The 285,527-nt window shown below is 44.0% G+C and overlaps 5 protein-coding genes across 25 annotated transcripts; 4 read left to right on the plus strand and 1 right to left on the minus strand.

Annotated features, from left to right (window-relative positions):
• Positions 1 to 11,229: 11,229 nt before the first annotated feature.
• Positions 11,230 to 40,406, plus strand: ccdc28a (coiled-coil domain containing 28A). 3 transcript variants are annotated; one of them, XM_068045517.1, is made up of 7 exons: positions 11,230 to 11,549; positions 21,018 to 21,199; positions 33,218 to 33,381; positions 34,152 to 34,306; positions 34,958 to 35,075; positions 35,184 to 35,206; positions 37,978 to 40,406. In XM_068045517.1, the coding sequence occupies exons 2-7, from the start codon at positions 21,048 to 21,050 to the stop codon at positions 38,074 to 38,076; spliced, it is 711 nt and encodes a 236-aa protein (XP_067901618.1). In that variant the 5' UTR covers positions 11,230 to 11,549; positions 21,018 to 21,047; the 3' UTR covers positions 38,077 to 40,406. The 3 variants fall into 3 exon arrangements, with proteins under 3 accessions (XP_067901618.1, XP_067901620.1, XP_067901619.1); XM_068045519.1 differs by lacking the exon at positions 34,958 to 35,075; XM_068045518.1 differs by lacking the exon at positions 37,978 to 40,406 and having other exon boundaries at positions 35,156 to 35,206.
• Positions 40,407 to 46,028: 5,622 nt separating this feature from the next.
• Positions 46,029 to 118,923, plus strand: LOC137376153 (epithelial cell-transforming sequence 2 oncogene-like). Of its 5 annotated transcripts, none has more exons than XM_068044177.1 (22): positions 46,029 to 46,072; positions 57,840 to 57,952; positions 60,641 to 60,803; positions 64,564 to 64,816; positions 66,080 to 66,216; positions 66,477 to 66,604; positions 68,388 to 68,511; positions 69,841 to 70,009; positions 74,443 to 74,571; positions 76,339 to 76,431; positions 80,860 to 81,042; positions 81,815 to 81,918; positions 83,895 to 84,011; positions 87,027 to 87,119; positions 91,922 to 92,136; positions 92,482 to 92,629; positions 111,320 to 111,393; positions 111,492 to 111,648; positions 112,597 to 112,662; positions 116,678 to 116,766; positions 117,692 to 117,864; positions 118,500 to 118,923. In XM_068044177.1, the coding sequence occupies exons 2-22, from the start codon at positions 57,855 to 57,857 to the stop codon at positions 118,628 to 118,630; spliced, it is 2,844 nt and encodes a 947-aa protein (XP_067900278.1). In that variant the 5' UTR covers positions 46,029 to 46,072; positions 57,840 to 57,854; the 3' UTR covers positions 118,631 to 118,923. The 5 variants fall into 5 exon arrangements, with proteins under 5 accessions (XP_067900278.1, XP_067900275.1, XP_067900276.1 ...); XM_068044174.1 differs by lacking the exon at positions 46,029 to 46,072 and adding an exon at positions 56,526 to 56,797; XM_068044175.1 differs by lacking the exon at positions 46,029 to 46,072 and adding an exon at positions 56,526 to 56,797 and having other exon boundaries at positions 87,030 to 87,119.
• A 5,731-nt stretch (positions 118,924 to 124,654) lies between these two features.
• Positions 124,655 to 194,737, minus strand: reps1 (RALBP1 associated Eps domain containing 1). Of its 14 annotated transcripts, XM_068045529.1 has the most exons (21): positions 194,676 to 194,733; positions 193,669 to 193,862; positions 183,926 to 183,975; positions 172,176 to 172,375; positions 171,866 to 171,956; positions 168,690 to 168,814; positions 166,886 to 167,048; positions 156,242 to 156,305; positions 150,454 to 150,608; positions 147,933 to 148,054; positions 143,690 to 143,770; positions 140,033 to 140,120; positions 136,812 to 136,913; positions 133,553 to 133,625; positions 133,219 to 133,352; positions 132,901 to 132,965; positions 132,221 to 132,388; positions 132,027 to 132,110; positions 130,278 to 130,426; positions 128,490 to 128,595; positions 124,655 to 126,994 (listed from the first exon to the last, which is right to left on the minus strand). In XM_068045529.1, exons 3-21 carry the CDS (start codon positions 183,942 to 183,944, stop codon positions 126,926 to 126,928), a joined length of 2,058 nt encoding a protein of 685 aa, XP_067901630.1. In that variant the 5' UTR covers positions 183,945 to 183,975; positions 193,669 to 193,862; positions 194,676 to 194,733; the 3' UTR covers positions 124,655 to 126,925. The 14 variants fall into 14 exon arrangements, with proteins under 14 accessions (XP_067901630.1, XP_067901629.1, XP_067901633.1 ...); XM_068045528.1 differs by lacking the exon at positions 193,669 to 193,862 and having other exon boundaries at positions 194,676 to 194,737; XM_068045532.1 differs by lacking the exon at positions 183,926 to 183,975.
• An 18,647-nt stretch (positions 194,738 to 213,384) lies between these two features.
• Positions 213,385 to 223,092, plus strand: abracl (ABRA C-terminal like). Its single transcript, XM_068045536.1, has 3 exons — positions 213,385 to 213,490; positions 217,191 to 217,257; positions 222,677 to 223,092. The coding sequence occupies exons 2-3, from the start codon at positions 217,197 to 217,199 to the stop codon at positions 222,859 to 222,861; spliced, it is 246 nt and encodes an 81-aa protein (XP_067901637.1). The 5' UTR covers positions 213,385 to 213,490; positions 217,191 to 217,196; the 3' UTR covers positions 222,862 to 223,092.
• A 23,886-nt stretch (positions 223,093 to 246,978) lies between these two features.
• Positions 246,979 to 283,632, plus strand: heca (hdc homolog, cell cycle regulator). 2 transcript variants are annotated; one of them, XM_068045537.1, is made up of 4 exons: positions 246,980 to 248,102; positions 256,266 to 257,318; positions 278,535 to 278,689; positions 279,618 to 283,632. In XM_068045537.1, the coding sequence occupies exons 1-4, from the start codon at positions 247,934 to 247,936 to the stop codon at positions 279,780 to 279,782; spliced, it is 1,542 nt and encodes a 513-aa protein (XP_067901638.1). In that variant the 5' UTR covers positions 246,980 to 247,933; the 3' UTR covers positions 279,783 to 283,632. The 2 variants fall into 2 exon arrangements, with proteins under 2 accessions (XP_067901639.1, XP_067901638.1); XM_068045538.1 differs by lacking the exons at positions 278,535 to 278,689; positions 279,618 to 283,632 and adding an exon at positions 272,274 to 272,569 and having other exon boundaries at positions 246,979 to 248,102.
• The last annotated feature ends 1,895 nt before the right edge of the window (positions 283,633 to 285,527 follow it).

The raw sequence follows: 285,527 nt of genomic DNA on the forward strand, positions 1-285,527 counted from the left end.
CCCTGTGGGGTCTCCTTTCCTTCACATTGCTCCAAGTCTTTCCTAGCAACTTAATTTCTCTTGACACTAGGGATCAGCCTCAGTAAGAAAGCTGGGAATGAGTTCAATCAATCACACGGATTAGCGAGCTGGTGAGAAAACTGGGAATATCAGTAACTGAACTCAGCAGAGAAAGTAGAATCAGTCAGAAAATTGGAAACAACCTGAACTGAAGGAACCCATCAGTGAAAAAGAAAGACACTCACACAGATAGTCAATGAGAAAACCTGGACTGACAGTGATCAACTCAGGAAATCAGAGGCAGCAACTACTTGCATATATATAGTGCCTCCAACATAGAAAACATTCCAAGGTGCTTCAGAAGTCTAATCAGACACAAATGGATACCTGGCCAAAGCAGGTGATATTAAGAGACAGAGATTGTGACATGTAGTTATGTGTTATATTCAAGTTGCCTTAAGGTTTCTTACTAACTCTCTGACTGCTGTATTTAATTTTGGTTGCTGGTAATCCTGGTTTCTTCACTGATGTTTGATCCCTGTATTCAGTTTAAATAGTAGTTACTTTCGTTTTCTCACTGATCCCTTTGACATGTTCTGGTACCATCATTCCTGGTTTCCTTACTGACTCTCGAATCCTGGTGTTGAGTTTTGCTTGCTGTTATTCCAGGTTTTCTCACTGGCTAAAATAAAAGCAAAATACTGCCGATGTTGGAAATCTGAAATAAAAATAGAAAGTGCTGGAAATACTCAGCAGGTCAGGCAGCATCTGTAGAGAGAGAAGCAGAGTTAATGTTTCAGGTATGTGACCTTTCATCAGAACTGGCAAAGATAAAAAAAAAGTAAAGTTTTAAGAAAGTGAAGGGCGGGGGGTTGTGGGGAAGAGAACAAAAAGTGTGTGATAGGGCAGAGGGAAAGAGAGATTAACAAAGATGTCATGAGACAAAGACAAAGAGTTATGGTGGAAGACAAAGCATTAGTCCAGAGAGAGTGTGAATGGCAGAATAATGAGCAGCTCTGTCCAAAAGTACAACATGAAAAACAGGCACATGGTTAAAAGGTAACATTTTTTTTAAAAGGCCATTCATGCTCTGAAATTGTTGAACTCATGTAGAGCCGGGTTGTCCAACATACAGCCCACGGGCCAGAATCCAGCCCGCCAAAGGTTTCCATCTGGTTTACCAATCTGCCTGTGGCTCAATTCTGATTGACGGCTCCCCTGTATGTCAGGCAGAGTGTGTAGGCAGGACCTTTGTCTGACAGGCAGGGGGACCCCTCTGATTGGTCACTCCCTGTGACTGACAGGAGTTGCGCAGGCAGCGTTAGCGCTGATTGGTGGAATGCGGCACAGGCACCTGGGATTGGCTGCCCCTGTTGCTTTCCCGCGATTCAGTGAATGTCCAGTATCCTGCACACTGGGCAGGTTCCTGCCTCCACTTGGCCCAACTTAAATAATCAGGCATGGTAGGTATCCGGCTGTGGGAATGACTGTGGTGGGAAACACTAAGCGGGGAACATTGAGCGGAGAGTGGGGAACACTGAGCAGGGATGACTGAGCAAGGAGCGGGAAAACAGAGCAGGGAGCAGGAAAGACTGAGTGGGGAATAGGGAACACTGAGCAGGGAGCAGGGAAAACGGAGCGGTGAACAGGGTGGGGAACATGGAGCAGGGAACACGGAAGACACGGGGGGGGGGGTGGCGGTGGAGAAAGGAGGGGAAGAGAGCGGGAGAGAGACAGGGGGGAAGAGAGACAGAGAGGAGAGAGTCATTGAGTCATTTACTTACAGCACAGGAGGCTACTCGGTCCACTGGGTCCATGCTGACTCTCCACGGAGCTCTGCAGTCAGTCCCACTCCCTGGATCGATCCCATAGCCCTGGAAGTCTATTTATCTCGGGTGGCCATCCGACTTCCTCTTGAAGTCATTGATTGTCTCCACTTTCACCACCAATGTGGGCAGTGAGTTCCAGGTCATTACCACCTGCTGTGTAAAAAAGTGCTTCCTCATATTTCCCCTGCAGCTTTTGCACAAAACTTTCAATCTGTGACCCATAGTCCTGGGGAAGGGGGTGGGGGGAAGAAGATAGAACGAAACACACACACAGGCACACTCACAGAGTGTGGGGCGAGGGGGGAGGGAGATCAAGGTCTTTCCTGACAGATGGAAATCTATCCAGAATACTCTGCATTACTACATCAAGTGTGCAGGCAGAGATTGCCTATTTATACAAGCAAAAACAATGCCAGGAATGTCACTAAATCAGTTTTCAATATAGTGACAAGAAAGTAAGTCAATAAATTAGTCTTCTCATTTAATGCTTCATCACAAAAATGCACATTTATTGTTGTTTTTATTCATAAGATACATTTTTGATGCCTTTATCTTTCAAAATTTGCTCACTGCACCACCCCCCAACCGGGCCGAGCAAAAGTCGTAATGCAGCCCTCCGCCCGAAAAGGTTGGACAACCGCAGTACTGTGAAGAAGGGAGTTCCAGGATTTTGATCCCATGACAGTGATAAAATAGCGATATAGTTCCAAGTCAGGATGATGTGTGGGCTTGGAGGGGAACTTGTGGATGGTCTTGACCACTCCTTATGGCTGCTGTGCTCTTCACACAAACATGGGTAACATTTTGTTTCTTAGTTTTCTCCATTATATGTATTAGGTTATATGGCTCATAATTTCCAGGCTCATGCTTCACTATTGTTTAGATTGTTTCCATATATTGGGATAGCATTCTCTATTGTGCACTTGTCATTTAATGTTCCTGCCACAGCTTTGCCTATTTCCTCACTCACTTCCTTAACAATTGCAGGGTATATCCTGTCTGTTCCAGATGCCTTGCAGATATTTCATTTCTGGCGTATAACAAAATATCTTCCTGACCGCTGCATACCTTATCGATTTGTGGGCAAAAATAACTGGATCAAGATTAGTCTTCATCCATCTGAAACGTGAATACTCACCATTTGCTCATGAGTCCCACAGCTTGCGGATTTTTTTTTAATATTCACAATTCGTGCAGGAAATTTAACCATTTATAAAGCTGCACTTAGGTGAGCTTTTAAAAAAAAATCCAGACATTGTCGGATGATGAGCGAATTGTGATTGTTGGCTGCAAAACACCATTTCCTGATCCTGCACAGGATATTGACCTTACATTGGTCAGATGTACGCAATATATTAAGCAATTTACCTAAGGTGTCAGTACTCTCACGATCTGCACTATTTTTCTGTGTGGCTTGCAATAATTTGAGAAAAGGTTTAATCGGCTTTTGTGCAATTAATACAACAGACCTGTTCTACTTTTGGGAGTGATCAAACCTTGACAAATACAGTGGAAAGAGAGTCATTTTGGTCTGATGATGCAAAGGTTCATGTTTGTTTTTCAGTAACTGACTCGCATTTATATAGAACCTCATCACATCTCTCAGAAACATCTCAAAACACTTTGTGTACATTGAGTTGCCTTGAGGTCTGGTGGCTTGTTACATGGGCAAACGCAGCAGCTATTTTGTACCCAACATGGTCCCATAAATAAGAATAAGACGAATGACCAGTTAATCAGTTTCATTTTGGTGATAATAGTTGTCCAGGAGTTCTAAAGAACTACATTATTTTTGATTAACAGGATCTTTAACATCTACCTGAATCAATGGAGTTAGCCTCTGCCTAAAGTTTCGTGACAGATTAAATGGTGCTGATATCTCAACATGGACAGCTGTTTCACTTGCAAGATGTAGCCTTTCCACTTTATGGCACCAGTGTCCGCTAGATTAAGAAAGACATAATTTGCATTTATATAGCGTCTTTCACAACCACAGGGATGACCCAAAGCGCATTACAGCCAAAGAAGTTTAGTCACTGTTGCAATGTAGGAAGCACAGCAGCCAGTTTGCACACAGCAAGCTCCCACAAACAGCAATGTGGTAATGACCAGATTTTTTTTTTAGCAATGTTGGTTGAGGGAGACCAGGGATATCTCCCCTGCTCTTCTTCAAAATAGAGCCATGGAATCTTTTATATCCACCTGAGAGAGCAGACAGTGCCTCAGTTTAAAGTTTCAATGAAAACTTATTATTTATCTAGCGCCTTTAAAGTAAAACAACATCCCAAGGCAGTTCACAGGAGCGTTTTATAAAACAAAATATGACACAGAGCCACACAAGAAGATATTAGGTCTGATGACCAAAATCTTGGTCAAAGAGGTAGGTTTTAAAGAGGAAAGTGAAGTAGCGAGGCAGAGAGGTGTAGGAAAGGTATTCCAGAGCTTAGGGCCTAGGCAACGGAAGGCGTGGCCACCAATGGTGGAGCGATTAAATTGGGAATGTGCAAGAGGCCAGAATTAGAGGAGCGCAGATATCTCAGAGGATTGTAGGGCTGGAGGAGATTACAAAGATAGGGAGGGGCAAGGCCATGGAGTGATTTGAAAGATGGATGACAATTTTAAAATCAAGACGTTGCTTGACTGGGAGTCAATGTAGATCAGCGAGCACAGGGTTGATAGGGGAACAGGACTTGGTGCGAGTTAAGACACGGGCAGCAGAGTTTTGGATGACCTTAGGTTTAAGGAAGTTATAATGTGGGAGACCAGCCAGGACCGAAACAATGGCTTCAGTCTTCCCAAAATTTAATTTCCTCCAAAAGACAGCACTTCTGACAGTGCAGCACTTCTTCAGATTGGACTGAAGGGCGGGCCTAGATTTTGTGCTCAATTCTCTGGACTCGGACTTGAACCCACAACCTGAGGCGAGAGTGTCACCAAGTGAGCCATGGCTAACACCTGTAAAGATCCCTCACCTCTGCTCCATTTATGTGCCTTAACCCCAGTCATGAAACAACACCTCCTCTGCACCATTGTGACATTCCAAATTCCAAAACTAGACTCTGCAGTTTCTCCATCGTCGGCCGGTATTGGGATTTCCAATTTACTGCCAACCAGTCCCGGCTGAGGTCAGCAAGCTCAACACAGACTGAAAAAGAATAAGAAGAACTTGCATTTAAATAGTTCCTTTAGAACAGGCAAATTATCCAGAGGAGTTTCAGAGAGTTATGCATTAGATTTGAACAAGTAGGAGAGGTTTCTGAAGGCCAAAGTGGATGGGTAGGTTTTAGAGAGGTTCTGAAGTTGAGGAGAGATGTAGCAAGAAAGAAGGGTTTGGGAAGAACATTCCAGGGTATGAGGCACAGGGAGTGAGATGGTTCTGCCACCAATGGTGAACTAGAAGGATGGGGAACATAAAGTAGACCAGAGGCAGAAAACTAGCATTTGCAAGGGGAAATGCAGAGCTGGAGGAAGTTGCAGGGTGCCTCAAGGGCATGGAAGGATATGTAAATGAGAGATTAGCGTGACTGGTGCGGTCAGGGATGGGTGCATCATTAGTGCGGTCAGGGGTGTTAGATGAGCAGGACAAGTACCTGGGATATGGAACTTCAGTTATGTGGAGAGATCAGAGAAGCAGGGAAAGATAACGGGAGATTTCATCGAGGTTCCAAATTATGAAGGGTTTTGATAAGGTAAAAAAGGGGAAAATGGTTTCCACTGTCATGGGGATCGGTAACCAAAGGATACAGATTTAAAGTAATTGGCGAACGAGCCGGAGGGGAGATGAGGATAAAAAAATTACGTAGCAAGTTGTGATATGGAATGCACCGCCTGAAAGGGTCGTGAAAGCAGATTCAATAGTAATGCTCAGAAGTGGATATATACTTGAAAGGGAAATATTTGCAGGGCCATGGGGAAAGAGCGGGGGGACTGGGATTAATTGAATAGCTCTTTCAAAGAGCTGGCGCAGGCATGAATGGCCCGAATGGCCTCCTTATGTGCTGTATGATTCTGTGACACGATGTGGACAGCAGATGTTTTGATGCGTTGATGTGGGACATAGTTCAGGAAGCTGGTGAGGAGAAGAATGGAAAAACCGAGCCTGGACGTGTAATACAAGAGTGGATGAGGGTTCCAATCTGGAAGCTGAGCAGCGCATCACAAAGCCGCTACACAAATTTTATGAACGTGTTCAGGTTTCTAACAAGACATCTGGCTGATGTATGATGCTTGAAGATGGATTAGTTGGTAGGAAAAGCCATGAAGATTCATTTTAAACAGATTCTTCAAGATGAAGCTCTACAAATAATATAATTAATCTGGAGGTATTAGCATCAGTGGCAACTAATGAGTTTTTGTGCTAATAATAAGGCAGTAGAAAGATCTAAGATTAAAAGGATATGTGTGTCATCTTTAACCGCACTACCCTGGGAATCTTAGTTTAATTGGGTAGGTGAAATTGAAAAAAAATCCATGTGTGCATCTGGTCCATTATATTTGTAATTAGTTAGGCTACATTTTTAATTTAATATATTTTGTACTGCTGCCTCAAGGACAGATAAAAATTAACCTTTATGTACTATACCGGATTTCTTTTTGTTCAATGATTGAGAGTTAATTTCCTACAGTAATGACGTGGGAAAAAAGGAGAGTCCTAAAACAAGATGTTTTACTTCCAGTTAATATTTTGGGTTTTTTTTGTGTTCAGTTATAGAAAGAAAGAACTTGCATTTATATAGCACCTTTCACAATCTCAGGATATCACAAAGCTTTACAGCCAATGAAGTACTTTTGAAGTGTCGTCACTGTTACAATGTAAGCATACAGCAGCCAATTTGCACACAGCAAGCTTCCACAAACAGCAATATGAACATACAAACATACGAACTAGGAGCAGGAGTAGGCCATTTGGCCCCTCGAGCCTGCTCCGATCATGGCTGATCTGTTTTTGGACACAACTCCACTTTCCTGCCTACACCCGATACCCTTTGACTCCCATGACAATGTTATTTATAATAACCAGATAATCTGTTTTAGTGATATTTGCTGAGGGATAAATATTGGTCAGGACACAAGGGAGAATTCCCCTGCTTTTCAAAATAGCACAGTGGGGCCTCAGTTTAACATCTTACTCCAAGGACGGCATTTCAACAGTGCAGCGCTCCCTCAGTACTGCACTGAAGTGCCAGCTAATATTGTGTGTTCAGGTTTCTGAAGTGGGACCTGAATGCATGACCTTCCAACTCAAAAGACAAGAGTGCTACCCACTGAACCACAGTTGACAGCATGTACTTACTTGCTACACAATCCTGCAAATGAACATTCCTGATATCTATCCTCCTTAGATATTCAAGAAAAAGTCACAATAAAACAAGGAGAATCCATTCTCTTTTCCTAAATCAGGACAGTGGTACAAGGACTACAATTGGCCTCGGTGTCTCAAGGCACAGAAGGGGGAAAAACAGCCAGGATTCCTGCTCCTGATCACTATCCAATTAGTACTAAAAATTGCACACGTGTTGATGCCAGGAGAGGACATGATCGTGCTCAGCGGTCATGCCCTCACGCACAATCAAACAGCCTCTCTGGGCTTATGTTAAGGGTATGGTGGAGGGTTCCCAGCAGTAGAGCTGTGCCCTAACATGTGTCAACCAGAGTCTGACAAGCCATTCAGCATTTTCTGTTTTCATTTCTGGCAAGTCACCCTGCTTACAAGTCTCCAAACTAAGATACTGAGTCATCCAGACAGGTAGAACTTCTGTTTGCCAGCTATGAAATGCTACATTCTATATGGACATAGTCCACCCACCTAAATTAAGTGCACTTGCGCACAAGGTTAGCAAAAGCCAACTAGGACTTGGGGACCTCTGGCGCTTAATCAGCTAACATAAATTGGCTTAGTGGGTACTAGAAGGTTGTGGGTTCATGTCCCACTTCAGAGTGGAACACAAAGTCCATTCTGACATTCCAGTGCAGTACTGTGGGAGGTGCTGTCTTTCTGATGAGACATTAAACCTAGGCCTCATCTTCCGTCTCAGGTGGATGTAACAGTTCCCACGGCACTATTTCAAAGAAGAACAGGGGAGTTCTGTTTGCTGTCCTGGCCAATCATTATTCCTTGACCAACATCACAAAAGCAGATGATCTGGTCATTATACCATTGCAGTTTCTGCAATCTTTCTGTGTGCAAATTGGCTGCCACGTTTCTCTAATTACAACAGTGACTACATTTTAAATGTACCTTATTGGTTATCAAGTGCTTTAAGATGCCCGAGGTCACAAAAGACGGTTTCTTTCTTTTTAAGCCACACAGTTTACCAGTACAAGACACTATCTATCTACTCCACAAGCTCTGGCTTGTCTGGGGCTGAGTGGGAAGAATGCTTGTTCCCTCAAGAGGCAGGTCTATCTCTGCCGGTTCTATTAGTAAACAAGGCTTGCTGGTCAATCATCAATAGTGGACTAGAGTAGTACAAGGCCCCCTTGCTTAGGTATTGCATTACTGAGTCTGCCACAGAGGCCTGACATCACAAGAGGGCAGGAGAAAAAGGGAGGAGGGGAAAAATATAAAGAAATAACTGTGGAAGTTAAAAATATTAAGAATGAAATAGGATTCCCACAGCTAACTTTAAGGCAAAAATACATGGAGAAGCATACCCACCATACCTCTGCTCATATTGAAAATTAACATGTGCCGTTATACAGACACAAATGAAGCACTGGACAGAGGCTGGCTGCTTCTCCACAGGAACAGAGGAAATGTCAGTGCATCACAAGATAAACACAGATGAGAGGGGCATTCAGCCCACTTAGCTCATCCATTCAGAATAAAAATAAACTTACATTCTCCAGCATACCACTTCTGGCTCAAATTAATCTAATATTCTATTTTTTTGCCTCCACTACATTCCTGAAATTCCATTCCAAATGTCGATCACAATTTGCAGGATTCTAACTTGTCCTCTGCTCTCTTGTTCGTGTGTCTTGGCTTACCTAGAGGTGGTGTTCTGGATTAAACTTATATACCATTTAATATCATCTATCCTCTGTAAGGAACATAGGAACAGGACTAGGTCATTTAGCCCCTCAAGTATTTTCCACCATCAATGAGATCATGGCTGATTTGTGACCTAACTCCATATAGCCACCTTTTTGCTCCATATCCCTTGATACCTTTGGTTAACAAAAATCTATCAATCTCAGATTTAAGATTTACAACTGATCCAGCATCAATTGCCATTTGCAGAAGAGAGTTCCAAACTTCCACCACCCTTTGTGTGTAGAAATGTTTCCTAATTTCACTACTGAAAGGTCTGCCTCTAATTTTTAGATTATGACCGCAAGTCCTAGACTCCCCAACAAGCAGAAGTAGCTTCTATCTACCCTATCTGTTGGCCTACTCCTGCTCCTAATTCGTATGTTCCCCTGTAATATCTTGAAAACTTCGATCAAATAACCCCTTAACCTTCTAAATTCCATGGAATACAACCCTAATTTGTGTAACCTCTCCTCGTAATTTAACCCTTGGGGAACAGGTAGCATTCTAGTAAACCTGCAACCGCCTCCCTCCAAGGCCAATATATCCTTTCTAAGGTGTGGTGCTCAGAACTGCTCACAGTAACTCCAGGTGTGGTTGAACCAGGGCTTTGTATAGCTGAAGCATGACTTCTACCCCCTTGTATTCTAGTCCTCTAGATATAAAGGCATTCCATTCGCCTTTCTGATTATTTTCTGTACCTGTTCATGACATTTTAATGATCTGTGTACCTGGACCCCCAAGTCTCTTTGGACCTTCACTGTTTCTAACTTTTCACCATTTAGAAAGTACCCTGTTTTATTCTTTTTAGTTCCAAAATGGATGACCTTACATTTGCTTACTTCCATTTGCTTACTTGCATTCAAGTTGAAGAGTCCCAGTTTATCCTATTTTTCCTCATAACTCAATCCTTCAATACCAGAGATCAGCATCATGTTTCTCCTCTATACCACCTTCAGGGCTTGAATGTTTCCCTCAGGTCTCTTTGTTGTCCAAAATACACCACAATACTCAAAGTGCTATCTGATCAGGGCACTGACTCCAGCTTTAGCTTGGCATCCAACTTACACTCAATGATCTAGTAATATAATTAAAGATTCTATTCACTTTGTTCATTGCTAAAGCACAAACATTTGCCGAATATACGACCAGATCCCTTTCCACTTCACCTTTAGCCATCCATACACTGTCCCTACCATTCTGATTGCACATCCATTTTTCAGCCTAGTGTCAGCAAATATACACACAATAAATCAGGAAATATTCATATCTCTTTATATTTTGCTTGTAATACTAAGCAGTGCAGTGTTTTCCCTCACTAATCAATTTTCTTCCTACCCACTTCTCCTGAATCACAATCCAATGCCTCATTACATGGTCATTGTGTTACTTAGCTACAGTGAGGGCATCACAACCAATCCCAATACTTTCCTCAGCTATCGGCTGCATCCACTCGTACTTTCGAGTAGGGAGGAGTCACTACTAGGGAGGAGTGGTTATGAATGGGAACTCCTATTGATTTCTATTTTCTTGCCCTTATCCATGGCTGATGAGGCCACATGGCACACTGTTGGTGATGCCATCCACATATTTGTAGATTCAGAAACAATCATATTGATTCATTGGTGATTTACCAACTGTTGAGCTGCCCAATATTATAGTGTGAGTTACCTCATATTTACTTAGTGTGAATTACCGTAAATTTAGTTATTGTACTGAAGCATCGTACGTCTCATTCCTGAAGTTATCCTTATATCGAGTCACTGTAGTGAGTTAACCTATATATTGTTAGTGTAGCGAATTAACAGGTGGTAGCACTCTCTACAACATTTGTCTCTCATTCAAAATCACAAAAGCAGATTATCCGATCATTGTCACATTGCTGTTTGTGGGATCTTGCTCTGCATAAATAGGCTGCCTATAGGGCAGCAGTGACTGCTTCGAAATAACTTCATTGGCTGTAACGTGCTTTGGGACGTCCTGTGGTCGTGAAAGATATATAAATGTCAGTTTTTCACCCTGTATTTTTAGCAGTTGTAGTGAGTAGACCTATATCTAGTTATTGTAACGAATCACCCATAGGTAGTGACTGTAGGCTGTTGTGCTGCACCTCTTTGCTATAGATTTGCATTTGCTTTGAAGAATGTGACAGCTCTGAGCCTGTTTTCTATGTTAAAGTTGTACAAGCTGTCGATCTTTGACGAGGCTGGGACGCTCACCTGTATCTGTACCTGCTGCTGCGGGCCCGCCCGCCACCGCGGGACTCTCTGGGGGATGTAGTTCCACCTCCGCAGGATCTGCCGCAGCGCCGTGCGACGGGAACTACAACCCCCAGAATGCCCAGCTTCGCAAACTCATCCGGGGCAAAGGACCAGGCGGAAGGCGGTGCCTGCGAGGTGAGCGGTGCCATGGCAACCAGAGCTCTGGTTTTAGTGAGGGAGCGGGGCCCAGGTGACTTTAGACGGGCTGGATTGTTGTCGTTGTGGATCTCCGGAGTGGAAGGTTCTCATACTGCACAAGCCTCTTAGCTCAGGCCCGGCTCCCTCGAAGCTGCTGTTGTTTCTCCGGGTCGGCCTCTGGTGCCTCCGTCTCAGTGGCCATTCCTCCTGTGTCTGCTTCGACACTGCCTCGGCGTCGTAGACCCATCATGGCCTCGGCCCCATATTCTGCAGCATAGCGACTAGAAGGTAGGAATCCTGGTATTTCTACTGCACTTATATCACGTCCTCAGCAGCCCATTCCACATTGCTTTACAATAGACTCCTACCTTGAAGCTGGCCTTGTGTGTGTAAGTTTGTGCTTATGGGGGAGGGGAGGAGTCAACACCGTAAACTCCCACAATACCGTGAATGCTAAATTATCAGGTTGCTTATCCAACATCCGGTACTGGATGAGCAGGAATTTCCTCCAATTAAATATTGGGAAGACTGAAGCCGTTGTTTTCGGTCCCTACTCCAAACTCCATGTCCTAGCTACCAACTGTACTCCCTGACAAGAGTCTGAGATTAAGCCAGTCTATTCGCAACCTTGGTGTCACGTTTGACACCGAGATGCGCTTCTGATCTCATTTGTGCCATCACTAAGATTTCCACCTCTGTAATGTTGCCCAGCTTCGTCCCTGTCTTAGCTGCTGAAACCCTCATTCATGCCTTCATTACTTCTGGACTTGACTATTCCAAAATAATTCCGGCTGGTCTCCCACATTCTATTCTCTGTAAACTTGAGGTCATGCAGAACTCTGCTGCAGGACATTCTTCTGGGGGAGGGTGAACAGCCAGAGGTCATGGTCCACATTAGTACCAACAATATGGGTAGGAAGGGAGAGATATGTTCCTGAAAGCAGAGTTTGGGAGTTAGGAAAGAAATTAAAAAGCAGGACCTCATAAGCAGTAATCTTAGGATTCCCCCAGTGCCACGTGCTAGTGAGCATAGCGATAGGAGGATTGAGCGATTGAATACATGGCTGGAGAATTGGTGCAGCAGGGACGGCATCAGATTTCTGAGGCATTGGGACCTGTTCTGGGACAGGTGGGATCTATACAAGATGAACGAGTTTCACCTTAGCAGGACTGGGACTAATCCTTGTGGGGAGATTAGCGAGTGCTGTTGGGGAGGGTTTAAACTAGATTGGTGGAGGCTTGGGAACCTGATAGGGAGCTCAGATTGGAAGGAAGCAAAACTAGTAACAGGAAGTAGCAAAGTAGTAAACAAAATTAGAAGGCAGATGAAACGAAGGCGAACATCAAATAGGATCAGAATGAGGAATAATAAGACAAAGTTAAGGGCACTCTATCTGAATGCATGCAGCATTCGCAACAAGGTAGATGATTGTCAGGCACAAATAGAGGTAAGCGGGTATGATTTAATTGTCATTGAGACAGGGTTACCAGGACTGGGAACTGAATAATCATGGATATTTGTCATTTAGAAAGGATAGACAGAGGAGAAAAGGAGATGGGGTAGCATTGTTAATAAGGGACGAGATCAGTACATTAGTGAGAGGATCTTAGATGAAAGGAGCATGATGTAGAATCAGTTTGAGTGGAGCTAAGAAACAGCAAGGGGCAGCAAACATTGGTGGGAGTTGTTTATAGGCCACCAGACTAGTGGTAATGTTGGGCACGGTATGAATCAGGAAATTGAACTGCGTGTAGCATGGGTAATACAGTAATAGATGACTGAAATTTACATATAGACTGGGTAAACCTTATTAGCACTAATGCTATGGAGGATGAATTCCTGGAGTGTATACAAGACGGGTTTCTGGAGCAGTATATTGAGGAACCAACTAGGGATTGGGCTGTTTTAGATATAATACTATGTAATGAGAAATGGCTAATTAATAACCTTGCTGTAAAAGAGCCATTAGGAAATTCTCTTCTCTTTGGCCTCCGTGTCTCGAGAGACAATGGGTATGTGCCTGGAGGTGGTCAGTGGTTTGTGAAGCAGCGCTTGGAGTGGCTATAAAGGCCAATTCTAGAGTGACACTCTTCCACAGGTGCTGCATATAAAATTGGTAATTGAGTTGGACTTATAACCCGTAACTGCTGCATTCTGTGTTGATTTGGTCGCTCTGAGGCGACTATGGAGTGACCTCTCCATGGCGCATGCCTGGGCGGATGTATGGAGGTTGTGAATTGCCCAAGCGTCAAAGCCCCCCTCTCGGCCTTCCTGGTGGGGTCCAAAGGAGTGCAGAGCACGATGTTTGGCACCGGTATGGCTGCAGGAACTGCCGGAAACATGCCAAAGGTGACACATGACCGCCTTCGGGGTTCCGCTTCGGATTTTCTGTTAGGGTTTACTCCCTTAGCCTTGGTCTCTCCTGAGACGCCCATGAGGCAGTGGGGTTGTTAGGGCCACTACACAGGGGTAGGTGGATGCCGGTGGGAGGTGTGGGGGGGGGGTAGGGGGTGCGGTGGGGAGAGGGGTGCGAGGGGAAGATGGTGCGAGGGGAATGAGCGGGGGTGCGAGGGGAATGAGCGGGGGTGCGAGGGGGTGAGCTGGGAGCGATTGCAGGTAATAAAGCATTTCATCAGCTCCCACCATTGTCGAAGGACCATTAAGAAATAGTGACCACAATATGATAAAATTTGACATTAAGTTTGAAGGATGTATTTCATTCTGAAACTAGGATCTTAAATCTGAACAAAGGAAACTATGAAGGTGTGAGGGGCAAGTTGGCTATGGTGGATTGGGAAAATACATTAAAAGATTTGACAGTAGACAGGCAATGGATAATATTTAAAGACGTATTATATGGTCTACAACAAATATACACTCCTCTTAAGACATAAAAACCCAACAGGAAAGATGAATTAACCATGGCTAAGGAAAGATGAATCAACCATGGCTAACCAAAGAAGTTAAAGATTGCATTAGATCATAGGAAGTGGCATATAAGGACGCCAGAAAAAGTGGTAAGCCTGAGGATTGGAAGCAATTTAGAATCCAACAAAGGAGGACCAAGAAACTGTTAACGGGAAAAGAAAATATGAGTGCAAGCTAGCAAGAAACATAAAGGCGTACTGTAAAAGCTTCTCTTGGTATGTGAAAAGGAAAAGATTGGCAAGTGCAAACATGGGTCCATTAAATGCAGAGATAGGAGAATTTTGGTAGAGAATGGGGAATTGGCGGAGAGACTAAACGAGTACTTGTGTCTGTCTTCACAGAGGAAGATGCAGAAAATCTCCCAGAAATATTAGGGAACCAAGGGACTTGTAAAAATGAGGAACTGAAAGAAATTATCAATAAAGAGGTAGTACTCGAAAAATTAATTGGATTAAAAGTTGATAGATCCCTTGGACCAGATGAGCTACATCCCAGGGTATTGAAGGAGGTGGTTATAGAAATAGTGGATGCATTGGTGGTTATCTTTCAAATTTTTAGATTCTGGAAGGGTTCCTGCAGACTGGAAAGTAGCAAATGCAACCCCACTGTTTAAGAAGGGAGCGAGAGAGAAAACGGAAAACTACAGACCTGTTAGTTTGACGTCAGTAGTAGAGAAAATGTTAGAATCTATTATAAAGGATGTGATAACCAGACAGAAAATAATGATATGATTGGGCAGAGTCAACATGGATTTATAAAAGGGAAATCATGTTTGACAAACCTGTTGGAGTTTTTTGAGGATGTTGCTTGTAGCATAGATAAAGGTGAACCAGTGGATGTGGTGTATTTGGACTTTCAGAAGGTTTTTGATAATGTCCCATACAGGAAGTTAATTTAAAAAAAAAAGAGCAAATGAGATTGGGGATAACTTAGTGCTATGGATTGATAAGTGGTTAACAGACAGAAAACAGGGATTGGAGTTAACGGGTCGTAGAGAGATACAGCACTGAAACAGCCCCTTCGGCCCACCGAGTCTGTGCCGACCATAAACCACCCATTTATACTAATCCTACATTAATCCCATATTCCCTACCACATCCCCACCTTCCCTCAATTCTCCTACCATCTACCTACACTAGGGGCAATTTACAATGGCCAATTTACCTATCAACCTGCAAGTCTTTGGTTGTGGGAGGAAACCGGAGCACCCGGTGGAAACCCACGCGGTCACAGGGAGAACGTGCAAACTCTGTACCCAGAACCGAACCCGGGTCGCTGGAGCTGTGAGGCTGCGTTGCTAACCACTGCGCCACTGTGCCGCCCTTGTCATTCCCAGGGTGGCAGGCTGTGATTAGTGGGGTACTGCAAGGATCAGTACTTGGGCGACAGCTGTCACAACCTATATAAATGATTTGGATGTGGGGACCAAATGTAATATTTCCAAATTTGCTTATGTTACAAAACTAGGTGGGAATATAAGTTGTGAGGAGGATGCAAGGAGGCTTCAAGGGGCTTTGGACAGGCTAAGTGAATGGGAAAGAAGATGACAGATGGAATATAATGTGAATAAGTGTGATGTGATCCACTTTGGTAGGAAAAAAACAGAAAGGCAGAGTATTCCTTAAATGGTGAGAGGTTGGGAAGTGTTAATGTCCAAAGGGACCTGGGTGTCCTTGTTCATGAGTCACTAAAAGCTAGTATGCAGGTGCAGCAAGCAATTGGGAAGGCAAATGGTGTGTTGGCCTTCATTGCAAAGGGATTTGAGTACAGGAGTAAAGATGTCTTGCTGCATTTGAATAGTGCCTTAGTGAGACCGCACCCAGAGTATTGTGTACCGTTTTGGTCTCCTGATCTAATACTTGCCATAGAGGGAGTGCAACGGAGGGTCACCAGACTAATTCCTGGGATGGTGTGATTGTCTTATGAGGAGAGATTGCAGAAACTGGGCCCGTATTCTCTAGAGTTTCGAAGAATGAGACTTGAAACTTACAAAATTCTTACAGGGCAACAGGGTATATATGGATAGGATGTATCCTGTGGTTGGTGAGTGTAGAACTAGGAGACATATTCTCAGAATAAGGGGCAGGCCATTTAAGACTGAGATGAGGAATTTCTTTACTCAGAGCGTGGTGAATCTTTGGAATTCTCTACCCCAGAGGGCTCAGGAAGCTCAATAATTGAGCATGTTCAAGACCAAAATTGATAGATTTCTGGATACTAATGACATCCAGGATTATGGGGATAGTGGGGAAAAATGGGGTAGAGATAGATGATCAACCGTGATCTGTTTGAATGGTAGAGCAGGCTCGACAGGCCTGCTCCTCCTGGTCTACTCCTGCTCCTATTTCCTATGTTGCTATGTTCCTATGCCTGTGTCTTAACCTGCACCAAGTCCCATTTCCCCTATCACTCCTGCACTCGTTGACCTACATTGGCTCCTGGTCAAGCAACATCTTTGATTTTAAAATTCTCATCCTTGTTTTCAAATCCCTCCATGGCCTCACCTCTTGCTGTCTCTCTCATCTCCTCCAGCCCCACAACTCTCTAAGATATCTGCGCTGCTTTAATTCTGGCCTTTTGTGCATCCCTGATTTTAATCGCACCACCGTTGGTGGCCATATCTTCAGTTGCCTAGGCCCCAAGCTCTGGAATACCCTCCCTACGCCTTTCCACCTTGCTTTCCTCCTTTAAGACACTCTTTAAAACCTACCTATTTTCCCAAGCTTTTGGTCATCTAATATCGCCTTTTGTGGCTCGGTGTCGAGCTTTGTTTTTATAATGTTCCTGTAAAGTGCCTTGTGATGTCTTATGTTAAAGGTGCTATATAAATATAAGTTGTTAGGCTCCTTATTCAAGCTAGTTTTCTAACTCTGCTTAGGTGGAGTGCTTTACATAGTATATTGTATTTGAATAATTGACGTTACGTAGATTAATTCCTCATTTACCCATTTTCTGGTGTGAAGGAGTCTGTATTTGTAGTGTTAAAAGACTGCAGCTGTAAGTTTTTCCTAATGTTTTAAAGTTTTGGTTAGAATTTCTTTCAACTTTATTTTTAATCAACTGGCATACAGGGCAAGGAGCTCTGGATTTTTAACTGCTTAAATTGTCAATATCTTGGCCACAAAGACCTTTCTTGGGAGATTCTTTCCAGCTGTTGATCACCTCCTTGTAAATAAAATATTTCATAGAATCATTGGTTACAGGACAGAAGGAGACTTCTGTGCCAGGTCTTTGCAAGAGCAATGTAGCTAGTCTGACTTTTCTGTCCTTTCCCCATCGCCCCTGCAAATTTTCTCTATTCAGATAATCATCCAAATCCCTTTTGAAATCACCACACTCTCAGGCAGTGCATTCCAGATCCTAACCACTCACTGCATAAAAAGGTTTTTCCTCCTGTCATCTCTGGTTCTTTTGCCAATCATCTTAGTCGGTGTCCTTTGGTCTGGTTTCTTCCACCAATGGGAACAGTTTCTCCCTAACTAATCTCTCCAGACCCCTCATGATTTTGAACACCTCTGTCAAGTCTCCTCTCAACCTTCTCTTCTCAAGGAGAACAGCCCCAGCTTCTCCAACTTATCCATGTAACTGAAGTGTTTCATCCCTGGAACCATTCCCATAAATCTTTTCTGCGTCTTCTCCGATGCCTTCATATCCTTCCTAAAGTGTGGAGCCTAGAATTCGACACACTACTCCTGTTGAGACTGAAGCAGCATTTCTGAAGGTTCACCATAATTTATTTCCTTTTGAACTGTCTGCCTCTATTTATAAAGCCCAGGATCCCGTCATCTTTATTAATCACTTTCTCAACCTGCCCTGCCACCTTCAGTGATTTGTGCACATATAACCCCAGGCCAAAATGTATCATTTCACATTTCTCTGCATTACATTTCATCTTACACGTGTCTGCCCATTCCACCATTCTGTTTACATCCTCTTGAAGTTTATCACTATCCTCTTCATGGTTCGCAATAATTCCAAGTTTTGTGTTATCTGCAAATTTTGAAATTGTGCCCTGTACACCCAAGTCTAAGTCATTAATATGTGTCAAGCAAAACAGGGGTCCTAACACAGAACCCTGAGGAAACCCACTATATACCTTCCTCCAGTCCGAAAAACAACCATTCACCACTGCTGTCTGTTTCCTGTCACTCAGCCAACTTCGAAACATTTTGGGATAAGGGGTCGGCCATCTAGGACCGAGATGAGGTGAAATTTCTTCACACGAGGGCTGTGAATCTCTGGAATTCTCTACCCTAGAGAACTGTATATGTGTACTCATTCATATGTTTTTGGACACCAGAGATTGAAGGGATTGACATATGTCTTAAACTTTCCCTTCACAACCTTGAACCTGCGGCATCTTATCTTGGCCTATCTAAAAGTATTTTTGGATTTGCTTTTTCTACCCTGTTATCTCGCAGCTCTAAAAGAACTGCTCTGAGACATCACTGTTCAAGGCTAAAGAGCCCTAGCTGAAACAGTTGTTTCTGATTACCCTTCCTTCTCGTGTGATACTGATTTCCATATAGCAGGAAGGTGCCAGGTTTTTGCTGAGTTAACTGATCTCAGCTTAGCTAGCAATGAAGCTGACACATCTAGCCTCTGTAGCCTGAGTGGGCTTGAGGGCAAAAGTCAGCTCAACTTGTTATTGTGATCGAGTGATTCCTGCTGGACAGTGAGGACAAGATTAACTAATTTTACTGGTTAAGGTTCACATGTGAACAAGCCCTTGAATGATGTACAGAGTATCTAGGAACTAAAGTACAGAATATGTGTTCTAGTGTCAGTATCTATCACTGTGTGGGCACAGTGCATTGGAACAGTTATCTATTGCACCACAGTGTGTAAAGCCTTGACAAAGTAGAGAGGATGTACTATGGTGACGTCAGTCTTAGGAATTATCATTCACTTTAGAAACCTTGATGTTTCTTATTCCTTTCGAGCCTGTCCAGGAGCTCACTGAACACTGCAAAGACAGTGACTATGGGGTTAGAAGTGTGTGCCAGGCTAAACTATTGTAGGTGACACGATGGAGTGAAAGTTGATTCAGACTAGCTTCGCCGACTGGTCACAAAGTAACATTGGTACAAGATCAAGAAAATATTTGTGGGTGGGTGTGAGAAGGCAGAAGTCAGGGAATGGACTAAAAGTAGTGACATTCCAAATTTACAATGGCCTGCTATGTAACAGAGGAGCAGTGGCAGTGTGATTGATGTAATTGGTCTTTGACAGTGTGCCAACATTAACAATGTGCTCACTTCCTTCAAACAGGGAATTAATATTATGGGCTTTTTGTATAGAATTACATTGAATTTACAGCACAGAAACCGGCCATTTGGCCCAACTAGTCTATCTAGATGTTTATGCTCCACACATGACTCCTCCCATTCTATTTCACCTAATATTCCTTTCCCCCTCATGTACCTTGTGGTAGTATATTCCACATTTTTAGAGACAGTTTCCAACTGTTGTGTGCATATATTATGTATGTATGGTGTATTATTTCAGTAATGAAACAGTAACAGTGCTGTGGTTTGGTTTTCTCAAACCGTCAGTGTGCCTTCTACGTTTATTCGAATTTTGGTTCTTATTTCTGTTTCTGGTGCTTTACAATGAAGAACTAAAAGCAAGTGAATAAGTAAAGCCTGCCAGATTTGGGGACAGATTGTATACGTCTGTTTGGTTCCTGATGTTAAGGTCTGAAGTTCTGCTAATGGATGATAATACCTGGTAGTTCAAGATAATAGGGTGAACAGGTATTGGGTGTTAATTGGTTAATTGTATTCAATGTGTATATTTAAAGAGCCAGCCAGCATTGGCTGTGGGTGTTAGGAGTGCAGAAGTAAGCTCTGTGGCAAGCAATAAACAATCCCCACCAAAGCATCCTAGTCTCAGTGGCTCCTTCACAAACAGACCTGGAAGTTTCTCTAACACCTGAAAAGAAAGTAACAGTAGAATATCACAAAGAAGCCATGTAAGCTTATGGATCACGCCCAAGCTGTGTATATCTTGGGAGCTTTTAATGAAAGATAGGTAAATTTTTTATACTTTCCATGACCTCAAACATCTCAATGTTTGAGATCCAATGAAGTACATTTGAATTGTAATCACTGTTGCAGTAAAAGAAAGAAGAACTTGCATTTATATAGCACCTTTTACGACTTCAGGACTTCCCAAAGCGTTTTACAGCCAATAAAGTATTTTCAAAGTGTCATTACTGTTATAATGTAGGAAATACCAATTTGTGCACAGCAAGATCCCACAATGGCAATGTGATAATGGCCAAATAATCTGTTTTTGGTGATGTTGATTGAGGGATTAAATTTGGACAGGATACCAGGGAGAACTTCCCTGCTCCTCTTCGAAATAGTGCCATGGGATCTTGTCTGAAAAGACAGGCGGGGCTTCAGTTTAATGTCTCATCCAAAAGATGGCACTTCTGAGTCAGCACTCCCTCAGTACTGCACTGGAGTATCAGCCTAGATTTTTGTGCTCAAGTCCTGGAGTGGGACTTGGACTCCACAGCCCTCTGACTCCACCGAGAATGCTACCAACTGAGCCACAGCTGGCAGACAAATGTGGTAGCCAATTTGCACACTGCCAATATTTTAATCCTTGTCCTTGTGTTAAAATTGCCACTGACAATTGCAAAAACAAAAACTTTGTTCCTATTTATTTTTAGTCTTCCCCTGTGGATCAATGCTAGCTATGCATTCTCCACAAGCTTAATTTGTGTCAGTTATTAGTGGAAAATGCAGCTTGGATAACAGCTGGTACCTAGATATTTTTAGGCCTTTTTAACATTTATTTAAATTGTCTTCCTGCAGACAGACTTTGCCTTCTGAATAGCAGACAGAATGGAGGAAAAGAAACTGAAGCGCAGGAGCCCCAAGACCTCTACAAATCAGCATATTCCTCCAGTAAGCAACAAGAAAAACACAGTACCCAGTAAGAGTGTGGGCTTGAATAGTGGCTCACAAACAGCTGCTCCAAAACAAAAGCTGAAAAGGTATAATGCATTTTTTTGTTATTTATTCTCAGATATGGGCATCACTGGTAAGGCTGACATTTATTACCTATCCCTAGTTGCCCTTGAGATGGTGCTGGTGGTGGGCCATCTCCTGTAACAATTAGCTCTCTAACTGCGTCAGAAGCAGTTCAAGAGTGAGCTACATTGGTGTGGGACTGGAATCACACGTAGGCCAGGCCAGGTAAAGATGATAGATTTCCTTCCCTAAATGATGTTAGTGAACTCGTTGCATTTTAATCCTATACATTCACTTCACTTATACGTAGTAAAATTTTCTAGCTGTTGCTGAAGAATATGCTATCAAAAGTAATATTTTGGTCTGTCTTTATATTTTAATTTTATATATGTTGTTCCTCATCAAGGTGAGTGAGGGGCAATGAAATATTTTTTCCCCAATTTTAAACATCAAAAATTCCCAGATGAGGTATAACGAGTCAAATCCGGTTAAAGTGCCCTTTACTGTACAATCATTTCAGAAGAGCTCTCCTTACTGCACCAGTGTTGGAAGCAGTTTATAAAAACCTTTGCTATTAACAGGTGCTCACTTTGAAAGAAGTTATGAGGATATATAACCCTAACAGTGGCAATGCAGGTTTTGCTGAGGCTGTACAATACACTGGTCTGGTCATACTTGAGCGTAGAGTCTGGTGATCTCCTTACACAAGGGATATGCAAACATTGGGAAGGGCACATAGAGGAGCAAGGGAGTGAATAAGGTATGAGTGAGATTGCTAATTTGTGCTCAGTCACAGGCAATTTTGTGTAAGATAGAAATTGGACAGAGAAAGCTCAAACTAATTTCAACACACACCGCTGACCATGGTATCAATCTGGCTTGATTAGAAGCCAAATCCCAGATGGAAAGATACAATTTTCTAACTCGCTATGGCATCGAATCTTGTAGGCTGGTCTCAACAAGCTTTTAGTAATGTAAACTGTTTAGTTTACAGCATTGGAAAAATCTATGGCTGTTGCTCTTTTCAATGTACTTTTTCTTTATAAATACCCACTGCCTATACAGCATGAGAGAGAGTTCCAGAAGCTAATGGACTGACCGAATTGCACACTTTGAGCTTCTGACAAAAAAATGTGGCCAAGCAGCATGGATTTGGAAGTGTTCCAACGAAAGCTGGAGGAATGCGGATTGGGCTTATTTTTATTTAAATGAACAACAGTATCTCTAACATCAGTTGCAGTTTTGGGCTGTCATCAGGATTTGAATGAAGCCTGATTGTGGGTGTGTGGAATTTTTGTGCTGTCTCCACCTGAACTGTACCACAGCAGTACTTTGTCCGTCTGAACTGTTCTATGTCTAGCCACAGTAGTTTCAGTTGTACAACATTGCTATTGAAGAGCTAGTGATGACTTATCGGTCGTGAATGGTAGAGAAATTCCATGTAACGATCTAATTGGATCACATGGATTTTCTAACATTGGTATCAATACATTGAACCCAGTGACAGCACTGACGGTGTTAGGATATCTTATCTCAGTTCCGTACATCACATGGTGCACTTTGCATTGAGAAGTGCACCATTTATAGGTTTCCCAGTAGCATAGATTTGTTTTGTGATTTCCTATGTTTGGTGTTTCTGATTTTTTTTTTTTTATATAGTGAGGTTAAGAGAAGTAGTGGGAGAACATAGGAATAAGAATAGGCCATTCAGCCCTTCAAGTATGTTCTGCCATTCAGTTGGATCCTGGCTGATCTGCATCTTTGCTCCATAGGCAAATCTGTTTCCTGCGTGCGTTCTAATGAGATAGGCTTAAGCGCATTTCACCTCCCCTGCTTGGTCAGATGAACCAAGATCATAGATGTTGGGTGGATATTTGAATATTGAATGTATCACAAGCCTGATCCTACTCATATTTAAATCCTTCATAGTTTCAACCTTCCCTAGCTCTGTAACCTACTCCAGCCCTATACCCCTCCTAGATCTCATTTCCTCTGACTTCTTGTTTATCCCTTCCTTCCTTCACCCCACCATTGGGGGCTGTGCCTTCCTTCTTTAAACCCTTCTACCTCTTCATCTCCCTCTTTTTATGTAAGACCTCCCTTTAAACCCATCTCTTTGATCTAGCTCTTGGTCACCTCTCGTTTGAATTGGCATCCCTTTTAGAGTCTGGTAAAGCCTTTGTGAAGTGTTTTGGATGCTTTTCTGCATTAAAGGCTCTACATAAATGCAAGTAGTTTTTACCCAACACACAATCTTTTCAGTGACAGATGCTCACGGCGATTGTAATGCCCTGAGCTGAAGTCACTTAATCTGTGGTACTGTTTGCAAAACAAAAATTCAACTAGTCTTTTAACTAATTAAAATCCTTATTCAATGCCATATTCATGAAAGGTTTTGATAGATTAAATAAGGAGGAGCTGTTTCCAGTGACAGGAGTGCCGGTAGCTAGAGGACGTAGATTTAAGGTAGTTAGCCAAAAAACCAGAGGGAGATGAGAATTTTCTTTCTTTTTTTACAGAGTGAGTTGTTATGATCTGGAATCCACTGTCTGAAAAAGCAGTGTAGGCAGATTCAGTAGTAACTTTCAAAAGGAAATTGGTTAAATACTTGAAGGGGAAACATTTACAGGGCTATAGGAGTAAAAACAAGGAGAGTGGGACAAATTGAGTAGCTCTTTCAAAGAGCCAGCAGGGGCATAATGGATCGAATGGCCTCCTGTTGTGCTGTTTCATTCTATGAAAATATTGAATCCACATTTGCAATCTGTGATCTCATTGTTTTTTAATAAATGAACTGTTCCACTGGATAATTGTTTGGGTGGAATGGATTTATAGAGGAGCATGAGTGAGATTCAACCCATTGACATCCACTGAGCACAGGGACTGTCAAGCATTCAGCAGTATAAGTGCAAATGGTGCATTTTAAATCCTTTGAAAGTTCTAACTTTAAGTATTTAAAAATAAAAATTCTTATAGTAACTTGGGTTGAGGATCTTATCTTGTTCATTGTGTGTGGAGGTCAGAGGAGGAGGAACTTTCCAGTTCGAGTTGTATATCTTATATAGTGCAATCAAAATGCGAGAATCACTAATACAGTCCACTGATTGGATCATTTAAATTTAGAAAGACGATTATTCATTGCCAGCTTTAGGTGCTGGAAGCAGCCCAGCAGACAGGTGGCTCCAATTAGCCATTCTCCCTCTCGTGGTAAGATATCAGTGCTGTAGCTCACTGCTCGTTTCCCACAGTACTGATGCCCTTTAGCCTGTTTACTAAAGGCACAGCTTCAGAGAAAGGTCGTTTTAGGTCTTTATGTAATGTTTAATCTGCTTTGGACAACCCTAAAAAATCAATGTCAATCTTGTCCATTTTATAATAAAAAAGTGTTTATTTGCATTGTGATCTATTATGACTGACAGATGGGTAGGTCAAGCAGAGTGAAAATTTTCTCTGGCATTGGTTAAAAATGAGGAGCTTTATTTCACTTCTGTAACATTTTTACTTTATTCTGATTTTTGCTTGGATATAGTTTTCTCTTGTGCCTCGACCAAGTGATTGCACTTCATGCCAGTCAGCTATTTGTGTTGCTTCCCAGCTGGCCTGGTCCTGTCTTTGCTCATCTCCCTTTTTAAATCTGTCTGTATTTAACACTGTTGCCTGTTGTGGGCAGCTTATCTCCGTGATCAACTAGGATTCAGTATGCTGGAGATCTTAACAGCATATCTTGGCCTCTTGAGAACAGCTCATTGAGCTTGAAAATACTCATTTTAGCCATGTTTGATCATTATTATTACTATTAATATTAGATTAAGTTTTCCAGTTCTCCAGTTAATGCTACCCCTTCCATAGAAAACATTGTATGTTTTGTTTAATCGTTAACATCAACTTCTCCCACCCCCACCCCCTCCCCAAGTCCTGGTGCATTGTTTTAAAGTTTGCTCCCAGCCCTCTCTTTGCTGCTGTACTGAATTCTTGTGTGTTATTTCAGTCTTGCTCCCTGGCCCACTGCTCTTGTGTGCCTGCTCCATGCTCACTGCTCTTCAGCTCCTAAGAGTGTGAGGTTAATTCCAGTTTTCACTCAGTTTGCTTTTTTCAGAAAGAAAAATAAACCAACAAATCTGGTGCAATTGCAAAGTGTCCACGACAGGCATTGCAAATAATCAAAAATAAACACCAAAAATCCTATGAATGTCAAAGTGGTTTTTGCCAGAAGAAGGGATATTCATCTGGGTTCTGCCTCGTCCTTTAATTCGCTGTCTGTGGAGTTTCCTTGAAGGCTCGGTGGGTAAGTGCAATGCCTGGTTTGCTACTGACCAGAATCAACCCGTTTCCAGATTTCCCCACTGCCTTATGCCAAGTTAGATGATTTGGGAGTCAGCGTTCCTGATTTTTTTTTTTTCCCCCCATCTAACCTGAGCTAACAAGCTTCACCCCGCATGATAGAAGGGGCAGTGCAATTGGCCTCAATTTCCCCAGGTACAGTTGGTGAGGAAGTTCGACCAGTGCTCCTGCCCTTGATCATTAGCAGCTGAAAGTTGTGTCAGTGGGCGTTGAGTGAAGGGAGGATCAGACTGAGCTGTAATTTCTTCCTGCTCCTGCTTTCTTTCCCCTGCTCCACCTCTTGTTGGAAAATCTGTGAAAGCTGATCATTTGGGTAAATTGTGGTTGAGATTGTGTAACTGTACACATGTTGGATGCTTGATTTCGGGTGTTGTAACGAGCTATAAAAGTCTAGCATTCCGAGCATTATTATTGCGATAATACTGTTGTAATAGGCAGGAGAGTAACCTTAAAAAGCAAAATACTGCGGGTGCTGGAAATCTGAAATAAAAACAGAAAATGTTGGAAATACTCCTCAGGTCAGCCAGCATCCACGGAGAGGGGAACAGAATTAACTTTTCGGGCCTGTAACCTTTCGTCAGAACTGGAAGAAATTAATGATTTAACACTCTTTAAGCAAGTATAAGGGAAGGGGGGGAAAGAACAAAAGAGAAGATCTGTAATGGGCTGGAAAGCAAGAGTGATTAAATGGCAAAAGGGATGATGGTACAAGGGAATAGGGGCAGAAATGGGACAAATAAAAAAACAAAAATAGGTCTTGAGTTGCGAATGGCATCAGAAGAACCAGTACCAGCATCTGCTGTCTGGAAAAAACAGGAGCAGTGAGTATGACCTGAAGTTGTTAAAATCAATGCTGAGTCTGGAGGTTGTAAATTCCCTCGAATGATGAGTAACTTTATATAGGGGAGAAAACTCGTGGCTTGTTCTTTCCTTCAAATTCTAAGGTCAGAGTTCACAAAAAGGTTAAGTCATCAGTGAGTGACATCACAAGATCTGATAGTTGAGAATCTTGATACAATTCATAAATAAACTCAAATTTCATTAAACTGTCAGCCTGACTTGGAGCTGCTGCGGATTAAGAAAAGCGGAAAGCACATTCTACACAGAGTACAGAAGGATTTACCAAGGTAAAATGGAATCCTGCTGTAATACAGTGCAAAGAGATCTAGAAAACCAAATCTTTCCTATATTTACAAGATTGTGGAAACTATACAGTTCCTGTGGTAAATGCTGGGTAGATGGAGTTGACTGGTGTTGTGATAGCTTGTGGCAATGAAAGTTTATAATTTATCTGAAATGGGGATATTTCAGTCATTATTTTAGAGACTAGGTTCTGTTGAGAGCATCTGACGAGAAGGATATAGTTAGTAACAATGGGAGTTGATGTATGCGGTTTCTGCAGGTAACATAGTTTAACTGCACAGCTGTCAGCTCAAGATTTTGCATAGAGCCCAGTGCTAACAATTCCTATATCTCCATAAACCCTACTCCCTAACTCTTAGTAAGTTGTGTCCATGATATAGGTCTTCTGGGGCATCAGTATTCATTGTGGCAACATTATGGGCCATTGTGTCATTAGTTGTTCCATCTCCAAAATATCAGACTGTGGAACTGAAAGGCGTTAGCTGAGCATTTCTGCTATGTGGGAGCAAGCCAAGCAATGGAAATCTGAGTGAATAGCTCAGAGCACTTCCCTGTGTGGTAGTTGTCATACAGTATGAGGTTCCAGATTTACATTGGGATATATACTAAACTCACTGACTGTTGGTAGGTTTGTGGTTATGGAGTTATGATTTTAGCAACAGAACAGCACCCTGTGCTGGCTTTGAACTATTGCAAGCAATCTGGTACTAACTGCAAGAATATTTCTTCTTTTCCACAGGGACTAAGCATTCCTCTAAAAGAGCTCATTTGTACAATGCCCTCCTCCCAAATTAGGAACAAGAGCAGGCTATTCAGCCCCTTGAGCTTGTTCAGCTCTTCAAATCGATCATGGTTGAGCTGCATCATGTGCTTTCCACCTTTTATCTGGGTCAATATTCCTTAATATTCTTCACTAACAAAAATCTTATTGATCACAGATATAAAGTTACTAATTGAGCTAGCATCTACATCTTTTTGTGGGAGTGATTTCCACACTTCTGCTGCCCTTTGTGTGAAGAAGTGTTTCTTAACTTCTCTGCTGAATGGCCTGGCTCTGATTTTAAGATCATGTCCCTAGTTCTAGGCTCCCCCAACAGTGGAAAAAGTTTTTCTCTATCCTATTGATTCCTTAAATCTTCAACAAATTGCCTTTAACCTTTGATGTTTGAGGCACAAAGAGCCTAGTTTATGTAATATCCCCTCATAATCAAATTCAAAATCTTTCTGCTTCTGAATTGATGTTGGGGGTCTGCAAGTACCACTTCTATATCCCTGAATCTCCACCACTACTAACTACTCAACTTCTGGCTCTATTTGTTCATCCTTCTCTCACTAAGAGCCTCTCTTTTGTATCAACTTGAAGCTTTATCTACTCCTGCTGGGAAAGGAAAGCAAATTTTTTTGGAAGCAAACTTGTGTGGTCTTGGCTGTGATAGTTTGATTGACACGTATTGTCCAGGATCACATGTGAAGGATGAGAAGTTGGGCTAGGTGTTAGTTCAGCTGGCACTTATGGAATTATACCCAACCATGACCCAGCACCTCCAGGAAAACGGGGGAGAAAATTGGAGAAGGGAGTGATGGAAAAGGAATGACGCCAGAGTTTAAGGAGCCCTGAAAAGGGACAGAAACCGGAACAGTGGCAGGTTGACGGTTCTCACGTTTGCTGTGGAAATGGTGGCCCGATTTGATGAAGATTACTTTGAATTCTAAAACTTAATAGCTCCACCTTACTGAGCTAACCTCTAGTTGTAGTGCTGGCTGCTGCTTTCTCTGAAGTATGTGCGAAATGGTGAGATCTTGTGTGTGCGAGACTGAGGAAGATGGTCTGCAAGTCAAGGTTGTCGGGGACTTTGAGAGTGTGTAGAAGAGATTTACTAGAATGATACCAGGAATGAGAGATTTCAGTTACATGGAGAGACTAGAGGAATGGATTGTTCTCCTCAAAACAGAGAAGGTTAAGGAGAGATTTTGATGAGAGTAAATTAGGAGAAACTGTTCACGCTGGCAGGAGTGTCAGTAACCAGAGGGCATAGATTTACAGTAATTGGCAAAAGAACCAGGGATGAGATTGGAAGAAAGTTTCTTTATGCAGTAACTTGTTTCTTTCTGGAATGCATTACCTGAAGCTCGGGGAAAGCCGTTTCAATAGTAACTTTCAATAGGGACTTGGATATAACACAGAATGATGCAGCACAGAAGGACCCTATTTGGTCCATCATGCTGGTGCTGGCCCTTTGGTAGGGCTATTCCATTCACTCCCCTGCTCTTTCCCCATAAACCTGTAATTTCTTTTTCTTCAAATGTTTATCAAATTTTCTTTGAATGTTACTATTAAGTCTGCTTTCACTACCCTTTCAGGCAGCCCATTCGTAATCACAGCAACTAATTATGTAAAAAAAAAGTTTCCTCATATTGCATCTGGTTCTTTTGCCTTAAATCTCTGTCCTCTGGCTACTAACCCTACTGCCACTGGAATGTCGGTGTTATGTCCAATGCAGTCCAAAAACTAGCAGGGACTGATCTGTAAAGCTGTTTGTTTGATTGTCAATACCATGAGTTCCGCCTCAGACTAAACATTTGAATACCACTTTACACAAGAGGGGCTATGATACTATGCAGGAGGTTTGGGTTCTGTTGCACACTCTCTTGTCCTATTTTGTTCACAACACACACATGGGAAGAACAGTGGTGCTTTATCTTGAATTAAGTTGGTGCTAAGGGCAGCATCTGTTACTGGCTTTGAATTGTATTACCTGCCAGAGTATTTCTTCATTGCTGTCCATTAAGGAATGACTATCCAGCTCAAAGTGTCAGCTCACTTTATACAACACTCTCCTCCCAAATTTCATTCCACTTCAGAGTTAGTGTTGGAGTCTGCATTGTGCCAATTGTATTTAACCTGAATCCCCACCATTCCTCTTTGGCTGTTGCCTAAACCCCAGTCTCTCCCTTCTCAGCTATTGCCTCCTGTTTTGTTAACCCTCATCTTGCCAACAGGCGTGTCTCTATCCTGTATCAAGTTGCGGTTTAATCCGCGAGTCCAGAGATCACTTTCATCATACGATTTCTCTTCCACTTGTTATCACAGGTCATTGGTGGTAAGTGATTCAAGAAGCTGGATGTGGAACCATGGCAAGTAGCTATTCCACCCCCTATCTTTTACACAGCAGGGCGACTCCACGGAAACCAGCAGGATTGGATTTAAACACTGAGCTTGCATTGTGCATTGGGTATTTGTGTGTAAATGTGGGGTAAATTGATAATTGCTGCTCTCTCTGAAGTACAGCAAGAAAAGTTTTATAAGTGATTTCATTGCTACAGGATTCATTAATGTTTGTCCAAGTTTTATAACATTCTTGATTGCAGTTCTTTGTATGAAAACAGTGCTGCAGCCCAGCCCGCAACATCTCATTGGGTAAAAATATACCTGTGGTGTTGCAATGAGACATGCAAACCAGGAAGGTCCCAAATTTATTCTTTGAGCTATGTTTAAATGAGCTGATCTCAGTCTTATTAGGCCGCTACAATTAACATTCTCTCACCAGCTAGATGAGGGGAGAAATCGGGTGCGGTCCTTCATTAACTGTTCAGTTACTGCAGCTCTACATAGGGTCAGGCTCACTTGTGAATACCTCCGGTACTTGCTAGTCTATTGGTCAAAAGTGCCAACCTTGTTGGATTACATCTGCACACAAGTCCCCATCATCTGAAGAGGAGCGAAATGTATTTTCTTCAATATATTTGAGGTAAATTTGGAATCTTGTATTTAAAATGCTTTTGACCACTATGGGTGGCTGTAGAGTTGCACTTGTGCCCGATTTTTGTTATATATTCGGGAGGCAGCACTGTAAATAAATAAGGACTTAAATCAAGTTTGAGAGAGAAAGTATTTTAAGGTTTTAGATTCACTATAAATTTTGCTTTAACTCAACAGTTGTGTTTCTCTAGAGTTTTATATTCTGTATACAAGTTTGGAAATATGTTTTTCACATTTGCAAGTTTCCATGTTACACCAAAAAAAAGCAATCGGGAGGTCAATCAACATCAAAACTTCCCAACAGAAAATATCTTATAATTTACCTCGGCAGTATAGATGTCCCAAGACTTAAGTAACCTTTAATTGACCTCAGGGCAATTATGCCTTGTGGCCTTAATGGGGAAAGCCCCTTAGCAGCATAACAAATTGTGTTACATGAATACTGGGCTACTCCTTATCAAACTATTTATTTTCCAAATAGCCCCTTTGCATCAAGGTATTTCACAACCAATGAATTACATTTTTTAAGTGCAGTATCCATTGTCTCTCGAGATAAGGAGGCGAAAAAGAAAAGAAACATTGTACTTGCGCAGTCAGCCTAATATTGGTGGTTGAGAACTTTTTAGAGACAATAATCCAGGGCAAAATTAAAGTCTGCATGTGTTTGTTAAAGGGAAATCGTGTTTGACCAACTTGGAGTTCTTTGAAATAACGGAAAGGTAGTGGAGTTGATGTGTATCTGGACTTTCAAAAGGTTTTTGACACGGTACCACATAATAGACTTGTTAGCAAAATTGTGGCAGTGTGGATACAAAATTGGCTAAGGGACAGAAAGCAGAGAGTAGTGGTAAACAGTTGCTTTTCAGGCTGGAGAGATGTATACAGTGGTGGTCCCCAGGGTTTGGTTTTAGGTCCACTGCGTTTTTTGATAAATATTAATGACCTGAACTTGGATATTGTTACGAGAGTTTCCATATATTTTTGTTAAAACTTGGAATCTATATTTTTAAACTGAAGAGGCTGGCCTTTGGGTGTTTTTTTAAAAAAAGGAAGGTTGACCAGTAAACAAGTTTTTGTTGGAAAGCATGTGATTTCAGGTAAATATAACAGGGGGTTTGACTTGAGCTTTTTTTTCTTGTGACAAGGCAGAATTTATGATTACCATGGGAGTTCCTTGGGAAGAAGTTTGGTTTCATTTTGAACTGTTAAAAGTCAGCTGTTTTTTGGACTAAGGGAGGCAGTTGGAATTTGATATAGACCTGCTAGGAGATCAGAAGAAAAAACAGATCACAGTCACCTCTCTTTGAAGAATCCCTGCTATTGAAAAACAAAAGCCTGTATGAAGTTGTATTCTTGCCTCCTGTACTTTGAAGACATCCTGAATGGTTGCAGAAACCTTGCATCTTTAAAAAAGGACTTTGCATCGAATGTGTGAGGACTGAAACCTCTGTTGCTGCACACCTGATGGAAGACTTATGTGAAGCCTTCTGTAGTTAAATTTCTTTGCCTATCAAAACAGACTGTTCATCAACATCACCTGGAAAGGTTCCTAGTGGCAGCCCTATTTGACTTGGGTCACCTCGCCAAAACATATTCAGTATACTTTTTTTTAAATTATTCCTTCTATTTCTTTGTAACAGCTGTAAACAAAAACCCTTTTTTTCCCCCCGGTTAACCAGTTTTTGGATGTATGTGCGTGAGGGTTAGGGTAATAATACAGGGTCTTAATATTTCAATTCGCGTATATATTTGCTCCATTATTGGTTAAGACTTGGTTTATAATAAATGGATAATTTTGTTCATTAAAGAAACCTGGTTGGTGTGCTTTATTCTGGGGGCAAATAGAGTATCTAATTGGCTGTTTTGGTAAGTGGGAAAATTTATTTATATGTTGTGACCTGTGGAGAAGTGGGACTGAATTAACAGTGTACTCCTCCTACCTCGGTTGTAACAATATACAGGACATAACTTCAAAGTATGCAGATGACACAAAACTCCGATGTAGTAAACAGTGAGGAGGATAGAAAGAGAGACTGATGAAATGAGCAGACATGTGGAGATGAAATTTAGTGGAGTGTGAAGTGATAGTATATTAGCAAAAATGAGGAGAGGCAATACGAACTAAATGGTGTGATTTTGAAGAGATTACAGGAATAGAGAGACCGGGGGGTATATCTACACAAGTCTTTAGGTGGCAGGACAAGTTGAGAAAGCTGTTTAAAAAGCATATGGGATCTGTGGCTTTATTACTACAGTACAAAAGTAAGGAAGTTATACTGAACCTTTCTAAAACATTGGCTAGGCTCAGTTAAAGTATTGCGTTTACTTCTGAGCACCATACTTTAGGAAAGATGTCAAGGCCTTGGAGAGGGTGCAGAAATGATTTACTGGAATGATACCAGGGATGAGGGACTTCGCTTATTAGGAGAGACTGGAGAAGTTTAGGTTGTTGGCCTTGGAGCAATGAATTTTAGAAGATATTTAGTAGAGTTGTTCAAAATCATGGACAGTTTTGATAAATAAGAACAAACTGTTTCCAGAGGTTACAGGTTTAAAGTGACCGAAAGGATTCAGAGGCAATGAAGAAACATTTTTCTGTCTTTTTTCATATGTTTGTATATCTACAACTTTCACACTAGCAGCAGGCCTGAAACTGGGACCTCAAAGTGGAGGATTCGAGCTGACGTCCCAATTTGTTGCTCTGGACCGTGCAGCCCTAGTTTTCCACTATTAAGAATTGTACATTTTAATCCATGCTCAATCTGCTTTTCATTCTCTTTCCCTCTTTTATCCATAGGGTAGTTAAAGAGAAGCCCAAACCACAGAGTTTAGCTGGGAAGAGCACACAGTCGGCCCCTATTCAGCATTCCTTCCTCACTGATGTATCCGATGTGAAAGAGATGGAGAGTGGATTGCTTAGCCTTCTAACCGACTTCCACTCTGGAAAGCTTCAAGCGTTTGGTAAAAGGATCTTTTTGTGTGTTATAAGATTCTTCCTCAAAGCGCAAAGTAGGTTTCACAACTTGGTTTTACTTGGCTTTTTCTTGGCACTGGAAGCTATTGACTTCAAGTGGAGCTAAACTCTATTCAGCAAGAACCCGGCTGGAAGCTGCCTAAAACTGATCATAAAATTTCATGTGTATGCAGTAGTGCATCCAACATACCCCACCCTATCTTTGTGGAGATTTCTCCCCCCATCCTGCCCACACTCTCCTGGTAGTTTTGGTTTGTATCAGAGTATGGCTCCTGGTACACTCAAGTGTCCATCCTTCATCTGGGTATCTTGACTGTTAATGGCAGTAGACTGTTTGCTGGTGAGTCACATGTACAAACACAAATTTTCCAGCTAGGTCTCTGGATGAATCCTGAAAGTACAGGTGCTGTGCAGAAACAGCAGATGTAATATACTTAGATTTTCTAAAGGTCTTCAATATGGTACTGCATAGTAGACTCCTGACTAAGGTCAGAGCACATGGAGTCAGGGGATAAGTAGCAAAATGAATGGGGAAAAAGTGATTACAAGACAGAGAGGGGTTAAAGGTAGAGACTGGCAAAAGGTGGGAAGTGGTGTTCCACAGGGATTGGTGCTGGGATCACACTCTTGTTCACCATTCACATAATTGATTTGGCCCCACTCCCCATCCCATCTTCCAATGTTTCTGTTTGTCTAATCTTTGCATTCCTCCTCTCTAACTTTTGGGGGGGCTTATTTGTTTACTCTATTGTCACAGGCAACGAATGTTCCATCGAACAAATGGAACACGTGCGTGAGATGCAGGAGAAGCTAGCTCGCCTTCACTTTGACCTTTACAGTGACCTCGACGAGCCAGTGGAGGAACAGAGGAATGTAGCTCGGGATACGAACCTGGACAAATTGCTAACAAATGTAAGTCCCATTCAAAGCGGCCAACTCTGCTAGGTTTGTAAAGTTGGGGTCAAGCAGTAGAGTGGAGTGGGATGAAATGAATTTTAAAAAGAAAGCTCTTGCTGCAGCAGTGTGCTGGTGGCTTAGATGATTGATCCAGTGAGCAGCTGAACCACAGACACTGGAAGGTCCCAGGTTTGATTAAGCTAGTAGATCCCAGCAGTTGGATTGCTGCAGTTGGCCTCGGTGTCCTTGGATTAGGGAAGGGGGTGACTCTCGCAAGGTTCTTTCCCTATACACCATCCAGTGACCCCTGCTGGAGCTGACTTGTTCATTTGATCCACTTCCCACAATTTTCCTAGTACAGTACAGACAATTACCCAACTGGTTCGCTTTTAGGGAAAGCAACATCCCATCCTGATTGGGTCTGGACGTACATGTGACTCCTGTCGCACACCAATGTGGTTGACTCTTAACAGCCCTCTGAAGTGTCCTAGCAAACTACTCACTTGTATCAAACTGTTAACAATGCAGTAGTTGAAGAAGGTGGCTCACCACCACTGCCACCTTCTCAGGACAACTAGAAGTGGGCAAAAAATGCCAGCCTTGCCAGAGATGCCTATGCTCATATAATGAATTTTTATAAAAAGACATACTTCCATTGTTTTTCAGTTATACTTTCAGCTACTGTCTCACCCACAACCATGTTTGTGGTCTGTGAGCTTTGAGATACCCACCTGTGCTCAGACAGCACTGGAAAATAACCTGGTCCCTCTTGCATGCACTGAAGGTATCACATTTCTGCTCTCATCAGTGACTTTTGCAGTGTTTAGCCAGTCAGGATGTTGTAGTTCCAAATCCTGTGATCAGACATTTGCTGTTCTCTTCTCTCCTGCAGTTGGAGGAGCTGAGCTCTTCGATGTATCCTTTATCACATGTGTTGAACTGCTTTGGGTTATATTGCAACAGAAGTAAACAAGATATTTCCAGGGCAAAAGAAAGACAAATTTGTGTTTCTATAGCACTTTTCGTGACCTCAGGATGTTCCGAAGTACATTATGAAATGTTGTCACTGCTGTAAGCAAATGCATCAGCCATTTTATACATGGCAAGTTCCCACAAACAGCAATAAGTGAGTCTGGGGAATTAATGGATAAGAAGGAGATGGCAGATGAATTGAACAGATATTTTGTATTGGTCTTCACTATTGAGGATCCCAGTAACATCCCAGTATTTAGCTGTAAGTCAGGAAATGGAAGGGAGGGAGGAACTCAAAATTACAATCACCTGGGTAGTGGTACTGAACAAATTGTTGGAGCTGCGGGCTGACAAATCCCTGGGTCCTGATGGACTTCATCCTAGGGTGTTAAAAGAAGTGGCTAGTGAGACGGTTGATGCGTTAGTTTTAATTTTCCAAAATTCCCTAGATTTTGGAAATGTTCCTTTAGGTTGGAAAATAGCGAATGTAACTCCTTTATTCAAAAAGGGAGGGAGACAGAAAGCAGGAAACTACAGGCTAGTTAGCTTAACATCTGTCTTAGGGAAAATGTTAGAAGCTATTATTAAAGACGATCTAACAAAACATTTAGAAAAATTCAAGGTAATCAGGCAGCGTCAGCATGGTTTTGTGAAAGGGAAATCATGTTTAACCAATTTATTGGAGTTCTTTTGAGGGAGTTACATGTGTTGTGGATAAAGGGGAACCGGTGGATGTATTGTACTTCGATTTGCAGAAGGCATTTGATAAGGTGCCACATCAAAGGTTGTTGCAGAAAATAAAAGCTCATGGTGTAGGGGGTAACATATTGGCATGGATAAAAGATTGGCTAGCTAACAGGAAACAGAGTTGTTATAAATGGGTCATTTTCTGATTGGCAAGATGTAACGAGTGGTGTGCCACAGGGATCTGTGCTGGGGCCTCAACTTTTTACAATTTATATAAATGACTTGAATGAAGGGACCGAAGGTATGGTTGCAAAGTTTGCTGATGACACAAAGATAGGTAAGAATGTAACTTGTGAAGAGGACATAAGGGAGTTGCAAAAGGAAATAGATAGGTTAAGTGAGTGGGCAAAGACCTGGCAAATGCAGTATAATGTGGAAAAGTGTGAAATTGTCCACTTTGGCAGGATGAATAAAGAAGCATATTATCTAAATGGCGAGAGATTGCAGAGCTCTGAGATAGAGGGATCTGGGTGTCCTAGTGCATGAATCGTAAAAGGTTAGTATGTAGGTACAGCACCTAATTAGGAAAGCTAATAGAATGTTATCGTTTATCGCGAGGGGAATTGAATACAAAAGTAGAGAGGTTATGCTTCAGCTATAGAGGGCATTGGTGAGACCACATCTGGAGTATTGTGTACAGTACTGGTCTCCTTATTTAAGGAAGGATGTAAATGCGTTGGAGGCAGTAAAGAGAAGGTTTACTGGACTAATACCTGGAATGGGCGGGCTATCTTACGAGGGAAGATTGGACAGGCTAGGCTTGTATCTGCTGGAAGTTAGAGTGAGAAGTGACTTGATTGAAACATATAAGATCCTGAGGGGTCTTGACGGGGTGGATGTGGAAAGGATGTTCCCCTTGTGGGAGTATCTAGAACTAGGGTTCACTGTTTAAAACTAAGGGGTCGCCCATTTAATAGAGATGAGGAGAAATTTTTTCTTTCAGTCTAGTCGTGAGTCTTTGGAATTCCCTTCCTTAAAAGGCAGTGGAAGCAGAGTCTTTGAATATTTTTAAGGCAGAGGTAGATAGATTATTGATAGGCAAGGGGATGGAAGGTTAATGGAGGTAGGTGGAAATGTGGAGTAATCAGTTCAGCCATGAACTTATTGGATGGCGGAGCAGGCTCGAAGGGCCGAGTGGCCTACTCCTGCTCCTAATTCGTATTTTCGTATGTGATGATGACCAGATAATCTATTTTTAGGTACTGCTTAAGGGATAAACATTGGTCAAGATACTGTCTCCCAGTGCTTTTCTCCCCCCAAAAATTAATCTATCATTTTATTTCTCTTTTAGCAGTATTTAGTTTTTTTTCTGTTCCTCTCTGCTCTGTGATGTCCACGCACTATTAGCGAGAGCTTGGGCAGTCTACTCCCCAACCTAACTCAGTACTGCAGTTAGACTGTCAGAGGCAGAGGAAAATTTTATAATCAATGAGTTGGCCTCATGCCCTAGGGGAAATTTTGGTGCAGATTTGAATTGGAATGCTGGAACCAAGACTGTGGAGAAGGGTCGGGAACAAGTTTGAGGTGGTGGGTGTCAGGTAAAGTTGGAAGAGGGGAGACTGCGGAATGGCACTGGGCTGCGGACCGGGAGGCTAGAGTCAAGTTGGGAGGGGAGAATGGGTCGTAGTTGAGTCATACACTTTGCATCTGACGATTAATAGAGAAAGTAAATCTGGAGATCAGCGCTGCATGTTGCTTCCATTCTTGCGGTCCTGGAATCTGATTGGAGTTGAGATACAGATCTGCCATGAGTGGTAGACCAGGCTCAAGGGGCTGAATCGTCTACTCCTGTTCCTCTGATTCCTGTTGAGCATGTGACATGGTACCACATGGTTAGTAAACCCAATATGAAAGTCAGGAAGAACTCTATATTCATATATAGGCAACAAAGATGGGAGGAGGGGTGGGGGGAGTGTGAAACAGTGCACTGTTTGTTATATTCACCCTTAACCCACCATTTATTTCAGTCAAAAACTAAATTTGGCAGACAATCAAGATGTCCCAAGAGCATCCACCTCCTGAAGAATGGGTGGGAAGTCTGTGTTCACCATGCAAATACTGGTTAACAATAACATTTGAGGAGATTGCAACTGGGTGTGTTCTTATTTCAGACATTGTTCTGTGGACCTGCTCTTCTGTACTTACACCTGTTCCCGCTGGAGGTTCTGGAAGACACTCCCGTGAAGATCAGAGCAGTTCCCACAAATTACTACTGCTGTTGCTGTGCTGGTCTTCATGCACTTGATCAACATTGGCATGCACCTGGAAGAGCAACTGTTCAGTCTTGAGTGTATTTTGCAAGAATGGGATGAATCAGTTGTATAATAATCAATCGTTGCACTTAATTGTCTGGCATACTTGGCAATGTTCCTTCTTGATTTTTGGGAGTGGCTGCTAGATGAAGTCTGCTGCTGTGGCAGGATATGTTCCATCTAGGGAGCTACTGCTCAGGTCAGTGTGATGATAGCTGTAATGGACAACGTATTGCCGGTGTGCTTCTGGGAAAAGTCGAGGCAAATTTGTGACAGGAAAATGAAGTACTACGGGACGGGCTGGAATATTTTATTCTGCTAGTCAGAGATTTGATTTCCGCTTGCGTTGAAACCATCAGACATTCCAACTTTGGAAGCCCCCATTTCGCAGAATGCTGTATGACTGCCTTCCTTCTATTGTCATGCTCAAAACCATTCCACAGAATTGACCGTTCATTGGTCCCAAGACAGAAGCCAATTAGAGAACCACCTGGGAGGAACTGCCACTTCCAAGGTTTGCCTCTCAGACCGTGTCCCGACCCTGTTGTGGCCTCCAGTGTTGCTGCTTTACTCCTGTTGACCTGCAAGTGTAGAGCAGCAGCCTAACTAGTGTGGTGCAGGAATAGGAAACTGCTCTGAGCCAACGCTGGTTTCCTTTGGCTAGTCCTGATTTCACATTAGCCATAGCCACAGAGATTTTGCCCCAATTGCATTGTGGATGCAGAGTGGTCTGATGCAGCACAGTGACGGTCCCCTGTGACTGGGTGTGGGTTGCAGGGAAGGAGGAGGAAGAAACCACTTTGAGCAATGAGTGAAGGACTCGCTCAAACCCCACCGCCTGAAACCAGATTAGTTCTCCGAACACCACCAAAATCAACAGATCCTTGTCCTTTGTCAGGTAATTTACCAAGTACTGATTATGGGTTTGACTGACTGTAATTTCTGTAGATGACTGCTGTTTCAGTGAAAAGATTCTGGAGTGTGGGAAAGAAATCAAAATCGTGAGATCCCGGATTGAAATGCCAATTAAACTCCCAACACCTGGAAGGACAATATGTACTTTGCTTTTTTCAGGACTATCTTGTTTTAAAATGTTACCCAACAGCCTCTTCTGTGGAAAAATGCCATTCCCTGGCAATGTCTTTGCAAGTCGTCTCGATCATGCTGCTAAGCTGAAAGTCTCTTTACATGGAAGTGAGGGGAAAGCGCCTTACCCTCTGCTTTTTGTTCCCCATTCTCTCCTGCCACTCACCCCTGCGAACAGGAGGTTGTGAGACTCCTGTGGGAGGTGTAAGGGTACAGGAGAAGGGGTGAGCCCCACAAGCGAGCTGGCACATCACCCGCTGGTGTTCGTTGGCACCTTCCAGGGAACCCACTGAATGAATCCGGTTGCTGCTAGGTGTTGCTGGGCCCGCTATGGCCAGAAGTGTCTCACTCCATGCATCACAACGCTTTACTGAGCTTGGGGGCTGATTTATATCCAGCAGCATACATACACTGTTGGTACAGCAGTGAAATCCAAGCTTTATTGCACATTAGTGTGTTTACAATTCATGCAAGTGCAATTGTAGAAGACTCCCACTGGCACATATTGCCTAGTCCAAGATTATGCTACATGTCTATGTTTGTTTCTGTGTGCGTGAGTGCATGTATCTACAGGGATTTGTGTAATATCTTTCAAATGAGCTGTCTATTATATATTAAAAGTGCAGTAGGAGTAGTAGTTTTATTTTTCTGCAAGGTGATTTTTTTTTTTGAGTTGTCTGATTACAAGCAATCCTTCTAAAATCGGAATGGAGGTCACCTGGCAGATTGATCATTGCAACCTTAATCGGACAGGTCAATGAGGGGTTCCATCTCCCCAAACTGAACGTCAGAAGAGAGATATTTGCTTCACCATTCTGTGGTCCCCTTGCTGTGAATCGCATGGTGCTTGCAGCCCCCTCCTTACAAGTTAGACGTGGCGAGGTGAGATAATAATCAATCTGCTTGCTGGGTGAAGGACAGGGAGGGAAAGGGGCCTGATCTGTGCAGCACTGCTCACTCCTGTTTGCTTTGTACTTCGAGTGCATTCTCGCTGTCTGTATGCTGTAGGCTCGTACCTAATTATTGCAAAATGAAGCATTAAAATGAAATGTGTTTGACTTTCCTTTCTCAGTTTTACCTTTGGCTCCCTGTGTCCCCATCCAATGCACTAGACCAAATCTTCACTCAGTAATTGCTGGGTGCAGCATGTGGGTCAAACAATAACATTTTGCATTGATATAGCACCCTTAACATAGTAAAATGTGCCAAAGTGCTTTACAGGGACATAATCAGACAAAATTTGACACTGTGCCACATAGGAGATATTAGGACATACGAACATATGAATTAGGAGCAGGAGTAGGCCACTCGGCTCTTCGAGCCTGCTCCACCATTCAATAAGTTCATGGCTGAACTGATTACTCCACATTTCCACCTACCCCGATGACCTTCCACCTCCTTGCTTAGCAAGAATCTATCTACCACTGCCTTCTACCGCCTTTCGAGGAAGAGAATTCATGACCCTCTGTGAGAATTTCTCCTCATATCTGTCTTAAATGGGTGACCCCTTATTTTTAAACAGTGACCCCTAGTTCTAGATTCTCCCTCAAAGGGAAACATCCTTTCCACATCCACCCTGTCAAGACCCCTCAGGATCTTATATGTTTCAATCAAGTCACCTCTTACTCTTCTAAGTTCCAGTGGATACAAGCCTCGCCTGTCCAATCTTTCCTCATAAGACAGCCTGCCCATTCCAGGTATTAGTCTAGTAAACCTTCTCTTTATTGCCTCCGACGCATTTACATCCTTTCTTAAATAAGGAGAACAGTACTGTACACAGTACTCCAGATATGGTCTCACCAATGTCCTGTACAGCTGAAGCATAACCTCCCTACTTTTGTATTTAATTCCCCTCGCGATAAACGACCAAAAGCTTGGTCAAAGAGGTGGGTTTAAAGGAGTGTCTGAAAGGAGGAATGAGAGGCCAAGCCATTTAAGGAGGGAGTTGCTGGAACACTGACATGCAGGATATATAACCAAAACATCAGGCTAGCCTATTCTCACCCTGGATGCTGCCTGTCCCATTGTGTATTTTTCTTATTTCTTATTGCAGCTAGCAGCTGCATCTTTATATTTTGCTAAATTGCAGTCAGGTTTTGTGGTCTTAAAAGGACACACATCTGCACTTTGTTAGCAGAACACTGCATTCTTGTTTCACGTGGTATAATCTGGTCCTTATACAGCAGCCGATGGCTTCCCATGAGCAGCAACAGGAGTAATTTGGGAGTATATATTAAAGAGTAATATATACATAAGCATATACAGATGTCACACTATAAGTGTTACTCTTTGCAAGTAAATACAGATTAATTTCAGTATGAATAAGTGCCAGGTAACATGCTTGGGAGGAGGAAGGAATGGCTCCATAAAAAGGCACTATAGGGTTTCCTAGGGTTCGGGGTCATACAGTGTAGAAGAAGGCCATTCAGCGCACCAAGCCTGTGCTGGTTCTCTGAAAGAGCTATCTAATTAATTTCACTGCCCTGCTCTTTCCCCATAGCACTGCAAATTTTTCCTTTTTAATAACATAGTGCTCTGAAAGCGCGAGAACAGGCAGCTAAAGCATAATTAAAAGGCCAACAGTGTTTCGTGTTTTATAAATGGACCATAGCATACAAGGGTCAGGAGGGAATCATCAGTTAATGTATTACAAATGTGCAGTTTTGCATGTTTGATTAAAGAAAGAAATTCAGAGCCACTCAGAACCTGCAGCATAGATTGACCAGGTCGATGTTAGGGATGGGGAAACTAGTTATGGGGAGAGAATTGCAATACTTGGGACTATTTCGACTGGTGAAGGCTAAGGGGAGAGTTAATAGTTTTTATGAAGGCTGTTGATCTTTTGAATAAGGAAAGACTAATTCCTCGGGTTGGGGTGAGGGGTTATCAGTTTAAAATTGTCGCTCCGTGAATAAGGTGAAATTTGTTCCTATCGAGCGTTATTGGAACATATAGTGCTTTGTCATAAGGATGAGTTGAAAAAAGATCATTGCATTGGCTTCAAGGGAAAAGTAGATAATTATTTGAAGCAAAGAAGGGACAGGAGAGAGGTTTTCGTTTTCTACACTCGCTCCATTCCACGCCTAGGCTGTAAAGATGAACCTACCCTTAAAGTTCCGCATCTGCTCATTAATATCACCCAAGGTTTAGAGCAGTATTACAAGACTTGCCACATTTAGGAGTGCTGTGCACAGCTAGCAAAGGTGCAAAAAAGATTCAAAAGGGCCTTGTGAATACCAGATCTGAGAGATCAAACCTTAACTAAACAGGCTGTTGTTTTTTCTCTAACAAAGGAGGCTGAGGGGAGACCTGATAGAGGTCTTTTAAGATTATGGAGGGGCGATTTATAGGGTAGATATAAAGAAGGTGTTTTCAGTTGTTGAGTCATCCAAAACTAGAGGGTGTAAATGTAAGATAGTCGCCGATAAATCTAATAGGGAATTTAGGTGGAACTTCTTTACCCAGAGATTGGTTAGAATGTGGAACTTGCTACTACTCAGTGTAGTTGAGGTAAATAGAATAGATATATTTAAAGGGAAGCTAGATAAACACGAGGGCAAAAGGAACAAAAGTTATGCTGATAGGGTTAGATGAAGAAGGGTGGGAAGAGGCTTGCATAAACACAGACGTAGACCTGTTTCACACCGAATGGCCTGTTTCTTTGCTGTACATTCTATTTAATTTGTAAATATTGTGACTGTCAGAGGACCAGAACAGGTCCCTGCAGAATTCCATCAATCTCCCAACCATTCTATCATTTATGATCACTTTCTGTTGTCTATTTATTATAAACCGACTAACTGCTGGTAGGTTTGGAGAGACTTCTGTCTCCCGGACTGACTGGTTTTGCTTTATTTTTAGACCACACTCCATGTTTCTACAATAAATATGAATATTAAAATAAAGAAATTGTTTCATGCATCATGCGTTGCTATGAAGTGGTGTGAATGTTATGTAGGAAAGTTTGGCAGCCAATTTGCACGCATCAAGATCTCTCAGACAGCAGTGAGCTAAATGACCTGTTCTACTGCAAGTAGTGTTCATTGCTATGGGATGTTGCCAGGAGGATGGAAAACTTCCTCGAGTAGCACCATGGAATCTTTATCATCCACAGGATCAGCTGGGTTGGGGCTTAAATTAACATCTCATTTAGAAAGAGGCCATTTGACCCATTGAGTCCATGCTGGCTGTCTGTAGGGCAATCCAGTCCGTCCCATTCCCCCACTCTATCTCCATAACATTGCAAGTTTATTTCCCTCCAGTGCCCATCCAATTTCCTTTTGCAATCATTGATCGTCTCCACTTCCACTACCTTCCTAGGCAGCGAATTCCAGGTCATTACCACTCGTTTTGTAAAAAAGTTCTTCCTCTCATCCCCCTGCATCTCTTGCTCCAATCCTTAAATCTGTGTCCCCTAGTCCTTTACCAGCAGCTAATGGGAACAGCTTTTCTTTGCCTACCTTATCTAAACCTATCATAATCTTGTACACCTCTATCAAATCTCCCCTCAATCTCCTTTGCTCCAAGAAGAACAACCCCAGCTTCTCCAACCCAGTCTTGTAGCTAAAATTCCTCATCCCTGGAACCATTCTGGTAAATCTCTGAAGAACCCTCACATCCTTCTTAAAGTGTGATGACCAGAATTGGACACAATACTCTAGTTGTGGCCTAACCAGAGCTTTATAAAGGTTCAGCATAACTTCCCTGCTTTTGTACTCGGTATCTCTATTTATGAAGCCCAAGATCTCCTATGCTTTGCTAACCACTCTCTCCATATGTCCTGCCACCTTCAAACGTTTGTGCACTTGAACCCCAAGGTCCCTCTGTCCCTGTATGCTCTTTAGAATTGTGCCATTATATTTATATTGCATCTCCCTATCCCTTCTGCCAAAATGCATTTCAAGGGTAATTTTACATAAAAACATTTAAATTTGATCTCTCTATTTGTGTTGGCATTTTTATTCCCTATCTGATTTGCACTGCCTGGAAAGATGGTGGAAGCAGATTCAATAGCAACTTTCAGAAGGGAATTAGATAAATACTTAAAGGGGAAAGTTTGTGAGATTATTGAGTGAATAGCTGAGCCATGAAGATGATGGCCAGACAGCTCCCTAGTCTTTGAATGAACCGGTCCCAGCTACTAAAGAAAGACTTTGATTTATATAGCACCTTTCATGAACTCATGATGTCCCAAAGTGCTTTCCAGCCAATTAAGTATTTTTTGAAGTGCAGTTACTGTTGTAATATGGAAAACACAACAGCCAATTTGTGCACAGCAAGCTCCCACACACTGCAATGTGATAATGACCAGATAATTTGTTTTAGTGATTTGACTGAGGGAGAAATATTGGCCAGGACACTGGGGATAACTCGGAAATAGTGCCAAAAGATAGTTTTACATCCACCTAAGAGAACAGATGGGGCCTTGGTTTAATTTCTTGTCTGAAAGACAGTACCTCTGACAGTGTAGCACTCCTCAGAACTGCACTGGAACATCAACCTAGATTTTCGTCCTCAAGACTGGAGAGGGGCTTGAACCCACAGCCTCCTGACTTAGAGACACAAGTGCTACCAATTGATGCTACAATTACAGAGGGGGAGGAGGAATCTATCAGGGTTCCTGCTCCTGATCACTCGTTATCCCTGCTGGAATTGCCTCTAGGTGAAAAGTGGTTGCACTTGGTTGGATTATTACCCTCCATGGTCAAGGAGTGTTCATGTCTCACACATGAATAATGTGCCACAGGATACATGGTTCACAAGCTACCAAATCCCAGCAGAGAGGCAATGAATTCTTGAAAGGTTAAGAAGGACGAAACAGTGGCAATGAGGTTTTCACCCTCCCACCCCCCTCCAAATGGCCATCCAGCCCCCCACGGCAACCCCCAAGTTCAGCACAAAGTCATGCAGACCAGAACATCCCCACTTGCTACTCAGTGACTCATGCAGGAAATTTAAAACTCAAAGATCCATGTCTCATTCTGGGGGCACCTGGGCAATCTGGGAGCATTGACAACCCTATTAAAGAGAGAATACTCTGTCGGGGCTCCCAGTGCTAAACAGCATCCAGTGGCTCCTGCCAGCAGTACACATGGGAATTCAGGCAAGTGATGGTGGGTGGAAAAGCTCAACCATGCTGCCCTCCATGGCCAAACAGCCACTGTCTGGAACAGATGAGGTTGTACTGAGGGTGCCCCATAACTGAGGAACCAAAGCCGGTCAAGGAGTCCGCATCAGGAGAGGAGGGGAGAAGAGTATCCCACTGGAAACCAACTTGCCTTTCACAGCATTGTCAGTGCAGAAGGGGGCCATTCAGCTCATATTGCCTGTGCTGGCTCTCTGAAAGAGCATTCCAGTTAGTCCCATTCACCTCCACCCCCCCCCCCCCCCCCCCCCTTCCCACCTCCCCTACTCTTTTCCCCATAACTTGCTTTTCAAGTATTTCTCCAATTCTCTTTTGGAAGTTATTATTGAATCTGCTTCCACCACCCTTTCAGGACTGCATTCCAGATCACAACAAAGAAAAATGAAAATCAATCCCAATATTTATCTCTTCTGTTTGAATTTGGTAGAGAATGCAATGCAATGCTCCTGGGAGGGAAGTGTCAGCTGAGAGTGTGTGCCTGGAAAATCACCTGCTGCATTGAGTTTCATGTGCCTCCAGTTGCCCTGGTGATATGATTTGTATACAGAGGGCTTAAACAGCGGAGGAGCAGCAGCAAGGGTAAGAAATCTAAGTTCAAGCCTCAGTTTCCTGCTTCAATCTATTATCAAATGAGCTGAGTTTCTTCTGGGAGCTTTTTGTTGCTTGACAGGGTCACAGAAACATGACGAAGGAGAGGCAAATCTCCATTATAGAAGCTGGAGTGGGTGGAACTCATAAAACAAATTTCTTGTGCGGTTGTCATTTATTTTTGAGTTTGTCGTGAGTGAGCTTCAATCACAAACAAGCAGAAAATTAAGTTGCCAGAGAAAAGTATTTTCTGTCTAATTTGTGGTGATAATTATTATAAGTATGATATTCTTTCTCCGTTAAATCTATTTTGTGACAATTAAAGGGACAGTGTTTTGTGGCAAGCACGTTATTAAAAGAGAGCAGTGCATCTCAAACAAGATGCAACAGGGTAGTCACGATCAGCCCACTGCTTTAAAAAAAACGTTGTACTTTAAATCTAATGAGTGAGTTGGGATCCTTCCAACTACGAAAGATGATGGACACGCAGCAAATAATCTACTTCGGTAGGGTGTCTTCTCTTGGTGCACCTTTGCTGATGGCTGTGAAGGACAATCCTTGAGAAGCAGATTCTGCCACAAGTGCTGCACATGAAGCTGCCATTTGACGCTGTGAGTTGTTGTTTTTGACGTTGGTACCTGTTGCCAAGCTGCTGTAGCAACTGGTCATCGTGGTAGTGCACACCAGTCCACCATTTCCCTCTTTCGCCAGCTAGTGACTCCCAGCTGCGATAGTCAATATTTTAGGCCTTCATGTCACGTGTGCAAGCATCCTTGAAGCAGAGCTTTGGGTGCCCCACTGGTCATCTGGCCCAGGCTACCTCACCATACAGAAGCTCCTTGGGTATGAACTGCCTTCCAACCTGCGGATGTGTCCTATCCACTAAAGCCGCCTCTGTTTGATTAGTGCCAACACCCTTGGGAGCTCTGCCTTTGAGAGGACTGCCACATTTATGATTTTGTTCTGCCAGGATATACCCATAATGTGCCACAGACAGCGAAGGTGGAAATTATTGAGCTGCTTTTCCTGGAAAATGGAAGTCTCCCATGTTTCACAGCCATACAGCAAGGTGCTGAGCACACAGGCCTTATAAACCAATAAGGCCAAGTGCTGGAAAATGGGATTGGAATTGATAGGTGCTTGATGGCCGGCATGAACACGATGGGCCAAAGGGCCTGTTTTTGTGCTGTGTAACTCTATGACTCTATAAACCATCAGCTTGGTCCTAAGGGTCAGCTTGGTGTTATCCCATGTGTGTTTCCCGAGTCAGCCAAAGGTGGTAGCTGCTTTCCCAATGCATGTATCGAATTCTTCATCAAGGAACAAATTGACTTAAAATCTAAATTTAATATAAAACACTGGTTCAGCCTCAACTGAAGTATTGTGTCCAATTCTGGACACCCCACTTTAGGAAGGATGTGAAGGCTTTAGAGAGGGTGCAGAAAAGATTTATGGGAATGGTTCCAGGGGTGAGGGACTTTCGTTAAATTGGAAAAGCTGTTCTCCTTAGAGAAGAGAAGTTCGAGAGGAGATTTGATAGAGGTGCTCAAAATCATGAGGTGTCTGGATAGGGAGAAACTATTCCCATTGGTGGAAGGGTCAATAACCAGAGGACACCGATTTAAGGTGAATTGCAAAAGAACCAAAGGCGACATGAGGAAAATCTTTTTTACGCAGCGAGTGGTTAGGATCTGGAATGCACTGCCTGAATGTGTGGCGGAGGCAGATTCAATTGGGGCTTTCAAAAGGGAATTGGATAATTATCTGAAGAGAAAAGATTTGCAGGGCAATGGAGAAAAGGTGGGGGAGTGGGACTAGCTAAATTACACAGACACAATGGATCAAATGGCCTCCTTCTGTGCTGTAAGCATTCTGTGATTTTATGATTAAATGTGAGCCTGAGAGCTGCTCCTATTGGCTGACTGGGGTAACCCTGCCTGCAGGGATACCAAAGCCGGGCAGGCCAGAAGGTTCTGTGTTTAATTCTTGGCACTGGGGTGAACACCCCTCATGCTTAAAAAACATTTTGAGTACTTGGAGAGATTGGACTTATCAGCAGTTCCCCTGTGGTGGAATAGCCAGTTGGCACCCATTGTCATGGCTCATTTGTGAAAAGTAGCCAGTTTGGAGAGCTGTGCATTGAGGGAGAAAACTGACACAGCAAGTAAACATGGAAGTGACTTTGATGTTGTCCCTTTGCTGTCTGTTGTGAGAAGCAGAATTGGGAAATGATAAACAGACTGTGACAGGAAGGGACAGAGCATACAAACCTAAGAGTAAATCAACAGATAAGGCTAGAGGTTACAAAAATAATAAAAGGACAAAACTAAAGGCTCTGTATCTGAATGCACGTAACATTCAAAACAAAACCGATGAACTGAGAGCGCAAATAGAAATAAATAAGTACGATCTGACAGCCATTATAGAGACATGGCTGCAGTAAAACATAGGTTGGGACCTGAATATTGAAGGATACATGGCATTTAGGAAGGACAGGAAGCTAGGAAAAAGTGGAGGGGTAGCTCTGTTAATTAATGGCAGCACAGTGGCACACTGGTTAGCACTGCAGCCTCACAGCTCCAGCGACCCAGTTTCAGTTATGGGTACTGCCTGTGTGGAGTTTGCAAGTTCTCCCTGTGACCGTGGGTTTCCGGCGGGTGCTCCGGTTTCCTCCCAAAGCCAAAGACTTGCAGGTTGATAGGTAAATTGGCCATTGTAAATTGCCCCTAGTGTAGGTAGGTGGTAGGAGAAAGGTGGGGATGTGGTCGGGAATATGGGATTAATGTAGGATTAGTATAAATGGGTGGTTGTTGGTCGGTACAGACTCGGTGGGCCGAAGGGCCTGTTTCAGTGCTGTATCTAAAAATAAATAAAATAAAATAAATGATGGTATTAGTGCAATAGAGACGGATGGCCTAAGTTCAGGAAACCAGGCTGTAGTAGCAGTTTGGGTAGAGATGAGAAATCATAAAGGCAAGAAGTCAGTTGTGGGAGTGGTGTACAGGCCACCTAATATTAACCACACTGTAGGACGGGGTATAAAGGAAGAAATAATGGCAGCTTGTCAGAAAGGTACAGCGATAATTATGGGGGATTTTAGCCTATATATAGACTGGGAAAATCAGATGTGTTGAGATAGTCTAGATGAGGAATACATAGAATGTTTTTGGGATAATTTATTGGAACAATATGTTCTGGAGACAACCAGAGAGCAGGCTATACTAGCCCTGGTGTTGTGCAATGAGACAGGATTAATTAATGACCTCATAGTGAAGGCGCCCCTAGGTAGCAGCGATCATAATATGATTGAATTTTACATTCAGTTTGAGGGAGAGAAGAGTGGGTCCAAGACTAGTATTTTTAACTTAAATAAGTGCAATTATGAGGGCGTGAAAGCAGAGCTAGCTAATGTGAATTGGCAAATCATGTTAAGGGATAGAGATGCAGTGGCAGACATTTAAGAGGATATTTCAGAATACACGGAATAGATACATTTCAATGCTAAAGAAAAATTTCAAGGGTGGGACCCGACATCCGTGGTTAACTAAAGCAGTTAAAGATAGTATCAAACTTAAAGAAAAAGCCTACAATTGCGCAAACTTGGGAGGCAGGGCAGAAGAATGACTAAAAGATTGTTCTTCTTTGGCCTCCTTGTCTCGAGAGACAATGGGTAAGCGCCTGGAGGTGGTCAGTGGATTGTGAAGCAGCGCCTGGAGTGGCTATAAAGGCCAATTCTAGAGTGACAGACTCTTCCACAGGTGCTGCAGATAAAATTGGTTGTTGGGGTTGGTACACAGTTGGCTCTCCCTTTGCGCTTCTGTCTTTTTTCCTGCCAACTGCTAAGTCTCTTCGACTCGCCACACTTTAGCCCTACCTTTATGGCTGCCCGCCAGCTCTGGCGATCGCTGGCAACTGACTCCCACGACTTGTGATCAATGTCGCAGGACTTCATGTCGCGTTTGCAGACGTCTTTAAAGCGGAGACATGGACAGCCGTTGGGTCTGATACCAGTGACGAGCTCGCTGTACAATGTGTCCTTGGGGATCCTGCCATCTTCCATGCGGCTCACATGGCCAAGCCATCTCAAGCACCGCTGGCTCAGTAGTGTGTATAAGCTGGGGATGTTGGCCGCCTCGAGGACTTCTGTGTTGGAGATACGGTCCTGCCACCTGATGCCAAGGATTCTCCGGAGGCAGCGAAGATGGAATGAATTGAGACGTCGCTCTTGGCTGACGTACATTGTCCAGGCCTCGCTGCCGTAGAGCAAGGTACTGAGGACACAGGCTTGATACACTCGGACTTTTGTGTTCCGTGTCAGTGCGCCATTTTCCCACACTCTCTTGGCCAGTCTGAACATAGCAGAGGAAGCCTTTCCCATGCACGTCGATTTCTGCATCTAGAGACAGGTTACTGGTGATAGTTGAGCCTAGGTAGGTGAACTCTTGAACCATTTCCAGAGCGTGGTCGACGATATTGATGGATGGAGCATTTCTGACGTCCTGTCCCATGATGCTCGTTTTCTTGAGGCTGATGGTTAGGCCAAATTCGTTGCAGGCAGCGGCAATCCTGTCGACGAGTCTCTGCAGACACTCTTCAGTGTGAGATGTTAATGCAGCATCGTCAGCAAAGAGTTCCCTGATGAGGACTTTCCGTACTTTGGTCTTCGCTTTTAGACGGGCAAGGTTGAACAACCTGCCACCTGATCGTGTGTGGAGGAAAATTCCTTCTTCTGAAGACTTGAACGCATGTGAGAGCAGCAGGGAGAAGAAGATCCCAAACAGTGTGGGTGCGAGAACACAGCCTTGTTTCACGCCACTCAGGATAGGAAAAGATTGTTAAGGAAGGTAAAATTAGAGTATGAGAGAAAGCTAGCTAGAAATATAAAGACAATAAGAGTTTCTATAGTATTTAAAAAAGAAAAGAGTTAACAAAGTGAGCGTTGGTCCTATAGAAAGTGAGTCTGGGGAATTAATAATGGATGATAAGGAGATGGCAGATGAAATGAACAGATATTTTGCATCGGTCTTCACTATTGAGGATACAAGTAACATCCCAGTATTAGCTGTAAGTCAGAAACAACAAAGAACAGTACAGCACAGGAACAGGCCATTCGGACCTCCAAGCCTGCGCCAAGGAAATGGAAGGGAGGGAGAAAATTACAATCACCAGGGAAGTCGTACTGAACAAATTGTTGGAGCTGCGGGCTGACAAGTCCCCGGGTCCTGATGGACTTCATCCTAGGGTGTTAAAAGAAGTGGCTAGTGAGATAGTTGATGCGTTAGTTTTAATTTTCCAAAATTCCCCAGATTCGGGGAAGGTTCCGTTAGATTGGAAAATAGTGGAGGGAGACAGAAAGCAGGAAACTACAGGCCAGTTAGCTTAACATCTGTCTTAGGGAAAATGTTAGAAGCTATTATTAAAGACGTTATAGCAGGCCATTTAGAAAAATTCAAGGTAATCAGGCAGAGTCAACATGGTTTTGTGAAAGGGAAATCATGTTTAACCAATTTATTGGAGTTCTTTGAGGGAGTACATGTGCTGTGGATAAAGGGGACCGGTGGATGTATGGTACTTAGATTACCTGAAGGCATTTGATAAGGTACCACATCAAAAGTTATTGCAGAAAATAAAAGCTCATGGTGTAGGGGGTAACATATTGGCATGGATGCAAGATTGGCTAGCTAACAGGAAACAAAGAGTTGGCATAAATGGGTCATTTTCTGGTTGGCAAGATTTAACGAGTGGTGTGCCACAGGGATATGTGCTGGGGCCTCAACTTTAATTTATATAAATGACTTAAATGAATGGACTGAAGGTATGGTTGCTAAATTTGCTGAAGCCACAAAGATAGGTAGGAATATAACTTGTGAAGAGGACATAAGTGGGCTACAGAAGGACATAGGTAGGTTAAATGAGTGGGCAAAGACCTGGCAAATGGAATATAATGTGGGAAAGTGTGAAAGTGTCCATCTTGGCAGGAAGAATAAGCATACTATCTAAATGGTGAGAGATTGCAGAGCTCTGAGAGGCAGAGGGATCTGGGTGTCCTAGTGCATGAATCGCAAAAGGTTAGTATGCAGGTACAGCACGTAATTAGGAAAGCTAATAGAATGTTATCATTTATTGCGAAAGGAATTGAATACAGAAGTAGGGAGGTTATGCTTCAGCTATATAGGGCGTTGGTGAGACCACATCTGGAGTACTGTGTGCAGTTCCAGTTTCCTTATTTAAGGAAGGATGTAAATGCGTTGGAAGCAGTACAGAGAAGGTTTACTGGACTAATACCTGGAATGGGTGGGCTGTCTTAGGAGGAAAGATTGGACAGGCTAGGCTTGTATCCACTGGAAATTAGAAGAGTAAGAGGTGACTTACTTGAAACATATAAGATCCTGAGGGGTCTTGACAGGGTGGATGTGGAAAGGATGTTTCCCTTTGTTGGAGAATCTAGAACTAGGGGTCACTGTAAAAATAAGGGGTCGCCCATTTAAGATAGTGATGAGGAGAAATTTGTTCTCTCAGAGGGTGGTGAGTCTTTGGAATTCTGTTCCTCAAAAGGCAGTGGAAGCAGAGTCTTTGAATATTTTTAAGGTAGAAGTAGATAGATTCTTGATAAGCAAGGGGGTGAAAGGTTATCAGGGGTAGGTGGAAATGTGGAGTAATCAGTTCAGCCATGAACTTATTGAATGGCGGAGCTGGCTCAAAGGGCCGTGTGGCCTACTCCTGCTGCTAATTCGTATGTTCGTATGTATTCAATCACAATCTGTACCCTCATTGCCTAGCACATCCCTCACTCTACCATTCCCATCAAGCCAGGGGTTCAACCCTGGTTCAAGGAGGAGTGCAGGACAGCATGCCAGGAGCAGCATCAGGCATACCTAAAATGAGGTGCCAACCTCTGCAGAGACTCATCGACAGGATTGCCGCTGCCTGCAATGAATTTGGCCTCACCATCAGCCTCAAGAAAATGAACATCATGGGACAGGACGTCAGAAATGCTCCATCCATCAATGTTGGGGACCACGCTCTGGAGGTGGTTCAAGAGTTCACCTACCTAGGCTCAACTATCACCAGTAACCTGTCTCTCGATGCAGAAATCAACATAGCACATGGGAAAGGTGTCTGCTGCTATGTCCAGACTGGACAAGCGGGTGTGGGAAAATGGCGCACTGACACGGAACACAAAAGTCTGAGTTTTTCAAGCCTGTGTCCTCAGTACCTTGCTCTACGGCAGCGAGGCCTAGACAACGTATGTCAGCCAAGAGCGACGTCTCAACTCATTCCATCTTCGCTGCCTCCGGAGAATCCTTGGCAACAGGTGGCAGGACCGTATCTCCAATGTAGAAGTCCTCGAGGCGGCCAACATCCCCAGCATATACACCCTACTGAGCCAGCGGTGCTTGAGATGGCTTAGTCATGTGAGCCGCATGGAAGATGGCAGGATCCCCAAGGACGCATTGTACAGCGAGCTCATCACTGGTATCAGACCCACTGGCTGTCCATGTCTCCGCTTTAAAGTCGTTTGCAAACGTGACATGAAGTCCTGTGACGTTGACCACAAGTCGTGGGAGTCAGTTGCCAGTGATCGCCAGAGCTGGCGGACAGCCTTAAAGGCGGGGCTAAAGAGTGGTGAGTCGAAGAGACTTAGCAGTTGGCTGGAAAAAAGACAGAAGCGCAAGGAAAGTGCCAACTGTGTAACAGCCCCGACAACCAATTTTATCTGCAGCTCCTGTGGAAGAGTCTGTCACTCTAGAATTGGCCTTTATAGCCACTCCAGGCGCTGCTTCACAAACCACTGACCACCTCTCGATGCTTGCCCATTGTCTCTCGGACAAAGAGGCCAAAGAAGAAGAAGAACCTTGTGAAGCTACAACACATGCCAAACAGCAGAAGCAGCATGCAATAGACAAGGCTGAGCAATCCCACAACCTATGGATCAGATCAAAGCTCTGCAGTCCTGCCTCATCCAGTCATGAATGGTGGTGGCCAATTAAACAACTACCAGGAGGAGGACAAATATCCCCATCCGCAATGATGGGGGAGCCCAGTGCAAAAGTAAAGGAAATATACTGTGGCTACAAGAGCAGGTCAGAGACTGAGAATACTGTGGCGAGTAACCCACCTCCTCACCTCCCAAAGCCTGTCCACCATCTACAAGGCACAAGTATGAGGGAATACTCTCCATTTGCCCATATGAGTGCAGCTCCAACAACACTCAGGAAACTCAACACCATCCAGGATAAAGCAGCCTGCTTGGTTGGTATCTCATCCACCACCTTCAACATTCACTCCCTCCACCACCAACGCACAGTGGCAGCAGTGTGTACCATCTACAAGATTCACTGCAGCAACTCACCAAGACTCCTTCGACAGCACCTTACAAATCCGCGACCTCTACCACTGTCGCTAGATCAAAATCCTGGAACTCCCTCACTAACAGCACTGTGGGTGTACCTACCCCAGATTGACTGCAGTGGTTCAACAAGGCAGCTCATCGCCACATTCTCAAGGACAGTTCGGGATGGGCAAGAAATGCTGGCCTTGGCAGTGACACCCAAATCCTGTGAAAGAATTTTTTAAAAGGCGCAACTTGGCCAGACGTGTGCTGGCTGGAGAATGTAGCTCTTGGAGATTTTGGGTTTAAATCAGCACCAAAGACAAACTGTAATGAATGAGAACAGAGGCAGATCTCGAGCATTCTCCTGTTACCCAATTTCCTCCCTTCCTCTCCTGCAGGGGATGACTGGGATATGATCCCAAGTTCCTATGTGGGAGCAATAAAGCAGAGCAAGGTTTATTGCTGGACGATTGTCTCTCATTAAAGGAAGTAATTCTGCTTTATCCCCTCAATTCTCTTCCCTGAAGGTGCTAATCCTGCTATTGGATGAGGAAAGTTATGACCCACCGTCGCCTGTCCACGCAAATCTCAGCTACCAATTCTCTTGAGAGTCTAAATGGGTACCTCCTCCATTCCTCATCTATGAGCCTCAGTGTTAATGAGCTATTCTATCATGGGAGGGTCACATTATGGCTGCGCCCAATCTTGTGCTCGTCCAATATTATCACTGGGGGAAACGTCTTTGAGTTTTAAGCAAAGTTCACAATGGTGTCTTTTCAATTTGCAGTAGATGGTGGGAGCAGGAATGGTGGGGCTGGTGAGGGGTTGAGGCTGGTGAGTGGGGGGGGGGTGTTTTAGCATCACTGCTGGTGCTCTGAAATCTACCCCAACGTGTAAAAGGGCAGGTCGCACGACACCGCATTTTCCAGACAAGAGCCTTTTTAGTGAGTTTTTTAGGGCTATTCCACCATGGGAGCATCATAGGCCAGTCTCGTCCTCATGTGGCATCCGCGTGCTTCCTATTAAATGCAGAAAAATAATCACATTGAGGAAACGGTGTGATGGGGAAGGGGTCGGGTAGGTCTGGATGGATGGACTGAAGTATGTCAAATGACCTCCTCATCCAATGTGTATCGTGTGAGTCAAAGCCTTAAGAGAAGAGAATTGAGGGGAGTGAAGAAGAATTATCTCCTATATCAGAGACAATAGTCAGGCAATAGGCTCTGCTCTATTCGTCTCACAGAGGAATGGGAGGAGGCCATTCAGCCCATCAAGCCTGTTCCATTAGATCATGGCTGATCTGTATCTTCACCCTATCTACCCACCTTGGTTCCACATTCTCTCAATACCCTTGCCTAACAAAAATGTATCAATCTCAATTTTAACATTTTCAATTGACCCCCCCCCCCCCCCCCCTCACCCCCACCACAGCCTCAACAGCCTTTTGGGGGAGAGTTCCAGATTTCCACTTCCCCTTGTATGAAGAAATGCTTCCTGACATTACCCCTAATGGCGTAGCTCTAATTTTCAGGTTGTGCCCCCTTGTTCTGGACTCTCTGTCCACAGGAAATAGTTTCCATCAATCCTACCAACTCCTTTAATCATCTTAAACGCCTCAATTTTTGTTTATATCTGTTCATGGTACATTAGCGTTGCTGGCTAGGCCAGCATTTGTTGCCCCTCCCTAATTGCCCTCTTGGTGGTGAGCCACCTTCTTGAACCGCTGCAGTCCATGTGGGGTAGGTACGCCTACTGTGCTGTTAGCGAGGGAGTTCCAGGATTTTGACCCAGCGACACTGAAGGAACGGCGAAATAGTTCCAAGTCAGGATGGTGTGTGGCTTGGAGGGGAACTTGCAGGTGGTGATGTTCCAATGCACCTGCTGCCCTTGTCCTTTTAGGTGGTTGACCTCTTTGTTTGTTTCATTATCTTGAGGGAGGTAACGCAGGCTGTCTGATAACCATAACCAGCGTGAGCCACTGCCTACAGCCGAGGTGTGGAGAAATTGCACAGTGTTAGAAAAAGGCTTTTAGCTGCTTTATATCTTTTTACTTTGCTATTGGCATCTTTCTATTCTGAAAGTATTGACGATATTTTTCTCACAGGCTAAAGGCCCCTGAGCACTAAGGGATGTTGGGGAGGGAAGGGTTTGCGACAGAGACCCCGGCATCTCAGAAGGTGCCCAGCCCCATGATGGCAATGCACACCAGCTTGAGGCCCACCCCAAATGGCATCAGGCGCTGGGAGAGGGAGTACTTGGGTCAGCACCTTGGAGAATTGGAACTGGTCGGCAGAGTGTCCAACCCGAAACTGGCCGGAATTAACCAGCAAACCAGATTCAGCACATGGACACCAGTGAATCACAAGGCAGCCAATCGGCAGGTGAATTATGGATAGCTGCTGTGGCAGCCAATAAGTTGTTGTTACATTGCCTTTGATTTATTAATGAGTCTAATTTTAAATCTGTTTCTGACTCCTTTGCTTTATGCTTTTCAGTTCCATTTCCCCTCCTCAGATCTGCTTGTCCTATTTTGGCTTTCTAAAATATTCTTATGTATTTTGAACCAAACCTTTCTTGAACCTTCTTGCACTTTGGTGCTTTAGTTTAGTTTACTTTTCTGACTCTCTTGTACAGTACTGAGGGAGTGCTGCACTGTCAGAGATGTCATCCTTCGGATGAGATTTTAAACTGAGGCCCTTGTCTGCCCCCTCAGGTGGGTGTAAATTTGAGGATAGTAGAGAGCTCAGAAGGTAGTCGGGCTGGAGGAGATTACAGAGGGGAGAAGTAGGAGTGAGGCCTTAGGAGGAGTTGAACATAAAGATGAAAATTTTAAATCGGATGTGGTAGGGGGCTGGGAGCCAATATAGGTCAGTGAGCACAGAGGTGATGGGTGAATGAGACGTGATGCACGTTAGGATACGGGCAGCAAAGTTTTGAATGAGCTCAGACTTAGTGAGGGGGGAAGATTGGAGACTGAAACCTATCACGACTGTATCAACCTATAGCTGATAGTAGTGCTGAAGGGTAACTAGGGATGGGTATAAATGCTACCTTGTGAACAAATTAAAAATGTCTAGTGGGCAGTTTACATTCTCCCTGAGTGTGTTAAATCACAGTCTGGCACAGTGGCTGGGATGTGACTCCAGACATTTTGGTTGAATAGTCTTTTGCTGATTCTAAAAAATTGCAATGTTCAAGATTTTTGGAATTTATGGTGAACTCACTGCACCTCAGACTGTGCATTTGTATTTAACACAAGAGCTTCTCCTACAGGTCTCAACAGCTCATTACACCCACTCTGCTGTGAGCTTCCCTCTAACTGGTCTCACTCCTCACTACACCATTGTCCAGTCCTGGGAATGCAGAAAACTGTAAAACCTGTTACCAATAAAATAGTGTGCAGTCAATGTTCTTCTCTTGCAGCTCTTTAATGAGAGAATGGCTCTTGTGTGTCATTGGTTTGACCTGTGGACTGATAAACAGAGGAAACGCTTTATACACAGTGTCCTAACGCGCTGCAGTAAATCACAACTCAAGTAAGTGTGAACAAAACACAAGCACAGTCAAAGCTGACTACTTAATAGTGGTCCAAGTGTCACCGTAAAGATGTTTGTTTAAATTGCTTCCACTTTGAATATTTTGCTCCCGTTGTGTGCTTATTTTCCTGGTTTTATTCACGTGAATCCCTGAGGCAGATGTTGTCAGCGGGGCAGAGCAGCCTGAAACTGTCCCATTGGACAGCTCTATTGCCGCCCCAGTGCACTCCTTTCCTTCTCAGGACTTGTCTGAGATTGTCAAAGTGTGCGAGTGTGGAGAGTGAGAAAAAAGGACGCTCAGCCTATCAAACCTGGTCCTCCCACATACCATGTGCAACCTCCTCAATCATGAAATCTACTCATCCGTTTTAATCTACCGAGGGAAAGGTCTATATAAATACCCCCAGAGGTAATGAGGAAAATTTACAGCCTGTTCACCTCATGGTGCAGGTAACCATTGTCCCCGTGAAGTATTTGATGAGCGTAGTCCACGATGTCACTTCTCAAACTCGCCCTCAATCAGACGGAGGGATGATCTGATCGAGGGGTTCAAAATGATAAAGAAATCTAATTGGGTAAAAACAATGAAACTATTTCCTCTGGTTGGCGGGGGTAGTCCAGAACAGAATCACAGAATAATACAGTGCAGAAGAGGCCCTTCGGCCCATCAAGTCTGCACCGATGCTTTAAAGGCACCTGACCTGTCTACCTAATCCCATTTGCCAGCACTTGGCCCATAGCCTTGAATGTTATGACGTGCCAAGTGCTCATCCAGGTACTTTTTAAAGGATGTGAGGCAACCCGCCTCTACTACCCTCCCAGGCAGTGCATTCCAGACCGTCACCACCCTCTGGGTAAAAAAGTTCTTCCTCAAATCCCCCTTAAACCTCCTGCCCCTCACCTTAAACTTGTGTCCCCTCGTAACTGACCCTTCAACTAAGGGGAACAGCTGCTCCCTATCCACCCTGTCCATGCCCCTCATAATCTTGTACACCTCGATCAGGTCACCCCTCAGTCTTCTCTGCTCCAGCAAAAACCACCCAAGCCTATCCAACCTCTCTTCATAGCTTAAATGTTCCATCCCAGGCAACATCCTGGTGAATCGCCTCTGCACCCCCTCCAGTGCAATCACATCCTTCCTATAATGTGGCGACCAGAATTGCACACAGTACTCCAGCTGTGGCCTTACCAAAGTTCTATACAACTCCAACATGACCTCCCTGCTTTTGTAATCTAAGCCTCGATTGATAAAGGCAAGTGTCCCATATGCCTTTTTCACCACCCTATTAACCTGCCCTTCTGCCTTCAGAGATCTATGGACAAACATGCCAATGTCCCTTTGTTCCTCGGAACTTCCCAGTGTCAGGCCATTCATTGAATACTTTCATGTCACATTATCCCTTCCAAAGTGTATCACCTCACACTTTCCATCTGCCACTTTTCTGCCCATTTGACCATCCCGTCTATATCTTCCTGTAACCCAAAACACTCAACCTCACTGTTAACCTTACTCGGCCAATCTTTGTGTCATCTGCAAACTTACTGATACTACCCCCCACATAGTCATCTATGTTGTTTATATAAATGACAAACAATAGGGGACCCAGCACAGATCCCTGTGGTACACCACTGGACACTGGCTTCCAGTCACTAAAACAACCGTCTGTCATCACTCTCTGTCTCCTACAGCTAAGCCAATTTTGAATCCACCGTATCAAGTTACCTTGTATCCCATGTGAATTTGCTTTCTTGATAAGTCTCCCATGTGGGACTTTGTCAAAGGCTTTGCTGAAATCCATGTAAACTACATCAACTGCACTACCCTCATCTACACACCTGGTCACATGCTCAAAAAATTCAATCAATTTTGTTAGGCATGACCTCCCTCTGACAAAGCCATGCTGACTATTTCTAATCAAATTTTGCCTCTCCAAGTGGAGATAGATTTTCTCCTTCAGAATTTTCTCCAATAGTTTCCCTACCCCTGACGTGAGACTCACTGGTCTGTAGTTTCCTGGCTTATCTCTACAATCTTTCTTAAATAGTGGGACCACATTAGCTGTTCTCCAGTCCTCTAGCACCTCCCCCGTGGCCAGAGAGGAATTAAAAAATTGGGTCAGAGCCCCTGCAATCTCCACCCTCGCCTCTCACAGCATCCTGGGACACAAATCATCAGGACCTGGAGATTTGTCCACTTTTAAGCCTGCCAAAACCTCCAATACCTTGTCACTCCCAGGACAATTTGCTCAAGAACCTCACAGTCTCTCTCTGAGTGTCATATCTACATCCTCATTCTCTTGGGTGAAGACAGATGTGAGGTATTCATTCAACACCCTACCAACAAGGGGGCATAACTTTAAAATTAGAACTAGACTGCTCAGTGGTAATGTCAGGAAGCACTTCTTCACACAAAGGTTGGTGGAAATCTGGAATTCCCAAGGCCGTGGATGCTGGGAGTCAAATGGAGCTTCCAAAACTGAGATTCAGAGATTTTTGTTAGGTAAAGGTATTGAGGGATAGGAAATCAAGGCAGGTAAATGGAGTTAAGATACAGATCAGCCATGATCTAATTGAATGGCAGGCAGGCCCGAGGGGCTGAATGGCCTTCCCTGTTCCTAATGTTTTTACATTAATGCTGTGTTACTATTTCTGCCTATTGAGTGGTAATGGGGGTTTATGTCCACACAGGTTTACCTGGGATTGGTTCACCGAGACTATCCCAATAGCCAGGCTAGACTTCACCACAGTTCTGCCACGATTCCTGTCACTTTACATCTTCTCGTTCCTGAGTCCTAGAGAGCTGTGCTCACTCTCCCAGGTCAGCTGGCACTGGAGGTTCCTGACTGAACAGGTCAGCCATTCCAGATCTACATTTTCGGAAGTACTGCGCTCCCACGGAATCTGGTGTGCGTGCAAGGTTGTTGCTTGTAAATGATTATTAACATGGGAGATTCCTCAGTGTCAGTCCCCAGCCCTGTAGTTTTAAAAAAATGTTTTATTCATTCATGGGATGTGGACATCACTGGCTAGGCCAGCATTTATTGCCCATTCCTAATTGCCCTTGAGAAGGTGGTGGTGAGCTGCCTTCTTGAACCGCTGCAGTCCATGTGGTGTCGGTACACCCACAGTGCTGTTAGGAAGGAAGTTCCAGGATTTTGACCCAGCGACATTGAAGGAACGGCGATATAGTTCCAAGTCAGGATGGTGGGTGACTTGGAGGGGAACTTGCAGGTGGTGATGTTCCCATGCATTTGCTACCCTTGTCCTTCTAGGTGGTAGAGGTCATGGGTTTGGAAGTGCTGAGGAGCCTTGGTGCGTTGCTGCAGTGCATCTTGTAGATGGTACACATTGCTGCCACTGTGCGTCAGTGGTGGAAGGAGTGAATGTTTGTGGATGGGGTGCCAATCAAGCGGGCTGCTTTGTCCTGGATGGTGTCGAGCTTCTTGAGCGTTGTTGGAGCTGCACCCATCCAGGCAGTGGAGAGTATTCCATCACACTCCTGACTTGTGCCTTGTAGATGGTGGACAGACTTTGGGGAGTCAGGAGGTGAGTTACCCACCACAGGATTCCTAGCATCTGACCTGCTCTTGTAGCCACGGTATTTATATGGCTACTCCAGTTCAGTTTCTTGTCAATGGTAGCCCCTAGGATGTTGATAGTGGGGGATTCAGCGATGGTAATGCCATTGAATGTCAAGGGGAGATGGTCATTGCCTGGCACTTGTGTGGTGCGAATGATACTTGCCACTTATCAGCCCAAGCCTGGATATTGTCCAAGTATTGCTGCCTTTCTACACGGACTGCTTCAGTATCTGAGGAGTCACGAATGGTGAACATTGTGCAATCACCAGCGAACATCCCCACTTCTGACCTTATGATTGAAGGAAGGTCATTGATGAAGCAGCTGAAGATGGTTGGGCCTAGGACACTACCCTGAGGAACTCCTGCAGTGATGTCCTGGAGCTCAGATGATTGACCTCCAACAACCACAACCATCTTCCTTTGCGCTAGGTATGACTCCAGCCAGCGGAGGGTTTTCCCCCGATTCCCATTGACCTTAGTTTTGCTAGGGCTCCTTGATGCCATACTCGGTCAAATGCTGCCTTGATGTCAAGGGCAGTCACTCTCACCTCACCTCTTGAGTTCAGCTCTTTTGTCCATGTTTGAACCAAGGCTGTAATGAGGTCAGGAGCTGAGTGGCCCTGGCAGAACCCAAACTGAGCGTCACTGAGCAGGTTGTTGATAAGCATGTGCTGCTCGATGGCACTGTTGATGACACCTTCCATCACTTTATTGATGATTGAGAGTAGGCTGATGGGGCGGTAATTGGCCGGGTTGGACTTGTCCTGCTTTTTGTGTACAGGACATACCTGGGCAATGTTCCACATTGCAGGGTAGATGCCAGTGTTGTAGCTGTATTGGAACAGCTTGGCTAGGGGCGCAGCAAGTTCTGGAGCACAGGTCTTCAGTACTATTGCCGGAATATTGTCAGGGCCCATAGCCTTTGCAGTATCCAGTGCTTTCAGTCGTTTCTTGATATCACGCGTGGTCAGATACGATACGTTGTACTTTGTTGTGAAGGGCCACTATCCCAAACAATATCAAACTCCTTTGGCGATCTTAATAAGGTGGTACCCATGGGTTCTGGTGGGTGACAACTCTTTTGGTTGAAATGCAAGAAAGGATCCTTAGAACAGTCTGAACCATTGGAGGTGGTAGCACAGAAGCAGCCCTTTTTGCTGGTGCAATCCCAAGGTAATAGCACTGCCCCGCACTCTTTGGTGCCACAGAAAGGGAGGGAATAGATCTTAAGACAGCCTTAGTCAACATCCCATAGCCAGGGAGGCCCAGAGGGAGACATGTAGGGCAGTAAATCTGTTGGAGGGGCCACAGGTGATGTGGGGATAGTCCGCAAATGGCGCCTTGGCTGTGCTAGGAGAACCATTCTGTTGTTGTAAATTGCCAGTGTGCTTTTTCCTGATTCACAAAGAGACAGTACAAAGTACTTGGGATAATTACAGTCAGGTTTGTCTCTACACCTAATCTCTTCCTGATCCAATTTTGAAAATGGGTGATATCGACCAATTGGGTTTGTAGGATGAAGTGTCATAGTCTGCACACAGATAAAGTAGCTGACATTGTTAACGCTATCATCAGCCCCCTTCCCAAACCCCACCTCCCTCTCCCCCAAAAAGTAAGAATCTTTGAACTCTTTCAAAGAGCTGGCAGGGGCACGATGGGCTGAATGGCCTCCTTCTGTGCTGTAAGATTCTTTCGTTTGAGGTGAGGGATTTCACTGTTGGAGAACTGTAAATTTTAGATGAAATCTTCGTGAGTCCCCTTTTAAACATTAATTGTACATTAAACTATCATCGCAAGTACAGAGGACATCAGCACAACATTCATATGCTACAAGGAAATCTGCAGAAGCCACCAATTATTATTAACTCAGAGCAGCAATCAGATGGCATTGCCTTCTGGAGTTGATCCCTGTTCTGCTGGATCTGGCAGTACCCATAGTCTCACTAATCTCAGCCGCACGCTGACAAGGGGGCATTGATCAGGGGCCGAGCATCTGCTCACAAAGAGATTGAGGGATCTGAGGAAGAGGCGCACTGGACCACTCATACACGCCTTCTACAGGCTGGCATTTGTGGAGAGCTGTGAGCAGCTTCTTACCAGGGTAAGATTGGGTTTGAAGGTTGTAGGCACAGTGGCAGATGTTCATATACCGTATGGGGCATTGTAGCCCCAATCAGGTTCTGATCCTTGAAATATTATTTCTGGAATGCAACACACTCTGTATCTCATACATACAGGGACTGTCTCTCTCTGTCTTTCCCCCTCATGCACACTGTCAGTCTCACACACAGTCTATCCATCTGAAGCCCTCATTATCTCTCTCTAACATGTTTAACACTCTCCCTCTCTCCCTACTCTCCACCTCATTTTCACACTCTTCACACTTTTATCTCCTGATCATTCTCACTCTCTTTCTTCCCCATTCTCTTACTTTCACACTTTCCCTCGACGTTACTGTCACTTTAACCTTCTCCTTTTCTTCTTCACTTTCTCACAGTCTCACTCTCTGCTCACTCTCTTTCATACACTCTCCCCTCTTTCTCTCCACTCTATTTCCCACACTCCCCCTCTCTTCCCCAACCTTTCAGACTCTCTTTTTCTCATCTTGTGATTCTGAGAACTCATCATCATCAATTATTTGAATTGCCTGAGCTATCATGTTTACTCATTTTGGTTTCAAATGTCGGTTGCTGTGTGCATTGACACTGTCACAGCGTTTTGTGAAGACTTCCATTAAAATCGTATATCTGAAGGAATATATACCCTCAGCGGAGTCAGCTCTGCGATTCTACCATGCATCTATCCTCGATAGAGGGAATGTCATGTGCTAGTTTTCCTTGTGGAAAAGATAGGGTCATAGACAATGTGGTTGGGAGAGAGTCCCAGTTCTCTCGCTTGTTCTCCCATTGACCCTGTTCATCCCCCCCCCCTATTGACAATGAGGGATCGCAGAATCTTCACGTATGTTTACACTGTCAGTGAGCCATGATAAACATGATTGAGTGTGAGCATCTCATTGTGTTTCGACAGGACTGCCTGTGGATGCCCAAATGTGTGAAGCGAGGCTGGTTTCTGCCCTACACACCTTCAGACCATGAATATGGGGCATGGAAACGACATTATGTGGCATGTGCCTGCAGCCTCGACTACCTCACACCGATGGAGGTATCCCATATCTATGGAGTCCTCAAAGAACCCAAAGAGATCATAGAGGAGAGGGAGGACAGGTGGAATGAAAGGTTTCTGAGAAGACTGATCCAGGACAGATTGGCCCAACAGAAGAGTGAGCACAACTGAAGCATATTATAGAGCCAATAGAGTTACTACGGCACTGAAGGAGGCCATTCGGCCCACTGAGTCCATGCCAGCTCTCTGTAGAGCAATCCAATCTGTCCCATTCCCCCCACTCTATCCCTGTAGCACTGCAAGTTTCTTTCCCTCAAGTGCCCATCAAATTTACTTTTGAAATCATTGATTGTCTCTGCTTCCGCCACCCTCATTGGAACTTTTTCCCTTAGTTTGTCCCTCTGATTTTCTCCCTTCCCCCTCCAAAAGGTGCTGAATTATGCTGCCCTTTGTGTTTCAGCCTAGACAGTGAGGAAGATTTTGACTTTGGTCGATAGGGCAAAATCATTGGATCAGTCTCTCCTGATTAAAAACTGGAAATGAAAATGGAGAGAGACACACAACAGATGGTTGATCCAATAATGTCCATTTTACAGTATTTCCCAAAATCAAAATTATACCCATGAGTGCTACCAAGCTATTTAACTATAGTAGCCATCACAGCCTAAAATGAATCTACCCTCACCTGATTCTCGTACACATGGATTTCCAGTGTGGGTTCCGCAGGTAGCAATCAGTAGCTGGAACCCTGACGGACTTTATTTCCCCCCTCTGGTGTTAGTCCCCTCTGGAAAGCTCCATGGAGAGAGGAGCTGAACCTGGGATCTCAGGCTGGGCAAGGAGCTAGAACTGGTCTCAATGTCCCTGGGCTAAGGGAAAGGGGAGAAGCGGCTTTCTGCTGATGGTTAGGCTGGAGACAGGTTTGAGCTTGGCTGCGATACCTCCCAGGGCTCTCTCTGAGCCATGGTTGACATTGCATTTTCACTGTGGGAACTAAACAGCGCCTGCAGTACAGGTCTATCCATATATTGCAAAATATACAGTATGATTATTTTAAACTGTTGCAGTTTACCTTATGATTTGTGGTGTCACCTGGACCCACTTGAATATGTTATCTGTAACCTCCTCCAGCCATACAACTCTCTAAGAACTCCGGCCTCTTGTAAATCCCTCACTTACTTTATACCCCACTAGGCCCTAAGCTCTGGAATTCCTTCCCTAAACCCCTCTGCCTTTTTGACCAAGCATTTTGGTCACCTACCCTAATATCTCTTTTTATGGCTCAGTGTTAAATTTCAGTCTGAGAACCGCTTCTGTGAAGCGCCTGGGGATGCTTGACTATGGTAAAGGCGCTATAAATGCAAGTTGTTGTTATTACAGCAGTTTATAACTCACTGCTTCTCACCCATTCATCTTTCAGAGGAATTACTGAGGTCACGACCCCCTTGGCTGATTGGGAAATGGAATGCTCGTCGGAACAATACAAGACCATACATCAGCACATCCCAGACAAGCGTGGAGCGCTCTAGACTGAGTACCACATTACTGCTGCTAACGGTAACAACAAGAGGCTTTGAAGAGGGAGTCCTGTTGTACTGATGCCCTTTTAAGCAGGCAGTCTCACCATAAGATGCCACCCCTTAAATAGTGGATTTTTACCATCAAGAAACTTATTTTAAAGAGGGAGCCCCTGAAGTGGGGCCAGTAAATTCCGCAGTTTATACAGGGTATGGTGGTGCAGTAGCAACATGCTCATAGTCTACACATGTGCCATTGTTGAACTTACAGACATGTTCCCCTACGCTGATTTATTACAGGATAAAAAGCTCCAGATGAATGTGAGCCTCTCGCAGCTCCTGAGTGAAGAGAGCAAATTTTCGGCCTCCTGTAACCCAGCACTGGAGAAGCAGCATGTGCTGGGATCACTCAGAGCGCTGTGCACCAGGTCAGTAACGGAGCACTGAGGAGATTGACTGTGCTACTCGTATACTTTCTGGATCCTAATGGGCTCTGCTGAGACCCATCAGGAGTCTGGCAGCATTGTTACTGATAAAGACTGTAAGTGTATGCTCCCTCTATGTGACAGCTCTGCCTCCCACATCTGTGTGACAATATCACACAAAAGGAGGTGCTGTTATACCCCACGGTTGGAGGGAAACCTCACTTAGGAATGAAATTTCAAATAAAAGAAGTAGGAGAATGAAGAGGTTAAGGAAAAGAAGTGAATTTGGAAATCTCAAAGTATTCAGTGCTCCAATCCCAGTGTTAAATCCCATCTCTTTCACTGGCCCGATTGGTTGACTTGTTTAAAAATTGTTTTGTTAACTTAATCGTGAATTCTTTAAAATTCTTTTTCTTCAAAGCTCAGATTGACTTTCCAATGCTAAAACCTCAATTTGGGGCAGCACTGAGCTTTACCAGTCACAAGCTCCCAGGTTCCATTTCCAACCTGTGCTGAGTTATCTGATTTGATAGAAAAATAGGAGCACAGGAACAGGAGGAGGCCATTCAGCCCCGCAAGCTAGTCCTGCCGTTCAATTAGATCATGGCTGATCTGTATCTTAACTCCATTGACTTCTGTAACCCTTAATACCTTTACCGAACAAAATCTTAGTTTTGAAATTTTAAATTGACCCTCCCTCCCCCCAACAGACTTGACAGCTTTTTGGGGGGGAGAGTTCCAGATTTCCACCACCCTTTGTGCGAAAAAGTGCTTCCCGACATCACTCATGAACAGCCTGGCTCTAATTCTAAGTCTGTGCCTCCTTGTTCTGGACTTTCCCACCACAGGAAATTGGGGGAATTTTCCCAGGACCTTGGAGGTGAGGAAAATGTCAAAGAAATGTATCGGACCAGCTCCCTGATATGTTTCCACTTCCTCGCATTTCTACCAGAGGCGGCTTCAGAGCAGTGACAGCAGCCTGCCTGTCAGCAGCGGGAAGCCAATTAAGGTCATTATGGAGGCAATTAACAGGCATTTTTTGGAAGGCTGTGGAATTTAACGAGCAATACACGGGAACCCCACTGCGTCTGCAAATGTCTACCACAGGAGGTGAAAGCAGAGCGGGAGGTCGCAGCACCATGAGATTCACAATTTAAAGAATAAAATTGGCAATCCTCAGGACATCCACAGGCAAATGCTTGCAATTGTTTGCTTATCAGCTGCAGACGGATCCAGGTAGTGCAGAGCATATGGAATTGGCTGCCGGTCCCATCAGCGGTATGGCACCTCCGTTTTGTGCCACCCTCTCCTTCTCCATTCACCTCAGCTGCACACAGCATTCACAGTGGCTCAGCCGCCCGCCCATCACTTCGAACCCTCCCGCCCGCTCGGGCCGCTCGGGATGGCGCTCCCAGAAGCGACTTCTTAATCAGCTGCCTCCGGGAAAATCGCGCCCGATGTCCCGCCACGCACACAGGTCCGGGTTCTCTACCTGAAACTCGTGACTTGAATGGGAAAATTTTGCCCTGTTTCTATTGCCTCTATTGACTCCATTAATCACCTGAAACACTTCAATCAGATCATCACTTAATCTTCTACATACAAGCAACCTATGCAACCTATCCTCTTAATTTAACCCTTTTAGACCCAGCATCATTCTGGTGAATCTGCACTGTCTCCGAGGCCAATATATCCTTCTTGAGGTGCAGTGTCCAGACAATGCGGTTATTCCCAGGACCCTTACAGGAGCTTGTTTTAAAGGCAGCTGTTTCTCAATTAATTGCAGGAAGAACCTATCTGGAGGTGGGGCCTACCCTGTGTTACCTCACAGTGAGGCTGCACTGCTAGCGGATAATAACTCTGATCAACCCCGGGTCATCCTCATATCGTCCAGGATTCCAGCGTGGGAGGTACGGTCACAGTTTCGCCTGAATTATGGAGATGCTGGTGAGGGGGTGGGGTCGGGTGTTGTTGCTGAATGGAGATGTGAGGATCTGCCGATTGGGTTTTTAATGTAGTTATTGTTCCTGAGGTTTGGGGTCGGGGTCACATGGGGTAGTGATGGGTGAGAGTCAGGACCTCAGCCAATCCAGAAAAGCTGAGACATGAGGGCAAAGAAAGCATTTTAAATGCAAGCATTTCTTTTGTGCCTTTCAATGCCTCAGAATGTCCCAAAGTGCTTTAAAGCCAATGAAGTACTTTTAAAATGTCATCATTTTTGTAATGTAGAATTTGTGGCTGTCAATTTGTGCACAGCAAGTTGAGTGATAAATACTGGCCAGGACACTGTGGAGGACTCCCCTACTCAGTGTCATAGCGTTACAAAGGCTTTACGGCACAGAAGGAGGCCATTCGGCCCATCAAGTCCATACTGGCTCTTCATAATGCAACCCAGTTAGTCGCATTCCCCCACTCTAACCCTTTGGCCCTGAAAGTTTATTTCCTTCAAGTGCCTATACAATTGCTTTTTGAAATCATTCATCGTCTCCGCTTCCATGATCCTCATGGGCAACAAGTTCCAGGTCATTATCACTCACTGCATAACAAAGTTCTTCCTCACATCCCCCCTTTATCTCTTGTCCTAAACCCTAAATCTGTGCCGCCCAGTCCTGGAACCATCAGTTAATGGGAACAGCTTTTCTTTGTCTACCTTATCTAAGCCTGTCATAATCTTGTACACCTCTATCAAATCACCCCTCAACTTCCTTTGCCCCAGGGAGAACAACCCCAGCTTTTTCAGCCTAACCTTGTAACTAAAAGACCTCATCCCCGGAATCAATCTGGTAAATCTCCTCTGCACCCTCTCAAGGATCCTCACAACCTTCCTAAAGTGTTGTGACCAGAACTGGATTCAATATTCTTGTTGTGGTCTCACCAGAGCTTTATAAAGGTTCTTCTTTGAAATAGTGTGATGGGATCATTCACATCCACCTGAGAGGGCAGACAGGGCCTTGCTTTAACCAAAAATGGTACCTCTGACAGTTCAGTGCTCCCTCAGTACTGCACTGAACTTCCAGCTGGCTTTTGGGCTCAAGTTCCTGGATTGGGACTTGAACCCATGACCTTCTGTCTCAGAATTTTTTTTTAATTGGTGGGGGGTGGGTGTTTGAGCAGCTTGAATATTCTCCCCTTCCCCCACCGAATCTGTCCACGCCAATGCTGGGAAATGCATGGGGCAATCTGGGGAGGGAGGGAGCTAATCTCATTTGAAAGAGATTTGAGGTTTGTTCCACTTTCAGATGGTTCTGGATTGCGTGAAGATTGGTGTGATCCCCATGGTATATGAGCACAGTGGGACAACACTGGACAGTCTCCTATACCGTCTGGAAAATGTGCTGGGAGGCCGGAGAGCAAGGAGCATCGGAATTGTCGCCGAGGGTGACCCGACTGAGGTGGACTTAGTCCAAGGCAAGTAGAATGGGTGATTGGGTGATCAGAGACTAATGGCAGAACTAGTTCTAGCTCAGGATAATATTGTCACCCAGAGACAGAAGACCTGTTAAAGTGAACCCTGTCCAGCCACAGTGACCTTTGTGAGGCTCCCTTCCACTTGTGAACCTTCCAGGCAGTCTCTGGCCTTTGCTGGTTGACTGAAGACCTGATCATCATTGAGTGTAAAGATCAGGGAGTTAACTTTGCAGGTATGCCCGGCTAGAGGTTGCCAAATGCCCAAGAATGTCCTGCATTCTCTAGGAATGCAAGTTTAATCTCCAGGGCACTGTTGCAGGCAATTCCCAGGAGAAAATTATAGTGGCAATAAAATAAATAATTCATCTTCATAGAATCATAGAATGAGGCCATTCAGCCCATCTCGATTGTGCTGGCTCACTGCTGGAGCAACTCACCTAGTCCCACTCCCCTGCCTTTGCCCCGTAGCCCTGCAAATTTTTTCGCTTCAGATAATTATCCAGTTTTTTTTTTTGAAGGCCTCGATTGAATCTGCCTCCACCACACTTTCAGGCAGTGCATTCCAGACCCAAACCATTTGCTGTATCAAAAAGTTTTTCCTCACGTCGCTGTTGCTTCTTTTGCCAATCACCTTAAATCGGTGTCCTCCGCTTCTGGATCCTTCCACCAATGGGAACAATTTCTCTTTATCTACTCTGTTCAGACCCCTTATGATTTTGAACACCTCTATCAAATCTCCTTTTAATCTTCTCTTCTCCAAGGAAAACAGATTTGTTTATGGTTTAGTTATTAGATATAAAAATACTGCAGATTGGGGAAAAACGGTTCTTTGACTGGTTGGGGAGGTTCGAGGGGTTGGTAACTCTACGGCAGGTCCTAATGTAATGGCGGGTTACTTGAACCGGTATTGTCCTGGCTGTTAGTTGACTGAACAGCAGACTGCTTATATCACCAAAGCAACAATAACTTGTATTTATATAGTGCCTTTAAGAACTTTTTGAAATTCATTCATGGGATGTAGGTGTCATCTCAAGGCCAGTATTAATTGCGCATCCCTAGTTGCCCTTGAGAAGGTGGTGGTGTGCCATCTTCTTTGCGCCATGGAGAGGTCACTCCACTGACCACCTCCAGGCGCGTATCCATTGTCTCTCGAGATAAGGAGGCCCAAAAGAAGAAAGAAGAAGTGCATGTGGTGCAAGTACACACACACTGGTGTTAGAGAGTGAGTTCCAGGACTTTGACCCAGTGACAGTGAAGAAACGGCGATATAGTTCCAAGTCAGGATGGTGTGTGACTTAGAACGGAACTTGCAGGTGGTGGTGTTCCCATGCGGCTGCTCCTCTTGTCCTTCTAGGTGGTAGAGGCCGTGGGTTTGTAAGGTGCTGTGAAGGAGCCTTGGTGAGTTGCTGCAGTGCATCCTGTAGATGGTACACACTGCTGCCACTGTGCGTTGGTGGTGGGGGGAGTGAATGTTTAAGGCGGTGGATGGGCTGTCAATCAAGCGGGCTGCTTTGTGCTGGAAGGTGTTGAGCTTCTTATATTGTTGGAACTACACCCATCCAGGCAAGTGGAGAATATTCCATCACACTCCTGACTTGTTCCTTGTAGATGGTGGACAAGCTTTGGGGAGTCAGGATTACTCGCTGCCTTGCTCTTGCAGCCACAGTATTTATGTGGCTGGTCCAGTTATGTTTCTGGTCATTGGTGACCCCCAGGATGTTTTTTGATGGGGGAATTCAATGATGGTACTGCTGTTGAAGAATATAAGAACATGAGAAATAGGAGCAGGAATAGGCCTTACAGCCAATGAAGCCTTCTCTGCCATTCAACAAGATCACGCCTGATCTTCTCCCTCAATTTCACTTTCCTGCCCTATTCCCAATATCCTTTGATTCTCTTAATGTCCACAAACTAATGTTGTGAAACATCTCAAGACACTTCACTGGAGTGTTATCAAACATAATTTGACACTGAAGCACATATGGAGATATTAAGACAGGTAACCAAAAGCTTGGTTAAAGAGGTAGGTTTTGAGGAGCTTTTTAAAGGAGGAGAGAGGGGTGGAGAAGTGGAGAGGTTTAGGGAGGAAATTCCAGAGCTTAGGGCCTTGGCAGCTGAAGGCACGGCCACCAGTGTTGGAGTGATTAAAATCGGGGATGCATAAGAGGCCAGAATTGGAGGAGCACAGATACCTACACTAAAGATCTGACCCAATGATGGGTTAACTGCGACCAGCTACATGAACCCCGACAGTGTAAATGTATGCACATTGTCCCTTTATACAAAACCCGCTAAGTTTTGCAGTTTGTCGTTGCAAAGCGGAGAGAAACTCAATTCAGAGTTCCCCAACGCCCCATCCTATGGTATATTTGGTGCTCTTAAAAGTCCTAGTCTCCACATAATCGCAGCCAGAGGCTGGCACAACTGCTAGAGCCAACCTCTGCCAACTCAGCACAGTTCTGGAACCTTCCTAGTCTGTGTGACTCAGTTCCAACCGAGATAGGAGCCTCAGATTAATTAACTACAAGAAGAAGTGAGAGACCTTGGAGTGCATGTCCACAGGTCCCTGAAGGTGGCAGGACAGGTAGATAGAGTGGTGAAGAAGGCATATGGATTGCTTACCTCTATTGGCCGAGGTATAGAATACAGTATACTGTATAAAATGCTGGTTAGGCCGCAGCTGGAGTACTGCGTACAGTTCTGGTCATCGCATTCCAGGAAAGACATAATTGCTCTGGAGAGAGTGCACAGGAGATTTACAAGAATGTTGCCAGGGCTTGAAAGATGCAGCAATGAGGAAAGATTGGATCAGCTAGGGTTGTTTTCCTTAGAACAGAGGAGGCTGAGGGGTGACTTTTTAATTGAGGTGTACAAAATTATGAGGGGCTTAGACAGAGTAGACAGGAAGGACCTGTTTCCCCTGGGGGGAAGGTCAATTACCAGGGGGCACAGATTTAAGGTGATGGGTAGAAGGATTAGAGGGGACATGAGGAAAAACTTTTTCACCCAGAGGGTGGTGTGTGTCTGGAATTCGCTGTCAGGAATGATGGTGGAGGCATAAACCCTCAATTCTTTTAAAAGGTACCTGGACATGCACCTGAAGTGCTGTAACCTGCGAGGCTATGGACCAGGTGCTGCAAGGTGGGATTAGATGGGGTGGCTAGTTTTCTTGGGTGGCACAGACACTATGGGCTGAATGGCCTCCTTCAGTGCTGCAATTTTTCTATGGTTCTAAGACTAGGGACTGAATTTTAAGGGGCCTGCAGGAGTGAGATAGGGGGCATGGGCTGAAAAATCAGGGGCAGGGGTGGTGGACTGACTGTTGCCCTCCCGTCGCTATGGCATTTTGCCAGTAGCGGGGAAGGTGGAGGATGGTTCTGCCGCCCAGAGGCCAATTGTGCCACTTGTGGCTAGTTAAAGGCCTCTTCCCGCTGCCACCACTGACATTTTACCATCGGTGGGTGGGCCCTCTGCCACGTGGGGAGACTGCCTGATGAACCTTGGTGACCTCCCTGTGGGCTAAGGTGGTGGGGGAGGGGGCACTCCTAATCAGGCACCCTGTGGCCCTTGGAGGGTCCCCCAGCTGCAATAGTCGTCCCTGCAGCAAAAGCCCCTCACTGCCCTCACCAACCACCCCCTCCAACGGGGCCTGTCAGACTGGGCCTGGGGACCCCCTCCGATTGGCTGGCAGCCCTTTGAGGCGGGCTCTCACCCCTTAAAGGGACGGGAGCCCTGATGGCAGCTCATTAGCTGCTTGATTGGCACATAATCCGGCTGGAGTTTCCCCAAGCAGTCTATCGTTGAGGACACCACCGCTCCGACAAAATGCAGCCCGAGCTCTCCCACTGCTTAACTCGGGCTGTCAGACTTTTTTTGCATGGGGGGAGGGGTAGGCAATTGCAACCTGATCCTGTTTGACATTGGGAATAGGAGGAGGCCATTCAGCCCAACAATCCGGCTTAACCATTCAATGAGAGAATGACTGATTGGCAGCTCCATTCTCTGTCTTTACTCCACAACCAACAAAAATCTATTGATCTTGAAAATTTCCATTGAATCAACATCCACAACGTTTTGGGGGAGCAATTCCCAGATTCCCATTACCGTTGCGAATCTGTGTTTGCAGACTAAAAGATCGATCAGCCCAGCTCACCTTAAAGCCCGGCTGAAATCTTTGGGTTCAGGAAGTGTTTTGCTGAGACCCTCCAAGGCAACGTGAAAAATAATAAATTGTTCGCAGAAAATAGTTAAACTCCCAAATTACTTTTATTTTGGCTCCAGACTAAGAGAAAAGTAAAGTTTTAGATTGAAATTCCTCTTGTCAGTAAATTAACTGGAAAAAGAATCAGCAAAACAGAAAATCCTTTTGCAGCAACATTACTGATGGGAGGGGATTTTCTCTGTAATCGCTCCCATTTTGTTCTTTGTTCCAGGCTGTAAAATCAGTTCAAAGAATCTTCCGGAGGCCAAGATAAGAGGATTCTGGGAGAATCTGAGCAGCTGTGTCCTGCCGCAGGAACACGGGGGCCACATCGATATCTTTGTGCCATTGGCTGGGTCAGGTTAGTTTCCTGTTCTTGAAGTTTAGGATATGAAGAGATGTGAAATAATTTCTGCAGTCATCCAGTTGGAACCAGTACCAACTGGTCTGGAGTGGGAATTTGTTGTAGAAGTTTCTTTCTATTGTGTTCACTCTCACCGAGTACACAGTTTTTCTGTCAGAGACGAGCTACAGATTTCATCCTAGGCCTGAGGCCTCTTTCAGCCTGTCCAACTTTGGACTGGGATATCTAGTTTTTTTTGGGGGGTGGGTGGAGGGGGTGGTGAGGAAGCTTCTAGAATGCAAAACAGAAGGCTGAGGGCTTTTTAGACCGTTTTCTCCCCACTCCCCATCCCACTACCCAACATTACCCCAAAAACATTGACTCTTCCTGGGCTATAAATCTCCAAATTTCTGGCCATTCTGTTATCTACACTTCGTCCTACCGTGTCTTTTGAGGAGAGAACTTGCATTTATATAGCGCCTTTCACAACCTCAGGATGTCCCAAATCACTTTACAACCAATTAAATACTCTCGAAATGTAGCTGCTGTTGTAATGTAGGAAATGCAGCAGCAAATTTTCGCACAGCAAGCTCCCACAAGCGGCAATGATATAATGACCAGGTAATCCATTTTTTATTATGTGGGTGGAGGGATAAATATTGACCAGGAGACTGGGGAAAATTCTCCTGTTCTTCTTCAAAATGGTGCCAAGGGTTCTTTTACATCCACCTGAGAGGGCAGACGGGGCCTCGGTTTAACGCCTCATCCAAAAGACAGCACCTCTGATAGTGCAGCCCTCCCTCAGTACTGCACTGGAGTGCCAGTCTGAATTTTGTGCTCAGGTCTGCGGAGTGGGACTTAAACCCACAACCTTCTGACTCAGAGGGGAGAGTGCTAGCAACTGAGCCACAATAGTTAGTAAGTGGGGCAGAGATGAATTTTCAGCAGCAATGGGTTTACAACTTTGTTACAGGTAGTGCACAGAGGAAATCTTCCTCTCTATCAGTTCCGATGAAGAATTCCCTTTAGCCCAGTTAGTTGCAAAGTACCAACACTGCCATGTCGCTATTACAGCACACCCAGTGCCTCCTGACCTCCGCTCTCTGACCCCTCACTAAAATTTGATTATACAGTGCAGTGACGTTTGATGTTAAGTTAACAGGGAATGCCACTGATTGAGAGAAAAGAATGGGTTGAAAAGGTAAACATCATTGTCCAATTTCTGACTATTTAGTCACGTGCACTGATATGAGTAGAAAACCTCTTACACAGACTCCACAATACAGGTAAATGTACTGAACAAACATCTCCCAGCATTCTGTAACCATGAAAGCAAAGCAGTCATACCATCAAATAACACTTGCTCACTCTGCTTTTGGTTTTACTGTTTTACCAAAATGCACAAAAAAAAGGTTAATGTTCCCGTACAAGTGAGCACACTCCCAACGACACTGCCTATCACTCATTTTTTCTTACATAATTAGAAATGTAATTAGCCACATCTGGATTCCCAAATAACCACGTCTGGATCAGAGAATCAACATGTGGATTCTCAATTCTCCACGTGCGGCGGGCAGCTAATTATTTTACAACGCTAAGCTAGATGCATTTCTGAAGAGAAAAGGTTTGAGGGGAATGGTAAGAGATTAGAGAGCTGGGGCCTGTATCTACCAGAGAGAAAGATAGAGAGAGGCATATTGGGCCTAACAGCCCTTCCCTGTTCTTAAAAGTTCTGAACATCCCTTATTTTACTTCTGAATTTAACCCATCGTTCTCTGTGGCCAGAGGCAGGAATGGAACTCCTGTCCCAGCTGTCTGCATTGACTGCCGTATACTACAGCTCACCAACTGGGATAGCAACAGGATCCTACCAACACAGTGAGTACTTTGCATCTCATGGACATATTGGTGTGTTTGGTTCCCAAAGTACAGCATAGCAAACTGGGCAGGGTGCTGAACCAATCAATATTGTAGCAAGCACTGTGCTTCATTCACTAGGGGCCGTTTTGCCATCCCTTTGCCTGTGGTATGACCACGAGCAGCTTTGAGTTCTACCTTGTCCTTCCCACAATTCAATGATACCGCCATGCTATCAAGTTCCTGCCTGATGCATTCTGTGCTAAACGGATGTAAACCCCTATGACAGAAGCAGCTCAATCTCAGCATTCATTAGTCAGCCTGGATCATCTACTTGAACCTGCTCAGGCGGAAAAATGGGCGAGGCTCCACTACACTGGATCTCCGCCCGTTTTGTGTATCTTGCATATTTCTATCAGCTGGAGCGAGGCGGGTTACCAGGGATGTGAAACACTGACCTCAAACAGTCAGGAGGTTCATTAACATTTTCAAATTAGGCTGGAAACAACTCCTAAGGTTCATGCAGCCAGGATGCTCAATGATATTTATGCCCATGTTTAATGTCTGCTAGGCAGGATTTACAAGGTTATTTGAAGGGTGCAACAATAGCTGAGAATTGCCATGCCCACTTAGGTTTTGAGACATTTTTGTAGCAGTTAATTTTCCGCTTCCTCTATCCCCCTATGATCCATTGCTGCCAGAAATGGGCTTCCCAATGGGAACTCTCCTAACTTAGCTTCCTGGAAATGGAAGGTCAGCAGAGGCAGGGCAGAGTATACTGGACCCTCTGGGATCCTCACAGTTACATCAGGTACACATACCTCACTGTGACATCAACTGGGGCATGTGGAGGCTCCGGTTTCTAAGGAAAGCTGGATCACCACACCTGTGATTGTCTGAGGAACTATTTTTCCAGAAGATTCCTTGGAAACACCCAATCACGGGTATGTCCTGCTTTCAGTGTGCTGGAAGGAAGAAGGGATGTCAGGATGACCAATGCATTGGGTACACCCGCCAAAATACCACAACCATACCTGCAAGTACCATTTCACATAACTAGAAACAAGAATGGGGAGTTGGCCTCATGGGGACCAAGTCAGCAGAGAACCACATGCATCTGCTTGATTGGCACCCCATCCACCACCTTAAATGTTCACTCCCTCCACCACTGACGCACAGTGGCAGCAGTGTGTACCATCTATAAGATGCACTGCAGCAACTCACCAAGGCTCCTTCACAGCACCTTCCAAACCCACGACCTCTACCACCTAGAAGGACAAGGGCAACAGATGCATGGGAACACCACCATCTGCAATTTTCCCTCCAAGTCACATACCATCCTGACTTCGAAATATATTGCTGTTTCTTCACTGTCATTGGGTCAAAATCCTGGAACCCCCTTCCGTACAGCACAGTGGGTGTACCTACACCCATGGACTGCAGCGGTTCAAGAAGGGGGCTCACCACCACCTTCTCAAGGGCAATTGGGGATGGGCATTAAATGCTGGCCTTGCCATCCTGAGAATGAAAAATAAAAGGAAAGAGCTGTGACGTTCACTGTAAGGACAACTTCTGGTAACAAGCAGCATAGGGCTCACACAGCAAGTTACAGTCCTGGTCAGCTATACCTCAAACCCACCTCCCACCTCTTTTCAGCCGTGCTGCAATGCTGAATAACAACGGCAAACACTGTGCTGCCTCCTGACACAGCACAACCTCCAGACTGGGGTCGAGCGTTAGGCATCACTTCCCCCCTTAATTTGGGTGTCCCTTTCACTCATTGTTTTAGCTCCCCTTTTCCCCTTCAGCCCTGCCAAGGAGAACCAATGAGTTGAAAAGGTTGTTTGAGGTTACAGGGTGGAGGGATAGTTTAGTCTTTCATGTTCCGACACTGTCCCACGTATTACGGGTCTTGTCCCTTCACCTTTGGTTCCTCAGCATGAAAACAATTGAGCAGCAATAACAATGGCTTGCATTTCTATAGCACCTTTTAATGTAATAAACTATCCCATGGTACTTCACAGGAGTGAAGGGAGAGACGGTGGCATAGTGGTAATGTTATTGGTCTAGTAATCCAGAGCCCAGACTAATGCTCTGGGTGCATGAGTTCAAACCCCACCACGGTAGATGGTGAAATTTGAATTCAAATAATCAATCTGGAATTAAAAAGCTAGTCTAATGGTGACCTATCACCTAGAAGGACAAGGACAGCAGATGCATGAGAACACCACCATCAGAAAGTTCCCCTCCAAGTTCCACACCAACCTGACATGGTGATGAAACCATTGTTGATTGTTGTAAAAACCCATCTGGTTCACTAATGTCCTTTAGGGAAGGAAATCTGCTGTCCTTACCTGGTCTGGCTTACATGTGACTTCAGACCCACAGCAATGCGACTGACTCTTAAATGCCCTCTGAAAAGGTCTAGCAAGCCACTCAGTTCAAGGGCAATTAGGGATGGACAATAAATTCTGTCCAACAAACGATTTTTAAAAATTCAGATAAACATTGACACTGAGCCACATCAGGAGCACATGAGGTGACTGAGAGCTTGGTCGATGTGCTAGGTTTTAAAGATCTTCTTAAAAGAAGTTAGAGAGGTTTAGGGAGGGAATTCTGAAGCTTAAACCCCAGGCAGCTGAAGGCATGGCCGCCAATAGTGGAACAATTAAATTCAGGAGACCAGAATTAGAGGAGTGCAAACTCGGAGGGTTGTAGGGATGGAGGAGATTACAGAGATAGGGAAGCTCAAGGCCATGGAAGGATTTGAACAGGAGAATGAGGTTTGTAAAATGGAGGTGATCGGGGATCAAAAACCAATGTAGGTCAGTGAGCGTTAGTTTTAATTTTCCAAAATTCCCTAGATTCGGGGGAGGTTCCGTTAGATTGGAAAATAGTGAATGTAGCTCCTTTATTCAAAAAGGGAGGGAGACAGAAAGCAGGAAACCACAGGCCAGTTAGCTTAACATATCTTAGGGAAAATGTTAGAAGCTACTATTAAAGACATTTAGCAGGGCATTTAGAAAAATTCAAGGTAATCAAGCAGAGTCAACATGGTTTTGTGAACGGGAAATCATGTTTAATCAATTTATTGGAGTTCTTTGAGGGAGTTACATGTGCTGTGGATAAAGGGGAACCGGTGGATGTATTGTACTTAGATTTCCAGAAGGTATTTGATAAGGTGCCAGATCAAAGATTATTGCAGAAAATAAAAGCTCATGGTGTAGGGGTTAACATATTGGCATGGAAACAAAGAGTTGGCATAAATGGGTCATTTTCTGGTTGGCAAGATGTAACGAGTGGTGTGCCACAGGGATCTGTGCTGGGGCCTCAACTTTTTCCAATTTATATAAATGACTTAGATGAAGGGACCGAAGGTATGGTTGCTAAATTTGCTGATGACACAAAGATAGGTAGGAATGTAACTTGTGAAGAGGACATAAGGGGGCTACAAAGGGATACAGATAGGTTAAGTGAGTGGGCAAAGACCTGGCAAATGGAGTATAATGTGGGAAAGTGTGAAATTGTCCACTTTGGCAGGAAGAATAAAAAAGAAGCATATTATCTAAATGGTGAGAGATTGCAGAGCTCTGAAATGCAGAGGGATCTGGGTGTCCTAGTGCATGAATTGCAAAAGGTTAGTATGCAGGTACAGCACATAATTAGGAAAGCTAATAGAATGTTATTGTTTATTGCAAGGGGAATTGAATACAAAAGTAGGGAGGTTATGCTTCAGCTATAGAGGGCATTGGTGAGACCCACATCTGGAGTACTGTGTACAGTACTGGTCTCCTTATTTAAGGAAGGATGTAAATGCGTTGGAAGCAATTCAGAGAATGTTTACTAGACTAATACCTGGAATGGGTGGGTTGTCTTATGAGGAAAGGTTGGACAGGCTAGGTTTTATCTGCTGGAATTTAGAAGAGTAAGAGGCGACTTGATTGAAACATATTAGATCCTGAGGGGTCTTGACAGGGTAGATATGGAAAGGATGTTTCCCCTTGTGGCAGAATCTAGAACTAGGGGTCACTGTTTAAGAATAAGGGGTTGCTCATTTAAGACAGAGATGAGGAGAAATTTATTTCTCTCTGATGGTCGTGAGTCTTTGGAATTCTCTTCCTCAAAAGGCGGTGGAAGTAGAGTCTTTGAATATTTTTAAGGCAGAGGTAGATAGATTCTTGATAAGCAAGGGGGTGGAAGGTTATCGGGGTAGGTGGAAATGTGGAGTAATCAGTTCAGCCATTAACTTATTGAATGGTGGAGCAGGTCCGAGGGGCTGAATGGCCTACTCCTGCTCCCTAATTCATATGAACACAGGGGTAATGGGTGAACAAGACCTGCCGTGAGTTGGGATACGTGAGTGCTCCCGAAGTGCTCTACTATTCACAGGCGTTAATAATCCGAGTTTCTCTCGCAATAAATTTGAGAGTTTGCTCTCTTGCCTATTAGTCCTCAGCGAGTGGCTATGGGATCGTGAGGATCCAGCTCCCCCAGACGTGTACTTCAATGAGGAGAAGCTGCAGGCATGGAGCAGGATGGCACATATACAGGAGGAAGTGCTGAGAACTGTCCGCAAGCAGATGAAGCTGTACTTCAGGCACCTGCAAGGAGACGTCTGTGCAAAGATGATCGGTAGGATTGCAAACAAATTTTATTCCTGATGAAAGATCACTGACCTAAAACGGTAACTCTGCTTCTCTCTCCAAAGATGCTGCCAGACCTGCTGAGTATTTCCAGCATTTTTGTTTTTATTTCAGATATCCAGCATCTGCAGTATTTTGCTTTTATTACATATTATTCCTTGTTTGCTGCTAATTGTTTAAATACTCAATACTTGTACAGTTGCCAGAAATGTTTTTAGCTAATCTTGATAAGCAGATCTTGTAATTTTCCCAGTGAAAATCTAACCAGCTCTCTAGAGCTCTTGCTCTCCCAGAATCCTGGCAGTCTCTGCTCGGAATTCAGTAGAGCTCTGAATTATGAAAATTGATGTGGAAGATTAATGTAAAGCTTTCCTACTTCCTAAATCATTGCTTTCCTTTCACTTTTCTTTCTCTTTCTCTACTTTTCCGCTCTCCTTTTGACCATCTCTCACCTTTTTCCCTTCCTCTCTTTCTTTGCTCTCGCTATCTCATTCTTTTAAGCTATCTTATTTCCAATTTCCTTCCTTCACTCTCCTGACACCTTATTTTAATCCTTTCTCCATTCTCTGTTTCCCTCAGTTCTTGTTTTCCCTTACTCTTCTTTCCCTGAGCACATACCCTGCAGTCTGTTTGTGCAACTTCTGAAACCTGAGTTACTTAAACTGTCAATTATATCAGTGCGGGTGAGAGGTTTAAAGCCTGGTGCAGGTTTAAGCCAGTCCTGTTGTTCAGTGTAATTTGTGCACTTTATTTCCCTGTAGGGCAGCTAATGTTTGACTCAATGAGTGCAATGGAAGTCCAGGAAAACCAGGAAATTGCTCAAGCTTTAACTGAGGGACTGATCGCTGTGTCAAGGGAAAAGCGGGTAAGTACAGTCGGAAGCAACCCTGTTGTTCCCTCAGGGATAAGCTATTAAAGGCTGGAATGGCACCAAGTTGCATGGGGAGACTGGAGAAGCTGGGATTGTTCTCCTCCGAGCAGAGAAGATTAAGGGGAAATTTATTAGAGGTGTTCAAAATTAGAGTACATAAGGAGAAACTATTTCCACAGGCAGCTGGGTCGGTAAGCAGAGGACGCAGTTTTAAGATAATTGGCAAAAGCTGGAGGGGGAAGATGAGAATTTATTTTTTCACAGTGAGTTGTGATCTGGAATGTATTGCCTGAAGGGGCAGTGGAAGCAGATTCAATAGTAACTTTCGAAAGGAAGTTGGATAAATACTTGAAATTTTGCAGAGCTGTGGTGAAGGAGCTGGGGGGAGTGGGACTAATTGGATAGCTCCTTCAAAGAGCTGGCACAGACATGATGGGCCAATTGGCCTCCTCCTGTGCTGTAAGATTCTGTGGTTTATTGCAAGAAAATGGCCTGAGAGCTCAGGAGGACATTCTATGGGGGCATTTTTCATGCTGCACTGCAATTTTGGGCTGATATACAGGGTGCTGGTGATAACCCTGGATTACAAAGCATAGACATTAAATCTAGAACCTTCAGACTCTGAAATTCCTGTGGGTGGATCTGGGTGGAACAGGACTGGTCCCGGCCCTTCCCTATGCACCTGATACTGTCTGAAATCCTAGGGTCCGGGGGTTGTAATTTTTTCAATCTTTTATTTTCTTTTTCTGGTGCTTTCGGCCATGTGAATGATCACTGTCTGAATGTTTTAACTACCATCCCCTCCCAATGGCCTAATAGGATTTTCCAGTGTTAGTGTGACACTCTGTGATTGTGTTGAGTCTCTGATGTCTGTGTTGCTTCATCTCTTCCACCAGTCACTGGCTGCCCTCTTTTCACTTGTGGTCCTCTCGCTGCCTGTTTCCCCTCTTTGCCTTCCCCCCAGCCTCACACTGGCGCTGGCTGGGCTCACACTGGCACTGGTGCCAGCACTCACTTTAGTATCTTTGGTAGCTTGCTGGCCTCACAATTATATTTTCCAAAGGCCCCAGGACTGTGAACAACATCTCGGGAATTTTATTATTTTGCATCAATTTTCTTCAGAACTTTTTATTTTGTATTCTGCCATGTATGATGCATAGAAGGATCTGTGAGGCAGATTATTTAAAGCCTGAGAGTTTTGGTTTCCCGTTAACTTAATCAGTATCTACTATGTTGTCCTGGCCTTGATTAAATCACTTTTATGACTACGAAAGGTTGTTTTTTTTAACATGGCTGACTCCTTTACCTAATTGACAGACATTGGGAGAATAACTGCAGAAAAGCAACATGGAATGTTCATGTGAAAATAACTGGTTCTGCAGTGTCCTCTCTCGCTAGAGACACTATATTACAAAATCCATCTTGCAGATTGACCTGTCCAGTTTGCAACACTGAAGCAGAACTTACTTGGTCTATCTCTGTCACCATCCACCCCCCCCCCACTCCACCTCCAACCCTCTGAGATCTCTGCTCCTTCCCTTATGGCTTTTTGTGCGTCCCCAATTTTCATTGCTCCACCATTGGCGGCCCTGCCTTCGGCTGTCAAGGCCCTAAGCTCTGGAATTCCCACCCTAAACCTCTCCACCACTGTACCCCTCGCTCCTCCTTTAAGATGCACCTGAGAACCAACCTCTTTGATCAAGTTTTTGTCCTAATATCTTCTTATGTGGCTTGTTGTCAAATTTTGTCTGTGAAGGGACTTGGGATGTTTTACTACATTAAAGGTGCTATAGAAATGCAAGTATTTGTTGCAGTTAAAGAAGCCTCTCCCATTTCTCATACACTTCATGAGAAGCCTGTTATGTGAAGCTAATTCCAGTACAAAACATGCTTCATTAGGTATTCTGACTTGGGGGACACCTGGGATAATGCAAGCAGGACCAAAGTGAACTGTTGTTCTTATTTCTCAGGAGAACCCTCTGGAATTTCTTGCGGACTTCCTTAAGGACCGATCGAGGAAGAACAAGTTATTGAAAGTTGGTGAAACATTCCTGACAGAAGGTGATCGAGGGATTGACCTGGTGAAGGTACAGTCATCCAATTGCTTTCTTTAATCATAGAATCAACCTGCATAGAAAGAGGCCATTCGGCCCATCGTGGCTTTGTCGGCTCTTTGAAAGAGCTATCCAGTTAGTCCCCACTCCCCTGCTCTGTCCCCTTAGTCCTGCAAATTTTTTTTTTTAAAGTATTTATCCAATTCCGTTTTGAATGTTATTATTGAATCTGTTCTACTGCCCTCTCCAGCACATTCCAGATCATAACAACTCATGTAGGCCATCATTTTTAGTTCAGTGCTCCCATTCCTGTAGTTACCTGCCCAGCCACCCTGTAGGATGGATGCCCCACCCTGCCATAGTTTCAAAAGTAAACAAAATAGTTATATTTTGAATCACTGCTGTGTGATCCTAGGGTTCTAAAAGAGATAGCTGCGGAGATAGTGGATGCGATGCCTCTGATTTTCCAGAACTCCTTAGATTCAGGAATGATCCGTCAGATTGGAAGTTGGCAAATGTTTCACCGCTTTTCAAGAAAGGTGGTAAAGAGAAAACAGGGAACTACAGGCCAGTTAGCCTGACATCAGTCGTTGGGAAGATGATGGAAACTATTGAAGAAGTTTTAACATTGCACTTGGAAAAGCATTCATGATTAAAACAAGTCAGCATGGTTTTACTAAAGGGAGATCCTGTATTGACAAATTTATTAAGAGTTTTTTGAGGATGTAACTAATAGGGTAGATAAGATAGTAGGGTAGATGGGGCGGCGCAGTGGTTAGCACCACAGCCGCACAGCTCCAGCGACCCAGGTTCGATTCTGGGTACTGCCTGTGCAGAGTTTGCAAGTTCTCCCTGTGAGCGCGTGGGTTTTCGCCGGTTTCCTCCCACAGCTAAAGACTTGCAGGTTGAAAGGTAAATTGACCATTGTAAATTGCCCCTAGTATAGGTAGGTGGTAGGGGAATATAGGGAAGGTGGAGATGTGTCAAGAATATGGGATTAATGTAGGATTTGTATAAATGGGTGGTTGATGGTCAGCACAGGTGGGCTGAAGGGCCTGTTTCAGTGCTGTATCTCTTTATAAAATAAATAAAAAAAGATAAAGGGGAACCAGCAGATGTAATATATCTGGATTTCCAAAAGGCATTCGATTAAGTGCCACATAAAAGATTAATAGGCAAGATAAGTTCTCATGGAGTTGAGTAATATATTAGCGTGTATAGAGGATTGGTTAACAGGAAGCAAAGAGTGGGTATAAATGGGGCATTTTCACGTTGGCATGCAGTGAATAGTGGAGTGCTGCAAGGATCAGTGCTGGGGCCTCAGCTATTTACACTCTATATTAATGACTTGGATGAAGAGGCAGAGAGTAAAGTTTGCAGATGATACAAAGCTCGGTGGAAAGGTAAGCTGCGGGGAGGATGTAGAGAGGCTGCAAAGAGATATAGACAGTGAGTGGGCAACAAGCTGGCAAATGGAATATTATGTAGGGAAGTGTGAAGTTGTTCACTTTGATTAGAAAAGTAGCATATTTTTTAAAAGGTGTGAAACTGGTAAGTGTTGATGTTCAGAGAGACGTGGTGATACTAGTACAAGGAACGCACAAAGTTAACATGCAGGTGCTGCAGGCTATTAGGAAGGCAAATGGCATGCTGGTCTTTATTGCAAAGGGATTGGAATACAGGAATAAAGAAGTCTTACTAAAATTGTACAGGGCTTTGGTGAGACCGTACCTGGTTTTGATCTCCACATTTAAGAAGAGATATACTTGCACTGGAGGCAGTACAGTGAAGATTTAGTAAATTGATCTCTGGGATGAGGGGGTTGTCCTGTGATGAGAGACTGAGTAAATTGGACCTATATTCTCTGGAGTTTAGAAGAATGAGAGATGATCTAATTGAGACATACAAGATTCTGAAAGGGCTTGATAGGGTAGAAGCTGAGAGATTGTTCCCACTGGTCAGGGAATCTAGAACACGGGGACACAGTCTCAGGATAAGGGATCAATCATTCAGGACTGAGATGAGGAGAAATTACTTCACTCAAAGGGTTGTGAATCTTTGGAATTCTCTATCCCAGAGGGTGGTGGATCCTCCATCATTGAATACATTTAAGGCTGGGATAGATGGATTTTTGGTCTTGCAGGGAATTGAGGGATATGGGGAGCGGGCAGGAGAGTGGAATTGAAACCCAAGATCAGCCATGATCGTATTGAATGGTGGAGCAGGCTCGATGGGCCGTATGGTCTACTCCTGCTCCTATTTCTTGTCGTCTTGTCTGGGAAATCATGATACTCGAGTAAAGGATTTCCATTTCAAGAAACATGCAGCAGCAGAAAAATAAAGGGAGCTTAGTGGCTACATTGCTTGCCAGGTCTGGCACTTCCCGACAAATACAGAATCCCATAGCGACCAGGAAGATTCCAGGCTTGATCTCTGACCGGGAATCGATTTGCAGGACAACAGTTGGGGTCAGCTTTGGCTCAGTGGGGAGGACTCTGAATCCGCTCCAGAGAGTTGATCACAAAATCTAGGCTGACACTCCAGTGCAGTACTGAACGAGTGCTGCAGCATCAGAGGTGCCATCTTTCGGGTGAGATGTTAAACCGTCTTCCCTCTCAGGTGAACGTAGAAGATCCCAAGGTACTATTTTGAAGAAGAGCAGGGGAGTTCTCCCCAGTCTCCTGGCCAATATTTATCCCTCAATCAACAATACAAATACAGATTATCTGGTCACTATCACATCGCTGTTTATGGGAGCTTGCTGTCCACAAATTGATTGCTTCGTTTCCTACTTTACAACAGTGACTACACTTCAAAATGGGCTGTGAAGTGTTTTGGGGCATCCCGTGGTTGTGAAAGGCGCTTTAGAAATGCAAGTTTGTCTTTTAAAACCGCACAGCCTAACTCTAACATGAAGCGTTGCCAGTGTGCTGTGGGAGTGGAAGTCTCTGGGTGCCTCACAGAACCACACTTCGGCACAAACCTTCAGGACTGGTGGGGAGAAACCCCGCCACTCAACCATACTGGTTTTCTCTGTTTTCATCCCAGCAGGAAGGTGAGGTGGCAGAAGCTGGGAGCATGGAGCAGGCTGCTCGCACACTTCAGAGGCAAAGGGAGACCTTCCAGGAGCTGATTCACCTGGTGAGTCCTCAGACTGAGAATGATGAGCACGTGTGGGTGGGAGTGTGAGATTACTGTGTTCAATTGGCAATGATGAGACAGAGTGCAGTTTGCTGATTAAATCAACTGTGGTATAGAATGTGAAACCCATATTTTAAATCGGTGTCTCAGCTGGTTGGGAATTTAAGTGTGGGAGGTGCAACAGCAGCAATAACAAGTTGCATTTATATATTTTTTATTCTTTCATTGGATCAGGTAAGGCCGTCAAATTTCATCCCCTAAAGGACATTAAGGAACCAGATGGGTTTTTTACGACAATTGATGATAGTTTCATGGCACCATTACTGAGACTAGCTTTCAATTCCAGATTTTTATTCATTAATTGAATTTAAATTCCACCAGCTGCTGTGCTGGGATTTGAACCTTTGGCCCCAGGACAGTAGCCTGGGCCTCCAGATCACTAGTTCAGTGACATTACCACTGCACCACTGATAACTTGGTAAAATGTCCCAAGGCATTTCACAAGAGTGCTATCAGTCAGAATTAGACACTGAGCCACAAAAGGAGATATTAGGTCAGATGACCAAAAGCTTGGTCAAAGGGGCAGGTTTTAAGGAGTGTCTTAAAGGAGGAAAGCGAGGCAGAGAGGTGTAGGGAGAGAATTCCAGAGCTTAGGGCCTAGGTAGCGAAGACTTGACTGCCAATGGTGGAGCAATTAAAATCAGGGATGTTCCAGAGGCCAGAATGGGAGCGTAGATATCTCAGAGGGTTGTAGGGCTGGAGAAGATTACAGAGTTAGGGAGAGATGAGGCCTTGGAGGGATTTGAAAACAAGGATGTGAATTGCAAAAGGAAAGAGCACAAAGCTGGATGGGTCAACTTCCATGAGTCTTAATCTTTTCCTGTCTCACGAGGAGTGAGAATTGTTATCCTTCGCTGGATAGTAAACCAGGGAATCATATAGCACAGCAGGAGGCCATTCAGCCCATCGTGCCTCTGTCAACTCATTGAAAGAGCTATCCCACTCCCCTGGTCTTTCCCTATAGCCATGCACATTTTTTATTTTCAATGATTTATCCAATTCCCTTTTGAAAGTTACTATTGAATCTGCTTCCACAGCCCTTTCAGGCAGCGTGTTCCAGATCATAACAACACGCTGTGTAAAAGCATTCTCATCTCCCGCCCCCTCAGTTCTTTTGCCAATTATCTTAATGTCTCCTCTGGTTACTCACCGTTCCACCAGTGGAAACAGTTTCTCCCTATTTACTCTATCAAAAACCTATCTATTCAATCAAAACAACGATTCAATAATGGAGGTTTGTAGGATGTACAAAAAATTTAATTCACAATCCTTGAGAATCATTTGCGTAGAACTTTTCTGAGCCAGACAGAGAGAGAGAGAGAGGGGATGGGGGGGAAGGGTTGAAGAAATGTAAATGACAGGGTAGCTGATTGTAGACTGTGGAAACCAGGAGGTAGAAGCGGTTTGGGTCAAGATGAGAAATGATAAAGGCAAGAAGTCACTTGTGGGAGCGGTGTACAGGCCCGCTATCAATACATAGTAGGACAGGGCATAAAGGAAGAAATAATGGGTGCTTGTCAGAAAGGTACAACGATAATCATGGGGGATTTTAATCTACATATAGATTGGAAAAATCAGATGGGCAAAGGTAGCTTAAATGAGGAGTTCGTAGAATGTTTTCGGGATAGTTTCTTAGAACAGCACATTCTGGAGCCAACCATTGTGCAATGAGATAGGATTAATTCATGACCTCATAGTGAAGATGCCCCTAGGCAGCAGCGATCATAATATGATTGAATTTTGCATTCAGTTTGAGGGAGAGAAGAGTGGGTCTAAGACTAGTATTTTAAACTTAAATAAGGGCAATTATGAGGGCATGAAAGCAGAGCTAGCAAAAGTGAACTGGCAAAGTAGGTTAAGGGATAGGTCAATAGAGATACAGTGGCAGACATTTAAGGGGATATTTCAGAATACACAGAATAGATACATTTAAACAATAAAGAAAAATTCCAAAGGGAGGACACACTATCTGTGGTTAACTAAAAAAGTTAAAGATGTATCAAACTTAAAGAAACAGCATATAATTGCGCAAATATGGGTGGCAGGTCAGATGATTGGACAGAATATAAAAAGCAGCAAGGAACGACTAAAAGATTAATGAAAGAAAAATTAAAGTACAAGAGAAGGCTGGCGAGAAATATAAAAACAGATATTAAAAGTTTCTATAGAGATTTTAAAACTAAAAGTTAACAAAGTAAGCGTTAGTCCGATAGAAAGTGAGTCTGGGGAATTAATAAGGGAAAATAAGGAGATGGCCGATGAATTGAACAGGTATTTTGCTATTGAGGATACTAGTAACATCCCTGAAATAGCTGTAAATCAGGAAATGGAAGGGAGGGAGGAACTCAAGAAAATTACAATCACCAGGGAAGTGGTACTGAGCAAATTGTTGGAGCTGCAGGCTGACAAGTCCCCGGGTCCTGATGGACTTCATTGTAAGATGTTAAAAGAAGTGGCTAGTGAGATAGTTGATGTGTTGGTTTTGATTTTCCAAAAAATATGCTAGATTTGGGGAATGTTCCATGAGATTGGAAAATAGCCAATGTAACTCCTTTATTCAAAAAGGGAGACAGAAAACAGGAAACTACAGGCCAGTTAGCTTAACACCTGTCTTAGGGAAAATGTTAGAAGCTATTATTAAAGACGTCACGGCAGGGCACTGAGAAAAATTCAAGGTAATCAGGCCGAGTCAACATGAATTTGTGAAAGGGAAATCATGTTTAACCAATTTATTGGAGTTCTTTGAAGAAGTAACATGTGCTCTGGATAAAGGGGAACCAGTGGATGCACACTGTATTTAATTTCCAAAAGGCATTTGATAGGGCCACTTTAAAGGTTCTTGCAGAAAATAAAAGCTCATGATGTAGGGGATAACATTTTAGCATGGATAGAAGTTTGGCTAGCTAACAGGAAACAGAGAGTAGGCATAAATGGGTCATTTTCTGATTGGCAAGATGTAATGAGTGGTGTGCCCCCAGAGTGCTGGGACCTCAAGGGCGGCACAGTGGCGCAGTGGTTAGCACCGCAGCCTCACAGCTCCAGGGACCCGGGTTCGATTCCAGGTACTGCCTGTGTGGAGTTTGCAAGTTCTCCCTGTGTCTGCGTGGGTTTTCTCCGGGTCCTCCGGTTTCCTCCCACAAGCCAAAAAGACTTGCAGGTTGATAGGTAAATTGGCCATTATAAATTGTCACTAGTGTAGGTAGGTGGTAGGGAAATATAGGGACAGGTGGGGATGTTTGGTAGGAATATGGGATTAGTGTAGGATTAGTATAAATGGGTGGTTGATGTTCGGCACAGACTCGGTGGGCCGAAGGGCCTGTTTCAGTGCTGTATCTCTCTAATCAACTTTTTACAATTTATATAAATGACTTAGTTGAAGGGACCGAAGGTATGGTTGCTAAATTTGCTGATGGCGCAAAGATAAGTTGGAAAGTAAAGTTGTGAGGAGGACATAAGGGATATATTTGGGTTAGATGAGTGGGCAAAGATCTGGCAAATGAAGTATAATGTGGGAAAATGTGAAATTGTCCATCTTGGCAGGAAGAATAAAAAAGAAGCATATTATCTAAATGGTGAGAGATTGCAGAGCTCTGAGATGCAGAGGGATCTGGGTGTCCTAGTGCATGAATTGCAAAAGGTTAGTATGCAGGTACAGCATGTAATTAGGAAAGCTAATAGAATGCTATAATTTATTGCAAGGGAAATTAATACAAAAGTAGGGAGGTTATGCTTCAGTTATACAGGACATTGGTGAGACCACATCTGGAGTACTGTGTACAGTACTGGTCTCCTTATTTAAGGAAGGATGTAAATGCTTTGGAAGCAGTTCAGAGAATGTTTACTATACTAATACCTGGAATGGGTGGGTTGTCTTATGAGGAAAGGTTGGACGGGCTAGGCTTGTATCTGCTGGAGTTTAGAAGAGTAAGAGGCAACTTGATTGAAACATAAGATTCTGAGGGGTCTTGACAGGGTGGATGTGGAAAGGATGTTTCTTCTTGTGGGAGAATCTAGAACTAGGGGTCACAGTTTAAAAATAATGAGTCGCCCATTTAAGACAGAGATGAGGAGAATGATGCTAGCAATGAGCAGAGGGTCAAAGAATTTGGGAGATGCTTTTAAAGCCTGACCCCTGGCCCTATGCTGGGAGCAGAAGTCCCACAGTTTCAGCCCCATAGTGGAAGAACCTTTGACCTTTAGACATCAAGTCATTTGCCTGGATGGCTGTAGCACTAAAGAAGCTCGACAACATCCAGGACAAAGCAGTCCAATTGATCAGTAGTCTATCCACTACCTTAAACATTCACTCCCTCCACCACGAGTGGACTATCTACACAATTCACTGAAACTCGCCAAGGCTTCTTCGACAGCACCTCCCAAACACGCAACCTCTACCACCTAGGAGGACAAGGACAGCAGATGCATGGGAACACCAGCACCTGCAAGTTCCATTCCAAGTCGCACACCATCCTGAATTGGCCATATATTGCCGTTGCTCCATTTTTGCGGGGCCAAAATCTTGGAACAAATCCTATCTAACAGCATTGTCACAGCACCTTCATCTCATGGACTGCAGTGATTCAAGAAGGCAGCTCACCACCACCTTCTCAAGGGGCAGTTAGGAATGGGCAAGAAATGCTGGTCTTGCCGGCGACACTCACATTTGTAGAATTAATATTTTTAAAAATCGGTCTTTATTTTCCACTGGACACTTACCCTTTGACCTTTTCCACTCTTTTTAGAACAGAAAGCCACTTGGTGACTTTGTGGACAAACGGACGCAGTTTGCCAGGGAGACCTTGTCAAGCGAGCAAGGTTACGTGCAGATGCTGGAGATTGTGAAGGACGTCTACTGGGCTCCACTCAGAGCAGCCCTGACTTCTAACCGAGCAATCCTGAGCACCGCCAACATCCACATCATCTTTTCTGACATCCTGTCAATCCTGGATCTCAACAGGTTCACACCTGACACTTCATTGTGAAGGGTAGCGCAGGGTATCAAAACATACCACATTACATGAAGGGCAGAATAGTGGGGGCGAAGATGCTGTTGCCTTTGCCAAGCACAGAGACACATCAATCAAATGCACCATCTTACCTTCCTATTCATTCTATATATAAACCATCTGAACCCCTCGATTAGATTCCAGCCTGTATCTCACTCCCTGGTATCCATTATTCTAAATGTAAACTATCTGAACCTTTGATTAGATGCCAGCCTGTAACTCCTGGTTATCTGTGTTCTGTTAGTCACGTGCCTTGCCCATTCTGATAACAATGGTTGTTGTGTTGAATGTTGTAGGGATTTATTGGGGAACCTGATGGACCGTCTCAGTGAGTGGGGTCCGTTGCAGTGTCTCGGAGACATCTTCATCAAGTTCAGCGCCAGACTGACAAATTACACCAACTTCTTCAACAACTACAGTGCCATTCTGAAGACTATCGATAAGGTGTGAGTCTGTTTGGGGCGCGAGCTGGTCTTGTAGAGAACAGGTTCGGGAAAGGGAACTCACATCAGCTGTTTTCAAATGAAATTGTAATCCTGTCTTTTGAAATGCCTCACGTGTCAGACTCAAATAACCCAATAAATTGAGTGTCAGCAGCTCCTGAAATGGCAGGCTAGCCAACAACCAACTGGGACTTCCGCCACAATTGCCAGAATAGAAGGCATTGCGTGCTGGTGCTTGACTATTTAATATGCCAAGACCCTCTGACACTCTCAATGTGATTTGTTTCCTCTCCTCCTAGTACTCCTGGCTTCCTTGTTGGGAGAGAGTTCCGCAACCAGTAGTTGCTTCACCCTGGTAGCGGTTGCTTGTTTGGAAACCCTGAAGCCATGTGATGGAGCACAGGAAGGGAACACAGTAGGAGGTGAAGTCAGCTGCAAAAGCTGTTTTTTAAAAATTCTCATGCCTGTTTTCAAATACCTCCATGGCCTCATTCCTTCCTATCTCTGTAACCTCCTCCAAACCTACTACCCTCCGAGATATCTGCACTCCTGCAATTCTGGCCTCTTGAGCAACCCCAATTTTAATTACCATAAGAGGCCTTGCCTTCATCTGCCTGGGCTCTAAGTTCTGGAATTCCCTCCCTAAACCTTTCTGCCTTTAAGATGCTCCTTAAAACCAACCTCTTTGACCAAGTTTTGGCCACCTCTCCTAATATTAGATAATTGGCTGAAAGTTTTCAGGGGATAGAGTCAGATGATGTAAAAGTGAGCCATCTTACAGTGCTGACTTGGGTTGCATTAGTGTGCTAAAGTGGGAGTTGTGTGACTGAGGGTGTTTGGTGAGGAGGGAGCAAGGAGCTCCTTTCATTTCCTACCTGTCCTCAAAGAACATGAGGGGAGCCGAGAGTTTCCACAGAGCACAGCTGACTGGTGAGTACGTCCGAATGGGTATTTTTCAAGCTGGATTGAATTGTAAGTCATTGTTTTAGCAAGACTTAGTTGATTTTTAAAAAATTATAATAGTCTTCTAAAGTTTTAAATTTAAAAGGTTTAGTCATGGCAGGAGAGCTTAAAACCGTGGTTTGCTCCTCTTGCTGCATGTAGGAATCTGGGAACATTTCCAGTCCCCGGGACCAGCATGTGTGCAGGAAGTGAGTCCAGCTGCAGCTCCAGGAAGCTCGGGTTTCAGAGCTGGAACGGTGGTTGGAAACACTGTTGAGCATCCGCGAGTCTGAGAGCATTGTGGATAGCACGTATAGAGAGGTGGTCACACCGCAGCTGAAGGGACTTGAGGAAGGAAGGGAATGGGTGACCACCAGGCAGTCCAAGAGAATCAGGCAGGTAGATCAGGAGTCCCCTGGGGTCCCGCAAATCGGTATTCCATTTTGGAGGCTGATGAGGCTGGTTCCTCCAGGGAGTGCGGACAGAGCCAAGCTTCTGGCACCACAAGCAGCCTGTCTGCACAGGAAGGGGGAAAGAGAGGAAGAGCAATAGTAATAGGGATTCTATAGTCAGGGGAACAGATAGGCGCTACTGTGGCCGTCAACATGACTCCAGGATGGTGTCTTTCCTCCCTGGTGCCAGGGTCCAGGATGTCACTGAACGGCTGCAGGGCATCCTGAAGGGGCAGGGTGATAAGGCAGAGGTCATGGTACATGTTGGTACCAATGACATAGGTAGAAAGAGGGATGAGGTCTTGCATCAAGAATTCAGGGAGTTAGGCAGTAGACTAAAAAGCAGGATCTCTCGGGTTGTAATCTCTGGATTACTCCCAGTGCCACGTGCTAGCAAGTATAGAAGTTGGAGAATAGCACAGATGAATGCGTGGCTTAAGAGTTGGTGCAGGAGGGAGGGTTTTAGATTCCTGGACCACTGGGACCGTTTCTGGGAAAGTGGGACCTGTACAAGCGGGACGGTCTACATCTGAACCAGAGGGGGACTAACATCCTTGCTGACGGGTTTGCTAGTGCTGTTGGGAGGAGTTTAAACTAATTTGGCAGGGGGAGGGGACGCAGACTCCTAGCAGAATAGGGACACAACTAAACACAGGAAAGCAAACAAGTCAGAGGGAATATAACGGAAGTAAGTTTCAAGGGAGTAAGACCAGGATGGATGGCCTCTAATTTAATGCCAGGAGTAGTATTACAGGTAAAACGGATGAGTTAAGGGCAAGGATTGACACGTGGAATTGTGATATAGTAGCCATCACGGAGACATGGTTGAGGGAGGAGCAGGATTGGCAGCTCAATATCCCGGGATATAGAATCTTCAGGCGGGACAGAGGAGGGGGTAAAAGAGGAGGGAGCTTTGCAATATTAGTTAAGGAGTCAGTTACTGCAGTAAGGAGAGATGATATCTTGGAGGGGGCATCAAATGAAGCTTTATGGGTAGAGTTTAGGAATAAAAAAGGGACAGCCACATTGCTAGGTGTTTATTACAGACCCCCAGATAGTCAGCGGGAAATTGAGGAGCAAATATGTGTGCATTTTGCAGAGGTGTGTAAAAATAATAATAGGGTAATTATATTAGGTGATTTCAACTTTCCCAACATTAATTGGGATAGTCATCATGTTAAGGGCTTAGATGGAGTGGAGTTCTTAAAATGTATACAGGAGAACTTTTTCGCTCAATACGTAGAGGATCCAACAAGGGAGGGTGCAGTGCTGGACCTAATTCTGGGGAATGAAGCCGGACAGGTGGTTGATGTGTTGGTGGGGGAGTATTTTGGTGATAGCGACCACAACATGGTACAATTTAAGCTTGTTATGGAGAAAGAAATAGACAAGTTGCAAAAAAGGGTTTTGGATTGGGGGAGAGCAAATTTTAGTAAAATAAGGCAGGATCTGGCCAAGGTAGACTGGAAAGAGTTACTTGTCGGGAAATCTACAGAAGAGCAGTGGGGGGCATTCAAAAAGGAAATGGGGACGGTACAGGCCCAACATGTTCCCTCTAGGGTAACAGGTAGGAGCAACAAGCCCAGAGAACCATGGATGACCAGAAACATTCAGGATACGATGAAAAGGAAAAGAGAGGCTTTTAGCAAATACAAGGAGGGCAAATCAACGGATGCATTAGTGGAGTACAGAAAGTGTAGGATGGAGCTTAAGAAAGCAATTAGGAGATCAAAGAGGGTATATGAAAAAGCTCTGGCTGGTAAAAGTAGGGAAAATCCCAAGATATTCTATAAGTATATCAATGGGAAGAGGATAACCAGGTAAAGAGTAGGACTCATTAGGGACCAAGGGGAAATCTGTGGGTGGAGCCAGAGGACATTGGTAGGGTGTTGAATGAATACTTCACATCTGTCTTCACCCAAGAGAACGAGGATGTAGATATGGAACTCGAGAGAGTCTGTGAGGTTCTTGAGCAAATTGTCATAGGGAGTGACAAGGTATTGGAGGTTTTGGCAAGCTTAAAAGTGGACAAATCTTCAGGTCCGGATGATTTGTGTCCCAGGATGCTGTGAGAAGCGAGGGTGGAGATTGCAGGGGTTCTGACCCAAATTTTTAATTCCTCTCTGGTCACGGGGGAGGTGCCAGAGGACTGGAGAACAGTTAATGTGGTCCCATTATTTAAGAAAGGTTGTAGAGATAAGCCAGGGAACTATGGACCAGTGAGTCTCACGTCAGTGGTAGGGAAACTATTGGAGAATCTATCTCCACTTGGCGAGGCAAAATTTGATCAGGAATAGTCAGCATGGCTTTGTCAGAGGGAGGTCTTGCCTAACAAATTTGATTGAATTTTTTGAGCATGTGACCAGGTGTGTAGATGAGGGTAGTGCAGTTGATGTAGTTTACATGGATTTCAGCAAAGCCTTTGACAAGGTGCCACATGGGAGACTTATCAAGAAAGCAAATGCACATGGGATACAGGGTAACTTGATAAGGTGGATTCAAAATTGGCTTAGCTGTAGGAGACAGAGAGTGATGACAGACGGTTGTTTTAGTGACTGGAAGACAGTGTCCAGTGGCGTACCACAGGAATCTGTGCTGGGTCCCCTATTGTTTGTCATTTATATAAATGACATAGATGACTATGTGAGGGGTAGGATCAGTAAGTTCACGGATGACACAAAGATTGGCCGAGTGGTTAATAGTGAGGTTGAGTGTCTTGGGTTACAGGAAGATATAGACGGGATGGTCAAATGGGCAGAAAAGTGGCAGATGGAATTTAACCCTGAAAAGTGTGAGGTGATACACTTTGGAAGGAGTAATGTGACACGGAAGTATTCAATGACTGGCCTGACACTGGGAAGTTCTGAGGAACAAAGGGACCTTGGCGTGTTTGTCCATAGATCTCTGAAGGCAGAAGGGCAGGTTAACAGGGTGGTGAAAAAGGCATATGGGACACTTGCCTTTATCAATCGAGGCTTAGATTACAAAAGCAAGGAGGTTGTGTTGGAGTTGTATAGAACTTTGGTAAGACCACAGCTGGAGTACTGTGTGCAATTCTGGTCGCCACATTATAGGAAGGATGTGATTGCACTGGAGGGGGTGCAGAGGCGATTCACCAGGATGTTGCCTGGGATGGAACATTTAAGCTATGAAGAGAGGTTGGATAGGCTTGGGTGGTTTTCGCTGGAGCAGAGAAGACTGAGGGGTGACCTGATCGAGGTGTACAAGATTATGAGGGGCATGGACAGGGTGGATAGGGAGCAGCTGTTCCCCTTAGTTGAAGGGTCAGTTACGAGGGGACACAAGTTTAAGGTGAGGGGCAGGAGGTTTAAGGGGGATTTGAGGAAGAACTTTTTTACCCAGAGGGTGGTGACGGTCTGGAATGCACTGCCTGGGAGGGTGGTAGAGGCGGGTTGCCTCACATCCTTTAAAAAGTACCTGGATGAGCACTTGGCACGTCATAACATTCAAGGCTATGGGCCAAGTGCTGGCAAGTGGGATTAGGTAGACAGGTCAGGTGTCTTTAATGCATCGGTGCAGACTTGATGGGCCGAAGGGCCTCTTCTGCACTGTATTATTCTGTGAATATCTCCTTATGTGATTCAGTCTCATATTTTGTTCGATAACACTCCTGTGAAGCACCTTGGGACATTTTATTATGTTAAAGACACTACATAAATGCAAGTTGTTGGTGCTGTCTTGTGCTAGTGGTCTGTGAGCCAACCAGGTTGTGTTCATAGGAGCATGTGAACAGTAGGCCATTCAGCCCCTCGAGCCCATTCCAATATTTACTTAGATCATGGCTGATGTGCACCTCAACTCCATTCACCTGCCTTCGCTTTACATCCCTTGGGGGAGGTGGGTGGCGTCGTGGTAATGTCACTGGACTAGTAACCAAGAGACCCAGGCTACTGCTCTGGCGACATGGGTTCAAATCCCACCATGGCAGATGGTGAAATTTGGATTCAGTTAATCTGGGAATTAAAAGGCCAGTCTAATGGTGACCATGAAACCATTGTCAATTGTCATAAAAAACCCATCTGGTTCACTAATGTCCTTTAGGGGAGGAAATCTGCTGTTCTTGCCTGGTCTGACCTACATGTGGCTCGAGACCCACAGCAATGTGATTGACTCTGAAATGGCCTAGCAAGTCACTCAGTTCTAGGGCAATTGGGGATGGGCAATAAATGCTTGCCTAGGCAGCGACTCCCACAAACAAATATTTGTAAACAGCCCTTGCATAACAAAAATTTTGTCCATCTCCATCTTGAAAACTCTAAGTGACATCCACCCCTCCTTAAAGGAATGAATTTTAAGGTTACGTTCCCCTGGTTCTGGACTCCCCCACCCCCAAAACCAGCATAAATTGCTTCTCTGCATTTCTCCTATCAAATCCTTTTAGCATTTTTCAACACCTCGATCAGATCACCCCTCAATCTCCTAAACTCATAGAAACATAGAAATTAGGAGCAGGAGTAGGCCATTCGGCCCTTCGGCCTGCTCCGCCATTCAAAAAAGATCATGGCTGATCATCTAATTCAGTACTCTGTTCCCGCTTTCTCCCCTTATCCCTTGATCCCTTTGGCATTAAAAAATACATCTGTCTCCTTCTTGAATATATTTAATGACTTGGCCTCCACTGCCTACTGCGGTAGAGAATTCAAGGCAACACAAGCCCAGTCTGTGTGCGGCTGAGGGGGAAAAGAACATACTGTGTTCTCAGTTCCGACCAGGGATAGGCAGCAACATGTCGCACCACGGACATTTGACAAAACTATTGACTCAGTCACGGACATGGGGGTAATTAATCTGTATATAAATTGTATAGCCAACCTAATGCCATCAAAACACAGTGTGATTTAAAACACATTTCTCCCTATTTAGAGAGATACCTGCATTGCTTTTTTTGCAGAAGTAGTCAATGTCTGCCCGCACACGATGCAACAATGCGGAGAAGGCAGATAGATGTCCATCTGTCAGGAGTGATCTTGATCTCTTTCACTGCCTTCTCTCTCTCTCCCTCTCTGTGTCCATCCCTCTCCCCTCTCTCTCTCTCTCTCCCTCTCTCTCCCTCTCCCGTCTCTGTGTCTATCTCTCTCCCCTCTCTGCGTCTATCTGTGTCTATCTCTCCCTCTGTGTCTATCTCTCCCTCTGTGTCTATCTGTCACCCCCCTCTCTCTCCCCTCTATCTCTCCCCTCTATGTCCATCTCTCTTTGCCCTCTGTCGACCTCTCTGCGTCCCTCTCTCTCCCCTCTGTGTCCCTCTCTCCCCCCTCCCCCTCTCTATCTCCCTCCCCTCTCTTCCTCTCTTCTCAGTGTTTATCTCTCTCCCCACTCTCTCTCCCCTCTCTATCGCTAGCTCTACCGCCTCTCTCTCTCCCTTCTCTGTGTCTATCTCTCTCTCTGCTCCCTGGTGCTTGTTTAAAGGGTTGCCTGACTGTCAGTGTGTGCTGGCCCACTTCTTGCTCTGCGCTCAGCCTCTCTCTCCCTCTCCCCCACAGCAGCCATTCCCATTCACTTGCTCACTATCTCAGCTGCCCGAAAACCGCGGGAGCGGCCGATCCCTGCGCGCCTGTGCCACAAACCACCAATCAGCACTTGCCCTGCCCAGGCAGCCCACTGTCAGTTAAAGACGCTGGGAAATTACAGACAGGCGTCCACTGCCTGTGAGACACAGGTGCCGCCTACCCCCTCCGCCTGACGACACTTTAACAGGCGACCCGTCAGTCAAAGCCGAGCTACAGCCAGCCCGCTGTCAGTCACAGAGGATTGGTAAACTGGATGAAACTTTCAGCGGACCAGTTTCTGGCCCACGGTTCTATGTTGGAAGCCCAGTTTTAAAATAATCTAGCCACTAGGTTATTTTAAATCACAAGTTTAAAGGTTTGGTGAAAGACATTTCAAATTACCCTGGACCTCAGAATTTTTACCACGGACACGTTGCTTGCCGATCCCTGGTCCCGAGTTCATTTTGAATGGTTCAGGCTCTTCCTGTTCAGCTTCTATGCTTCTTGTCACTAATGGGAAATGGCATCTAAATGCCCCAGGGGTTAATGAGATTAAAGTCAGACTCAGCAATGCTCTTTCGTCCTAATGACTGCTGATAAAAGACCCATTTCTTTCGGACAGGAAGCAGCCTTTCAATTTCTCCAATATGTTACTTCATTATTAAAGACAGATGCTGTTCTGATGATTCAAAGGCTCATTCTCAGAGTCCAACAAACCCCAGTTTGGATCCCTGCTGAATTTGCCAGCCACAGCCAGGGACAGCAGCAGGGACTACTCCGATTGGCTTCATTGGCCCCTGGACCAGGAAGGAGAGTATCAGCCTGGGTTCCCACCCCTGTTCACAGGAAACGTTAAAGGGAGACCTGTTAGAGGTATTCAAAATAATGACAGGTCTTGATAGAGAGGGAGAGACTCTGTTCCCTTTGACTCCAGAGACTTGAGTATAAAAATCTAGGCTGGCACTCCAGTGCAGTACTGAGAGAGTGCTGCACTCCTGGAGGTACATCTTTCTGATGAGATATTAAACTGAAGACCCACCTACTTTCTCAGGTGGGCATAAAAGATCCTATTGGCACTTTTTTGAAGAACAACAGGGGAGTTCTCCCTGGTACCCTGGGAAATATTTAACCCTCAATCAACATCACTAAAACAGAATATCTGCTGATTATCATATCGCTGTTTGTGGGAGCTTGCTGTGCACAAACTGGCTTCCCCATTTCCTACATTACAACAGTAACCGCACTTCAAAAATGTTTAATTGGCTGTAGAAGCACTTTGGAATGTCCCGAGTTTGTGAAAGACGTTATATAAATGCAGTCTTTATTTCCTCCGGGGGAATCAGTAACAGAATTAGAGGGAAATTGGAATCAGATTGCATCGTAACTTTCACAAGGCAATTCGACACGTACTCGAAGACGAGGTCATGGGGAGAAACTCGGAGTGGGGAACTAAATTGGGCAGTGCTATTAAAGAGCCAGCTCACTGTACAGTAAACTTCCCTGGAAAGTGTGTGTGTGCGGCTGTTAGGTGAGGACACCTCAGAATCACAAAATTGTTACAGTGCAGAAGGAGGCCATTCGGTCCATCAAGAGCAACTCCCTCAGTTCCATTCCCCTGCCTTCTCCCCATAACTCTGCACATTCTTCCTTTTCATATAACTGTCTAATTCCCTTTTGAATGCTTCAATTGAACCTGCCTCCACCACGTTCTCAGGCAGCACATTCCAGACCTTAACCACTTGCTGCGTGAAAAAGTTTTTCCTCGTGTCACTTTTGCTTCTCTTACCAAATACATTAAATCTGTGCCCTCTCGTTCTTGATCCTTTCACGAGTGGGAACAGTTTCTCTCTATCTACTCTGTCCAGACCCCTCATAATTTTGAATACCTCTATCAAATCACCTCTCAGCCTTATCTTCTCCAAGGAAAACAGTCCTAACTTCTCCAATCTATCTTCATAACTGAAATTCCTCACCCTGGAACCATTCTGGTGAATCTTTTCTGTACTCTCTCCAATGCCCTCATGTCTTATCTAAAGTGTGGGGCCCAGAACTGGATGCAATACTCCAGCTGAGGCCGAACTAGTGTCTTATACTAGTTTAACATAACTTCCTTGCTCTTGTACTCTATGCCCCTATTAATAAAGCCCAGGGTACTGTATGCTTTATTAACTGCTCTCTCAACCTGTCTTGCCACCTTCAATGACTTATGCACATATACACCCAGGTCCCTCTGCTCCTGCACCCCCTTTAGGATTGTACCCTTTATTTTATATTGTCTCCATGTTCTTCCTACCAAAATGAATCATGTCACATTGCTCTGCATTGAACCTCATCTGCCACCTGTCTGCCCATTCTACCAACTTGTCTACGTCCTTTTGAAGTTCTACACTGTCCTCCTCACAGTTCACAATGCTTCCAAGTTTCGTATCATCTGCAAACTTTGAAATTGTGCCCTGTACACCAAGGTCTAGGTCATTAATAAATATCAAGAAAAGCAAGGGTCCCAAAACTGACCCCTGGGGAACTCCACTGCAAACCTTCCTCAAGCCCAAAAAACATCCATTAACCACTACTCTTTGTTTCCTGTTACTCTGCCAATTTCGTATCCATGTTGCTACCGTCCCTTTTATTCCATGAGCTACAAATTTGCTCACAATTCTGTTGTGTGTCATTGTATCAAATGCCTTTTGGAAGTCCATGTACACCACATCAACAGCATTGCCCTCATCAACCCTCTGTTACCTCCTCAAAAAAGAGACCTGGGTCTTGGAAGTCCTGTCCCCGGTGACTCACACATGAACAGTGAAAATGTCTGACACAGAAAGAACCCAGTCAGCTCATTGCGTCTGCATCAACCCTTTGACAGAACAATCCCACTGCTCTTACTCTCTCCCCCTTGCCTTTGCATCTTCACTTCAAATAGTTATCTGTTTTTCCCTCAATGGATGGAATGATCTCTACCTCAAACACTCCCGTACAAGAATGCATTCTGTGCGCCAACAGTCTTCCAAGTAAGGAAATTTTTCCAACCTCTCTCCCTACCTCTTCACGCAGACTTCAATTGATTATTTCAACTGAGGAGTCAGTGATGAGGGGTAATCTTACCCTATTCACCTGATCAAACCCTTCATCATTTTGAAGACTTCTATTAAATGTGATTGCATGAAGTGATGTTTTTTAGTAGGAAGAATGAGGAGAGGTAATGACAAATAAATGGCACAATTCTGAAAGGGGTGCAGGACGGAGAGACCTGGGGGTATATGTACACAAATCCTGAATGTGGCTGGACAAGTTGATTAATTGCTGTTAATTAAAGCATATGAGATCCTTGGTTTTATGAATAGAGTACAAAAGCAAGGAAGTTATGCTAAACTTTTATAAAATACTGGTTAGGCCTCAGCTACAGTATTGTGCCCAATTCTGGGCACCAGGCATAAGGATGGAAGTCAAGGCCTTGCAGAGAGTGCAGAGATGATTTACTGGAGTGATACCAGGGATGAGAAATTTCAGTTATCTTGAGAGACTAAAGAAACTCTTTAGAACAGGGAAGGTTAACATAGATTTAGTGAAGTTGCTGAAAATTATGAGGGGTTGTGATAGAGTGTTGGATCCCATTAGTTGCACAAAGTGAGACGAAGTCTGACTGTAGCTTCAAGAAACTTTATTGCATTACGAAATGGTTACATCATCAGCAAAGCGAACATACACACACCTCTGCCTCCACCTTCCACCTACACCTGCTTGTGCAGGGAAATCAAGCCTTTCTTATAGTTCTTCATACAAATCAGTGACACCCCCTTTATGTCCCCAATTGGTTTACAAACTCTGCAGTTTCTTGGTTGCATGGCCTGATTGGGGTACTGCCTTGTCACCTTCTCCTCTAGCAGTTTCTCACCCCACTATCTCCTTGGACCGTTAGGCTGATTGCTATACAATAGGCTACTATTAAACAGCCTGCAACTGTCCTGTTAGTTTCTGCTTGTTAGTCTACTTCTACTGATAAGCTGTCTGTGCAGCCCTGAAGCTATGAAGTTATTTCTGATAAGCTGTCTCTGCAGCTCCGAGGTTATTTTGTTAGTAGTACATAATTGGTTAATTATTTCACCTTAAATGTCCCCATATTATTCTGTCCCCACAGTCCCCCCTTTGATTCTTCAAACACTTTTAAGAATCATTCCCTTGATCCCACCTAGGTGCCTTTAATGGTCTCTACTTGTCTAGAAACAGCCTTCAACACCTGGAGGGGTCGCACTCAATACGTTGCCTGCTTGTGCCACAAGAGGGGCCCACGGGAGCTCTGTAAAGGCATAAGTTTTGCAGGGGCTTCAGTTACTTTTTTACAACAACACTTCATAAGCAAAAATGGCAAATACAGAATTACAATCATCACTAAAAAGAAGACCAAACCCTGTACCACCGAGGTCCCTATCGAGCCCAGCCAACTGGTCGCCCAACTCCATAAGGTGGAAGCTGGGGGTTGTTTTAGCTTTTCCACCTCCTTTCGGATGTGTCCTGGCAGATCAGAAATTTCTTCGGAGCTATCTGGAATGTATGTACAGCACTCGGGTCCTATCAGGGCACATGTACCCCCCTTTTCTGCTAGGACAAAATCTAAGGCCATTCGGTTCTGGAGTGCTACTGTGTGGATAGCTACCATTTCTGCATTTATTTTAACGAGGGTTGCAGCGGTATCATTGGCCACTTTTTCTAGGACCAAAGCCATATTGATGGATTCCCTAGCTACCTTAGCTGTCCCATATCACGGGAACATGATTGAGAAAAACCTCTCCGTCTCAGTGATAGCTCGTCTCGTCCTTTGTCCCTGAGATGGCTTAGGCAGGGAGGTCAAATGATGGATGTAAGGTGTAACATAGCCTAAGTAACATGATCCTGTCCAAAATTTCGGTAACCAGGGATAGGCTTTATTGCCGCAAATATAATAAGTACTGTTGTAGGCAATGGGGTTTCTAGCTGTTTCGGGGTCCACCCGCCAGGTGGCGTCACGCCCTTTTAGTTCCTCAAGGTCCCGCAGGAGAATAGCTTTAGCGCCTGGAGTTACATTGAAATAGTGGGAGCAGTTACTTCGTCCCACCTCTTGTCCACCCCTTTGGTCTCTAACCAGGCATATGAATCCCAGTGGTCTTCCCACACCTGAGGTGTTAGTAAGGACCAAGAACGGGGGCTCTTGGGTCCGATCATAATGGGGCCGGTACCACCCCATGAAGGCCCTTATGTTCCAAGACCCTTTTACGATCCATGCCGCAGTCTCCGACGCATTAAAGGGGACGGGGCGTAAGGGGATGCCCCCCCTTGAGTGGATGGGCACGTGTGCACATACCCAGCAGCGGGAGAGGTTAGCTTCTTTGGCATATGTTTCGGTCATATAAAGGAAAGAGTTAACATGTAATTCCCTGGACACTCGATTAGTTTCCCCATGTGGACAGGCTTGGTTAGTCAAAGGTGAGCAACTACTTAAAATACATGCAAAGAAGATAATACAAATTCTAAACATATCAGCAATTAATAATTAGCAGCAATTAATAATTCGGGGTTCAATCACGGGTCGCTCGTTTTACATGAGAGGCGTGTATCCAGGCTTTCTTTCCTTCGACTTTAACTGCTGACTGGGTGGTCAGTAGTACTTGGAAAGGTCCCTCCCACTTGGCGCCCAAAGGTTCTTTGTGTATTTTCTTCACGTAGACCCAGATTCCCGGGACGATGTCGTGTCCTCCTTCTGGTGGGTCACCCCAAGCTGCCGATACCTGTGAGGAAGCAGAACTGACAGCATTTGTTAAGTTCTGGCAATATTCTAGTAAAGCGTCACTCATCAAGTGACAATCAGCTTTACGTAGATCAATTGTTTCCGGTAAAGACATGGGTCTTCCTGTTATTACTTCAAACGGGCTCAAGCCTGTAGTTCTGTTTGGGGTCGCTCTGATACTACACAGAACTATCGGCAATGCCTGAGGCCACTGTATTCCTTCCTGGTGATACTTGGATAGTCGCTGCTTTAGCGTCTGATTCATTTGTTCCACTTGACCTGATGACTGGGGATGATGAGGACAGTGTAAATCCCACGTAATGTTCAGTAGTCGACTGACTTCCTGACAGACCGCGCCTGTGAAATGAGTTCCTTGGTCAGAGTCAATGCTGACCGGTACTCCCCATCTGGGGATGTAATCCTTACACAGGACCTTAGCGGTGTGATTGGCCGTGGCTTTTCTAGCTGGGACGGCCTCTACCCGTCTAGAAAATTTATCGACGATGACTAAAATGCCGGTGTATCCCTGACAAGGTGGGAGAGTGATATAGTCAACTCATAAGCACTGGAATGGGCCGGCTGGAGCAGGGGCTTTTAGTTGAGGCATTATTGTAGTGGGTCCTGGATTGTTTTTCTGACAGACCACACAGTGGTCAGCTACCAGCTGTGCGTGTTTTCTGAACCCTCGACCCCACCAGCTTCTCTGGAACCGTGCAGTCATCTGTTGCGGGGCCAAGTGTCCCCAGGAGTGAATTTGTTGGGCTAAAAAGGGCATCAGCGCCTGTGGTGCGACAGGTTTCTCGGTGTCCCTTTGCCTCCGTATGCCGTCGTCACATATCTTCATCCCTGCTTCTATCCAGGTCCATTTTTCCTCTTTGGAACATTCACTCTGCATCACTTGTAGGTCTTGTGTCAGATGGGACGCATTCAGTTTACATATTTGCGTCCGTGCGTCCGGGGGATCACCCTGCGAGGCGGCTTCCTTGCAGCCTTGTCGGTCAGGGCATTCCCCTTTGCCTCTATGGTGTTGTCTTTCGTATGGGCTTTACATTTCAAAATGGATACCTTTTGTGGCAATTGCCTCACCTCCAGTAAGTCTCGGACCTCTTTCCCATTTCGAATAGGTGTACCAGCAGCAGTGAGAAATCCTCTTTTGCGCCACAGCTGACCAAAGTCGTGAGCGACTCCAAAAGCATACCGTGAGTCTGTGTAAACATTAGCTGTCTTCCCCTCTGCTATTCGACATGCTTCCGACAGGGCTCGCAGTTCGGCTTGTTGGGCCGATGTCCCTGAAGGCAGGCATCCCACTTCCACAACTTCATGTAGGGTTGTAACTGCCCATCCTGCTTTCCGTGTACCGTTGTCAACAAAGGATGAGCCGTCTGTAAAAAGGATTAAATCTGGGTTGAGCAATGCTTCCTCTGCCGCTAGGGTTACCTCCTCTGTTTCTTCCATAATCTCTACACAATCATGTTCTTCTTCCTCCATCTCTTCAGTCCACGGGAGCATAGTCGCCGGATTTACCGGGCTGGCCGGGACGATGTGGAGATTGGGAGCCTCTAGGACTGTTGTCCATCGGGTCCATCTGGCTGCTGTCACTTGGGATACTCTGTTCATAGATAGTAATGTGTGGACTGTGTGCGGACACTTAACGGTTAACTTTTGGTCTAATACCAGACCTGCAGTAGCCATTACTGCTTGGCATGTAGCTTCCATAGCTCTTAAACAACTGCCCCATCCTAGGGCGACAGTGTCCCGTCTTTTCGAATAGTATCCAATAGGTCTCTGTTTGTCCCCGTGCTCCTGTGTCAGTATGGCAGTCATATATCCCTCTTTTTCGTGTACAAACAGGGTAAACGGTTTCCCGTTGTTGGGGATTCCCGGGGCTGGCGCTGAGCACAGAGCCATCTTTAAGTTTTCGAAAGCTTCTTGTTATTCTTTGGTTAGAGTAACTGATTCTTTAGAGGCCCGCTTTCCCTTCAAGAGGTTGGTTAACGGTTGAGCCAGCTGTGTGTAGGAGTCGATCCAGTTTCTGTTGAAGTTACACAAACCCAAAAATGACCTAAGCTCCTGGATAGTGGTGGGCAGTTTGGCAGCTCGAATGGCGGCGGTCCTTTCCTGGGTGAGTTCTCTCTTTCCTTTCGAAATCTTTTGTCCCAGGTACACGACCTCTCCTTCTGCTATCTGTGCTTTGTCGATACTGGCTTTGTGTCCTCTCTGATGAAGGTGGTCCAGCAGGGTACGCAGATCTTGTTCGTGCTGTTCTTCTGTCTCAGAGGCTAACAGAATGTCGTCCACGTACTGGATGACCGTGGAGTACATGGAAGGTAACTCCCTCAAATGGTTTTGTAGGGCCATATGAAATACCGTGGGGCTGTTGTGGAAACCCTGCGGCAGGCGAGTCCAGGTGTACTGTTGATGTTGTAGAGTAAAGACGAACCACGGTTGGACTTCGGGTGCCAGTGGCACCGACCAAAATCCGTTGGCCATATCGATAACAGAGAACCATTCGTGGTCCAGCTTCAGGGCATTAAATACCGTAGAGGGGTCAGCTACCAGAGGGGCCTTTTGATCAATACACTGGTTAGCCTTTCTATAGTCGGCAGTAAGCCGCCAGGTCCCGTTTGGCTTCTATACTGGTCACACAGGGCTGTTTGAGGTACTGTGTGTTTTAACCAGCACGCCTCACTCCTCTAGCTGTCTAATTACGGGTAGGATTCCTGCAATAGATGTTTGACTGATGGGGTATTGCTTAGTACAGGGCGGAGCAGATCCCGGAAACGTTGCCGGTTCCATTTGAAGTAGCCCACAATCGTTCTTATCCTGGGCCCATATTGGGTGCTCCCTCAGCTGCTCTTTCTTCAAACTTCTGATAGACCAAGTTACCTGGCCGCCTTCGAAATGCAACGAGGAGTTCAGCTGAGTGAGAACGTCCATACCGAGAAGGGCTTGGTCCACCGGACCTACCCAGACCGGTGTTATCAATTCGTGCGGACCAAGACCAATGCGTACGGGCTGGGTCCTCTTAATTACCAACCCATGGCCCCCAGCTGCGTGAGCTGTTTTAGTCTTACCGTCCATCGGTAGGGAGTTTTTTGTCGCATCGAGTAAGGAGGACATCTCCTTCTGTTGCTGGGGCATCAACCGTTTGAACTTCTCAAAGAGGTCGTTGGCATCAGTGGAGGGAGCTGGTTTGGGTGCCGGGTTGCGCCCTTGGCGTCCTCTGCCTCGTCCTCTCGCTCGACACGCCTTAGCCCAATGGCCTTCCTTCCCGCAGTAGTAACAGGGGCCGGGTTGCCTATCTTGCTCTTTGTCAGGCTCTTTCAGTACTGGATCTGTCTGCACGGCTCGAAGCTTGACTCCCATATCCCTGTCCAGCTGAGCGCATCTGTCAATTAACTCCGAGTATTTCACTCTTACTGTGTCCCACTCCGGTAGAGTGGCCTTCAGTATTTTAGACAGTTCTGGCTTTAGTCCAGCAACAAAAGCGGTTTTTAAAGGTCCAAAACTGGTGTCGTCCAGCTCCTCTGGAGTAGGGTCTACTATCCCTGAGTATTCCACCCAGGTGGACCTGAACCTCTCTTCATACCCCCGCACTTCCTCCGAGTTCTTCTGCTGACAGGCTGCAACTTTGCTCCAGTCCGTTTTTGCAGGACAAAACTCTCGCAACCACTTGTTAATCGCAGTCCATCCAGCGTCAAGTAGCTGACCATCTTCACCCAAAGCAATTTGGAACTCTCTCTATAGTTTTCGGCTCGCTCGCCCGGGCACCATTACGGTCAGAATCTGTACCCCGTCCCATGGATGGAGATCGTAAATTCCCTTCAATCGTTCCAGCTGCTCCCACGTTTTCAGAATCCCTTTCTTCGGGTCGGGCAATCTTGTGGACCACTTGTTGATTTTCTCAGGGGAAGCCGGGATGTGTGTCCAGTACGTGTTGTGCTCGGCCATGGTGACCTCGCTACCGTTCACAGTCTTCTTTTCCGTCTTGACCTTAACGCGTTTCTGCTTAAGGGAAGCTGGTCGCGGAAACGGTAACCCATCATCATTGTCACTTTCTTCACTGGAAGACTCGGCTAGACCTGCTTCATGCAGTTGCATCTTCCGTTGTTCCGTTTGTAACGACTTCAAACTCGGATACAAATTAGTTGGAGGTGGTCGGCGGGGTTCACACAGCTGTCCCGGTTCCTTCGGTTGGGTCGTCTGCTGGTCTTGTAGTTGTTTTTTAAGCTCTTTAATTTCAATCTGTAGCCTTTCCTTTTCAGATTGTTTTTCAGCCTCTAGCTTTTCCTTTTCAAGCTTTTCAATTTTCAGTTGTTCGCAGACCGCTTTCAATTGATCCTTTGCAGTCGTTAGGTCGCGATCACATTGGGCTTGTCGCATAATCTCATTGCGCTGCCGAATCTGGCCCATTCCGGCTGGGGAACATTGGGTCTGTTCTTTATCCTTTAAACGGGTTGTTTTTCCCCAGACTCTCTTTATATCTTCCAGGGACCACTGTCCCGTGGAGGTGCCATATTTTTGCCCAATTTCGGTGTATGCTTTAGCCAGATTAAACTGTTGCTCTACATATTCTTTCAACTGCCGAAGTATTTCATCTTCGGGAACGTCGGGTGGGGCCCGCCCCCTTTGACGGTAATTGGTAACTGTCGGTTGCCTTCATCTGTCATTTTATCCATTCAGGTTGGGAAGTAGGTCTCGAGCCGTCAGGCTTTTCCGCCAAGTAGGTATTTCGCCAAATCCCGCCAAGTTAGACGTCTATAAAGGGGTCTCGAGCCACACAAGAAAGGGTATTTCCGTCAAATACCGCCAAGTTCAGGATCACATGGCAGGGAACCGAAATTTAGACAACGACCAAGGACTTTTAACATAAAGAGGAGTCCTTACCTCTGGGGCGCCGATATAGGTCCGATGTCTGTGGCTTCGCTCTTTATCCTCCAGTGATCCTGCCGACTACGCCAAGTTGTTGGATCCCATTAGTTGCACAAAGTGAGACGAAGTCCGACTGTAGCTTTAAGAAACTTTATTGCATTACGAAATGGTTACATCATCAGCAAAGCGAACATACACACACCTCTGCCTCCACCTTCCACCTACACCTGCTTGTGCAGGGAAATCAAGCCTTTCTTATAGTTCTTCATACAAATCAGTGACACCCCCTTTATGTTCCCAATTGGTTTACAAACTCTGCAGTTTCTTGGTGTCATGGTCTGATTGGGGTACTGCCTTGTCACCTTCTCCTCTAGCAGTTTCTCACCCCACTATCTCCTTGGACCGTTAGGCTGATTGCTATACAATAGGCTACTGTTAAACAGCCTGCAGCTGTCCTGTTAGTCTCTGCTTGTTAGTCTACTTCTACTGATAAGCTGTCTGTGCAGCCCTGAAGCTATGAAGTTATTTCTGATAAGCTGTCTCTGCAGCTCCGAGGTTATTTTGTTAGTAGTACATAATTGATTAATTATTTCACCTTAAATGTCCCCATATTATTCTGTCCCCACATAGAGTAAATAAGGAGAAACTGTTTCTACTGGCAGGAGGATTGGTAACCAGAGGACACAGATTTAAAGTAATTGGCAAAAGAACCAGAGGTGAGATGAGAATTTTTGTTACACAGCGGATTGTTGTGATCTGGAATGCGCTGTCTGAAAGGACAGTGGAAGCAGATTCAGTAGTAATTTTCAAAAGGGAGAAATGCTTGAAAAGGAAAAATTTTGAAGGGCTATGGGGAAAGAACAGGTAGAGTGGGACTAATTGGATACCTCTTTCAAAGAGCTATCACAGGCATGATGGGCTGAATGGCCACCTTCCCTACTGTGATTGTTAGATTCTACAAACTCCTCTTGTCTTTCTCTGCTCAGAATGCCCAGTAGGATGAGGAAGTCAACTGCAACCAGTGGTCATGAAGTGATATCCTGGGTGGGGTGGGGTGGGGTGGGGTGGGAGGAGAGGAGAGAGAGTCATGGGGGAGATACTGTTTCTGTGTGTATTTTTCACTGATTAATGGAAGCCTTACTTTGCTGTACTTTCAGTGTCGAAACACTACTCCAGGTTTCCGTGCTTTCTTAACCAGGCATGACCGATCGGCGATGACTAAAATGCTGAGGTATCCCAACCATTGACATTTATTCCTTACAAGGTGAGCGTGCGATAGAGAATGGTGGAGATGCCCTGCTACTTCTGGTTGTGTTGTTGTTGTTGCAGCCTTCCGGAGATCCTGCTGATACCCAGCAGCCGCTTCGAGGAGTACGTGACGCTGTTGTGCGCTCTGCGGCTGCACACCCCCGTCGAGCATGTGGACTGCCATGACCTCACCACTGCCAGCGCTAACCTGAAATACTTTCAGGATTACATCAGACAGGTGCGTGCATTGGTTGGATTCGCCATTGCCAGCTGCAGTGTCATATCTGAGAACCAAAATTCAATGAAGCCCACTGACACAGGCATGATGGGCTGAAAGGCCTCCCTCTGTGCTCTATGATCCTAGGGGTCCCCACATTAATGTTGCAGCGGGGTTGGGGCTGATCATGTCCTATTAATGTATGGCATCCACTTAATTGTAGAACAAGGCAAGATCATTTCACCCATTCGGCTTACATTTTCCAATGGCCCATATCCAGTTTGCTGTGCCATAATTGGCATCTTGTCCACCACCTTAAACATCTTTCCCCTCCACCTCCAGTCACCGTGGCTACAATACATACCATTTACAAGATGCAATGCAGCAATTCGTCAAGGTTTCTTCAGAAGTACCTTCCAAACCCACAATCTCCACCACTTATAAGGCCAATGGAAGGGAACACCATCACCTCCAAGTCCTACTCCAAGTCACATCCCATCCCAACCTAGACATATATTGCGTGTATGTGTGAGCACACGGGTATATATGCTTGTATCTTTATACGTGCATATGCGTGCATTTGTATATGCGACCCTCCCGATTCCTGCTTGGGTGTTATTCTGTAACGCAGATCTGTTTAGAACACTCTCCGAAATAGGCTGCTTTCTCAAATAGAGACCCCTCCCGTGTAAACCTTTCTGCCCGTTCTTGAAGAAAATTGGTAAACACTTTTTTTCCATGAAGGGGTATTTGGTGATTCAATAGCAATTTTCAAAAGGGAATTGAAGTAATAATTGAAAAGGAAACATTTTAAAGGGCGATGGGGAAAAGAACAGGTGGAGTGGGACTAATTGGATAGCTCTTTCAAAGAGCTCTCACAGGCACGATGGGCTGAATGGCCTCCTTCTCTACCGCATGATTCTGTGATTTTCTGACAGGGTTTGTACTTTGCGCCACTTTTTGTTACAGTTGAAAGAGCGGAGTGAGAGAGATCAGCAGATAGTGGAAGCCCAAAGAAGCATAACCGGCACTCCTGTAAGTCAATAGTTAGTCATCTGTCTGATATCTAGGAATAGAGCTGGATCCAATTACAGTGATAGACACCAGAACCTGTATATGTGCATTAGTATTTAAATGTGCCTTCTGTAGCATTAATGCAAAACCATATTAAGGCTGTAAGATGACTACATAATTTAATCTTTCAAAATTGAGTTCCCTGCTTCCTTTAGTTGCTAAAAGGATTGTGCAAATAGCTTGTCATTTATATACAAAACTTAAAGGCTTTCTTATTATTGTGTCTAACACAATCATAATCTTTCTAATAGATTACTGTGGGGAAGATCAGCTTCTGAAAGGACAGGCTAATGTTTTGGTGCTACTGCTTCACGTTTTCTGGGCAGTTAATTGCTTGCAACCTTGGCTTCCTATCTGACCCCGAGTTGAACATCCGACCACATATTCCTCTCCATCACCAAGACTATCTACTTGCACCTTTTGTAACATCACCCGTTTCCTGCCCCTGCCTCAGTTCATCTGCTTCGGAGACCCTCTCCCATGCTTTTGTTACCTCCAGACTCGACTCAGCTGCCCAGCCTCCCACCTTCCATAAACTTCAGTTCATCCAAAACTCTGCTGACCATATTCAAACTCACACCAAGTTCCATTTACCCATCATCACTGTTCCCGCTAAGCTACGCACTTGCATGGCCGTGCAGTCACCTGGAAGTTACCACGCAGGCTGCTCACTAGCTGTCCGCTTTAAGATACTACGTGTGCACAGCTATGCAAAATTCCCGCACACTGAAATTAAATTTTTAAAAAATTTAGAGGAAATGTTGCCCATAACTCCCTGCTTGCTGCACTGGCTCCAGCTCCCCAGTGCTTCAAAATATTCAACCTTGTGTTTAAATCACTTCCGCTCCCTATCTCCGTAACCCTCCTTCAGCCCTACAACACTCTGGTCCCCTGTGCATTCAAGCCTCTCTTCGTTATAGCAGAGGCAGCCGTGCCTTCGGACATTTAAACCCAATGCTCTGGGATTCTCTCCCTAAACCTCTCTGCTTCCCCACCTCTGTCTCCTGTTTTAAGACCCTCCATAACATCCACCTATTTGGACTATAAATATAAAATAGTTCCTAATAAATCCAATAAGGAATTCAGGAGAGACCCCTGCTTTTTGTGGTATATATTAACGATTTGGACATAAATGTAGGAGGCATGATCAAGAAGTTTGCAGACAACACAACGATTGGCCGTGTGGTAGATAGCGAGGAGGATAGCTGGAGGCTGCAGGAAGATATTGATGGTTTGGTCAGATGGGCAGAAAAGTGGCAAATGGAATTCAACCCAGAGAGGTGTGAGTTAATGCATTTGGGGAGGTCAAACAAGGCAAAGGAATACACAATTAATGGGAAAATACTGAGGTGCAGAGAAAGTGAGGGACCTTGGAGTGAATGTCCACAGATCCCTGAAGGTAGCAGGACAGATCGATAAGGTGGGAAGAATCCTTTACTTTATTAGCTGAGGTATAGAATATAAGAGCAGGGAGGTTATGCTGGAACTGTATAACTCATTGGTTAGGCCACAACTTGAGTACTGTGTGCAGTTCTGGTCACCTCATTACAGAAAGGATGTAATTGCACTAGAGAGGGTACAGAGGAGATTTACGAGGATGTTACCAGGACTGGAAAAATGCAGCTATGAGGAAAGATTGGATAGGCTGGGGTTGTTCTCCTTGGAACAGAGAAGGCTGAGGGGAGATCTGATTGAAATGTACAAAATTTTGAGGGGCCTGGATAGAGTGGAGGTAAGGACCTATTCACCTTAGGAGAGGTCAGTGACTAGGGGGCATGGATTTAAAGTGATTGGTAGAAGGATTAGAGGGGAGATGAGGAAAAATCTTTTCACTCAGAGGATGGTGGGGGTCTGGAACTCAATGCCTGAAAGGGTAGTTGAGGCAGAAACCCTCAACTCATTCAAAAGGAGTCTGGATATGCACCTCAAGTGCTGCAATCTGCAGGACTACAGACCAAATGCCAGAAGGCGGGATTAGACTGGGTGGATCGGCCAACACAGATACGATAGGTCAAGTGGCCTCTTTCTGTGCCATTAACTTTCTATGATTCTACATCTTTAACCAGAATGGTGAGAATGCCGAACTCACTACTGTAAGGAGTAGTTGAGACGAATGGTTGAGATGCATTTAAGGGGAAGTTAGGTTAACGCATGAGAGAGAAAATAGAAGAATATATAGATAGGGTGAGATGAAGAAGGCTGGGCGGAGACTCATGTTGAGCATTAACATGGCCATGGACCTGTTGGGCTGAATGGTCTGTTTCAGTCTGTAAATATTTAATAACTCTGCTTTTGGCTCAATCTTCTTTCATAATCAGCCATGATCTTTTTTGAATGGCAGAGCAGGCCCGAAGGGCCGAATGGCCTACTCCTGCTCCTATTTTTTTTCCATAACTCATTTCAGTCATGGATGTTTTTCTACATTCAAGATGCTTTATAAATGCAAGTTGTTTACACACAAACATGAGGCTAGGATTTTGACTTGAAGTGTCCAATATGATGGCCGGTGTTATGGCATTCGTCCTACTGTCTATGCAAATCGTGGGCTTCACGCCCCTTTGTGAAATTGGTTTGTCACTGAGCAGTAGGTGTGCTGTGACCTGCTTGGGTGGGAGTACAGCAGCCAAGCAGTCCTGAAAATGGCCACTAGACGCTACCACCCACACCGTTAAGTTTTCAAGTGTTTCACTTAGCTTCTCGTGGAGACGAGAGCACCAGTCGTGCTCCTCCCACAAGGCTCCAGATTGAAACTGCGGGCTACTGACCGCCACCACTCTTCCCCATCCCACCTCCAGAATCACCAGCCACCCTCAGTTAATGTCTGAACTGACTGAATTTTCTCTGTCTCTCCAGCAGCGCTCTGAGGCAGCGAATGGCTGCCACAGCTTGATAGGGCTGGTACTACCAATTAGTTATGCATTATATTCTTTTCTCAGATTCCTGCTGTACATTTCCAGCATTTTCTGTAATTTCTAAATTTCCATTGTTTGCAGTTTTTTTTTCTTCTCCTCCTTTGTACCATTCAACTGGTCTATCATTGCAGGGCCATTTTTGTGATCTTGTATGCAAATTGGTTGCCATAACTACCTAGGCAACAGTAATCGAGTGTAATGCACACCGTTGATCTGGGAATATTCAATGCTGATCCTAGTTGATCAAAGTAGCATCCCCATTCAGAGCATTAGGATCTGGATTAAAAACTTGAATTTATATAGCACCTTTAACATAGTTAAATGTCCAGCGGTGCTTCACAGGAACGACTTATCAACAGAATTTGACACTGAGCCACATAAGGAGAAATTAGGACAGGTAACTAAAAGCTCGGTCAAAAGATTTTAGGGAGCGTCTTCAAGGAGGAGGGATACTTGAAAAAGAAAAATTTGCATTACTATGGGGAAACAGCGGGGAGTGGGACCAGTTGGAAAACTTTTCAAAAAGAGCCAGCACGGGCAGAATGGGCTGCTTCTGTGGATGCAAGATTCTATGATTTAACTAAGCAGCTCTCCTCAGCCCTTGCAGATGAATAAAGGAAAAACAGACTTGTGTAGCATAAAAGTATACACAAAGAACTATTTAAAAGTCCTGCAGAGCACGCCCATGGCTTAGTTTAAGTGCACTGGCCTAAATGCTGCTGCAATCTTGTTCAATCCCCTGTCAAGCGTTGGGTTGATATTTGGTGCATCAGGCTTGGGTTCATTATCCAGGACAGGAATCGGCAAAAAAATTAGCTCAGGCTCCTCGATCATCATCCACTGACCAAATCACTCCAAACGTTTAAGTTAGATCATTACTCCATGCCCAGTTTGAGAGAGAAAATAAGTACCCTTCAGTTTTGAGAGCTCCCCCCTCCCACCACCCAATGTTAGTAGTGTACTGCTGTAAAAGGGGCAGGGAGGAGGTTGGACTGTGTAGCACTAGAATTGCCCTTGCAGTATTTTAAGCAGCTGTTGGTAAACTGGATGTGATTCATTTACAGATCCTGCTGGAGGCAAATAGGTACTTGATCCATGTTCAGGAAGCGGCTCAGATGAGTTGCCTCGATGGAAAGATTTGTCCGTCCTTCAGGTACACTGTGAAGTTTCAACCTTTCTTGCCCTAGTCTTCTCAGAAAACACACGCAGGGCTCCTGCCAAGAGGTCTAGCAGTTTGGATTGGTCATAGACCTTTTGTCCTGTATGTGCCTTTCAGGAGCCGCACAATAGCGGTTCGACAACTTCCCCACCTGTGTCTGTGAGGAAGCTGTGATGCTTTCCTGTTGCTACTGTTGAGATTGGAGACACATCCACATGGGGAAATTTGGTCATGAGCTTGCATCCCATCACAGCGTGCTACAATGCCATTCTGACATTGGTCAGAGGGTAGGCACATCGCACGGTGATGTACTCAGCTAAATGTGAAGCTCCAGCAACAAAGAACTGCATTTATATAGCCTTAAATGTAGACATCCCACGTCACTTCACAGAAGCTTGAATGCTTCTGTACTTTAGATGAGACATTAAAATGAGACCCCGTCTGCCCTCTTAGGGGGATGTAAAAGATCCTGAGGCATTGTTACAGCCGTAGGGGTGTTCTCCTGCAGCCAACACCTAAAAAGAGATGGTTTAGTCATGATCACATTGCTGTTTGTGGGACCTTGAGGTGTGAAAATTAGCTGCTGCATTTCCTACATTTCAAAAAGTAGTTCATCAGTTGTAAAGCACTTTGGGATGTCCTGAGGTCTTGAAAGGTACTAGATAAATGAAAGTTTGTTCTCCTTTAGAATGCAACATAGGAACAAACAGGGAGCTACGAAAAGCTTGGTCAATGAGGTGGGTTGTAAACAGGGTTTTATAAAGGAGGTAGAGGTGGAGAGGGTTAGTGAGGGAATTCCAAACCTTGGGTTGTATACTACTTATTGTTTTGAACTTTGGTTGTGAGCTACAACAAACTCCAGTATAAAATGCACAATTATGTTATTCAGTGTTAAATGTTCTGGTTTCTTTTTCCCTAGGATTTACGAACACATTAGTGACCTGAGTCTCTTCCTTTTCAATGATGCCCTTGTTTTCGCCTCAAGAACCATTTCTCATCTGCCTTTTGAACGAAGTCCAAAGACATCTCTCCAGTTCTTGGCAGCTGTAGCCCTCCCCAAGCTTCTCATTGAAGATGTCCCAGACTCCAAATGTACAGCAACATTCTATACACCATTATCCACTTGTATTAAGATTGCATGCATTGTTGCATACGGCAGGGCAAACAAGGTTTGAGTTACAGCCGGAGTCATTTCAGCCACCAGGTATCCTGAGGGTAGCTGCCCAGTCTCACTCCGATAATGAATGTGGTGTGAGGGAGTGTTTTCTTTTTACTTCTAGTTTTCTCTCATGGTTCTATTAGCTACTTTTTAGTGCAAGTGCTCATTCCTCACTGAGGCTGCTCAGGGAGCACTGGCTATCTTTGGTCATGGGGAGCAGCCTCACTAGCTGTGACCCAAATGCACCTTCCACAGCAGGTTCACCCTTGTGGATTTGCCTCCTCCTGGTGCCTGATGGGGCAGACAGGGCCTCAAATTCAACTGCAGTCCCACGTTTGAGCAAGAAAAGGGTGGGGAATAGGCCGAAAGAGTATGTGCGCTACTGGGTTAGGGCATCTACCTGAAACAGGTGTTACTCCCATTGTCTTTGTGAACCAGATCCCAACCTTTGGAACGCAGGTGATTACAGTGTTCAGGTGCACAGCAGCCAAAGCATATTTTGTTACGTGTTTCTTTCCACGGCTCTCATCTCAAAGTAAAAATATGTACCATCTTTCTTGGGTTTCAGACATCCAAAATGCATTTGTTCTGCAAGGACCAAAACGGCAGTGGATCTGTGCTACAGAGACAGAGGAAGACAAAGCCACCTGGCTTTCCATATTAGAAAGTGCCATTCGTGCTGCAGTCAAAGAAACCTGATCTCAAGATGATAGGTATCAGTCACTATAAGCTTTCAGCTGGGATAAAAATGCACTAGACAGGAGCACCAAAAGTACACAAAGTAAAGGTTTTTCCACAACATTCAGACTTTCCAATTTTAATTGTATGCAAGGTATAGTGACCTATATTTAAGGGAAGCAAAATTGCCATTTCATGCTGAAACTTCTGTCAATGACATGCAACTTCTGCTACATGTGAGCAACAGATAGGAACACCACTGTAATGTAATCTTAGTTGTTACCACATGTATAGAACTCAAAATCCAAAATTAAACCCTGTATAATATTTCACATTTAAGAAACATTGTGAACTTTTGTTCATGCTAAGTCACAGCACTTTAACCAAGATCATTGGTTCCTTAAAAAGCATTGCTGTCCAGTAATGGATCTCATGAGATCCTTTACTAGATTTGACAGCAAAAGATAATATCAAGAGTGTTGCACTTTCACTTACAAATTTTGTTCCAAAGTACAGTGATTACTGTATTATAAACTAACCTAGAAGCCAAAATAGCAGAAAGCGACGCTGAAGGTACCAGCTCATATCATTTTTAATATTTACTTTTATTGAAGCCAAGTTAATAAATACTGTTAGGATATGCTCAGTGAAAAAAGTAATCAAGCCACTATATTGCTTAGCGGTTCAAAACATCAGACAGCCCAAGATGACTTTGTTATTTAGCAAGTAGCCATGAGAATACCTAGTTCCTGTCCACCTTGCTTGACTAAGAACCAGTACACCACTTATTTGTTACTATGCTCGTGTACAAAGAAAAAGACTTGCATTTATATAGCACACTTCATGACTGCAGGACATCCCAAAGCCCTTTATAGCTGATGAAATATTTTAAGTGTAGTCATTGTTGCAATGTAGAGAACTTGGCAGCCATTTTGAGAGAGTTCACTGTGCACAAGCAGCTAAGCGAGAATGACCAGATCATCTGTTTTAGTGATGCTTGTTCAGGGATACCTGGGAGAACTCCCTTGCTCTTCTTTGAAATAATGCTATGAGATCTTTTACATTTACCAGAGAGTGCAGATGGGGACTCAAGTTAAAGTCTCATCAAAAAGACATCTGTAATAACCAATATCAGTGATAATCATGTACACCATTGGGAACCATCCATGGCTGGGCTTAGAATTGCTTGCCAACTTCCCTTCCGTTGATTTCATCCATTACTGAGACACAGTAGAACTGGAAGGGGCAGTTTAGGTTTGTTTGCATGCAAAGTTTTTTGATTCGGATGTGGCACAGCAAACACTGATGCCTCCATGAAGATGGTGAGTCAATGAAGGAACAACTGACATGAGAAATGCAAGTCTGAAGGATAATGTGCAGCTAAGCACAGGAGAGTCAGAATATGCTACATTTTTACCAGTCACATTCAGCCCATTTAATTCATCCTTCTACATTAATCTATAATACCAACACAATACCCAATTGCCTCTAGAATAACTTGAGGCATTTTCTTCCACTTAAAGGCTGGCTTGAGTGTAAAATTAAAACCCGACCTGACAACAGCCAACCCGAACCCGGCCAGAGTCCTTGAACGACCCACCCGACAATAACAAACATATTAAATTAAATGTAGATTAGAACGACAACAAAACAGTACAGTCCAACCCGGCCTGAGCCCGAATGCTGGACGCAGAATACAGACCCAGCCTGTAGTCGGGTTTGGGTCGGGTAGCCAGGCTTTACTTCCACTACCATACCAGGGGCACCATTCCAGGTGTTGATCAGTGTGTGGAGTCTTTCCTGGCTAGACCCAAACTTGTCTTTTTACCAGTTCATACCCACGCCTTCTCATCTTGAAGTTCTGGTTCATCTTGAAAGAGCACTCAGGATTAACCCTTTCTATGCAACCCAATATGGCCATTGCTAACAAGGCCAGTTTGTCAACCCGAGATGCCCTCAAGCAGGTGCCTTGTTCTTGAACTGCTGCAGTCCATGTAGTGAATGCACTCCTGAAGTTATGTTAGGTGGGGAGTTCCAGGATTTTGAAACAGAGAAGATGAAGGAACAATGACATAGATCCATGTTGGGATGGTGTGAAATGTTTTCCAATTCCACAGCACGATCTCACTGTTTGATTGATGGAGGAGCTTATGACAACAGATGAATTGTCCATATGATTAGTGCAGACCTCATCACAAAGACCCGATAGAATATTGGTCCATTAGGTCAAGTGTACAATAATCTTTTTTTTTTAAAAAACAGTATATTACAGGAAAATTCACCGTCCATCTTTATAGGTTGTGCGCAATTCTATCACACTGAAGGATTACCACTGTAATTTTGATACTAGTTGTTCTATTAGGGAACAGAACTCAGGAAAACAGATGCTATTTTATATATATGGTTGTATATAGACTCCCAAATAGCAGTGGTGATGTAGAGGATGGCATTAAACAAGAAATTAGAGACACATGCAATAAGGGTGCAACTCTAATTATGGGTGACATTAATCTACATATAGATTGGGCAATCCAAATTAGCAATAATCATGTAAAGGAGGAATTCCTGGAGTGCGTACGTGATGGTTTTTTGGACCAATACGTTGAGGAACCAACTAGAGAACAGGCCATCCTAGACTGGGTATTGCGTAATGTAATTAGTTAACAATCTTGTGCAGGGTCCCTTGGGGAAGAGGGACCATAACATGATTAAATTCTTCATTAAGATGGAGAGTGAGAGAGCCGATTCCGAGACTAGGGTCCTGAATCTAAATAAAAGAAACTATGAAGGTATGAGCCGCAGGTTGGCCATGATAGATTGGGGAACGTTACTTATAGGCAATGGCTAGCATTTAAAGAGTGCATGGATGAACTGCAACAATTTTTCATTCCTGTTTGGCGCAAAAATAAAACAGGAAGGGTAGCTCAACCGTGGCTTACAAAAGAAATTAGGGATAGTATTAGATCCAAGGGGGAGAAATATAAAATGGGCAGAACAAGCAGCAAACCTGAGGATTGGAGCGGTTTAGAATTCAGCAAAGGAGGACAAAGGGATTGATTAAGAAGGGGAAAAATAGAGTATGAGAGTAAGCTTGCAGAGAACATAAAAACTGACTGTAAAAGCTTCTATTGATATGTGAAGAGAAAAAGATTAGTGAAGACAGATGTGGGTCCCTTACAGTCAGAAACTGGGGAATTTATAATGGGGAACAAAGAAATGGCAGACCAATTAAATACATACTTTGGTTCTGTCTTTACAAAGGAGGACACAAATTACCTCCCAGAAATGTTTCAGAACAGAGGGTCTAGTGAGAAGGAGGAACTGTATGAAATCAGGGAAATGGTGTTAGGGAAATTGATGGAATTGAAGGCTGATAAATCCCCAGGACCTGATAATCTACATCCCAGAGTACTTAAGGAAGTGGCCCTTGAAATACATGCATTGCTGGTCATTTTTCAAAATTTTATAGACTCTGGAACAGTTCCAACAGATTGGAGGGTAGCTAATGTAACCCCACTATTTAAAAAAGGAGGCAGAGAGAAAACAGGGAATTATAGACCGGTTAGCCTGACATCAGTAGTGGGGAAAATGCTGGAGCCCATTATAAAAGATGTAATAGCAGAGCACTTGGAAAACAATAACATGATCGGACAAAGTCAACATGGATTTACGAAAGGGAAATCATGCTTAACAAATCTACTGGAATTTTTTGAGGATGTAACTAGTAGAATAGATAAGGGAGAATGAGTGGATGTGGTGTATTTGGACTTTCAGAAAGCTTTCGATAAGGTCTCACATAAGAGATTAGTGTGCAAAATTAAAGCACATGGAATTGGGGGTAAGGTACTGACATGGATAGAGAACTGGTTGGCAGACAGGAAATAAAGAGTAGGAATAAACGGGTCTTTTTCTGAGTGGCAGGCAGTGACTAGTGGGGTACCGCAGGGATCAGTGCTAGGACCCCAGCAATTTACAATATATATTAATGACATAGATGAGGGAATTAAATGTAATATATCCAAGTTTGCAGATGACTCAAAGCTGGGTGGAAGCGCGAGCTGTGAGGAGTGTGCAGAGAAGCTCCAGTGTGATTTGGACAGGTTGAGTGAGTGGGCAAATACATGGCAGATGCAGTATAATGTGGATAAATGTGAGGTTATCCACTTTAGTGGCAAAAACAGAAAGACAGATTATCTGAACAGTGATAGATTGGGAAAGGGGAAGGTGCAGTGAGACCTGGGTGTCCTTGTGCACCAGTCGCTGAAAGTAAGCATGCAGGTGCAGCAGGCAGTTAAGAAGGCAAACGGTATGTTGGCCTTCATAGCGAGAGGATTCGAGTACAGGAGCAAGGATGTCTTGCTGCAATTATACAAGGCCTTGGTGAGACCACATCTGCAGTAGTGTGAAACCTACAAAATTCTAACAGGACTGGACAGGCTAGATGCAGGAAGGATGTTCCCGATGGCGGGGGAGCCCAGGACCAGGGGTCACAATCTAAGGATAAGGGGTAAGCCATTTAGGACTGAGATGAGGAGGGATTTCTTCACCCAGAGAGTGGTGAACCTGTGGAATTCTCTACCACAGAAAGTAGTTGAGGCCAAATCATTAAATATATTCAAGAAAGAGTTAGATATAGTTTTATTATTCATTCATGGGATGTGGGCGTCGCTGGCCAGGCCAGCATTTATTGCCCATTCCCAATTGCCCTAGAGAAGGTGGTGGTGAGCTGCCTTCTTGAACCGCTGTAGTCCATGTGAGGTAGGTACACCCACAGTGCTGTTAGGAAGGAAGTTCCAGGATTTTGACCCAGCGACAGTGAAGGAATGGCGATATAGTTCCAAGTCAGGATGTTGTGTGACTTGGAGGGGAACTTGCAGGTGGTGGTGCTCCCATGCATTTGCTGCCCTTGTCCTTCTAGTTGGTAGAGGTCGCGGGTTTGGAAGGTGCTGTCTAAGGAGCCTTGGTGCATTGCATCTTGTAGATGGTACACACTGCTGCCACTGTGCATCGGTGGTAGAGGGAGTGAATGTTTGTAGATGGGGTGCCAATCAAGCGGGCTGCTTTGTCCTGGATGGTGTCGAACTTCTTGAGTGTTGTTGGAGCTGCACCCATCCAGGCAAGTGGAGAGTATTCCATCACACTCCTGACTTGTGCCTTGTCGATGGTGGACAGGCTTTGGGGAGTCAGGAGGTGAATTACTCGCCTCAGGATTCCTAGCCTCTGACCTGCTCTTGGCGTCACGGTATTTATATGGCTACTCCAGTTCAGTTTCTGGTCAATGGTAGTTCCTTGGATGTTGATAGTGGGGGATTCAGCGATGGTAATGCCGTTGAATGTCAAGGGGAGATGGTTAGATTCTCTCTTGTTGGAGATGGTCATTGCCTGGCACTTGTGTGGCACGAATATTACTTGCCACTTATCAGCCCAAGCCTGGATATTGTCCAGGTCTTGCTGCATTTCTACACGGACTGCTTCAGTATCTGAGGAGTCATGAATGGTGCTGAACATTGCACAATCATCAGCGAACATCCCCACTTCTGACCTTATGATTAAAGGAAGGTCACTGACGAAGTAGTTCTTAAGGCTAAAGAAATCAAGGGATACGGGGAGAAAGCGGGAACAGGGTACTGAGTTTGGACGATCAGCCACGTATTGAATGGCAGAGCAGGCTCAAAGGGCCAAATGGCCTACTCTTGCTCCTATTTTTTATGTTTCTAAGAGGCCTTTCCCCCTAGCTCGGGAGTCTGGAAATTGGGGTCATGGTCTTAGGATAAGGGGTTGGCCATTTGGAACTTAGATGAGGAGAAAGGTCTTCACTCGAAGTGTCGTGAATCTTTGTAGTTCTTTTTCCTAGAGGGCTGTGGATGCTCAGTTGTTGATTATTGGGTACTAAGGGAATCGAGGGACATGGGGATAAGGCAGGAAAGTAGAGATGAGGTCCTTCAGCCATGATCTTAATGAATGGGTTAGCAGACTTGAGGGGCCAAATGGCCTACTCCTGCTCTTATTTCGTATGTTCTTATGAATGGAGAATGGAGCAAGCAGTCAGATAAAATATTGTGCTGTTTTATTTGTGTAAAAATCACAGTTGCTAGTTTGCTCTGCCAAGATACATTCATGCATTTTAACATCCAAGATCCCAGAGCTAGAATAAGCAATTAAATAGAGTTGCTGTTAGTCAGCAATTTAATGGAAATTTACATACGAGATCAAAACTGTATTATACAATTTACATCATACCCCTTATACAGTACATTGACCTGAATAGCAAGAAGGTTTCTCATTAGGTCAGAATATGAAGTCTTCCCTCCCTGTCCGTCCCTCCTCTCTTTTAAAGTACAAAGCCAAAACAGTAAGGTTTGAAGTATAGTTACAGAAATCAAAGATAATCCCAAATTGAAATAAAACATTTTTAAACAGAGATGAGTATATATATTCAGAGATAAGAAACTGCAAATCACAATAAACCTTAGAATACTGAACAGTGAAGTCAAAATTATAAAAATCTTGCTTTGCATAATAATTTAAAGAAATATTCTCTAGTTCTGTACAATTTTTGATTAAACTCCCAGTACTTTAAATTTAAAGAGGATCACCTTTACTGGTGTGAGGGAGATGGACAGTATATATTCAGTACTCAGTAGGCTATGTAGGTGGAATGGAAAGCAGTCAGTAACATGCAGATAGAGGCTGTGTTGAGAAATCACAGAACTGCAAGTCATTAACATACACGCGCGCGCACACACATACACTACAGAAAAGTTGTCTTTCCTAAATCATCACAATTTATCCCCACATACTGTGCTACTGCATAAACCCCACATATTAATAAGTCATTTCAAATGAGGGTGGGTAAGAGGAGTATAGATTCACCTGCTTAATGCACAATCCATGCAAACTGCACACAGGCGTTTTATATGTAAACTCAAGGTGCCACACACATACCCCACCCCACACACGTGTGGTTTATGCTACACACCAGTTGTTTCACCTGTGAATGTTTACAAAAGAAGTGATAGCGCACAACAAAACAGTACTTGCTTTTTCCTTCTCGGAGGTGAGGCTTGCTGTTTGGGGTCCTGTTTCTTTTGATGGATGCATCCTACGAGTGGACAGGCACCAGAGATAGATCGGGATTGCAAAGCCAAAAGCAAAACACCACGCCCCCGAACTGTGGGGGCATGTGCAGCAGTCATGTTTATGTACTGTATGGAACAGCTAAGCCACTGGGATACAGCTACACAGCAGCTTCATTAGTGAGTCCAGTGCACTCAAGTTAAAAAGGCCAGCTCATGACGAGCGTCTTGACATACTCAAACCAACAGATTGCCTCAACATAAACACAACAGGCTGTTAGTCCTTAATGAATGACTGTCTTTATATTTATTAAAAAAAACCTTAGCGGCTGTCTCTAAACTTTCAACCCGACTTCAAACATATATTATCTTTTACCCCTTCCAATTAAAAAGTGGTTTTGAACCATATCTAGCAATACATGAATACACTTATATGTCAGTAGTGCAAAATATTTCATTACATATCCCAAGTTTGTTCCAAATGTACAAGGACACCGTTCTTAGTGTTTTACTGTGGTAATGCAATGGGAAAAATCTTTTTTTGAATGATCTGAAAGTAAAAAGGGCAAAACGAGCCATTTTCACACACAAACTGCTAGAATAAAAATACCCCATTCCTCATCCAAAAGGAAAGCTATGCAAATTCAGGAGAGAAGCATTTTGAGAAGCTGACATGGAAAACAAAAAGGTTCCACTCAAGCACAGCTCTTCCATCCCTTGCTTTGCAATGACCACAATAATTCTATCAAATTATCATTTCCCAGAACTATATACCAGTTAAGGACATTGACCAATTTAACATGGATGCTTTAATGTTGCAGCTGGGCTGGTAGCTACCCTCCTACCGCAGCAAGTCCAGAAGATTCAACAGGCCATCTTATTTCGGAGATCTCCATCCTGTTGGTTAGCCAGATCTGCTGTCTGTAACGTGGACTGATCTGGGAGGGGTGGTGAAATTATTTGCTCTTCTGTAGAATCAACACTGTTGCAAATCCCTCCCCACCCCCCACATGGGCCTGAACGCCCATCAGCTTTACAACTCCCTCTTATTTTATCCCCCCCGCCACCACCTCCGCTTAAACAAACTGCAGCCACGTGGCAAGTGTGCAGCTTGATGAAATTAACCGTGTATAGTCGACTGGCGAAGCTGAACACAGGTAAGCTGCCTGCAGGGAGGAGGATCCGGTGATACACTCGGACCAAACAGTTTTTAGTCTCATCCACATGCCAGAAAGCTCTGTTACAAGTGCGAAAATGGCCGAAGCTGCTCCAGTTGGACCTCGAGAGAGATTCTCTCCTCAAGCACATCCTTCGACGAATGCCCATGATAGAGGGAGGGGAGAGAAAACAAAAGAGGCCTTGGTTAATTCTTTACACTTCATTTTCTCAGAGCATACACTTCCATTTGTTCGCAAACTCCTTATATTATCCCTGCAATTGTCCCAGACAGTGGCACTGGCTGACTCTTACAGTCCATCTATCCCCCATTTTTCACAGGCAGCCCAGAGAATGTGAGGAACTTGCAGTCCCGAGTCCCACTGCACTCAGTACTGCACTGTGGTGTTAGCCTAGATTATGTACTCAAGTCCCTGGTTGGGTCTTGAACAAGGAAACTTCTGACTCAGGAGACGACCCTCACTGGGCCAAGGCTGACCAGCATCAAATACTACATCTATTCTGCACATGCAGAAGATATAATGGATAAAGTTCTGCTGAGTTTAGTTAGCTGCGCAATTTGGAATGGAGATTTTCATCGTCAACCCTGGGTCTGGGCTTGGTCTAAAAGTTTCCAAATGATTTTGCAAAAGTCAGATGTTGTAAGAGCTTGAAAGTGGTGTTTACCAAAAACAAAGATCTAAAATTTTGCACGTGCAATGAGAGTTCTTTATATTTTCTGACACAGAACATATTTATGCACATGGCATAGAAAAACTCTCATGTAGCAGCTTAACTGCATCTGTAACTGATGTGTTAGCAAATCTGAGAAAAATTAGTGCACGTAATCCTGACAATTAGATCTGAATACTTCTTTCACACAGCCCCAGAGGCAAGCTGGTGGCAAAAGCTGAAGAATGTTAATTTCCCACATTTTCTCCCAATTCTCATTCAAAACAGACTCCATTCAGCCTCCATCCACATGAAAAGATAACGATTAGGAAAACTAAAGCCTAACTATAGGTTTTCGGGTCCAATTACCAAGATTTTAATTTGCCTTTGCACTGTTGGTACATTCAACGAGGAGTTCTAAGTGATTACGTATTCATATAAACTGAACATGAAGGGGAATGTTAAATCAGAGGTCAAATGTTATTACATAGCTCATGCAAGTCGCTTGTCTTCTCAACAAGAATTAACTGATCTGCTTACAAAAAAGCACAAATATATTGCCTATGAACTTTTTAACCATCTCTTAATAAAATTAACATTGCATGTTTTTTCATGCAAGGTATGAAATGAATAAACTCATTGTTAATAGTTCAGGATTCCTCCCCCTCTCCCCCAGCACTACCTTGAGATATTTGTAGAAAGATTGAACAACTTCTATTTGGGAGCCAATAAAGGTTAACTAAACTAACTGAGGTATTAATAATCCAAGTATTAATTTAAAAAAATGCAGAGTCTCCTTTTGAATCTATCCAATTATCTGACGTGCGCTCCATTTAAAGCCCATTCTAAATGGTCTTCATTCGATGTGATTTGAAGACTAAGCTAAATTTGCTGTTCAACTGTCGCAAGCATTGATGTTTGCAGTTTCACTGATGTCGTACGATAAAGGAGATGCAGTGCATCCAATCTCTCCCTACCTTCAACTGCTGTTGTAATTCACTGTTGAGTCTGGCTAACACCGTGTTAGTTTCCTTATTTCTTCTGATCGAAGCCTGAATAGACTTTTTATCTTTGCCAAATGACCTAAAATTAAATAAGGTGCATTAATAATTTTGCCCCCTCATTGCCCAGCCCACCTTTGCTTTGTAGCAACCCGTTTCTGTTGCCCATAGAGTGAGGGAGGTGGTAACTGGCACACAAACTGGTAATGTGCATGAGCACTCTGTGCAACAGAACTCAACAGGTCCAGTCTCACCTTACAGACTGCACTTCCAGTCTGGCCTAGGATCCTGCATCTAGAAATCCATTTAAACTAGGTCTAATTTTCGTGATGCAAGTAAAGTGTAGGTTGCAGGGGGTTGTGGAGAGGTGAAAGGGGGGGGGGGTGGAAAAGGGGAAATGTTAACAAGGTCACGATCAACACTTTCTATAAAGGCCCTTATGAGTGACTCTCCCAGGGTCTGACAATATAAATAAAAGCAAAATACTGCGGATGCTGGAAATCTGAAATAAAAACAAGAAATGTTTCAGGTCAGTGACCCTTCTTCAGAACTGGCAATACAAACATGGGTTGGATGGATGCAGAGTAAAGATCCTATTTTGCACCAAAACAATGGAGTTCCAATCTCATGTGACTGGAATTAAGTCACTGACTCACCAATGTGACACTTCCCATTTCCCAATTAACTATCCTTGTTCCCGGATTCGGCAACATGCAAGTATTGACTGTTATATACAATTAGGACTTGTCCTCAATAGGGATCAGTTTGAGACTACGAAAAGATTCGATTAGAATCTTTCCAGCCAACTGCAGGAGGGTCAGGGCCAAAGAGATCTTCAGCTTATTCATTTGGTTGAAACTCAAGACTAAGATGAGTGGACAATGTTATTGGCCAGCTACAGCCACCAGCCCCTCTTTACAAACCATGACATTTGCAGGAAAGGATTGCACAGAGCACTGGAGCCATGAACTTACCAGGTGGCAAGCCCCCAATCTCAGGTGAACTACTGTGGGGAAAAGCCAAGCAGAGATCATGAACTTCGCATCTGGAGAGATGGACTGTGGAGGCAAGAGAAGGGGGCAAAGTTGCAGCACACAACCCCAGTGTGTTTTTGTGCATCCAGTAGTCAAATTATATTCCAGCAGAAGCAGTAAAAGAAACTGCCTCCTCAGTTGGGAGGAGTGCACAACAGAAGGTATATCAAATAGGAGGAGAAAATAAAATGTAATAATGTAAAAGCTTTGTTATCCAGCATGTGCCAGATCATCAAAAATTTCAGCTAATCAAGAGTTGTACTTACCAAGGTGGGTGTTGATCCGACGTTCCATTTCGAAGTTACTGGCGGAAGACCAAAGGATACCCAGGGCCTGGCATTGGGAAAGCCGATTTTTAATTGTCCCTTAACCCTTCAAGGTTGGTGCACCAATATACTTGTAATACACACGATAGTCAGCCCTTTCCAACAAGCATCACTCATTAATCCCAAGAACAATCGGCTGCACTCGGGAAAACTTGGCCTGGGAAAGCTTTGGGTGATCTTGGAAATTCTGGATAAGAGAACTTGCCTTTTGGTAAAGTGCTGGATAACAAAGCTCACTGTATTGTGATTATCTGACAATGCAGACAACTTGGAGAGTGACATGGACGGTCAATTGGTTCGACGTACATCTAGACCGAACATGGTGCACTGATTGATCATAGGGTGCCAGCTGTGCAGAAATCACAATTTGGATGGGTAAAAGAATTAAACAGGATCATATCTACCTTGGAATTGATGACTGTGCGATTAGTACAGTATTAATGACACTGGTTTTCTGGGCAAGCTCTTCTGGTTCAGCGCGAAGCTCGTCATCAGACTTCAGTCTCCTGCGGACGGGCTTTGGAGGAGGGACAAGAGATGATGTACTTTTAAGCTGTAATTGAAGAAAGATAGGGTTGATAAAATTCGAGATTAAATATCTAATTCCCATTTCAGCCCAATAATAGGTTCTAGGCGTCTCCTGGATCTGACTTGCACCCCCTTCCTTGGTGTCCATTTTTATCTTCTGCACTGCAAGGTTCTGTGGTACCTCTCTGTAAATGTGCAGTGTTAGAGGTCTCAGCTGTCTTTTGATAAATATTGCAAATGTTTTACTCCTCAATTAACCAGTGAAATCACAGACATTACTTCTGATATTCAAAACGCTGTTCCCCAAATCCTAACTCACACCATGTCCCATTCACCAGCACCCTTTGCTCACTGACCTAGATTGGCTCCTAGTCCAATACCTCGATATAAAAATTTGCATCTTGTTCACAAACCTCTTCCTATCTTTGTAATGTCTTCCAACCATCCAAGATCTCTATGCCCCTCATGCATTCCTGATTTTCATGGCTCCACCATTAGCAGCCATTGGTTTCAGTTAGGCCCCGAAGCTCCGGAATTCACTGCCTAAATCTCTCCGCCTCTCTATCCTCCTTTAATATACTCCTCAAAACCTACATCTGGGATCAAGTATTTTCTCACTTGTCCCAATATGTCTTGGTGTCAAATATTGGCTGATTAAGCTCCTCTGAAGTACCTTGGGACATTTTACAATGTTAGAGGTGCTAAATAAATGCAAATTGTCAAATTTGGGAAGCATGTAAAACCATCAAAATGAAAATCTAAACTATTAAAAAGTGAGCAGTGTTTTTAAAAACAGTGCAGAAGAATGAGAACATGAGACAGTTGGGCCTTCTCAAATGCAAACAGAATAGGAATTTTTGGGCTCTCAAAAAGGAAAAGCAATTTCTACGGTTCAAATGTGACGTGAGCTCGCTGTTGTGCTCAATTTTGAAAGTAATCCACAGACAGGAAAGAGAAAGTCACAAAGTTTAGTTGAAATCTAAAGCAAGTGCTCCTTCAGATTACTGGCATCTCTTACAGTAGATCAATGGACGCAGACATGTAATTTTCAGGATATCCCTTCTGGAAGGGAATATAGAGTAGAGCATGGCTACCCGACCCGAACCCAACATGTCGGGTGCGGGTCAGGTCACTCTTCCGGGTCCGGCATTCGGGCTCAGGTCAGGTCGGGCCGGGTCAGACACAGTGGTAGTGCTACCTTTTGGTCGGAGGGAAAAGGCAATAGTAAGAGTAAGTGTCATTAATTTCTGGGGGTCGGGCTGGGCTTGGGGAAAAAAAACAAAGGACTTGGGCCCGGGTTATATGTGGTCGGGTTGGGTCTAAATTGTATACCCAAGCAGGCCTTTAATTTAGAGTGGGTTTACTTTTTTTTAAAAAAAGCAATATGTGGGCAGGGATTTCCAGTTAAGAATTTGATACTGAATGAGTTTTCCCCCCCAGGGGACGAGGAAAGAGAATTAATGGGGCCTGGTCTCCATTAACTATTTCAGTACCCGTAACCAAGAACAGCAGCCACACTCCTCCTTTCATGCGTATATGTTCCTCTGTAACTTAGCACTAGGAGTGCAAGAGTACTCCGAGGTAACGAATTTATTATAAATAGCTTAATTAAGCGTTCTACATACTGCGTTTCCAGTTGGCTTTTCATCATTAGAACCATCTAGTTTTGCTGTTCTTAGGGTCCCTGCTGAATCTGAAGGTTTTTCAGCCTAAAGAAATATATTTAAAAGTCGACTGAATACTCATTTAATCACACATGTAGACCAATGACATTTCAGTCCTAACTGCAATGACAAGACAAAGCTCAAACAACGCTCACCTGAATGGCTTCGGAATGCTTAGTCGAGTCATCTATTTGCTGTTCTGTACTCTTTGACACAAATGCTTCAAATTGACGGAAATCAGCAAAGTTGGGCTGTTCTGGCATCTGGTGAGGCGAGGTGAGTCCGTCAGCTTCTGCTGAACGATGTAATGGAGGCACGGTGACCTAGGTGAAAGGCAGCAAAAAACAGGAGAGATGCATTTCATCTTCCACATTGCAATGAATGGAAGGAGCATTGCACATCAATTTAAGTTTAAGACCTTCAATGAGACACACACTACCTTAAAATTTTCAGTTTGCTGAAAAGTCAAAAACCACTTTAAAAAATTCTGAAACCAAGTGTATTTTCTGTATCTTTGAATAAAACTTCACGATATCAAAACGATTTGTACAATAATTGAAAAACTTGGATGATTGCATTTTATTAAACATATGTCAAATGTGCATAAATGATGGTTTGATGACATTAAAACTTTAATTTTCATGCATACAGACGGGGACCAACAGGAGGAACATAGCGTAAATCTGGTACTTTCCTTGAGCTGGATCGATCACATTGATTTCTGCTCATTTTACGTCAGTTTTTACATTCTGTCGCTTGCTAGAGTGTCTCAGCTTGCACTACACACCCAACATTACATCTTCAAAGCTCAGTCCCACTGAGTTGATCTATTTACCTGTGTAGGCTGAGGTCTTGGAGGCACTGCTGGGGGATAGGCAACAACTCCAGCTTGTGGTTGCCCTTCAGAGCAACAATTATGAAAAAAAAAAGCACAAGACAATCACTAGATATTCTCAAAAGCACGTCACAACTGCCTTGCAAATAACACAAATTGACCTAGCTTCAGACCAGCAGCGGATTCCTTTTGAGTGCCAACATTGCCATGACCAAAATTTAAACTGCAATTTCTGCTTTGATGACTGTGCTCAACACACATTTTAAATATCTTGCATGATTTGATGGATGAAAATCTTTGCAATAAAAGGTGCCCCACCTGTGTTGCTGGCAGAAAAGGTTCTGTTCATATCTAGAGACGAAGATCTTGAATGTGAAGGCTGGGGTCTTGGTGGAGGAGGAGGAGGTGCAGCAGTCTTGAGCGTACTGTCTGGGGAAGTGCCTGAATGCGAACTGTGAAGAACACAAAGAAGTCTGAGTGAGTGATATATGCTTTCACTGTCGTGATCAGGTGCTTTTTCCACAGAATTAAGTCCATTACGTTTTAGAACTCTCCAGGAAAACATATTAATCATAATATACTCTTCTCTACACAGTAATTTAATTCTATAAAACCACAATCTTAGAAACTCCCTAGAGAGGCCTCCACTTACCGTTGTCGAGTTATGCTGTTTCCGATCTGATCAGACTCTGAAACAAACGAGTCTGAACTACTGTATCCATCAGCTGAGAGAAAAAGAAATTGAATGTTGAAACTATTTTTTTTTCCAAAAATGCCCAAATGTAATGCATAAATTCTAGCATACCCAATATCTAAAATAATTTAAGAGTAAATTCCAGAGAAGGTATTTAGATAGCTAGAATTGTGGGCATAGTGGTGGCTGAAGGAGAGAATAAAATAAGAGCAAGTAATTCGAGCAAGAGAGGCTTTTAGCAAATACAAGGAGGGCAAATCAACCGAAACATTAGTGGAGTACAGAAAGTGTAGGATGGAGCTTAAGAAAGCAATTAGGAGAGCAAAGAGGGGATATGAGAAAGCTCTGGCTGGTAAAAGTAAGGAAAATCCCAATATATTCTATAAGTATATCAATGGGAAGAGGATAACCAGGGAAAGAGTAGAAAGACCAAGGGGGAAATCTGTGGGTGGAGCCAGAGGACATTGGTAGGGTGTTGAATGAATACTTCACATCACCTGAGAGAATGAAGATGTAGATATGGAACTCAGAGAGAGACTGTGAGGTTCTTGAGCAAATTGTCATAGGGAGTGACAAGGTATTGGAGGTTTTGGAAGGCTTAAAAGTGGACAAATCTCCAGGTCCGGACGATTTGTGTCCCATGATGCTGTGGGAGGTGAGGGTGGAGATTGCAGGGGCTCTGACCCTAATTTTTAATTCCTCTCTGGCCACGGGGGAGGTGTCAGAGGACTGGAGAACAGCTAATGTGGTCCCACTATTTAAGAAAGGTTGCAGAGATAAGCCAGGGAACTACAGAACAGTGAGTCTCACGTCAGTGGTAGGGAAACTATTGGAGAAAATTCTGAAGGAGAGCATCTATCTCCACTTGGAGGGGCAACATTTGATTAGGAATAGTCAGCATGGCCTTGTCAGAGGGAGGTTATGCCTAACAAATTTGATTGAATTTTTTGAGCATGTAGATGAGGGTAGTACAGTTGATGTAGTTTACATGGATTTCAGCAAAGCCTTTGACAAGGTCCCACATGAGAGACTTATCAAGAAAGCAAATGCACATGGGATACAAGATAACTTGATAAGGTGGATTCAAAATTGGCTTAGCTGTAGGAGACAGAGAGTGATGACAGACGGCTGTTTTCGTGACTGGAGTCCAGTGGCGTAATACAGGAATCTGTGCTGGGTCCCTTATTGTTTGTCATTTATATAAACGACATAGATGACTAAGTGGGGGGTAGGATCAGTAAGTTCACGGATGACACAAAGATTGGCCGAGTGGTTAACAGTGAGGTTGGAGTGTCTTGGGTTACAGGATGATATAGACGGGATGGTCAAATGGGCAGAAAGGTGGCAGATGGAATTTAACCCTGAAAAGTGTGAGGTGATATACTTTGGAAGGAGTAATGTGACACGGAAGTATTCAATGAATGGCCTGACACTGGGAAGTTCCGAGGAACAAAGGGACCTTGGCGTGTTTGTCCATAGATCTCTGAAGGCAGAAGGGCAGGTTAATAGGGTGGTGAAAAAGGCATATGGGACACTTGCCTTTATCAATTGAGGCATAGATTACAAAAGCAGGGAGGTCATGTTGGAGTTGTACGGAACTTTGGTAAGGCCACAGCTGGAGTACTGTGCGCAATTCTGGTCGCCACATTATAGGAAGGATGTGATTGCACTGGAGGGGGTGCAGAGGCGATTCACCAGGATGTTGCCTGGGATGGAACATTTAAGCTATGAAGAGAGGTTGGATAGGCTTGGGTGGTTTTCGCTGGAGCAGAGAAGACTGAGGGGTGACCTGATCGAGGTGTACAAGATTATGAGGGGCATGGACAGGGTGGATAGGGAGCAGCTGTTCCCCTTAGTTGAAGGGTCAGTTACGAGGGGACACAAGTTTAAGGTGAGGGGCAGGAGGTTTAAGGGGGATTTGAGGAAGAACTTTTTTACCCAGAGGGTGGTGACGGTCTGGAATGCACTGCCTGGGAGGGTGGTAGAGGCGGGTTGCCTCACATCCTTTAAAAAGTACCTGGATGAGCACTTGGCACGTCATAACATTCAAGGTTATGGGCCAAGTGCTGGCAAATGGGATTAGGTAGACAGGTCAGGTGTCTTTAATGCATCGGTGCAGACTCGATGATCCGAAGGGCCTCTTCTGCACTGTATTATTCTGTGATTCTGTAATTTGGTTAAGGTCAGTAGGTTAAAGCCAGTCAATGCAACAAAAGTGACCACCATAGTTGGGGATACAAGCTGGGTCTCGTTGCTTTGCAACAGTGCCGATCCTCGCAGTAAACTTGGCAATTCTGCAGCTGCACAGGCTCACTATACTCTAAGGCTGACAATAGTCAGTCAGTTTATTGTTGAGCTGGGAAGGGGTTAGATCAGTTACTATGAGGATTGGGAATCCTCCTGACGTTTCTCCAATGTAGGGATGATATACATGCAGCTGGAAATTTATCGGTGCTTTCAGCTGGTAAGTTGCATAATTTTAAGCAGCTACATTTCAGCAGAAGCCTGTGCACAGAGGAGTCTCAGCCTTGGTTCCAACCACCTGCCAAGTCCTCAGGACTTTGCTAAATCGGCTGCAACCCAGTGGGGAAAACGTTTATTCCATATATGCAAAAGTCAAACCCTCAAGCAGGGTTCTGATGAGAGGTCACAAACCTGAAACGTTAACTCTGCTTCTCTCTCCAGATGCTGCCTGACCACAGTATTTCCAGCACTTTTTGTTTTTATTCCCTCGAGCAGGGTGATTGGTTTCTGCAAGTGTCAGACACCTCGCTGACCAAAATAAACGTTCACCCTTGCACGCTGTCCCATTCCCACCAGGTGCAGCTGCTACCCAATACCATCCAAAGCCAGTGAAAGTGCCGAGTTTGGGTTTGTCCATAGCTACTGAGACCACCCCTCAATCTGTCCATCGATTTTTCCCATTATCATGCAACATGAAGAGATCTGCATCCAGGTGGAGGACTGACAAAAGCTTGCCTAGTAAAGCTAAACAATGTCCAATCACATTAAAAACTGGGCTGTGAACTAAAACACCATTGGGTAGAGAGAACGTGCAACTGAAAGCCCCATCAGCTAAAAACAGTTTTCTTTTATTCAAAGAAAAATCCATTCACAAAAATAAGTTCTCATTATGCACTGAAAAAATATACAAAAGTAATCATACTGTGGCCTGTGGGATGGCACAAATAAAATACAAAACACTTATTTCCCTTACCTACAGTGTTTCCTGCAACAAATTTCACAGCGGTTGCCAGCTTAGTCTCTTCTGAAAGCTCAGGCGAGTTTGTAAGCAAAGGACTAGTTGGGTGTGTTAGTTCTGTAAAGTAATTATACAAATCATTTGGATTTCATCAACCACAATTCAAATTATGAAGAAAACAGTCGGTCCTATAATTAGGCCACAATTTCTATTATAGTTACCATATGTTTCACAACAGATCCTTGGATGCAATCTCTCTCACTCAACAGTAGCACAAGCATCCAGTGAGCAGCCGTCACTTCCCAGGTGGTATATTAGCAGGCATGCTCAGAAATGCAACAATCCACTACCCCACTTCATTAAATGAAGTTCATTTGCATTTCATTAATCCTTAAACATTATACAGTGCAGCGTCATTACAAATACTTCATGTATCTTTGACAAATTAAACTGATGGCCAGGTTTTCCCTCAGCTATCTGACTAGATTTCTAGTTTCAAATTCAGATACATAAAATACAGTAATACGACTACAACCACAATGAAAAAGGTGATCAATAACTACAGGGACCTAGTGTGAGTAAAACCATGAAGCAGTTCCCATAGCCAGCTTTGTACTGGGTAGCCTCATCCATCAGAACTATATTAAAAGGGTACCTTCAAGGCCAGAGGTTCAATATATGAAACAGAAGTGATTATTAATGTGAACAAGTCTGCAAACTCATTTGTTTTAAAGTTTCCAATTCACCCCGTAAAATGGTATCAGATGTAAGCAAAGCAAAGTCCGTATAACAATTAATTTAGTCTGTTTTGAAACGCCATTTATATAGTGGTCACTCTCTTGCCCATTGCACCCACCACCACAAACTGGCAAATCTTATTAAATTTGATTTTCTAGCCTAGCAAATTCCTTCAGCTTGCTAAGAACCTAACACGAGGTATTCGAACAAAGACAACAAAAAATAGGGCATATTTTTGAATTCCCAAGGGATACAGAACCACAGAGTGTTTGCATATTCTCTAAAATGAGAGAGAGATTGGGTGGAGCACTGAACTGTTCATTCATCTCTGGGACCTGGGCTCCAATTCAGCCCAGAATGATGTAATGAATATCTCTCATCTCTGCCCAGCTACAAAGAGCTGAAGTTCAATTAAGTTCAGACATGCACTCCAGCCCCAGGTGAACATAGGCCAACAACACTAAGATGGCAACCTCACTGGTCATAATGATGGCTGGAACGAAACAGATGCTGTAACAATGGTTCATCTGAGACTGGGTCAAGGCATATTGTTGGAGCAGAGTCATCTGACTCTTGCCATAACTAAACTAAAGCACTTCATTCAGACAATGGATACAGAAAGTGAAAGTGTTCCACTCTCCTGGCACTATGATAGCACAAAAGCTCTCATTAAAATACTGCATATGCCTGAAACATATATCTGATTTTTCTTCAGTATAGATCGATGCAGAGTGTTTACAGGTAGCAAGGCCATTGCCATGAATGCCACATGCCAACTACACATCAACACCTGTGCTTCACCCTTTGGCCTCTCTTTCCATTAATGCCTTTTGCCAGGGTCCTATTCCTCAACCTCCCTAAGCCCGCTTACATCTCCATCAGTAACCCTCGTTCCACCAGACACGCCTCAAGAACAAGAAATGAGGACAACAGACAGGTGACAAAGGTGGGCAAGGAGAGGCTACAACTTGCAGCAGTAACCAGGCTATGATGTTAAAAGGAATAGGGAGATGTCATGAACAGCAAGAATTTACTCGTGTAATTGGAGTGGGCGAGTGATACAGATTTGTTAAGTGGGTGAGGAGTACAGAATTTCTTGAGCAATTTCACAGGAAGTAAAGTTAATATCAAGTCTATCCATACCTAAAACACTTATCAGTGATTGTCTATTATTCCTACCACTCGCTGAAAATCTATTGCAAAATGAGTGAGTTACAGAGAGACACTGGCAAAAGACAGGGAGCAGTATGGCTACAAATCCTTTCAGAAAAGGTTTAGTATGCATGCTGGAGTTGGAGGAAAATAAATGCAGAGTAAAAACCTTCACAGCATCATCACCCTCCGTCAACAAACTTGGGTTGTGTGTTTGCTGGTGAGGCGAACAAGTTGCAATCAAATAATTTACAGTCTCTACTCGACCATCAGGTTGTAAACAGAAGGAAACCTAAACAAAATAATTTCTAGACTTTGATTTCAAGCAATGAACCAGTTACTTGTCTGGACTAAAACTTTGAAATCGAACCAGCTACAAGCTGATAAGAGTTAGTATTTTCCCTCCCAAATTTTCTTACTAGGATATGAAAAGTAACGGCAGCTCTCGATCATCTTTATACGGTTGTATAAGGTCATTCTCTAGGTGTCAACCCAATCGCATGCTCATCTTCTATTCAACCGAGTGGGGGAAATATGCGAGTTTCACCCTGTCCCCATGTACATGCAATTTCTAGCAGGAGCCTCACTTCAGGATAATAGGGGGCAGGAACTCTGGTTAATTGTATCCCATTCCCAGACCAAAAGCACTGAAGCCTCCTTGCTGACCTAGCTGAGATCACCCAACTCAGCACAGCTCAGGAGATGGAGCAGAGGTCTCTCTAATCGAAAAATCTAGTGCAAGACTTGAGCAGTGCATTTAATAACTGAAGTAGGGGAATTGGAAATAGAGAATTCACCCAATTTACAAACTTTCAAACCTGGTCAGACAATATACCTGGAAGAGCACGTATTAATTTTGTCAGCCACAACTACAATACTGGGGAGTTAAGAGTTAATCTGCTCAAGATGGCAAATGGTAACCAAGGAGACAAACTAAACACAAGGGTTTTTGGAAAGAACAGAATTCAATCCACACACCTCTCATTCAGGAAATGGGCTGCACCTCCAGGGAAGAGGCACTGAAGAACGGTAATACCCCCTCCCATCTCATCAAGAGTCTAAGACTGAACAGGTAATCTTACTGCATGCCCCTGAGCATAGAAAGAGTCTCCCATTTTATAAACTGTTGCTAAAGGGTGCTGACAAATATCATTTGTTTTTAATTTTAAAAAAAAGACATTTAGGAAGCTAGGACAGGTGAATGTTTTATATATATATATATATAAAAAATTACATTTTCTTTGGAACTAATGAAGATTATAGCAACACAACTAAAACTTTGATGGTCAGCAGAGAAATAAATGCTGAATCAGACAGACAGACATGGGAGCAGCCATTTTCGTTACCACTTCCAATTCTTTTCAGCTCCATCTCTTGCATGTGAATTTTACTTGGAGTCATGCGGATTGGAACAGGGTGAACAATAGCAGTATCCTGCAAGTTAATTTTGGGCAAGGGGAAAAGAAAGAGGGGGAAACAAAAAGACAATTCCATTAGCAACTGCAAAAGACATTTAACTATAAATCAAGCTATTCACACTTTTTGAATGATAACAATTTTATAATGCACCCACTTAATATTCCCACTGCCTGAATTATGAAGAGCAAAATAGCACATATCCATTTTTATACTTACACTAGTTTATTAATAACACATAGGAGTTGTTCAATATTAGCCTGAAATTACTTCTGGCAAAAAGGAATACTTCAACCTGCTCAAATATTAATTCTGTACAATTCCTTGTACTTTTTGATATTGGTTTATTAGGGAAGACAAAATATTCTCTCTTTGGCTGTGGTTTCTTTCAAGCCAGTTTTGTTTTTGTTTCCCTAGATATGGTTATGGTTCCTCTCTAAGGGATGGACAGACAAGGCCTCAGGGCTCGGTTTCTCTGTACCCAGAGTGGTCGGGTGTGCAACAATAACGCAAAGGATCTCATGGGCCTCTCTGGAATTTACTTTCCAATTGTACTGCAGCAAAAGGAAAAATACATTCACAAAAAAGTGACAGATGGGATAAAATTGCATATCAATTAATGATAATGATGATGACCACAATGCAGGAATAGGGGATATACATCAGGAGGCTCTCTCATCAGGGAGGCATCCTGCTTGCAACCCTTTTGCAAGATATTAGGCCAGTTGCAGATAATACGTGCTGCGGGGGGCGGGGGAGAATGCGTCCTCCAGGTTGGTCAAACGAAATCCTGCCAGCTTGAGCATCACCTGATCTCCAACTGCAGCAGAAGCGACCTCTGGGAGAAGATACATAAGGTTCCTCCCTATAAATAAAAGCACATAGCTTTCACTTTGTGCTCCTCTTCGAAAATCGCAGATGCAAATCCACTGGTCAGTGCAACATGACTCTACACCAGAGGCCAAGTGTTCTACTGCTGACAGGAAGGAAGGTGGATATAAAGCTCTGTGCAATCACACCTGCTCTGAAACAACACTTCATATCCAAACAAGGGTACGAAGCGTTAACAAGATATGCAAAGAGAACACTGACTCATTCCCCATCTCATTTTATAATATACAAAACCTCATCCTTAAATATATACAAAAACAGCACGACAAGCTTATTCCATTAGTAAATCAGTAGACAGTTAATGTTAAAACAAGGCAGAAAAGTACAAACGTAAGTGACATTTATGGTGGGGGGGGAAAAAAAAAAAGAGGTGAAGGGCAAAGAGAAAGCGAGCAGAACTTTATCTATATTCAGCAAAAGGTGCATCACATATACATGTCAATTATTAAACTAGGAGGATTATGAAACGAACAACTAGGAAGCTGTTCTCTCTTTGTTGGACCCAATTTCCTGTCCTTCACTTATCCTTTTCAATAACTATTTCTTATATATCTACTTCCTTTTTAAACACATCAACTAATTCTGCAACAATGATCATTCCCTATACCTTTCCCACCGTGGGGTTCCAAAAATGGAATATACCAACTGAGTTTGACCAGCACTCTAACTGCAGTAAGGTCTTTACTTTCATATTTCTGCTATGAAGCTCAGCATCAACATAACCATTATGGTCACTTTTACTCCTACAAGCTAGCTTTTACTGGTTTGTATACACAGACTCTTAAAAACACTTTTTTGAAAAAAGTATAAATTACAACATGGTCGTCTATCCCAACCAAGTCTGTGTTGAGATTAGAATTACAGCTTATGTGGAGGTTAAACACACGTCTGCTGTTTGCATATCCATTTATTTCCCTGTCTTTCAGCCACCTATCAAACTTCTCCTTGGTCTCTGCTTCAATCACCAACTCCAGCAGTATATTCCACAGCCTCAACTCAAACAAAAATATTTAAATGTTTCTCCTGCTCTTGGTCCTAAACTCCGATTTAATTTTGTATCTGCACTTCTTTGTTCCACATGCTTCGATCACTGGATTCACCTACCTTCCTCATCGTTCTCTACTTTGCCATTTTTGCATTCAAAATATACTCAGATTTTATATCATTCAATTTCAGGTGCAATTGTTACATCCACTTACGGAGAAAGGGTAGCCTGGGGTAAGTCCCACTGACTTTTCTCTTCTGAGGTGTGTTAAGAGTGAGACAGCAACTGGTTAATCAGTAAATTGATGGTGTGCCAGCACAGACCTGTATCCTGTTGATCTGTGAAGCACCACACCAGTCACACTAGTGTTCCAATATGACATGCCTCTGAGTCAACGTCTACTTTAACAAGTATGATGGTTAGCAGTTTATTTGGAGAAGACTGGTGGATTGGAGAACCTTGAATACCTTCATTTACGTAACATAGCAATCTGGTTGGCACTAACTTAACTCCAGCTCAACAGACTCAACACACAAGTAATAATTGAGAAATTCTGCATTATTGCACATATAAAAAAGCTACCGTACATGACAAGCTTGAAATACATTTGCTTCTCACACACAGCCTTCAGAATACATATGCCTTTAATGGCAACTTTACTTTGCACTCTGTGGGTAAGGTAATTGAGAAATCTGGCTGAACTGATTAACCTTCTATGGAACCTGACCTTTACCTGCTCTTTGTTCACTAACATTTCCATAGAAATAACACCACAGGTTTCGGGTTGTCCCAATGGCATAGTACTACGCGATGTGATACCAAGCTATTGAGACTAGGAAAGGTCCCATATTGATACCCAGAGTTAGCCAATTTGTGCCAGGTCCAGCAATGGGGTGTAACAATTAGCCTGGGAAGAGAAGAGGAAACTTCAGACAGTGCTCCTAATCCTGACTGCCACCCAGTGACCCCTCGCTGATTAGCTCATATTTGAATACTGGGTTTAAAAAAAGACTTGCATTTATATCACGTTTTTCACAACCACTGGACGTCTCAAAGTGCTTTGGAACCAAGGTAGTACTTTTGAAGTGTAGTCACTGTTGTAATGTAGGAAAGGCAGGACTAAATTTGTCTGGTCTCCACAGGCAAACAATCCACTGTTACTCAGTCATTTGAATGATGGCTAAACGAATTTGATGAAGGGCTGCCAGCACCGTACCTCAGAAGGAGGGGGTGGGAAAGAGAGGCGAGATGTGAGTGAGGGTGGGGGATGGAGGAGTGTGGGTCAGAGAGAGGGGAAGCGAGAAAAGGAGAGAAAAATAAACTGGGCTGGGGGAAGCAACATAGGAAATCCTCAATGTTGATACAGAATTTAGCCTCCTATCCACAGCAATGGGTTATTGTGCAGGTTTCTTACACATGCAATTGATATGCCAGTTACAAAAGGAAGACCATTTCATTATAGCAGGCTTTAGAATTAGAGACAGAACTACTCTTGTAAGCACATGCTAATGATTTGGACACAGCACAGAAAGAAGCAAACAAGGTCTTAATGCATCAATATCACCAGCTCCTTCAAACAGAGTTGATTAGTATATACATACACTCAACTTCCAACTCTAGCACATGCAAAAGCAGCAAATTATTTTAAGAAGTTCAGGGTTAAGAAAACAAAAAGCATATCATCAAAAAGCCCACTACGTGATTCACTTACAGGATCAGCTGGTGCAATGTTAGAATCAAACTGGGTCAGAGTTTGCGAGCTTGAAGAGCGTTCACTAAAAGTCTCCCACTGCTGGACAGACAGAGTAGAGACCAATCAGAATGAGAAAAGTCACATATCTCAAAAAGCTTTTATAAAGGTAATTTTGCAGAGAAGTAAAAAGAAGTTTCAAGTCAAGCATTTTATTTCACAACAAGAGATGCTTATATGCTTTTAGCTGCTTAGTGAGGTGGTATCCCTCCTGCTTGCCAGCATGTATTCAATTTTAAAAACATAAATCAATCCTCCGATTCACTGAACAAAACGGAAATGTTGTGCAGCTACTGGGCTGGGAGAAGGAAAAATAAAAGTCCTTTCACTGTAAATGAGTTCTCCATCCTGCCTATTAAAAGACTCCACCATGAACAGGTCATTCTTATTTGGCCAAGTCCCCAGCAGTTTCACTGAAACCCACAACATTAGCTGATGAGGAAATGCTCAGACATACATATCTGGCTCTTTCTCTGGTTGTGTGATCGAGAGAAGCAGGGATCAACATTCTTCTCACACCAGAATGGCATCAAGTTCAAATGAGAATCAACAGTGCGAGTCTTCAATGCTCATAGATTCTTTTGCTTGTGTTCAAGTGTCAGAGTCAGCATTCAGGGACACAAAGAATGCACACAGCCCACTCAACCCTATTGTTGCCCACCAGAAGAGGGGTCAGATAAGTAAGTGAGCATTTTCTGGCCAGACCACAAGTTGTGGGTTTCCATGAAGCAGTTGGGGGCGTGACCAAATAGAAATCAACTGGAGGTTGAGCAAATGTTGAACAAATGAAATGTTCCCATTAGAGCTGCCCTACTGAGCACCAAAAATATGTTAAAATTTATCCAGGAAACACAGAGTTAAGGAATGCACCATATGCTAAGTTTTTTTTTTAGAAAAGCGAAAATGACATCTGCTTTTCTCCCCCTGAATCTCTTCACTGCCATTCAACCTAGACCACAGCATGTGTTTTATTCTCAGCTCTCAATGTTGTCTGAAACCAGCTGCTCGGTATATGCGAGATGATGCCTTAGTCTTCCTTCTCAGTGCTGGAGCTCCGAATTTTCCAGACCAATCACTAATATCATTCTGACTTTGCAGAAAGTCTGAAATTGAAGGGGATATTTTAACACCCCCAATGCCTGGCCTGAATGGTGCAGGCAGGGAGTTAAGATGGCCTGTGCCTTTGTTTTGGCCCCAACTTTTTTAACGAACTTGAAATCAGGCACAGGAAGTCAGCCCACCACAAAAGGAGGTGGGGTCTATTTTAAAATGGCAAAGTTGTGGCCCAATGACAATCAGAGTAGCAATTTTTGACGCGGGCATGACTAAGGGCTGTATGGTCTCAACCCCACCAGCAGGCATCTGCCAGCAGCCAAGATTCAGGCCACTGGAGGTGAGCTTAAGCTTTTCAAATTTTTATTGAAAGGAGGTCCCTTACAGGCCAGTTGTGCAGCTCCCAGCCCCAGAATAACTCCTTCATCTCCTGAGCACACACCCACCCTGCTTGCAGACTGTCTCCAACTTCCATCCTCCTTGCTCACTTTCCAGGACTTTGTTTCCATGAGTCCTGGCAGTGTTCCCACACCCCTCGACCCCCCCAGCACAGTGACATCATTCCCATCAGCTCTGCGTGGGAGTCTGTGCCAGGAAATGCAAATGAAAATGAGATATTAAAATATCCTGGGATTCATGTTGCAGGAGTTTGCCACCTGCTTCAGCCCTCATATTCCTGTCCAGAGTTCAAACTGGAGTTTAAGTCACAGCAAAAAGTGGTTTCAAATTGGATAATTGCTATGAATGCTTTAAAGAACAGGTGCTGCAGCAAGATTCAAAATCAAGATCTATTTTCTTGAGTATTTTGAGGGAATAGATTTCTACGAGTATAATTTACACACCATACAATGGTTCCATTGTATTAAATTAATAGATGAGTTTCAAGTTAAGGAAACTGTTGTTCACAATTTTGAATGTTCCAGCATCTGATAAAATGTCAGAAGCTTTCAGAATGTTATAGAACAAAGTGACTGTATTAAAAAAAAAAGCACACCTGCATTCCTATTTTCAATCACCTCACACTGTCCCCTTTTACTCAATCTCTAGGACCTCAAACAAGGTCATTTCAAACAAAGAGTGTTTGAAATCTCATGTACAGCGAGGAAGGGCAGCCTATTTAACACAACAGCATGCTATGTCATGTAGAGACTGTTGAGTTGTAGGTTTAGCTGACATTTGCACTTTGCTAAAGCTAACCATTCTACCCACTAGACTACAAAGTGGTACTTGAAAATGCACGAAGAAATCTGCAGCTTGGTCAACGTTCTAGCCTATAACAATAACTTGCATTTCTATAGCGTCTTTAATGTAGTTAAATCTCCCAAGATGCACCACAGTATTAGAAAACAAAATGTGACTCTTTGAACAGGTGACTAAAAAGGGGAGGAGAGACAGAAAGGTTTAGGGAATTCCAGCGCTTAGGACCTAGGAAGCTGAAGGCAGTCGCCAAAATCGGGGATGCACAAAAAGCCAGAATTGGAAGATCAAAGAGATCTCAGAGGGGCTGTAGGAGGTTACAGAGTTAGGGAGGCCATGGAGGCATTTGAAAACTTAATAAAGGCAGAATAGATGAAAGCAATTTTCAGATATGAAAGCTTTCACAGATCAGTCTCAAGTATCTCAGAAACCTGGCTGCTCCCCTATGAGCGTAGGCTGCTCTCCATTGACCAAAGGCTCCATTTTAAGAATAAAACCTGCCCAAGTAAGGGGAATCCTTTCAGATATTTAGAGTGGCTCTGCTCTAGAGATCAGTGGAAGGCTTGACCAATGTGCACTCAGAGCTAATAGACAAGAGAGATGGACAGAGAGAGAAAAAAGGGAATAATATTTTAGCTGTGCAAGAATGCCCTTTCTCCTTTTACTCTCAACAGATAATCATCGGGACAGTTTAAGTTATTAGTTAAATTCAAGAACAATTTTGCTATTTACACACATTTGATTTTACTATACACAATCTAAAACACGTTAAACCACTTTTACAAGGCTATGCTTTTGAATTGACTGCATATTTTTGTATGCCAGTAATACATTGTATTACCAACTGATCAGGTACTCCCCACCACTGTGTTAAATGTGTTGAATTTTATTTGTGTGGATGGTGAGAGAGAGATAGGTAGATCTTTGTTTTCCCTTTTTCCAGCAAGGCTCAAGTCAAGAATATAGGAAACCAAAAGGCCACTTAGCTCAATCAATTCTTGAACTCGCAAGTCCAAAACCAACAATGTTGCAAGTGATCTTTCCCACAAATCACCTTACATTTGTGAATGGAGTGTGAGGGAAGGAAATTAAAGACATCTTTATGTACAGCCAACGATGGAGAGCATGGAGAGTACCAAGCCATACAGATTGGAAAGGCACCAGATCCAATTCCTGCTACATGCTGGGTTGACCAGAGCTACAGTATTTTTCTGAAGAAAGGGACTGGGTGGATGCTACAACTGGCCTCATCGCTCTCAGGTGACGAATGGAAGGAACACAAAAAAGGAAATCATTTACTCCTGCTGATTTTTCAGCTGAGTTCCACTGGTGGATCATATGATTAGACTAAACTGCAATGCTCTAATGGTCAAACAGCCCTCGAGTACTCAGTCTAAGCTCGCATAAGAACAATTGTACAAGTTAGCAGTGTTGTTCCCTGCCTTCAAACTGGAAGTCACTGCCTTCAGGAAAGGAAGACTGAGTGAGGGGGAGGTAGGATAACAACAGCAAGATGAAACAAAAGTAACTAATGTAAAAAACAAAAACAAATACTGAAAATTGTATTTTACACCAGATATAACCTATAAACTAGTAAATGTGCAGGAAAGGCTGTGGCTGAAATGGATTTCTGTAATGTTGTATGCCGAACAGCTGTAAAGTACAGCACAACTTAAAAAAAACACAATGCATGAAGTGACTGTTTTTAAAAAAAAGTAAAGATAACATGGACCATTGCAAAAACAAAAAAGTAGCTTCTGTCCTACATGCACTGTGCTTTATTTTTGGGTAAGACACTGGCCTTGCAGATCACCTATATGTTCTAATTACAGGTGACATTGTATTTCACCCAATAATGATGCAATCAGACAAGATACTCCATTCCAAGGAACTGTAGACAATCTGCAATAGGATGGATGCATATTTATGGAATACAATGGACCCAATTACTAACCTCACTGCCCTGGTTCAGTTCTGGCCATGTCTGGTTTAGTGAGGGCATCGATGGCGATTTGCTGGGAGGCACTTCTGCTGGTGAGGTCGAGAAGCCAGTTTCAGAACCCTGATCTGCATCTCCTAAAACAGAAGGTGGGTTAATGAGAACTGTAGAGCACTCATCTCTGTAAACATCTCATAGTAAGTATGGAGCAAATGAGCAAAGTTTGAGGCTTAGAGAGACTTCTTCTCAAGAAGGTTTCATTTAATGATTCTTCCTGCAGCAAAAATTTAGGGAACAGGTAAATGATGTGACCAGGCCACAGCTGCTCTGAAATGGACAGCAAGATGAAACAGTAGCCTCGGGTAGTTATTCCTCCTTCCCTTTTCGAGATGGTTAAACTCCATTCTGCCCCTCTCCATTACAGCACACCAAAGGGGGGATTTTTATGCTGCATGGTCTTGATGTCAGGGGAAACCGACACCAAGATCCCTGTGTCGCCTCTTTTCCGGAAGGCCGCTGAATTATGTGCCAATCAGGTACATAAGTGGACAGCGACGCACCTTCCATAGGATTTAGGACCCCATCGCCGGACGTCCTGGCCTTGCAGAGCTGCCGGCCAAATCAGAGACCGGCAGCTGCAGCACTACTGCGGGCAGAGGCGGTGGCTGCTGTTGTAGCTGCAGCGACCAAACACAGAGGAGTGGCGCTGGAACCAGGCTTAAGGTAGATCAAGGCTGGAGGGGTCTCGTGGGGTGGGGGTGGGGGGTTGGCAGCAAGGGCAGGGGGGTGCCTTCAGCGGCCCCCCCACCCTTCCTGATGCCGGGTTCCTCGTTCAGGCACTAATTGCCATTCACTGGCCTTTCCGCCCCGAACTAAATTTTAGCAGAGGCTCGATGGTGGCAGGCACCATCCCGTCCAATTTTATGCTCTCCCTGCCTCCAAACATACCGCGGGGAAAAGCATAAAATTCCACCCCAAGATTAGGAACTGGCACTCAAAGAAAATCATAGGCTCAACCCAGTACCCAATAGTCTCCAGATTGCATTAGTCTTCTACAGCACTAACACTTGCCATTAACATTAAAAAAATTCAACCTATACACACATACAGGAAATCATCACATACACTAGGTGTTCCATTCCTGATTGTTCGCCAGCTGCACTTGCATACATGAGCGCAATGTTGGCAATGAGCCACAATTCCTTCTTTTGAGTGGTCTGGAAGAGGGTGAGCTCCTGGAACTAAGGGCTTTAATGCCAGCTTGGCTCAGTTAACATCAACCAGAAGGCTGTGGGTTCAAACTACACTCCAGGACTTTAGTACAGGCTGACCTTTGAATGCAGTACTCAGGAAATGCTGCAGTGTTGGCTTTTTATATGAGAAGTTAAATCGAGGCAGAGTTTACTTTGTCAGGTGGAGATACAGAATCCTATTTCACTATTTGAATAGTGGAGTTCCATTGCTTTTGAGCTCAACCTCCATCAAAAAAAAGATTACCTAGTCATTATTTCATTTGTTGTGGGAAGCTTGTTGAGCACAAACAGCTACTGTTTGCACTCCAAAAGTTATTTCATGGTTGTGAAGTGTTTTAAGACGTTGTAAAAAAGATGCATTCAGTAAAGAGGATTTTCATCATATGGCACCACAACACACCTCTCAGAAACATCCCAAACAGCGTTATATAGAAATATTTTGTGTGATTCGTGTAGCAACCATTGTACGAACCAAAAGCCCAAAAACAGCAATGAAATGAGAGATCAGTCAATCTGCTCTTAGGTTGCATTGGCTGACGGAGTAATGTTGGCCACAATATGGGGTGGACTCCTTGATCATCTTTGAATAGCACCCATATGGTCTTAAGTGTCCATATGAAGTGGCAGAATGCTCAAATGCTCCATGAATGTTAAAACTATAACTAATGCGCGTATAGCTATGCTGTAAAAGTAGAATATACCTGTTCAAAATGCATCATTTGTGTGGTTAGCACTAATGAAGCAACTCAGCCAATTTTCCACATCATTCCCTGATGCATTACCTCTTTATTTGAAAATTTAAAGCTGAAAACCTTGTAGCAACTAGATACATGCAATATCTAAGGCCAGAAAGCAGAACTTCAACTGACAAATATAACTACAAAAAAAAATATTTGAAATATATTCGCTAAATGTAGTTTCACTTAAAGTATAAATCCCAAGTGAGGGGTCTGAACTCTCAGTTGCCTTATAGCACTCAGGCTAAAACTAGATTAATGAGCCACTGTACCTAAAACCCTCAAAAACGGGCGAGTCACTACACAGTCCAGTTTATCCTTGGAGACTGGCATTCAGTATTCCTAATGACAAACACTGGCCAAAATGCATCACATGTTAAATCACATGAACTAGACAGAGCAGAAATTTAACTCTAGAATCTTAACACTTTGGTTATTAAACTGCATTACAACAGCCAAAATATCTCTTCACTGAAACCAAGTATTTCTACATCTCAACTGCAATTTTATATAACCTTAACTAGACAGGAAATCAAATGCACTTACCTCCTGAATCATCGAGATCAATCAACTTTGGCATCAAACTTTCCGGTAACTTTTCTGGCAAATCATAGCCATTTTTTCTGGCTACTACCAGATGGAAAGCTGCACAAAACTCATCCAATGTCAACGCGCCATCTTTGTCAAAGTCTGATAGCTCCCTAAATCATAAAGCAAACACTGACAAATTCAACATTTCTCAAGTATTTGTTACAAACCTTCTGCTCATTAAAGGTGAGGGGTTTCAGTGCGTGGAAATGAGACACCCCAACATCGCCACCCCTCCTGCCCCCCCACTTTGGGACTCAGGCAACTCCCCACACCAATTTCTTAAAACACCCAACTAAATCACTAATGCTTTTCCATTTCCCATACCACCCATCCCATTGAGAGTGTAATTAGTGAATTAGGAACCAATGTTGTAGTGTGAAAACTCTCCTTAGAAGTTGGATGACAGCATCTTCCAGACAGGCACTCAAACAAACTTAATTCCAATGTGGGCAGGATTTAAACCCACATGTCAAGTGAAAAAGTCAGTCGAACCTTTAAATATACAAATACTTTAGGAATACTTGAAACATAGGAACTAACGAAAAAAGGGACATATCTCCATAACCAGTGATCATAATCAGGAAGTTGAGACTCTCAATCATTCTTTGAACCAAACACTGGGAAACTTTTGAAAGGCAGGAAGTGTGATGGGTAGTTCTAAAGTCATATTCTTCCTTTCAGTAACTTTATAAAAGTATCTGGTTAAGAGGAGCTACACCGTAGGATTTTCTTGGCAAGGGTCTAATTAATGGTCAGCAATTTCTTTTATTCTTTCACGGGATGTGGGCGTCGCTGACTAGGCCAGCAGTTACTGCCCATCCCTAATTGCCCTTGAGAAGGTGGTGGTGAGCTGCCTTCTTGAATCACTGCTGTCCATGTGGTGTAGGTACATCTACAGTGCTGTTAGGAAGGCAGTTCCAGGATTTTGACCCAGTGACAGTGAAGGAATGGCAACATAGTTCCAAGTCAGGATGGTGTGTGGTTTGGAGGGGAGCTTGCAGTGGTGTTGCCATGAATCTGCTGCCCTTGTCCTTCTAGGTGGGAGAGGTCATGGGTTTGGAAGGTGCTGTCTAAGAAGCCTTGGTGAGTTGCTGCAGTGCATCTTGTAGATGGTACACATTGCTGCCACTGTGAGTCAGTGGTGGAGGGAGTGAAGGTCGATGGTGGAGGATGGAGTGCCAAATCAAGCTGGCTGCTTTGCCCAGGAATGGTGCCGAGATTCTTGTGTTGTCAGAGCTGCACTCATCCAGACAAGTGAACAGTATTCCATCAGACTCTTGACGTGCCTTGCAGATGGTGGACAAGTTTTGGGAAGTCAGGAAGCGAGTTACTTTTTTTTTTAAAATTCATTCATGGGATGTGGGCGTCACTGGCCAGGCCAGCATTTATTGCCCATCCCTAATTGCCCTCGAGAAGGTGGTGGTGAGCTGCCTTATTAGACCGCTGAAGTCCATTTGGGGTAGGTATACCCACAGTGCTGTTAGGAAGGGAGTTCCAGGAATTTGACCCAGCGACAGCGAAGGAACAGCGATATAGTTCCAAGTCAGGATGGCGTGTGACTTGGAGGGGAACTTGCAGGTGGTGGCGTTCCCATGTATTTGCTGCCCTTGTCCTTCTAGTTGGTAGAGGTTGTGGGTTTGGAAGGTGCTAAGGAGCCTTGGTGCATTGCTGCAGTGCATCTTGTAGATGGTACACACTGCTGCCGCTGTGCGTCGGTGGTGGAGGGAGTGAATGTTTGTGGATGGGGTGCCAATCAAGCGGGCTGCTTTGTCCTGGATGGTGCCGAACTTCTTGAGTAATGTTGGAGCTGCACCCATCCAGGGAAGTGGAGAGTATTCCATCACACTCCTGACTTGTGCCTTGCAGACGGTGGACAGGCTTTGGGGAGTCAGGAGGTGAGTTACTTGCCGCAGGATTCCTAGCCTCTGACCTGCTCTTGTAGCCATGGTATTTATATGGCTACTACAGTTCAGTTTCTGGTCAATGGTAGCCCCTAGGATGTTGATGGTGGGGGATTCAGCGATGGTAATGTCATTGAATGACAAGGGGAGATGGTTAGATTCTCTCTTTTTGGAGATGGTCATTGCCTGGCACTTGTGTGGTGCAAATGATACTTGCCACTTATCAGCCCAAGCCTGGATATTGTCCAGGTCTTGCTGCATTTCGACACTGACTGCTTCAGTATCTGAGGAGTCACGAATGGTGAACATTGTGCAATCATCAGCGAACACCCCCACTTCTGACTTTTATGATTGAAGGAAGGTCATTGATGAAGCAGCTGAAGATGGTTGGGCCTAGGCCACTACCCTGAGGAACTCCTGCAGTGATGTCCTGGTGCTGAGATGATTGACCTCCAACAACCACAGCCATCTTACTTTGCGCTAGGTATGACTCCAGCCAGCGGAGGGTTTTCCCCCTGATTCCCATTGACCTGGGTTTTGCTAGGGCTCCTTGATGCCATACTCGGTCAAATGCTGCCTTGATGTCTAGGGCAGTCACTCTCACCTCACCTAATGAATTCAGCTCTTTTGTCCATGTTTGAAGGCTGTGATGAGGTCAGGAGCTGAGTGGCCCTGGCGGAACCCGAACTGAGCGTCACTGAGCAGGTTATTGCTAAGCAAGTGCTGCTTGATGGCATTGTTGATGACACATTCCGTCACTTTACTGATGATTGAGATAGGCTGATGGGGCGGTAATTGGCCGGGTTGGACTTGTCCTGCTTTTTGTGTACAAGACATACCTGGGCAATTTTCCACATTGCTGGGTAGATGCCAGTGTTGTAGCTGTACTGGAACAGCTTGGCTAGGGGCGTGGCAAGTTCTGGAGCACAGGTCTTCAGTACTATTGCCAGAATATTGTCAGGGCCCATAGCTTTTGCAGTATCCAGTGCCTTCAGTCGTTTCTTGATATCGCGCGGAGTGAATCGCTGAAGACTGACATCTGTGATGCTGGGGACTTCAGGAGGAGGCAGAGATGGATCATCAACTCGGCACTTCTGGCTGAAGATTGTTGCAAATGCTTCAGCCTTATCTTTCGTACTGATGTGCTGGGCTTCCCCCCATCATTGAGGATGGGGATATTTGTGGAGCCACCTCCTCTAGTTAGTTGTTTAATTGTCCACCGCCATTCATAGCTGGATCTGGCAGGACTAGAGCTTAGATCTGATCTGTTGGTTACGGGATCGCTTACTCGGTCTGTAGCATGCTGCTTCCACTGTTTGGCATACATGCAGTTCTATGTTGCAGCTTCACCAGGTGACACCTCATTTTTAGTAATGCCTGGTGCTGCTCCTGGCATGCCCTTCTGCACTCTTCATTAAACCAAGGGTTGATTCCCTGGCTAGATGGTAGAATAGGGGTTATGCTGGGCCATGAGGTTACAGATTGTGGTTGATTATAATTCTACTGCTGCTGATGGCCCACAGCGCCACATGGATGTCCAGTTTTGAGTTGCTAGATCTGTTTGAAATTTATCCCATTTAGCACGGTGGTAGTGCCACACAACTCGATGGATGGTGTCCTTAATGTAAAGATGGGACTTTGTCTCCACAAGGACTGTGCGGTGGTCACTCCTACCAATACCGTCATGGACAGATGCATCTGCGACAGGCAGATTGGTGAGGATAAGATAAAGTAGGTCTTGTTGGCTCCTTTGCCACCTGCCGCAGACCCAGTCTACCAGCTATGTCCTTTAGGACTCAGCCAGCTCGGTCAGTGGTGGTGCTACCGAGCCACTCTTGGTGATGGACATTGAAGTCCCCTACCCAGAGTAAATTTTGCAAAACAAACTGGAGAGCAGTTAGTGTAATGCTGAAATTCAATCTTAATCAGATTTTGGGATCTAATCTTCTCATGACAAAAATATTTGGACTTGCTGGCAGCACAAAATACAATGATAATGGAGTTGCTGACTAATCACAGTAATCAGTTAAGTCTAGACCAGACCCAAACATAATGCAAGGAAAACCTAATGGAGGAGAGCTTTGGGAACCATCGGTCCAAAGTCACCTGTTTCTCCCAATCATGCTAACTTATGTCATGTTTCATATACTATATCCCAAAAATGTTATTTTCTCAAAATTAGTATTTGAATGAATCATTACCAACTACCTCCACTGTCTTTCTAGGGAGCCTGTTCCATAAACTGGACATTCAGAATAATGTTTCTGTAGATTAGCTCAGAATTTCGCCCACTTTCAAGCAGACCAAGTGTCCATAGTTCTACTCTTCTGGACAAGATGAAACAGATCATGATCTACATTATCTATTCCTTTCACAATCCTAAAAACAGCAATCATATCACCTCTTAACCTTCCCTTTTCCAGTGACAGGATGCCCAATTTAAACAATTGCTTCGCATAACTCAATCCATCCATCAAATAAATCTGGTTGCTCTCTTCTGTATCCTTTCAATACATGCAAAGGAACAGGTAGGACACAGTTACCAGGCTGAAAGGGATCATGCCTGTTCTATTTCCCTACCCCAGCAAGATATATGGACAGCATACAGGAGTATGACACACACAGGACTCACCAATTCACAATGCAACACTTTCAAACAAATAATGGAGGTGAAACTAGTCTATGCCAGGAGCACAAACCAGGCTCATAGGGAATTGGAGCAGAAAATCTACAGGGGTGTAAGACAGAGTGTTGATTTGCAATGAGCCTATTTCATCCTCCTACCATAGACCAATTTCACCCTAAAAAAGTTAAAAATAAGGTAGTTTGGGATAAGGAACAAAATAACAGAACTTAAACAGTAATATAGTGAGACTGTTACTACTGAAAGTTCTGAAAGTCAACATTATGAACTGCTTTAAAATGCAGCTGTACGTTTCTAAAAAGGGATTGAGGGATATGGTAAGAAAGCAGGCAAGCGGGTTAAAATTAATCAAACAAACCTATTTTGTTTCCCTCATGAAATTCTCACATTTCTTTCAGCTTAACAAGCTAATTCCGTCGTAAGCGGTGGGGTGAGTTATGAGAGAAAGACCATTCACTTAATTTGTCCAGATTTCTTTTCAACACCGCCAACTTCCCCTCCACAGTTACTTGCCCATGCAGTTTGCGTTATCAGCAAATATTACTATTAGAAGTATTCAACTCCACACTATGAAGTGTGAGCAGCAGGGAACCTAGAACAGAGCTCCACCTGTCACAGCTATTCAGACAAGGTAGCGACCATTATGCTTTTATGGTAATGCTAACTTTCAATCTCGCTAGCTAGTTTGCAATAAATTCCATGAGCTTTAATCTGTAAAAGCCTCACCTGTGGAATTTCGCTTCAAGAATTCAAGTTATTTACATCCACTGGACCACACCTATTTGCTTCACAAAGCATCTTTAAACAAAAACTGGGCTTTCATAACAAGTCAGAATATTTTTGCCATGGAAATGATTGCCTCCCAACATATCTGATCAAGATTTCAAATTTCAGCATTACATTAACTAGTTTCTAGTTTGATATAGAGTTCCTACAATTAGCTAGACATTTGTCAATCACCAGGAAAATCCTACATTGTAGCTTCTCTTGTCCAGATACTGAAAATAAGAAAATGACTGCAAGCGGTATTCTGCATGGAACATACACTCCCTCATCACACTTCCTGCCTTTCAGAAATTTTCCCCGTGTTTGGTTCTGTGACGACACATTGTGAATTTCTAGTTCCCTCCTGAGGCACCTGTTGTGGGAATATTTGAAAATATCACACGAATATCAATCATACTACATTAATACTTACCAAATGTGAGAAAGCTCAAGAATTGGGAGTTTGGATTTTGTGAAAAATTCTTTAGCTGCAGATCCTGCAAGAGAGTAAGTTGATAACACACTTAGTAAGTTTTTTTAAAAAAATGACTCACAACAAAGTGTACTCTGTTCCTTTTTAGGATAAGTATTGCACCCAAGTAGATTTTTCTGATATGGTGTCACAATAAAATATAGAAAGCATCAAAGCAAAGGAAGTGGTGACCTTGGGGCTGGAGGAAATTACATTCCCACTTGGGTAACCTGATGTTTTACTTGTTTCATAGCTTAGCGGTGTATTTATTATTGCCTCCACTATTTGCTCTGATCCTCAGAATGCATATAGTTTCTCACACCAAGGTTGCAGACTGCAGGTCTACTTGTACACCCGTGCTAACAGCACACAGTCATTGGTCCCCAATAGGCCTGAAAGTGGAGAACGGGCTGACTAGTGCTCAATCTTCCTTGCCTTACTTTGTATGGAAATAGTCTTTGCCTCTATTCAGCACCTTCCCATGGCAGCACAAATGACGAGGGACCACCTTATGGAGGGGATGCTCTCTCCAGCTTAAACCCTTTACTTATTTTCTTGCCTATTTACATTCTTTGGGTCAAATTATAGTTCTTCCTTACACCACTGACTAGTTTGAAATCTTATATCAAAACGTGCATTCAATTCCCTTTTACAGTTAGTTACTTCTGGACAACCTATGGCAAGATAACAGTAATTTGGCTGAGTTCCTAGAGAAAATGCTTTAGGAATGCAAGCAATGTTAAAACAGCAGATCGCTGCTGAATTTACTTAGGTTCTGACAATCATTTCAGCATGCAGTTAGAATTAGCAGTTCACGTCTGGGTCATGCACAAGCTAGGAAGATTAGAAAGGAATCAAACAGTCTCACAATAACTGCTACTCGATAACTTGTCACAGCCAAATACATTTTGGATCATTTTGTATTCAGTTGAAGACTAGGTGATTATTTAAAACAAAAATCCAATAATTCAAATCCAGAAAGCTACCTGCCATTTTGTTTCAGATAAGATCCTGCTGTTTGGGCATATTTTTAATTTTAAATGTTTTATTTCTTTTTAAAAAAAATTCTGCTTTTCCTTTGGTCTCCATTACCTGCTGTAAAATTCTGTCCCAACTCATCCAAAACTTTGCAGCTCACATCCTATTCCAGTCTCCAAGTCCTGCTCATATATTTGTCCTGTGTCTGCTGGCTAATGCATGGCAGATGCAGTAAAATGTGGATAAATGTGAGGTTATCCACTTTGGTAGCACAAACAGGAAGGCAGATTATCTGAACGGCTATAAACAGAGAGGGGAATATGCAGCGAGACCTGGGTGTTCTCGTACACCAGTCGCTGAAGGTAAACATGCAGGTGCAACAGGTGGTAAAAAAGGCAAATGGTATGTTGGCCTTCATAGCGAGAGGATTCGAGTACAGGAGCAGGGATGTCTTGCTGCAATTATACAGGGCCTTGGTGAGGCCACACCTGGAATATTGTGTGCAATTTTGGTCTCCTTATCCGAGGAAGGACGTTCTTGCTATAGAGGGAGGTTTACCAGACTGATTCCTGGGATGGCGGGACTGACGTATGAGGAGAGATTGAGTCGGTCAGGATTATATTCGCTGGAGTTCAGAAGAGTGAGGGGGATCTCATAGAAACCTATAAAATTCTAACAGGACTTGACAGGGTAGATGCAGGAAGGATGTTCCCGATGGTGGGGGAGTCCAGAACCAGGGGTCATAGTCTAAGAATACGGGGTAAACCTTTCAGAAGTGAGGTGAGGAGAAATTTCTTCACCCAGAGTGGTGAGCCTGTGGAATTCGCTACCACAGAAAGCAGCTGAGGCCAAAACACTCTGTTTACAAGAAGGAGTTAGATATAGCTCTCGTGTCTAAAGGCATTCAAGGGTATGGGGCGAAAGTGGGAACAGGTTACTGAGTTGGACGTTCAGCCATGATCATAATGAATGGCGCAGCAGACTCAAAGGGCCGGATGGCCTACTGCTCCTATTTTCTACGTTTCTATGACTATCTTCCAACCTACCCCCATTCATAGATTTCAAAACTACTTGTCCTTGCTTTTGCTCCAGCCTACCTATGCAAACGATTTCAGTCCTACATCTCAACTTGCATACTCTTTTACCAACTCTGGTCTACTGTGCATTTACTCCCTGTCCCTTCCACTTCGCCAACAGTGACAGAGCTTTCAACTATTACACTCTTGCACTGTACAAGTCTCTATGCTGTCTTACATTTCCTTATGTTCAAAAACCTCAGTTTCTTGCCCATCTTATCAACTAACTCCTGCCTGGTATCGACCCTCCACTTCTGTGAAATACCTTACAATTTTCCCTGAGTATTATGTAATTATGAGTGGTTGTTGTTGGCGCCCACCCTTCCTGTTGCTGCAATGAAACTATTGACAACCTGTTTATCTGCCCATCTGGCTAGCCTACAGCATCTTTCTTCAATTGCCCAGATGTTGATGTGTTGATCCCATTTATGCACCCAACTGACTGCCATTTGGAACTTGCTGCCTACAAGAGTGGTGGAAGCAGAGACAATCAATGATTTTGAAAGGAAATTAGACAGACACTTGACAGAAATAAACCTGCAGGGCTACAGGTATGGTGGGGGGGAAAAGGGACCAGAGGCCTGCGCAGGTCGGCAGAAAGGAACCCGACCCGAACCACAGCCCGACCAGGCCAGAGTCCCTCCGATTTAGCCCCGGGCCCGACCCGACCATCCCTTTACTTACATTCCTGACACTGAACCTGCAAGCTGCTCCAGTGCATGAGTGATGACGTCATAGTAACGTCACTCGCTCACTGCACAGACTCAGTTTCATCCCGGACTTCCAGCTCAGTTAAGTTTTTTAAATTTCAATACTTACCAGCAGAGCACTTATCGTGTGTGTCCAGCCCGACCTAAGCCCGAAAGCCGGACCCTGAAGATGGGCCCGACCCGGCCCATGTCGTCAGGTCCCGTCGGGTTCAGGTCGGGTAGCAGGCCTCTAAAAAGGGGACTGACTACATTGTTCGACAGAGAGCGGGCCTGGACTTGATGGGCCAAATGGCCTCCTTCTGTGTCATAATGACTCTAGAATCTACCCTGCGACTGTCATTACTCCTCTCTCCTGTTGCCTGACCACCCATGTCATGGCTATATACTCACAATTTACTGTTCTCAACTCTTCATATGCACCCATAACTGACTCTCATCCATATATTACTGAATGCTTTATTCTGATTAAAATATAATCATCAGAATTCATTGCAAGTTACTCTATTTTAAGCAGTGCTGGACATAGCATGAAAGGTACCATGACATTCATTCCGTTAACATAAGTTTGGGGATTATAAAATCTTTCAATTTTGACCTAATAAATATTGTAATCAAATTATGCCCATTCATTCCTAATATGAAATAAATGAATTGAGATAAGATGCAACTATATCTTGACTTTAATCTGTAAATAGGCAATTAAACTATAGTATAGCTACAATATGGTGAAAATTTATAACTTATTTGCATTACAAATATTGAGCAGTTCCAAGATTGAATTTGGATACTTGAGAATAACCCCATTATTTTAATTACAGATTCTAAATATTCTACATTTGACTTCAGATAGAGCAAATGTGATGCAAAGTTTAGTTACAGCTAGATGTATCTTTTAGAGGAATCTCTATGACAGGTGGTTGATCCACAAAACTAACTACATCCACCCACATTTAATATGCTTCAGCTTGGTGCTTTGTTGGTGCCATTGCCAGTATTCAGAAATGACTGGGGTCAAAGATTGTTTGGTAGTGAACACTGCCTCTCTGAACTGTTAATGTGCCAGAATCCACAAACTACAGAACTGACAGATTCATTGTTGATGACTGAACCATCAAGGGGTATATTTCCATGGAATCCAAATTGTTTTTTTTGGGGGGGGGGGGGGGAAAGTGTGCCAAATTTAATTGGAGATAGAATTTAATTAATTTTCTGCATTCCCAACCTATGAATTAGGTTAGAGTCTAATGGAAAAGATTGATCAAAATCACAAAACAGTTCAGATTATATGGTAACATATGCATTATATAAAACATTTATTTTTATTGCTAGAAACAGGGAACACAAAAGTCCGAGTGTTTCAAGCCTGTGTCCTCAGTACCTTGCTCTATGGCAACGAGGTGTGGACAACATATGTCAGCCAAGAGCGACGTCTCAACGCATTCCATCTTCGCTGCCTCCGGAGTATCCTTGGCATCAGGTGGCAGGACCGTATCTCCAACGCAGAAGTCCTCGAGGCAGCCAACATCCCCAACACATACACCCTACTGAGCCAGCGGGGCCTGAGATGGCTTGGCCATGTGAGCCGCATGGAAGATGGCAGGATCCCCAAGGACACATTGTACAGCGAGCTCATCACTGGTATCAGACCCACCAGCCGTCCACGTCTCCGTTTTAAAAAAGTCTGCAAATGCGACATGATGCCCTGCGACATTGACCACAAGTCGTGGGAGTCAGTTGCCAGCGATCGCCAGAGCTGGCGGACAGCTATAAAGGCGGGGCTAAAGAGAGGCGAGCTGAAGAGACTTAGCAGTTGGCAGGAAGAGACAGAAGTATAAGGAGAGAGCCAATTGTGTACCAGCCCCGACAACCAATTTTATCTGCAGCACCTGTGGAAGTGTCTGTCACTCTAGAATTGGCCTTTATAGCCACTCCAGGCGCTGCTCCACAAACCACCTCTTGGCGCTTACCCATTATCTCTCGAGACAAGGAGGCCAAAGAAAGAAAAAAAACCATTTATTTTTATTGCTGGAAACTTGCAAACAGTACTGTGTTAAGCTATTGTTAATAGATTCTAGCTTGTGACTCATACAGGTTTTTCAGGAGAGGGGAGAATGCATGTCTTATTTTATAAATTTCCTCATATGAGATCAACCATTCAAAAGGTGGCCCATGGAGGATTCTAAAGGTCAGATGACTTTCACCCTGCATTTCATGTCCCTAGGATTCTGGCATTCAGGCACTTTCAGATTCCTCGACACCGTCTGCCTTTCTCATCCTGTACAAGGGGTTCTTCAGCCAAATAGTCACTCAATTGGTCAATATATGAAGAAATTGAAAATTACTTCGCACTGTGAATCACTTGGAGCTTATACGAAAAGATTCACAGTACCACGTAATTTGCAATTTCCTCATATCTTCAAAATAACTGAAGCACAAGGGGACGTCAGTCATTATATAGGTGCTGCATTATTATATACAGTGATACTGACATCCATTTCTTAGTTCTGCATATGGGTGATATTTACACAGAATCAGAATGGGGAAGTTGCTTGATTGATGTGGCTTCTCCAACCTTATACTGTTAAAAAGCTAGTATCACTTTTTTTTTTAAGCAGTAGTTATTTTTCCCCTCAGTGTCACATTCGCACACTCAGCCTCACTTTTCAGATTTTACTGCAGGATACATTTTCAAAACCAGTGAGATGATGTTCACATTCATTTGGCAAAACTGGTAGTATTAGGCCACGCTACCTTGATAACCAGAAGAGGTTAATACTTTTTGAGATTGACGAGTGGCCTTTCTATAAATGGTTAGGTAAGCAGAGATTTACATATACAGCTCTTTCTCCATGTAATGGAGCGTTCCTATTTTCAGTACATTTGCTCCCCACATTCAGTTGGTCAACAAAGGTCAAGTTCCTCGTTATCAGTTAACGATAATTTAAACATAGATCTCCATTACTTACCAGTGTAACTGTTTCTATGGTTGGTAAATTACCACGAAGGACAGTGAACTCTATCGTTCTTACGGATCAGTTGCGATTGAATCCTTGCGTGTATTAACAGAGTGCCTGACCGCCCACATACATTCCACAGCCCACTTAATGCATTACTTAGCATTTTGTTGGGGGTGGAGGGTGGCAACCTAAAAGCTTTATTGCCAACTAAAGGTCTAGATTGATGAAAGTCTTTGTTCAACCTCCAGTTGGATGGGGTGAAGGGAGGGAAATAAGAATTAGGATACCATATTCTCTTGAAACAAAAAGGAACAGAGATTTGAGTTTTTCTACCTAAAATTGATGCCAATAATCCAAGCTGCAAATTTTTAACTGAGGCCAGTTACTGAGCTTGTAGCTCACCAGGCCAATGCATCTTAAAGACCAAGATGCAACCGCAAAAATACTTACCCCTTGCATGAATTTAAATTCATGCATGAAATATATTCGCTATGCAACACCAATAATTAGCCTTTTTCTTTCTAATACTGCTTGAACTGCTTTTCACATCCAGAAATTTTAATTTCAAAATAATGTGCCTTAAGTTTATTTTTACTGTTCAAAACTGAGCATTTTTGCCAACTTTTGCATTGCTAGATTTATCTTTACATTGATAAACAGTAGGATAACTTTGCAAAATGCTGGCAGCACTAAGTATTTGTGTTAAATATCAGTCACAAAAAATTGTTCTGCTGCGAATGTTCTTCATATTTAAATGGAAATGGGGGGGATGGACAAAGTGCAATAGGATTAGCCAAACTCCCAACACAAAATTTCAATTATACTCTCAATAATGTTATGAAAGTGCTCTGTTTTTTGTTAAAAATATTTTGAAAAATTCATAGTCAAACTGAAGAAATGCTAGACCAGTTCCCCCACCCCCCCCCCACCAAGGAAGGAAAGAAGACCACAATCCAGCTCAGCATTCCAGCACCCCTCGAAAAGGCCCTGAGAAGTCCACTCTGTCAACTCATTTCGTCTTCTGTCTTGGAAGAAAAGCCTGCTAAAAGAAATTTTTAACGCCGCCTAAAAAGACCTGTTCTAAAAAGATCCCAGTAACCAGTCTACCCATAGTCGGAGGCTAGACTGTATGCCAGTTTTAGAACACAACATATCTCGGGAGGGTTTAAACTAGTTTGGCAGGGGGATGGGAACCGGAGCTACGGATCAGTGGATGGGGTAGCTGTGGAACAGGCAGATACCGAGTGCAGAGAGTCTGTGAGGAAGGTTAGACAGGTGACAGGGCAAAGTTGCAGCCAGTATGATGGGTTGAAGTGTGTCTATTTTAACGCAAGAAGTGTTAGGAATAAGGGTGATGAACTTAGAGCATGGATCAGTACTTGGAGCTACGATGTTGTGGCCATTACGGAGACGTGGATATCACAGGGCCAGGAATGGATGTTGGATGTTCCGGGGTTTAGATGTTTCAAAAGGAATAGGGAGGGAGGTAAAAAAGGTCGGGGAGTAGCATTGCTAATCAGGGATAGTATCACAGCTGCAGAAAGGGAGGTCTTCGAGGAGGGTTTGTCTACTGAGTCATTATGGGTGGAAGTCAGAAACAGGAAAGGAGCAGTCACTTTGTTGGGAGTTTTCTATAGACCCCCCAATAGCAACAGAGACATGGAGGAACAGATTGGGAGGCAGATTTTGGAAAGGTGCAGAAGTAACAGGGTTGTTGTCATGGGTGACTTCAACTTCCCTAATATTGATTGGCACCTCCTTAGTGCAAATAGTTTGGATGGAGCAGTTTTTGTCAGGTGTGTCCAGGAAGGTTTCCTGACTCAATATGTAGATAGGCCGACTAGAGGGGAGACTATGTTGGACTTGGTGCTTGGCAACGAACCAGGCCAGGTGGCAGATCTCTCGGTGGGAGAGCATTTCGGTGATAGTGATCACAACTCCCTGACTTTTACTATCGTCATGGAGCAGACGGGATGGGAAAATATTTAATTGGGGGAGGGGGAATTACAATGCTATTAGGCAGGAACTGGGGAGCATAAATTGGGAACAAATGTTCTCAGGGAAATGCACGACAGAAATGTGGAGGTTGTTTAGGGAGCACTTGCTGCGACTGCTGGATAGGTTTGTCCCGATGAGGCAGGGAAGGGATGGTAGGGTGAAGGAACCTTGGATGACAAGAGATGTGGAACAGCTAGTCAAGAGGAAGAAGGAAGCTTACTTAAGGTTGAGGAAGCAAGGATCAGACAGGGCTCTAGAGGGTTACAAGGTAGCCAGGAAGGAACTGAAGAATGGACTTAGGAGAGCTAGAAGGGGGCATGAAAAAGTCTTGGCGGGTAGGATTAAGGAAAATCCCAAGGCATTCTACACTTATGTGAGGAACAAGAGGATGGCCAGAGTGAGGGTAGAGCCGATCAGGGATAGTGGAGGGAACTTGTGCCTGGAGTCGGAGGAGGTCCTAAATGAATACTTTACTTCAGTATTCACTAGTGAGGGGGACCTGGTCGTTTGTGAGGACAGCGTGGAACAGGCTGATATGCTCGAACAGGTTGAGGTTAAGAGGGAGGATGTGCTGGAAATTTTGAATGATATGAGGACAGATAAGTCCCTGGGGCCAGACGGGATATACCCAAGGATATTGAGGGAAGAGATTGCTGCGCCTTTGGCGATGATCTTTGCGTCTTCACTGTCCACTGGAGTAGTACCGGATGATTGGAGGGTGGCAAATGTTGTTCCCTTGTTCAAGAAAGGGAATAGGGATAACCCTGGGAATTATAGACCAGTCAGTCTTATGTCGGTGGTGGGCAAATTATTGGAGAGGATTCTGAGAGACAGGATTTATGATTATTTGGAAAAGCATGGTTTGATTAGAGACAGTCAGCATGGCTTTGTGAGGGGCAGGTCATGCCTCACAAGCCTTATTGAATTCTTTGAAGATGTGACAAAACACATTGATAAAGGAAGAGCAGTGGATGTGGTGTATATGGATTTTAGCAAGGCGTTTGATAAGGTTCCCCATGGTAGGCTCATTCAGAAAGTAAGGAGGCATGGGATTCAGGGAAAGTTGGCTGTCTGGATACAAAATTGGCTGGTCCATAGAAGTCAGAGGGTGGTAGTAGATGGAAGGTATTCAGCATGGAGCTCGGTGACCAGTGGTGTTCCACAAGGATCTGTTCTGGGACCTCTGCTCTTTGTGATTTTTATAAATGACTTGGATGAGGAAGTGGAAGGCTGGGTTAGCAAGTTTGCCGATGACACGAAGGTTGCTAGAGTTGTGAATGGTGTGGAAGGCTGTTCTAGGTTGCAACGGGACATTGACAGGATGCAGAGCTGGGCTGAGAAGTGGCAGATGGAGTTCAACATGGAAAAGTGTGAAGTGATTCATTTTGGAAGGTCGAATTTGAATACAGGCTAAAAGACAGGTTTCTTGGTAGTGTGGAGGAACAGAGGGATCTTGGGGTCCATGTCCATAGATCGCTCAAAGTTGCCACCCAAGTTGATAGGGTTGTTAAGAAGGCGTATGGTGTGTTGGCTTTCATTAACAGGGGGATTGAGTTTAAGAGCCGCGAGGTTATGCTGCAGCTCTATAAGGCCCTGGTTCAACCACACTTGGAATATTGTGTTCAGTTCTGGTCGCCTCATTTTGGGAAGGATGTGGAAGCTTTAGAGAGGGTGCAGAGGAGATTTACCAGGATGCTGCCTGGACTGGAGGGCAAGTCCTACGAAGAAAGATTGAGGGAGCTAGGGCTTTTCTCATTGGAGCGAAGGATGAGAGGTGACTTGATAGAGAGGTACAAGATGATGAGAGGCATAGATAGAGTGGATAGCCAGAGACTTTTTCCCAGGGTGGAAAGGGCTATCACCAGGGGGCATAATTTTAAGGTGATTGGAGGAAGGTTTAGGGGAGATGTCAGAGGTAGCTTCTTTACACAGAGAGTGGTGGGTGCGTGGAAAGCGCTGCCAGCGGTAGTAGTAGAAGCAGATACATTAGGAGCATTTAAGCGACTCTTGGATAGGTACATGGATGATAGTAGAATGAAGGGTAGGCAGTTAGTTTGATATTAGAGTAGGTTAAAGGTTCGGCACAACATCGTGGGCCGAAGGGCCTGTACTGTGCTGTACTGTTCTATCTTCTATCTCATCTGCTGTTTTCTTCAAGAATGAGCAAGTATTCAACCCAAGTGGTTTCTTTTGGTCTGCAACAGAGCTCTGAACAAAAATCCCTTTTATTTTTCCAGTTAACCAGTGTATGTATGTGAGTGTGAGCGCTAAGGTAACATGGGAACTTTAAAATTACAATCTGTGTGTTTATGCTTTACTTCACTACTGGTTAAGTCTTGTTTTATAATAGACGTATAATTTTGTTCTTCGCTAAAGAAACCTGGTTAGTGTGGTTCGTTCTGGGAAAAATAGAGTATATGATTGATAGTATTGGTAAGTGAGAAAATTTACATATATGTTGTGACCCGTGGAGAAGTGGAACTAAAATAAACAGTGCACTCCTCCTGCCTCAGTCGTAATAATAACACACAAGTAGAACAATACGATAATTTCAACAGGTAGTCTGTGTGATATCTTTTGTTCAACAAACTACGGCTGTTATGGTAACAGCAACTTACAAGTGTGAGTAGACAGTTCCCTTTGAGGAAACAAAATAGTTAAAAGGATTGCGATTTGCTTTAACTTCTATACTACTTGGTTACAGTGAATTTATTTTTCAATGACAACTGATGAAGCACCAGAAGAGGAACTAAAATGTTTTTAACAACTTAAATTAAATGGACCAAGTTTAATAGTAACGCCATCACTAATGCAGAGATCATACCATTAGTTCAGCAAGAGGTTGCAAAGACTGGACATTGAGTTTCATTTGGTTTTCAAACATACCTGGAATAAAGCCATTCAAATCTGACTGAATGTTTTTAAACTGGTTAATATAATATTGTCTCTGCTCATCTGTAATCTTCCAAGGATCATCATAAGCACTAGACTGTCTACGAATTTCCATGACATTTGTAGCAGATGCCACAGTCCTTACTGTTGTGTGCTCCTGCAAAACAAACATAAGGTGAACATTTTTTTAAACCACAGATCAAATCCTTACCCTACAATGGATGATATTTTAGTTAGCAAATCTGGCATGCTGGTTGAAGTGAAACAAGAATGTGACCCGACAACCTAACTCAGCAAGTCAAAGTTAACGTTTCACTTTAAATTATGTATGCACAGCCAGAGTTTCAGTTGTAAAGCTTCACTGCTGCTAAAGTACTTTTATTGGGGAAAAAAGATCTTCAGTATGTTGAGGCAGATAAAATTACATAAAGGGAAAACCAAAGTTACTAAAATGTGTGTCTTATTTGCATACTGTACTAGTGACTGCAAACTTGTACTCTTCCTTTTAGAAGAAGAAATAATTAGTACAAGAATAAAATAGCAAGATGGTAACTCTTTGCAGAATTAGCCTGGAAACTCATTGCTGTGATTTCCATTAACAGTCCAGAGACGTGGATTAATAATCCAGTGAAAAGTCAATTTGAGAATTTTAATTCGCTTTTTTTCAAAAAAGAAACTGGAACTAAAGCTGGTATCAGTAAAAATGGCCACGAAGCAGTCAGAAGAACCCAATATACAATGCTTAATATAGGCAACAGAGGGGCATTCATATTAATGTAAGGCATCACTGGAAAAGATGATCCTTATGCTTTTGAAAGCCAATCATCTTCAATCCCAGGACATTTCTGCAGATGTTCCTTAGTGTAGTGTTCCAGGCCTAACCATCTTCAGTTGTTTCATCAATGATCTTCCCTCCATTATAAGGTTAAAGTGGGGATGTTCACTGATGGATTGCAGTGTTCAGCACCATTCGCAACTCCTCAGATACTGAAGCAATATGTGTCCACATGCAGCAAGGCCGGGACAGTATTCAGGCTTGAGCTGATAAGTGGCAAGTGCCAGGCAATGTTGACCTCCAACAAGAGAGAATCTAACCATCTCCCCTTGATGTTCAATGGCATTACCATCACTGAATCCCTCACTATCAACATCTCGGCCATTGACCAAAAATTGAACTGGACCAGCCATAAAAGTACTGTGGCTACAAGAGCAGGTCAGAGACTGTGAATTGTGCAGCAAGTAACTCAACTCCTGACTCCCCAAAGCCTGTCCACCATCTACAAGGTACAAGTCAAGAGTGTGGTGGAATACGCTGCACTTTCCTGGATGAGTGCAGCTCTGACAACACAAGAATCTCGACATCATCCTGGGCAAAGCAACCTGGGCAGCCCATCCATCACTGACGCACAGCAGCAGCAGTGTATACCATCTACAAGATGTACTGCAGCAACTCATTAAGGCTCCTTCGACAGCACCTTCCAAACCAGTGACCTCTACCACCTAGAAGGACAAGGGCAGCAGATGCATGGGAACACCACCACCTGCAAGCTCCCCTCCAAGCCACACACCATCCTGACTTGCAACTATAATCGCCATTCCTTCACGGTCACTGGGTCAAAATCCTGGAACTCCCTAACAGCACTGTGGGTGTACCTACCCCGCTTGGACTGCAGTGGTTCAAGGCTCACCATCACCTTCTCAAGGGCAATTGGGGATGGGCAATAAATGCTGGCCTAGCCAGAGACACCCACATCCCATGAAAGTATAAAAAAAAATTTGCTAAGTTCTCTAGGCTTACCTGAACAGAGGCTGGATGCATTGCAGGGAGCGTGCTGCTAGGGGGAGTGTCAGTGAAACTCACCCAGTTCTCTTGGTTGGGAGGGGGAGAGTGGGCAGGCCACATTCCATCACCAGCAGCTGACCCTAGAATGCCAGAGCAACAAAATGAAACCATGGACAAAGTGCAAGATTTGAAGAAATGACATAGCAAACAAAATAATGAAAGTCCATTGTAATGAAAACTATGATAAAAAATTCCAAAGTATACAAGAGGTCAACTGCTCGAGATGACAAGCAACAAACCAGATATCATGAACAGCTGTGCAGAATAGGTACACAGTACAATACACTGGTAACCTATTGAATGTACAGTTTGATATTACCTCCATGAATCATACAATAAATTTGTATTTATGTCACAGCATACAAGAATACCTCTTTTTAACAACCAGCAGTGCTATTAAATGCTTCGTGGTTTTCAGCCATAAGATGTAGAACATGACAACCAAGTTACGTGAAAATTCCCGAATCCATTACAATAAAGATTGTCTCTGCTGCTAACACAAACAGACCTTAGATAAACAAAGCGGGACAAAAATATTCATCATGGAATCTTGTATACAAATTTTGGGCTCCTTCAATGGGCAAAGGGACCAGGTCAGCCGATACTGAGCTACACTAGAACGGGGATGATGCTAAATTCAATCTGTGCTAACGGCTAATCTCAGCCAAATCAGCAGGATTGCTGCTACAACTAGCAAGGATGGAGATTTCAGCCAATATGCTTGTGGACAATTGCTCTCCAGTGGTCTCTGCTGGAAGGTGCAGGTACATACACAAACTCATGGACAGTTCAAATAAAAACAACAGTGATTCCTGACAACGCAACCGGCCACTGACGTCATCAGACTGCGCCAAGGTGCGCACATGCGCAGACAGGCTCCTGCTTTCTGCGCATGCGCTGCGTTCTGACTTGCCAGGACTGGCTATCGCATGCACCGATGACGTCTTCGCGTGACGTGTGCATCTTTGGGCAACGCGCCTGGTCGGCCACTGCGTGTGCGCTTTACGCATACAGCAATGCAACGCCAACAGAAATTCACGCAAGTGTCAAGCTCCGCTCCTCCCTCTCTGCTGCCCCCCTCGCTGCTCTCTCCGGCCGCGCCGCTCCGCTCCCCCCCCACAACCCGTCCCGCTCACCCCACCCCCCCCACCCCCCATCTCTGGCCCGCTCACCACCCACCCCCCCACCCGCTCGCTCTCTCCCGCCATTGTGTGCTGCCATGTGTTTAGGTTAGGTTGCCTTCGTGTGATTTATTTGAGCAGCGCCATCTTTAGTCCTGGCAGCTGCCTGGAGTCGCAGATTGCGACGTTTTATTTGAGCAGCGCCATCTTTAGTCCTGGCAGCTGCCTGAAGTCGCAGATTGCGACATTTTAGTGGCACATGCTGCATTTGCGCATGTGCCACTGCAGCGCCACCTAGTGGTAGCATTGTCAGCAAATGCAGCCTAAAAACAAGGTGCTGGAAAAACTCAGTAAGTGTGCCAGTTTTTTTTTTGTAAGAATAAAATCAGCTCGATACTTAGATAAGCTTGTTAAATTAGCAAATCACTAGCAATTCCATTCAGTAATACAACTTCTTTGAATCTGAGGCCAGCTAAGTGTTTTAGTTTGATGTAAATGGAGAGAATAAATGCAATAAGATTTGATGCGCATATCCCAAAGGAGAGATATATTCGTTAAAGATATTCTGCCCATTACAGAAGAAAAACATTTTCACTTGTTATTTTATTACCCACTTAAAGCCTTCACTGACAGTGACATCTGCACTTATCCCACATCAACCAAAATTACACTGGTTTACTCAGAAGTAGGAAACTGGTAGTTTTGGGATTATGTGAACCAATAACTAATTCCCTTAAACAAACAACCATCACCACAGGAACAACTTGCATTTCTATAGCACCTTTATTGTAAAACATCCCAAGGTACTTCACTGGGATGTTATCAAACAAAATTTGTCACCGAGCCACCCAAGATGATATTAAGACAGATGACCAAAAGCTTGGTCAAAGAGTCAAAGGTTTTAAGGAGTGTCATAAAAGAGGAGTGAGGTAGAGAAGTTTAGGGACAGAATTTCTGAACTTTGGGTCTAAGCAGCTGAAGGCACGACCACCAAATGATAGAGCGAGTAAAAGCGGGGATGTATAGAGGCCAGAATTATAAGAGTGCAGAGATCTCAAAGGTTGTAGGGCTGGAGGAGGTTACAGAGATAGGGAGGGGTGAGGCTATGGAGGGATTTGAAGACAAGGAGAATTCTAAAATTGAGCCAATGCAGGTCAATGAGTACAGGGCACTGGAGGAACGGGACTTGATGTGAGATAGGATACAGACAGCAACTCTCAGAGAAAGGTCCTGTCCTTTCTGAAGCACCAATGTAATCTCCACACTGGGTGTTTGCGCCATTGATGATGCCAATAGAGGCCAATATACTGAAACAAGCAACCACCATCTCCAGGCTTTGGGCAGATAACTTATCTGTTACTAAACAATAATGTGAAGTCCAAAACAGAATTTGTTCCTTGACTTTATACAAACATCTTCCAGATCGACCTATCCAGTTGTGGAAGTTGCAGCTGTAACTGGTGCCTAAAATTTTTAAAATATCTACACTTTTAAAAAAGACAGACATTTCCTCCTAGTTTTTAAAAAAATATTTAAACTGAAGGTTTAGAAATCCATGATCAGCCACATGAAACTTGAACCAAAAGGAATTAAATTGCAAGGGTACACAGGGGTTAGTCAGTAGTTAAGGGGGAAAAAAAAGTTAGAAAGCAGCATAAAAAGCCAAGAAAGTTACAAAGAAACTAGAAATCTAAAACGTACTGATCTAATTCTTAATGTGGTAAGTGGTTTTTGCTTTCCAGCTCAAGCTGCAAAGTAACACACCCCCTCTGCTTGCAGCAGAGTAGCATTCTTCAGCCTCAGAATGCAGGAGCATAGCAAGCACATCCCACCCACATCCATGGAAAACAACTGGATGCATTCATGCATTTTACTGACCAAATCAGCAACTTCTACCTTTTGTCACCCCCCAACCCCCCACCCAACTTCACTGCTGTTCAATACCCAACTGTGCTTCTCCAAAGGAAGCCCACAAAATACCAGTTCCTGCTCAAGCATGCACAGTGTTACCTCCACTTGGATGCTGCTTGTTGTGTTTCCTCCAAGCAATTGGTGAAGATGGTGGTGATTGGTGAGGAGAGATAACTGGGGATGTAGAATCCTGAGTGTGGAAAGGGAAAAAGGAAACAAAAATCAGAAAACCAGTGCCAATTGATGTTAATCGCTCAATGCAAGTTTATTTAACAAAATTTTAATTGTCATGACTAAGCACCTAGGCTCCTGTTCACAAAAGAATGAAAGCTTCATTGCACATTCCAACTCTGGCCTTCTGTGGAGAAGGAGAGGACTAGCTGAAGAGAGTTCTCTGGACTTACGGTACCTGGCGTTCTGTTACTGCCACACGCTGTGCTATCACATCATGAGGCACACTGGTGGAGACCTTTTTAACTTGTGTCCTGCTGGGAGGCGGAGGGATGACACTGGTGTACGTGCCCTGGCTGTCAGGATCAGAATACATAGATGCGTGCCTCAGCTGCTGCTTATTCTCAGAAACTGCAGATCTAGGTAAAGGATCCTTCACTGTTGGGGGGAAAAGAAATGGTTAAAGAGAAGATAACAGTCAGTGTGTTATATTGCATTTATTTGCAAAAGCTGAACTTAGCTTTAAAAATACTGTAAAGAAAACAAAATATTTTGTGGCATATTTTTACCTATCAAGCCATCTGTAATTAAAAAGCTCCCAACAACTGAGCTGAAGGACATTATTGCATTAAAGCTAATCTTATTAGGCAGTTTGATGGCAGGATAATCTGTGTAAAAAAAAAAACTTTGCTAACAGCGACAGTACCTATTTAGATCCAAGCCCTTGCTGCTGCATATAGCAAGGTCAAGTTTCCAGCCACCAGGGGATGCAGGCTAGTATCCCACAGGGAGCAGAAAGGTGGTTCCCCACACAAGGCGGAGTTGGTGGCATTCGAGGTACCCTCCAGCACTCTGCTGTGGGTGGTGCAACAGCTGGGAGCAGATCACTATCCCCCTCAAAATTATAAAACAGGGCAAAAAACAGATTTTCAGTGTCTGTCTGCAGCTTCTGAGTTGTGATAGCATCCACACCCAAATGTCCTAACAGGTCTTCTCTCTTTATAGCTACTGACTGACCTGCTGTGTATTCCCAGCTTTTATTGCCTCTCCATAACTGCTGTGTCTATAAACCACAGTCTACACCAGTCATACAGTTAGTCTCCAGTTTCAGCAATGAACTACTGAACTTGCTAGTCTCTTCTCCCAGCCCCCTCCAATTTATATCCCCCTCCTTTGCTCCTGCACAACTACTGCTCCTTCACTCGGGACAGAGATCATCACTGCTATTCCAAGATGTCAGACATGGCTGTGCAATAAAGTTTGAGGAATTAGGACCAAATGGAGGGTCTAGTCAGTTAGAGCATTACTCAAAATGTACATCCCGTTTTCAGACTGGTAGGTTGGGGAGCTAGTGACTTACTACTTAAATTGCTGGGCTGTTTTACAGATTTAACACCAAGTTCCAGTCCTGGACTAGTACACCCACACATGAATATAATAAAACCATTATACATACAATCACCATATATATAAAAATTAAAAGCACATGGATTCAAAACCAACGGGGCAAGTTGGAATGTTGCCATTATTGTATTTGTGGAGGTTGACATAATCTAATGACAAACAGATTTGGTCTTTGACCCAATGCATGCACTAAATATGAAGTGTAAAGAAAGTATGGCCTGGATTTTAGCCTAGCAACAAGTTCTGTGCAGGGAGGCAGTGGGGGAACAGGGACGTCGGTACTGAGATCGTGAAGCCCAGAGGAACAGGTTCTCAATGTCCTGCAGAATTAAACTGCGGGGCTCCTTTAAATTGTTTTCTGTGGGGTTCGAATGGAGGCATTGAGACTCGGCAGGGTCATTCTCCACTGTGTAAACTGCTAAGCAAGGCACAGTTCATGTCAAATTCCATAAAGACTTCAGTACCACTTTCAAGTCTGGAGGACAGTACAAAGAGAAAATCTATCTGGAAGATGATTGGAGAACAGGAGGCGGGAAAGACAAATTCAGGAATTAAACACGAGAACTCGATGACTTCAAAAGGTTTAGGTCGAAATTGACACGGTTTGGATTTTCATTATTGGAAGACATGCAGAATGTTTATGTGGATCTCCCCTGGCTCAAGACGAATTACAGGATAGACGGTAATACCACATAAGAAAATATATTATAGATGGGCCATGGTTCGTGTTTCAAATATAGTGACGGAATATTCAGAATATTATAGTGGAATTTTCGGCCTCAAATTCGATGATGTACATATTCGCAATTAATGTTTTTGCTCCAGAAGGTATTTGACAAGGTGCCACATAAATGGTTATTGCACAAAGTAGGTGCTTATGGTGTAAGGGGCAATATATTAGCATGGATAGAAGATTGGCTGGCTGGCAGGCAGATAACAGAGAGTATGCATAAATGGGTCCTTTTCTGAGTGGCAGCATGTGACGATTGGAGTCCCACAGGAGTCTGTCCTGGGGCCTCAACTTTTTACAATTTACATCAATGACTTAGATGAGGGGAGGAATGGCATGGTAGCTAAATTTGCAGATGACACAAGGTATGGTTGTGAAGAGGACATTAGGAGGTTGCAGACTGATATAGATAAATTGAGTGAGTGCGCAAAAATCTGGCAGATGGAGTATAAAGTGGGAAAATGTGAAGTTGTTCACTTTGGCAGGAAGAATTAAAAAAACATGATTACTTAAACGGAGAACTGCAGAATTCCAGGTGCAGAGGGATTTAGATGTTCTGGTACAGGAATCACAAAAATTTAGTATGCAGGTACAGCAGGTAATAAAGAATGCTAATAGAATGCTATCCTTTATTACGAGAGGAATCGAAAATTAAATGAAGCATAACGTCCTTACGTTATATAGGGCATTGGTGAGACCACTCCTCAAATACCGTTTGCAGTTTTGGTCTCCTTATTTAAAGGATATAAATGTGTTAGAGGCAGTTCAGAGGAGGCTTACTAGATTGATACCTGGAATGAGTGCGTTGTCTTATGAGGAAAAGTTGGGCTTGTTTTCAATGGGAGTTTAGAAGAGTGAGAGGAGACTTGACTGAAGTTTATAAGATCCTAAACAGTCTTGACAAGGTGGATGTGGAAAGGATGTTTCCTCTTGTGGGAGAGTCCAGAACTAGGGGGCACTGTTTTAAAATTAGGAGTTGCCCTTTTAGGACAGAAATAAGGAGAATTTTTTTCTCAGAGTTGTGTGACTTTGAAACACACTGCCTCAGGTGGTGGTGGAGGCGGGGTCATTGAATATTTTGAAGACGGAGGTAGATAGATTCTTGTTAGGCAAGGGAATCAAAGGTTATCGGGGGTAGATGGGACTGTGGAATTCGAAACACAAACAGATCAGCCATGATCTTACTGAATTGCGGAGCACACTCGAGGGGCCGAATGGCCTACTTCTGCTCCAAATTTGTATGTTTCTATATGGTGTATGGTATATTTTAGATGATGCTGGGAATTAAATGAACATTCGTTAAAAATAAATTAATATAAAAAAGGAATTAATTGAAAAATAAATTGAAACAATGTACTGGAAGGTTTTATATAATTCGTAGCATTTTATGAAAAGGGAATGAGTGTCAACAAATATTAAATAAAATTTTGATAAATATTTACATTGGACATAGATTATACTTTGCACAGAATATTTGCAATAGAGATAATGTAATATAGTTTTAAAAAGATTGAGTGTAGTTTCTAGAGAGAGTTGTGTTCATGCTGGTGAGTGCCCGACAGTGAATAGGACATGAAGTAGTCATGGGAACAATGATTACATGAAAGATGCCAACTTCCACATCATGGATTCCAAAATATCCCCCTTCTCCCTCAACGGAAGATTCTCCTCCACTGAAGACAGGAACCTGAAACAAATCTGTCTTATTTCCCTTGCTTGTACTCACAGAATAGTGAGGAGGTTTCCTTTATCCTCACCTTCCATATTCAAAAGACCATATCCTCTGTGACACCTCTTCCATCAGTTTTCCTTCCCAATCAAGTACAGCAGATGCATCACCTTCTCAGTTGTCTCCTCCCACACCAGTGTCCAGGGTTCAAAACATTCCTTTCAGACAATTTACACTTCCTTTCTCAAACTGCATCACTGCTCATGGCACGGCCTCCTCTACATTAGGGAGGCCAAAGGCAGATTTTGCCAAACATCTCCATATGCAAGTGTAACACTATGCTTGGTGTTGCCTGCCAATTCCATTCTGACCTCTCTGTCCTTGGCCTTTTAAATTGTACCAGTAAAGATCAACACAAGCTCAAGGAACAGCACCTCATCTTTCGATTAAGCATATTAATAGATACTTCAGATACTGAAGCAGTCCGTGCAGAAATGCAGCAAGACCTGGACAATATCCAAGCTTGGGCTGATAAGTGGCAAGTATCATTCGCACCACAAAAGTGCCGGGCAATGACCTTCTCCAACAAGAGAGAATCTAACCATCTCCCCATGACATTCAATGGCATTACAATTGCTGAATCCCCCACTATCAACATCCTAGGGGCTACCATTGACCAGAAACTGAATTGGAGTAGCCATATAAATACCGTGGCTATAAGAGCAGGTCAGAGGCTAGGAATCCTGAGGCGAGTAACTCACCTCCTGACTCCCCAAAGCCTGTCCACCATCTACAAGGAACAAGTCAGGAGTGTGATGGAATACTCTTCACTTGCCTGGATGGGTGCAGCTCCAACAACACTCAAGAAGCTCGACACCATCCAGGACAAAGCAGCCCGCTTGACTTGCACCCCATCCACAAACATTCACTCCCTCCACCACCAGAGCACAGCGGCAGCAGTGTGTACCATCTACAAGATGCACTGCAGCAACGCAACAAGGCTCCTTAGACGGCACCTTCCAAACCCACGACCTCTACCAACTAGAAGGACAAGGGCAGCAAATGCATGAGATTACAATCACCTGCAAGTTCCCCTCCAAGTCTCTCACCATCCTGACTTGGAACTATAATCGCCATTCCTTTACTGTTGCTGGGACAAAATCCTGGAACTCCCTTCCTAACACTGTGGGTGTATCTACCTCACATGGACTGCAGCGGTTCAAGGTGGCAGCTCACCACCACCTTCTCAAGGGCAATTAGAGATGAGCAATAAATGCTGGACTAGCCAGCGATACCCACACCCCATGAAGGAATATTTAAAAAATTACAGCAGTAGAAACCATGCCCCATAATTTGCAAGCAGCTCACCTTTGTGTTTTAATGGGGAAATGCTCTGTAAACTGCCTGGAATGTGCCTTGAAATGAAGCACAAGTTAAAAGAGCCCACAAAATGGAGTTTAGCTGCTGAACTGAATGCTAGGAAGTGGCTGGAAGCAGGCTCTTTCAAGCCATCACTAAGGCTTTTAGACACTGAAATTCCCAGATAATTCAGCCATAAAATCATAGCTAAAAGCCATAAATTAATTAAGCCACAAAATGACCTAAGTAATGACCCCAGAAAGGACTGAGTGTAAAGACATCTCTTGCTGAACTAAATATTTTGCACTTCCTCATTTAATACCATACATTAGCACCAAGCAAGACTGACTTTGAGTCTGTGGTTTGTGGCCTCTCTATTTATCCATCTTGCATTTGAGAGTGTTTCCCCTTCACAAATGGGAGGCAGCAATGTCTCATTCCCTCACAGTCCTTTCTGGGGTCATTATTTAGGTCATTTTGTGGCTTAATTAATGTATGGCTTTTAGCTTAGATTTTATGGCTTAATTATCTGGGAACTTCATGCTCCAAAGGTCAGAGATATTCACACAAACTCCACATTTATCAGGGATTATTGGCAGAAAATGGTCATATGTTCTGCCAAGTGTCACTCCAGTTAATTAAATGAGGGGGATTGGGGCAGGGGGGTGGGTGCTCCTCTTTGAAATTAAAATATAAAGAGAGGGCTTTTACCCCTCCAGTATTAATAAGTTAGTAGAACCAGTAACAGGAGAAGAGTGTAGTCAGTAGAGTAGCAAAGGTGACTTCTCTTGAGATTTCATACACGTGATTTCTCTTTGAAGACTTCTGTAAGAACTTTTACCGAGCAAAAACAAGTACAAATATTTCCAGGACATCGTGAGGGTTATGAAAGTTAAATTAAACACCAACAGCCAGATTCATGCAGAAGTGTGTTACTTAATTGTACAAGCATCTAAGACCAGGGAAGATGACAGTGAAGCCAGCTCAGACATAGTTGCACATGAGGTGGGTTCAGCAGGGAATGAAGATCCAAGTGCAACAGACAATCTGGTCTCACTGATTTAATGCTTCAAAAGCTAATACCCGTGTCACAGGGAAGGAAGGTGCTCGACTCAGCCACACCATTCACAAGGACAAGGTTATATAAGCTCTTGAACTATGCTAATGATGCACATAGAGCCTAAGCTATCTGACTAGCTGTCTAGTGATATTAAACTTATCATCTATACAGAAATTAACCTCACCCTTTGCATCACAGACTCTGATCTCTGCTACATTTAATACCCAGTATTCATTAATGCCTATTTACATCGAGACACTGAATTGCCTATGCAGCTTGTTATTCATTTGCTATATAACTGTCCATTAATGATTAGCTGTTCAGCCTGCGAGATGACCTTGACATCTATTCATATCTATTAAGTGTTTGTATACCCAATGTTTAACTTTGAGTTGTTCTTGTGTAGTCAAAAGTTGTTAATGCATGACCAGTTTGACTCAATCTTTGATGATTTGGCAAAAATGCATTAACTCACTCAGGTATTAGCTTGAGAGTGTTCTCATTACCTCCGGACAATGAGGTTGCGAGAAGTCTTTACATTAAAAAGTTGCTTCCTTCCTAATCAAATGTTGGTAAAATAAATTAACTTCAATCTGAACTGATTATTGCAAGGTCAGATCGGTGTTCTGTTCGCCATCTAAACACTTTCCAGCTTATTCTATTCATTTCCCCCTCCTTCCCCCCACCCCCATCAACTATTACTTTCTATTCTTGTTATTCATCTGCAATATTCTTTTTCAGATCAGAGAAACGGCGATATTTGAAACACTGACTTTTGTTCTCAATCCAGATGCCAGATTTAAGTGCTTGCTATTACTTCAGATCTTCAGTATTTTACTCTTCAGTGGAAGTGGGGATAAGGTTATGTTGGTGTTTGTTATGCAAAGAATTACAACACGCAAGATAACTGCTCAGCCCAACACTCCACATTGCTGTTCATCTCCCACTGAGCAGTAATTCAAACCCCATGTGCCTGTTCTGTTCCCAAACTCCCTTTTAGCCACCCATCTAACCTATTCTTAAATGTTGACCTGCTCTGTTTCAATCAACAACCCTGGTGCAGCATTCCACTGCCCCAGAACCTTGTGTGTAAACATGTTTCTCCTACTGTGTCCTGATCTCTCTATTTAATCATATATCCATGTCCCCTCTTTCCAGGCCAATCCATTATGAATATAGTCTGTTTCTACATACTCTGTCCTATCACTTCAGATTTTTAAGCACATCTAGCAGATCATCCCTTAAATTCTTTGCTCTAAACAGTCCCAGTTTTTCAAGGAAGTCTTTGCATTTGTACATCCTCACATTATACATCATCTGATGAACCTACACAATACACTTTCTCTACTGCATCAACATCCTTTCTAGAGCACAAAGACCAAAACTGCACAGTACTCCAACTGTTGGTCTCACTGAGATTACGCAGATTTGCCATTGCATCTTAACTTTATCAGCTTCCTTCTCACCTGTCACCATACTACATAATGAAACTGTGGTACCACTCCGATTGAATGACATATCAGCATTGTTCCTGAGCAATCTATTCAAACTTTAGGGGCGACAGCGGTGTAGTGGCAATGTCATTAGACCAGTAACTCAGAGCCCCAGGCGAATGCTCTGGGGACATGGGTTTGAATCCCACCATGGCAGATGCTGGAATCTGAATCCAATTAATAAATCTGCAATTAAATGCTAGTCTAGTGGTGACCATGAAACCATTGTAGATTGTTGTAAAAACCCATCTGGTTCACTACTGTCCTTTAGGGAAGGAAATCTGCCGTCCTTATCTGGTCTGGCCTACATGTGACTCCTGACTCTCAGCAATGTGGTTGACTCTTACATGCCCTCGGAAATGGCCTAGCAAGCCACTTAGTTGTATCAAACCGCGACAAAGTCAATAAGGAATGAAATCGGACAGGCCACTCGGCATTGACCTAGGCACTGGAAATGACAACGGCAAACCCAGCCCTGTCAAAAGTGCAAAGCCCTCCTTACAAATATTTGGCAGCTCGTGCCAAAATTGGGAGAGCTGTCCCACAGACGAGTCAAGCAACAGCCTGACACGGTCATACTCAAGGAATCATACCTTGCAGACAATGTCCCAGACACCATCACCATTCCCTGGGTATGCCCTATTTCACCAGCAAGACAGACCCACCAGAGGTGGCGGCAGAGAGATATGCAGTCAGGAGGGAGTTGCCTTGGGACTCAACAATGACTCGGAACCCCATTAAGTCTCATGACATCAGGTCAAACGTGGGCAAGGAAACCTCCTGATTACCATCTACCGCTCTCCCTCAGCTGATGAAATCAGTGCTTCTCCATTTATGGACACCAATTGGAAACAGCACAGAGGGTAGCAAGGGCACAGAATGTGGTGTGGGTGGGGGACTCCAATGTCCATCACCAAGAGTGGCTCGGTATCACCACTACTGACTGAGTTGGCTGAGTCCTAAAGGACACATCTGCTAGACTGGGTCTGTGGCAGGTGGTGAAGGAATCAACAAGAGGGAAATACCTACTTGACTCGGTCCTCACTAATCCACGTGTTGCAGATACATCTGGCCACGACAATATTGGTAGGAGTGACCACTGCACAGCCCTTGTGGAAACAAAGTCCCATCTTCACATTGAGAGTACCCTCCATCGTGTTGTGTGACACTACCACCATGCTAAACGGGATAGATTTTGAACAGATCTAGCAATTCAAAACTGGGTATCCATGAGGCACTGTGGGCCATCAGAGCAGCATTGTATTCAACCACAATCTGTAACCACATGGCCTGGCATATTCCCCACTCTACCATTACCATCAAGCTGTGGGACCAACCCTGGTTCAATGGAGAGTGTAAGAGGGCATGCCAGGAGCAGCACCAGGCATGCCTAAAAATGAGATGTCAGCCTGGTGAAGCTACAACACAGGATTACATGCATGCCAAACAGCAGAAGCAGAATGGGATAGACAGGGCTAAGTGATCCCATGATCAACAGATCAGATCGAACCTCTGAGTCCTGCCACATCCAATAGTGAATGGTGGTGAACAACTTAACAACTAACAGGAGGCGGCAGTTCCACAAATAACCCCATCTTCAACAATGGGGGAGCCCAGCACATCAGTGCAAACAACAAGATTGAAGCATTTGCATCCGTCTTCAGCCAGAAGTGCCGAGTGGATGCTCCATCTCTGATTTCTCCTGAAGTCCCAGCATTACAGATGCCAGACTTCAGCCAATCCAATTCACTTCACGTGATATCAAGAAACGCCTGAAGGTGCTGGATACTGCAAAGAGTATGGGCCCTGACAACATTCTGCCAATAGTACTGAAGACTTGTGCTCCAGAACTAGCTGCACCCCTGGCCAAGCTGTTCCAGTACAGCTACAACACTGGCATCCACCTGGCAATGTGAAAGTTGCCCAGGTATGCCCGGTGTACAAAAAGCAGGACAAATCTAACCCAGCCAAGTACCGCCCTATCAGTTTACCCGATCATCAGCAAAGTAGGGGAAGGGGTCGTCGTCGACAGTGCTATCAAGCTGCACTTGCTCAGCAATAACCTGTTTGCTGCGCTCAGTTTGGATTTAGTCACTGTCATTCAGCTCCTAACTGCATTACAGCCTTGGTCCAAACATGGACAAAAGAGCTGAACTCCAGAGGTGAGGAGAGAGTGCCTGCCCTTGACATCAAGGCAGCATATGACTGGGTATGGCATCAAGGAGCCCTAGCAAAAATGGAGTCAATGGGAATTAGGGGGGAAACTCTCTGCTGGTTGGAGTCATACCTAGCGCAAAGGAAGATGGTTGTGGTTGTTGGCGGTCAATCATCCAGTCCCAGGTCATCACTGCAGCAGTTCCTCAGGGTGGTGTCCTAGGTACAACCATCGTCAGCTGCTTCATCAATGACCTGCCTTCCATCATAAGGCCTGAAGTGGGGATGATTGCACAATGTTCAGCACCATTCACGACTCCTCAGATACTGAAGCAGACCATGTTCATATGCAGCAAGACCTTGACAACATCCAGGCTTGGGCTGATAAGTTGCAAGTTGCATTCAGCCCACACAAGTGTCAGGTAATGACCATCTCCCTTTGACGTTCAATGACATTACCATCGCTGAATCCCCACTAACACTCTGGAGGTTACCATCGACCTGAAACTGAACTGGACCAGCCACATAAATGTTGTGGCTACAAGTGCAGGTCAGAGGCTAGGAATTCTGCAATGAGTAACTCACCTCCTGTTGTCCCAATGCCTGTCCACCATTTACAAAGCACAAGTCAGGGGTGTGATGGAATACTCAAGATGCTCGACACCATCCAGGACAAAGCAGCCCACTTGATTGGCACCCCATCCACCACCGATGCACAGTGTGTACCATCTACAAGATGTACTGCTACAACTTGCCAAGGCTCCTTCGACAGCATGTTCCAAACCTACGACCTCTACCACCTAGAAGGACAAAGGCAGATGCATGGAACCACCACCATCTGCAAGTTCCCCTCCAAGCCACACACCATCCTGACTTGGAACTATAATCGCTGTTCCTTCACTGTCGCTGGGTCAAAATTCTGGAACTCCCTTTCTAACAGCACTGTGGGTGTAGCTGCATCCCAAGGACTGCAACGGTTCAAGAAGGCAGCTCACCACCACCTTCTCAAGGGCAATTAGGGATGGGCATTAAATGCTGGCCTAGCCAGCGACGCCCACATCCCACAAATGAATAAAAAAAAACTTCTCCCCTCATTCCTCCTGGATATAGCCAAACAGCAGAACTGGGTCACAATACACTTTGACCTGAAAGTAGTTCAGGAAAGGTGCCCTCACTCTTTATTTTGCAAGCACTTGTTCAAAGGCATACACCTCAAAACAAACATGCACTGGGTGTTACATCAAGGTCAACTGAGCAGCATCTGCTAATGGCATGCATGAAGGAGGTTGCTGCTGACCAGGTAGTCAACATACATCAGTCCTTGGTTGAACAGCCCAGAGATTCAGCTCTGATGAATCACATTTTAAAAGCTGGGTGCTTCCACAGCATAAGATACGTTGCATTTGGATTGGAGACATAATTACCCACGTGCAGTATGTTCTCTTCGCCGGTCTTCTAAGTTCAACCTCTATAAACTCCAATAAAAATATTGCCCAAAACAACAGTGACTGCATTCCCTGATGCACTGAAGTCCCATTCCCCTAATATACCTGTCTTACTGGCTCCCTTTAATAATGCACAGAATACAAAACCCTTTGTCTTTGGCTACAAATATCCCAACAGGCTTGCCTCTTTCTCTCTGCAACCTCCTTAGTTTAGCAAGCCACCAGATACCCTTTGTTCTTTCCAATCTAGCATGCTCTGCAGTCATCTTCCCCACTTCCACCTTTTTGGTGACCAGAGCCTTCAACCAATAACTCTCTTCCCATCTTCAAAAACCTTCTTCACACCTACCTCTGGCTAGGTCACCAATTTCTCTTTGATGTTGCTTGGCATGTTAAAATGCCTGAAAGCTGCTTCAGAAGTTATTAGTGAGCATAAGTTGAGGGGTGGCTGGAAAAGATTAGAATATACAGGCTGAGAGGGGTATTAAAAAGTTGTAAGTAAAAATAGAGTTGCGGAGATTGGTGGTGGGGAATCCAGGGCTTCAAGAATATATTCAAAGCACAAGCAAGAGCCTTTACAGTAGATGTCTGATGGGGATTGACTAAAAGCACTTTTAACAAGAGACACCATTTAGTTCGGACTCATAATAACTGATCAACTATGGATGACATACCTGTGGGAGATTGCTCCATGTAGTACCATAACCCAGCAAGGAGGCACAGCCTTCAGGAGGTGCGAGGAGAGAAAAAAATGGCAAAAGAATAAAGCTTGGCTATTAAACTTCAGGCTTTGATATCATCTACATTTGACATACATTTAATTTGTACCCTTAAATAATTTTTTAAAAAGGCATTCCATATATGGAATTTTCTCACTCCTATTTTTACATGAAACCCTCCATCCTGCACACAACCACACTGCCACTGAAGTCAACTTAAAAGTCAATGCAAATTTAAGATTTTTGCACAATATGCCACAGGCTGTAACAATTTTACCACCATTTCCTAAACTGCTTAAGATCAAAAACAATTTATAATTCAACTCCTCCCTCCACTAGCATTCATTTAGCACATTTTAAAAACTGCTGGAGGCAATATGGTGGTGCTGAGCATCAGAACAGATTATTAATGCAAGCAGGTATAAACAACGGGGTGGGTGGTGAAAGAGCAGTCTACACCCTCAGCGGTGACTCATTAGTCTCCCAAGCAAATATGTAACCCAGCAATCAGGTTTTTAAAATAAAAAAAATGCTAGAAATACTCGGCAGGTCTGGCAGCATCTGTCGAGAGAGAAACAGAGTTAACCTTTCAGGTCAGTGATCCTTCATCAGAACCAGTCACTGACCTGAAAGGTTAACTCTGCTTCTCTCTCCACAGATGCTGCCAGACCTGCTGAGTATTTCCAGTATTTCTTGTTTTTATTTCAGATTTCCAGCACCTCCAGTATTTTGCTTTTATAATCAGGTTTTTAAGATAGCTAGCCATTACTGGAAGCTTAAGAAAACAGCTTCTTTAAGTTAGGATTTGTAACCCAAACAGTAAAATCTTCCTTCAGTAGTTGAGAATGCAGACCAGTAAACCAGTCAGCATTCACAGCTACTCACTTTCTTGGACAGGATGGCAATTAGGCTGCTGGATTTCCAAACCTATATAACATGCTCTGAAGGTTTTGATAATAGAAGCCACCTGAGGCTCACATTCAATCAGTTCAGATCAGACATTATTGCATTTTAGCATGTTAACTTTCCAACTGGTTGCTGTAGATCAGTAGATTTCATGGAAAAAAAACAGTTCGCTTCTAAAATGGCAAGACATTTTGGCAAATAGTTAGTTACCCACTGTACCTACAACAGTCTAAGCTCCCAAATGGTAATTTATCACTAGCAAGCTAAATCATTCATTCAGTTGCAAATTTAGTGAGAATGCCATCTTATTGCCTTGAGGTGCAAGTTTGGCTCAGCTGGTAGCGTTTTCATCCAAGTCAGGAGGTGGCGGGTTCAATCCCCATTCCAGCACTTCAGCACATCATCTAGGCTGACACTTCAATGCAAGAGGAATGCTGCACTGTTGTAGCACTTAAGATTAGAGGTTAAATCGAAGCTCTATCTGTCTGATCAGGTGAACGATCCCATGAATCCTTTTGAAAAAAAATTCACCAATTGTTCTGAGCAACATTCCTCCCTGAACTAAACCCAATAAAAAGAGATCCATTGGCCTTTTTCCTCACTTGTTATCTGCAGAATATTTTTGTATGCAAAATAAAAACTACATGCTGACATGAACTACCTTGGGCTGCTTTAGAGACTTAATAAGGAGAGTTAAAAGGAAAGATCTAAGAAAAAAAATCCCTTTATTAGTGAATACCATATAGAACAAAAAATGTAGAAAATAGCATTAGCCCACAATACCACCAGCACAGGTCAGGCTTTTTAATTCATCTACAACTTATCTGTTGCTGAACCTTTGAAGGCTCCACTGTACCAGAGAGGAAAATTAAAACTATTATTCATGGATTGTTAGTCTGATGGATGTGTTTTATGCTTCCTGCAATCTAAGAAAATCTGCCTTTACAGTTACTTCTCCATCACCTCCATCTTGCTCGAACAGCAGCCATTTAGGGAACAAAATATTTCACAGGGATTATGTACAGGCACACACCAGTCCTGATAAGAAGGCCCTATTGGTTTCTCATCAACTAAGAGGGAGCCACAAACAGAATGGATTTGAGCAATGATAGCCAAGTTTTTTAGGCAAAGAGATTCAAAGGAGCAGACACTTATGACACTATAATGCTGCTTACACTGTTGAACAATAAATACTTCCACAGGCCATTTCAGCAAAACTGAATGTGTTGCCCTGCTTGTTTATTGGGCACAATCAAACACTTAAGACTATAAATATCTTAAGTACGAAGTTTTATTTCAGTTAGACTAAAAATCTTACTAATTGGAAATGGCAAACTTCTGAAAAATAGATTATTAAAGGAATAGGCCTCATTTAAGTGTCAATGTTTGCAAACCAGAGTTTCTACAGTCATATAATGCTCATTGTTAATTATGTTTAATTGTACATAGGTCGTGGGCATTAACTAAGGATTCACATATGCTCCTATAAATACTGAAACTGTGGTGGCTAGGTTAGGAGGTGCATCTTTATAATGCCTATCACTGTAAATAAAAGCTTATGAAAAAGTGTGTAAAGGTTGGCTTCAGTTCTATCCTTCACCACCTGGCTTTCTGGAATAGGACACTCAATTGTCATGTCAAATATTTTTAATTTATGAACAGGTGAGAAGAGGCTATTTAGTCCACCCAGCTCATCTTTCCACAGGAATCTACAGCACCCCCCCATCGCAACATCAAACTGCTTCTTGAATGGTCTTTCATGAAGTGCTTCCTACATCAGGTATGAACTTGCCTTTTGCTAGTTTATATCCATGTTCCCTCATCCTGAAATTGTGGTTTACTACAAAACGACACTGTCAATGTACTTTTTAAAAGGAAAAAGTTTTCCCACTTTTTTTTTATAATTCAGTTCTCTAACACCACAGATCAACCTGGTGGTCCTTCTCTGCATCATTTCCAGGGATCTCATTTTTCCTTGGTGACTGGGACTGAATGCAGCACTCTGATCACAATATTATATACTTTAAGCATAGCAGCATCTAACTTTTAATCTGGTTTATCAACACAGCTCAGCATTGTTAGCTTTTTTGATTTCTGTTCCACAACGCCCAGAGATGCTAATGGTGCAGCCTATAATCACTGTCCCATTTAAGTGCATTCTTCCTTTCAATGTGTAACAGCTTACATACTTATTAGTACAGAATTTCACCAACTATAGTTGGAAATTTTTCCTTCTGCAATACCAATAACTAGACTAATACCTGGAATGGGCAGGTTGTCTTATGAGGGAAGGTTGGACAGGCTAGGCTTGTAACTGCTGGAGTTTAGAAGAGTAAGAGGAAGCGACTTGATTGAAACATATAAGATCCTGAAAGATCTGGACAGGGTAGATGGATGTGGAAAAGATGTGTCCTCTTGTGGGAGAATCTAGAACTAGGAGTCATTATTTAAAAATAAGGCATTGCCCATTTAAGATAGAGATGAGGAGAATTTTTTTCTCTGAGGGTCATGAGTCTTTTGAACTCTCTTCTTCAAAAGGCAATGGAAGCAGAGACTGAATATTTTTAAGGCAGAGGTAGATAAATTCTTGATAAGCAAGGGGGTGAAAGGTTATCAGGGTAGGGAGAAATGTGCAGTTGAGGTTACAATCAGTTCAGCCATGATCTTGTTGAATGGCAGAGCAGACTCAAGGGGCCAAGTGGCCTACTCCTAATTCACATGTTTGTATGTACCTTGCATGCCCCATAATGGTTGACTGCCTCCTAGCCGAGTATCATCAAATCTAACCATACTGCAATATATTTCTGAAACCAGATCATTTATGGGGCACTCCGTTACAATGTTTTCTCCAGACAATTGCATATCTACCTCCAAGTACTGTATTACCTAACTACCCACTACCTTAAACCTGCGCAGCGGCATTGTACATGAAAATTTATCAAGTGTCCTGAGAGTCTATGCATATGACTCAGGATGTCCCATGAACTTGGGATCTCATTAGTTAAAAATGCAAGACTGCACCTTTTTAAAATCAGGTTGACTGTCAGTTACTGGGTTACTTTACGACAGACAATTTTCACCTTTGCTCTTGTTGATTGAGGCAGTTATTTTGACAGTTACTGATGCAAAATTCATGGATATGTAATTAACCAAATTTATTCTCACATCTTTGAAAATAGATATCCTGGTATCTTATTCCCAATCCAGTGGCTCCTCCTCTGCTTTCATCGATTCTTTGCATTATTACCATCTTTACTTCATAGAGTTTTCCCCTAATCCCACTGAGCATCCTCACATATATACCACATGTTCCTGGGATTTTATTTGTTTAGAATTCCTTAAACCAGTGTCAGACTTCCACCCTAAATTGTTAAAATCAAATTTATTTTCTGAATCTCCTATATAATGTTAAACTCCACTTTAATCTTTTCTAGTGAAAACTATACTGATGGACACAAAATGTACCCAGTTTGTGAAAATAGTCCAATGGACAAATAGATGACAAAAAATGTACATGTGATAAAATAATGCTGGAATGCATTCAAGGCTTTGATCCATTGTCTGCATTCAGCTGGCTAACCCTTTTTCCTTTAGAAATCAATAATACTGTATAGATATATAAAAAGGAACTCTGCAGTTCAGTAAAACTGCTCAGAACACATGCCCATTAGCCGTATCACTATTCTAGCATCTTAAAAGAAGCATGTGCTTATTCACAAGATATAAATGCACAAGTCAATATCCACAACAGAACAGAGCAACTAACAAAGCCTGAATCAAACCCAATAAACACTAAAGACCATAAATCAATCAGAAACTGTCGAAATCTACTCAATGCTGCCAGATGTTTGTATTCTGGTCCCGATGAACATATCCTATTTAAACTCCACAAATGATAAAACTTGGCTTTCAAACTTGCAATTCAAATTGTATGCAGGGGTGCAGTGCTTCCCACTGTTTTTTTTGTTACTTAAACTTGACAAGAGTGATGCAAACACACTGCTTGTGCATTACACAGCAACACTGTGCCTGATAGTGTAGTTCAAAGGCAGTAAACAGCTGTATACTAAGCAGATACTCAAGATGACATTTTAATAATCTGGTAATGGAAAGTGGCAATTTCTTTTTTTTTATTTGTTCATGGGATGTGGGCGTCGCTGGCTAGGACAGCATTTATTGCCCATACCTAATTGCACTCGCGAAGGCGATGGAATTTCGCAGACAGAACTCAGCGACTAAATTGGGAGTTTTTATTAGGTGGGTGAAAGAATACGAGTGTGGTTGAAGAATAACAAATCAGTATTAAACATCTCTGGAAAAATTAACAAAAAAAAGTCTGCAAACTAACAGCAGGTGCAAAAAAATGGGATAAATGTTTAATTTCTGGAAATCCAGATTGGATCACAGTTGTGGCAATGTAAAGCTACCTCTACTGTGGATCATGTAACCATAATCTACAAGTATATTTTGATAAAAATCATGGACTAATCTACAGCACATTTCTTTATTTACCCATTCAACAATTATTAATGAGGAACACACAGCAACTATTCCAATTCAGAGTAAACATTTCAATGTTAGCAAAAAGATCTCCCATCTACTTGATAAGTTAACATATCAATTCAGCTTTCAATATTCTCAGCAAACCCCCAAAAAGGTTTATATGATGCACCGCTGTCTTCAGCCCAAGTCTATAAACACAAGTTACGCTACTGTACAGTGCACATAACTGCAATTTCCTGGTAATCAGCCACAGATTAGTTTCTTGATAAACATGTAATAATGCTAAATCATCTTGTGAGAGTGTCAGTGACCAGAGACACAAAACACATTAACTGTCAATGCAGAGTAGAAGGCCCCACATATAACTGCATCCATGTACACTATAAATAAGTTATACTAGTGAATTATATAGCTGTAATCTAATTTGAGGCTTCATGTGCTAAATCATTCATGCATCTCTCACAATTTATCTGAGTAGCTAGATGAGAATTATATTACTACCTTGCAATGAGGGAGAACAATCACCTGATTAATTACATTCCTGTATGATTCCATGAAACCCACTCTAAAGAGCATTTACTGGTGCATGAACTCTGAATGAGAAGAGTTTTTTTGAACAAGACAGCAACAATTTCAAGCACATCTGTTTTATACGCTCCTCCTCCACCCCCCCCCCACCCCAGTGTTTAAACTTAACAGCAGTCAATTTAATTGATTCAATTCTTTTCCTTGCAGTACAGTAATGAGTTATAAACCACTTAGAAAAGGGGAAACTCTTGAAAAAACGAGTATGATGAACACCAAGCACCTCCTCTGAATGAGACTACAAATTTAATATACTGGCCATGGATCTGTCCAAGTGGATCGAGACAGCTTAGACTAGTCCAAGAGATAAAAACAGCAAGTGTTGGAAATACTCAGCAAGTCTGGTAGCATCCGTGGAGAGAGAAACAGAGTTAACGTTTCAGATCTGTGACCTTTCATCAGAACTGGCAATGGTTAGAAATGTAATGGACTTTGAGCAATGTGGCCTGGGGGTGGGGGGGGGGGGGGGGTGTATGGTGTGAAGAGCAAAAGGAAAAGGTGTGTGATTGGGCAGAGGGTAGGAGTCAAAGGGATCTTGCTTCCAGAGACCAACAACTCTGGAACTTGTGTCTGAATCCAGCCAAAAGTGAAAGGACAGCACTCTGAACCTACTGTGCCACACAGTCTCTCACATAGTCATGCACTACAATAACCAGGGCACTTAAAAAACTGCTATCAACCTTTCGATGCTACACGTATGTTCAAAAAAAGTCTTTTCTAGATGGTTATGGTGAAATACCCTTTGAAGGTAGCGGTATAATGCTAGAAATGTCAATCAAGCAGGAAATGTTACTTCCCAGCTTTGCTGAGTTGAAATTCAGCAACATGCAACTGACTGGTTTGTTTACCCTATCATTTTGAACTCTTCGTTTATTTTTCCACTTTCTTGCTGGTCCTATTTCAGCTAAATTGGACCGTTGCTCCATGACATGGCCCTTCCCTACCTACCCCATTGGCAGGATCCCAGCCTATAAAGTGTTCTTTTCATATTTAACTTGAGGTTTTAACCAGAAATTAAATCTCACTCCCAGCAGTAAAGCTAATTTAAGTATATGCCAAAGCAGCAAGCAGCTTTTGAAATAATAGTAATATTTCGGACAAAAATAATTTTATAAGTCATTGCTAAACTACCCAGATTATGGCGCAGGCCAAGGGAAGCAGTAAAACAGAACATAGTACTTCCTCTCAAGGCGGAAAAGGGAAATTTGCATCATTCATCGAAAACAGTCAGGGCCAAAGTGGGAACACAAACGTGCAATTAACCATGCAATGCAGCTCCAATCAGCCATGTTGTGCAGCGAGGAAAGGACTCCTGACAGGGTCAATGTCAAGCATCACTAAAGAACAAGTAGAAAGGGGATTGGCAACAACTGTGCAGGAAGCCGCACGCCCACTCTCTCTTGGTTGTAAAAGATAGAGGAAAAGAAAAGAAAGCAACCTGGTTTGCTAATCCATAACCTGTAAGTCAGTTAGACAGCCCCACTGGCATAAATCCAAAAGATCTGCTGCCTGCTCACTCAGCTAGGGAACAGCAACGGGAACTTAGGAGAAATAACTTTGTTAATGAGGATTACAGAAGGTGTATGTGGAAAGACGAACAATTTGCACAGGCACTACCAAGTCACCTCTCCACATCATTAGCACCACAAGTGTAAAATATAACTTAACTTTGTCACAGCTGTTTTAAATTGTTTGCAAACATATTATGTACTTTATATACATATTAATCAGAGGTGCATTATACACACATTTTGAACTAAACTTGGCGTTTGATCTTTTCCATAAACTACTGGCTTACAAAGGAAAATTCAATCTGCCGTCTTACTGGGAGAGAGAAAAATACTGGCTTTAGACTCATGTTTAGTCAGAACAGTGTATATAATCTCCAGATCACAACACAATCAGGCACCACATTTGAACCCAAGGATTTTTTTTATTGTAAAAGATTTGAGAGAGCACGAGACACATTCAAGTGGGCAAAACTCGTTGCAGTCACTATTTGAACCCATTGACTGAAAAGACTGCATATAAAGAAAAAACTGTTGCCGTTCAAGGTTGCATTGCCTGTAATGCAACTCAAGTTTTTGCTCTGTAGCTTTGACACGGTCATCTGAAAAAAAAACTTGCACAAAGTACGCTCATTGCAGCCTACGAAGCTACTCATCATTCGTCATCATACCATTTATAAATAAAATAATTTTAGTTACATCAATTGATCTTCACTCCCTCTATCTTTCTATCAAACTACCTCACTGAAGATTTCGAGCAGGCAACCTTTTACAATTTTGTAATATTTTAAACTTAGCCTTAAAACACTGCTCATTTTCAAAAAGCAATTTGTTTCATATTCACTCAGGCTTGTTAAAGCACTGTTTAACAGCTTTATAGGCAAACTATGTAACAAGATGCACAGAGGCATATCGATACTAAGCACTTTCGAGGTCATAAAACAAACCAAGTTGAAAGGGATGTACGCAAAGTTCAGAAATAATCACAACTAATCTTTTATATTGTGAAAGCAATCGCATGAAATTTACGCAGGGGGATCTCCTGATCATCTGGGGTAACTTTGCTGTATGGCTGTTTGCAATATTTTTCCAGGATTTCCTTCAATCCTGCATTACGTTACACAAATGATCAGGAGCAAGCCTGCGGAAATTCTATCCCAATGCTTCTAGGTGATCAGAGTGTAATCTTGCAGCCAAATCAAAGGCAACATAATACACTCAAGAGAAATGAAACTATAAGCAAGCTGAAGCAGAATGTATTTCCTGAAACCAACATACTCGAGTGTAAACAAATAAAATATACCACTGATACACAATCCTGTTCTTCCAAGAACTTGGTGCAAAACACACAGAAAAGCCATTCAGCAACTTAAAAGATTCTAGGTCACTTTATCTATTTACATTAATCCAAGCAGGTTGTAAATCACAATTTTAAAAGTCAACATGCTGATAATTCACAATATTGAATTTATTTTAATATATAATCATTGTTTTAGATCTGCAAGCTAGTTGGAATGATCCCCACAATGGAATCCAAGTTTCTCAGGAAAGCAAAGGTTTCGAGGCCTGGTCAGTATGAATCAAATTTAGACGTTTTTGATGCAGGACAAAAACTGGAAACTACCAATAGCAGGTAAAGGTATTATGCAAAATAGTTGCAAGAATTACTACACACCTTACAGCGCTGCAGAACCTTAATTTACATCTTCAAAGACAGCAAATACAGAAATAATTGTTTTTATTAACAGAATTGAGCTTCCAGACTAATCAATTTCAAGCCCTCCTTGGGTTATCAGTATTGAAACATAAAAAGCATCCTAACTTCCATCACACGTAATCAGGTAGAAAACCTAACAGTAGCAGCCCAGGCTGTTAGCTATCTTGCTTGAAGGCAAGCAGAAAAAAATGTATACCAACCCACCAGAATATGAACCCGTTTTCAGTGATTACTGCTAACAGATTCATTCCTCATCAGAAACTGACAGTGGACGAGGAACGCTGTATGTCAATGTTTTTTTTTTACAGCTGAAGAAATTGACTTTTTTGGACAAGGGAATTATTGGAAGAGAATCTAGACTTTCTCCAATGCCTCAAACAAAGCATAGCATTATCAGGAAGGTCCTGTACTTTGCTAATTTCCTCCCATTAATACATTGATGCTTCGATATGGTCACAATGGCATCATCTAGTACTTGCCTAAGAAGTCAATCATGATCGAGCCTTTACAGAGAATAACAGGCTATCCAACTCCTATCCTATCTTCATCCAACATCAGGCAAGATATTAACTGGATAGCAATTAAGTACTCGAATATTTGGCAATTCTAGAGTCCAATCACTGTCTTGGCTGAAAGCCAACTCAGTACACGCTAGGAAAGATGAAATAGAACCCTGAAAAACAGAACACTTAAGAGGTTTAAAAATTCTCGTCAAACCATGATATCCAACCCCTCATTCTCATTGATGGAAGAGTCAGTTATGGCCAAATTTATCAACCCAGGACTAAAAAGTTAAACATAACTAAACTTGTTCCTGGAAGCCGGGATAGTTTAATGTAAATTATCAGGTTGTTATTGGAGAAGCTTTCGGTTGAACCCCCAACCCCCTGCCGCCCTTTCATCAATAAACACGGTAACGTCGCTGACAGTGAGGACTGAATATGACACAGATCGAAGCAAAACACTACCGAAAACAGCAACAAGCCTTTAAATGGACCCTGACTGTTTAAGACTTCCCAACATAGCCCTGAATATCCAAAAGGTACCTAAGAAACTGCAACAAAACAAAGGAAGCAGAAAGGTCATTTAGCCCCACCAGCTTGTTCCACCACTTTTTAGAGCATGGCTGATCTGCATCTGCCCAAAATCCAGTCAAACTGATAGTAGCTATAAATGTCATGGGCTCACCCTGATGTGGTTCTGCAAGTGCAACTTTTTCCTCCCCGGGCTCTACGCGCGTGCGCAATGCCTCGGGTGCAGGCTGGGAAATGTAGTTCCTCCGCCCCCCTCAGGGCAGCCATGTTGACCCACTCTGCTCACAACACAACCGAACCCGCTTGCCCCACCGCCGGCCGTTCAACCCTCCCTTCTCATCCTCCACACCAGACTAAATCACCTGCAGTCTCCAGAAAACAGTAATGACCACCTCCCTTTTCCCACAACGTATGTCTCTAAAGCAGCGGCGCTCCGGGCGCTTTCCCCTCACCTCCTAAAGTCTTTCCAGTGTAATGGCTGCCCGGGTCCCGCACTCGGAGGGGGGAGGGGCGCGGAATCTCATCTCGCGAGATCTAGAGAGCGCTAGCCCGTTATTTCGCGAGATTACGGGATGCTGCCGGCAGCCAATGGCATGAACCCTTGTTAAGGGGGACTCTGTGCGTGACTTCAATCAAGCCTCCCAACCGAAAGTCAAGTGTTATGAGTGAATGATATTTGCGTTGTTTTCATTTTGAAACAAACATGGGCTAGGTTCTCATTTGGTTGGGAATCCAGCAAAAACGCGTGTTGTCCAATGGGCGGGGCGGAGCTCAAGAGTTTGCGTTGATTGGCTGGACCAGGTCGCGTGACCACCAAATCCCCACGTGACCCTCCCGCCGCTCGCGCGGTAATGGCCGTTATTTCTGGCGGGAAGGCCGCCATTTTGTATCGTAATGGAGGCCACCACGGGTCGATCAGTAATAATGAGCTGTAGATGAAAGAGCTTGATGATTAACATTAGTGAATGTCTTTCATGGCCTGAGTGCGTCCCAAAAAACCTTTACAAACCAATCGAGTATTTTTTGAAGTGGAGGTCACTGTTGTAATGTAGGGAAATGGAATGAATATCATTCAAAGATAAATGAGGAAAATGGGATGTTGGATTGCATAGCACCTGGAGTAGAACATAAGTTACAGGATGTGAGATTGTCTGTAAATGGCATTGGTTTGTCTCCATTTGGGATGTTGTCTGCATTTCTGGTCGCCATCTTACAGAAATTACATCATGACATTGGAAAATGAAGAGCTAACCATCTGATTGATATGGGCATCAGGCACCGGAGCTGCAAGGAGAAACTACAGAATCTCTGTTTACAGTGAGGAAGAGGAGACTGAGAAGTGATTTGATTGTAAACACTCAGAAACTCTTGACCATGGTGCCAAGAACAACAGTGAGTGAGCATTGTATCAATCTCAGACGAGTAAAGACGAATGGACAGCTTTGAAATGGCCATCTGACACATGCAGTGATGAATGTTTGGATGGATAAGGTCAATGCTGAGAATCTTAGTAATTTTAAGGAGTTGGACAGGCATTAAGGAAAGAAATCAATTGAGGAATATAGGTAATGAACTGTGTTCTGTTTTTGAACTCTTGAGGTTGACCAAATTGACAGAAAATTGGTTCTCACCAAACCTGTACATTATAATTGCCTCACTGCTCTTTTATCACTAATGCACTAAATCACCTGATAGGCTTGAGTAATCTGACATGATGCGGAATCATATTGTTTGAGACATGGATACTTGAACCACAGACGTGTAAAAAACAATTTATGCATGTGCTGTGAACTTAAATCTCTTCCATCTGTAAGATCCATTACACACCCATTGCTCCATTTAACACTGATCCTAAATTTATTTATTGTAAATCCAGATTTAGAGCCCAGCATTACTCCAAAGTGAAGTGGAATGAGACTACCTTGGGTGGGTGGGTGGGTGGGGCGTGTCTCAGACTTGTTGGGACAAGTCCTGACTATAATTTAGGCTGTGTCTACATTATAATTGTAGCATTGGGGTGAGGGTGAAGCATTCTCTGACCCCTCCTTTCAAAACTGAATTTCCCTATTCTTTCCAAGTAACTCAGCTGACACTAAAGGTCAGCTATATGGCAGTTATTGAGTGATGCTACTGGTAAATGAGGGATTTATATGATAACATTACAAGTAAATGTGGGAGAGAATGTCCTGGATAGAGCTGGTCACCGATCAGTAGCCAGAATATAAAAGGATGCACACCTGTGTCATTCCTTTTAAAGTCACTTACTAGTGGACTTGATGGGACGAATGGCCTCCTTCTGTGCCATTATGACTCTATGATTTGCTTGTAGCTGACATCAGTGGACTGGCACCTAGTAAGAGGGGAGACCAGATGTCACCAAGAGGAGGTAACATATAGGAAAGTGCTGATATGGGTTTTAAAAATGTGTAAGAGGTGGGGCATGCTAGGCTGTTCACATTCCAAACTTTCGTATTCTAACTCTCCCTCCAGTGGCTCAGTTCACTCCTGAAGTTTTGCCGCTTGTGTGACATGGGTTCCATGTACCTTTTCTGATTCTGATCCCCTTATGTACTTAATCAAGGAACACCATGTGGTCCTATCACATTTACGTTTGTGGGATCTTGCTGTGCACAGATTGGGCTGCTGGATTTTATGCATTCCAAGAATGACCACACTTCAACAGTACTTCATTGGCTGTAAAGTGCTTTGCAATGTCCTGAGGTTGTGAAAGGTATCGCCTTGTTTAAAAAAGGGAACGACATACAGCAAAATATTGTGATCAAAAATTTAGGAACATAGGAATTAGGAGCAGGAGTGGGCCATTCGGCCCCTCGAGCCTACTTCACCATTCTAGATCATGACTAATCATCTCCTTCAACGCTGTTTTTTGCACCATCCTTATATCCCTTGATGCCTTTAATATCTAGAAATCTCTGTCTTGAACATGCTCAATGACTGACTGAGTCTCCAAAGCCCTTTGCAGTAGAGAATTCTAAAGATTCACCACCTTCTAAGTGAAGAAATTCCTCATCATCTCCGTCCTAAATGGCCTACCTTTTATTTTGAGACTGTCCCCTGGTTCTAGACTGCCTCACACCCCCCCCAGCCTGGGGAAACATCCTGCATCTACCCTGTCGAACCCTGTAAGAATTTTAATTAAAGCAAAATACTGCGTATGCTGGAAATCTGAAATAAAAACAAGAAATGCTGGAAATACTCAGCAGGTCTGGTAGCATCTGTGGAAAGAGAAGCAGAGTTAACGTTTCAGGTCAGTGACCCTTCTTCAGAACTAGCAAATATTAAAAATGTAAAAGGTTATAAGCAAGTAAAGCGGGGGTGGGGCAAGAGATAACAAAGGAGGAGGTGTAAATAGGACAAGGGCACAGATTAGCTGACCAGAAGGTCGTGTAGCAATATGTTAATGGTGTGTTGAAAGACAAAGCATTAGTACAGATAGGGTGTTAATGGACTGAAAATTGAACAGCCGCAAGTACAAACATGAAAAATAACAGTGGGTAAGCAAACTGAACAAACTAAGATGAAATAAAATTAAATAAACACAAAAAAAAAATTTTTTTTAAGGAAAAAGAAAAAAATAACTAAAAATAAAGGTAAAATGGGGGGCCCGTCATGCTCTGAAATTATTGAACTCAATATTCAGTCCGGCAGGCTGTAGTGTGCCTAATTGGTAAATGAGATGCGGTTCCTCGAGCTTGCATTGATGTTCACTGGAACACTGCAGCAATCCCAGGACAGAGATGTGAGCATGAGAGCAGGGGGGAGTGTTGAAATGGCAAGCAACCGGAAGCTCGGGGTCCTGCTTACGGACTGAGCGGATGTGTTCCGCAAAGCGATCACCTGTCTGCGTTTGGTCTCCCCAATGTAGTGGAGACCACATTGTGAGCAGCGAATACAGTATACTACATTGAAAGAAGTACAAGTAAATCGCTGCTTCACCTGAAAGGAGTGTTTGGGGCCTGGAATAGTGAGGAGAGAGGAGGTAAATGGGCAGGTATTACACTTCCTGCGATTGCAGGGGCAGGTGCCATGGGAAGGGTTAGAGGTGGTGGGGGTAATGGAGGAGTGGACCAGGGTGTCACGGAGGGAACTATCCCTTCGGAAACATGACAGGGGAAGGGAGGGGAAGATGCGTTTGGTAGTGGTATCACACTGGAGGTGGCGGAAATGGCAGAGGATGATCCTTTGGATATGGAGGCTGATGGGGTGGGAAGTGAGGACAGGGGGAACCCTGTTGCGGTTCTGGGAAGGAGGGGAAGGGGTGAGGGTAGAGGTGCGGAAAATGGGCCAGACATGGTTGAGGGCCCTGTCAACCACAGTGGGGGGAAATCCTCGGTTGAGGAAAAAGGAAGACATATCAGAAGCACTGTCATGGAAAGTAGCATCATCAGAGCAGATGCGTCAGAGACAGAGAAACTGGGAGAATGGAATGGAGTCCTTACAGGAGGCAGGGTGTGAAGAAGTGTAGTCGAGGTAGCTGTGGAAGTCAGTGGGCTTATAATGGATATTAGTAGACAGCCTATCACCAGAGATGGAGATAGAGAAGTTGAGGAAGAGAAGGGAAGTGTCGGAGATGGAACATGTAAAGGTGAGAGAAGGGTGCAAATTAGAAGCAAAGTTGATAAAGTTTTCCATTTCGGGGCAGGAGCTGGAAACGGCACCGATACAGTCATCAATGTACCGGGAAAAAGAGTTAGGGGAGGGGGCCTGAGTAGGACTGGAACAAGGAATGTTCGACATATCCCACAAAAAGAGGAGCATAACTAGAACCCATGCGGGTACCTATTGCAACACCTTTTATTTGAAGGAAGTGAGTGGAGTTGAAGGAGAAGTTGTTCAATGTGAGAACAAGTTCAGCCAGGCGGAGGAGGGTGGTGGTGGATGGGACTGGTTGGGCCTCTAAGAATTTTGTATGCTTCAATAAGATCACCACTCTAAACCCCAGAGTAGAGGTCTGCTACCCAACCTGAACCCGACGGGACCAGAAGACGTGTGTCGGGTTTGGGTCGGGCTGGACCCATCTTCCGGGGCCGGCTTTCGGGCTCGGCTCGGGTTGGGCCGAGTCCAGATCGAGTCGGGTCGGGTCGGGCCAGACACACACGGTAAGTGCTCTGCTGGTAAGTATTAAAAATTAAAAAAAACTTACCTGAGCTGGGAGTCCGGGATGAAACTGAGTCTGCGCAGTGAACGAGTGACGTCACTATGACGTCTGCACAAGCGCTGCAGGTTCTATGTCAGGAACTTAAGTAAACGGATGGTTGGGTCGGGCCAACTAATGGCAGATTCGGGTCAGGCTCGGAGCAAAATCGGAGGGACTCAGGCCGGGTCGGGCTCGGGTCCGCTGTGTTTCGGTCGGGTTCGGGTTGGGTTCTTTTTCCCAACCTAAAGCAGGCCTCTACCCCAGAGAATATAGGCCCAGTCTCCTCAAAGGACAATCCCTTCATCCCAGGAATCAGTCTGGTGAACCTTCGTTGCACTCCCTCTATGGTAAGTATATCCTTCCTTGGGCAAAGAGACCATAACTGTACGTAATACTTGAGGTGCAGTCTCACCAAGGCTCTTTACAGTTGCAGCAAGACTTCTTGATTCCTGAACTCAAATCCTTTTGCAATAAAGGCCAACATACTATTTGCCTTCCTATTTGCTTGCTGCACCTGAATGATAGCTTTCAGTGACTTATGAACAAGGCACCCAGGTTCCTTTGGACATCAATACTTCCCAATCTCTCACCATTTAAGCAATACTCTGAATTTCTGTTTTCCTCCCAAAGTGGAAAATTTCACATTTTTGCACATTTATATTCCATCTGCCTGTCTAAATCACTTTGAAGCCTCTTCGCATCCTCCTCACAACTCACAGTCCCACCTAGTTTTGTGTCATCAGCAAACTTGGCAATATTACATTTGGTCCTACAGTCAAATCATTGATATAGATTGTGAATAGCTGGGGCCCAAGCACGGATCCTTGCAGTACCCCACTAGTCACAGCCTTCCAACCTGAGAATGACTCGTTTATTTCTACTCTCTGTTTTCTGTCTGTTAACCAATATTATTTGCTCTAAATTTGCTTACTGATCTCTTGAGTGGGACCTTATCGAAAGCCTTCTGGAAATCCAAATACACCACATTCACTGGCTCCCCCTTATCTATCCTGCTAGTTACATCCTCAAAAAACTCTAACAGATTTGTCAGACATGATTTCCCTTTCATAAATCCATGTTGACTCTGCCCAATCCTACCATTATTTTCTCAGTATCCAGTTATCACATCCTTTATAATAGATTCTAGCATTTTCCCTACTACTGATGTCAGGCTAACAGGTCTGCAGTTCCCTGTTTTCTCTCTCTTTCCTTTCTTAAATGTGAGGTTACATTTGCTACCTTCCAATCTGCAGGAACTATTCCAGAATCTATAGAATTTTGGAAGATGACCACTAATGCATCCATTATCTCGACAGCCACCTCTTTCAACACTCTGGGATGCAGATCATCAGGTCTAGGGGATTTATAAACTTTCAGTCCCATTAATTTCTCCATTACTACTTTTTTACTAATACTAATTTCTTTCAGTTCCTCACTCTCACTAGTCCCTTGGTTCTTTAGTATTCCTGGGAGGTTTTTTGTGTCTTTCTCCAGACAGACACAAAGTATTTGTTTAGTTTCTCTGTCATTTCCTTATTCCCAATTATAAATTCTCTTGTCTCTGCCTGTAGTGGGCCCACATTTATCTTTTTTCCTTTTTACATACCTATAGAAGCTTTTACAGTCCATTTTTATGTTTCTCACTAGTTTACTTACATATTCTATTTTCTATTTCTTTATCAGTTTCTTGGTCCTCCTTTGCTGAATTCTAAACTGCTCTCAATCCTCAGGCTTACTACTTTTTTTGGCAACTTTATAAGCCTCTTCCTTTGATCTAATACAATATTTAACTTCTCTTGTTAGCCATAGTTGGATCACCTTTCCTGCTGGGGTTTTGTGCCTTAAAGGAATGTAAATAAGTTGTAAACTATGTATTAATTCTTTACATGCTAACCACTGCTTGTCTGCCATCATACGTTTGAATGCAGTTTCCTAATCTGCTATAGCCAATTTGCCCCTCATAACTTCGTAGTATCCTTTGTTTAGATTTAAGACCCCAGTTTTGGATTGAACTACATCACTTACAAACTTAATGTAAAATTATATCATATGGTCACTCTTCCCTAGAAGCTCCTTTACAACGAGATTATTAGTTAGCCCTTTCTCGTTGTGCAATACTAGATCTAATTTTTTTTTATTCATTCAGGGGATGTGGGCATTGCTGGCTAGGACAGCATTTATTGCCTCATCCCTAATTGCCCTTGAGAAGGTGGTGGTGAGCCGCATTCTGAAACTACTGCAGTCCATGTGGGGTAGGTACACCCACTGTGCTGTTAGGAACCGAGTTCCAGGATTTTGACCCAGCGACAGTGAAGGAACGGTGATATAGTTCCAAATCAGGACAGTGTGTGGCTTGGAGGGGAACTTGCAGGTGATGGTGTTCCCATGCATTTGCTGCCCTTGTCCTTCTAGGTGGTAGAGGTCACGGGTTTGGAAGGTGCTGTCTAAGAAGTCTTGGTGGATTGCTACAGTGCATCTTGTTTATGGTACACACTGCTGCCACTGTGCATCGGTGGTGGAGGGAGTGAATGTTTGTGGATGGGGTGCCAATCAAGCGGGCTGCTTTGTCCTGGATGGTGTTGAGCTTCTTGAGTGTTGTTGGAGCTGCATCCATCCAGGCAAGTGGAGAGTATTTCATCACACTCCTGACTTGTGCCTTGTAGATGGTGGACAGGCTTTGGGGAGTCAGGAGGTGAGTTACGTGCTGCCAGATTGCTAGCCTCTGACCTGCTCTTGTAGCCATAGTATTCATATGGCTACTCCAGTTCAGTTTCTGGTCAATGGTAATCCCCAGGATGTTGATAGTGGGGGATTCAGTGATTGTAATGACGATGAATGTCAAGGGGAGATGGTTAGATTCTCTCTTGTTGGAGGAAGGTCATTGCCTGGCACATGTGTGGCACGAATGTTAATTGCCAGTTATCAGCCCAAGCCTAGATATTGTCCAGGTTTTGCTGCATTTCTACACGGACCTCTTCAGTATCTGAGAAGTTGCGAATAGTGCTGAACATTGTGCAATCATCAGCGAACATCCCCACTTCTGACCTTATAATGGAGGGAAGGTCATTGATGAAGCAACTGAAGATGGTTGTGCCTCGGGTACTACCCTGAGGAACTCCTGCAGTGATATCCTGGAGCTGAGATGATTGATCTGCAACAACCACAACAAGCATCCTTTGCGCTAGGTATGACTGCAGCCAGTGGAGAGTTTTCCCCCTGATTCCCATTGACTCCATTTTTGCTAGGGCTCCTTGATGCCATACTCTGTCACATGCTGCCTTGATGTCAAGGGCAGTCACTCTCACCTCACCTCTTGAGTTCAGCTCTTTTGTCCATGTTTGAACCAAGGCTGTAATGAGGTCAGGAGCTGAGTGGCCCAGGCGGAACCCAAACTGAGCGTCACTGAGCAAGTTAATGCTAAGCAAGTACTGTTGACGACCCCTCCCATCACTTTACTGATGATTGAGAGTAGACTGATGGGGTGGTAATTGGCTGGGTTGGATTTGTCCTGCTTTTTTGTACAGGACATACCTGGGCAATTTTCCACATTGCCAGGCAGATGCCAGTGTTGTAGCTGTACTGGAACAGCTTGGCTAGGGGCACAGCAAGTTCTGGAGCACAGGTCTTCAGTATTATTGCCGGAATGTTGTCAGGGCTCATAGCCTTTGTAGTATCCAGTGCCTTGAGCCGTTTCTTGATATCACGTAGAGTGAATCATATTGGTTGAAGACTGGCATCTGTGATGCTGGGACTTCAGGAGGAGGCCGAGATGGATCATCCACTCGGCACTTTTGGCTGAAGACTGTTGCAAATGCTTCAGCCTTATCTTTTGCACTGATGTTCTGGCTCCCCCGTGGTTGTGGATGGGGATATTTGTGGAGTGACCTCCTCCAGTTAGTTGTTAAATTGTCCACCACCATTCAAGACTGGATGTGGCAGTACAGCAGAGCTTAGAACTCTCTATTGATTGTGGGATTGCTTAGCTCTGTCTATTGCACACTGCTTATGCTGCTTGGCACGCAAATCGTCCTGGGTTGCAGCTTCACCAGGTTGACACCTCATTTTTAGGTATGCCTAGTGCTGCTCCTGGCATGCCCTCCTGCGCTCTTCATTGAACCAGGGTTGGTCCCCTGGCTTGATGGTAATGGTAGAGTGGAGGATATGCCGGGCCATAAGCTACAGATTATGGTTGAGTACAATTCTGCTGCTGCTGTTGGCCCACAGCGTCTCATCGTTGCTCAGTTTTGAGTTGCTAGATCTGTCTGAAATCTATCCCATTTAGCACAGTGGTAGTGCCACACAACACGATGGAGAGTATCCTCAATGTGAATACGGGCTTTGTGTCCACAAGGATGCTGTGGTGGTCACTCCTACCAATACTGTCATGGACAGATGCATCTGCGACAGGAAGGTTGGTGAGGACGAGGTCAAAGAGGTTTTTCCCTCTTGTTAGTTCCCTCACCACCTGCCACAGACCTAGTCTAGCAGCTATGTCCTTTAGGACTCGGCCAACTTGGTCAGTAGTGGTGCTACCGAGCCACTCTTGGTGATGGACATTGAAGTCCCCACCCAGAGTACATTCTGTGCCGTTGCCACCCTCAGTGCTTCCTCCAAGTGGTGTTCAACATGGAGGAGTACTGATTCATCAGCTGAGTGGGGTGGGGGCGGCGGGGTGTGGGTGCAGTAGTTAGTAATCAGCAGGAAGTTTCCTTGTCCATGTTTGATCTGATTCCATGAGACTTCATGGGGTCCAGAGTCGATATTGAGGACTCCCAGGGCATCTCCCACCTGGCTACTACTGTGCTGCCTCCTCTGGTGGGTCTGTCGTGCCGGTGGGACAGGACATAACCTGGGGATGGTGATGACGGTGTCTGGGACATTGTCTGTAAAGTATGATTCCGTGAGTATGACGATGTCAGACTGCTGCTTGACAACTTTGGCACAAGCCCCCAGATGTTGGTCAGGAGGACTTTGCAGGGTCGACAGGGCTGGATTTGCCGTTGTCATTTCTGGTGCCTAGGTCGATGCCGGGTGTTCTGTCCGGTTTCATTCCTTATTGACTTTGTCGCGGTTTGATACAACTGAGTGGCTTGCTAGGCCATTTCAGAGTCAATCACATTGCTGTGGGTCAGGAGTCACATGTAAAGAGACCGGCTAAGGACAGCAGATTTCCTTCCCTAAAGGACATTAGTGAACCAGGTGGGTTTTTACAACAATCGACAATGGTTTTATGGCCATCATTAGACTAGCTCTTAATTCCAGATTTTTATTAATCAAATTCAAATTCCACCTTTTGCCTTGGTGGGATTCGAACCTATGTCCCCAGAGCAATATCCTGGATGTCTGGGTTACTAGTCCAGTGACAATACCACTGTGCCACCACCTTCCCCAAATAACCCATTCTCTAGTTGGTTCCTCAGCATGCTGTTCTAGAAAACCATCTCGTATACATTCCAGGAATTCATCCTCCACAACATTAGTGCTAATTAGATTTACCTAGTCTATATATAGCCACTCCAGGCGCTGCTCCACAAACCACTGACCACCTCCAGGCGCTTACCCATTGTCTCCCAAGACAAGGAGGCCAAAGAAGAAGTCTATATGTAGATTGAATTCCCCCATGATTACTATATTACCCTTATTACATGGACCTCTAATTTCCTGATTTATACCATGCCCTACATAATCACTACAGTTTGGTGGCCATTAAACAACTCCTATCAATGTTTGCTGCCCCTTGCTGTTTTTTAGCTCCACCCAAACTGTTTCTACATCTTGATCTTCCGATCTAAGTTCCTCTCTCACAAATGTACTGATCTCATCCTTTATTAACAGCGCTACCTCACCACCTTTTCCTTTTTGCCTATCCTTCCTAAATGGTGAATATACTTGGGACATTTAGTTCCCAGCCTTGGTCATCCTGCAGCCATGATTTGGTAATGTCAATTAAATCATACCTGTTTACTTCCATTCGTGCTCTCAGTTCATCTACCTTGTGGCGAATGCTGTGTGCATTCAGATAGAGTGTCTTTAATTGTCTTTTTATTATTTTCGCAACCTCTAGCATTATCTGCTGGCACTTTCTTAAGTTTGTACGCTCTGTCCCTTCCTGCCACACTCAGATTATCAATTCCCTTATTGCTCCCTTGCTGTCTTGCCTTGTCCTCTCTCTTTAATTTATCACACCTTCCCTCATTTGATCCCTTGCTCACACTATTTAGTTCAAAGCCCCTCAGCTGCCCTTCTTAGTTGGCTCGCCAGACACTGGTGAAAGCACGGTTCAGATGAAGACCGTCCTAACGGTACAGCTCCCACTTTCCCCAGTACTGGTGCCAGTGCCCCTTGAATCAAAACCCTTTTCTCCCACACTAATCTTTGAGCGATGCATTTAACTGTCTAATCTTATTTACCCTACTCCAATTTGTTTGTGGCTCAGGTAAAAATCCAGAGATTATTGCCTTTGATGTTCTGCTTTTTAATTTAGCCCCCAGCTGCTCATACTGTCTAAGCAGAATCTCTTTCCTAGTCCCACCTATGTCGTTGGTACTTACGTGGACCACGGCAATTGAATCCTGCCCCTCCCACTGCAAGTTCCTCTGCAGCCTTCTGGACTCTGGCTCTCGGCTGCAGAGAACTGTATCTATCCTCCTAACTATACTGACCCCTAATACCACTAGATTCCTATTAACTCCCCCTGCTTGAATGACTTCCTGTACCATGATGGTCTGTTCACTCATCCACTCTGCAGCTTCCACTTTAGTCCATACAGGCTGTAAGAACCTCAAACCTGTTGGACAATTGCAAGGGCTGAGGCTCCTGCATTCCCACCTTCTTGGTCTCCATACCTGCCTCATTCGCAGTCACACCCTCCTGTCCCTGACCATGGACCAAATCAGACGGCCCTATCCTAAGGGGTGTGACTGCCTTCTGGAACAAAGTGTCCAGGTAACTTTCCCCCTCCCTGATGTGTCGCAGTGTCTGCAGCTTGGCCTCCGGCTCAATGACTTTGAGCCGAAATTCCTCCAGCCACAGACACTTACTGCAGATGTGTTTGCCTTGGAACACACAGGTGTCCACGAGCTCCTACATTCTGCAGCTGCCACACATCGCCTGCCCTACCATTTTTATAGCAATTAATTAATTATTGATTACATTTTAATTTATGTGTCTAGTCCAGCCTGTGCTTACATTCTTATTATTTCAATTAATGTTCTACTTACCCTGATTGAAATTCACTAGTTAAGATGAATAGGTCATACTCACCAGCCAATCTAATAAGCTTTACATTAGTAAACACTACTACTAATGAAACTTTCTTCTTCTTTGGCCTCCTTGCCTCGAGAGACAATGGGTAAGCGCCTGGAGGTGGTCAGTGGTTTGTGAAGCAGCACCTGGAATGGCTATAAAGGCGAATTCTAGAGTGACAGACTCTTCCACAGGTGCTACAGATAAAATTGGTTGTCGGGGCTGTTACACAGTTAGCTCTCCCCTTGCGCTTCTGTCTTTTTTCCTGCCAACTGCTAAGTCTCTTTGACTCGCCACACTTTAGTCCCGCCTTTATGGCTGCCCGCCAGCTCTGGCGATCGCTGGGAACTGACTCCCACGACTTGTGATCAATGTCACAGGACTTTATGTCGCATTTGCAGACGTCTTTAAAGCAGAGACATGGACGACTGGTGGGTCTGATACCAGTGACCAGCTCGCTGTACAATGTGTCCTTGGAGATCCTGCCATCTTCCATGCGGCTCACATGGCCAAGCCATCTCAAGCGCCGCTGGCTCAGTAGGGTTTATATGCTGGGGATGTTGGCCGCCTCGAGGTCTTCTGTGTTGGAGATACGGTCCTGCCACCTGATGCCAAGGATTCTCCGGAGGCAGCGAAGATGGAATGAATTGAGACGCCGCTCTTGGCTGACATACGTTGTCCAGGCCTCGCTGTCATAGAGCAAGGTACTGAAGACACAGGCTTGATACACTCGGACATTTCTGTTCCGTGTCAGTGCGCCATTTTCCCACACTCTCCTGGCCAGTCTGGACATAGCAGTGGAAGCTTTTCCCATGCGCTTGTTGATTTCTGCATCGAGAGACAGGTTACTGGTGATGTTGAGCCTAGGAAGATGAACTCTTGAACCAGAGCGTGGTCACCGATATTGATGGATGGAGCATTTCTGGCGTCCTGTCCCATGATGTTCGTTTTCTTGAGGCTGATGGTTAGGCCAAATTCGTTGCAGGCAGCTGCAATCCTGAAACTTCACAGTTACTAAAATTACCAGAGTTTTGAAAGATAGATGAGAAAAATACTCACCAACCAATCAACTACCTGTTTTCCTGTGATGTTACACTTTGATTTTTCTCGGAATGTGATCGGTCTGTTCTTGAGCCACAGAGTGGGCTGGACTGGATAGCTCTTTTTAGGTGCTGCTGTCTTTCTCCGGGTCCTCCTCTTTGTCCCTTTTCTCTGTTGCATAGTAACGTTGTACCTTGCCTGGTGCCAGGAGCAGATGGAGATAACAAACAAGGACTGAGCAGTCACCACTATTGTTCACAATCTGAAAATAAAACTTTCACAGATTGGGTACCCAACACATCCCATTGAACAGCATATAACTGCTCTGAGGTTGATTATAAGTCAATGGTCCAGGTTAAATACCAGACTTTGTTGAATGTAGAGCAGCTGAAACGAGGGGCTAGAAATCTGTGCGTCCTGGTTTTTAGGCAGGGAGGTTGCAATTCGCGAACTGCCCACACTGGTTCCAAACGAAGTGGAGACCAGGTAAATTTGATGCACCCACCTCATCTTCATTATCGTATCTTGTAGCTGAGTGGATCCTGTGCTGCTCCTGTGCTCCACACGCTGCCAACTGCCTCTGTGCTCAGCAGGGGAGCTGATCAGGGCTGTGTAGAAACCACACGGTGCAGCCAGCCTGCTTTTAAAGGCAGGCTGCCTCTCTTAAAGGGAAGCTGTACTGAATTTTTTTTAAAAGCAAGAACACTACGGATGCTGAAAATCTGAAATAAGAACAAAAAATGGTGGAAATATTCAGCAGGCAGCATATTTGGAGAGAGAGAAAAACAGCGTTAATGTTTCAGGTTGATGATCTTTCATCAGAAGTGGGTAAATTGAGAGATATAACAGTTTTAGCAAATGAAAGGGGAGAGGGTGGGGAAAAAGAACAAACGGTAAGGTCTGTGATGGGGTGAAAGACAGGAGAGATAAAAATGACAAAAGGGTTCATGATGTAAGGCCAAAGGGAGTGGAATAATATTGGTGGAGTTCAAATGATGGAAAAGTGAACAGCATGACAGAGTTCCAGAGTGACAGATGGAGCACTGAAGGTATTAGTGATGGAGGGGAGTGGGGGGGGGCAGGAGGAGAGATGCCATAGTTCAGAGGGAGCTAGAGGCCCTCAAGGACCACTCTCAGAAGGGAGTGGGAGCAGGTGCCCAGAGAGATCAACTCTCAGAGTCTGGACCTGAGCACCTGGAAGTAGTGCCACAAAAAGTCTAATGGCTTCATGCAAATAGTCAAGGTCAGTGAATGCATCGTCGCATGACATCTCTTACCCACCCATGTTGCTCAAAGCACCACAACCCCATCTCTCACCCAGGACTCTCGCCTAACATCCAGATACTCCACCTCACTCTCATATAGCTATCAATTCTGCCAGCCTCGCACCCATCTTTCGCTCTCTCCAAATACCTCCAGCGATTCAGCTGTGATAAGCACATCACCCAAACACATTGCAACACAGTCACTGACATTCTGTCCTCTCTCTTCTGGAACAAGGTGGTACAAAATACGAACATACGTACGAACACACGAATTAGGAGGAGTAGGCCACTCGGCCCTTTGAGCCTGCTTCCTCATTCAATAAGTTCATGGCTGAACTGAATACTCCACATTTACACCTACCCCGATAACCCTCCACCCCCTTGCTGATCAAGAATCTATCTACCTCTGCCTTAAAAATATTTGAAGACTCTGCTTCCACTGCCTTTTGAGGAAGAGAATTCCAAAGACTCACGACCCTCTGAGAGAAAATATTTCTCTTCAACTCTGTCCTAAGTGGGCGACCCCTTATTTTTAAACAGTGACCCCTAGTTCTAGATTCTCCCACAAGGGGAAACATCCTTTCTACATCCACCCTGTCAAGACCCCTCAGGATCTTATATGTTTCAATCAAGTCTCCTCTGACTGTTCTAAATTACAGCGGATACAAGCCTAGCCAATAGAAAGGAGAGCAGAAGCAGTGGGGAAAAGGAAGCCTACATATGGAGAAAATGGTCTCAGCGTCGTGGGGCCAGCTTTCACAGTGCCCATTGCATCCAATGTCACTGAGAATATTGAGAATGACAGTATGTGCCTGCCTTATGCCTCCTCTGAGCACACCCTCATCCTGCTATCTGACATGATGAGCAAGCTGCTGATGGTGTAACCACGGATCTCTTGCTTCCCACCCCACCCGCTACTCTCACACCAAACTTCCTTTCTGATTTCTGTTTTGAAACACCCAAGAACTGTCGTATGCCCAGCCACAACAGCCCAAGGAGGAATCGAGAGAGCAACAGCACAACATTGATGAAGAGGCTTTGCCACTTGATCTGACAGTCTTAGCCACCAGCTCAGATACTGGCACTGCATGTACCTTGACAGCTAGTATAGAGTTGGGAACAGCATGTGGTGAGTCATTCGGGCATGAATGTCCTGCAGCCAGGCCAGAGGGAAAGGATGGTTTATTTGCCAGCTCCCCGGAGGACAAGTTCTGCTGCATGTGAGGACCTCGATAGGGCAGCATAGAGGACTGATGGGCATGCACACCGAGATGCTTGGTGCATTGGTTCACTTGCCAAACAGTCTCCTGTCACTATCAAGGAGCATGGAGGAATCTGTCTCCAAGTTGGCAGATGGTATAGCGCAGATCTTGCCCTCTCCACAGTCTCTGTTCCATTACCTCAGCATGCTGCAGACCCAGAGACACTGCCACTGCTGCCCCCATACCTGTTGCAGCTTTTGTCTGCACACGTCGCCTACTCCTCTGCCCTTCCCAGGAGGATGCTGCAACTCTGGCAAATCCACCTCCAAACACACTCCAGAGTACTCCCAGATACTTTGCAATTAAAAAAAGCTATGAAAAATTACCTTACCTGCAATTTGGGTCCCTGGACCTTTAAATAAGGCTAGTGCATGGCCCATCTTGCAGCAGAATGCTTGTTTGCAGAATGATTTACAAATAGTTAGCCAGGACCTGTATGGTCCAAATTTGGTATCCTGGAATCACAGCAGCCATTTGGGCTGTGTGACACCAGGATAGCATTGATTCAGAGCCTTCGGCTGCACGCAGGGAACGAACCTGCATGCGCCCTTTACTTGACGGAGCAACGGATAGGAATCCCAGAAAAGCAGCACCAGATCTCTCTAGCTGCTAGTGGGCTGAATTTCTTGCCCACTGTCTCAAATTAGGAACCATCAATTCCACTTTCCACCCATTCAGGGTCATTTAGTTAAACTGTAATTACTATAGTTGCTTAGTAGTACAGAAATTGAATATTGCTGAAAAAAGAGGCATACTGTCAAAGCTTTTCGTCTTGCAATTGTTACGACTGAGGAGGGAGGAGTGCACTGTTGATTCAGGCCCACTTCTCCACAGGTCATAGCATATCAATAAATTTTCCCACTTACCAAAATAGCCAATTAAATACTCTCTGTGTCCCCAGAATAAAGCACACCAACCAGGTTTCTTCAATAAACAAGATTATCTGTTTATTATAAGACCAAGTATGAATCAGTAATAAAGTAAATATATACACAAATCGAAATATTAGAGTGCTGTATTGTTATCCTAGCCCTCATGCACACACACATACATCCAAAAACTGTTTAACTGGGAAAAATGGAATTTTTGTTTACAGCTGTTTCAAAGGAATAAAAGGAGTAAAAAAAAATGTTTTCCTGAAAAGATAGAGAAGGAAGTCCTTTGGTTTGGCGAGGTGGCCCAAAGTCGAATAATTGGATGCTACTCAAAGTCTTTCCAGGCGAGGTTGATGAACAATCTGTTTTGGGTAGGCATTCAAAGAAATTCAACTTTAGAAGGCTTCACATGGGTCTTCCATCAGGTGTGTAGCAACAGGTATCAGTTCTCACACATATTCGATGCAAAAGTCCTTTTTTTAAAGGTGCAAGGATTCTGCAAGCATTCAAGGTTTCTTCAAAAATACAGGTTTTTCTTCTGAACTTCTGGCAGGTCCATCTCAAATTCCAGTTGCCTGTTTTTGTCAAAATCCACTGGCTTTGAAAGTTCAAAACAAAACTAAAATTTCCCAGAAACAAGACACATGGCCACCATAAATCACTCCTTTGTCACGTGCTTGTAAACATCTGTCCCTTTATGTCAGGAAACAACCCTGACGCAGTGGTTAGCACCGCAGCCTCACAGCTCCAGCGAGCTGGGTTCAATTCTGGGTACTGCCTGTGTGGAGTTTGCAAGTTCTCCCTGTGTCTGCGTGGGTTTCCTCTGGGTGCTCTGGTTTTCTCCCACATGCCAAAGACTTGCGGGTTGATAGGTAAATTGGCCATTATAAATTGTCCCTAGTATAGGTAGGTGGTAGGGAAATATAGGGATAGATGGGGATGTGGTAGGAATATGGAATTAGTGTAGAATTAGTATATAAATGGGTGGTTGATGGTTGGCACAGACTCAGTGGGCCGAAGGGCCTGTTTCAGTGCTGTATCTCTAAACAAACATAAACAACCCCCCTGTTGGGTTCTTTGTAAACAGGTGTTTTCCAGTAACTGTTTACATTTCACTCTCCGGTCAAACTCAGTCCCAAACCTTTTTTCTTCTTTTTAAAAAAACACAAAGTTCAGCCATCTCCAGATGATTCAATGGAATTGAAATCCTTTTCAATTTTTAAAGAAATGTAGGATCCCAAGTTTTAATACAAAAATGGAAATCCTCGTAACACAGTCATCAGGACAGACACAAGGCCGTAGTTCCCAACGACTGGCAGATCATATCAAACATGTCCCTTCAGCTGTTCGCAATAGGCAGAGTATTGACCATGCTCACCTGACTCGTACTTGCAAAACTCAGAACACAATGTCTAACATTAGATGTGATTCCGCAATTGGACGGCACTTGCTGTTTATGGGAGCTTGCTGTGTGCAAATTGGCTGTCTACATTACAACAGTAACTACACTACACAAGTATTGCCAAAAGAAGAGACATGCTGTCTAAGCTTTTCATCTTGCACTCACCAGGACAAATGCAAGAATGCCATTTTCAAAAAGAGCAACAATTTATACTGCATGAGAAAAGGGTGCTGATTGGTTGGCAAGTCGACTCTGGTCTTGGCATTGCCGTGGAGAATGCACCAGGGAACTATTGTCCCCCCACGCTTTTGTTTAATTCAGAAAAGGTGCAAAGCCTGGGCTTGTTCCTTTTGCCTGCAGAGGACAGGTCCCTGCGTATGAATATATGTAATTTCTAGCAAGTGTAAGTGAGCCACATTGCAAGCCCTCTGACTTCAGCCCAGTGACCACAGAGAGAGGGGTTGTGAATCCAGCCCCGGTATTGTGGAGAGGTAGAGGCTCTGAACCCTGCCCAAATATTTCCGAAATAGAGGCTCTGAACCCTGCCCAAATATTTCCGAAATAGAGGCCCTGAACCCAGCCCAGGTATTGCAGAGATAGAGAGTGTCAATTTTTACAGGGGATTCCTGGAGTGTGTCAGTATTTACAAGGGATCCCTGGGAGTGTTTCAATATTTTCAGGGGATTCCTGAGAGTGTGATGTATTTACAGGGGATCCCTGGAGTGTGTTAGCTGGAAGGTCTGCAAAAACTTATTTACATTAATGAGCCAGACTCTATTTCTATGCATTATAGAAAAATAACTAACTTGGACACAGCTCGAGACCCAAAACAGGAAAGACATCCAGTTTAGCACCGTTCAGACCACTCACCAAGAGGATGTGAACAAAACCCTGGTGAAAATCCTGACGTCAGCCCAGCGAGTCGGTCTTTTTCTGAACTTCCTTGTCTTTAACACTTCCTGTACTTGAGCTGTTACTTGTGATAAACCATTGAAAGCAGAAGACAGAAGGAAACTGAAGTATGTATATTTACCTAGCTTGCTTTTACGATTGAATGTATCTCAATGAGATAGGTAGATAGCTGTGTCTTGGAGGAGGGTTAGAGAAATTGAATTGGACTTTAAGCGGAGAAAGCGCCAACAGCTGCTGATATTAACAAATGTATCGGTTGTTTCGGATTTTGCAGCAAGCGATCAGATTTTGCTTTTAATCCTAACAGTGCAACTCTAGTGGGAGCGTGTTTTTTTAAGTGGACCATTTGGTTCAGCGATACTGCAGAGGTGTTTTGTTGTATAATGTATATTACATGTCCGGTTGTGCTCTGTGCTGGGCGTTGGTAAAGCGGGTTACTTCTGTACTGGTTACATTGCATCACGTGTAGCTCAAGGAATGAATCGGAAAGTGCACCGTTTCCAAATATTACAGCGCCCCAGTTCCCGGGGGTCTGCAGGGAGCCAGGCGCTGCTCCAATTACAGAATTTACTCTTTCACATTGTGCAGTGTGATGTGTTGGATGTATTGCATCACCGCCCAGCTCTCTTGCAGCTCCATCGCTTCCGCCTTCTTCACCCCCACCCCATTTAATCTTCACCCCTTTGCCCCCACCATTCTTCAGCCCCTTTTCCCATTCGTTCTCCCTTCATTGCCCCCCTTACAGTCTGTCACTCTTCCTATCACACACCCCTTCCCCCATTCACCCACTTCAATTCCATAGACCTCTTGTATTTTTCTAAACTTGCAGTTAAGTGAGGGAGATGGTCGAGCTGATCAGGGTACCTTACGTAGTAACTTTTTTATAACTGGTAGGGCATTTATTATTTTTATGCCTTCCCTTCATTGGACAACAATATGGACTTATTGAATATTAACTGTTATAGTACAGCTCCAAATTCCTTATGCAAGATTTTAATGGAGATAAGAGAATCAACAGTTTGATTCATTTTACCAAAGACACTGAACATACACAGCAGTGATTATATTTAGATAGGCAATGTTCTCAAACACTTGACAGGTACTCGGAGGCTGTCTTTTTCTCCTCAACTAGCTCTTTGGCAGTATCTTTCATCTTTTCAAAGGAGAAGTCATTGCAATCAATGACTTCAACAATACTCCAAGCTTTATTCTTGATTTGAACCGGGAATGAATAAACCAGGTCATTGGGGATATTGTATTGTATTCCCATCAGAAATCACTCCCATGGACACCCATTCACCCTCAGGAATGCCAAACCAGATGTCCCTCATGTGATCAGAAATGGCCTTAATAGTGTAGTACCTCCTGATGGGTATGTATAAATGTTGAGGAGTTGGGATGAGTCTATGCAGAAATGTCTCCTAAAGTTTGTAGCTCTGTGTCATGTGAGGAGTATTTGGAGCTGGTTGCACTTAGTACGTACTGTACTAGAAAACTTGCCCTGAAGCAATCACTGTATTCCTTTAAATAGGACGTGTTTAAACAAAACCTGCACCATCTTATTTTATACAATTCCTTTTGCTTGTGTAAGACCTGCCTACCTCCCTGAAGTTTTAGAAAACTGATGCACAGTGCTGGGGAACTGGTGTTAGCAAGTATCTCTTTCTTTACGGCTTGGGCTTCCATTTACCCAACTCCCCCATACTCCAAGTAAGTTGACTTATTCTGAATTTCAATCAGTGTACTGTTCTTTGAGTTGAGCTTTACTGTGCATCAAACTTGGCAATGTCTGACCTCAGATTACTTGACAAACTAACTTGGTGCCCAAAGTGGGAGTCTTCATATTATCCAACACTAACACCCCTCACTATGATGATCATAAACATTTGTCAAGAATAAAATTCTAATTTTCCCTTCTCATTCTTCCACTACTGACTCTTGCCATGTTGTAGCCAATCATCTGGTACCTCATCTGAGTGTGTGAGTGGGAAATTAAAAGTTCTGTACCAACATGTGCGCATCCAGTAGTTGTGGGATCACTGGATGGAGACCCATGACCATATTGTCCCTCCCACTGAAACATTCTGCTTCACACTGAGATTGGCAAACTCAATCTTGGGATTTAGAAAGAAAATGTCAGCAGTATGGATGGTAGGGGGTGGGCTGTGCGTGGTGTAAAAGATGAGCCTTATCCTTTCCTTGTCTGACATTTACTTGTACATAGCCAATGTCTCCTACAGGATACACATCGGAAGTAAGATAAGAAAACCCTGCTCATATTGCCCCTTTTTCTCTTCCACCCCACCTGGGAACATGTCCAATTACTTGCCAATCCCTTTGCTGTCCTGGCCCACCCAAAATAGACCCAACATCAAGTTTGGAACCATGTTCATCCCTTGTGCCGTGTCATAGCAAGAGGAGCATTTCCCAATTGTACTAAAATTATAATTTAAAATAAGAACAGCCTTGGAAACTCTTAATTCCCCAGCATTATGCTCAAATAGATGAGGAACCTTTTATTGCATAGAATTGCATACAATTTACAGCACAGAAATAGGCCATTCGGCACAACTGCTCCACACTGGTGTTTATGCTTTACTGACTTTCCATTTTGCTATATATGTCAGGTATGTTTGGTGAGGATTTATTCCATGTTCAATGGTGAACTGTATCCTCCCACTTAATTATTTAATACTGAAATTCACAATCTGCTTCAAAGACTAAAAGTCCCAATTCTGCTCCTGTTATCAGTATAAAAATCATCCATTTTATTGAATAAATTAGTCCACTGCTTTGCCATTGATATTGCAGAATTACTCGCACCGCCCATAAATTGCATAGAACCGTATCCTGAGACAAGAAATTTCTATGAAACTTTTTATATGCCTCTGAACAGGCAGACAAGACCTTTGTTCAATATCTTTTGTGAAAGGCAGCATCTTTGAAAATAGAACCCTCTCTCAGGAGTGTCAGCCTAAATTAGGTGCCCGTCTCCAGTGGGGCATGAACCCACAGCCCTCTGATGCTGAGGTGAATGTGCTACCAACTGAGCCAAGCTAACTGGCTCCAGAATAAATGTTTTCTATTTTTGTTTTGTTTGCGTGTCTCTGTGTTCGACGCTGCAGGGTGAAGGAGAGATTTTGAACGCTGGCAGAAACGGAGAGAACTTTACACTCCATCTAAGCCTGCTTGAGGTGAAACCCTGGGGGAAAATAGAAGCGGATTTCCATGTCAGCTCAATGAGCACTACATTAAATCCTAATCCTCTGATTCTTTATGGATGTGTCAATGGATGCCTCTAGTGACTTCAATTTCAATTGACATTCTGGAGGTGTGCTTGGGCGATGTGGGAGGAGACCACCTCGTTATCCCCACGGACCTTTTTTTTTGGTTCTTTTTCTTCCTAACATGATGCAAGGTAAAAATAAGGGCTTTCTTTCCCCCACTCCACACGAGCTTACAAGTGTTTTGCTATTGTAATTCCCATCTTTACCGACTTGAATGCTGGATTATCTCCATTTGTACAAGCCTTATAAAATCATACAGCAGAGGAAGAAGTAATTTTCTTGTGTTGACTCTTTGAAATAACAGCCCAACTTCCCTGATCTTGCCATCAGAAACAGTTTCTCCCTATTTCTATCAAAACCCCACAAAATTTTGAACTCCTCCATCAAATTTCTGCTTAACCTTCTCTGCTCTACGTCCTGCACAGATCCACAGGACAATTCAGATGCATGATGTTCTTTTGGTACAAAACTGTTAACCACAGTCTTCAATATATTAATGATAAGGATTAATTCTATTCAGGTGAGAATGAATATTGATCATGAGATTGATCTTCTAATTGAAGAGATTCGTCGCCTTGGCTCTCCAGGTCAGTGAATTATAGAGGCTTTTAATTCATGAGGAAGTTGTGTAAAATTGGTGATGTTGAGCTTCATTTTATGGATGTCTGCAACCTGATAATGTAGTTCTTACCTAGGGTAGGCGGTGGCGTAGTGGTATTATCACTGGACCAGAGACCCAGGGTATTGTTCTGGGGCCAGGGGTTCGAATCCCACCATAGCAGAAGGTGGAATTTGAATTTAATTAATAAATCTGGAATTAAAAGCTAGTCTAATGATGGCCATCAAACCATTGTCAATTGTTGTAAAAATCCATCTGGTTCACTAATGTCCTTACCTGGTCTGGCCTACATGTGACTCCAGACCCACAGCAATGTGGTTAACTCTTACATGCCCTCTGAAATGGCCTAGCAAGTCACTCAGTTGTACCTTACCACTACAAAGTCAATAAAAAGGAATGAAACCGGATGGACCACCCGGCATCGACCTTGGCACCGGAAACGACAACAGCAAACCCAGCCCTGTCGACCCTGCAAAGTCCTCCTTACTAACATCTGGGGGCTTGTGCCAAAGTTGGGAAGCTGTCCCACAGACTAGTCAAGCAACAGCCTGACATAGTCATACTCACGGAATCATACCTTACAGACAATGTCCCAGACACTGCCATCACCATCCCCGGGTATGTCCTGTCCCACTCGCAGGACAGACCCAGCAGAGGTGGTGGGACAGTGGTCTACAGTAGGGAAGGAGTTGCCCTGGGAGTCCTCAACATCGACTCCAGACCCCATGAAGTCTCATGGCATCAGGTCAAACATGGGCAAGGTAACCTCCTACTAATTACCAGCTACCACCCTCCCTCAGCTGATGACTCAGTACTCCTCCATGTTCAACACCACTTGGAACAAGCACTGAGGGGGGCAAGGACACAAAATGTACTCTGGGTGGGGGACTTCAATGTCCATCAGCAAGAGTGGCTCGGTAGCACCACTACTGACCGAGCTGGCCGAGTCCTAAAGGACATAGCTGCTAGACTGGGAATGCGGCAGGTGGTGGAGGAACCAACACAAGGGAAAAACATACTTGACCACGTCCTCACCAACCTGCCTGCTGCAGATGCTTCTGTCCATGACAGTATTGGTAGGAGTGACCAACGCACAGTCCTTGTGGAGACGAAGTCCCGCCTTCACATTGAGGATACCACCCATCGTGTTGTGTGGCACTATCACCGTGCTAAATGGGATAGATTTCGAACAGATCTAGCAATGCAAAACTGGGCATCCATGAGGCGCTGTGGGCCATCAGCAACAGCAGAATTGTACTCAACCACAATCTGTAACCTCATGGCCCGGCATATCCCCCACTCTACCATTACCATCAAGCCAGGAGACCAACCCTGGTTCAATGAAGAGTGCAGGAGGGCATGCCAGGAGCAGCACCAGGCATACCTCAAAATGAGGTGTCAACCTGGTGAAGCTACAACCCAGGACTACTTGCATGCCAAACTGCATAAACAGCATGCGATAGACAGAGCTAAGCGATCCCATAAGCAACGGATCAGATCTAAGCTCTGCAGTCGTGCCACATCCAGCCGTGAATGGTGGTGGACAATTAAACAACTAACTGGAGGAGGTGGCTCCACAAATATCCGCATCCTCAATGATGGGGGAGCCCAGCACATCAGTGCGAAAGATAAGGCTGAAGCATTTGCAACAATCTTCAGCCAGAAGTGCGAGTTGATGATCCATCTCGGCCTCCTCCTGAAGTCCCCAGCATCACAGATGCCAGTCTTCAGCTAATTCGATTCACTCCGCATGATATCAAGAAACAACTGAAGGCACTGGATACTGCAAAAGCTATGGGCCCTGACAATATTCTGAAGACCTGTGCTCCAGAACTTGCCGCGCCCCTAGCCAAGCTGTTCCAGTACAGCTACAACACTGGCATCTACCCTGCAATGTGGAAAATTGCCCAGGTATGTCCTGTACACAAAAAGCAGGACAAGTCCAACCCGGCCAATTACTGCCCCATCAGCCTATCTCAATCATCAGTAAAGTGATTGAATGTGTCATCAACAGTGCCATCAAGCAGCACTTGCTTAGCAATAACCTGTTCAGTGACGCTCAGTTTGGGTTCCGCCAGGGCCACTCAGCTCCTGACCTCATTCCAGCTTTGGTTCAAACATGGACAAAAGAGCTGAACTCAAGAGGTGAGGTGAGAGTGACTGCCCTTGACATCAAGGCAGCATTTCACCGAGTATGGCATCAAGGAGCCCTAGCAAAACTGAGGTCAATGGGAATCGGGGAAAACCCTCCGCTGGCTGGAGTCATACCTAGCGCAAAGGAAGATGGTTATGGTTGTTGGAGGTCAATCATCTGAGCTCCAGGACATCACTGCAGGAGTTCCTCAGGGTAGTGTCCTTGGCCCAACCATCTTCAGCTGCTTCATCAATGACCTTCCTTCAATCATAAGGTCAGAAGTGGGGATGTTCGCTGATGATTGCACAGTGTTCAGCACCATTCGTGACTCCTCAGATACTGAAGCAGTCTGTGTAGAAATGCAGCAAGACCTGGACAATATCCAGGCTTGGGCTGATAAGTGGCAAGTTACATTCGCGCCATACAAGTGCCAGGCATTGACCATCTCCAACAAGAGAGAATCTAACCATCTCCCCTTGACATTCAACGGCATTACCATTGCTGAATCCCGCACTATCAACATCCTAGGGGCTACCATTGACCAGAAACTGAACTGGAGTAGCCATATAAATACCGTGGCTACAAGAGCTGGTCAGAGGCTAGGAATCCTGAGGCGAGTAACTCACCTCCTGACTCCCCAAAGCCTGTCCACCATCTACGAGGCACAAGCGGTTAGCACTGCAGTCTCACAGCTCCAGGGACCCGGGTTCGATTCTGGGTACTGCCTGTGCGGAGTTTGCAAGTTCTCCCTGTGTCTGCGTGGGTTTTTGCCGGGTGCTCCGGTTTCCTCCCACATCCAAAAGACTTGCAGGTGATAGGTAAATTGGCCGTTGTAAATTGCCCCTAGTATAGGTAGGTGATAGGGAATATGGGATTACTGTAGGGTTAGTATAAATGGGTGGTTGTTGGTCGGCACAGACTCGGTGGGCCGAAGGGCCTGTTTCAGTGCTGTATCTCTAAATAAAAATAAAATAAATAAATAAGTCAGGAGTGTGATGGAATACTCTCCACTTGCCTGGATGGGTGCAGCTCCAACAACACTCCAGAAGCTCGACACCATCCAGGATAAAGCAGCCCGTTTGGCACCCCATCTACAAACATTCACCCCCTCCACCACCGACGCACAGTGGCAGCAGTGTGTACCATCTACAAGATGCACTGCAGCAATGCACCAAGGCTCCTTAGACATCACCTTCCAAACCCGCGACCTCTACCAACTAGAAGGACAAGGGCAGCAAATACATGGGAACACCACCACCTGCAAGTTCCCCTCCAAGTCACACACCATCCTGATATGGAACTATATCGCCGTTCCTTCACTGTCGCTGGGTCAAGATCCTGGAACTCCCTTCCTAACAGTGCTGTGGGTATACCTACCCCAAATGGACTGCAGCGGTGCAAGAAGACAGCTCACCACCACCTTCTCGAGGGCAATTAGGGATGGGCAATAAATGCTGGCCTGGCCAGTGACGCCGACATCCCATGAATGAATAAACAAAAAAGTGAAATCGCACAGTAAATTGGCCAATATCTGAAATAAAACAAATACATAGTAGGTGGGACCATTTTTGGTTTCTTCTTGGGCTGATGGGTGGGGTGTGGGGCATCTAGGAGAAGTATGCCAAAGGAAATGAGAGTGTAAATTGCTCGAATGATGGGCCAAATGGCTACCTGTTGTACTTAAAGCAGCCAAATGATGAGAAGCAGAAATCCAACACCAGCAGGACAGTGGCATTATGGAAGCCAGATGGTGGGAGGAAAGGAAAGTTAATCAAGACCTTTCGCCAACAGTTATAGTGGAGGCCTATAGGACCCTATGGAGATATGACTTACAGAAGAACTCAATGTAGTAAGAAACATACATAATAGTAAATCAGCTTACAATATATAGTGCAACTACAGCCAGTGCTCTTCCCTCCAAAGTTTTGGCACACTTCAATTACAAGTATTGGCCTTGATGTCTACCTTTGCACTCAAAACATTGAATAAGTAGAACTGAAGCTGCACCTCACAGGAAATCAGAGACAGTTTTTTTAAAAAAAGCTCAATACCAGGACTACAGCTAAATTTCATTGCTTTTGCCAATAACTTGCATTGAATGTGGCAGCCTGCTGTTTATGGTAATATTTATTTTTTTATTTAGAGCTACAGCACTGAAACAGGCCCTTCGGCCCACCGAGTCTGTGCCGACCATCAACCACCCATTTATACTAATCCTGCATTAATCCCATTACCCCCTCACATCCCCACCTTCCCTCAATTCCCCTACCACCTACCTATACTAGGGGCAATTTATAATGGCCAATTTACCTATCAACCTGCAAGTCTTTGGCTGTGGGAGGAAACCGGAGCGCACCCAGCGAAAACCCACGCGGTCACAGGGAGAACTTGCAAACTCCGCACTGGCAGTACCCAGAATCGAACCCGGGTCGCTGGAGCTGTGAGGCTGTGGTGCGCCACTGTGCTGCCCAAATGACCTAACAAGTTAGAAACTGAGGGTTCAAATCCTGACAATTTGTGAAATTGACTTCATTACATCTGGTAATTTGTGGGCTGGCCCCAGGGGAAAAAAAGAGCATGAACTATGCCAGATAGTTGTTAAAAATCCAACTGATTCAGTACTGTCTTTCAGAGACAAGAATCTGCTACCCTATCCCCAGTCTGGCCCATGTATAACTCCAATCCCCCAGTATATGATTGATTCTTAATGCTCTTACTGTATTCCTCTGAATATGGAAGATGAAAGTGTGATCCAGTTGAGGTGTTTAAGATAGTTAAAGGAGTTGATGGGGTAGATAGAGAGAACAAGGGAGGCATAACCTTAGAATTAAAACTTGGCTGTTCAGGGGTGATGTCAGGAAACACTTTTTCACACAAAGGGTAGTGGAAATCTGGAACACTCTTCCCTCAAAAAGCATAAGACTGGAGAGTCAATTGAAACTGTTAAACTGAAATTGATAGATTTTTGTTTGGTAGATTTTTATTTGGCAAGGGTATTAAGGGTTACCGAACCAAGGCATGTAGATGGAATTAAGGTACAGATCAGTCATGATCTAATTGAATGGCAAAACAGGCTCAAGGGGCTGAATGACCTACTTCTGTTCCTAAGATGTGAAATTTCTGGTGGGAGCTGGATAGGATGGGTTCCGTCTTGCTAACATTAAGCTGCAGAAAGCACTGTGGTATTGGTTATGGAGTAGAGCACATGGTGTAGGCTGGCACTGACGTTCTGCTATCCTTGTATTGTGCCCAGGTTCAGATGGTAAAATTAGGGTGAAGTTTGGAGTGCTGTTCGCTGATGATAAATGTGCCAATCTTTTTGAGGCCCTGGTTGGGACTCTGAGAGCTGCGAAAAAGAAGAAGGTGGTCAGCTTCACTGAAGAACTGCTACTTCAAGGGGTTCACGACAATGTTGACATTGTTTTAGAAGCGGATTGAAGACAGGATGATGACTCCGGATTGCAACAGCAGTACTAGCAACATTTAGAGTCTCTGGGATGGGTTTGTAATAGCACTGTAACCACTACTGAACTTGAGTGTACTTTGGAACCGCAAAATGGATATTTTTTTACATGTAATTTATTGTAATATTGAAATTTTGGATTTCTAACTTGTGTATTCGGTTGTTTGAAATTGGAAACCACAGCAATAAAGTCACATTGTACTGCCTGGTGGGTGTTTTTTTTTTAATTGACATTTTTAAAAATTGTTTTTTTTCCCTTAAAATCTCTCTTGCAACCCTGCATTGAACCTTTACCTCACTTAATTGACAAGGTTGATGAAGGGAATGCAGTGAATATGAATTTTGAGAAAGCATTTGATAAGGTGCACATAAAAGGCTGGTTAAGAAAATTGAGGTTTGTGGAATAGGGGGATCAGTGTCCAATTGGATTTTTAAAAATTGGCTTAAGGACAGAAAACAGCAAGTCGTAGTAAATGGTTGTTTTTCATACTGGAGGATGGTAGACAGTGGTGGGACCACTGCTTTTTTTGTTCTATATAAATGACGTGGATCTTGGAATACGAAGCAGAATCTCAAAATTTGCCAATTACACCAAACTTGGAGGTATGACAAACAGCGAGGATGATATGAACTGCATGCAACAGGACAGCAGTAGGCTAGCAGAATGGACAGAGAGGTGACATAAGGCATTTAATACTGACACGTGTGAGGTGATGCATTTTGGCAGAAGTAATAGGGAGAGACAATATATACTTAATGGCACAGTTCTAAAGAGTGTGCAGGAACAGAGGAACCGGGGTGGGAGTGCATGTGCATTGATCTTTGAAGGTGGCAGGACATACTGAGAGAGTGGTTAGTAAAGTATATGGGATCTTGGACTTCATAAACAGAGGCATTGAGTATAAAAGCAGGGAAGTTATGCTGAACCTTGATAAAGCTCTGGTTAGGCCCCAACTGAAGTATTGCATCCACTTCTGGTCACCACACTTTAGGAAGGATGTGAGGGTCCTTGAGAGGGTGCAGAGATATACCAGAATGATTCCAGAGATGGAGAATTTTAGTTACAAGGTTGGAAAAACTGAGGTTTTGGGGTTGTTGAGGGAAGATTTAATAGAAATGTACAAGATTATGACAGGCTTAGATAAGTTAGACCAGGAAAAACTGTTCCCATTAACTAATGGTACAAGAACTAGGGGACACAGATTGAAGGTTTTGGGCAAGAGATGCAGGAGGAATATGAGGAGAATTTTTTTTATGCTGCGGGTGGTAATGACCTGGAACTCACTGCCCAAAAGGGTGGTGGAAGCGGAGACAATGACTTCAAAGGAAATTGGATGGCCACTTGAAGGAAATAGACTTGCAGGGCTACGGAGATCGAGTGGGGTAGTGGGACTGACTGAATAGCTCCATGGAGAGCCAGCATGAACTCGATGGGCCTAATGGCCTCCTTCTGTGCCATAAATTACTCTGACATACACAAAAGCTACAGCACAGAAACAAGCCATTTGGCCCATCCAATCCGTTTTGGCTTTTACCCTCCATAGTCCTAATATTTACTCTCCTTGGTCCTATATAACCCTTTATACCCATTTTCCTTCATCCACATATCCAGTATAGTCTTTAAAGTTAATGTACTGACAGAGGCAGAAACAAATGTTTCAGGTGATTTCCGTGGCTCCACAATTCTCTGTGTTAAGAAGTTTCTTCTGCCCTAAATCTCTGACATTTAACTTGAGCTTCAGCAAAGAATGAAGTCTTCTTTCTGCCAGCTTTAAGGGTTTAAGATGAGTTTTTCTTTACAAGGACAAGCTGCCTCTCCAAATCTAACAGGACTGACAACTTGAACCTGGGTTTGCCCTCTTTGTTTTGACCACAAGCAGTGGATGGGCTGTTCCTCTGGATTCTCCATTCAGTCATCACCAGTAAGCCTATCAATAAATCTGGCTACCTAACCCCCACCTCCCCACCCCCAATATTTGCAGGGAGGGAGCAGAGTTTGGGGATTGTAGGAGTCCTAGATGAGAGTCAGTGATTGTAGAGCTAGAAACAAGTAAGCTTATTGGGCAAGGAGGGGAATGCTCCTGGCCCGCAAGCAATGCTGTAAATGCACTTAACCCTATGGATCTGGTTCTTCTCTTTATACTTGCTATATTTCCTGAGGCCAGGAAACACTGGCTGAAATGGGTTAAAAATAAAAAAGCTGGTAAAAATGAAAGCATTGAAGGTTTTACTGATCGACTCGCCTCCTGAGAGGGTATTGATCACCTGCGCCCCCTCCCATCCCGCCTCAACTAAAACCAGTAGTGAGCAGTGGGATTGGGTTTAACATTTTTTAAATTTTAACTTCTCACCTGACCAAAAGCCATTCTTTCTCACTCAGCGGGTTGTGAATCTTTGGAATTCTCTACTCCAGAATGTTGTGGATGCTTCATCGTTGAATATATTCCAGGCTGGGATAGACAGATTTTTGATCTCTCAGGTAATCAAGGGATCTGGGCAGCAGACAGGAAAGTGGAGTTGACGCAGAAAATCAGTCATGATCGTATTGAATGGCAGACCAGGCTCAAAGGCCATATTATTCATTGCTGCTCCTGTTTCTTATATTCTAATACAATATTGAGGGAGTTCTGCACTGTTGGAGGTGTCATCTTTCAGATGAGATGTTAAATTGAATCTCTGCCCTCTCAGGTCCCATAGCACTATTTGAAGAGGAGCACGGGAGTTGTCCCTGGGGTCCTGGCCAATATTTATCCCTCAGCCAGCATTACTAAAGCAGATGATCTGTGAGCAAATTAGCTGCTGCATTTCCTATGTTACAGCAGTGACTATACTGCAAAAGTACTTGATTGGCTGTGAAGCATTTTGGCATATCCTGAGTCCTGAAAGGCACTATGTAAGTGCAAGTCTTTCTATTTCTCAGGTGTAGTATCCTGTACATGTAAGCACTTGAGAGCTACATTTAACAATAGTTGCATTTTTAATATAAGTCGCAGCATGATCCGTCCAAGGAGGCATCTTTAGACTCTTAGCATCAAAGCAGCCCGCAAAGGTAAACAGCCAGGACACTCCTGATCTGAACTGTATGTATGCTGTACTGAGTAACGGAGGGATTCAGCTCGTGAACATTGCAAATTCATCATACAGCTGTTGCAATTTTGCCTGGTGATTTGGGGACTGTCTTGTGGGTTTGGAATGTGAAGTGGTAGCATTACAACAGAGCAGTATTAAAATGCTCTGTCATGTAAAGAGCTTTACATTCTAGGACTGAGTGGTTATACCTATCAGGAAAGACTAAACAGGCTGGGTCTGTTCAGAAAAGAGAAAGCTGAAGGGATGACCTGATAGCGATCTTAAAAATTATGAATCGGGGTTGATATGGGAGATGTTTCCACTTTTGGGAGAGACCAAAATTAGGGGCCATAAATGTGAGATAGTCACTAATAATCCAATAGGGAATTTAGCAGAAACTTCTTTACCAAGAGAGTGGTTAGAATATGGAATTCGCTACCACAAGGAGTAATTCAGGCAAAGAGTATAGATTCATGGAAAGGGGGAGCTAGATAAACACATGAGGGAGAAAGAAATAGAACACAGTGGGGTTAGATGAAGAGGGGTGGGAAGAGGCACGTATGGAACATAAACACCAGCATAGACCAGTTGGGCCAAATGGCCTGCTCCTATGCTGTACATTGTGTAAATCTAAGCAATTCTCAGCATTCCCTCTGAGACACCATGGGATCTGGCGTGGGGAGGGAAGCTCCTTCTCTGTAATATGAACATACAAATTAGGAGCAGAAGTAGGCCATTCGGCCCCTCAAGCCTGCTCTGCCATTCAATAAGATCATGGCTGATCTGTTTGTGTCTCGAATTCCACAGTCCCATCTACCCCTCAATAACCTTTGATTCCCTTGCCTAACAAGAATCTATCTACCTCTGCCTTAAAAATATTCCATGACCCTGCCGCCACCACCTTCTGAGGCAGAGAGTTCCAAAGTCGTACAACCCTCAGAGAAAAAATTTCTCCTCATCTCTGTCCTAAAAGGGCAACCCCTAATTTTAAAACAGTGCCCCCTAGTTCTGGACTCACCCACAAGAAGAAAAATCCTTTCCACATCCACGTTGTCAAGGCCGTTCATGATCTTATATACTTCAATCAAGTTTCCCCTCACTCTCCAGTGAAACTCCAATGTCCAACCTTTCCTCATAAGACAACCCGTTCATTCCACGTATCAATCTAGTAAACTACCAACGCATTTATATCCTTCCTTAAATAAGGAGATCAAAACTGCACACTAGAGCATAGCTACCTGACCCGAACCCGACGGGACCCGATGACTTGTCAGTTTCAGGTTGCTCTTCTGAGTTTGGCATTCGAGCTCGGGGCGTATTGGACACACTCTATCACCACCTCTGGTACGTGGCTCCAATTTTAATGTACTTTTCAAACAACCTTTCAAGTCCAGTTACAGTTTTTGTTGCTTATTTGCACAAGCTTAAAAAGTGAAAAACGGAAGCTAGGTTAACTGAACATTCCGGTGGTCGGGTCAGGTTGGGCGCAGGAAAAAAATGAAAGGACTTGGGCCGGGTCGGGCTCGGGTCGGGTTTCATTTGCAGACCCGAGCAGTCCTTTGCTGCGCATAGTATTTGAGATTTGGTCTCACCAAAGCCCTGTATAACTGAAGCATAATATCCTTACTTTTATTTTCAATTCCTCTCATAATAAAGGATAGCATTCCATTAGCCTTCTTTATTATGCTGTACCTGCATACCAACTTTTTGTGACTCATACACTAGAACATCTAGATCCCTCTGCACCCTGGAATTCTGCAGTTGTTCCCCGTTTAACTAATACTCTGCTTTTTATTCTCCCTACCAAAGTGAACAACTTCACATTTTCCCACATTATACTCCATCTGCCAAATTTTTGCCCACTCACTCAACCTATTTATATCAGTCTGCAACCTCCTTATGTCCTCTTCACAACCTACTTTCCTACCTATCATTGTGTCATCTGCAAATTTAGCTACCATGCCATGGCCCCCCTCATCTAAGTCATTGATATAAATTGTAAAAAGTTGAAGCTCCAGCACAGACCCCTGCGAGACTCCACTCGTCATATCCTGCCAATCAGAAAAGGACCAATTTATGCATTAATATAAAAGCAAAATACTGCAGATGCTGGAAATCTGAAATAAAAACAAGAAATGCTGGAAATACTTACTAGGTCTGGCAGCATCTGTGGAGAGAGAAGCAAAGTTTTTCAGGTCAGTGACCCTTCTTCAGAACTGGCAAATATTAGAGATGTAAAAGGTTATAAGCAAGTAAAGCGGGGGTAGGGCAAGAGATAACAAAGGAGAAGCTGTAGATAGGACAAGGTCACAGAATAGCTGACCAGAAAGTTGTGGAGCAAAGGCAAACAATATGTTAATGGTGTGTTGAAAGACAAAGTATTAGTACAGATAGGGTGTTAACGGACTGAAAGTTGAACAGCGGCAAGTACAAACATGAAAAAAAAGTGGGTAAGCAAACTGAACAAACTAAGATGAAATAGAATAAAATAAATAAAAAAAAATTTTAAAAAAGGAAAAAGATAAAAATAACTAAAAATAAAAGTAAAATGAGGGGCCCGTCATGCTCTGCAATTATTGAACTCAGTGTTCAGTCGGGCAGGCTGTAGTGTGCCTAATCGGTAAATGAGATGCTGTTCCTCGAGCTTGCGTGGATATATTCTCTTTGTTTATGCATACTGTTTGTTTTCTGCCAGCCAGCCAACCTTCTATCCATGCTTATATGTTACCCCCTACATCATAAGCTCCTAATTTATGCAATAACCTTTTATGTGGCACCTTGTCAAATGCCTTCTAGAAATCCAAGTACAGTATGTCAATGGGCTCCCCTTTATCCACAGCACATGTTACTCCTTTAAAGAACTCCAATAAATTGGTTAAACATGATTTCCCTTTCACAAAACCATGCTGACTATTCCCGATTACCTTGAGTTTTTCTAAGTGCCCAGCTATAACCTCCTTAATGATCGATTCTAATACCTTCCCCACGACAGACGTCAGGCTGTAGTTACCTGTTTACTGCCTCCCCCCTCCCCCATTTCTTGAATAGAGGGGTTATATTCGCGACTTTCCAGAATCAAGCGAATTTTGAAAAATTAACACCGTGCATTTACTACCTCATTAGCTAACCTCTTATGGGATGAAAACCATCAGGACCGGGGAGTTTGACAGCCCGCAGCTCCACCAGTTTGCTCAGTAATGTGTAATGTTACGGCTGAGCTGGCTACAAATCAAATCAAAGTGCACATAGTTGGGGATAGGGCGAAGAGAGAGAGGAAAAAAGATCTTCTGGTTTTCAATCACTGGACAAGTGACATCTGCTGGAAGTAAACGTGTGGACAAGATCAGACAGGATTGTGCTGCCTTCCAAGGTGGGATAGCCAGCATGCACTTCCTAGGGCATAAAGAACAGGTATTTAAATGAGTTTTTTTTTAGAGATACAGCACTGAAACAGGCCCACCGAGTCTGTGCCAACCGTCAACACCCATTTATACTAATCTGACATCCCCACCTTCCCCTACCTATACTAGGGGCAATTTATAATGGCCAATTTACCTATCAACCTGCAAGTCTTTGGCTGTGGGAGGAAACCGGAGCAACCGGCGAAAACCCCACGTGGTCACAGGGAGAACTTGGAAACTCCGCACAGGCAGTACCCAGAATCGAACCTGGGTCGCTGGAGCTGTGAGGCTGCGGTGCTAACCACTGCGTGGGTTGCCATTGTTAGCGTGTGACAACAGCTTCAGGAAAAAAAAGTTGCTACAGTGAAAAATAACACACCTTTATTTACAGAACATAATCTGGAGGCAAAATTATCAATGCTGGAAAGACAGTTAAAAAGCACAACTTCCGCTGTTCAATGGAGTTTTGATTTAGACACTATTTAGACCACGACTAACCTCTTAATTTAAGATTTGTTTCACTCTCACAGTGTTTGGGCGCTGTGGTGATTGGGTGCTGTGATCTCCTGGTGCTCTGGTGTTCAGGTGCTGTGATCTGTGTGTGTCATTCTTACTTGCTGTAATACTTTCGCGTTGTTAACCCAGTTATAAAACAGAATATTATCTGACCCACCATGAGCAATGCCGAGGGAGATCTGCTAGCACCCAAACTAAATCCTACCCTTCAAAAAGATTTCCACTTCGAAAAGGGGATCAGGGAATATAGCACTTGAAAATTATAAGTCAGTGCATAAAGTGGAGTTTAAAACACAACTGAGGTGCAGAAGCTGCTTTTTGCCACTGGATGCATTTGTTTTGCTGGATTAACATCAACAGTATGACCAGTGATAGGAACATAGGAAGATAGGAACAGGAGTAGGCCATTCAGCCCCTCGAGCCTGTCCCGCCATTCAATGAGATCATGGCTGATCCGTGGCCTAACTCCATATACCTGCCTTTGGCCCATATCCCTTAATATCTTTGCTTCACAAAAATCTATCTCAGATTAAAATTAACAACTGTTCTAGCTTCAACTGCTGTTTGTGGGAGCGAGTTCCAAACCTCTACCACCCTTTGCGTGAAGAAGTGCTTCTTAACATCTCTCCTGAACGGTCTGGTCCTAATTTTTAGACTATGCCCCCTAGTTTTAGAATCTCCAACCAGTGGAGATAGTTTATCTTTATCTAGTCTGTCTTTTCCTGTTAATATCTTGAAGACTTCAAATCAGATCACCCCTTAGCCTTCTAAATTCAAGCGAAAACAGGCCTAATTTGTGTAATCTCTCCTCGTAACTTAACCCCTGTAGTCCAGCTATCATTCTTGTAAACCTACGTTACACTCCCTCCAAGGCCAATATATCCTTCCTAAGGTTTGGTGCCCAGAACTGCTCACAGTACTCCAAGTGGGGCCTAAAGGGTTTTGTACAGCTGCAGCATAACCTCTGTGTCTTTATACTCCAATCCTCTGGATATAAAGGCTAGCATTCCATTAGCCTTTTTGATTATTTTCTGCACTTGCTCGTGGCATTTTAAAGATCTATGCACCTGAACCCCCAAGTCTCTTTGGACATCCACTGCACTTAACCTCTTCCCATTTAGAAAGTACCCTGCTCTATCCTTTTTTGGTCCAAAATGGATAACCTCACACTTGCCCACATTGAAATCCATTTGCCACAGTTTTGCACATTCACCTAGTCTGTCAATATCTCTTTGCAATTTTATGCTATCATCTAGACTGTCTACAATGCCGCAGAACTTTGTATCATCAGCAAATTTGGATATATGACTTACTATGCCATCATCCAAGTTGTTAATGAATAATGTGAATAATTGAGGCCCCAACACAGATCGCTGCGGGACACCACTAGTTACATCCTGCCAATCGGAGTACTTACCCATTATCCCCACTCTCTGTCGCCTACCACTCAACCAACTTTCTAACCATGTCAATAATTTGCCCTCAACTCCATGGGCTTCTACCTTAGTTAACAGTCTCTTATGTAGGACTTTATCAAATGCCTTCTGGAAGTCCATATAAATAACATCCATGGACACTCCCCTGTCCACCACCTTCGTCACCTCTTCAAAAAATTCAATGAGATTTGTCAGGCATGACCTTCCCGTCATGAATCCATGCTGGCTGTCCCTGATTAACTGAAAATTTTCTAGGTGTTCAGTGATCCTATCCTTGATTAAATACTCCAGCAACTTGCCCACCACAGATGTCAGGCTAACTGGTCTGTAATTTCCTTGGTTCCCCCTTTCACCCTTCTTAAAAAGTGGAGTGACATGTGCAACTTTCCAATCCAGAGGGACCACTCTTGATCCAGTGATAATACTGACACCACAACAGCAACAAAAAAAATTGCATTTATACGGCAACTTTAACGTAGTAAAACATCCCTAAGACGATTTACAGGAACAATTATAAAAGTTTTACAGTGAGCCACGTAAGGAGATATTAGGTCAGCTAACCAGAAGCTTGATCAAGTGAAAGAGGTCAGTTTTAAAGAGCATCTAGAAGGAGAGAGGGAGGCGGAGAGGTTTAGGGAGGGAATTCCAGAGCCTAGGACCCAGGCAGCTGAAGGCACAGCCACATCTGGTGGTGCGATGAAAATCAGTGATGCACAGGAGGGCGTATTTGGAGGAGCGCAGAAATATCAGAGGGTTGTTGAGCTGGAAGAGGCTATGGGGATAGGGAGGGGGGAAGTCATAGAGGGTTTTGAAAACCTTGTGAGAAGGGTTCTAGTTAAAGCAGAACAGAAGAGCTGAATACTCTCAGTAACTCATGGTCCCTTACTCAAGTGTTGTAATCACTGGATTAGTTATTACTGGATTTACCTTTTAAGTAAATACCCTTAAGATCAGTGTACTTATTTCTCCCATTGCCTTTTTATAGTTAATTAAGAATTGATAGGATACTCATGACTGTGATAGGAACAATCAGCACCTGACAGTACAAATATACACTTGAGTAAAAGGTGATATATACCAGGTATCTCATTCAACATCAAACCATGCAATTGGTTGCATCACCATTGCTTCTGTAACCCTCACTGCCATTGAGATTTACTAAAAACTGATCAAATCCAACCTCTAACTGTATGTACTCCTCTTAATTCAGAGTCACTCCCTTAAAATTTTCTGGTCATTCACATTTTGCTGTTTTTATTTTGTTTTCCTATTTTCTCAGAATTATCTTTTCCTTCTTCAAAAACAAATCTGCTTACTTCAAAGGCTTACCTGGTAACTTATGCATAACCCATTATCCTTTGCATCAAATAGTTCTTCCGAAATGATGTTCTGTGTAGGGTTACAGGAATAGTACCAGTAAAGCTGCTGGTAATGCTCTTGCTTCTGGGTCAAAAGGTTGTGGGTTTAAGCTGTACACTGCAGACTTGAGCACTTCAGTGCAGTACTAAGGGAGAACTACAGGGTTGAAGGTACTTTCTTTTAGATGAGATATTAAACCAAGGCCCTGTCTTCCCTCTCAGGTGTATATGAAGGACCTCATGAAATTATTTCAAAGATGAGCAATGTTCTGGCCTATATGTATCCCTAAACCAACATCACTAAAATAGATTTCTAGCCAGCACTGTCTGTGGGACCTTACTGTGTGCAATTTGGCTGCTGCATTTCAGACATTACAACAGTGACCACTCTTCAAAAAGTATTTAATTGGCTCTAAACTGCTTTGAGGTTTGTTCTTTTTATTTATTTTGACGCCGAAGCCAGTTTTGTGTTAATGACAGAATCAAGAGGACTTCTGCGGCTGCACCTCAGTGTTCTTATTGATACAGAATTCATATATAAAATACCATCTAAAAAGATGCTTGACACCTGCTTCTGCTGCTTGTGGATCATCACCTGGAGCTTTGTCCCCTTGATTCAGAGTTTTTTAAAAGGTGAGAAAGGTATGCAGAGGATTTGGGTGTCCTTGTACATGAATCCCAGAAAGTTAACATGTAGGTATAGCAAGCAATTAGGAAAGCAAATGTTGCATTGGCCTTTATTGCAAGAGGGTCAGAGTACAAGAGTAAGGACGTCTTGCTGCAATTATATAAGGCTTTGGTGAGACCACACCTGGAGTAGTGTACTGTTTTGGACTCTTTATCTTGCTTTGAGGGGGGGTGCATCAAATGTTCACGAGATTGAATCCTGTGATGAAAGGACTGTCCGATGACAAGAGATTGAATGGAATGGGCTATATTCTCTGGAGTTCAGAAGAATGAGCGGCGATCTCATTGAAACGTATAAAATTCTGGGTAGATGCTGAGATGCTGTTTCTCCTGGATGAAGACTCTAGATCTTAGGAGTCATTGTCTCAGGATAAGGGGTGGCTATTTAGTACTGAAATTAGGAGAAATTTCTTCACTCCACAGGTTGTGAATCTTTGGAATTCTCTACCCCAGAGAGCGATGGATGCTCAGTTGTTGAATATAGTTAAGACTAATATCAATGAATTTTTGGACATTGAGGGAATCAAGGGATATGGGGATAGAGTGGGAAATTAGGGTAGAGGTAGAAGACCTTATTGAATGAAGGAGCAGGCTCAAGGGGCGGTATGGCCTACTCCTGCTCCGAATTCTTATGTTTTTATGCTGTTATGCCCTTAGCCCCACCAATGGTGTTGGTTTCATGGCAATTTCTCAGCAACTGCCAGGGCAAGTCCTCTACCCTAATACAGTTGTCCTACTTCTATTCTGCTACCTAATAGATGAGTATAAAGCTCAGGTTCTTCTACTCCAAATATTTAATACAAGCATCACTTATATTTGGCCCTGGCCCACACTATGTGTTGACTCGTAATGGCCTCCGAAGCAAGCAATGAGTTCGAAGGCATACTATCACCACCTTCTAAGAGCAAAAGAGATGCCAGCAATGCCCATGTCCACAGAACAGTTGAAATTAAAGCTTTAGATGCTCCAGCTGCCGAATGAAAGCTGTGGAATTTATTTGAGTTATGCAAATCAAACAATAGTGGGCACTTGTTGAGGAGCAGAAGGTTGCAATGTTCATCTGAGAGGTGGACTGACAAAATAATGCATTTTTCTGGCATTGGAGTAAGGAGCTAGAAAAGGTGAGAGTGATAACTGTAAAGCAGGATAATGGTCTGATTGTGGATGAAAGAAATTAAGACTGAATAACATCACCTGTAATAGTTGTCATGGTTGCGAGTACAAAGACTATTTTAATTTGTTACTGTCAGGTTCTTGCTGGCATTGTGGTTGCTAAGGGGGATGCTTGCTGCATGGTAAGTAGATGAATAAACCACTGTCGAGTTTTTTCAAAATGCTCTGTGTATTTGTTAACACTCATATAAGGGACAGAAATACGACCAAGGGAAGCTGTTGAAAATCCTCCTAAGAACAATCACAACTTGCATTTACATAGCGCACTTAACACTGTAAAATGTCTCAGGATGCTTCACTGGAGTGTTATCAAGCAAAGTTTGACATTGAGCCACATAGGAGCTACTCGGACAGATAACCGAAAGCTTGGTCAAAGAGGAAAGTTTTAAGAAGCTTCTTAAAGGAGGACAGAGATAGAGAAATGGAAAGATTTCAGGAGAGAATTCCAGAGTTTAGGGCCTTGGCAGCTGCAGGCATGGTAACCAATAGTGGAGTGATGAAAATGGAGGATGTCAAGAGGCCAGAACTGGAGGAGTGCAGAAATCTCAGAGGGTTGTAGGGCTGAAGGAGGCTAGAGAGATAGGGAGGGGTGAGGCCTTGGTGGGATTTGAAAACAAGGATGAGAATTTTACAAGCGAGGTGTTGTTGGATCATGAGCCAATGAAGGTCAGTGAGCAGAGCGTTGACACATAGAGAGAGCCGTTAATCTTTGGAGTTCTCTATCCCAGAGAGCAGTGGAGGCTGGGTCATTGAATATATTCAAGGCTGATTTAGACAGATTTTTGATCGACATGGGAGTCAAGGGTTATGGAGGACAGGCAGGAAAATGGCGTTAAGGCGACAATCAGATCAGCCATGATCTTATTGAATGACGGACAGGCTCAAGGGGCTGAATGGCCTACTCCTGCTGCTATTGCTTATGATCTTATGAACAGGACCTGGTGAGTTTTAGGATACAGGCAGCAAAGATTTTTAAAGGGTACTATGGGCAATTAGGGGAAAGGTGAAGAGCCCAGATGAGTCAGACATCATATTCATCATGACATCATAAAGTGGATTACAATCCTAGCCTCTTTTTGGGACCACCCCAGATCAGGTGTACTCCCCAGATGATCACTCTCACTTAAGGTTGAGAAAAAAAGATCTCACAGACACTTGAATGGGTCTGAAGAACTGATCTAACTCTCCCCATAGGAAAGGAACCAGCTGAGGATATTACCGTCTTCCAGATAACCTTTTCAACAAGTTTTAGCCAGATTATAAGAACATAGATATTGTAAGTGTCCAGGCATCTCTCCTCAATAATGTACCTCCTCACTGAAGAGTGTATGGAGATGGGTTCTCGAGTTTGAGACACAGAAGGCAATATGAGACGATATATTTTCTAAATTATATAAAAGTTTATTAAGGAACCGAACATGCAGTTCACACTTGGATGGGTAAAACAATTGCAATGCTAATACTTCTACGAAAAGAAAGTATAATCTTATTCCTAATAGAGAATTCAAGTTTTAAGTCTAAATATTGTTACAGTAAAATATTTAAGATAAGCATCAATATTTAAAGCAGCATTTACCTAAAATCCCAAGTAGAAAGCTACAGCGTTTAGCGAGATACCTTGATCACGACTAAAGGGAGAACGATTGTCGCTCCACCACAGTAGCTCGTACCTTTACCATGAGAAAGGCTGGAATGAATTCAATAATTCTAAAGATCCACTGTGTGGTTCCAATATTTATACTGTTTCTCAGCTGCATAACTTTTTATTTATTTATGTGGGTGTTACGTTTCTTGCAAGTAGGTTCGTTCTCCTTCTATTTCCCTAATAAGGCTGTATAACTGTCAATTTCTAGTTGAAATCCACATTATTTAATTTCTAAGTAAAGGCTGAGCCAGCAGGAAGCTGTGAGCACAGATGTTGGTCAATATCCCTAGAGCTAATAGGATGGTGAAGGTTGCACATGATGGTACATTTCCTAACTGCACAATAGTGTTTTAAGATTAGAACTCAGTTTCCTGGATTCAGTTGAGATGTGATTTAGCTGCACCTGCAGAAAGTAATGTCATCTAATGTTAGGTTAGAACCATCGAAAAATTATGGCACAGAAGAAGGCCATTCAGCCCATCATGTCTGCGCCAGCTGAAAAAACTAGCCGCCCAATCTAATTCCACTTTCCAGCACCTGGCCCATTGCCTTGCAGGTTACAGCACTTCAGGTGCATGTCCAGGTACCTTTTAAAAGAATTGAGGGTTTCTGCCTCCACCACTGTTCCTGGCAGTGAATTCCAGACACCCACCATCCTCTGGGTGAAAAAGTTTTTCCTCATGTCCCCTCTAATCCTTCTACTCATCACCTTAAATCTGTGCCCCCTGGTAATTGACCTCTTCAGTAGGGGAAACAGGTTCTTCCTGTCTACTCTATCTAGGCCCCTCATAATTTTGTACACCTCTATTAAGCCATCTCTCAGCCTCCTCTGTTCTAAGGAAAACAACCCTGGCCTATCCAATCTTTCCTCATAGATGAAACTTTCAAGCCCTGGCAACATTCTTGTAAATCTCCTCTACACTCTCTCCAGAGCTGTTATGTCCTTCCTGTAATGTGGTGACCAGAACTGTACACAATACTCCAGCTGTGGCCTAACCAGTGTTTTATACAGTTCCAGCATTACATCCCTGCTTTTGAATTTTATTCCTTGGCCAATAAAGGAAAACATTCCATATGCCTTCTTCACCACTCTGTTTACCTGTCCTGCCACCTTCAGGGACCTGTGGACATGCACTCCAAGGTCTCTCACTTCTAAACCCTCTCAATATCTTCCCGTTTATTGTGTATTCCCTTGATCTATTTGTCCTTCCCAAATGCATTACCTCACACTTATCTGGATTGAATTCCATTTGCCACTTTTCTGCCCACTCAACCAAACCATTGATATCTTTTTGGAGTCTACGGCTATCCTCTTCACTATCAACTACGTGGCCAATTTTTGTGTCATCAGCAAATTTCCCAATCATGCCTCCTGCATTTAAGTCCAAATCATTAATATATACACAAACAGCAAGGGACCCAACACTGAGCCTTGTGGAACACCAGTAGAAAGAGCTTTCCATTCACAAAAACATCTGTCGACTACTACCCTTTGTTTCCTGGCCCTGAGCCAATTCTGGATCCAACCTGCCACATTCCCCTGTATCCCATGGGCTTTCATTTTACTGACCAGTCTGCTATGTGGGACCTTGTCAAATGCCTTACTAAAATCCATGTAGACCACATCCACTGTACTTCCCTCATTAATCCTCCTTGTTACTTCCTCAAAGAACTCAATTAAGTTCGTAAGACCTGACCTTCCCTTAACAAATCCATGCTGACTATCCCTGATTAATCCGTGCCTTTCTAAGTGGCAGTTCATCCTGTCCCTCAGAATTGATTTGAACAATTTACCCACCACCAAGATCAGACTAACTGACCTATAATTTAGCTTATCCCTTGCACCATTGCCTACATATTTTTTGTTCTATCTCCCTCTCACTATTTGGGGGTCTACAGTACACTCTGAGTAGTGTGGCTGCCCCTTTTTTATTTCTGAGCTCCACCAAATGGCCTCATTTGATGATTCATTTAGCATATCATCCCTCCTCAAAGCTGTTATTCATTCCTTAACTAATAATGCTACACCCCCTCCTTTTTTATCTCCCTCTCTATCCCGCCTGAAAACTATATCTAGGGATGTTGAGTTGCCATTCTTGCCCCTCCTTAAGCCAAATTCCTGAGCTGCAAACTATTTAACCTTTGCTTCTTCGTCTTTCAGAGTCACTCGCTAATTTTCTGCCTCCGGTTCCCTGCCCTGAAATTATCCTATCTGAGACTGTGCTCAGGTTCCCATCCCCCTGCCAATCTAGTTTAAACCATACCCAACAGCACCTTCAAACCTTCCCAAAAGGATATTTGTCCCAGTCCTGTTCAGGTGCAGGACATCCAGCTTGTACAGGTCTCACCTTTCCCAGAACCGATCCCAATGCCCAGAAATCTGAAGCCCTCCCTCCTGCACCATCTCTCCAGCCACGCATTCATTTGGTATATTTTCCTATTTCTATACTCACTAGCACGTGGCCTTGGGAGTAATCTGGAGATTACTACCTTTGAGGTCCTGCTTGCTAATTATACACTTAGTTTAGTTTAGTTTAGATAGTTTAAAGATACAGCACTGAAACAGGCCCTTCGGCCCACCGAGTCTGTGCCGACCATCAACCACCCCATTTATACTAATCCTACACTAATTCCATATTCCTACCACATCCCCACCTGTCCCTATATTTCCCTACCACCTACCTATACTAGTGGTAATTTATAATGGCCAATTTACCTACCAACCTGCAAGTCTTTTGGCTTGTGGGAGGAAACCGGAGCACCCGGAGAAAACCCACTTACAAACTCCACACAGGCAGTACCCAGAATTGAACCCGGGTCGCTGGAGCTGTGAGGCTGCGGTGCTAACCACTGCGCCGCCTGTGTAATCTCATTCTTAACTCCCTAAACTCAGCCTGCAGGAACTCATCCCTCTTTCTTCCTATGTTGTTGGTACCAATGTGAACCACGACCTCTGGCTGTGCACCCTCGCCCTCCACAATGCCTGGTAGTCGTTCGGTGCTATCCATGACCCTTGCACTAGGGAGGCAACATACCATCCTGGAATCACGTCTGCGACCACAGAGACGCTATCTGTTCCCCTAACCATAAAATCCCCCATCACTGTTGCTCTCTTGTCCTTTCTCCTCCCTCCCTGCACAGCTGAGCCACCCATGGTGCTCTGGTCATGACTCTCGCTGCACTCTCCAGAGGAACCCTCTTTCCCATCGGTACTCAGAACTGAATACTGGTTAGAAAGTGGGATGCTCTCCGGGGACTCCTGCACTACCTGCTTTGACCTTCTTGTCTGTCTGGCAGCCACCCAGTCCCTCTCTGCCTGTGCTCTCTTAAGCTATCTCCTGAGATGTGCTATCCACGTAGTTCTTTGCCTCACGGATGCGCCACAGTGACTCGAGCTGCCACTCGAGTTCCGAAACCCGGAGCTCAAGCTTCTGCAGCTGGTGATACTTCCTGCAGATGTGTTTGTCAAGGACACATGGTGTGTCCATGACTTCCCACATGCCACAGGAGGCACATTCCACTTGGCTGAGCTGCCCTTCCATTACTTAGTTTTACAACTAACTATTGCGAAAGTAATAAGTGGAATAACTTACCAGTTAGTTGCCAATCACCTTCTTCCCCTGTACCGTGGAGGCTGAAAAGGCAGAAAAGAAAAGAAAGAGACCAAAGAGCACCTTTTTCCCCTAGTCTGTAAAATCAACAGCACCATTCTAAGTAGTAATTATTAATAAATTACACTTTTCTTTTGGGCCTCCTTATCTCGAGAGACAATAAATTACACTAATTAAAACAAAACCGTAGTAGTACTAACCTTATCACTTACAAGATAGCTATTTGAGGGTTAAAAAAAATAACTATTTTCCCTGATTTTTTAAGCAATTTACAGGCAATAACAGCTGTTATTTACCAACCAATCAGCTTACAGATTTCCCGTGATGTCACTAAGTTTTTTTGAAACCCAGCGCACGCCGACACAGCTAGAGAGCTGCCGCTGCTCCAGTCTTCAGGTAGGTGGTAAATTACAATGATTATTTATAAGACTTGTATTGTCAGTGCTTTGCTGAAATGAATACGGTTATGTGTTTTTGGAGCAAGTTCCTGTTTTTTAAAAAGTGCCTTTGTGTTAGGAGGTAAAGTTAACGTGTCATCGGATGCTGGTGTCCTTGAACATATCCTGGTATGTTTATGAGCCCCTTCTACCCTTCCAAGCAGATAAAGCTCTGTTTTTTAATGTTTTTAATCCTGAGGAAAATAACTCTTTTAACCTTTGAACCCCTTATTAGGGCCAGATTCCTTCATAATCATGTGTGAGCAATGTGACGATGCTTGTGAAATAATTATGTTTTTGAATGCAAGTTACATCCTCACTACGCATCCTACATAACACTTTTCCAAGACAGTGAGATAAGCCTTACCTGTCAGGGATTTGGGTGGTTTTTTGCACTTCTATGAGATCCCATTTTCAGATAAAAATACCAAGTGAAAGGGGGCTTACAACATTTGAACAAAACATGCCACATTTGGAACAGAAGTCGGTACATTTTGTACACATCCTGTCAACCAAAGTTAAATAGAATTGCATGGAGTTAACAGCACAGGAACAGGCCAGTTGACCAAACTGGACCCAACTGGTTCATGTTGGTGTTTATGCTCCATACAAGCCCCCTCCCACCCTACTTCATCAAACCCTATCAGCATAGCCTTCTATTCCTTTCTCCCTCATGCACTTTCCTAGCTTCACATTAAATGCATCTATGCTCCTATATTCTGAATTCATTATTGGATTTATTAGTGACTATCTTATATTTAGTTTTACACTCTCCCACAAGTTCTCATCTAAGAAGTGCTGCAATGCCTTGTTGGACACAGGAGGAAGTCATTCAGCCCATCACACATCTGCCAGTTGATGCTAGCTCTTCAACTATCCACTCTGATCTCATTTCCTTCCTTTTCAAACACTTATCCAATTCTCTGAACAGATGTTATAGCCTGTGCCTCAATAGTCACCGATAAAGCAGTCTGAGTTCTAAGCAGTGTGAAAACATTTCTTCCAGCTGCTGAATTTTTTTCCTGCCAGGGACCTCATGTGAAAGTTGACTCTGGTATGCACGTACCTTTAAAAGGCTTTCCCCAAGTTTTCTTGTTGCTTCTGGAGCAAAATGCTCACTGAGCATCCACCACTTCTCTAGCGATTCTATCAGCCGTTCCCTGTCTACCAGACTCTTTTGCCAAGCTCTATTTGTAAGACAAAGGAAGAGGGAAATGGAATAGGTGAAATTGGGCTAAAGTGGTAGTGCAAAGTGAGTGATAGTGAATCAGCAGCCTGTTTTACATCCATCAAATGTGCTTTTTCACAGAATCGTGTGGAATTGTAAAATGGATTAAAAAAAGAACAAAATTATTAAGAAGCTGTCCACAGAAGCTCAGTATTTAGGCTAATGTGTCAACTGGCTCAGTGAGTAGCACGCTTACTTATAACTCAGACAACGTGGATTCAAGTCCACTCCAGAACATGAGTACGTAGTCCAGGCTGACACTTGCAGTAAAGGCCTGCTACCCAACTACCCAACCCGAACCGAACCTGATGATATGTGTCGGGTTCGGGTCGGGTCGGGTCGGGTCGCCCTTCCGGGTCCAGTTTTCGGGTTCAGGTCAGGTCGGGCCTGGTCTGGGTCGGACACACACAGTATTAATTGGACTTGAAAGGTTGTTTAAAAAGATGATGATTGGAGTCACAAAGTCAGGACTCCTGACAGTAATCATTTTATATTTTTTATATAAATACTGTATATTTTATAATAATTAATCACTCAGGACCTTCCTGCTCTCTGCATCTCAGCTGTTCACTGGATAAACTTGCAGCAAGCATTTCAACCTGTAAAGTCGGAGGCTAGGTAATGTATAATATTTTATGTATAATATGATATTTTCTGAGCCTTCGGGCAATTGCTGTGTTTATTTTAAGCAATACAGATACTGATCCAGTGTGGCACAACCTGTCTGGGCACAGCTCCATGGGTTTCTGTTTAACTCGTGACCAAACAATCACTGACTTCGTGGCTCCAATCTTCATCTTTTTAAACAACCTTTCAAGTCCAATTACAGTTTTTGTTGCTTATCTGCACAAACTGAAAAAGTGAAAAACAGATTCGGAATCGGAAGGTAGGTAAAGTGAACATTCCGGTGGTCGGGTTGGGCACGGGAGGAAATGGAAGGACTCAGGCTGGGTCGGGCTCGGGTCCGATGTGGTTCTGTCGGGTTTGGGTCGGGTTTTTTTTTTTCCAGACCCGAGCAGGCCTTTAACTTGGAGTGCAGTCTTGAGGGAGTGCTGCACTGTCAGAGATGCCATCTTTTTGAATTGTGACAATAAACCAAAGTTCAGTTCAGACAGATGTAAAAGATCCCGGGGTACCTTTTGAAGAAAAGCAAGGGAGTTGTTCTAGCCAACATTTGTCCTTTAACCAACACCACCAAAATAAGATTATCTGGCCATTTATTGCATTGCTGTTTGTGGGACCTTGCTGTGTGCAAATTGGCTGTCATGTTCCTACATCAGTGACTACACTTCAAAAAGTACAGCACTTTGGGACATGCTGGGGATGTGAACGACGTTATATAAATGTTAGAGAACACTATGCTTAGTATAAGACATTAGTTCTTATGCCTTTGTAAAGCACCTTGGGATATTTCCAAGACTTCCATTTCATTTATAAGTACTGATGATTTTAATTAGATATCTCAGTTGGGAGAGGTCATGTTGCTTATGTAGAATTACATAGCACAGAAAGTAGTTAGTTAGTCCATCGTGCTTGTGCTGGCTTTTTAAAAGAGCTATGCAGTTAGTCCCACTCTGCTGTTCTTTCCCCATAGCCCTGCAATTTTTTTCCCTCCTCAGTTATTTATCCATTGCCCTTTTGACAGTCACTATTGAATCTCCTTCCATCGCCCTTTCAGACAGCACATTCCAGATCATAGCAATTCACTCTGTGAAAAAGTTTCCCCTCATCTGCCCCCCACCCCGCCAGGTTCTTTTATCAGAAAATCTTCTCTTGGAGTAAACAGTTGTTCAAAATATTTGCTATTTGTTCTCATCCTCAGTTTCAAGACCATTTGCATATTTTATGGTTTTCATCTCTTCTCTGACTGCCCCTCTTGTTATCATGACACTGAAAGAATGTTTTATTGCTCCACCTAGCCTCAACTATTGTATCTATTTCCAGGATTCTCTTTGCCTCTCTCATCAGCCTTACCATGTTTCTGCATTTTCTCATATTCATCCCAATGGGTCCCTTCTCTTTGCTCTCCACTGGATCCTTTTGCTTTGTTTGCTAATCTATTTAGGATCATATTTTTTTTAGATTTAGATTTTTTTTTAGATTTAGAGATACAGCACTGAAACAGGCCCTTTGGCCCACCGAGTCTGTGCCGACCATTAACCACCCATTTATACTAATCCTACACTAATCCCATATTCCTACCACATCCTCACCTGTCCCTATATTCCCCTACCACCTACCTATACTAGGAGCAATTTATAATGGCCAATTTATCTATCAACCTGCAAGTCTTTTGGCTGTGGGAGGAAACCGGAGTTTCTTAAGTTGCAGCATGTATTTGTCCTGCATTCTCAGCATTATACCCTTAAATGTATTCCCAATGTCTTCTGAAAATTCACTAAGCATTTGCTTTAATTGTTCACTCATTTCACTTAATTTATCCCTATTCAAGTTATGTACTAGGCTTCTGGTCTTAGGTATTTTTGACTCCCAAATCATGTTAAACTTTATCATTGTGATTGGTGCTCCCCCAGGGATGCCACAACTTCCATTTCATGTACGCTTTCTGTGCCATTAACAAACACCATGTCAAGGAAATATCTATGGGGAAAAAGCAGGGGAATAAGAATAATTGGATGGTTCTTTCAAAGAGCTGGCACAGGCACAATGGGCTTGGCAGCCTTTCTGTGTGTTGCAGCATTCTATCATTCCCAAGATGAACATTGGCATTTTTAGCTTCATTACCATACCGATTCAAGAAACAGTCATGCACTACATCTGTCACCTCGACTCTAAACTATTTGGTTTTTTTGAATTGTTATTTGGTTGATTGAAGTATCTCGTTAACATATTTTCCTGCTCTCCCAGCAGATTCCAGTTTAGTCACAGTCGCAACTTGTGGTCCTTATTCTGTCCAGGTGACGTGTAGTGTTAGTCTGTAGCATTGCAGAATTCCAAACCAGAATAGTTCATGATATAGCTTTCTACACCTATGCTTTTTAATCTTAGTGGTGCCTTTTGGATGAGACTTTGAACTGTGGTCATGTCTGCCCCTCTCAAATCATGTTAAACTTTATCATTGTGATTGGTGCTCCCCCAGGGATGCCACAACCTCCATTTCATGGGAAGTAAAAGATCCCAAGGTACTAATTTTAAAAGTAGGGGTGTTCTCCTAATGGCCAATATTTATCCCTCAACCAACATCACTGACACAGATTATCTGCTCATTATCTCTGCTGTTTGTGGGAGCTTGCTGTGCAGAAATTGGCTGCCACGTTTTCTATATTGCAACAGTGATGACACCTCAAAAGTAATTGATTGTAAAGCTCTGGGACATCCTGAGGTCATGAAAGGCACTATATAAATGCATGTGCTTTCTTTCTTTTATTGTACTGAAGTACCAGCCTAGATTACAGGCTCGCGAGCTGGAGTGGAGCTTGAACCCATAACCATCTGACTCAGAGGCAAGAATGCTGAACCAATTGACACTCAGAAACATGTAACTTTGTTCATATCATAATGTAGAAATGTGGTTACTCTGCTGTTTCACAATGCCACCATTATAACACTACCGACAAAGCGAAAACATTTTTGAAGAGTGTCAATTTCATTGCCTAATACACTACTACAACATCAAGAAGGATTATAGGCTCACAGTGGTTTTTTTTTCTTCATTCATGGGATGTCGGCATCACTGGCGAGGCCAACATTTATTGCCCATCCCCAATTGCCCTTGAGAAGGTGGTTTTGAGTTGCCTTCTTGAACGCTGCAGTCCATGTGAGGTAGGTACACAAACAGTGCTGTTAGGAAGGGAGTTCCAGGATTTTGACTCAGCGACAGTGAAGGAACGGCGCTATAGTTCCAAGTCAGGATGGTGGGTGGCTTGGAGGGAAACTTGCAGATGGTGGTGTTCCCATGAAACTGCTGCCCTTGTCCTTCTAGGTGGTAGAGGTCGTGGGTTTGGAAGGTGCTGTCGAAGGAGCCTTGGTGCATTGCTGCAGTGCATCTTGTAGATGGTACACACTGCTGCCACTGTCCCTCGGTGGTGAAGGGAGTGAATGTTAGTGGATGGGGTGCCAATCAAGCAGGCTGCTTTGTCCTGGATGGTGTCGAGCTTCTTGAGTGTTGTTGGAGCTGCACCCATCCAGGCAAGTGGGGAGTATTCCATCACACTCCTGACTTGTGCCTTGTCGATGGTGGACAGGCTTTGGGGAGGCAGGTGGTGAGTTACTTGCTGCAGGATTCCTAGCATCTGACTTGCTCTTGTAGCCATGGTATTTATATAGCTACTCCAGTTCAGTTTCTGGTCAATGGTAACCCCCCCAGGATGTTGATTGTGGGGGATTCAGCGATCGTAATGCCGGGGAAGATCAAGGGGAGATGGTTAGATTCTCTCTTGTTGGAGGAAGGTCATTGCCTGGCACTTGTGTGGCACGAACGTTACTTGCCATTTATCAGCCCAAGCCCGGAGAATTGTGAGGATATACAATTAGAAACAACTCTAGACCTACTTATTACCATCTTCAACTATTAATTTCAATGAATTATAGAACGCTAGAAAGTCACAGCAAAGTTAGAAGGGGCTTTTCTGTCACATGATTTCTATATCTTTTCTTTTCAAGAGCAATCCAAGATGAGCTATGTACAAGATGAGAAGCAAACCTCTGTATAGAATAAAACAATCTTGAATCTGAAAAAAAAAATCTCCGCTTAGCCTTCTCTGGTCCAGTGGCCCTGACAGTGCCCCTTTAAAGTTTAACATTTTTCTTCTTTTGCTGAGCTGAAGTTTTTCTAACTCCACAGTTCCAAACGTTTTCCCCCGAGACCTCCCAGCAGACACCACACACCTACAAAAATCTATTTATTTTTACGATCTCCTTAAAACCATTCCTCATAATTTAATATAAAAGCAAAATACTGCAGATGCTGGAAATCTGAAATAAAAACAAGAAATGCTGGAACCACTCAGCAGGTCTGGCAGCATCTGTGGAGAGAGAAGCAGAGTTAACGTTTCGGGTCAATGACCCTTCTTTGGAACTGACAAATATTAGAAATGTCACAGGTTATAAGCAAGTGAGGCGGGGGTGGGGAAAGAGATAACAAATTTATATCCTCATGCTGTGCAGGAAAATTCAGTTAGCCCACTAGTCTGATATTTTCCCGAGCTTGCACTGCAATACATCGATGTTCTTATTCTGTTTTGTTTCATAGCTCATTAAGACACGTTCAGAATGAAAGGCTTTGCGGGGCGAAGTACCTTCACTTGTTTACCTGGCTGGTCCGATTATATAAATAAAAGCAAAATACTGCAGATTCTGGAAATATGAAATAAAAACAGAAAATGCTGGAAATACTCGGCAGGTCTAGCAACATCTGTGCATAAAAAAACAGTTAACGTTTCAGGTCTGCGACCTTTCATCAGAACCCAATATATAGATGGGAGGGCGGTCCCATTCCCTGCTTCCATCTGAGTGACAGCGGAACAAACCAATCATCCCACGGGATGCGATGGCGAGGATCAATCAGAAGAATGAGGGCGTGGTTTCAAGCAATGGAGAGGAAAACAAACCTTCTGTGAGGTTGTGGCGCTCCGAAAAGGGGAGCGCTCTTCAGGAGCCAACAGGGGATGCATTGGGTTTGGAACGTTGACCCTGGAGCGAGCGGGGGATACACTGGGGTTGGAACGTTGACCCTGGAGCGAGCGGGGGATACACTGGGTTTGGAACGTTGACCCTGGAGCGAGCGGGGGATACACTGGGGTTTGGAACGTTGACCCTGGAGCGAGCGGGGGATACACTGGGGTTTGGAACGTTGACCCTGGAGCGAGCGGGGGATACACTGGGGTTGGAACGTTGACCCTGGAGCGAGCGGGGGATACACTGGGTTTGGAACGTTGACCCTGGAGCGAGCGGGGGATACACTGGGGTTTGGAACGTTGACCCTGGAGCGAGCGGGGGATACACTGGGGTTGGAACGTTGACCCTGGAGCGAGCGGGGGATACACTGGGTTTGGAACGTTGACCCTGGAGCGAGAGAGGGATACACTGGGTTTGGAACGTTGACCCTGGAGCGAGCGGGGGATACACTGGGTTTGGAACGTTGACCCTGGAGCGAGCGGGGGATACACTGGGTTTGGAACGTTGACCCTGGAACGAGAGAGGGATACACTGGGTTTGGAACGTTGACCCTGGAGCGAGCGAGGGATACACTGGGTTTGGAACGTTGACCCTGGAGCGCAATCCATTCTTCGAACTGGGATTCGAGATGGGAGGTGCCCAGAGATACGCCTTCCCCGTTCACAACACGTAGGTACCGCTTGCACCGTGCAGAGGGGGAGTTAGAGAGGGAGGAGAATCGCTGTGACAGACAAGCAAACACACAAAAATATAAATAGAGACAGACAGAGACAAACACGGGAAGCAAAAGAAGCTAGCAGGCAAGCGAACGGGGCGAATGCGCCGAGCCCGAAGCGCCAGCCCCGGATCATGCCGAACCAGAAGAACGTCAAGGGCAGGAAAAACAAGCGCACGAATAGCAGCGGAGACGAGCAAGACGCTGCAGCCGGGGCTGCTGCACTTACAGCGGTAGTCGGAACAGCAGGATCGGGGGCCGGAGGCGCTGCATCGGGCCAGACGGAAATCAGCAACGATCACGGTGAGGGGCAGAGCCAGAACAATGCAGTTTACTTCCAAAAAAAACCTCTCCACCAATTGAAAATATTGCAGAACGCACCTACACAGTATTGCAAAACCTGTCGCCAATTTGCAGTAGATCAGGAAGCTTATTTTTAAAGTACTTTCTGTTTTGATGGAAAATAGGCAGACGAGGTTGTGTGTGTTTTTTTTTACGTTTAAAAACAGACTGTCATCTCAGTTTCTGTGTCGTCAGCTGCCGGTATGGTTAGGAACCGCTGACAGTGCTTAGTATTAAAATTGCTTAGTGATTTGTCTCCTTTTTCACAAATAATCATTCTGAGAGGATGTCACGTGTTTCTGTCCACTTCCCTTTTTGAGCGATTAAAAGACACCGATCAATGAATGCAGTGGAAGAATGTGTATCTTGACCTTTATTAATTTCACCTTTAACCCATTTCTCAGCAATCAGATATTTTCTGCCCGTCCCCCATCTGAAGACAGTGTCTTTTTTTGAGATAGGGTTCCACTGGACCCGAATGGCCATCTGCAGCATGGATTATCAGGCGGGTTATTCGATCATGGGAGGTGCACCCTGGTGTGACAGTCACACTTCACTAACACTGACCAGCACCCAGGAGTGGGAAGCCCAGCTGCATTGTGAATCTCCTCCTGCTCTTAGCCTGAAGGAGTTGAAACCAATTGTAGGAATCCTGCTCCTGACATCTGGGTGGTATCGGTAATCTCAGTGGGTTTCAAACTTGGAATCATAGAATGGTTGCAGCGTGCAAGGGGCCATTCAGCCAGTCATGTTCGTGCCAGCTGTCTACAAGAGCAAATCAACTCGTCCTGTTCCACCCCCCCCCCCACCCCCACCCCCACCCCCACCCCCACCCCCACCCCTTTTCCCAGTAGCCCTGCAAATCTTTTCTTATAATTATCTAATTCCTTTTTGAAAGCCACAATTGAACCTGCCTCCACCTCACTCTCAGGCAGTGCATTCCAGACCTTAACCACTCACTGCGTAAAAAAAAAAAAATTTTTTCCTCATGTCACCTCTGCTTCTTTTGCCATTCACCTTAAATCAGTGCCCTCTGGTTCTTGACTCTTCTGCCAATGGGAACAGTTTCTGTCTATCTACTCTGTCTCGATCCCTCATGATTTTGAACCTCTATCCAGATCTCCTCTCAGCGTTCTCTTCTTGAAGGAAAACATCCCCAGCTTCTCCAATCTATCACGTAACTGAAGTCTTTCATCCCTAGAACCATTCTTGTGAATCTTTTCTGCAGCCTCGCTAATGCCTTCACATCCTTCCTAAAGTATGGTGCCCAGAATTGGACACAATACTCCAGTTGAGGCCAAACCAGTGTTTTATAAAGGTTCACCATAACTTCTTTGCTTTTGTGCTCTGTCGCTATTTATAAAGCCCAGGATTTTGTATGCTTTTTATGAATCACTTTGTAAACCTGCCCTGCCACTTACAATGATTTGTGCACAAAGACCCCCCAGGTCCCTCCACTCGTAGACCCACTTTAAAATTGTACCCTTTATATTACCTCTCCTCATTCTACCAAAATGAATCACTTCACACTTTTCTGCGTAAAGTTTCATCTGCCACATGTTTGCCCATTCCACCAGCCTGTCTATATCCTCTTACGAACAAGCGAACATACGAATTAGGAGCAGGAGTAGGCCACTCGGCCCTTCGAGCCTGCTCCGCCATTCAATAAGATCATGGCTGAACTGATTACTCCACATTTCCACCTACCCCCGATAACCTTCCACCCCCTTGCTTATCAAGAATCTATCTACCTCTGCCTTAAAAATATCCAAAGATTCTGCCTTTTGAGGAAGAGAATTCCAAAGACTCACGACCATCTGTCTTAAATGGGCGACCCCTTATTTTTAAACAGTGACCCCTAGTTTTAGATTCTCTCACAAGGGGAAACATCCTTTCCACATCCACCCTGTCAAGACCCCTCAGGATCTTATATGTTTCAATCAAGTCACCTCTTACTCTTCTAAATTCCAGTGGATACAATCTTTCTTGGTAAGACAGCCCGCCCATTCCAGGTATTAGTCCAGTAAACCTTCTCTGTACTGCCTCCAATGCATTTGCATCCTTCCCTAAATAAGGAGACCAATACTGTACACAGTACTCCAGATGTGGTCTCACCAATGCCCTGTATAGTTGAAACATAACCTCCCTACTTTTTGTATTAAATTTCCCTCACGATAAATGATAATATTCTATTAGCTTTCCTAATTACATGCATACTAACCTTTTGCAATTCATGCATTAGGACACCCAGATCCCTCTGCATCGCAGAGTTCTGCAATCTCACACCATTAAGATAATATGCTTTTTTATTCTTCCTGCCAAAGTGGACACTTTCCCACATTATACTCCATTTGCCAGGACTTTGCCCACTCACTTAACCTATCTATATCCCATTGTAGCCCCCTTATGTCCTCTTCACAAGTTACTTTCCTACCTTTGTGTCATCAGCAAATTTAGCAACCATACCTTCGGTTCCTTCATCTAAGTCACTTATATAAATTGTAAAGAGTTGAGGCCCCAGCACTGATCCCTGTGGCACATCACTCGTTACATCTTGCCAACCAGAAAATGACCCATTTATGCCTACTCTCTCTTTCCTGTTAGCTAGCCAATCTTCTATCCATGCCAATTTGTTCCCACTACACCATGAGCTTTTATTTTCCGCAATAACATTTGATGTGGCACCTTATCAAATGCCTTCTGCAAATCTAAGGACAGTACATCCACCGGTTCCCCTTTATCCACAGCACATGTAACTCCCTCAAAGAGCTCCAATAAATTGGTTAAACATGATTTCCCTTTCACAAAACCATGTTGACTCTGCCTGATTACCTTGAATTTTTCTAAATGCCCTGCTATAATAGCTTCTGAAATTTTCCCTAAGACAGATGTTAAGCTAACTAGCCTGTAGTTTCCTGCTTTCTGTCTCCCTTTTTGAATAAAGGAGTTACATTCGCTATTTTCCAATGTAACTGAACTTTCCCCGAATCTAGGGAATTTTGGAAAATTAAAACTAACGCATCAACTATCTCAGTAGCCACTTCTTTTAACAACCTAGGATGAAGTCCATCAGGACCTGGGGACTTGTCAGCCCGCAGCTGCAACAATTTGTTCAGTACCACTTCCCTGGTGATAATTTTCTTGAGTTCCTCCCTCCCTTCCATTTCCTGACTTACAGCGAATATTGGGATGTTACTCTTGAAGTTTATCACTATCCTCTTCACAGCTCACAATAATTCCAAGTTTTGTGTCATCTGCAAATTTTGAAATTGGATCCTGTACACCCAAGTCTAGGTGATTAATAGAAATCAAGCAAAGCAGTGATCCTAGCACTGACTCCTGGGGAACCTCATTATATACTGTCCTCCAGTCTGGAAAAACAACCAACAATCCCCCCTCAAGAGTGAGGGGGGATCTCATAGAAACCTATAAAATTCTAACAGGACTTGGCAGAGTAGATGCAGGAAAGATGTTCCTGATGGTGGGGGAGTCCAGAACCAGGGGTCATAGTCTAAGGATACGGGGTAAACCTTTCAGGCCTGAGATAAGGAGAAATTTCTTCACCCAGAGAGTGCTGAAGCTTTGGAATTCACTACCACAGAAAGCAGTTGAGGCCAAAACATTGTATGTTTTCAAGAAGGAGTTAGATATAGCTCTTGGGTCTAAAGGGATCAAAGGATATGGGGCGAAAGCGGGAACAGGTTACTGAGTTGGATGATCAGCCATGATCATAATGAATGGCAGAGCAGGCTCGAAGGGCCGAATGGCCTACTCCTGCTCCTATTTTCTATGTTTCTATCCTTTTTTGAACAAGGGTGTATCATTTGCAATTCTCCAGATCTCTGGCACCATCCCTGTATCTAAGGAGGATCGGAAGATTATGGCCAGCACCTCTGCAATTTCAACCCTTACTTTCCTCCGTGTCCTCTGATGCATCTCATCTGGTCCTGGTGACTTATCAACTTTAAGTACACCCAGCCTTTCTAAGTTTTTCAGCTACCTCCTCTTTCACTGTGACTTGGGCAGCATTTTCTTCCTTGCTAAAGAGAGATGCAAAGTACTCATTTAGTACCTCAACCGTGCCCTCTGCCTCCATGTGTAAATCCCTTTTAGGTCCCTAATTGACCCTACTCCTCCTTTTACCACCTTTTACTATTTATATGCCTAAAGAAGACTTTTGGATTCTCTTTTATGTTGGTTGTCAGTCTCTTGTCATATTCCCTCATTGCTGCTCTTATTTCTTTTTTTTCACTTCCTCTTTGAACCTTTTACTTTCAGCCTGGTTCTCACTTGTATTATCAAGCTGACATCTGTCATACGCCCACTTTTTCTGCTTCATCCTACTTTCTAGGGAGCTCTGGCTTTGTTTGTCCTACCTTTTCCCCCTGGTGAGAATGTGCCTTAATTGTACCCGAAATATCTCCTCTTTAAGGCAGCCCATTCTTCAGTTACTGTTTTGCCTCCCAATCTTTGATTCTATTTTACCTGGGCCAGATCCGTTATTATACCATTGAAGTTGGCCCTCCTCCAGATAAATATTTTTACTCTGGTTTGCTCCTTGTCCTTTTCCATAGCAAAACTAAATCTTATATCACAGTCCACTAAATATTCCCCTCCTGACACTTGATCCACTTGTCCCATCTCATTCCCCAGAACCAGGTTCAGCAATGCCGCCTTCCTTGTTGGACTGGAAATATACTAATGTTGGAAATTCTCCTGAACACACTTTAGAAGCTCTATTCCCCCCTCTCTGCGATAATTAAAGTTCCCCATTATAACCACTCTATAATTTTCGCATTTCTCTGTAACTTCCCAGCAAATTTGCTCCTCTATCTCTTCCCACTAGTTGGTGGCCTTTAGAATACAGCCAGCAATATAATAGTACCTCTGTTGTTTCTTAGCTGTAATCAAATAGATTCTGAATTTGACCCCTCTCGGACCTCCTCTTTCCAGCACTGTAATATCCTTAATACTATCAATACTCCCCCTTTCTTTCCTTCCCTATCTTTCCTGTTTGCAGGAATATTTAGTACCCGCTTCTGCCCTTTATTGAGTCAGGTCTCCGTTATTGCCACGACATCACACTCCCACATGGCTACCTGTGCCTGCAGTCACCAACCTTATTTACCACACTCTGCATTTACACACCTGCAGTGTAAACCTGCTTTAGACTGTTGTTGCATTCCCTCTTACTCTGACGCTATCTAATATGTTGCGACCCGGTGAGAAAGGTGTCTAGGGTTCCCTCTCAGCCTTCACCTGGTCTTACCATAACAGGGTTTAATTTTAAACACAGTGATTTTAGCTCCCCCTTGGTGAATCCTTGTTCACTGCTTTCAAGTTATAAGGCAAAGAAACCAGCACAAGCAGGCTTTCATGGGTTTAAAGAAGAAAAGTTGAAATTTCTTAAACTCTAATTTGGTTAATGCCTATGGATACACGATGCGCCCACACTAGCTTGCATACGCAATACACACATTCAAATTGGGACAGAAAAGAGCAGAACAAAGAATAAAGTGGAAAAGTTTGAGGCAATATCTGAAGAGTTTTTGTTACAGTTCTTCTAGCTCACTGTAGAGTCCTTGATTGTAGGTAGATCTTGCTTTTCGTTGGGACCCAGTATTCTTCTTAAACCTTGTTCGCTGTAGGAGACTTCTCTCTCTTTGGGTTCATGTGTCTTCAGTGGATTCAGAGGCTTGTGAGAAAGAGATGGGAGCAGACAGGAGAGATCTTCTCAGTCCAGGAGCAAACAGACACTCTGAGTTCAAAATCTCTGTGGCAAGTTCAAAGGAAAGCCCTGGAACAGCCAGGTAGTCACATGACCAGCTGGTCTAATCGGTCCTGGCCCTCCCTTGTGGATTGTCTCCTCCTTAGCAGGCCTTGGAATGTGCTTCCTCACCTTCGATGTCTGTTAGTATGTAAATGTTTATTTCCAGCCACAGCTGATCTGTTTAACAAGTGATTTCTTCACTCTAGTAACAGTTTAAAATCAATGTTCATGACAAAATTAATGTGCCTCATTCTTGGCAGGTGGGGGCCTAGCATGACAAATACTTTACTATTTCTTACTTTAGTGCTATCTGTCCCTCCCGAATTATTTGTGCACCTTGTCTTTCCTCTCTAATATTATCTCCTGGTTCCCATCCCCCTGCTATATTGACACATTCTTACAGGATACCAGCTAAAAAAACCCCTGAACAGGTAGCATCATAACCCAGAATAGCTGTCAATGTAGAAAGTGCCTTTTTATACTGTAGGAAAGAAGTGCTTATACTGATATAGCGCCTTTCACAAACTCACGACTTCCCAAACTGCTTTACAGCCATTAAAGAATATGTTTCTTCTATTGAAGTGTAGCCACAATTAAAACTTGCGTTTATAAAGCGTTTTAATGTAGTAAAATGTCCCAAGTTGCTTCACAGGAACATTCTCAAACAAAATTTGACACTGAGCCACTAAAGGAGATATTGGAACAGGTGAACTTGGTTAAAGAGGTAGGTTTAAAGGAGGAGAGAGAGTTGGAGAGATTTAGGGAGTGAATTCCAGACTGTTGTGATGTGGGGTAAAAAAGCTAAGATAGATATGAAAAACTGCTGGAATTATTTGCTTCCTCACTTGGCAGTTGCTTTGTTGCTGCGACATTCTGTATCTGTGGGAAAGGTGCATTTGCTTTGCTCACGTCTTGATCCACTGTGCAATTGCTGACACAAAACTCAAACTGTGAATTTGTGCTCCAGGTATTTTGGTTGGTGAGTACTGTCTGAGTTTGGGGGTGGTGTTGGCAACATTGCCAAGAGCTGCAAGGTAGGGCTGCTGATGTCAGTGCAGGTAAACCCCATGCTGAAGCTCACACTGATCTGACTGCCACTTCCCAGCAGGACTCGTTAGGTTTTCTGCTCCTCATTCTGCACAATTGTCATAATGCATATTGCTGTCAGAAAACTGTCCAACTGAAATAGTGCAAAACAGTTGGGAACTTGATGCAAACTTAGTGATTAATGATCAATAGGTAGCTGCATTTACACAGTCCATATTGTAGCACACCCCCCCAAGTTAACTTCCGGGATTATCTAGCATAATCTAGGCTGATGCTTCTGGTGCAGTGCTGACGGAGTGCTGCACTGTCGGAGGTGCCGCCTTTTGGTTAAGGCACTAAACTGATGCCTTGTCTGCCCACTCAGGAGAATGTAAAAGCACTATTTTGAAGACAACCAGGGGAGTTCAACCCGATGTCCCGACCAATATTTATCCCTTAACCGACATGACTAAATGCAGATTGCCTGGTCATTATCTCACTGCTGTTTGTGGGACCTTGCTGGGCACAAATTGGCAGCTGCATTTCATAGAATCATACAGCACTGAAGGAGGCCATTCAGCCTATTGAATCTGTGCCAGCTCTTTCAGAGAGCAATCCAGTTAGTCCCACTCCCCGGTTCATTCTGTATATCCCTGCAGTTTTTTCTCCTTTGCATATTTATCCAGTCCTCTTTTGAAGGTTACTATTGAATTTGTTTCCACCACCCTATCAGGCAGCACATTTCAGATCCTAATCACTTGTTGCGTAAAAAAGCTCTTCCTCGTGTCGCCTGTGATTCTTTTGTCAATCACCTTAAATCTGTGTCCTCTGGGTTTTGGACCCTTTGCCATTGGAAACAGTTTTCCTTTATTTGCTCCATCAAAAGTTTTCATGATTTTAAACACCTTTATCAAATCTCCTCTTAGCCATCTCTGCTCTAACAATCCCAGCCTCTCCAGTCTATCCACATAACTGTAATCCTTCATCCCTGGAATCATTGTAGTAATTCACTTCTGTACCCTCCCCAAAGCCTTCATGTCCTTTCTATAGTGCGGTGCCCGGAATTGGGCACAAATCTCCAGCTGGGGCTGGGGTATGCTTCCCACATCGCAGCTGTGATTGCTGTTCAAAGACTGGATGTAAAACGCTTTGGGATGTCCTGAGATTGTGAAAGGTTCTCTATAAATGCAACTCTTGTTCTTTAGCTCATTGGATTCTAATACACGAACCTTAGTTGTGACCGTGCATCTTAATCATAATTAAGTACCGTTGAGTGCCCCCTTCTGCTGCTGCTCCAGTAACAAGTTCTTGCCTGTTGCATTCCACAGAAGTGCCCTGCGCCTCGCCGCTGGTGTGCAGCTTTGGGCGGCCGGTCGAGCTGGAGAAGGACGACTACCAACGCGTGGTGTGCAACAACGAGCACTGCCAGTTTGGCAACTGGATGCATCTGCAGTGCTTCTACGAGTGGGAGAGCAGCATCCTGGTCCAGTTCAACTGCATCGGCCGAGCCCGCAGCTGGAACGAGAAGCAGTGCCGCCAGAACATGTGGACCAAGAAGGGCTATGACCTGGCCTTCCGCTTCTGCTCCTGCCGCTGCGGCCAGGGCCACCTGAAGAAGGACGTGGACTGGTACCAGGCTCGCCGGCGGCAGGACGACAAGAAGAAGAAGGTGGGGGCCATTGCCGGCGGCTCTGAGCGTGGCAGCGCCAAGAGCGGCGAGCCGCCACCTGAGGACGGCAAAAAGTGCAAGCTGAACCGAGCGCCCAGGCCACACGATGCCCAGCGCCGACACTCTGTGGACCGCCAGAACTCTCAGGAGAAAGGGCCGGGCAATGGCAGCCAGGGGCCTGGGCATAAAGACCACTTCAGGTCGCCATGCGGCTCTCCCCCCGAACAGTCTCCACCGTCATCGGCACACCCCTACTTCTCCTTCTCTGCCGGCGTTCCCCGTGGTGCCCGGCACCTGGGCGAATTCCTCAAGACAGCACTGCATGCGGAGACCTGCCGGAAGCTGCTCCCTAGTGGCTCGAGGTTCGGCCAGCCTGATCTAGGCCCCTCAGCTTCCCGCCTGGGGCCGCTGGACTCCCCGGTGCAATTCCTCCGCCGGCTGGACTTGTCCGAGTTGCTGGCCCATGTGCCCAAACATAAAATGAACACCTACCATGTGCGCATGGAGGATGATGCCCAGGTGGGCCAGGGCGAGGAACTGAGGAAGTTTATCCTGGCGGCACTGAGCGCCAGTCAGAGGAATGTGGTGAACTGCGCGCTGTGCCACAAGATCCTCCCAGTCTTTGAACTCTTTCCAGTGGTGGACGGGACTCTCTTTCTCAGCCCTTCCAGACATGACGAGATAGAATACGACATTCCCTGTCACCTCCAAGGTAGGTCCTGTGTCCCAATCAATGGAACGCTCTTTTGTGTAACAAAGAAATAATGGATGTGAAAGCAGCCACTCAACAAAAACTTGCATTTATATAGCGCCTTTAACATAATCAAATGTCCTAAGACACTTATTTCACAGGAGTGTTATCAAACAAAATTTAACATTGAACCACATGGAGATATTAGGACAGGTGACCAAAAGCATGGTTAAAGAGGTAGATTTTAAGGAGTGTTTTAGAGAGGTGGCGAGCTTTAGGAAAGGAATTTCACTGCTTAGAGCCCAAACAGCTGAAGGCATGGCCACCAATGGTGAAATTATTAAAATCAAGGATGCTTAAAATGCCAGAATTGGGGGAATACAGAGATCTCAGAGCTTTGTGGACTGGCAGAGATTACAGAGATAGGGAGGGGTGAGCCCGTGGAGGGATTTGAAAACATGGATGAGAATTGCAGTGGTTAGCACCGCAGCCTCACAGCTCCAGCAACCCGGGTTCAGTTCTGGTTACTGCCTGTGTGGAGTTTGCAGGTTCTCCCTGTGACCGCGTGGGTTTCCGCCGGTTGCTCCGGTTTCCTCCCACAGCCAATGACTTGCAGGTTGATAGGTAAATTGCCCATTGTAAATTGCCCTGAGTGTAGGTAGGTTGTAGGAGAATTGTGGGGATGTGGTAGGGAATATGGGATTAATGTAGGATTAGTATAAATGGGTGGTTGATGGTCAGCACAGACTCGGTGGGCTGAAGGGCCTGTTTCAGTGCTGTATCTCTAAATAAATTTTAAGATTGAATCGTTGTTGGACTGCGTTCCAGTGTAGGTCAGAGTATACAGGCATTCAGCAGCGCGGAGAGGACAATTAGTTAACTTAATGGGTGGGTTCCTGCTCTGGAGGTTCACTGTTTTGCTTCTCTTCCTATCAGGTTTAGCCCTATAACGTGCAGCATTGTAACATCCTCTGTGTTGCTGAAACTGATTCCAAACACTTGCTTAATAACCTAAGTCAACATGAGCAGGGTATGTTGGTGTAGTGGTTATGATGTGGATAATAATCCAGCAGCCCATGAGTTTAAATCCAACCACGGGAATTTTGAGAGTTTGAATACACTTTTTAAAAACCTGGAAATAAATAGCAGGTCTCAGTACAAATTCCATGAAGATGTTGGATTGTCGTAAAAACTCCAACGTTGGAGAAGGAAACCTGCCGTCCTTACCCAGTCTGGCTTATGTGTGACTCCAGTCCAACACCAAAATCGTTTAGTCGAACGTTGGAACATAGGAGCAGGAGTAGGCCATTCAGCCCGTCGAGCCTGCTTCACCATTCAGTTAGATCATGGCTGATCATCTACCTCAACACCACTTTCCTGTGCTATCCCCAAAGCCCTTAATATCATTCGTATCCAGATATCTGTCAATTTCTGTCTTGAAAAATGCTCAATGATTGAGCTTCCACATCCCTCTGGGGTAGAGAATTCCAAAGATTCACCACCCTCTGAGTAAAGAAATTCCTCCTCATCCCAGTCTTAAATGGCCTGCCCCTTATTCAGAGACTGTGTCCCCTGGTTCTAGACTCAACAGCCAGGAGGAACATCCTATCTTCATCTAGCCTGTCACGTTCTGTAAGAATTTTGTACGTTTCAATGAGATCACTTCTCACTTTTCTAAAGTCTAGAGTAGAGGCCTAGTTTCCTCAGTCTCTCCTCCATAAGACAATCCTGCCATCCCAGCGATTAGTCTGGTACGCCGCCATTGCACTCCCTTTATGGTGCATATATCTTTCCTTGAGGAGACGAAAACTGTACACAACACTCCAGGTATAGTCTCACCAAGGCTCTATACGATTGCAGAAAGATGTCTTTATTTCTGTGCTCAAAACTATTGAAGACCAACATGCCATTTGCCTTCCCAATTGCTTGCTGCACCTGAATGTTAGCTTTTAGTGACTCATGAACAAGGACACCCAGGTCCCTTTGGACATCAACACGGCCCAACCCGTCACCATTTAAGAAATACCGTCTTTCTGTTTTTTTTCTGCCAAAGTGGATCACTTCACACTTATTCACATTATATTCCATCTGCCATGTTTTTGCCCATTCATTTAGCCTGTCCACGTCCCCTTAAAGCCTCCTTGCATCCTCCACACAACTTACATTCCCACCTACTTTTGTGTCATCAGCAAATTTGGAAATATTACATTTGGTCCCCACATCCAAATCATTGATATCGATTGTAAACAGCTGTGGCTTAAATACTGATCCTTGGGGTACCCCAGTAGAAGGGTCTCTGACCTGAAACGTTAACTCTGCTTCTCTCTCCACAGATGCTGCCAGACCTGCTGAGTATTTCCAGCATTTCTTGTTTTTATTATTATTAGTAACAGTCACAGTCTCAGAATAAGGGGTCAGCCATTTGGGACTGAGATGAGAGGAGAATTCTTCAATCAAAGGGTTGTGAATCTTTGGAACCCCAGAGAACTGTAGATGCTCAGTCACTGAGTATATTCGAGACAGAGGTCGATAGGTTTTTGGATGCAAAGGGAATCGAGGGATATGGGGATAGTGCGGGAAGGTGTAACTGAGATAGACGATCAGCCATGATCTTGTTGAATAGCAGAGCAGGCTCAAGGGACCAAATGACCTGCTCCTGCTCCTATTTCTTATAGTCTTGCTAACAGCCCTCTGAAGCAGTCAAGCCGCTTCTCTCAAACCAATACAAAGAAGCTTCAGAACCTCAGGGCAGTGAGGGATGGGCAGTAAATGTCAGGCTTGCCAGTGATGAGCACTTCCTGAAAATGAATTTTAAAAAAAACCATGACTGAGCAACTCCTGTTGTAAGTTCCGTTCACAGATACAGTAGCCCAAGTCGAGTTGGCACTTTAACTAGCTGTCTGAAGCATCTCTCAATGCTCGCGCTTGTGGTTAGAGTAATGCTTTGATCTTCCAAGATAACTTTTGTCCCTCCCTATCCTGATTTCATTTTCCATTCAGTGACTAATACACAGCATGTATTGTGTGCAAGTCGCATCATGCGATTCTCAATCAATATTTCGTGCATTGCCAGCAGAGAGTTAGCACAAAGTGACTCATGCACAACGAGGTTAGGCAGAAATTAAACCGGATCTTTTGTGCTAAAATGTAATGGTTTCCCCTGGTGTAAAATCCATTGTACTCTCCCAGGCTGCACTCGTGAGAGATGTTAATCAGCAGATTCCAAGTCTTGCACTAACAACAACAACTTGCATTCATATAGCACCTTTAATGCAATAACATGTTGCAAGGTGATCCACAGGTGCGTTATCAAGCAAAATTTGACACGCAGCCACATAGGGAGATATGAGTACACATGCCCAAAAGCTTGGAAAAGAGATAGGCCTTAAGGAGCAGCTTAAAGAAGGAGAGGTTTAGGGAGGGAATTCCAGAGCTTAGGGCCCAGGCAGCTGAAGACATGGCTGCCAATGGTGGAGCCATTAAAATTGGGGATGCTCATAAGGTCAGATTTGGAGGAGCACAGAGATCTCTGGGTGGGGTGTGGGAGCCGGGGAAGGTTGTAGGGCTGGAGAAGGTTACAGAGATAAGGGTGAGGCTATGGAAGTATTTGAAAACGAGGATGAGAATTTTAAAATTGAGGTGTTGCTGGACTGGGAGTCAGGTAAGTCAGCGAGCACATGGAGGATGGGTAAACAGAAGTTGGTATGGTCAGCAGAGTTTGGATGACTTGAAGTTTATGGAGGGTGGAAGATGGAAGACCAGCCAGGAGTGCATTGGAATAGTCAGGTCTAGAGGTAACAAAGGCATAGATGAGGGTTTTAGCGGCAGATGAGCTGAGGCTCTGGTCCTGCTGTTAGTAACTAATTGCCCTCTTAGACTCCCATATGAGTTCTTTGGCACTTGTGTTTGTGCACAGGTAGTTAAATCCAGCTGTGGTGTTTCCCATTCAAATGAGTGCACCCATGGAATTTGATGCACTTGTTTTGCACTCTTGTTTTTATGGGGGTAAACTGTAAGAGATCTTGCAGGCTGCTGCATTTGAGAATCAGTTCAGCTGGGCCTAGCTTCAGCTCCAGTCTGAGATCGATCGGTGCAGACTGAGATCTCCAGTTATCAGCCCCAGGTTATATTTAGTTTAGTTTAGTTTAGAGATACAGCACTGAAACAGGCCCTTCGGCCCACCGAGTCTGTGCCGACCATCAACCACCCATTTATACTAATCCTATACTAATTCCATATTCCTACCACATCCCCACCTGTCCCTATATTTCCCTACCACCTACCTATACTAGGGGCAATTTATAATGGCCAATTAACCTATCAACCTGCAAGGCTTTGGCATGTGGAAGGAAACCGGAGCACCCGGAGGAAACCCACGCAGACACAGGGAGAACTTGCAAACGCCACACAGGCAGTACCCAGAATTGAACCCGGGTCGCTGGAGCTGTGAGGCTGCGGTGCTAACCACTGCGCCACTGTGCTGCCCTTTGTGTCGTCGTGACTGCTGAATAGTTTCACTGGTGGCTGATAGATTCTCTAAGCTTGGCAAGTGCAAGTGAGATTGTCGACTTTCTCCAAACATTTAATGAAGTCGGTGCCGTACATTTCTCGAAGGGTGAGCGGGGTTGTTGTTGGTGGATCACTGCTCTACTGTGGAGTCAAATCAGGACAAGATTCAGCTCTGATACTGGTAGTTGTGTGCACAAAACAGGCAGTGTATCTAGAATCATAGAATCTCTTGTGTAGTGAATATTGACACCTTACTGGGAACCCCTGAAGATATTGACAGACCCCTGAGGATCCCTGTAAATATCGACCCTTTCCTGGGAAGCCCTGTAACTTCCAGTTGCTGTGTCCTAACCTCTGGTAGACAACGCAAGCTACCCCAAGGACCACAGTGACATAATTACAATATCTAAATATAAATTAACAAATAGGATAAGCAAAAATATGTTCTAGTAAATCAGAAAATGCAGCAAAGGAATTGTGCACAGGCAGAGCTCTGTTGTTTCGGGGGCTCGAGGAAGTCTGAATATCAAAGTGGTGTTCAAGTGCGTGTGTTTCTCTTTCGCTCGCTCTCTTTCTCTTGCTCTCCTCGCTCTCTTTCTCTCTCGCTCGCTCTCCTCACTCACTCACCCACCTACCCCCTTACATTGCAGCAGGGATGGGGTGGGATGGGAGGCTCAGTGAATAGTAATAAGGAGCAGAAACCCTGATTGATGTCTTCCCCACCAGCCTACCAGGGCGAATGACAATTGTGATGGCCCCAGCTGCTACATTACAGTTGGCCTCAGCACCCTTCAGCCGGCCAGTCTGTGGACCGACCCTGATACCATCGAGTGGCAATACCTGACAAAGAACAAAGAACAGTACAGCACAGGAACAGGCCATTTGGCCCTCCAAGCCTGCGCCGATCTTGATGCCTGCCGAAACTAAAACCTTCTGCACTTCCGGGGCCCATATCCCTCTATTCCCTTCCTATTCATATATTTGTCAAGATGCCTCTTAAACGTCGCTATCGTATCTGCTTCCACCACCTCCCCTGGCAGCAAGTTCCAGGCACTCACCACCCTCTGTGTAAAAAATTTGCCTCGCACATCCCCTCTAAACTTTGCCCCTCGCACCTTAAACCTATGTCCCCTAGTAACTGACTCTTCCACCCTGGGAAAAAGCTTCTGACTATCCACTCTGTCCATGCCGCTCATAACTTTGTAAACCTCTATCATGTCACCCCTCCACCTCCGTCGTTCCAGTGTAAACAATCCGAGTTTTTCCAACCTCTCCTCATAGCTAATGCCCTCCAGACCTGGCAACATCCTGGTAAACCTCCTCTGTACCCTCTCCAAAGACTCCACATCCTTCTGGCAGTGTGGCGACCAGAATTGCACGCAATATTCTAAGTGTTGCCTAACTAAGGTTCTGTACAGCTGCAACATGACTTGCCAATTTTTATACTCTATGCCCCGACCGATGAAGGCAAGCATGCCGAATGCCGCCTTGACTACCTTATCCATCTGCGTTGCCACTTTGTGACCTGTGGACCTGTACGCCCAGATCTCTCTGCCTGTCAATACTCCTAAGGGTTCTGCCATTTACTGTATACCTCCCACCTGCATTAGACCTTCCAAAATGCATTACCTCACATTTGTCCGGATTAAACTCCATCTGCCATTTCTCCGCCCAAGTCTCCAACCGATCTATATCCTGCTGTATCCTCTGACAATCCTCATCATTATCCGCAACTCCACCAACCTTTGTGTCATCCGCAAACTTACTAATCAGACCAGCTACATTTTCCTCCAAATCATTTATATATACTACAAACAGCAAAGGTCCCAGCACTGATCCCTGCGGAACACCACTAGTCACATCCCTCCATTCAGAAAAGCACCCTTCCACTGCTACCCTCTGTCTTCTGTGACTGAGCCAGTTCTGTATCCATGTTGCCAGCTCACCTCTGATCCCATGTGACTTCACCTTTTGTATGAGTCTGCCATGCGGGACCTTGTCAAAGGCTTTACTAAAGTCCATATAGACAACATCCACCGCCCTTCCCTCATCAATCATCTTCGTCACTTCCTCAAAAAACTCAATCAAATTAGTAAGACACGACCTCCCCTTCACAAAACCATGCTGTCTCTCGCTAATAAGTTTGTTTGTTTCCAAATGGGAGTAAATCCTGTCCCGAAGAATCCTCTCTAATAATTTCCCTACCACTGACGCAAGGCTCGCCGGCCTATAATTTCCTGGATTATCCTTGCCACCCTTCTTAAACAAAGGAACAACATTGACTATTCTCCAGTCGTGTGGGACCTCACCTGTTGCCAATGAGGATGCAAAGATTTCTGTCAAGGCCCCAGCAATTTCTTCCCTTGCCTCCCTCAGTATTCTAGGGTAGATCCCATCAGGCCCTGGGGACCTATCTACCTTAATGCTTTGCAAGACACCCAACACCTCCTCCTTTTTGATAATGAGATGACTGAGACTATCGGCACTCCCTCCCCTAGGCTCATCATCCACCAAGTCCTTCTCCTTGGTGAATACTGACGCTAAGTAATATCTTCCCCCATCGGCGTTGCACTCCTCTGATGGCAGTGGGGAAACTTATGTTGCAGTTAGTGATGAGAATGTAGTTGATCGCAGAAAAAATTCACCGGTCACTGTATTTAAGAATGGTGAAGAAAAAAAAATTGCATTTATGTAGTACTTTTCGTGACTTGATGTCCCAAACTGCTTTATAGTCCACGAGGTGCTGTTAAAGTGTAGTCACTGGTAAATTGGAAACAAGGCAGCCAATTTGCACACTGCAAGGCCCCAGAAAACATCATCGTGATGATGACCAGATCATCTGTTTTTGTGATGTTGACTGAGGGATAAATAACGACCAGGACACTAGGGATAACTCCCCTTTCTCTTCTTCGACATAGTGCTTTTTACTGAGAGGGCAGACATGGGCCTTGGTTTAATGTCTCATTCGAAAAGTGGGACCTCCATCAAGTGTCAGTCTCTATTCCATGTGTTCAGGTCTCGAGAGTGGGACTGCAAACCACAACCTCTAACTCCGGTGAGAGTGCTACCAACTGAGCTACAGCTGACACCTGATCACCAGTGGAGTTGCTCATGGTGAGTGGGAGGATATGATGTTCAACAAGACCGGGTGTGCAAAGCAAAGTCTAAACATGTACTATAACAGCTGATGAAACTGAAGAGCGGACAAAGGAAACTATTAGAGTGTCACTTTATTTCTGCGGGTGAGGTTTGGCCAGGGTATGTGCATAGTGCTCAATTGCCCTGAGCGGTGTGTGTCTACTGGCTCCATAGCATACTTAACATGAACTGGACTCGAACCAGGTATCTGCAGTACCACAGCCCCCTCTGAGTCGATGCCCAACATTGAATAACAGTGGTAAACATTTAAAATAATGTTCAGCAGAGTGCAGGAAAGATATATTCTGCTAAAAGGAAAGAACATACTTAACAATGAATAAAGACATAAAGCAACAGTTGAGGGTTAGGAACGAGGCATATATTGAGTACATAGACAGCAGTGGAGTGCATGATAAGAGAGAATACAAAGAGATTAGGAGAGAAGTCAGAAAAACAATTAGGAAGATAAAGAGCAACTATGAAATTAAATTATCAAGCAACATAAAACAAAATAGTAAAATATTTTACAGGCTCATCAGTTTAAAAAAAAAAGTAATGCTGTGATGGGAATAGGACCATTAAGGGATAAACAGGGAAGGTAGTGATAGAGAGATGACAGAAATATTAAGTAATTATTTTGTTTGGTGTTTACCAAGGAGATAGAACAGGTAGACATGACATTGAATGATGAAATGCGTAATGAGATAAGTGCATTTAAAGTAATAAAAAAGGGAGATGTATTGAATAAACTAATCAAAGTTAAAGAGGGTAAAGCCCCTGGTCTGGATGGATTGCATCCGTGTATTTTAAAAGAATCTCGGGAAGAGATAGCAGGAGCATTACTACATATACTCAATAATTCATTAGAAAAATGTGTAGTGCTAGAAGGCTGGCGGATAGCTAACATAATTCCTATATTTAAGGGGGGGACAGAACATGCCCAGGGAATTATAGACCAGTCAGCTTAACATTGGTGGTAGGAAAAACGATGGAATCCCTACTAAAGGAGAGAACAGAAGAGCATCTAGAAAAGAAAGCTATAGTAATAAATAATCTGCATGGATTTCAAAAGGGAAAATCTTGCTTAACCAACCTTATTGAATTTTTTGAGGAGCTAACAATGGTAATGCAGTAGATGTAATTTGTCTTGATTTTCAAAAGGCCTTTGATAAAGTGCCCCATAATAGACTAATGAATAAAGTTAGAGAATGCAGAGTCAGGGGACAAGTGGCAGAATGGATTGCTAGCTGACAGAAAGCAGAGAGTGGGAGTAAAGGGTAGTTATTCAGAGTGGCAGATGGTAGGAAGTGCTGTTCTATAAGGATCAGTGCTGAGACCACTGCTGTTCACAATTTACACTAACGATTTGGACTTTGGAATCAAAAATTGGATGCCAAATTGGGGATGGGATAGTCAGTACTGAGGGGGACTGCAACAAATTACAGGAGGATTTCAATAAACTTGCAGAATGGGCAAATAATTGGCAAATAAAGTTGGCAAACAGAGATAAATGTGAAGTAAACAATTTTGGTAGGAATGAGCAGGTTGTTTATTACTTGGAAGGTGTGAATCTAGGTGGGGTAGAGGAACAAAGTGACCTTGGAGTACAAATATCACTAAAGGCTGCACCACAGGTTAGCAAGGCCATAAAAAAAGCAAACTAAGTACTAGGCTTTATTTTTAGAAGGATAGAATTGAGAAGTGGGGACACTTGGAGTAGTGTGTGCAGTTTTGGTTGCCATATTATTGAAAGGATCTAAAGGCACCGGGGAGGGTGCAGAGAAGATTTACAAGGATGATATCAGAACTGTGAGGTTATACCTATCAGGAAAGGATTGACAGGCTGTGTCTTTTTTCTCTTGGAAAAAGAAGGCTGAGGTGTGACATAGCACAGTTTTTTACACTACTTCCTTGCTGGAGTTTTTTGAGGAGGTAACAGAGAGGATTGATGAGGGTAGTGCTTTTGATGTGGTGTACATGGACTTTCAAAAGGCATTTGATACAATGACACAACAGACTTGTGAGCAAACTTGTAGTTCATGGAATAAAAGTGACGGTAGCAACATGGATATGGAATTGGCTGAGTGACAGGAAACAAAGAGTAGTGGTTAATGGATGTTTTTTGGGCTGGAGGAAGGTTTGTAGTGGAGTTCCCCAGGGATCAGTGTTGGGACCCTTGCTTTTCCTGATGTATAGTAATGACCTAGACCTTGGTGTACAGGCCCAATTTCACAGTTTGCAGATGATACAAAACTTGGAAGCATTGTGAACTGTGAGGAGGATAGTGTAGAACTTCAAAAGGGCATAGACAAGTTGGTGGAATGGGCAGACAGGTGGCAGATGAAGTTCAATGCAGAGAAATGTGAAGTAATTCATTTTGGTAGGAAGAAAGTGGGTGCAGGAGCAGAGGGACCTGGGTAAAGATGTGCATAAATAATTGAAGGTGGCAGGACAGGTTGAGAGAGCGGTTAGTAAAGCATACAGTACCCTGGGCTTTATTAATAGGGGCATAGAGTACAAGAGCAAGGCAGTTGTATTGAACTTGTATAGCACACTAGTTTGGCCTCAGCTGGAGCATTGCGTCCAATTCTGGGGCCCTGCACTTTAAGAAAGACGTGAGGGCATTGGAGAGATTGCAGAAAAGATTCACAAGAATGGTTGCAGGGATGAGGAATTTCAGTTATGAAGATAGATTGGAGAAGTTGGGACTGTTTTCCTTGGAGAAGAGAAGTCTGAGAGGTGATTTGATCGAGGTATTCAAAATCATGAGGGGTCTGGACAGAGTAGATAGAGAGAAACTGTTCCCACTCATGAAAATATCGAGAACGAGAGGGCACAGATTTTAAGCATTTGGTAAGAGAAGCAAAAGTGACATGAGGAAAAACTTTTTCACGCAGTGTGTGGTTAAGGTCTGGAATGCGCTGCCTGAGAACGTGGTGGAGGCAGGTTCGATTGAAGCATTCAAAAGGGAATTGAAAAGGAAGAATGTGCAGAGTTATGGAGAGAAGGCGGGGGAATGGAACTGAGGGAGTTGCTCTTTCAGAGACACGATGGGCCGAATGGCCTCCTTCTGCACTGTAACAATTCTGTGATTCTGTTCTATGACAGATTTTGATGGAGTGGATACAGAGAGAATGTTTCCACTTGTGGGGAAGAGCATAACTACAGGCCATCAGCATAAGATAGTCACCAAGAAATCCAATAGGGAATTCTGGAGAAACGTCTTTACATAAAGAGTGGTGAGAATGTGGAACTCACTACCACACAGTGGTTGAAGTGAATAGTACAGGTACATTTAAGGGGAAGCTAGATAAGCACATGAAGGAGAAGGGAATTGAGGGTTATGATGATGGATTTAGATGAGAAAAGATTGGAGGAGACTTGAGTGGAGCAAAAACGCCAGCATGGACTGTTTGGGTTGAATGGCCTGTTTCTGTGCCGTATATCCTATGTGATGTATGTTGTTGAGAACTTTCCCTTGTATTAGGCATATTAAGAGATCTGCTGTGTACTGCCTGAAAGTTTGGTGGAAACAGGTTCAGTAAGAGAATCGGATATGTACTTGAAAAGGAAACTTTTGCAGAGCTGTATGGAAATGGCTAAGGGAGTGAGACTAACTGGATAGCTCTGAGCTACAGGTGACAGCACAGAGGAGGTAGAGCTGAAAAGCAGTTCCATGTGATGCAGAATGGCAATCGATGAAAAATAAATTTAGTGTAGAAGTCATGGCCAACTGCTTCTTCACTCAGAGTAACAGTTGTTTGAACTAATCTACCAAGCAAGCTGTAAACATTAGGTTTATTGGAATACAATTGGATGACGAGATGGAAGGGTTAATGGGCTGGAGGGATGGGCTTTGGTAGGCCGAGTGGTCTTCCCTCACCCCAACTGTTTCCTGCGTAGTTTTGGGCATTAAGAGTTCAGATGCAGACCGTGTTAACTTACAGCGGACCTACATTCCATTACCAAGCTGAAATGGGCCCTGAATCCTTAACGTCTATGCACCTACACAAGGAAAGGTGAGATGATGTTGGAGGGTCTTTACATAAAGTTGTAAATAAGTTTATACAGTGGCTCTTGGGTCACCAGGCTGTCCCAAAAACCCTCCACAGCCAATCAGGTACTTTTGTAGGGTAGTCACTGTTGTAATGTAGAAAACATGGCCTGGGCCCAACCATTTTCAGCTGCTTCGTCAATGATCTTCCCTCCAACATAAGGTCAGAAGTGGGGATGTTCGCTGATGATTGCACAATGTTCAGCACCATTTGCGACTCCTCAGATACTGAAGCAGCCCGTGTCCATATGCAGCAAGACCTGGACAACATCCAAGCTTGGGCTGATGAGTGGCAAGTACCATTCACGCCGCACAAGTACCAGGCAATGCCCATATCAAACGAGAGAGAATCTAACCACCTCATCTTGATGTTCAATTGCATTATCATCGCTGAATCTCCCACTATCAACATTCTGGGGGTTGCCATTGACCAGAAACTCAACTGGACCAGCCTCATAAATGCTGTGACTACAAGAGCAGGTTGGAGACTGGGAATTCTGAGGTGAGTAACTCGTCTCTTGTCTCTCCAATGCCTGTCCTCCATCTACAAGGCACAAGTCAGGAGTGTGATAGAACACTCTCCACTTGCCTGGATGGGTGCAGCTCCAACAACACTCAAGAAGCTCGAAGGCATCCAAGACAAAGCAGCCCGCTTGATTGGCACCCCATCTACCATCTTCAACATTCACTCCCTCCTCTACAAACGCACAGTGGTAGCAGTGTGTACCATCTAAAAGATGCACTGCAGCAACTCACCAAGGCTCCTTCAACAGCACCTTCCAAACCTGTAACCTCTACCACCTAGAAGGACAAGGGCAGCAGATGCATGGGAACGCCATCACCTGCAAGTTCCCCTCCAAGCCACAAACCACCCTGACTTGGAACTATATCGCCATTCCTTCACGGTCACTGGGTCAAAATCCTGGAACTCCCTAACAGCACTGTGGGTGTACCAACCCCGCATGGACTGCAGTGGTTCAAGAAGGCAGCTCACCACCACCTTCTCTAGGGCAATTAGGGATGGGCAATAAATCCTGGCCTAGCCAGTGATGCCCACATCTCATGAATAAATATTAAAGTGGCAATTTGTGCAAATGGGATATTTCCGTGTGTTTTAAAAAAAATATCATTTGCTCCTCCCCCTCACCCCTCCCACCCCACTCTCCACCTGGCCTTGCAGCTATGGGCAAGTGACCTGCTTTAGGTCTTTGCCAGAGCTGCTCTGTGTTTGGCTGCCAAGCACCGTGTTAGAGAGACTTGGAGGGCTGGATTTCCCCTACAAACTTTTCCTGTCTCCCTCCAGTCTCGTACCTGTTACTGGGAAGTTGGTGTTATATCAGACTGAAGTCTTTGCCCCTGGACACTGGATACCTCTGCTCCTTTGATTTATGTGTTCTGCTTAGCAGGACAGGTTAATAAAGCAGTTAAATATGTATGTGGGATCCTGAGCTTTAGAAATCGAGGCATAGAGTACAAAAGCCAGGAAGTTATGCTAAACCTTTATAACAATAATAGTTTGGTCTCTACTGGAGTATTGTGTCCAATTCTGGCCACCACACTTTAGGAAGGAAGTGAAGCCTTTGGAGAGGTTACAGAAGAGATTTAGTAGAATAGTTCCAGGATTGAGGTATTACAGTTCCGTGGATAGACAGGAGAAGCTGAGATTTTTCTGCTTAGAACAGAGAGGCTACGAGAAGATTGAATAGAGGAGTTTAAAATCGTGAATGCTTTTGATAGGGTAAATTAGGAGAAATTCTTTCCAATGGCTGAAGGGTTGATGACCAAAGGACACGATTTACGGTGATTGGGAAAAGAACCTGAGATGACATAAGGATAAACGTTTCTCTGCAACGAGTGGTTAGGATTTGGAATGCACTGCCTGATAGGGCAGTGGATACAAATTCAATGATAGTTTTCAAAACGGAATTGGAGAAATACTTGAAAGAGAAAAAAATTGCAGGGAAGAGGTGTAAAGAGCGGGGGAATGTTACTAACTAGATTACTCTTCGAAAGCTGTGCTGTATCATTCTGTGATGCAATTAACAACCTGCTTTAGGACCAAACCACACACCATTCTTTGAAAAGACCCTCTGGTGCCTCAGTCGGCTTCTGCAGTAAGTATCGAGCCCCACTGACCAGGAGACCCCAGGGACTGTCATTGGTCTCTGCAAAATCTGTGAGTCAGCCCTTGTGGCAGCAGAGGGGAGGGGGCTACAACTAGCCTCAGTGCTGTTGGGTTAGAGAAGGCTTGGTTTCTCACTCTTCACCATCCAACAACGCACGCTGGACCTCAGCTTGAATGTGTTGCTCCCTTCTCCCAGTGGGTTAGGTATCCATTGACCCTCACTCTTGAGGCTCATATGTGAATAATGGTTACTTGAGTGAGGTTCCATTGAGGGTGGAGGGGTTGTTGAGTGGGGAGAAATGGTAGAACTGTACCTAGTAAGGAGTCAACACCTTCAGGAGAGCACAGATCAAGGAAACAATGGTGCAAGTACAGATTAGTCAGCTGATCCTAGATGGTGCTGAGCTGGTGAACTTGAGAAACTCATTGGTTGTAACACATGGAGAGATTTAATAGAGGTGTTCAAAATCATGAAGGGTTTTTGATTGAGTAAGTAAGAAACTGTTTCCATTGGCAGGAGGGTCAGTAACCAGAGGACACAGATTTAAGATAATTAAAAGAACTAGAAGGGCGATGAGAATTTTTTTTTAACGCAGTGAGTTGTTGTGATCTGGAATGCACTACCTGAAAGAGCAGTGGAAGCAGATTCAGTAGTAACTTTCAAAAGGGAATTGATTTTTAAAATCTGCAAAGTTTATGGGGAAAGGGTGGAGGGGAGTGGCATTAATTGGATAGCTCTTTAAGAGAGCTGGCTTAGCCATGAAGGGCCAAATGGCCTCCTTCTGTGCTGTATGATTTTAGAAGAATCATGCAGGGCAGGAGGCTATTTAGCCCATCATATCTGTGCTAACTCTTTGAAAGAGCAATCCAATTAGTCTTGCTTTCCCCCGCTCCTTCCCTATAGCCCTGCAAACTTTCCCTTTCAAGTATTTATCCAATTCCTTTTTGAAAGTTACGATTGAATCTGCTTCCGCCACCCTTTCCAGCAGTGTGGTCCAGATTGTAATTATCTTATGTTTTCACCAGACACAGCTTGATGTTGATAAAGTGACATTGGGCTTCTGTTTAAATATAACTTACTTGTTATCTTTTGAGACAAGGGATAGATCACAGTTGTATGGCTTTTAACTCGTCTCTACACCTGTCATAGCCACTAAACGCACTGAACTACAAGAAAGCCCCCAGCAAGTTAACATTCGTAGCACTTAAAGTAGCCAGAAGCGCTGCACAAAGAACAGCCAGGCACTGTGCAAATGACTACTGGCAACACCGATGCAGTCGTATTCAGCTGGCCTCAGACACCGGAAACATCAGAGGAATGTATGATGGCATGAAGAGAGCTTTTAGGCCAACCATCAAGAAGATCGCCCCCCCCTCAAATCTAAATCAGGGAAACGATCACTGACCAACGCAAGCAAATGGACCGCTGGGTGGAGCACTACCTAGAACAGTACTCCAGGGAAAATGTTGTCACTGAGACCGCCCTCAATGCAGCCCAGTCTCTGCCAGTCATGGATGAGCTGGATGAACAGCCAACAAAATCGGAACTCAGTAATGCCATTGATTCTCTAGCCAGTGGAAAAGCCACTGGAAAGGATGGCATTACCCCTGAAATAATCAAGAGTGACAAGCCTGCTATACTCTCAGCACTCCATGAACTGCTTTGCCTGTGCTGGGATGAGGGAGCAGTACCACAGGACATACGCGATGCCAATATCATCACCCTCTATAAGAACAAGGGTGACCGCGGTGACTGTAACAACTATCGTGGAATCTCCCTGCTCAGCATAGTGGGCAAAGTCTTCGTTCCAGTCGTTTTAAACAGACTCCAGAAGCTGGCTGAGCGTGTCTACCCTGAGGCACAGTGCGGCTTTAGAGCAGAGAGATCCACCATTGACATGCTGTTCTCCCTTCACCAGCTACAGGAGAAATGCCGTGAATAACAGATGCCCCTCTACGTTGCTTTCATAGATTTCACCAAAGCCTTTGACCTTGTCAGCAGACGTGGTCTCTTCAGACTACTAGCAAAGATCGGATGTACACCAAAGCTAATAAGTATCGTCACCTCATTCCATGACTATATGAAAGGCACAATTCAGCATAGCGGCGCCTCATCAGACCCCTCTCTTATCCTGAGTGGCGTGAAACAGGGCTGTGTTCTCGCACCTACACTGTTTGGGATCTTCTTCTCCCTGCTGCTCTCTCACGCGTTCAAGTCTTCAGAAGAAGGAATTTTCCTCCACACGAGATCAGATGGCAGGTTGTTCAACCTTCCCCGTCTTAGAGCAAAGACCAGAATCACAGAATAATAGTGCAGAAGAGGCCCTTCGGCCCATCGAGTCTGCACCAAAGTACGGAAAGTCCTCATCAGGGAACTCTTTGCTGACGCTGCATTAATATCCCACACAGAAGAGTGTCTGCAAAGACTCATGGTCAGGATTGCGGCTGCCTGCAACGAATTTGACCTAACCATCAGCCTCAAGAAAACGAACATCATGGGACAGGACGTCAGAAATGCTCCATCCATCAATATCGGTGACCACGCTCTGGAAGTGGTTCAAGAGTTCACCTACCTAGGCTCAACTATCACCAGTAATCTGTCTCTCGATGCAGAAGTCAACAAGCGCATGGGAAAGGTGTCCGCTGCTGTGTCCAGACTGGCCAAGAGAGTGTGGGAAAATGGCGCACTGACACAGAACACAAAAGTCCGAGTGTTTCAAGCCTGTGTCCTCAGTACCTTGCTCTACGGCACCGAGGCCTGGGCAACATATGTCAGCCAGGAGCGCCATCTCAATTCATTCCATCTTCGCTGCCTCTGAAGAATTCTTGGCATCAGGTGGCAGGACCGTATCTCCAACGCAGAAGTCCTCGAGGCGGCCAACATCCTCAGCATATACACCCTACTGAACCAGCGGCACTTGAGATGGCTTGGCCATGTGAGCCGCATGGAAGATGGAAGGGTCCCCAAGGACACATTGTACAGTGAGCTCGTCACTGGTATCAGACCCACCAGCCGTCCATGTCTCCACTTTAAAGACGTCTGCAAATGCGACATGAAGTCCTGCGACATTGACCACAAGTCGTAGGAGTCAGTTGCCAGTGATCGCCAGAGCTGGCGGACAGCCATAAAGGCGGGGCTAAAGTGTGGCGAGCCGAAGAGACTTAGCAGTTGGCAGGAAAAAAGACAGAAGTGTAAGGGAGAGCCAACTGTGTAACAGCCCGGACAACCAATTTTATCTGCAGCGCCTGCAGAAGAGTCTGTCACTCTAGAATTGGTCTTTATAGCCACTCCAGGTGCTGCTCCACAAACCATTGACCAACTCCAGGTGCTTACCCATTGTCTCTCGAGACAAGGAGGCCAAAGAAGACACTTTGGTGAATCAGTAGGTTTCCAATTAACCCTCGAGCAAGGCTCAATTAAGGGTACTTGTCAGTTAATTGCTCCCAGTTCAACAGCGGTGGAGATCCCATTGATGTCCAGTGGTAAATTTAATTTTGCTCCTAAACGAGCCTTTGAAATAAGACCTACTCTGATATGTGCTCAATACTGGCTAAAACTCCGGTGCCGACCCCTTGCTTGTGAGTCAAAAACTGGGAGCCGAGCTTGGCTCTTGTCGAAAGTCTTGTCTTGCGATATGATGGGACTGCATGTGTCATCATATTTTGCAGGTGAGGCTGTTCAGATGACCACCTAATTTTTAGGGCTTAATTTAGGCCATGTCTTTTTTGCCCCATCGCAAAGTTGTTGGCCCCTACCCCCACGCCAGTGTGGTTGACTCTTAACTGCCCCCTGAAGTGTCCAAGAAAGACACAAGGGATGGGCAGTAAATGCCAGTGATGCACCCAACTCGACAACAGCCAACACGACCCAGGCCTGAGTCCTTTAATTTTTTAAAATGTCCGACCCGACCTGAAGATAACATATTAGATTAAATGTCGATTAAAACGAAAATAATACGAAACAAAACGGTACAATCCGGTCCGACCTGATCCGAGCCCGAATGCTGGATGCAGAATACAGACCCGACCCGAGCCCAACACATGCAGTTGGACTTGGTCGGGGTCGGGTTGGGTAGCCAGGATTTAATGCCCACATTCCAAGAAGTAATTTTAAAAAAGGTACCACATTTACATACATAAAAGCAGCGATACCATTGAAACAGAAGTAACACATTATGCTTGAAGGCAGTCTGTATGATGTGTTAATATGCTGTCTGATTTCAGTTTCATCTTACAGTGAATTGCTTGGAAATTAGCAATGTTCATGGTAAGTGTTTCCAGCTTGAAAGTTTTTTTTCTTTTACAACTTAAAAGGCAGCTGTTTATTCAAAGCTGCACAATCGCTTTGCAGTTGTGAGTCATTCACTCAAACTGACACCACTTGGTGATCCACTCACATGGGCCCATCTTTCTCTGGAGTCCTCTTAAACCCCCTGCCCCACCTCCACCTCCTCCCTCTGGAAGATTCCACCTACATGCTGGTGTAGTGACTGAAACGTGTAAATCCCGAGAAAAACCAAATGAGAGACATGAAAGTGAGCAGCGAACTTGTTTCTCTTTTTCCTGCAGTACTAAGGGAGTGCTACACTGTCGGAAGTGTCGCCTTTCGGATGAGATGTTAAACCGAGACCCTGTCTGCCCCCTCAGGTAGATGTGAAAGATCCCATGGCACTGTTTCAAAGAAGAGGCGTTTGTCCTGGTGTCCTGGCCAATATTTATCCCAAAGCAAATTAACTGACCATTCATGGGATCTTACTTTGGGTATGGTCGCGTAGTGGTTGTTACTGGGCTAGTAATCCAGAGGTATGAGCTAATCAGTGCAGAGAACGTACAGTGAAGCTGTTGAATCATCACTCAGCTGGTTCACTAATGTCCTTTAGGGAGGGAAACCTGCCATTCTTAGTCTGTTTTATATATGACTCCAGTCCCATACTAACTGCCCCCTGATGCTGAGAAAGGCACAAGTGCAACTAGGGACAGGCAATAAATGCCACATTCCAAGAAAGAATTTTTTTTTAAAATTGCCACATTTACTGACATAAAAGCAACCATTTCATTCAAACATAACTAATATATTAGGACAGGCTGAGTGATGCTAAGTTGCTGAATAAATTCAGGTTCAATCCTCAAAGTCTCAATGTCTCATCCAGAAGGCAGCACCTTCAACAGTGTAACACTTCCCTCAGTACTGCAGGAAGAGAGAAACAAGTTCACGGCTCATTTTCATGTCTTCCGTTTGTTTGTTTTTTCATTGTAAATTGCACATTTCAGCCACTACACCAGCACGCAGGTGGAATCTTCAAAAGGGATTGGAGGGGGTGGGTTAGAGGGCTGCACAGGGAGGTGGGCCCATGCTGCAGGATCACTGCATGATATGGTCTTGAGTGAATGACCCACAACTGCCAAGTGATTGTGAATCTTTGAATAAGCTGCTGTCTTTTGAACAAATTCCTGCTTCCCTCTACATCTCTGGTGTACAACTAGAGAGGGATCCTGTGTCTAGACTGCTCCCTTTTCCGATATGAATGAGTGGGTAGGTTTGTCTTTTGCCTTGACCTTCCCTTCCAGTTAGGAACTTGTATCGGAAGTAGTGCACACGTGATGCATGTTCTGACCACTTTGTATGCTCGTGTGTAAGCTTCTTTCAGTTTCCTGCTAGCTATGTTAAGCAGTTCTCTGAATAAAGAGGGGACCGTTCCAGTGTTTTTAAGGCAGTAACTGAGAGGAGCCCTTTTACCACTGTGCTACAATCGTACCCATGCAGGGATCTGTGATATAGGGGAGAGGAGATACATTAACTTGGGCCAGTTTGAGAGAGTTCTACACATCCAGTGTGCATGTTGCTCTTGCTCTTGTGCTCTCTCTCTCTCTGACACACATACTTCCATTAATAACTTTAATCCTGGTGTATGGGGGACTCAGTAGCCATTAGGTTTAATATGTATTCAGGTGTGCCATCCAGCAAGACATATAATCTGCAGTAATTCTGTCAGTCAACCTGTCTCCCGAGGCAGGAGCCTGCTATTGCCAGCTGAAACCCCATGGAAGATTGTTGGCAATTGGCTAAAGCTCACTACCAACATAACCCAACACATATTGAATTGCAATAAATACTTCCAGGAGTGAGTGGCCTAATCTTAAATGACCTCACTCTAATTTTAGGAGTGAAATCAGAAAGCATTTAATCACACAAAGGATGCTGAAAATCTGGAATTCTCCTTGTAAAACCTTTCAAGATGGTTTCAGTTTTAGAGATACAGCACTGAAACAGGCCCTTCGGCCCACCGAGTCTGTGCCGACCATCAACCACCCATTTATACTAATCCTACACTAATTCCATATTCCTACCACATCCCCACCTGTCCCTATATTTCCCTACCACCTACCTATACTAGGGGCAATTGCTAATGGCCAATTTACCTATCAACCTGCAAGTCTTTGGCTGTGGGAGGAAACCGGAGCACCCGGAGGAAACCCACGCAGACACAGGGAGAACTTGCAAACTCCACACAGGCAGTACCCAGAATCGAACCCAGGTCACTGGAGCTGTGAGGCTGCGGTGCTAACCACTGTGCCGCTGTGATGGATAGATTATTTTTGGGTAAAGGCATCAAGGGATATGGAACTAATGGAGTTGAGGTATAGATCAGCCATGCGCTCCAAACCTAGCCACCGTTTTTTATTTGTTCACGGGATGTGGACATTGCTGGCAATACAAGCATTTATTGTCCCGTCCCTATTTGCCCTTGAACGTGGTGGTGAGCTGCTTTCCTGAACCGCTGCAGTCCATGTGGGTAGGTACATCCACAGTGCTGTTCGGGAGGGAGTTCCAGGATTTTGACCCAGTAACAGTGAAGGAACGGCAATATAGTTCTAAGTCAGGATGGTGTGTGACTTGGAGGGAAACTTGCAGGTGATGGTGTTCCCATGCGTCTGCTGCCCTTGTCCTTCTAGTTGGTAGAGGTCGCGGGTTTGGAAGGTGCTGGAGAAGGAGGCTTGGCGAGTTGCTGCAGTGCATCTTGTAGATGGTACACACTGCTGCCACTGTGCTCTGGTGGTGGATGGAGTGAATGTTTAAGGTGCTGGACGGGGTGCCGATCAAGCGTGCTGCTCTGTCCTGGAAGGTGTCCTATGTAAACATTTAGAACGGAAATTTTATATGTAAACAGTCACGGTAATTAAGTCATTGCAGGTTTTGTCCACTAGGTGGCATGGAGTGAGTTTCAGAATCCGCTTGTGTGTAAGTAACAGGTATACTAAGCATAGACGACATCACAAACAATTTATTAGGTGTATCTTGAATGTGTCTGGAGCTACGTTTTCTAGCTGCAACGGATAACAATGTCTTTACTATAATTTGTATCAGCAAAAGTGGGACCTGACCCAGATTCTGCCCATGGTTTGATTGCAGGGAGGCTCATGCACCTCTATGCCATTTGTGTGGACTGCCTAGAGGGGGTACATAAGATAATTTGCATCAAATGCAAGTCGCGATGGGATGGGAGCTGGCACCAGCTGGGAACGATGTACACTTATGACATCCTGGCTGCGTCTCCGTGCTGTCAGGTGAGAATTGCACGTCTGTCATTTATCTGCCTCTTTCCAAACGATTGCTGCAGGACAACCCATTTAAAGCTAGTCCACAGCAGGTTTGCGGTGTCTGTGTCTGTGTCTGTGTTAGTGTGCGCTCCTTTTTGGGGGAAAAAAAAAATCGCTCTTTTCTCTGTTCTTCGCTCTCGGAGGTGATGCCTCATGCTGGAGTGCAGTTTCCTACTTGGCTGGCTACCACCCCCTAAATGACCATCCTTCACACTGAGCCTAGGCAGGGAGTGTTGGCGAGCTGTTTAACCATGGGGGCCGTCACAACTGAACCCAATCCTGTTCTCTTCCCCATCCCACCCTACTATCAACACTTGCACTTTCCAACAACAGTGTTTTAGGGTCATGATTTCCTGACTACTCACCACCCCCCCCCCCCCCACCATCCCCGAGTCATTCTGGCACAGAAGGAGGCCATTCGGCTCTTCAAGTTTGTGCCATCTCTCTGTTGAGCAATCCAGTCAGGCTCAATCCCCGTAGCACTGCAAAAATTGATTTCGCTCAAGTGCCTATCCAGTTTGCTTTTGAAATCATTGATCACCTCCGCTTCCATCGGCCTCAGGCTTGTTTAAAATATCTTGAAAAAAGTTCAAAGTAGTGACTAGAAAATACCTTTCAACCCATTCTTCACCTTCACTTCATTATTCAGTCCATCCTCAGGTGTTATTCTTGGTTCAGAGGGTAGCACTGTCGCCTCTGAGTCAGAGGTTGTAGGTTCAAACTGCATTTGAGATGGGCACATGATAGAGGCAAACACTCCAGTGCAGTGCCGCAGGAGTGCTGCACTATTGGAGGTGCTGTTCTCTGGTTAATACGTTAAATTTGTACACAAATCATAAGTTAACTGCTGTATTTTTCTTTTTTTTTTTAAATAAATGTTCTTGCTCTCTTTCAGGCCAGACTAAACTGCAAGCACTGTGGGAAGCCAGTCATCGATGTGCGGGTGGGAATGCAGTATTTCTCTGAGTACAGCAATGTCCAGCAGTGTCCACACTGCGGCAATCTAGACTACCACTTTGTAAAACCCTTTTCTTCATTCAAAGTGTTGGAAGCTTATTGACAAATGCTTTCTCTTTTTTTCTTTTTCTAGAGTAATTATTATGTAGGGTGTAATACTTTTTCTTTTTGTTTGGGTTGCTTGTGTGTAAGTCTTTGTCCACTGTTGGCCAGTAACGGGGGTGGGGGCAGGCGAAGGGTTAGAGTAAGAGGGCAAGTCCCCTGTTGGAAGCGAAAAAGATTTGCATACAAGCAGCTGGTTTCAGATTTTATCCTTGCAAAACGGTGAAAAGCTGGTCCTGTTTCCACTTTTGATGCTCCAAAGAATCAGAAGGTTTTTCTTTTAATTAATTGGGGTTTGACGGTTGAATGTAACTGTACTCCAGGTCAAGGGTAGCCCTTGGCCTGGGCTATTTCTTTGCCTGTATTGAGGTGCAAAGGCTTGGCACAGTTCAAGTCGCATTGGCTGACATTAAAGAGGAGCGAGAGTCACTGGTCGAGTGTTGAAGGGAGAGGGAGTAAGGGGTGCTTGGCTTGCTGTTTTCATCACTGGCAAAGTTCATCCCAGCTTGGATTCTATCCTTCCCAGCTTACTCAGTCTTTGGCGATTGGCCATCCACTAGCTTAAACCTCCCTAGCCTCCCTCTGCCACATCTCCTGGACACCCTGAGAGAAAGCTCTGCGATATCATTGCTTTCCTGCATGGTTTCTCATACCCCTCACCTATTGTCGCCATTCCTTGCTCAAGAGTACGGACCTCTGGGGTGCTGGAAGCCTTTCCAGTACCACCTCTGTTGTTCAGATGAGAGGGCTGGAGGGTAGTTTGACTGCAGAGGGCATCGCAGCTGAACCTGATCTGGTCATTGCCCTATTGTCCCAGAGCTCTACGCGTCCATGTGCTTTTCAGCTGGACAGCAACTGGGACCACGGTGCCCCCCCGCAATCGACTTTAAACTGGGGTGTTGGGTTCGATTTTGATGTCAGCTAACTTAGCACAGGCCGGGGATCAAAGGCAGTCTGTATGGCTCCTCCTTTCACTGAATAAACTTGCTATGGGGAAAAAGAAAGGGTTGCATTTATATAGCGCCTTTCAGGACCTCAGGATGCCACAAAGCGCTTTGCAAAGTAGCAACTAATTTTCCCACAGCAAGCTGCCATTAACAGCAATGATAGAATGACCCGATAATCTGTTTTTCTGATGTTGGTTGAGGGATAATTATTGGCCAGGACACCAGGGAGATCTCGCCTGTTCTTCAAAATAGTGTCATGGGATCTTTTTATATCCAGAGGTCGGACAGGGCCTCAGTTTAAATGAAAAATGGCACCTCTGACGGTGCAGCACTCCCCTCAGTACTGCACTGGGGTGTCAGCTTAGAATTTGTGCTCATGTCCCTGGAGTGGGACTTAAATCCATGGAATTCTGACACATAAGCGATCAGCTATCACTGGGTCACAGCTGACACCCTGAGTAGTAATGAGGAGCCAAGGTCAGTAACTAGAACATTATTCTAATATTCTAGCACAAGCCATGTTCATGTCCCATTGCTTTACTTCTCTAAGTAGCATGCTCATGGCTAATGATGTTCATTCATACTGTAAGTTTCAGTCTCATTCTTAAACCAGATGTGTGTTCAGCAGATCTGGTGAGGTCCAGCCTCATGAGCCCAATACCCAGTCAGATCCAACCTCACTTTCCAATACCCAGTCAGATCCAACCTCACTTTCCAATACCCAGTCAGATCCAACCTCACTTTCCAATACCCAGTCAGATCCAACCTCACTTTCCAATACCCAGTGAAGTCCTGTGTTATTGCCTGAGTATCCTGCTTCTCAGTGCAGTGTTCAGTGTGCCATGTCGTAGCACTAATCCCACTATCAACCAAAGCAACTGCTGTTTGTTTTTAAGCCAACTTCTAAAACTTCATATCTATTTAGATGAGCACTTGAAATGCCATAGCATACAAGGCTACGGGCCATGTGCTGGAAAATGGGATCAGAATAGGTAGGTGCTTGATGGCCGGCACAGACACGATGGACCGAAGGGCCTGTTTCTGTGCTGTATGACCCTATGATAAAGGCTAGTTATGTATTGGAGAGATGATCTAGTTACTCATGATACGTTGTGGACCCTGAGATTAGATTACTGCCTAGTAAAACCTGCTAGTATCTGGTAAACCAGCTTCGGTCCCTGAAGGACTCTGTGCCAGTTTTACCTCGGAGGGGGTGCAGAGGGGATTTACTAGAATGGCAGCATTTCTGAGGAACTTAAGTTATGTGGAGAGACTGGAAAAGCTGAGATTGGTCTCTTTTAAAGCAGGAAAGATTAAAGGGAGGTTTAATTAATAGAGATGTTTAAAAATTATGATGGATTTTGATAGAGTAGATAGGGATAAACTGTTTCCGCTGGCAGAAGGATCAATAACTGGAGGACACAGATTTAAAATAATTGGCAAAAGAACCAGAGAGGAGATGAGACTTTTTTTTAACTTATGATCTGGAATGCACTGACTGAAAGGGTGGAGGAAGCAGATTTAATAGCAACTTTCATAAAACAATTGGATAAATACTTAAAAAGGAAAACATTGCAGGGCAATGAAGAAAGAATAGGGGAATTGGGGCTATCAAAGAGCCGACACAGGAGCAGGGGCCAAGTGGCCACCTCCTGCGTTGTAAGATTCCATGATTCTAATTGAGTAGGAATGTAGGAACTTTTTAATCCGTGCTTCTGTACAGGAGGCATATACTAAAAGGCAGAGATCCATGGGCCAAATATAATTGGGCCTGATCTGGGCAGGGGAGTGAACACTTTAAGCACTGCCTAATTAATTTGGGCCTATGAGATCCCCTTGGGGATTCTCGTAAGCTCTCATACATCTGCCCATGTGTTGCCAGATTTCTGTCCTCAACATTATTTAACTTGCCAGCTCGCTCTGTATTAGTAAAGGAGAAAAGACTTGACATTTTGGCGAACTGACACTATCTCCAGAGAGTTCCCGAGCGCAGCAGTTGGAACCCACTGCTCCGAATGTCCTTCAAGCACTCCAGCATGAACCTGATCGAATCGGGACTTTTGCCAGCCCCGTCCCACCCTCACCCTGAGGACTCCCCCTGGAGGGCGATCTAAAGCTGGTGGGTCAGCAGTCAGTTCGGTAATGGCTGCTGCCACCGCTTTGTGTGGGCAATGTAGAATGCAGTGGATGCCACCAGTGCGGCACCTCATTCCCTGAGCCACAAGCTGTCCTTACTGGGGCCCCTACCAAATCTGAATTGCTGGTCCTCCATGGGGTGCGGGGTTATAGTACCGTGCAGTCAATAGGTTCTCCAGACAGGTAGAGATATTCTTTGGTGCATATCAGTGGGGTTGCACCTTGCCTTAAAAATACTCCCCACTGCCTTCCCAATGTCCAGTACCCAATGAAGTAACATTCCCCCTTTAATTAATGATGACTTTTAATGAAGGTTTAATGGTCTCATGCTGCTTTTTCCAGCCCAGAATTTAAATTGCTTATTTGAAAAATAGTGTTATTTTTGCATCAGGAAAGATTTGTGTGTGTGTGCGTCCATTTTTGTATGTCTGCATTTGTGTGTGAGCGTCTGCGTTTATTTTATGTGAGCATGTGTGTTTGCGTGCGTGTGTGTGTCTGTCTTTGTGTGTGCATGGAGGCTTAGGACATTGTTTTGCAAACATGCATTTGTCACTATTAAAGCTGGAAGAACATGGCTGTTGGAGATGCACCTAGTGTATACTTCATACCTCAATTGAACTGCTTTATCACTGCACTTGTGAAAAGTAAATGTTATAGCTGAGGGTTTGGGGTAGTGATCTGGTGGTGTGCAAAGTTTATTGTTTGGTTTGTGGAAACCATTTGTTAAGAGCACATTTTTACCTGCAATAAATTATAAGTAAGAAAACAGTTTTAATTGTTGTCCGTGTGTACTTTGATTATAAACCTGATTTCAGTGTAGGGCAGATGTGACTGCAGACTTAACGCTGTTCTCTTTTACATTTCGTTGTGCTGACTACTAGTTTAGTTGGCTTTTGTTAAAATAGTGAGGGATTGTGAGATGAGCCTCAAACATTCATCTATTATTGACATGATTTTCTGTCCTAATTGGCCTGGTGTTCATAGTGGTGGGATGCAAATGCTCCTTCTATGGCTGTACCATTGTTACAACTGGATGAGGAAGGGTCTTGGGCTCCCCTCTTGCCCCTTTCCTCATTTGGCTGTAACAGGGTTTATCTTTTAAAACAGTGATTTTAGCTTGCCCCCTTAGTGAGCCCTTTGTTCACTGCACTCTAATTGTAATTGCAAAGGAACCAGTCAGTCAGGTTTTCTTAAGTTTAAACAAGAACGATGTAAGTTTATTAGCCTTATCACTCTAACTCGGTTAAAATTACTAAAATACGCGACGCAACCACGCTGGCATGCATACGAGAGAAACACACACAAATAGATTCAGGGGGAGGAAAGAATTGGGGGTGGTGGTGGTGGGGTTGAAGTAGAATTCGTACCAAAGGAAATTCAGTTACTGGGTGGAAGTGTCCTTGATAAAAGCTGAGGTCTTGGAGTTCTCGCTGGGGCCCAGTGCACAATTTCCACCTTGCTTCTCTGGTACCAGAAGGCTGGAGAAGTGCACTGTCATGAGGCTGAAGCTGTTACTGCAGGTCTCTGTAGGTTGCTGTAGAGAGAGACAGGGAGAGAGAGCTTCCTTTTGTCTTCAAATTGCAGTCTATTACCTTTCTGTGAGGCACAATTCAAACAGTCCCCAGTTTGGCCAGCAGGTAAGTCATGTGACCATGTCTTTGTTTGAAATAGCAACTTCTTGGAGGGTTGCTGGACTTGAGTCTCCCAGACACTTGGTGGGGTGGGGAGGAGTGTTGACTCTTACTCAGACAAGATGTGGATCATCACTGTTGCCCAGACTAATCTTGTTAATTGAATTAGTGGCACTTCCATTGTCTCTGTGTTCAACTGTCAGAATGCAAATGTGCAACCATGTTTTCAGCAGCTCAGTTCTGTTTTTTTAAACAAGTTCTGTGCAATGTCCAATTTAAAAAAAAAAGTTCAAGTAGTGTCCCATATGACAAAATTAACATGTTTCTATTTGGCAGGTGTGATTTCTGTCACACCATCTTTACTCCAGCCCATGGGGTGGTTGGTTTTATATGAAGGAAGGGTTTTTGGAGGGGAGGGGTCACCCACACCCACTAGATGTGAGTATCCGGCTGGATGTCAAACCAGAATTCAGAACTGGTCTCCGTTCGCTGCAGCTCTCTGGAGTGAGATTCAAACCCTGTACCTCCTGGCCTCTGAGACGGAAATGTTACCACAAAGCCAAAGACACTCCCCCACCTCAAACGGTGAAACACTAATCTCGGTCTTGTTGAGGAAAAGCTTGATGTCTCCCACCCTCCCCACATCCCCAGGTTTGATAGGGATGGAAATTAAGGATTGTTCCCTGGGGTCACGAGCACACCTCCCACATGCAGAATCCCGTGTGAGTAACGGTAACAGTTGCAGGACAACCTGAATAAAACCAAGCTCAGAAAAGCATAGCAGTTGAGGTAAGCTTTCCATGTTGATGTGAAAATGGAGCCATTGCTGGTTGAACACCGTACGTGATTTTCACCTGGCCCTGAGTATTTGTCGGGGTTTGGGGGCGGGGGGGTTTACTTGAGGTGAGGGCAGGTTAGGTTTTTGTTAACTTGAAGTCCTACATTCAGAGGTAACTGCAGCAAGACACTCCACATCACTGTTTGTGCCCAACACCACTTCAGAGAACTTTGCAACAGAGTCCTGTAGTCTTA

This window comes from Heterodontus francisci, chromosome 13 (assembly GCF_036365525.1).
Source record: "Heterodontus francisci isolate sHetFra1 chromosome 13, sHetFra1.hap1, whole genome shotgun sequence".
NCBI lineage: Eukaryota > Metazoa > Chordata > Chondrichthyes > Heterodontiformes > Heterodontidae > Heterodontus > Heterodontus francisci.

Coding starts and splice junctions, on each gene's coding strand:
- ccdc28a (XM_068045517.1), top strand. CDS start 21,048: ATGGAGGAAAAGAAACTGAAGCGCAGGAGCCCCAAGACCTCTACAAAT. Junction 35,076..35,183: donor CCCTCTTGCATGCACTGAAG/GTATCACATTTC, acceptor TCTCTCCTGCAG/TTGGAGGAGCTGAGCTCTTC. Junction 35,207..37,977: donor GAGGAGCTGAGCTCTTCGAT/GTATCCTTTATC, acceptor CATTTATTTCAG/TCAAAAACTAAATTTGGCAG.
- LOC137376153 (XM_068044174.1), top strand. CDS start 56,546: ATGTTGGGGAGGGAAGGGTTTGCGACAGAGACCCCGGCATCTCAGAAG. Junction 66,217..66,476: donor CCACATTACTGCTGCTAACG/GTAACAACAAGA, acceptor GATTTATTACAG/GATAAAAAGCTCCAGATGAA. Junction 74,572..76,338: donor TGTGCCATTGGCTGGGTCAG/GTTAGTTTCCTG, acceptor CTCTGTGGCCAG/AGGCAGGAATGGAACTCCTG.
- reps1 (XM_068045521.1), bottom strand. CDS start 194,490: ATGGCTGCCCTGAGGGGGGCGGAGGAACTACATTTCCCAGCCTGCACC. Junction 148,055..150,453: donor TGATCTCGATGATTCAGGAG/GTAAGTGCATTT, acceptor CTTCTGTTTTAG/GAGATGCAGATCAGGGTTCT. Junction 143,771..147,932: donor AACTGAACCAGGGCAGTGAG/GTTAGTAATTGG, acceptor CTGTCTGTCCAG/CAGTGGGAGACTTTTAGTGA.
- abracl (XM_068045536.1), top strand. CDS start 217,197: ATGAATATTGATCATGAGATTGATCTTCTAATTGAAGAGATTCGTCGC. Junction 217,258..222,676: donor TCGTCGCCTTGGCTCTCCAG/GTCAGTGAATTA, acceptor TATTGTGCCCAG/GTTCAGATGGTAAAATTAGG.
- heca (XM_068045537.1), top strand. CDS start 247,934: ATGCCGAACCAGAAGAACGTCAAGGGCAGGAAAAACAAGCGCACGAAT. Junction 248,103..256,265: donor GGAAATCAGCAACGATCACG/GTGAGGGGCAGA, acceptor TGCATTCCACAG/AAGTGCCCTGCGCCTCGCCG. Junction 278,690..279,617: donor CTGCGTCTCCGTGCTGTCAG/GTGAGAATTGCA, acceptor GCTCTCTTTCAG/GCCAGACTAAACTGCAAGCA.